The following is a 231029-nucleotide window of genomic DNA, read 5'->3' on the forward strand; positions in this document are numbered from 1 at the left end:
GCTTTTACTCGTTATGCTCTTGTACATATGTAAATACTGTATATACTGGCACAAAATAAACGTCTGTTAATAAAAAAAAAAAAAAAAAAACAGACGAAATGAGAGAGCGAAGACTGCTTTTTAATTAAAAGTACCTTTAAATAAAAATTTACTAAAATACAATTTTATTATTAATATAGATTGAATTATTGACTTTATTACCGCGAGCGAAACTTCGATAATCGTGGTCTATGGCAAGTTAGTGAGTTACATTCCATGAGTTGAATTAAAATTGATTCTTATTATGAAGTAATAGCACAACATTAGAGAAGAAATCAAAGAATAAGGTATCAGACTGACAAAAAAGGATAAATGTTGTTAGGACATAAATTTATGAGTAAATAATATTATTTATGAGTAAATAATAAATTTATGAGTAAAAAAAGGCGGAAGTTAGAGGGAAGACAAAGGAGAGGAAGGTTTAGAGTAGAGCGTATAGCATACAGAGAGGAAGTTGTGGCTACTTCGTGGCTTGAAATTGCAAGCCCTTCCTTGGACATGCGATGGAAACTCTACAGTGGCTTTGTGGAGGCACGTTAAATTCGCTGAACCTAATGGAGTCGAATAAAGGCGATGTTTGCGTATAGGACGCTACTAGTAACGAAACCTTTGACACGAAATGCTTCGTCGCGAAATAGCACGGCTGTATGCGAAGACATACAGGTATCTGCTAAATTGCTGAGATACAATTATGTCGATTGCGTGCGCAGCAAATCATGGCATTTCAGTACGAAGCTAAATAATATTCACCGTAAGGGAATCAACAGCGAAAACTGGAATCTGCCGATAAGATTAAATTAATTAAACAAACAATCGCGGAAAAAAAACTCTGTCCCGGATATTGAATTCAGACCTATGGAATCCCTCTGGTCCCGGGCGAAACGAGCCCAGCAGGTAGGTATTGATTTTTCTTAATTATACTACCGAATGTTAGTTTTAGACTTCGCGTTAACCTGATAAAGTCAGCTACCTTTTTATCGAAAATTACGCTCGATAACACTGTCGACGAATTAAAACAGAAATTTTATTAGTTATAATGCATTAACAGTGACATAACAATGTTCGTGACGTGTTCATGATACAGAACATAATTCCACAAAAGAGTGTGTGTGGCAGAAGGAAGGGGGGGGGGGGGGTAGTAAAAAATGTGAAAATTGCAAAGTGCATTCGTCAAAGAAGCTTAGTCGCCTAACAACGTTCAATAAGGAACTAATTTATAAGTAGAAACGGAGAGGATTTTCTCTTTGAAGCAAAGAGAGCGAGCTAGAGGAGGATAACAAATACACCGTGAACTTTTTATCTCCGCAGGCGATCTCGAAAGAAGGATCCAACAATCTTCCATCATCGTTCGGCTTTTACGTCAGCTCCCCGCGAGAAAACGCGAGAGTGAAACGCGAAGAAGCTCTTTCTAGCATGTTTAAGGCAAGATATAGAATTTGAGCAACGAGACGTACAAAGTCAAAGAGCAACATTATCTCCGGTTCATGCTCGTTCGCTTTAACTAGGAAGGAATTTTCAACTCGAATAACTAGTTTCAGCATCGTGTTATTGCCTCGAAAATAAAACGAAACGGTTCGTTGACCATTGACCTTTTCCTCAGCAAATTCATCTTTTCAATCCTACAGCGCGTATCATCGAAATGCAAACGATCACCGCGAAATGATTAAATGTATCTGCGCGCGTAGTCAATTAATTTCACGAGTTGCGAGTCGCAACGAACACAAAGACCATGGAGTAAATAACAATGAATCAATACAAAAATCAATATATCCAAGCGAAGCAAGCGTTGACCGTGCAAACGCGTACAGTCTGGCCGTGCTTTCCAGGAAATGCAACAAGTCGCAAGCTCCTAGTGATCCAGCCAGGAGAGAATACCGTGTCACTGCACTTTTCTCCACTCGATAGATTCCTATCGTCGTCTAATTGTGATTTCTTCTTCTTTATAGAATGAAGAAATTTCGAAACGTTATCAAACTTAACAAGCTAGACAGCGATATAAAGCTGTTCTTAACTATCTTGCATTGCAATTTTCAGCAGCAACTTTTGGTAAAACGATTCATATTGTGAACAAATCTATTCTCATCTAGCGATCAGAGGAATATCATATCGTTGATTTAACATACTTGGAGAAACAGCGTTGGAAAACTTGGATCTCCGGAGAGAAATAGGGAAAGAAAATAGTGTATTTGTTGGAAGAATTGAGCTTCTCAAGTGAATGGGAAAGGAAACGGAAGGAAACGAAACGCGTGTAAACGCGTGGCGGCTAGCGAAACTGAAAGGATGCATGGATCGCAAACTCGGTTTCGATGGCTGTACGAGCGAACAGTGTCGAATCTGGACTCCCAGGCTCCGTCGATCGATGCCCGGGGCGCGCTGCTATATATAATCATCCCTGCTCACTACCTCCCTCTCTTTCTCTCACCCTCCTAGCTGGTTCCTCCGTCTCTCTCCTTTACCTACGTTTTCAACCTATGCCACCTTTCGACGTAGGACCTATGTCGCTCTGCTACCTGGCTTCTCTCCAACCAGCCAGCTCTCTCTTTTCTCGAAATTTATCTCTTCGGTTCTGTTCTCCTTTTTTTCTTCTCGCTCGAAACACACTTTATCATTAAAAAATCAAATATCTTGTCCACGGGAAACATATAGGATTCACGTGTTATCTAGTGCCTATGATATCGATCTAAAGGATAGTATGGCAAATAAACGCAAATGGACCATACCAACGCCTCTGGTTACTATACAGACGCAAGATTAATTCTCGGTCGAATTGCGTAGAGATAAGCCCGAGTACTCCTAATTACCCATGCTGAGTGAAACGGTAGCAAACAATTCGCGCAACGTATCGGTCTTGTTGCACACGATTCGATTCGATTATCGAGACCGTGGGATTTATTCCGATACCCTTTTGAAAGTCTTTCGACGAATTCTGACTGGTACCCGAAATAAATTAATATGTGACTGCGATAAATTCGTCCCATAATGGAGGAAGTTTACACGCTTTAAGGTCTCCTTTTCAAGTATGCACGCATATTTATAAGTTATACTACATACGTGTTCCGTATTAAATTACGCTATTTCGGCATTATGCTTTTTTATGCTCGCTTCCTTGGAACGAGTAACGCGTATTTTAATTCTCTGAACTGGAAAATTGGAAATACGGTTTGACGATAAAGCGAGAAGCCAGAATTTGAAAAGAAAATTAGAATTTTGTAGCGACGATACCTAAAGTAACAGATGCCAAAGAATTGATTACAATATCTGGGAGCTGCAGCCTTACAATTACCAATGTGCTTGTATAGATTCTTGGTTCTTCAGGCAAGTATAATTTTTCATTTAACGGGTGCATGGTAACACGAGCAACCTTCCAACCTTAATTTGAGTAATATACCACGAATAAAAAAAAAGGGTATTTTCTTTACATTAAAATCTCTCTTTACATTAAAAAACTCTTTATCAGAGTTTCATTAAAAAATTCATAAAATACCAACGTCCTCTTTTCCTACCCGGCATTCTTTCTATTTGTGCTCGTTTTTACTAACGTGTCGTTTCTTATTTTATTAACTAAGTTCCTTTCAACCATTCTTCGTGAAAAAAGCAGATGCTTGAAAATACAATGGGAACGACGCGAACGTCCATTTACATTGAACAATTGATAGAAAGATATCTATTATTTAGATGTCTATTACGGATCAATTGAAATACGGAATGAATAAAGTTTAAAAAAATCGTGATTTACATCAATGTAGAGTTTTTTCTTTTTTTTGTTATTTTCAAAGCTCATAAAAAAAGGTATCTATTCTTTTCCGACACCCTGTTTACTTTACTATACTACAATGTTTGTGTTAAGCTGTCTCTTGATCCAATCAATTTCTATTACACAGTAGTATAACAGATGCAAGTATTTCGCTCGTATGCGACGAAAGGCCAACGAATCGTAACCGTTACAAAGAACCTTTCAACTGATCGATGTAATTGTCGTCAGTGTGTTTCATTTTTGACGTATTAGCGTCGACGACAAGAACAAATGGTATAAGAAAAACAAGGACAAAAGCAACAGTCGCACGGGTAACAGAACATTGAAACAGAAAGCGACATAATAGAAAAGTTGGTTGGATTATCTCCCATCGCAAGTGAAACTTTAATTTCAATCTCATTCAGGAAAATTTTTCAAGAGTGGAGCGCGTTCTTTCCCCGCTTATCCCTCGATCGTGTTCTATCGGTCATCTAAATGGGCTGAGAAATAAGAAAACCACGAGGTCAAAAATTAGGACGGAATTAGTTTAATAATCTTTATTTAGACTCAACTCGCATATTTCGTTCCGATTATCGGGTAGGATATTCGTGTTAACGGGCGAACAATACGTCGAATATTCAAAACAAATTACACGTGCATACTTTGGTGCTTTACCAAATGAAGAAGAAAAAGAAAAAGCTCTAAAATTTTTCCCTATACTTTTTCTAATTTGTCATCGATTAATTTCAAACGGTTACAAGTATATACTTGAAATTTTTTAACAATCAAATTCTGGAGATCCATGAAGTTCTTTATACTTGATGCGATAGAAGTATTGATTTTACAATTTCAATTTTCTATTGTTCATACTATAATATGATAAATCATAAATGAACGATAATTGAACGAATTTAAGATTAATAATTGCAATAAATTGCAATAAATTGTAATAAATTGTGAAATAAAAGATAGAGATGTTATAAAATATCCAACGAAACATACAACGTCTTTTTGAGTCATCGAAGCAATTCATCTCGCTCAAAAAGGAAGAAAAATAAATCGGTTTCTTCTATTAAGTTGCACGACTACGAAAAATAGTCCTTGTGATTTTGCTAAGAAGCTTATTCTTGAATTTCGAATCTTAGACACTAAATATTTACGAACATTGATGAATTTTCGAATGCCGAGAATCCAAAAGTATCTAAAAACAGTACAAATTTCGAGATATCAGAGAATGTTTGCAAGCTAGCATCATCCAACTAAGAATGTTATAATTAAACATAGTTACAGATAATCCTTTCAACACGTGATTATCGAAGGCATACGTAGGAGATCCCTATAAGCGTATTTGGTTTCACCTGTAACAACATTACGTTTTCATCACTGTATATTTTCAGCCGTATAAAACTTTTCATAAAGAAATTAATGACTCTGTTTCAACATCAACCGTCCCTTTCGTCCGTCTATGCACGCATGTATGGAATTTTATCGCACCTTCGTCGAGCGTTTGAAATATACAAAGAGTACGAAAACTCATTATGATTTTAATCAGAAATAGCGCGAAAAAAAAATGACTCAGTGCAGGATATTCGATTTCGGGACGATAATATTTAGCTCCAAATCTCGGTCGGAAACAATTAAATATATTTTCTACAACATGTTCCGTAATTCTAAATCGCCAAACGAATATTTTCAAGCATCGAACTTTACAAAGAGCTGCACATGTCGTGCCATGCCGCTAAGGCGTAGTTTGTATCTAATATACCCATCATTTAAATATCCCATCAAAGAAAGAAAAAAAGTATCGAGCCGAAGCATACAAAAGATGTAAAATCGATTGAAAAATTTCTGCTTCATTTAAGCGTAGGAATCGATCTTTCTTCGATAACCACGAAAGGGTGTAAATTCTGCAACAGATTCTGTGTAAATTCTGTAAAATCTCTAAAGACGTTTCGAACAAAATCACGAGCTGTGCAAGTTATCGATTGCTTAACATTAACATTAAATCCACGGTGACCTCGATAATTGAAAGTTAATAAGTGTAATTTTGTCAAACGATTTTGAGAAAATCTATCTTATCGAACTTTTCGCCAAGCAATCGTTTTCAAGTTTAATTTGGCAGGGTTTCCTTTTTTCTGCGACAGACAGTAATACAAACGTAAATCATTTCACTTTTATAGAGAAGGAATTAATCTTTTTAAGCTGGTAATTCCTCGAAGAGGAACATTTTCAATTAGATGCTAAGCTTCGAGAAGTTTCAATTAAGGTTGATAATCGATACTTTTTTTCGAACAATTTTATTATTATTTCATAGACGGAACAAAGTTCTATTAGCATGTAAAAAATTAATGTAGAACACGCAAACGTATAAAATTAAAATTACAATTAAAAATAGAAAAATAAAAAATCTAATATATCTTTAAATGTATTTGAAACATTATCCAAGTGATTAATTCATTTATAACTAATAAAATAAGCTCTATGAAACTTTGGAAATTTTTATTTTTGGAAAGTATGTGGATAATTTGGAAAGTACGTATCAATGGCACTGCATGCTTATTAAACTAGATATATAATTAATTTACCTAATATATAAATTATCAGTTTATGGAAGATCAGTCTAAGATCAGTCTATATCCATCTCTTGTATATAATTTCTAAACATCCCTGCCTACGTGATAAAAGAAAAGATTTGATCAATATCAAATTTTCTAACATTAATTTACAGTGACAAAACATTCAGTTGAAATATGAATAGAATAACAAAAATTTGTTGCTGTGTTTACAATTTGGACAAATCTCTAGTTTGTTTAACGCTTTCAGTGTGAAAATATTAAACAAGCTGGAAGCTCCTTTTTTTCCCCTTGTCTCTTTTATACAGCTTGAATGAGATATCTCTTCTTTACAACTTTTCAGACATTGAATGACACACGAAATGTTTGTCACACATTTACAACAGACAATAAAAGACATTGGGAAATATTGTCCGGCTGAAAATATTGCTTTCGACTAAATAATTTCGTGCGTAAGCGTATATCTGTAAATACAAATGAACAACTATATAGAGAAAACATGATATAACTGTGCAAAAAATTTTAAATCTATCAATGAATCAGAGGGAACGTAAAACAGATCACGATTGCATAAAAAATTTGCCATCCAAAAGATACAACGTGTCACAATATATATGTATAATATGATTAGTATGCTAATTAATACCTGCATAACTGAAAAATATCTTGAAACGTGAGAACATAAAATATTTTGCTTACTTTATGTCGCGTATAATTTTTTGCGTAACATATTAGATATTTTATTAAATATATACGTTAACGTATTTATTAAATAATAAAAATTGAAAAATAAAAATTTATTTCTATACTACTCTATTATACATTTTATTAGTTATATGTACTATATATTAAACAAATTAAACTTATATCAACAAGCACCGTCAAAATGTTCAATAATAAATTAACGATTTACTAAAAGAAACGAATGAAAATAACAGATGATAGATCACGTGAAAAATTTTTTGCATTATTCGAGAAAGTGATTGCGACAGCGATCAACTCTACTGTGACAGTACATGACGGATGTTATCAAACAGAATACGATGGAAAATCTATACTTGTTTAGTTTCTTTTAGATTTAGATTTTTGTACTGTCACGAAAACTATTAATATCTTTTAATATTACTTCATGCATTTTCCTTTCAAAATTCTAATTTCAATTCGATTTGTAAGGCACGTACGAATCGTATATTATATAAAACTTTTATGTCTGTGCTTAACCTCTTGCACTGGAACGACGTGTCACACACGTCGATAATATTTGGCCCAAAAATGCAATATTTTCTCAGTTTTAAGTATATTGAAATATAACCAAACGAATAATAAATTTATTACTTTGTAGTAATTTCTATCCAGTGATATACTGATAAATTTAAAAAGAAAATGAATCATTGTATACGGTTTGGTCACTCGTTATGGTCCGTGAACCAGTTACTAGTGCAAGAGGTTAATATTCGCGCCAATTCTTCTATATTTATACATTTTTTATACATTCTGTACATTTTATTGAATAAAACAAAAAAAACACTAACCTTCCAGTATCTTTGGCAACTCCGTTGACGCCGTAGGGACGTGGAAGAATAATCTATCCGTCAGCTGGTCATCATAGTAATCGATGATATTCACCACCACTAATTCACTGTCACAGAACGTGTCACGACGGCGCCGGAATACAACATTGTTAAAAAATATTTAAATCTCCAATTTCGTGTTTCCACAAAAAACGAGATATCACAAATCGTACCGGGGGAATTAAAACGGAAGACAAATGTGATGACAAACCGCCTCACAAAACGGAACACGATTGAAAACAAAAATTATACTATAATTCTACACAGCTACGTATAGCGCTTACAAGCGCTCGACGGTCGCTATACTAACTGCCGCTTCTTCGCTTGAATTTCGACTACCCCAACCGCCGCTGCCGTCACAACCAATCACCATCGACTTGCGCACCAAATACCTCTCCCTCCACCAATCAACGCGCGAACCTATCTCATTCAAACTTCAAACATTCTCGCATTCGATGTCATGCTTTTTCCTCGAGCTCGAAATTTTCGACATTATTAAAATGCGTAACATGATTGATCATTTGATCTTGTAAAATTTATATCGGGTTTGTATTCGGGTTTGAATATATATATAAATAGATTATTTGATAGATTTTCAGTTTCGAAAGAAGAGTTTTATAGTTTCTTGCAAACCATAGAAAACACATATGTTTATGCAATAATAAATAATCTAATAGAGTATAATGGAGTATGACCTTATTCATCAGAGATGTACTTCAAATATTTTCTTGGTACAATTTATTGAAATGTATTATTACAATAAGAATACTTTAGTCTTATTGATATGAATAATTTAATTTCGTTGAACACGAAAATTCTATATTGTTTTATTTATTTAAAGAAAGAAGATTCTTCTATTTTTAGTAAAATTTGAAATGTGCATAAATATTAAGTGATCGATTTCTTAATCGCGGTGCGAAATCGAATTCTTAATGTAGCGGTTCCGAATTTTCTTTGACTATTTGGTAGCCAATTACTTTAAATTGCTCCCTCTAAAATTACAAAAATAGTTGTAATTGTTGATAAGATAAGAATGTATAAAACCAAGTTAATAAGATAAAAATGTATAAAATCTATAAGTTTTAACTTACATCATCGATGTATATACAGATTTAATACTTAATATATTTTTGTGTCACTATTTTTAAACTTCAAAATTTTGGTACCATTTTAATAGCACTTTCATCTGTTATAATATAAAAAAAAGTTGTAATTATTCTTTTTATAGTGCTACGATTCCATGTGTAAATGTATGCATAATAAGACCACTTACGAAAATAAAATATACAACATAAACGTACATATCATAGCTCCAGTGTGCAAATATCTATTAATTCTTTTTTATCGCTATTATCATTGACGCTTCCAACTTTACCGATTCAGTAGAAAAATTCGGAATATCACAAACGAAGTGTATATACAGATTCATCTATGACGAGGTACATACATATATAAAATGATATATAATGCCATATACTTCGCACAAGTGAAATATAGAATAGACTTGATACCTTATGGGAATTCGTGTCATGTTCTGAAATACCGACATGGTAAAAAGTCATCAGCACAGACAAGGCACCAAACAAGGTATATGATCATATCGTCTGTGTCATCGGTTTTAGCGCACTCTACACTTGAGGAACGGTGAATTAGAAAACTACAGCAAGCAAAACAATTAATGAAAATCAAGTAAAGAATAGATATGTCTCAAATTCGTTACAGTGCTGTCAATTTCCGATACTAAAGCGTGAAATTAATAATTAAAATCATTCTATTAAATAAAGCCTGTTTTACGAATTCATGATGGATTTTGTACGTAGTATATTCAATTCTAAAGCTATTAATACAAGGTATTTAATATAAATGATCTGTTATCTAAACAAAACATTCCTAAAAACAACTAACAAAATTTCAACTATTTCTTACAATTATTTTGCATAGATTTAAATCAATTAGTCATAGTCGTTGCAAAATTTAATTTTCATATTTTCATTATACAAATAAATTTTTGTTAAATTTTTAATAGTTTTATTACAATCGTGCAGTACATTGAATACAACTATGTACAAGTGACAATTCTATTATTCATCAATTAAACATTACTACAACATAATGAAAATATCAATTTCTGAGATTCCTAAATAAAACTTTATTAAAGCTCTACTCCAATATTATAATAATAACAAAATTTCATTGTTTAGTAATAAGTTATAAATAAGTTATAAACATCAATTTCGAAATACATAAAAAGTACAAACATGTGGTATTTGTATGTACAAAAATACAACAAAAATACAACATATATATTGATTGTGAGTAAGATTTTGTACCAGTTCTAAATGTTGCTTATTCTTACTTTGCTTGCTTTTTCCCAAATAATAGAGATGCACAGTATTGAGTATTATTTAAATAAATTTTCATTTAATTATTATATATTTTTATTTAATTTAATTATATATTTTTATTTAATTAATTAAAATAAATTGTTATATATGTGCAAATATATTTAATTAAACAAACATAAAAGTATAAAGTCAATCGTTTCAATTGTTTCTCTTGCCTTTTTGACTGTATCGGTTATTTCCAAAATCATTCAATTTTTCAAAAGTAAAGACAAAGATTGATCAAATGTTAGATAATGTCATGTGTATGTACATATACATATATATGTGATGAAGCGTAGCTTTTAAACTGTAATATTAACGTATCGTCAGTTACTTCTATCGTAAAGGAAATTGTCATACAACGATACAGCATTAATATCTAATAAATTATATTTATATAAAGCGACGATATTATTTGTGTAACTTTTTACAAAATATAATATAACAAATAAGAAAAAATTAAAAGCTACTTATTATTTTTATTTTTTCTATATGTATCTAATACAAATAAAATATAAGATAAAAATAAAATATAATATTTATGATTTTCACATAAAATTTATCTTATAAAAAGCTTTTATTTTTTTAATAAAATATGATTTGAAATATTGAATAATCTGTTGTGTCAAATTGAATAAAAAATTTATTTATCATGCATAATAAAAATTATACTTTTTATTATTGTTATTTAAATAAAAATTTCCCTAAATTATCCGAATCCAGATACCCAACACTTCGGGTCGGGTAATTTGGTCAAGCTTGAGCATATATACGAATAATCATGTAATCCGTCTATTTACCATCTTCACTGTTTTAATCATTACATCGAATCTTATTTCAATCTTATTTCAATGAATAAAACAATAATAAAAATGAATCGTTCAATAACAGAACAATAATAACCACGTCAAACTTTTAGGATATTTTTCGGGAACTATATTTTCCTTAGGAGATTTTAAATCTGTGTCCCTCTAACTCACTTTTCATTTATGATGATAAAAAGACAAGCAGAAAAAAGCAGAAATAAACAATATTTTGTTTTTACATAAAATCTCAACAAAATGTACTACGATATCTAAATTTTCATGAAACGTTTCAATTTATGTATATTGTACTTCATATTTTATATTAATTTTTACACAACGAATGCTAAATTATTTTGATCAGATTTATTTTATCCTGTGATAATTCACTAATTCATAACATAATTTCTAAAAATTTACAACAATCATACGTTGAATTCATTACAACAAATATTATGAAAAATATACATACATATGGTTTAAAAAATTGAATTTGACTTCAAAATTTCTTCTACTAGTTAGTCTTGAAAAAAATAATCCTACGCCATATAATGTGTCCAAATAACATTTGAAAAACAATATTTTTTATAGGTCCAATCCTTTACAAAATATCTCGAATTCACAAAATAAAGAAAATACTTTGTATAGATATAAAATAATTCATCCAGACTGCGAATCCACACATTAAAATAAGTAAAATATGTTATATCTAATTCACATTTAATTGTGTTACTAATAAAAATATATTTCAATTAATCTTTTCTAATATTTTTAAATAAATATTTATGTAATATGTAGTTACATATTACATTACATGTTTATATAATATTATATGTATATACAAACAATTGCATTTTATATATATGTATATATACATATATATATAATGCAATTTTTTGTAATTTTTTCTAATAGTTCAAATAAATAATCAAATATGTATATAATTAATTTTTTGTCTTTTCCATAGTATTCCAAATGGTAATTATTTATTTATTATTATTGATACTGACTTTAAATCAGTTGGTTTGTTGAGTAATGAAAAAAAACTGTTTGCGAGGCTATTTTTTCGGAGACTGAAAATATAAATGATTTTTGATGGTTGTTTGGATTCACGATGGCTTGCAAAATACTGAGCACATCAGAGCACAGCACAAAGGATTTATCTGTATAGGTGGTATTTCCAAGGGTCTACTTGGTGGCAATGCTTTCAGCTGTGAAACTAAAGGCCTGATTAGTAATACTAATTACTTCTGCGTGTTAAGACTAGGGTGGAAGCATGCTGGTTTCACTCTTGGGTTGTTAGAAAATTTTGACCCATTTGTGAAAATAACTGTATATTTAAATGAGATATTTAGAAGAAGATTTTCAAAGCCTTGATTGATATTTCTGCTAACTTTTAGAATTTGATCTGTTTAAATATTTAAAGCGTATAAAGTGGAAGAATTAAGTAAAGGTGGTTGGAAGAAAGTGATCTAAATAGGTTGCAGATTAATATCGGTGTAAAGCGGTGTCTTCCAAGGAAAACTTGGATCTCAGGAGGTTTTTTAGAAAACTGGTACAAGTGCTTTTATAATTAACAAGAACTGATTGATGATAGTTGATGCGACTACGAAGTATTTAAGACTTATGCTATCTAACTTTTTGCTCAAATGGAGGAAGTTTGGCGTGCTAGAGTAATGTTTGCTGGTTTTCCTGAAATCAAGAGCAAGCTGCTGTTTGAATACTTTCTATTTTATTCTTGTAGGTTTTACTAGCTAGGTAATGATACTGCATTCTATTCTTGATCTTATGAGACAACATAAGTCCATCTTTGCACCATGTATTCGAGCGATTTTGATCACATTTTCTCACTTTTGTATACGCATCATTTATATGGATATCAAAGTTCAAAGCTTGATCTATATACATTGTTAGAAATTTTGTGATGGCTTCCTAGAAGATCGTGCGCTTCAGAATAAAATTTTGTCTACGATGTGGTCTATAGTGTAAATCTAAAGCCGGTATCAATATCATCTGTGTATTGAATGGTTCTGATTGAATTGAAGATGTTTACTGAGAACTATAGGTTGAGAACTTTATCTTTCCTTATTTTCTATTGGACCCTGGTGAGATGCTGTTGCAATCCATGTTCATATGTGAAAATTGATTGTGACTAGATTTTTGATCTAAAAAAGGAAGTTCTTTGTCACCTCCTATGGGTATTAGTACATTAATTAAAATACCTGGAAAGATGGATATATCCATGAATATGACCACTGAGATTTTTCAGTTCTGGTTGCTTCTTGCTTGAAGGATTAGACCAGCTATGTTGTTCAGTGTAAATCTATATTTCCGAAAACCAAATTGGGTGGTAGACTTGATTCTCCAGGCAACATCTTTAGTCTAGATGTGCCTTTTAATTAGTTAATGTCTGAGATGAATGTAATTGAATAAAGGGTTTGTTAATTTAGTTTGGACAATGGTAGGACATTATTTTCTGTCCAGTTGTATTAAAGCTTCTCCCAATTGTCTAGTGGATGAAAAATCATATTATTTCTGTCATTTGCATTTAAGACTAAGTTTATGTTTAAGAATACTAACTGCGGAGTATGTGATTTGGTTCTTCTATGATGAATGGAGAATTTATGTTTCAGATTTGGGAGCGATTCATAATAAATATAATTTCTGGATGACTTCCATGCAGATGTTGGGATTCAAAAGGAAGAATCTGGTCTATTTGAATTTTAAAATGTTGATTCTATGCCAAACAAGTCGAGTCTGTATTTCTATTGAGCTGGATGATTATTTATTTAAAGTTGAATCTTCTTTTTTTTCTGAGAATTACTTGCTTCTCATAGGCTAACCAATGATTTAAATATCCTGCGTGGTTTCATTTTTTCAGGAGTACTTTTCTATATTGCTGGGCTATGTCATACTCCTGGTCTCACTGTGGAACATAATTTCTGTGTTTAGATGTGAGAATTTTTTTCCTTTCTCTGGAAATGATCAGGGTCACCATTTATTTCATAGTGGCTATGATTATGGAATACTATTTTATTTTTATTGTATTAAGAATGAAAAGATAATTATGTAATTGAGGCAAATATTATAACAAAATAGCCTTTTTTTTTGAGAGTTTGAATGACGATTTCTTGTAACGTGCAGAAATTTACAGTGTAGTGAGTGGAGAAATAAACAGAACTCCAGATTGCTTGTAATAAAAATGACAAAGACACAAAGTGGCAGAGAGTTATGATGAAGTGTTTTGCTCTGTCGTGTGTTGGATGCCTGATCCAAACACTTGTCGAATTTAACTATATAGTACAGTCATTATTTTCTATTGTTTGAAGATTTTCTCCTAATACATATGGGAATCAATTCCAATAATTATGATAAATCCTCAAGTATATTTTGTTTTCTTGAAGTGAGATTTCACTTGTACTGATGTAATCATTTAGAAGGGCATTTGAATACCTGTAGTAGAGATGGTTATTTGGTAGTTTACCTCAGATTTGTGTATACTGGTCTTAAAGTCTACTCCAGCGTTAGGATTAGGTAGAATAGTCCAATTGTTTGCTTTTTGATTGTGATGAGGAGGCCTTCATCTTTTTGTTTAAGCGCTTTTTCCTCATGGTGTCAAAACCTGATAGGGAGAAATATGTCCTTGAATTTAATTAAATTAATAACGCAAGTTATGATGTTATATGAGAAAGCATATTTAACGAATTCCTCTTTTTTTAATCTGAATTTGTTTACTGTTGCATATTAGTACAGTATAACTTCATTATTTCAATTCTTATTATATGCACAAAAAATCACTAATAAAAGAATCAGTGGACCCCTATTATATGAACTCTAATTATATAAACTATTAGTCGACCCTCGACAAGTTCATACAAAAATTACAAGTTAAAATTTGTTGGTTGAAAACTATTCATTTTCGGTTTGTTTCGTGGAGTCTGAAGATTCTGTTAATTGAATCTTGAGCGAATTTAGTGATTAAACCGTTATACTTACAATTAGAGCTTTTGAGATATCTTCCGCTTAAATTGATTTTGTAGGTGTTGAGTTCAGCTTTCATTTGGGTTTCTAAGTAGATTTGGGAGATGTACTAATCGGGTTAGTATTGGTTATAGAATGTTCGAAGTGTTTTGCTAGAATCTGTTGAATTTTAAATCATGTTGAAGTTTGATAACTTAAGTGCGATTCCATTTATTTGTTTTATAATTAGATAAAGAGAGTTCGCTGCCAAGTGGAAAGGTAACTTTCTACTAGATATAATTTGATGTGAAAAATTAGGATAGAATTACTCGATTATTTAGAGATCTTTTTTTGCAAGAGAGAAGTTGTCACTGTATTCTAAAATGAAACTCATCTTTTTTTTCGGACATAGTAGCAACTGGGATGAAATGGTCACTCTTGCAATGGATATACTTCGGTTCGCTTCGATTCGCATTTATGAATGTATACTTTTTCATTTCTACAAAATTTAGTCTGATATTATCTCAAGCAAATCTTGTATATTTTAACCTGTTTTATATATAAGGTGTGATAGGTTTCTAAACTAGGCCATGAAACTGAATATATTGGGGCCAAGAAACCTTCAAACGTGATTAAAATGGTTTCACTAAGAAGACATTTAGTTTTGTTTGTAAAGGGAATTTATTGTTTTTCTCTTCAGTTTTTTGATAAAAATATTTTGTATGAAGAGATGTTTTGTTAAGTTTTAACGCCATTTTTACCAATTTAGTGGAATTTAACGTTTCATTAATTTCCATGTAACTATTAAATTGAATTTTAGCCTTACCAAACTCTTTTGATCTTAGACTGTGGGATCTAGCGATTAGGCTAACGTCTAGGAAGATAGATATAGACAAAGATTGTCTTTGACAATGTAAATTAGATGAAATTTTTCATTTGTCGGATGTCAGTCCTCTTCTATGAGTCTTAGGTAGAATCGTGAAAATTGCTGTGTTGTGTTCGATTCTATTGAAGTTTTTTTGAGTAAGCACTCTTAGTTTATTATGGAAAATAGTCTTTTTTTTTTCCTAAAATCTGAGTCATTATTACTTCCAGCTTCTTTTATAGCTATTCAGATGATCTTCCTTGGCTTAAGGATAGCTAAGAGAATGTCATAGAGACTCTAACTTTACTTTTCAATTAGGCTTTTTAGTATTGGTCCCAATATGAGTTATCTTTTTCTATTTATTGTTTTGATTGTTGAAAGAACTCTAAATCTTTTATTTAATGAAAATATTAATATAATAAACTAAAAAATATTTTGTTTTTCTCTTGCTTACTCATAGAAATTGATTCTTTATTTTTGCTGATTCGAACTCGGAACGTCTCTTACATTATCGATTAATCATTAGTTAATGCTTATATCTTCTGCCTGCTCAATCATTGAAATCGATAAAATTATCTATCGATTGTTAAAAAAAAAGCAGGATGAGAAAAGTACATAAACGCACATTACTTCTATAACTCAAAAATTTTCTTCATTTCCTACCGCTTCGCTACAAAAATCTCTAGAACTCAAAATATCTTTTCATATCAGTTAACTTGAGTTATTTGTTACCAATTAAAACAAAGCATCCATAAGATCATTCAGCAATCATCAATTAAAGCATTTTAAGAAATAAGAGCATTTCTGTGAGAATTGCATTTTGAGATATTCGATTTCAAAAAGTTTATTTTATTAATAAAATCATAACACTACTATCATTTTCGCAGCAATGTTAAATAAAATTTATTGTTAGTAAAATTATGTCATTAAATTTTTGGTACCAATATAAAATGGATAATATAATGGAAAATTTGAAGCACCTAAAACAGCTGTTATTGCAAAAAAATACATTGCTTGATATCAAAAGGCATATAGTCTAATGTCAATAATTATATTATCTTTTTCTTAAATGGAATCATATAATTTTTGCATTAAATCCATCTCAGCATTCTTAACGAAAACGTATTAATCTATTTATAGCGAAAAGCAAAACTGAACACACATATGCAATTTTAACATAAATAACAATATTTTATTAAATATTTGCATATAGAATACAAAAAAAAGCAAAATGTATAATGTTTTATAGGATACTTTAATTTTTCAAAAAAGATTTTATGATCATGTTCTGAAATGGTTTTTATGGAGTCAGTTTTATACTAATTTTAATGGAAAATTTGACGCTTCAAATTATTATAACTTCATTTTAGAAAATTTTCATTATAAATCTACTTGGTCTCATTTTAAAGCGTGAAGCTTCTACTTTGATTGCTCTGAATTCATTATTTTCAAAGATATTCTAATATCATCTAACAAATAGAAAAGTGTTTTCTTTTACAAAAATTCAAGTGACTGTAAAAATATTTTTTTGTAATTTTTCTAATCTACCATGGTCTTGAAAGTTTCCCTTTTCAACAATCTCTTAAAACTTGCCGTATAATTTTTTGAAACTTTTAACATTAGGATTAAATGACAGAATATTGGAATTTTTTGAATTTTTGTAAAATTCAAAATCGTTGTTTAATTCTAGTGGTCAAAATTCAATAAATTATATATACAGAGTGAGTCTCGTAACGTGACGACATCAAATAACTTATAAAATATTTGTTGTACAAAAAAATGTTCAGATAAAAGTTGCATAGCTTCCAGGAGGACATATAGTACTGTAATCAGTTTTATATTATTTTGCTTTTTTATCGAGATATGAAGATTACCTTCAATTTTTTAAATGGAATAGTTAATGTTTTTTCCGAATTCAGATAAAGCGTTGAATTCTACATAAAAAAGTACAAGTAACATCAAATAGCATCTAAAATACATAGTTATTGAGATTAAGGGTCTTTCCTAATACAATGTAAAAAAATATTTTTGCTAATTAAAATTACTAGAAATGTGTTTAAGCGTCTACGATTTGTAATTGAAGTTCAGGGCTACCCAACAAAATATTAATTATTGTTTATGTTAAAAATTTTCAGGTAATTATTGTTTATGTTAGTAATTTTCAAATATCATAGTTCTTCAAATATCCAAATATTATATTATTGCCACGCTACATTTCGACATAATTCAGTTTATTATTTGATATTAAGAAAAATATGTGCAATAAATAAATAAAATTTGTTACTATAAACTGTAATGAATGTTCTAATATATTATTAAAAAATTAATCCAAACTTACTATTATAAACAATTGAAATCCACAACAATATTTTGAATAGCATGATGTCCGAATATTAGTAAAAGTCACTGTATATAATATATATAACTATATATAATTATTTAATAATAATAATAATAATAATAATAATAATAATGATAATAATAATAATAATAATAATAATAATAATAATGATAATAATAATAATAATAATAATAATAAAATAATATAATAATAATAATAATAATATATAAATTGTTTTCTTCACTGTAACTATTAAAGTTAAAGAAAGATAGAGAAAATAATTTGTATTGCCTGCTGAGAAACAAAATAGGAATTAATTTTCATAGTGAAAAAACCGGCAGACTGTGAAAAACAACTGCCTCTGATTCGAATTAGGCCCGATACAGACGAACAATCTGAAGGCGGCGATGTTTTGGAAGAACAGACACAAAGTTCTTTTGTTTCATAAAAAGAAGTACAAAAAAATATCATTTCTCTGTTCTTTCAAAAGAAGGCAATGATTTGCAGCAAATCGCTCGTCTGCATCGGGTCTAACGTTAATTACTAATTGCTTGTCCTTTTATAATAAAATATAATAAATTTCATAAAATTGAAAGATCTATCTTTCAAAAAAATGAATTCTCGAAACCAAGATTTTATATCTTTGGAGTTTTACATCCCTCAACGTCCTTCAAATTTCATTTCGATCGGTGGCTATTCAAATTAAATAAATATATGATTGCCAATAGCCAATAGCCAATCAAAATAATTTTAAGAAATAATTTAGTTAGTTAAAAATTATTTTTAAAAACAATGAAGTATAAGTTATTATATGTTGAAAATATCTATTAATATCAAAAAACACAAATAGAGTTCTTTCTGATGTGTACATATATGTACATGGATACATAATATAAAATGGAGGCACAGACGAGATATACAGTGAGCAACGAAAGTATTCGAACGGCATAATAGAAAATTGATTATACAAAAATTGTATAATAAATTGCAATTTATTGAAACAAATTGTTTTCATACTATTGTATATACATTTGCTAAATGTATGCAAAGTGAGGGAAAAATTAAACAATAAGTAAACAAGTTACATAACATTTTTCACGGAGAAGTACATATAGGGCATAACAAAAGTATTCGAACGCTGAATTATAAACACTATACATTGTAAACACAAGACTGTCGCAAGGTCTAAATGTAAACAAAAGATCTTCAGTGTATTTCTAACAGTATTTGAGAGCAAACGAAACCGAAAGTTAAACGTTAACCTGTAATTCAAAAATAACGAGTGGTAAAACATCAGAGACAAGTAAACCCGAACGAGAAATTATTGTTAAATTGCACAAAGAAGGTAAATCACATAAAGAAATTGCTTTTCTTGTAAGCAGAAGCAAATCAACAATTCGTTATATAATAAAAAAGTATAATACGAACGGAAATATTGCAAATGAACAAAGATCTGGGCGTCCAAAAAAATTAGCACCACGAGGAGAAAAATTGCTTCTGCGTGAAATAAAGAAAGATCCGTTTATATCTGCTCCAAAATTAGCAACAATGGCTGTTACAAACTTTTATACACGCCCAATTATGTCGAAGAATGTTATGGAAAAACAATTTCCATGATAGAGTCCCACGAGAGAAACCGTACATTAGCAAAAAGAATAAATTACTTCGTTTAAAATTTGCCAAAGAGTATATAAATAAGGATATAAATTTTTGGAACACTGTTATTTTTTATGAAAGTAAATTCAATTTATTTGGGTCCGATGGTAAGAGAATAGTACGGAGAAAGCCAAATAAGGGGTTGGATTCAAAAAATTTGAAATCTACAGTGAACTGTCATGGTGGAGGCTCCGTAATGGTATGGGGCTGCATGTCCGCTAATGGGCCTGGAAATTTCGTATTCACCGATGGAATCATAGACAAAACTAAATATTTAAATATTCTAAAAGAAAATTTAATCAATGATGCCGAACAATTAAATGTGTCAAAAAATTTTTGCTTTCAGCAGGACTGAGACCCTAAACATACGGCCAAAATAATACAAGAATGGATCTTAGATAATGTATCCTATACATTACCCAGACCACCACAGAGCCCTGGCTTAAATCCCATCGAACATTTATGGGAAGAACTCGATAGGAGACTTAAAAGAAATAATAATAACGAGTAAAGATTCTTTAAAACAAAATATCCTAGCAGCGTGGCACTCTATGGATTCAAGTGTTACCAAAAAGTTAGTCAATAATATAGAAAATCGTCTTCGAGAGGTTATTAAAGCCAAGGGTGGCTCAATTAGATATTAAAATGCAATATAATCACATATATTGCATTCTATCAGGGCTATTAAAATTGCGTCCGAATACTTTTGTTATACTTATATGTACTTATCCGTGAAAAATGTTATGTAATTTGTTTACTTATGGTTTAATTTTTCTCTAACTTTGCATACATTTAGCAAATGTATGCAATAGTATAAAAACAATTTGTTTCAGTAAATTGCAATTTATTATACAATTTTTGTATAATAAATTATTTTCTATCATGCCATTCGAATACTTTCGTTGCTCACGGTATGTATTTATACTTCGTCTATGTTTGGAGATATACAATTGACTAACGGATATCATTTATCTTAACCAACCTGTGTTTTTGTTTGACGTAGTTCTCCAATTTACTGTTTAAGAGTAGAGTGCGCTAATAAATCAGTGATATTTTTCTTTGTCGTTATTTCAGACCCTGAAACACGAAATCCCATTTAATATCCGGTCACAGACACGGTTTATAATATATTTCGTCTGTGGTTCGGTCTATCCTATTCTTAGTCAATAGTATGAGACAAGAACAATAACAATGATCAGTTTCACCGCTATGTAGTGATAGTGATTCGGTACACATAAAACAGCCAAATTTTCATTCGTAGGAAAAAATTAATTAAAAGAATTAATTTGTAAAATGTTATAATTAACTTTAGTTTAATTTTCTTCTTATATTTGACTTATAAAATATATGTATAAAAATTTACAAATCGTACTAAATGGATCGAAGCACTTACTCACTCGAATGATTTTTAATTTTTCAGTTTGGATCGCGATTATTTACAACCATAGAAATACATAAAAAATGAGTTTTAAACACAGTTTTATTTAATCGATTAGTTACACATGCCATTATTGTACAGAACTGATTCGATAGACTCATGCTCGATCTACATTATACTAAATTAATCTGCATTTTTTTTTTTTGCATACAATATGAAGATTTTATTACATGAAATCTAATTTGAGCTTAAAATTTCCAATACTTAAAAACGGATATAATCAAACAAAAATATATCTAAAAAGGCGGGTATAATCAAACAAAAATATATCTAAAAAGAACTAAATTTCTTTTATTATACAAAAAATCAATAGTTTGTACAAAAAGGTGTACTTATGTTCTAAGCTGTTCGTAATTACACAAACATTTATTATACAATCATTCTCTAGAACTGAATAAGCAGATATCGAACTCGTAACTTTAATTAATTTCGAACATACAGCATTCATTATAACGTACACCAATCAGTAATTCATTTTTTCCTAACCACGCATATTGTTCGCAAAATTGTAACAATTATAAACAAACATTCCATTACAATTTCTACATTATGTAAATTACAAAACCTATTTAACAATATATATATATATATATATATTATGCATATTGTAATTTTATTAAAAAAGAACCGAAAAGTAGCACATCCCCCGAAATAGGAAAAAATAGTCAAGTTGTAAATTAATATGGACATGTTCGATTTCGACGAACTGGAATAAGAAAAACGTAGTTCCTTCTTAGTTCAAATAACAAGATCAGTTTCATCTTTTTAGTTATCCCGACAAATCCAGATCCCACCACCATTTGTACTTGTATTTTTTTCACAAATCATGAATACAAAAGTTAGAGATTCTCTATTAACAATCCGAGTAATAAGAAAAAATATTAAAACTAATAAAATAATTGCACAGATTTACTAAATTGTTTTAGGATTACGATGATTGAGCTGCCAGCATTTCTTCTTGCTGTATTTTTCTGCGGTAGTTGTCCAAGGTAACTTGTATAGTCTTCTCAGAATATCGGCAGTTTTCGGCTCCACAGGTACATGTGAATGACTTGCATTTTATTATCCAGAATTTCTCTCCATAATCAAAGCTGAAGGCAAACAATTCTGCATTGATCTTCAATATATTACATTAACTGTTTTTATAGTAGACTGATAATACTTTCTACTACTTACTATTTTTGAATACTACTACCAATTCCGAAACTTACCATCTTCAAAATTAGTGAGAGAAAAGGAAAATAAAATAATAAATATTATACTTAATATATCAGTTTATCTATTATAAGAAGTAGAAACAATATTAAGGTTCACATATTTCCAAAGAACGAAGCAAAATTTTAAGAAAGAATAAAGCGAAGAAATTAAAATTACCGCTGATAACGATTAGCCAAAATCAAAATCGGAAGTGGTTTATTAAACAAAAGAAATAGCTTGAAACATCATTTGCTAATATATACATGTATCGTAATTTCCACGTGCCAATCGTTATTTTTTAACATACCCGAGCTCTTCATCTGCCTCGATGTCGCGATTCGCAAAAAATGCTATTCTAGGAAAATGCAGATCTTGATGTTCAACAAACACTCGTACTGGCAAGAGATTGGGCGCGCAAGAATGATTTATAAAACGAGCAATGTTTCCATAGCGTCTCGCATCGATACAATATGTTTCTCCATCCTATATGCGTACAAAATTTAATCGTGAATTAAAGTATTCGATTTATATTGTACAAATACAAAATATTCGATATTTACTCTATTGTCCAAGTCAAATAAATAAGAATCATCTTCTCGATGATCTGCTTCAGAGTCTGAAATAATCTCACCAACATATTCACATACGTAGGAACCTTTCGGAATGTACCGTAACGTTTTAAGTCCCCATCCTTTACCGTCCGTTCGAAATAATTGAAATCTTTGTGTTAGACCATACTGAACAACGCGATTATTACACGTTATACGATTACAATCACACGCTGGATTGCATTCAAATAACATTGGGGGGTCTAGATAAAGAATAAAACATCTAAACATGTTACAAATATAAAAATTAAGAAGTGTAATTAACATACCTGCATAATTAAATTCAGGAATTAATTTTCCTTCTTCGTCATACCAACATCTTAAACTTATGTTTCCGCATAAACATTTCTCTGAACTACAATTATCTTCACATCGACAAGATTGTAAGGACGTTATCGTGCGATCAACGTTTATACTACTAGTAAAACAATTTTCAGTTACGTAGAGAAAATCTGTTGGTTTATCTTCTGAATCGTACCCATTCACACACTGTATTGGATTCGTCTCTTTACCACGTGAAATATCACTATAGAAAGAAATCATTAAAGACACGTCATTAATATTTTTCTATTGAAAATAAAAATATATTCATTCTAATAATTACTTGGTTAATATTTTGATTGTTTTTTCCCACATATGTTCAGAAAGTTCATTAACTTTGGCATTTAATCTTAAAGCAGACATAGTATCACCATCATTTGTACAGCAATTTACTGCTGTTTCTCCTGCAGCATTAAGTTCTCCTATTTTAGCACCGCGAGCTAATAAAAGAACGCTAACTGCGTACTGATCTTGTCTTGCAGCTATATGTCTGCAACATCATTAAATATTACACAAAAATTTAATTATTTTAATTACACAATTATTAAAAGACTTACAAAGGTGTATCCCCATGGACGTTGACAGCGTTCACGTCACATCCTTCATTAAGTAGCATTTCTGTGATTTCTGAACTTCCACTGAAAGCACTCCAATGTAACGCTATATTTTGTTCTGCATCTCGAATTAATGGATCACACTTTTTATCCAACAAAAATCGTGCAACATCGGTATGACAAAACTCACAAGCCCAAATTAAACTAGTCCATCCACCATCATCCACTGAATCTAATAGAACATAAGTAATTATTGTTATGTTAATATTAAATCAATTCAAACAATATAATATTACTTTAATAAAAATTTAATTACCTACTAATGTTCTTGGTGCTTTGCATTCTGTTAATATTATTTTACAGACTTCTAAATGACCAGATTTGGCAGCCATGTGCAAAGCAGTCATACCATCTTCTCCTTTCAATGTAACATCAGCACCTATCTTTATCAAATATTTTACCACATCAGCTTTACCCTTATTAGCAGCTAACATTAAAGGTGTTAATTGATTTCTGTCCATCACGTCTAATTGAGCGCCACCTTGTACCAGTACATGTACACAAGACAAATGACCTTTATCCGCGGCTATATGAAGGCCAGTCCGATGAGCATAATCTCGGAATGTATGATTTGCATTATATCCGCATGCTAACACAATAGAATAATATACATGTCATTTCTCATAATTTCAAAGCAAAAATGATATAGTAACGCACCTAAAACATTAACTAGCTTTTCCAAATCTCCATTCTTTACAGATGTGTAAAGACTCATGATAGTATAACGTTCTGGTCTCTCAGAATTAATAGATGGCTCAGGTATTTTAATGATATCTGGTTGAATCAGAGGACTTGGAGGACGTTCTGCTAACTTTGTGTTATCACCTTTACCTGGTAAACTCATCTTTGCAGAAGGCAGTTTTGAAAATTTCTTTCGAGTTGGAATGAATACAGGTTTTCTTAAACCACTCATAGTCACCATTACATCGTATGCTGTAGTTTCATTTCCACAATGTGGACATACACCCTTTTTATTTGGATAAATTTCACATTCACGATGATATTGATGACCATTAATACATTGTACAAATCTTCCATGTGAACAAAACAGCCCACAAGAAGGACAACAATTATGCCTTAAAAGCCTTTCTTTGTGTACTCGACATAAGATAATAAAAGGAACACGTGTACTCGGTCTCCTCATTGCTACATCATTACTATCAACTTCATTACAACATCCTATCAATCGATTATCGATAGAATCTATTGCAGTACAATATAATGGTGCTCCAGAGCCAGTTATTGTTACATATAGTTGAGACCTTACTTGACATAAACACAACATTGCTTGACCATATGTCTGAAAAATATAGCGAAAAATATTATGAAATGTCTTAAATAAAAAAATATTAATTATACTATATGATTATACCAACTTCGCTCATAACTGCTGTTGATTCTGGCTTTGAGGCCTGTCCTTCTGCAGGACTTGGACTTGGAGCCATACTTCTCCTTGTTCTTTTAACAGGTACTGTGCTTTCTGCAATTATACGTATACTTATGTATGAAATTAATACTATAAATATATATATACTTTTTGTAATAATATAACAAATATAATAATAATTTTGTAATAATATAATAACATAACTTATATTAATAAATTTTAAAATATTACCTTCAGGATAATCATTGTTTTTGCCTGTTTCTGCTACTGATACAGATCCATCTAAAATATAAAAATATTATACTATAAAAAATATAACAGAAATATACATCTTATATTTCTTTTTATACCTTCAAATGAATCTGCTTTAGCAATTTTTCTTGCAGCTTGACTTCCTCTAGGCCTTCCTCTTTCTCGTTTAGGTCTACCAGTAGCAGGTTTTAGAAATGGCTTTTCCATATCCATTAGAGATATGTCATCATTTGAGGAATTTCCAATTGAGTTTCCTAGTTTTGTCTGTGACTCTGAACTTTTTATCATAGGAGACAATTTTGGCATACCATCAAAATCAGATGAAAAATTTTGTGATTCATCCAGTATTGTTTCATTTGTATTGTTTTCTGATACGGTAGAATTTCTAGAGTATTCTAATGAATTTACCTCAGAAATAGTAATATTTCCATCTAAAATGGAGGATTCTAATTCCTGACGTATATCAGGAGGTTTAGTTTGCAACTGTTTATTTTGATCTTTTCCTTGTATCACTTTCTTAGGTCTTCCTGGTTTATTATATTTCCTTTGTTTCTTAAATTGCAAATTTTCTTCTGTATAATTAGATTTCTCTTTTCTTGCCATTGCATTTTCTAATACAGTACTCTTCCATGTTTCTTTACATAATCTTCTAGCCGAACGTTTAGGACCTGGAGGTTCTTCAGTGTGATCACTAAAAATTTTATGGAATGTTTACAAATATCATGCATAATATTTTACATTTAAAATGAAAGAAAATAAAAAACCTAAGTGCTCTTAATCTAGGTCGTCCTGTCCTTCTTTTCCTCGTAACTGGAACTATGCTATCTGCTTGATCCATTTGTTCTATAGATTCTGTTGAAGTATCTGGTTCATCAGTCTTTGTTTTTTCATTAGGAATAGTATTTTTGTTTTCTGTTATAACGTTGACATCTTCCTTTGGTGATTTTGACTCTTGTGTACTTTCTTCTGATTCCTTATTTTTAGATTCTTTAACTGGTTCTTCTATTCTACCTTCTTCTGAATCTGATTTCTCGATAGTGTCAGAGTTTTCATCTGAGTTCTCAATCTTGACAGAAACACCGCTAATTTGGTCACAATTTGCCAATTCATCAGGAACTAAAGTGAGGTTGGAAGAGCAACTCGATATTTTGGTTTTTTTTCCATGATCGGTATTTTCGTCGATTGTTCTGAATGTAAGAACAATACGCGGAATTCCACTATCTTTTTTCACAGTTTCCTGTTTTCCAATACTTTCATCTTCTTTATGATTTTCATCCGTAGATATTGATTCCGTAGTATTTTGTTTTGTTAGAATATCTTCTGCATCCTTATCACTTACATTTTCTTTCTCAACTGATGGCATTTCGTCAAGAGGCGGTACCGGTTTTTCAATTTCCTTGTATTCTGACTTTTCTGATCGATTAATTTCTGCATTTTTTACGGGACTCACACTTTTGTTAAATTCATTCGTCATACCCTCGAGGATCTGTTGGATACTGACCTTATCTCCGACCTTTTCGGTAGTCATATCATCCTCTTCGCCCCCTTCTTGACAACCCTCCATCGTAGCATCTTCCTTGCTCTTATTCTCCGACATAATAATAGATTTTAACTGGAAACTATGAATTCTTACACTTAAAACGCCACCTCATCATAAAATTCAATGGCCAATAAATTAATCGCTAAACGCCGAACGACTATCGAATTGTACTATAACGTCTTCTGCAAAGTACAAATAGCTATAACGGTAGAATGCCTTCTAAATTTCTTTCTGACTGAATACTATCACTGATATAACAGTAAACACCATGAAAATACTTCTCCATACACCTTTTAACAGCTTGACTAATTATATTATCACAGAAATTATTTGTTCTAAAGATTTTTTGAGAAATATCTACACTACGCTAGCGTGCCCCGCGTAGACCTGGAGGCCATATTGATTACTCAGGGACGGGCCGATTCTAGTGAAGAATTTATTTTTAAAATGATCTTCGACAAGCCCTTTTCGTACAAAATATACTCTCTCTTAGCTTTCAAAAATTATATAATATTTTCTATATATTATATTGCTTGCAAATAATATTAATGTATATAAATTACACGAAAAATTTATAATATGCATAACTATATAATATACGATCATAAGTTTATACACTTACACATTGAAAACAAAAAAGATAACGAATTCTTTACTAATTCATTACTTTATTAGTTCGAAAAAATATTTTGCAATAATTTTACTTTTTATTTTACTAATTTATTTTTCATATGATTAAAAATGGACTTAATTGTACTTCAAATCTGAAAATTAGTCCATTATTTTTGATTTTATATAACATTTCAGCTTAATAATTTTAAAAAATCTCATTGCTGCCGTTTCTACACGTTAATCTACATAGAAAAAATAAAACTAATGTAGTATCATTTTATTACTGACGAACTATAAATTAAGATTCCTGATAAAGAATTTTAATATAATTACTAATATTCACAATAAAATAAAAAGTGAAATTATTGTAACTAAATCAAATTATAATATAATAATGGCATCGCGCATGAGCGCATGACAAAAAGAAATTGCTTAACGTTACGTGGCAGTACACGATAAAAATACATTGTAACTAATAAATGGCAGCGTCAATGCGAGATAGTTTGTTAATGAATTAATCATAAGCTATGCTGATATTTAATGCAGGGTAAATGAAACAAATCAATAGTATCGTATAAATATAAGTTTATTTACATTGCAACAGATCCTTTTGTCAAATAAGCGACAAAGGTGATTACGAGTGAGACTGAACAAAATTAATGAATAAATGTTAATTAAAAATAATAATTACAACGTACTAGCCCAAACACGCCTCTTATTTTAAATAATATACATTTGTTGAATCTCGTAGAATTTAAGAGACGTGAATATTTTGCTTTCCTTACGGAATTTTCATTAATATTTTTTATAATTTGGTTTTCATTCAATCGATCCAGTGATTGCTGTACGCATTTAGTATTATTTTACAAACGATAACGAAATGAGAAAAATATCGCCATTACTAAGTCGAGTTGCAGAAATACTGCAAGGCCGTCCAAGGAAGAGAGAACTGCTCTACAAGTTTGGTTTCACATACTCTCGTTTGTCTCTCGATAAGAAAAGAAGCGTAAACGAAGAATGATAGGAACGGTTTACGCGTTCAGTACGATGCCGCATCTCCTAATAAAGATTTTCTTTTATCTTTTAGTTTTTTATTTTTTCTAATTTTTTTATTTTATTTTTGTCACTTTTTTTTAGAAAAACGTCGAACATACTACATTTATTTATATCTTTACAAGCAATATAAAAAGTTGAGCATCATATTGCATCAGTGATTGCATCCTATATAAATACACGTCGATAAGAGAGTTATTGACAAAGTAGTTCAACGCGATACGTTACAGCCACGAAAATCGTGCAAAAATGAATCCCAAAGACCATCCTCTCAAATTTAGAAGTCTAATTTTTCTTTTCGTGCTTCCGAACAATATTGTGTTCGATAATAACATCATACATAGTACGCATCCAAGTCTTTTTTTTAAAATACGTACATCAGAATTCACAATATCACTGAGTATTACAAACAATTATTTTTTGGTTTAGAAACTGTTTTAAAGTACAGTATGCACAAATCACTTATGTGCACAACCATCGTCGATTATAACACCATACATGTGATTAATTCAATTATTTTTATCGCATATGGCACCAACAAGAAATATGATTTAATCGTAACGGTGGGTTATGGAGGCGGAGGTCTCCTCTGAGGTTCGGGAGTGTAACGTAGTCGAGCTCGTACATGTTGAGGGCTACCAGGCACAGAATTGCTTTCCGACAATCTTCTTGGGGGAGGTTGAGGTGGAGAAGATGAAACATACCTTGAAGAGAATATATATTAGATTAAAAAATTGTAAAAAAAACTATATTTTATGTGTAATTAAAGCCAATAAAAGTAATACCTTCGTGCGAAAGAAGGAGAAGCTTGATCTATTAAATTTCTTCTAAGGGCAAGAGGAGATTCACCGCGACTTAATCTCGGCGGTGGTTCCGGTGAAGGAGCACGTTCGCTTCCAAGCCTAAGACGGACATAAGAAGCAAAACGCTTCTTAGCAGATTCTTTAGATCCACCCTGGACAGCTGGCATAACAGGTGAAGGATCTTGCTTCAATTGATGAGCAAAACGAGAAATTAACAATTCAGGGCTAGTTGAACCATGAGATCCTTGCGGAGGAGGTTCAGAAGGAAACCTGTAATAAGAAAAATGAACATAAATAATAATTACGTTATTAATCGTATCATAATAAATTAAAAAACTTGTCGTTACTTACCTTTTACGACTAATCATAGGACTACCATAAATATCTTGCGTTTGCGAATGAGTTTGAGGCACAGATGGAGTTTGTCCTAATCGTTGTTGAAGAAATGGAGAATAGCGCCCACTTTCGGTTGCTTGTATTACATTTGGAGGATCAACGTTTTCTCTTCTCCAAGGTGAATAATCACGAGCAAATGGACTTAAAGATCTAGAGACACCTTGCCATCTTTCTTTGCTGGTGTCTCGATCTTCCGTGAAGCGTCCATGATATGGCGAATAAAGCCTATTTCCTGAATCTATCGTGCTAGTATCCTGTCGGTAAGGAGAGAACGGTCTTCCTTCTTGCCTACCTTGTCCATTAAGAGAACAATGATTCGAAGAATAATCCCTATTTTGATCAACACGTTGTCTATATGGTGAATACGGTCGTTGAAAATTCGTTTCTGATGTATCCATATCATTGGACGAAGGAGGAGAAAACGGCCTAGAAATTTCCTTTCGTCTAAGTGCATATGGACTATAAGATACATAGTTCGCACCATTCTCACTATTTGATCGTTGATGAAATGGCAAAAAGCTGGAATTCTGCGAGTCTTTGGTAACATTGCTTCGTAGGAAAGCTGGTACTTCGGACTGAGCCCTCAGATGAGCTGTTTGTTTTAAAGATACATGACCCGTAACTCGTTGCTGCCACCCTGGCAATCTGAAACTGAATTTCATAATATTAAATTATAGTATTATATGATACAGAAAAAGAAATACTGATCCCCGAAAGTAGACTGAATCGTATAAATATGTCACTGGTATCCAAGATAATTGTATTGTTATGTTGATTCTGCAAAGAAATTGAGTTTATAGAGGGTTAATAGAAGTTAGAACGTTAATCATAGAATCATGCAACACAAATGAGGATAAAGGAATTTTTACCAAGGTAACAGGTCGTAAAGAATATCTGTGCTTAAAAACAGAAAATTCAAAATATTACATGCTAAAAACAAATAGAATGTTTAATTGATATTTTCTAATATTTAAAACAAAGATAAAAACACAAATATAACTATTTTATAATGACTGGAGTGTGCACAGGAAAAACTTATTTGTGCCACTGGCAAATCGCTACATAAACATAAAATAAATAAATGAATATTCAAATAAATAAAAACAATGCTTACCATGAGTAGGGGTTGAAGGGTGGGGTGTGTAACAGGCGCGTGCACAAACCAAACAACTCGAAATGAAAATCGGGCAGATTTTTGGATAATTGTGAGGTGTATTTTTTTTTAATTTTTTGGAGTTTATGGATAAATTTTTAAGGAAAATGGAAGAAAGGGCAGGGGCGAGGGAGAGGGGATGCTATGCTGCGCTGCCTCCCTCAAGCTCAACGCTGCAACACAATTTAACACGCACGCAAACTTTTAAAATGTATGGATAGGTTGTAAATATCGTTTGGCAATGAACAAAAGATAAATACATAAAAACTATTCAAAAATATTCAACAAAAATCCAACTTTAAAACAGCATAATTTTCGAGCCGTTTTAATACCTACCCATTAACCATGAATGCTGAAGTGTGTTAAAAATTTTTAAAATTAACATAAAAGAATAATACCCGGTTATTTTCAAACCAAACCAAATCATTATAATATTAGTTGGGAATTTCATGCCATGTTTAAAATTCTATTCATTTTCTATAGTATGATTTTTTCTAATAGCAGAGTCTACCATATTTCTTCAGTCACATGTTTTTTTTTAATCGAAAATTTCCTATTTAATAGCTGAAAACTATATTTTAATATTGACATATATTTATATATTAAGATTTTACCTTGGTTCTAATTGCTGCATAACTCTGCCAAACCATTGGCAATCAGAATTGAGAACTGAGGAGTTTGTTTCTTCATCTTGTGGTATATCATATTTTCGGATAAAAGGATGTTCCATGAGTTTATGATATTTCGGACGATGTTTATAATTTTTTGTAAGGCAACAACTCACAAAATTTCTAAATTCTTTCGAAAAAGGTGCATCTGATGGAAGGGAGGGAGGGTCATCTTGCACTACCCTGCTCAGTACCTACGAATTCATATAAATATAATAATCATTTTAAACAGTTTAAACACATTAAACAGTTGCTCAGTTTACTCAGTTTACCTCAAAATCAGTCTTACAGTCTCTGTAAGGAAATACTCCTGTAGCTAATTCAACTAAAGTGATACCCAAGCTCCAAACATCAGCTCTTATATCATAATCTGGCTTTGTTGGATCTGGAGGATCAATTCTTTCAGGCTATAAAAGTATAGTAACATGTTATAAAATAATTTCAAATTTTAGCATAACAAAAGATTAAATTAAATATACTCACAGCCATATAAGCAGCGCATCCTGCACTTCTAGTTTTTGCTTTACTATCAACTAATCTGCCAGATATACCAAAATCACATAATTTAACTCCTCCTCTTTCATCAAGAAGAATATTACTAGGTTTTACGTCTCTGTGAATTACACCATGTTTTTCTTTCAAATATGATAATGCTTTTACTGTCTGCAAAAATATAATTTTTTTAGTTAAATAATCTTGTGAATAGAATTAAATATAAGATTTATAATGTCACTTACTGCTACTGTAACTTTTCCTAAAAATTCTTCTGGCATTGCTTGCCTAGTTCTTTTTAGTAATTTATCTAAACAAGTTGCCATTAGTTCCATACAAATCCATACATCAGATTCAGTGATAAAACAACCCAAACATTGCACAATATATGGACAATCATGTGATTTCAATACCACATCAAGATCCATAATTATCCTTTTATTCTCCTCTGCATTACCAGAACGTCTCATTTGTTTAACAGCAATGAGTACTCCACTAGGTTTATGTCTCATTTTAACAACATGTCCACAGGTACCATTTCCCAATTCACCTAGATGTTCTAAGTCTTTCATTTCAGTTTGATACTTCTGACCATTAATATTTAAAATACCATTCATTTTCATAATTTCTTGTAGTTTTGATTCAAATTCACTATCTTGTTTCTTTGGAGGTATCTGTGAAACTTTCAGTGTTGGAATTGGAGCTGTATTCAAGATCAGAATTAAAAGTCATTTTTAAGCTTAACTAAATATATAAGGAGTGACATACATTCTTTAATAACAAAACAATCTTAAATATGTTTTATTAATGAAAATTAGTTCATTTAAAAACAAATAACAATTCAAAATTAAATTTAAAAAAAAAATCATTCTTATAATTATAAAGAGATTTTTCTTTAAAAGAGATGCATTGTTTTTTTTTAGACATATTGTTGTTTATCTCAAAAAAAATGTTGCGCATATAAATATTAGTTCATTAGTAGATTGAATGAAATAAACTACGCGTTAAATAGGGATACCAAAAAAGTATCGTATATAGATCAACAGAATAAATTGTGATGATCAACATAACCTGTACGGTAAGTAATGAAAGTAAAATTCAATTGTAAATTTTTAGAAAAGACGTCAAGAAAATATTTTATTATTTTCACAAATGTTATTCGAATTAAACTTACGACGTGAAGCAGAACTCGAGACAGATCCCGAAGATGATGATTGAAGGCTAGTTCCTGATCCAACCTCGCTGCTCTGTCTATCTCTGTCTCTTGATTCATTTTCTGCTCTAAGACGTTCTTGTAAATTCAGAATCTTATTCTCCAGAGTACTGGACATTGCGACGGTCTTTTGAAACACTATCAAATTCACCGCGGGACACCACCTCGCACAAAATATTTGACAATTTTCACATCACTCGTCTGCCCTTTTTGGCAGCGAACATTGCGCCGCCGGTTATACGCATTTCAGTAGAACCAACTTTCTTTACATTTCTTAGAAATCACTAGAGCAGTTCATGATAAGAAAATTTTTGCATCTTTTAAACAATATGATATTTGTGTGTATGTATCATATGTTTGTTTTATCATAAAACATATGATACATACATACATATATATAAATAAATAAATAAATAAATATATATATATATATATATATATATATATGTGCGTGTATGTATCAATGTTTTATGTGTATGTATGTATATATATGTATATATATATATTCTCATTTTTATATAAAATTTATATATGTTATACATATTATTTAAGTAGAGATCAATATGTGAATTATTTCTATTTTTTTTTTTTTTTTTTTTGTTCAAACATAAAGTAAATATTTATAAAATACAATTATATGGAACTTAATAATACGCATGTAAATAAATATTTCTCTGAAAACTTGATATCTAATCACCGAAACGAATTATTATAATTGACAAGCCTGTACTAAATTAAAAGAATTAGAATATTTCAATTCTATAGGTAAAACTCTCGCATTAAAAATTTCAATTTTTTATGTTCATGATAATTATCCATATTTTAACTATTAAAATATGACAATCAATGATCAAAGCAACCAATCAAAAACATCACGCGTTTAAAATACTAATCGTCATATTTTAAATATAATAGTAAAAACTCAAGTGACATTATAGAAAAGCTGATATTAAGAAAATAATGTATATATAAAATATTTATTTGAAGGAATCAATTTTATGGGCCACTGAAAAATATTACTATTTTACACAAAGGAGAGATATTCATTGTAGAACAGCTGCATTCGCGGCTATACTTGGATTGTTAATAACTTCTCCCAAACTTTCCAGTAATTCTTTCCTATAATCATCAAAATCTCCATCAATTTCATTTATCTGTTGATTTTCAATTACATATAAACAACATTCTGTATCTCTAATTAAACGTTCATCGTGAGAGACGATAATAACTCCTCCCTTGTAATCATTAATAGCTTCAGCTAACGCATCAATTGATTCTATGTCCAAATTATTTGTCGGTTCGTCTAAAATTACAACATCAGGTGCATTTAAACATAATTCAGCTAATGCGACTCGAGCTTTTTGACCTCCCGATAAATCTTTCATTTTAATTGTATGTGCATGAGAACTAAGTCCAAATGTTCCTAATTGTTTCCTAGCTTTCTCATATGGCAAATCGAATAAACGCATGAGATATTCCGACGGTGTTTCTTCAGCTGTTAGATGTTCACCAGAATGCTGGTCAAATTTTCCTATCCTCTAAAAGTAATAAAACAATTTAAATATACAAATTTGTCTTAAATAATAAAATTAATTTTTATTTCTACTTACTAATCTGTGATTTCTTATCAATTCCCCCTTTAAAGGTTGTAAATCACCTATTAATAATTTCAAAAATGTAGATTTACCGACACCATTAGGTCCAACTATGGCTATTCTAGAATTTAAATCAATACCAAAATCAACGTCTATAAATAACAGTTTTTGCCCTTCATAAGCAAAAGTTACATCTGGAATGAAATATGAATTTTCAAAATCATTCAAAGTCATTTTTTACAATATGAAGTTAATATATCAAATATCAATAACATACTATGAAGACCAAGAATTGGTGGTTGTAGTGGAGGTGGATCAGGAAAACTAAATTTCACTATATAATCTCGAGGTTTCTGCAATAATTCCGTAGGTGCATTGTCATCTTCTTGTTTTTGCATTTTTGTTCTATTTTTTTCCTGTTTTCTAGTTAAGACTTCTTTCTGTTTCTTTTCAGCTTGTTTTTTACTTTGCCCAGAAGCTTTCAAATCTTTAAGTCGTTTTTCTTGTTTCTCATATGCTTTAATCATTTCTTTTTTCTTTTGCTCATACATCTTCTTAAACATACTATAATTTCCCTTGTAATAAAATAACTTTTGTTGATCTAAATGAATTATATCTGTACATACATTATCTAAGAAACTCTGATCATGAGAAACGATAAGTAAAGTTTTTTTCCAAGCTTGAAGATAATTGTCTAACCAAATAACAGCATTTAAATCTAAATGATTTGTTGGTTCATCAAGTAACAATAATGTTGGTTCTAAGAAAAGAGCTCTAGCAAGAGAAACACGCATACGCCAACCACCAGAAAAATTTTTTGTTGCACGATCTTGCATGGCACGACTAAATCCTAGACCAGCAAGAATTCTTCTAGCACGTGGTTCTGCAGAATCTGCACCAATAATTTTTAACTCCTCATAAACCTATAAAAAAAATATATTATCATAACACAATGATGAAAATATGTTTATATTTAATAAATTACCTCTTGTAGTCTGTTTTGGACAGAAGTATCTCCTTGTTCTACTAATTCTTCTAATTTTTTGCACTCATCTATTAATTCTTTACATTTTACATCTGCATTAAGTACCACTTCTACAGCTGGTGTATCATCAGCAATAACTTCTTGTTCACAGTATAGAACATCAATATTAGGTGGAATAGCAAAAGCTCGCTTTGCTATATGGCGAAGTAAAGTAGTTTTCCCATGACTAAAATAAATAACAAAGAATTCGTAAGATGTCAAAATAATATTTCAAAAAAATAATATAATACATACCCATTTGGTCCTACCAATCCATAACGTCTGCCTTGTGCAATTAATAAGCTGGCATTGGTAAATAATTCTTTTCCTTTTGCAGCAATACTGAAATTTTCTACCTTAATGTCAACAGCATTTTCTAATTGTTGATTACCACGCTGTAGACTTTGAGTCTGAGAAACAGTGAAATTAGTTTCAAGTTCGCTATGACCCTGACCACCGGTTTTCGTTAACATTTCCATCGTTTTTTCATATTCTTGTTGTTTTTTTAATTTTTTCTTTTCTTTATGAGTCAACTTTTTTCCTACTTCTTCCACTTCCATATCAGATATTTTTTTCGTGACATTTAATATTTTTTTATCGGTTGACATACTGAAATGTGCACCTGGTTAACTAACCTCAATATTGCACACTATCCACACTTACTCGAGATCTAGTATAAGTAGCACAAAAAATACAAAAACACGTGGCGCCATCCAATTCCCCGCATATCTTATAATAGTGCAGTGATTTATAAATATAGATATAACAATAAGAATAATAAGAATAATAAAATTATTATTTTCCACCAAATTTTTTTTTCAATAAAATATTAGAAAGAAAAATTATATTAATTTAAAAAATATAAATGTTATATTCCTTTCTAAACATATGTAACATCATTGATGACACAGATAAAAAAAATACCATTGACTAATAGTCAATGATAATACATATATGACATATTTATAACAATTGAAATAAACGTATTAAATACCATTATAAATGTGTTGAATTTTCACGATATAATAAAACGAGATAATAGTATTATTTAATTTTTTGTGAATATTTTAGTATAAATCATGGCAGAATTACAGGAAATAGAGAAAAAAGGGCGTGCCATTAATGCAAAATTCGTAGCATATATGGAGAAACATCGCTTATATGAATTATTTTACGTAAATAACCTATGTACTATAAATATATCCAATAACATATATGTAAATTAATTTATCAAAGTCTTACTATATATATATAGGAAATAGCAATTCAATTAATGATTGAAAAACCCGAAGATCATGTTGTGTTTATAAAACAATACCTTCGATCTGCTGTTAAGAAGCTTAATATTTCTAACATTATCCTTATTGCACCTACAAGTTTTGGTAGATAAAATTAGATTTCTTGAAATCGCCTATTCTGAAGTTTAGTTGCTCAAATTCAGAAAAAATATTTTTTATAAACAGATAGAATCGCCTTAGCTAAAGTTCTTCAGAAAGAATTGGGGGTACATCCCTTAACCTTGAAAGATCTTCGTAACGTTTGCTCTCAACATGATGTAAGAAAAAGTATTTATACATTTGTTTCATCTTCTCAAAAAATAAATGTTTTTTATTAGGATGGTTGTCACTGCAAAGAATCGCAAGATCTTGCATATGCAATGAGAAAGATTTTAGAAAACGAAGCTACTATTCGTGAAAGTGGATGGATATTAGTTGGTAATATATTCTATACATTCTAACATAATTAAAAAGGATGGTATGCTTAATTATGCTGGTTTGTCACAAAGATTTACCAAGAACAAAAAGAGAAGCACAAATATTCCAACGCACTGGAATAATACCGACGCACGTGATACAACTTATAGTTTCAAATGACACTGGTAAAATTATAAGAAAGAATAGAATTAAAAATATTCTTAAATTCGATAAATTTATATAATTTTTGTTGTTTTAGAGAAGTCGAAAATTTGTACAGATATATTCGCTTATTGTAAAACATGTGAGCCTACAAATACTTCGAAAAATATGAAACATCGTCGTTACTTGAAAAATTTGCGAGACTTGCGGGAAGTATACGGACATTGTTTAATTGTTAGTTACACTTTTAACCTTTAGGAAATCGGCATTTTTTCACAAAAAAATGTGATAGTGATTTTCTTCTTCAAAAAATTCACGTACATATACAATCAACATGTGTATAGAATATGTAGGTTTGTATAAAGCCATTAAAATAATTTTGTTGGTCCAGAGCAATGTAAAATTTTTAATATTTTTAAATTTTACAAGTAAATTATTATAAGGATTTTCTATATCGCTGATTGCAAATGGGATTGTAAAAATGTTTGTTTTACAATAATTTTAGTAACTTAAATGAATAAATAGACAATGTGTCCAGTTTAATTGGAAATACTCACATGTCTCGAAAAATATGAATCATACAAAAAAGTAGTAGTAAGGGCAACTATGTTCTTATATATTTCTGACTTTATACTTTAAATGATTATTAAGTAGTATAACCTTTTCCTATCCTCTAAAAAAAAATTTTTATCTTTATATATTGATGAATAGCGAAAACAAAGTTTTTTTACTTTAAAAATTTTATTTCAAGGAGGTTGAAGTAGGTATTAGGACCATCAATGAACTTGGAAAAGATTGTGCAAAATTAGCAAAAATAAAAAAACATTGTGGAGCACCGTCGCTCTTCCGCATTGCGCTTGTTGGATCTAGAGGATCTGGTTGCACCACATTAGCAAAATACTTGGCCGAACGATTCAACCTCGTTCATAGTAACTTTTATTTACTTCAGTTTCTTTTCATTGTTTAATATGTAATTCTTTATGAATATAAATATTGCTATCTATTTTAGTTGATTACGATCAAATCATGGAACAAGCACGTTTACAACAAAATCCTTTAGGAAAAATGCTTCGGACATTTGAGGACAAATGGGGAGGAAGACCCAAACCTGAACTTAGAATACAAGTCGTTGAAGTATAAAAATACTAATAAAACCAACTAATTTTTGGCATCAATGATTTTGCGCTATAATGTTAATATTTCCAGAAATATATATCTGAATACGAGTGTTTAAAAAGGGGTTGGGTTTTAACTGGTTATCCAAAAACCGTAGAAGATTTTAAATTACTAGACTTAAATCCCACACCTCCAAATAGGTAAATAAGAAAGACAAATATTCAAAGCATTCGTAAAAGTGTTCACAGTATGTAACGTGATAAAAATTTTAGAGTAATATTTGTAGAAGTAAATGGTGACGTCTGTAGGGAAAGACTGCTTAATCGTAGATACAATTTTGTCACTGGAAGCAAGCATATTTTGTCAACAACAAATTATGCCGATAACGATGACTGTAAATTAACTGTACACCCGAGAGATCTCAGGTTAAATGTTGAACGAGATGTAATTATTATAATTAAATCTAATTTTTCTTGTTGTTTCCACAATTTTACAAAATTATAATAATTTCTACAAAATTACAGCTTCAAGAGTATGAAGAAAACGTGACTGATATGATGCGGTATGCAGGCGAATCTGCGATAAAAATCGATGGTAATGAAGAAGAAAGAATCGTTCGAGAACAAATAGAAGCAATTATAATGCGTCCAATTTCATCCTGGCAATCGAGAGTACCAAAACCTCCACCCCTGATTGACCCAATGAATATCGAATTTGATCCTTGTGACGAACCAGATTCTAGCGTGTTCGATAATATACGTGCACCTGAGACGACCTACACTTTTATCTAATTTATAACTCCTATTTTGGTCTTCTATAGGGATAGGAAACGGGATACTCCTAGTACATCCTGTTATCCTGATACACAGAGCATCTTATTTTCGCAACATCACACCATTTGCATGGTGTCATATATGAATTTTCTTAATACATACAATGTTTAGAACTATTTTTATAATTTTTATTATTTGAAGAAAAAATTACTGATATGAATAAATTTCGATACGAAATTTAAGAAATATGGTACTTGTATTTTCTTTCAATAATTTTCACGTTAATAAATTTTAGTGAAGATTTAGGAGTAGGATCGAGGATAACGTAGACTATACGTCAACCTGTTTGGGAATCGCACCACGGATAGTATATCGATATGGAAGTGAACAGAATCTTATCTTGTTAAGAAAATCGTACTGTTGAATATACAGTGTAGTTGAATTAAGGACATCACATGCCTACATTAATGAGAATAATTACCTCAAACGCGAAGCATATTTCCGGATTAAGAACGTATAGGATAGGATAGGTCGCACGCGATTGTAAAATGCAGAACTTGCTACGAACAGATGAAATCCTGCTTGCTTTACCCAGCAGTTAATAAAACCTTTACGTTTCTGAAGAGAAAGTCAAATTACTTGGTGTCTTGCATATTAGGAAAATGTAGTGGATGTGATATTATCGAGTCATTCGTGGATTAATTGCAAGAACAAGCATCACTTTATTGGACATATAATTCAACAAAACATTTTTAATTTATTGTTTATTTCTGCATAAAAAATGGAATTCATAAATAACATTGATCGAAACTTGTATAAATATAAAATTGCAGTTCATTCATCGATCGGAACTTATTTCTGTAAAATGTAGTAAAACTGTGTAGACCCCGGAAGAAAAGAGGAAACGTGGGTTAAGGAAAGTAGAATCAGATGGAGGTAGAATGTAAGGAAATACCGCACAAATGTCAAAAAAAATATTGTAGTATAAAATTATCATTGGAAGTATTGAGATAATTTAATTCTAAACTGAACAAGAATATATCTTCGGAATCTTTGGAATTCTGGAGAGTAACTAATTAATCTTTATTTTCTGTTTTATTGATAACATAAAAATGTCTGTAATGTTTTCTGCAGATTTAGTTGTATGCTGTTAAACAATCTGATTGAATTAACGTAAATATTATATTTTATTAAGTATTTACTACAAGGATGCTGGATAGGATATCCATATGCTTTACATCGTACGTGATATCTTTTATCTTATCATATCAGCAGAATGTAGCGATTGTGTTTACATATATATCTCCAGGAATTTTGCGTTACTCGTCACACTGATAAAAGAAAGCATCTAAAAGGACAAGGATGTATCTCGAGCTATTAGAAATACTTCAAAAGGCGAAATAAGCTCGAGTATCAGGATAGAAGGAAGCACGTGAAACACGGCAAGATGACCTCTGTTTTCGATATGCGTTATCCTACTGGAAAATCTGCAATCCTATACTCCATAGATATGCCGAGTATGCATTGAAAATGAAATGTGTATTACATAATCATCATACCACAGACAAGATCATACATATGCAGAAATATTTTTTTTTTTTGCTAGTATTGCAGATGCATTAGGCTGGCATAACATCGCAACAATCATCTTATTAGGATTATGTCAATTTCCAACTTTCAATAGCCTGAGACATTAGACATATTTTATAATGTATTTACAAAATATCGCTGGATTTTAGTTCCTTTTATTTTTTTCTCGAAATCCTTTCGATTATTATTGGTAGTCTCATTTTTAAAATTAAGATAATCCTTCATTTATTTTCATTCACCGAAAATAAGAAAACACACACACATACATATGTATGTACATATACACATATACATATATACATATAGATATGTACAATGCGTTCGTCAATGTGATGACACGTGTTTATATCTTACAAACATCCAATCGCATCAGGATATCATGCGAACAGGTATTTCGATGTCGAATCGATCCCTTTCAAGCTTCCTGAATTTCCGCAAGTTTCCAAGCATTAAGCACAAGCATTTCGTCGATTAAGAATCCATATAAGATGAAATTTTCTCTCGGCCGATCAAACGAAAGGTTTCTTTTCCGTTCGAGGAAACGTTCGAACAACCTCCGAGACTCATCAATGTCCTGTCACTCGTCAACTGCGTGGCGCCAGAAGCATTCGCACTATCAGGATTTCATAACTTCGAAAAGGGATTCGCACGAATCTCCAGGACCTCGAATCTAGCGATAGATACGTATTCCGCTCCAGTATTCTTACCAGGATGCTAGTAACGATTCACCACCGTGGATGTTGTTCTCGTGTTTACCACAGTTCCTTGGAAAATCAATTACGTTTGTAAGAAAGTATCAAAGAAGTCAGATTCGAAATAAGCAACGAAAAATTTGAATTTGAAAATGAACACCTGCTGTTTTGTACTTTTAAATACTGGAAACCATTAATTAAAAATTTCAGAAAATAACGGCGAAAATGAGACGCAAGATATTGCACTTCTTCTTCGTCTGAATTTATTATTTTTCATTGAACGTGTTTCGTCTTCTGTATATCTTAATTTTGCCTGTGTATCACAGGCAATCATAAAACGAGTCGCGCATGCCGCCGAAAAAAATTCCAGATATTCGGATGGATTTCCGATAACAGACAACACAGCTATATGTACACAGTGTATATAGTATGCTACTATGTGGCCGCTCTCAAATGAAACAAATATTGATTCGATTCAATCAGCGGCTTGCAAAATTGCTTATATCTTGTACCATTAATGCTTACAATATATTACCAATATATTATAAATACATTCTGCATTTTATTGATGAATCAATATAATTCGCATTTTATGCAGGATAGGTCGAGCAATTGGTTCGATATTTATTATATTAAACTGATAAATGCTAAGATGGTTTAAATAAGATTTCTTTCGATTTGACGTTTTCATCGAAGTTATAGACAGATGAATTAAGCATGCACCAAGTTTCACACCAAGATATCAGTTGCAAATTGAAAACACTCGTTTCTATTATTCATGCACTCGCAATTAATCAAACAAGATGATCGATCTTCGACTAAATAACATGTTCGAAACACATTTGCGTCCAGCGAGATACTGTTAGCAGCTCAAAACTATTTGAAACTCATTAGAAACTATTCCAAAAATGTAATCAAAATATTCAATTTTTGTAATATCAAATTCTTTTTTAAGATGCACGAATTTTTGAAATAATCTTTCCGTTTTGTTTCGTTTATTCATAATAATATTGGTAACGCTAGTTGGCTGTTGATCTAATTTTTAAAGAAAATTCGATACATTCAAATACATTTTTACCTTCGCTAAAAAAAAATTGGTAGACGACGTTTCACAAGCACCGATATAGCTAAAAGTATCACCGAGTTATCGTTCAAAAGAAACAATGTTCGCTGCCTCTTAAAACCCGGCAGCCTCTGGGCGTTTAAGTCCTCAAACCGTTCTAATTGAGGTTCCTCCTCGTTACCGCGAAAGAGTTACCGGAAACAATGGCTGGAACAAGTAGATGACAATTGCACGTAGCAAGCAAGCATACTCCCTAACAAAAGCGTGCCTACCAGTCCTCGTTTTGGCTATCTTTCATCGTCTCCTTCTTACTTCTCGTCTCCGCTATTGTTCCCTTGTGCAACGGCAACAAACGTCAGTGTCAGGTAACGAGTAACGAAGCGTCCTTCGTACCTCTCGAGATATCGAGACAGCTACCTCCGGAATACCGGACGAGAGTAAACTTCTAGAAAACAACCGCAACAAGACCACTGAAGATTAAGTTGTTGGAAAACTATAAACGCGAATGCTTTCCGACGTGAAACGATCATGTAACATGCTCATTGGCCATTTAATTCCTAGAATTTTCTCTATCGTTCCAGCTTTTACGAGAGTATACATGAAATAATAAATTTAAAAACGAGTATAGTTACGTAGGTACAGAAAGAAATGTCTGAAAAATATTCGTTTCACATGATTTATTTTAACGGCGATAATTTATCTTATAATCTCGGTTAGTGAAATTTTTATTAATACTTTGTTATTAATAATAATGGAATGTAAGTACTCAAACGGTTTTCAATTATTTCTATTCACCTCCTAAATTTCAAAGTTCGATAGCTACTTCCGACATTTATTGATAATATCGCGACAGTTTATAGACAGCGCTTGTAATGCGATTGCGACACAGTATCGGCGCAATTACCGGCGAACACCTGTAATTATTTTAATTATTGCCACGAATCGATCAAGCATCGAAAGTCTGGCCGACGAGTTTCGCTTTACGAAACTAATTTAATTAGTAACCTTAAGCACGATGCACACGATTGCGGATAATAGGACGGGGAGGGGAGGGACGTGGCAAGAAAGGATACGGAGGTCAGACGATAAGGCCATTAACAGTACAATTAGCCGTGCGCTGGAATTTTTAAAAGAGAAACGAGCCCCGTGCAAAGGTTTTTACCTAATTTCGCGAGAAAGGGTGAAAGAACGAAGAAAATGGGAAATCCTCGGGTCGAACGCGGCAGAGACAGAAGAGCTCCGCGGAGTTGTACGGAAGAAAAGAAAAAAAAAAAACGAGCCGAAGCTGACTACGCGGCGAGTTACTCGCCTCTCATTTTGCTCGAGTGCTCTCGCGAACAAGGAAACATTTCAATTAATTACTGCGTAATTAAAATATGAAAAAGTAGTCATTAGCCCGCGTTTCCACGTCGGTTACTTGGACAACTTTCCTGCTCGTCGTTCCCCCTTTCCCTGGCCCGATCTTTCCTTTCGTTCTCCGCGGCATCCATTCGGCAAGAATCGCTTCATCTTCCTTCCGACACGTTTATTTCTCTCGTCTTTCGTCACTCTCTTTCTTTTCCCACCCATTCCGCAACATTCCTGACTTTCAGATATTTCATTTCCCAGTTTTATTTTCCCGGCATAGATATGTAATTCGTGGACGCGTACGTGCGAGTGTCGCGCTCTCGTCCTCACGGGCATTAATTATGCACGTGTCAGGTAACCTCCGAGTGGTTAAGCCGGGTAAGCAGCTTGCTAGACATGTACCGTGTGTATCGTATACATGCAGAAATAAACACTTTTCCGGGACGTACTTACGCTTGACCCGTCACCGACGAACTCTCTTTGCCAACAATCCTGAGGCATTCTCATCGTGTCATGTTACCTTATCTATAAGATCTTCGTAGAAAAAGACTCTCCTCTTCAATAAAAAAAACTTTCTTCGAGAGAAATGTTTTCAATCCAAGTTTTCTTTAATTTAATCCATCGTTTGAAGACCAAAGTTAGTGGTCTGTTCAATAATGGTACAGTGGACTGAATAAACCACCAACCAAAAAAAATGAAAATGTCTGAATCTCGTTCGACCATCTCTATAATATACTTGGACATGTACACGTACATATACGATTTATATCTTGTGAAAAAAGAAAAGATTGTGAATGGTAAATTTTAAAAAATCAGCGGTCGCGTTGGGACATGGAAAATCGGTGTTTATTCGCGTATACGCGTACACGATCCGAGACACAAGAAGAGTATGTACATTTGCATGGCATTCTGTTGCAACATAATAGCATCAAGCAAAAGGGGTCGAGCTGTTGCGGACGTGAAAATAAGCCTTAATCCGTTGTGTTAGCCCTGCCGCGAGTAGATCGCTCGTTCTGGAGAAACAGGAGTGGCTCCGTCGACGAGCCCCCACCCGTTACACGGTGCTAACTTTTCAATCTCGGTCGAATAATCCGTCGGAAAGCCCCGCGGTTACCTCGGCAACGATCTGGCCTCTCATTGGCCCGACGGAGTTCTACCCGACTATATCTCCCCTCTTCTCTTCATCCTTCTCTCTATCTTCTTCCAGACCATCCTGTTGTTATCCATCTTTCGTTCCATCACCCTCTTCTAGCGATGGAACTAATCCCATTAACGCTTGAAACCATACTAATCACCACTAATAGAACCAGCACTCTCTGTCGCATAACCTCATCAAAAGAGAATTAGAAGAAAAAACTGCGTGCTTTGCACTATTCCGATTATCTAAATCGGCAAGAAGTGAGATCGCCAGTTAAGACATTAAAAATTACAAATGCCTTGGGCCCTAAAAATCGAATTGGTTTTACACCAAAATAATTTAAATATCACCATCATGCGAGTATTATTCGCGCATCGAAGTTACTCGCGAGAATATCATATCCATCGCTACTCTGGCTCTCTTAATCTGTTTCACTTCAACTTCTTTCAGCCATCTCTTTTCAGCTTCTTGCATCATGCCTATCTTTTCCTCGCTGGTCGCTTCGTCTCTGTTTCTTATTCGTCGTGTTAGCATCCATTCGTCTCCGTTGGAGCTTTCTCTCTCCAGCGTTTCACTGGTTCTCTCCGCAAACTGCAAAGCCAACCCCTCCGTTGATATATATAGTACCTAACCTTTAGTCACCAGTTCTCCTTGCTTCTACCGACCGGCACTCCCCGGCGCACTTAGCCCCGTGGTTAACTTCAATGAGCGGATAACAAGCCTCCCCTCGACTTTGCCCTGTAATATTCACTCGTATAAATGGACCCGCGGCTTTGTCAAATCAACTGTCGCTTGTAAACAAGCAACCCTCTCACGGCATCGATGCTTGCCGTGCGAATCTACACCATCGTGGTATCTTCGCGACACCCTCCCGAGGACTTTAGTGCCCACCCCCAACGACGGTTCCTGCTTGGAAACCATTTCTTAGAGATTCGAGACTCGATTTAGGAAAGTTAGATATCCGGCTTTTTTTAGTCATTCTCTTCGCCTTTCTTCCTTCGTTTCCTTTTTCTCCCCACCCCCCCCCCCATCCTTTTTATTTTAATTGTTTCAAGGTCAAATGCGAAAATAGATCATACGAATCGAACGAACAATAGAAATTATCAGACGACAAGAGTGTTCACTCTAATACGTTTGAATACGATTCAAGCACGAAGCAGATTACGATTATTGGACGATTCAAGCTATTTCCCTATCTTTTTTATATGAGAAATTAACGAACGATCTGGGGACTTTCGTGAGATTCACGGATTATTAATTTAAAGAGAAGACTTTTCTACGTTTAATACAGGATGATTGTCTCGTGTCGACGAATTATTCGTATTCGTTGCCAGGCTCGCGAGAACATTCTCGTTTAATTCCTTAACGAGAACACGGACGTTTCGGTGGAATCTCGTTACAACGAGAGAAACGGGGAACGTTCTCTCGTTATTGAGGGACGTTCCGCGTCATCTCGCTGAGTCCCGAGTATTACCGTAACGTAAACGAGCCAATCAGCCGTCTTTGTGCCGGCAATCATCCTTTGATTACACGGCACTTAACTCGAAAACAGAGCTGCGATTCTATCGGACGATCATTTTCGTCTTTGACAAAATATCAATGGGGTGGGATAAATCGCATAAAAGCAACTATCCTTAAAATAACTCGCGCACAAGCCTAACTTGGCAGCCAAAAGCGAAATAAGATTGTTGAAACGTGTTATAAAAGTAAGACTCGTCTCGTTTCTAACATATTTATGCGGTCAAACAACAAATAACAATGAAATAATATTACTGTCACACAGACTGGAAAAAGGAGAATTTTTGTGCTCAGTGGAATCACGGTATTCGCCATGGAAACACACGCGTCGAAACTCGAAAGTGGCCATGGGGTAAGAGTACCTTGCACGAGGCACTGAAGAGTTCGCAGTTATAGGAAGCGAACAAACAGGGCCGCCTTTCAATCATAATTGGAACCGCGGGAGCCTGACCAACGTCCGTGTTCAAGCACTCTTTTTCCCATAACCATCATTCTTCGAGAGTGTCTCCTACTCTGCGCGGAAGGAGAAATACAATAGGCTGTATGCCTAGCTATGGAATTCTGCCGAAATTTTCTCATATTCTTCAACAAACTTTCTGTTTGTTTCTGCCTGGCGAGTTTCTTAATCGCGATGTTTCTTAGTCAGTTTCTAAATTTACAGATCGTGAACGATTTTAGAAAAGATAAAATTTAGTTGAAGCAAATAGTAACAAATTGTATGTATGTATACATACACGCAACAGTCGTTCTTTACTGAGAAAACATTTCATATTCGTGTTCACGTTTAATGTAGAGAAACGTGGATAAATTATCGGAATTCTTATTATTCCTTTTATCTCTGAAATAACGCGTCTCGATGTCTTAAAAACGTTGTGAAGCGTTCTTAGTGAAAGAAGCGATAAGAAGCGGCTGAAAGGAGGGATATAAATAAATGCTGGTACATTCGAGGAGAAACGAGAACGTATACATCGAGCCCTTTTACTGTGTTTAACTCATGGTTTTGTAGAAATGGACTGAGCAAATACACCCCAGCGTCTTTCATGTTCTCTTTTATTCGCGTACATTTTTTTTCTCGAGGGGAAAACACCACGCGAGTCAGTCTTTATTCCATTGGTTGAACAATTTAAGAATCAGCCGTTCTTTCAGTTAAAAGAAAAAAAAGAAACTCGAGCGGAGAAAGAAAGGATTTCAGCGATAAAAACACGTCGGAGGACAAACAGATCCATTTGAAACGTCACGTCGAGTAGAATTGTTAGTCACTGTAAACAGAAACGTTCGTTTCGATCACACTTTTTTTTCTGAATGGAAAACGAGCTGGCTTCCCTCTAGTTTTTCGCGAATATGGCACTGGACGATGCTGCTCTGCGCGCAGAATATTCAGATCGACAGTTATATTCACACGCGTGGTCGCACCTCAATGGATTTTGCTTTTGCCGCGATTGTTAACGATTTCGAAGCCCTTGCGGCATCCGTGGTTTTGATCCGCCCATCCTCTTCTACCACTTCCACCCTGGGCCTACGACTCGCTCTTCGGCTCTGTCACTGTTCTAAATCGCTTTACCGTGAGCCTCTTCACTGTTTTCTTTTTTTTTCTTTTTTTTCCCTCGTATTTACCAATTCGTCTCGATTCGATCGACGACCGCGACTCTCCATTATTGATAATCATTCAGACTCGGTAATTTTCGTAGAAAATCAAACTTCGCTTCATCTCATTCTCGTGATTTACATTCACGCCTCTCCCATAGAAACAAAACCTTTACTGAAATAATGATCATGTTTTGTTCAACAAAATATAATGATTTTGTTTTGTCTCGATATATCTGAGATCGTGTGAGAAATAATCGACACTCGAGATACAAGAAAAAACTTTTAATTAAATATCAAATATTGAAAGATTACAAAAATATTAATTATATTTTATTAGGTTTTAAAAATGAAATTTTATTTTTGTAACAGATTCTAATATTGATGATCGAAGTAATATGTTAGTATCAAAAATCATTGAGTCATAAATATGCCACTAGATGGCGCAGAGCCTTACATCACATAAAAGGTTTCTCGCAAGTGATAAGTTTTCTAGTCTTTTCTATAAATATGAGTTAATTATAAGTAAAGTCGTACTTGCTTCGGCAGTACATATACTAAAATTGGAACGATACAGAGAAGATTAGCATGGCCCCTGCGCAAGGATGACACGCAAAATCGTGAAGCGTTCCACATTTTTTGCAATTTTTATTTTTATTTATCTTAAATATAGAGCTTTTCATGTAGAGCTTTTGTACAAGTAAACTATGACTTTTTGGTAAATTACAATAAATTTTTATTATTTTTGTATCACAGTGTATACTATATTATTGCGTTACACGAATCAAAGTATTATATTATATTATATTATATTATATTTGTATAGCAATTATATATATTCAGCTATCAGGCAATCTTGATGTATAATAAGCAATGTAATTGAACGTGTTTCTATGTCTAATCTGTGATCCCCCCCCGCAAGATCGGAAAGAGATATTCACTCAGAATCCTATTTATCCAACGTGGCCAGAGGTGGCTGTATCCAAATGGAATTTCGTATCCCATAGGGGAACAAATATTGCAAATTACCGACAAGGGGCGGTGATTTCATGGCAATTCGAAACCACCCTCCGTTCTAATTTCCATTGATTTCGTCGTCTAAATCGCGACAGATGCAATCAACCGTGTTGCACTGTGTTTCACAAAGAATTACTCAGTTAAAATTTATATCGAACATTCATTAACCACGTGTATATACTTACACTCTTGTATCTATTCCGATTCGATTCGGTAATTAACACCTTTGAAGTGAGAAATCGGAAACGGGGATAGTTATTATTTTAACCCCTTGCGCTGGCAACTGGTTCGCGGACCATAACGAGTGACCGAACCGTATACGATAATTCGTCTCTTTCTTTTTCTTTTGAACTCGTCGGTACGATATCGTCAGTGGATAGAAATTATTAAGAAGTAATAAACTTGTCATTTGTTTCGCCTGGGTTACATTTAAATATACTTGAAACTGAGAGAATGTTGCAATTTGGGGCAAAAAAATTCTCGACGTGCGTGGCACGTCTCGTTCATTCCAGCGCAAGAGGTTAATTCGATCGGAGGAATCGGAGGCGACGCGTTAAAAATTATCCTGCAAAGGACTGCCTTCTCAAATCATCAAAATTATTACGAGCATCTTTATTTTCACAACTCGATGCCACTCAATTTATTCAGTCTTTATGCATTTATTCCGGCATTTCTACGATTCCGTGGCCCTTTTCCAGCGAGCAACATGAAGAAGACGGCCAGCCGCTTTGCTGCCCCTTGAATTAATTCCCTGCATACGTTAATCTTAATGAATTCACAAACGCGCCCCATCGTGTCCAACTCCAGGAGTACATCGGCGAGGGTTCCGCTTACAGGTGCCAGCACGCAAACTCGAGGCTACGAGGCGACCCATTAAAATATCACCCTGTGTACTTACACACTACATGCTGACGTTCCTTCTTCTTTCTGCTCGTCGCGCCGCGTCGCATTTATGCGACGCCACGCGATGTCACGTTACCGAAAATTGCACGAGCACCCTATCGCCCGGGCCTTCTTCTTTCATTTCGTCGTATACATTTATATTTATTTATTTATTTGCTATAGAGCACGTTACATTCGAACGAAGAAAACGAGATTTTTGATGATCTTAAGCAAGATGTAATCGTAATAGCTGTTGCGATTCGAAAGGCCTGACAGTTATTTTAATTGATTTTTTACGAAATTATTTACGGTGACGTGAACGCGTATAAAAGAACAAAGATCGAAGAGCGGTTCAAAGAATCGTTAATTAAGCAGTGCAAAGGAAATAGAAGATTGATTATTTGCAAATCTAGAAAGACTGGGCTACATCGCGTATTTTTATTCTAGATTGGCAAGATTCGGTGTGATGATTTTGCAGGATATGAAATATTTAAGTGTAGAAAGCAGTGCATGTATGCCAGGGACCATAGAGTCGCATGAAGGAAGATAAGTAGCGACATGGTGAATAGACTAACGGGGTGCTGCAAAAGCCGGGAACGAAGGAAAAGAAGTGAAAGGGGATAGACGGTGTTGAGGATTGGTGGTTTTATGCATCATGCATATTTACGCTCACATACTAGCTGTAGAAGATGACGAAGCAGGCCGGCGAGGGTTCCACAAATTGCGAGAACCGTATTTATGCAAATGCTCGGGCATTCGCGTTACACCTTGTACCATTTTCCTTGCCGATCTTTCGTTCAACAAATTGACTTCGTTAGAGTTTGGCTCGGATCTTCCAATTCTATACGTTATCAGAAAAGCAAAAGGAGGAGAGAAGGAACGAGAACTGGAAGAAGAAACGAAGAAAATTAAAAGAGATAAGAGAAAACAGACAGCGTGAGCAGATAGAGAAAGTCGTGTCGAAAAATTAAAAAAAAAAAATCACGTTGCGAGATTTGTTTGCAACACTCGACGTTGACTCGCAAGCGCGGAAAAGCCAACGCCGGAAAAGGGAACGCAGAGAGAACGCGGGAAAACGCGACTGTTAAACCGCTGCCTGAGAGAACAATCTCGATATCGCGGCGAGCGACGTGTTCTCTATACTAGGAGAAACGTTTCACATCCAATTTATTCCTCTCGTTTCGAAGTAATCGCTCGCCAATGGCTTTCTACCCCTCTTTCCTCGTTCACGGAGTTTGATGCTCGTCAGGTCGTATGCTTTCCGCGAAGCATGCACCGAGACCCCGTCATCCACGGAGCCCTTCGCTTCTCGTTGCACCTCGCCCGTACGTTTCATAAGGGTTGTCGCTTGTGAGCCAACCCCCTTTTGCGCAAGCCGCTTTTCACCGACCAATCCGCGTTAAGCCGTCGCGACTTCCACCCCTCAAGGCCGAGTTAGCCCGACCAATCGGCAAGTCGCCGCGGTCACAGTACGGGGGTGGCATGGCGCTACCACCCCCAAAATGGCTGCGAAATCGCGCGAGCATTAGGCAGTCCGTTCAAAATAAACGGGCGGATTAATTGGAGCAGGGTGGCGCGGGGCTCCGTCCGACGCTACCCCAGGCCTAACTCGCGTGGTAACTTTTCTTCCACCCCCACCTCGGTATTCAGCAACGTGCGCTTGTCAAGGAGGATGACGACGATACCAGGTTCGGACAGGCACATCCGGTCATCTCTCGTGATCCTCGACAACGCACAACGACGCCGGGCGTCCGCACGTTAGCATGAAACTCGACTCGTCCGTGGCTAAGGTGTCCTCGTGCCGAAACAGATCACTCACAGCTCAGCTGGCACACGCGATCTTGTATCTCTAATCAAATCGTTATTTCCCTCGGCCGCTTAGTTCGTTTTCTTTAGTTTTTTTTTCTTTTTTTTTTTTTTTTTCTCGCCCGAGTGTAATGATGCAGGAGCACAAATCGTTTCTTATAAGGGATCTCCTGGGGGATGTTCTGTCCGAGCGGGTGCACGGTAAGTTCAGTCAACTAAAGTCCTTTCTCTTTGGTGTGCAATCTCTTACAAATTTTTACGTTTTTCGAGACAAGGATTTTTTTTTTTTCTTTGTATTTTTCGTACGTAGAAATAACTTTTGCCTTCTTTTCTTATTGGAAAGATTTCTTTATTCGGAAGAATATTATTTAATTAAATTTAGAATTACTTTAATATAGAAATCTGAAGCGTTTCGATTTCGATTTGATCCTGAATAATTAAAAAAATCAAGATTTTTATTGTGCTCGATCGGAGTCGCGTGGCTTGTCGCCGGGATCCTCGTTACACGGTATCCCGCAGTGCGGCTCTATTATTTTTACTCAAGATTCACAGCCCTAGGGGTGATCAGGGCCCCGGCAGGGTGGTGCCCCATTATCGACAAACGTACAGATGGCCCGAACTGCGGAAGGATTCGTTAGCTCTCGTTAGTCCGAATTTTCATCAACGATTATCGCGTCCTGCTGCGTTTTGACGCCTTTATTGGCCAATCAGGATCAGACACCAACTGTTTTCGTAATTGAAATCATTTACTGTTAACCAAAGGCGATCGTGATCGGCCAAGAACTTTATTTTTGGCATTGTTCGAACACGTAATCGACTTTCCGAACACGATACAAATCGAGCGAAATTAGATTGGGTTTCGTTAAATTTCATTTGCTTAACATCACCGTTGCGCGTGATTTTACTCGCATTGCGCTCGTACAATTAAAGATATGTCATTTCAGAAGATTCGGAGGATGATTCGGCCGTTCATTCCGATTCCGAAGACACGATCGATCCTGGAAGCAGTCCATGCACTCGATTAGAAAGTCCTCCTCCAGCTCTGTCGCCATCCCCGGCACCAACAACTTCCGGCAAGTCCTGCAGTACGACCAATGGTCCGCCAAGCGGTAGGAAGCCCAGAAGAAGACGAACGGCCTTCACCCACGCTCAACTTGCTTATCTGGAGCGAAAATTTCGTTGTCAGAAATATCTGAGCGTCGCGGATCGCAGCGACGTCGCCGACGCGCTGTCACTCTCCGAGACCCAAGTCAAAACTTGGTATCAGAACAGAAGGTCATTATTTCCTTCGACAACTCGTTAAACAACATTATCATTGTCAATGTTATTATAGCGATCCTGTAAAAGATGCAACTTTTTCGCCACAGGACGAAGTGGAAGCGACAGAACCAACTGCGACTGGAACAGCTACGACATCAAGCAACGGTGGAGAAAGAGTTGCTGGTGCGAGGAGTAGGACTCCATCATGGCAGCATAGACGCTTATTGTCCACCTTACAACGCTCAGACCCAAACGCAGAGTCATCCGCCTCCACCGCCACCACCGCCGGCACCGTCGACCGCCTCTACAGCAGCGTTCCTCTCGACCGCTGCAGCTCTCTTCCGAAACGTTACCTACGTTCACGGATGTCCCCTCTAACCCAGCCTAACGCCGCGGTTTCAGGACCGTTTCTGCCTTCCGGCCGCCCTCCTCTTTTCGAAACATCCGCCTCGAACGTTTCAAGATCGGCACCGTCGTTGGAAATGGCTTCAATTAGACCTCGATGCACTCGTATCTCTGATCTTAAATCATCACGGTTCGCGGGAGTCGCTGGTCTTTTGCATCGAATTCTCCGGCATGCGTTTCGCCACGTCGCTCGTGCGTGCGAGAGGAGTCTCAGATCGATTTGTTCGGCTATACTTTGGATACAGATCACACGTGTATCTCCGAGACAGTGAAGTGCACGAACTATGAAACGACGTAAACACGAACAAAGAGAGACTCGTTTGCAATAATCGGGATGTTTGGGAAGTTCTCCGTGACAATTAGGGTGAAATGTTTCGAGGATACCGTGTTCCATTTTGGAGTTGTTTCTCGTGTTTACTCCTGCATGCGAGACAGTGTACATATGTAATTACAAACTTGGTCGGTAGTCGTAGTCGGTTTATTTTCGTTCACAACGACAAAAGGGAAAAGAGTATACGAAATGAAATTGAGAATCACCATCGTGCGTGAACTTCCGCTTGTTTCCAGTTTAGCTAAGTGCAAACGCGTAATATCCACATTCGGAAAAATGTTCCTTTTCCTTCGGAACGAACGAAGTCTAGTTAAGTTGATAGCCAGTCGAATTCCGTAGATGTGTCATAGGCTCTTAGAAAACTATAATCGAGAAGGGGATAGAAACGACATTTACTATGACGCGTGCGACGCTCCGGACGTACATATGTAGGTACGATCGTTCTTCCCTGTTTTCTGCAATCACTGGCCAATTTTCATTTAGAGATCTAGTTCGCTGACGTTCACCGCTGATAAATAATCGATCACTTTCACCAGTTAACCGACAATTTTTCGTCAACCGATGAATTCTTGTAGATAAATAAATTATCATCGAACAAAAACGCTGTCTTGTAATTGTCCCTTTCACGCGCCACGCACTCACTTTTATCTTATTGCACTTGCAACCTCAAATTTCTTTTTTATTCTTGACCATTTTGTTTTTCTTTTTTTCTTTTCTTTTTTCAACGAGATAAATGTTGAGTTTAGTACAACGATCAAACGGATCAATGAAAAATAACAACTTCTTCGTCCATCACAGACGATGCCGCGAAAGAGCGTGCACACACGTGGAGACGGAAACCGGACTTTTTTATTTGGGCAAACGGTAACAGTAACGAGCCCGTGTCAGAAAGACCAATTCGCGCGTGACAATGGGCACGTGGCCAGAAATAGCGATTGGCAAGCCCCAGCAGAAAGTAATTGGCTGAAACCGATACAAGTCGAGTGGCATTGGCACTCGTGGCTGGAATTGGCTGGCGGATTTAATTGAACGGAATCGACGAGAAAGAGCGAGAAAGAATAATATACCTGTGCGAGAACGCGTGCAAGAAAAGGATGAAAGAAAAGAGATAGATCGCGGACGGAACGGTCGCGACTGTCAGAATGATTTTTTTCGCAAATCGGTTGCGGATTCCGCCGTTAATTGGAGAAAAAAGTGAGAAGAACGAGAGAAGGACCGAGAAGAGCAGAACGAAAAGTGTTACGGTCTCTTTACACGGATGATTAGACTGCATTAAGCGAATTTCGAATGATCTCGCGTAACGACGTTAATCACTTCCCTTTGATAACGCTAGCAAACGTTATCGAAAGACTCTCGACAGAAAATTGAGGATCTCTTCGGAATCGGGGAATTCTAAGAAATCGCGATGTATCGTAGAAAGATAAATGAAAGTATAATTGGGGGAAAAGGTGCATGGAAAGTTAAAAGGACTCGTGGACGTTCCATTTGATAAGAAGAAATTGTTACGCGACTCGCCGCAGTCATCAACTTTCTCTACGAGTTACGCCGCGAAAACGATGAAAAAAAAAGAGGGAAACCAGAATGGGAGACACTCTTTTCGGGTTCATTCAGGAGAATAAACCAGGAAATTCTCCGCGTCTGGCCCTCGAATAATAATAAAAAAAAAAAAAAAAGAAGGAAGGAAACAGAGATATATCTTGCAGAGCGTGAAATCACGCGAGTGAAGGAAGAATTCTTGCCACACTTGTCTCCCTTTTTATCTCTTTCTGCTTCTTTTCGTTCGTGGTAAGTTCATCGTGCCATGGATAAAACCGAGAATCTCTCACGCGTAATTACTTCGCTATAATGAATCGCATGTTATTCGTAATAATTTTCTGCCACGCGTATTATTCCCGACAACGTTTCGCGATTTCTTACGCGCTTCTAATTTCGTTTCTTAATGCGTTTTTAACTCGTATGTCGCAATCTCCACTGCAAATCTTTTTCAAAAGGAACGGGCATCTGCTCTTTCGAAAATATATACGTACATACGTAAAAACATTTTGCAACGAATCTAATGAGATTTGGAGTAAATTGAATGATCGGAAAAATTGTAAAACAATTGGTTCAACAAACCAAATCGATTGAATTACCGCTTTACATATGTATGTATATACACGCACATAGACAGAAAGATTCGAGTACGATCGAGTGCGTTTGAATCGTGTAAACGGCCGTAATTTACTCCTGGATGACTGGATCAATTCGAATCGTCCATTCTATATCGAAACAGCCGCTATCAACGATCCCCCGGTGAATCCCGAGTCGCACAGGCAGGAACTCGAATCAGATATCCTAGGATAAGAGAGAAGTGGCGTCGCGTGCACTCGGCCACGTGCATATTGTCGTTGAGCGAATAACCGTGGACGCGCGTGCATACGTGCGTAAGTCGTGTTGGCACTTGGACACGCGCTTCTTATCCCTCTTCACTTTACATCTCCCTCTTGCCCGACCGAGAACGTCGTCGTTAAATACTTCACAGGGGGGCCACCCCGTGTATCTTCGAAATCGTCCCTGCTATTACATACCTTTGAAATTTACGTCCCGGGATTCTCCTCGCAAATGGTTCGTATCTCCGCGTATGATTGCGTGATTTCCAACGTGATTCTCTCGATTGATAATTAACGATATTGCTGCTAATACGAGAAGATGAAACCTTGTTGAAGGAAAGAATAAACGATTCCAGAAGAACGGTGAAAATTGTCGAAATATGGTTGTTGAAAAATGTGGTTGAAAAAGTAGAGACTTTTGTTTCTTGCTCTTTAAAGAAAAGAAAGCGGATATCGATGCGGGACGAAGGGGCGAGACGAACGCCGAAAAAAGGAAGATAAGAAGAGAGAAAGCTGACGAGTTTGAATATTTCCAATTCTTTAGAAAAAGAAAAAAAGAAACGGCGGAGTAATTGCTGGAGAAACCGAAGAAGAGAGGGAGAGTGGAAGAAAGTGAGGGAAAGCAGAGGATAGATGGCTGCACGAGAATAGCAAAGAGGGATGGTGGCTCCGTTGGTGGAAGGCAAAAAGCAGAAGTAAAAGGAGTCGGTTGTGACGAGGTTGGCTGCGGGGGAGAATGGAGGTAAAGATGGAATCGCGAGAAGCAAGGATGAGCGGGAAAAGAGAGGAAGATAGAGAAAGAGAAAGGTGAGAGTGGCGGAGGGTGCAAGGTGCAGGGTGCAGGGTGCAGGGTGCAGGGTACAGGGTGTAGAGTGCACGCGGGCAGGGCCGAGTGTAACGAAGCTCCGACTTTTTAATTGGAATATATTCAGAAAGCGGAACGCCTTTTCATCGCGGGACTCGATGCACTGAATACGGCCTGAATCAACGCGGAATCAACCGCGCTTGCAACGAGCCTGCTGTGCACCTGCAAATCGGACCGCGTCTCTGCATTTATACGTAACGGATGCATAGCGGCTGCATAAAATAACCCGCGAAAACACGGATCCGCCTCTCTTCTCCCGACCAACCTTTTCTACCTTTTCTCTCGTTTTCTGCCACGGCTCGCCGATATCCACCAAGGTATAATCACCCTGAAAATACGATAAGTGCGACAAGATCGAAAAGTTGCCAAGGGATTCGCTCGCATCCTAGTCTATTCGTTCGCTCTGCATCGTCTTCAACATCAAAAATTGGTTTTTTTTTCCAATATCGTTCTTCGAGAAATGTGCATCCAAAGATATTACAAGCAAAAACATAGATGTTAAAAAGAGATGTTGAAAAGATCGAAATAATTTTTTTGAATCGTATTGTTTTCAAAACACTATTATCAATTTAATGGATCGATATTCGTTTTGTCGCACGCGGAAACAAACTAGTTGAATGTGATAGAAGCGTGGGTCGCTTTCGATAGATTTATTCCAGTAGAGGGGTCACAACACCTATTCGCTGTAAAGATAGAGGCTACGACAGCTTCAGCTAAATGGGCTGTTTGCTTGCAAATTGTGGTATAGCTAAAGGGCAACAAACAATTCACAACTCGTTTTAAGTACTACATTTCAATTCCAAGAAGCCTCAGGTCCCTCTGGCAAGTGTTACATTTACATAATTGTCTTTTGCTTTGTTTCTTGTTCGTAAAACCGTGCGTCCTTATTCTTCGCGATGCTTATTTCTTGAATCCACATTTTATAATTCTATCTATTTTTTATAGACATTATTATTTTTATAGATATTATGTATCTATTTTTTCAATAATTTGCTACGTATAGCAATTTTAATATTTCTAAAAATTCTATTTGTTAATATAATATTTAATTTCGGATATTTATTATTTAAAAATAGTATATTTCTCTTTATTGGTAATTTTAATTGTGTAGATATATCAATTGAAATAGAATGTTTGTTTTCTTCATACTTGAAAAAAATATTGCCCCGGGTGAGGATCGAACTCACGACCTTAAGATTATGAGACTTACGCGCTGCCTACTGCGCTACCGAGGCCATGAAGAGCAGGTTTTATTTCAGCTATTTATAGGAATATTTTTTTTATCATTCGAATTATATTAATTATGTTAATGTTGTAATTGTTATACAATTTTATTTATATGATTACGTGACTCTTTAGAATTATATGTAAAAGAAACGGTTCTAAATGTATAATGTGTGAGTATTTACACATGCATATATATGTACGTATTTCAAATACAATTCAATCAAGATGTCGCCACATAATGGGCATCGGCATTTAGGGTCTTTAAACTAGATCTTTTTAATATTGGTAGTGATATCCTACTACGATCGTTAAATTATAGAGTACGGAAAAGATCTGTATGTAAACTGTCAAAACTGTTTTTTTCAGATCCCTCGTTCAAGCATTTCTAAATCTACGCAGGGTAAGAGAATATAGAATAATATGACAGACACTGAAAGTTTACGAGAAGCAATTGCACAATACGAACAGCAGGTATGAAATACTATTTTATCAACATTTTACAAGGAAGTAGTATAACCTTTGGAATATCTCGTATACCTGTTTCGTTTTTCGCGTAATAAAATATAGTTTATTTTTGTGTTCTAAACATATTTTTGCCATATCAGCTAGCTCAAGTTCAAGCAACTTTGTCCGTAACTACGCAAGAAGCGGATAGAGAAAATTTATTAAGTTTACAGTCGGACATACAAGAACTTATTACTTTAACGAAAAAAAGCCTACAAGGTGTCGAAACCTCTAGTGAAGATTTAGACGACGATGATGACGATGTTGAAATGGATGATGATATGGAAGATCCATTGGAAAAAGAATATGCTTTATTCAAGGTAGTGTTTCCTTGATCAAACAAAGTGATAAAAAAACAAGAAATATAAGAGGCTCAAAAGAATAATATTTTATTTAATATTCATTAGGCAGAACTAGAGAAAACTTCTAATAATTCTGAGAGTAAAGAACCGGATAAACAAGATGATGGAGCTTCAAATAATATAGAAGTCAGTATGCAAGTATTCTATATGGCATAGAAATGATACAATTATACGGTGGAAGTTCATCTTGTAGGATGAGTTGAGGCAGCTTGAAGGCATGAAATGTCGAGCTCCCCATGGTAGCAGTTGGGGAGGCATTGGTTATCATAATGCTATGATATGCTCTGTTTATCAGAATGGCAGCATAGAAATAAAAAATATGCAAGATATAAAAGTAAGAAAAAAATGATTTATAAATAGATTTAAGATAATTGCTAATTTAAATATCCTTTTAACAAAATCAGCAGGAAACAGATCATTTTCTTTATCCGCATCCATTTTATCAATCATAAGGATTTAAATATACATTATTATTTAGGTCAGGGTATTTTTTCTAAATCCAACACACAAAGAAATGCTTCCATGTCCTTATTATTTGGATGGAAAGTGTAAATTTTCTGACGAAGATTGTAGATTTTCGCACGGAGAATTAGTACCATTATCCAGTATTAAAGAATATAGGTAAGTGAATCTATTAATATTTAATAATAATATATGAAAATCAAAAGTACAATATTTATTCTTATTAATAGAGAACCAGATTTTCAAAGTATAAAAATGGGTAGTAGAGTACTAGCAAAACAAAAGAACCAATTGTGGCACAGATGCATTGTATTAAAAATGCCAGAAAAGGAAGGAGATGTTTTCAGAATTAAGTTCGAAGCAAATGGTAATATTGCAGAAGTTTCCTTACAAGATCTTTTACCTCTTGGTATGTATTTTCTAAAATGATTGTACATTTCACATTATTACATTTGAATTTTGTCCTTTCAAACATTTATTTCAATTTACTGTCATAGATGATGCTGATTTGGAAATGTCAGATACATCTGAAGATAGTGAGGATGAAAGTGATTCAACAGAGTATTCTAAAGAAGAAATAGTTCATAAATCTCTTCTCACGGTAGAAAGTAACACACCATTAGGAAATTGGGAAAAACATACGCGTGGCATAGGTAGCAAATTAATGGCTCAAATGGGATATGTAGTAGGCACTGGTCTTGGAAAACATTCAGACGGCAGAATTGAACCAGTTGAAGCAACAGTGTTGCCAGCTGGTAAATCTTTAGGTATATATATTTTATACTATTGTTTCTACAATATACAAACACTTTGTATTAAAAATAATAAAATTGATTTTTAGATCATTGTATGGAATTACGAGAAAATGCTGGAGGAGATGAAAATTTATTTACTGTAGAACGTAGAATGCGAAAGCAGCAACAAAAATTGGAACAGCAAAGAGAAAAACAGTATCAAAGAGAAAAAGAACGAGAAGAAAACAACGTATTTAATTTTATAAATGCAACTTTAGGTGATAAATGTATGTCTCAAGAAATTTTTTTATAATTCGTATATATTAACACAGTCTGTATTTCACGATACTTCTAAATAATTCTTTGCAGCTAAAACAGAAACACGAAATATATCAAAAGGTAAAAATAATCTTAAAGCAGAATCAAATCGACAATTAAACGTAGCAAGTTTCCAAATTGGAGAAAATATTTTAAGACTAGAACGAGAATCGGCGAAGTTAAAAGAATCGTTGTCAAGACATGCAAAAGGAAGTGTTCATTATAATAACATTATAATGAAATATAATGAGAAACAAAAAGAACTAATTAGTTTAAGAGCATCTGAAAAAAGTATTGCTGCTGAACAAGATCAACGAAAGAGCAGAGCTAAATTATCTATATTTTGATGTACATTATTTACAATTTTAACTTTCTACAAGAAATTAGTTTATGTATTGTATCTATTAATATGTGTAAAAAAATATAAATAAATAAATCTTATAATGCAATCATAATTGTTGCATTAATAATCCTTGCACATTATATATAATTATTTTTAAATATGTTATACTTGTATGATTCATAGTTAATAGGGGTGTGTAGGTACCGGAATTTCGGGTACCCGACTATTCGGGTCGGGCGGGCTCGGGCAGGTAGCCCGATGATTTCGGGTAGTGCGTCTATTTCGGATCGAGTTGGAAAAAGTTCAAATGGGATATGATATGCATTATATTACGTTATCGAAATCAATTATTCATAATATTTAATATACATATATTTTTTTCTTCAAATGTAATAATATTTACTCTAAATGATAATGTAAAAAAGATAATTGCTCAACATTTTGTGATATTAATTTCGTTCGAGTTGATATTATTATATTTCCGGAAAATAATCTTTCACTCGTAGTATGAGTGGCAGGTAGAGCAAGAAATTTTTTTGCAGCTAAAGACAATAGTGGGAATCTGGCTGTATTGCATTTCCACCAACTAATGTTTATATTTCTAGCACTAAAACCATCGGCGAAATACATACAGTGACTCTTATTAATATCTGGACATCATGCTATTCAAAATATTGTTGTGGACTTCGATTGTTTATAATAGTAAGTTTGGATTAATTTTTTAATAATATATTATAGTTTAGTAACATAAAGTTTATTTATTTATTGCACGTCAAACAATAAACTGAATTATGTCAAAATATAGTGTGGCATAAATATTCAGACATTTAAAGAATTATAATATTTAAACCTGAAAATTGTTAACATAAACAATAATTAATATTTTGTTGGGTCTTAATTCCCTTAACTTCAATTACATATCGCAGACGTCTAGGCATATTTCCAGTAATTTTCTTTAAGTCATTGAGCGGGATATTTTTTCGTTCTTCGATTAATCGTTGTTTTAACTCGTCTTTCGATTTATTGACGATTTAAATGACAATTAGTTATTTTTCACCGAGAAAAAGGAAAAACGTATCGAGAAATCGGTCATCTTTTAAAATTAAGTAAAAGAGTACCGTGGCTGATATTGTACGGAGATACAATGATGAAGACCGAATTGAATCAAGAAAAATCAGAAAGGTCGGCCACGAAAACTTAACGACCGAGACAAACGCATTATTCTAAGAAAAATAAAAGTGAATCCTAATTTAAGTGCTCCTAAATTAATTTCAGAAGTACATTTATTAATGTGAAATACATTGGATAATATTGGGAGACAGTTGGATATGTTTCACCAATCATTTATTCTGTAACATTTACTGGTTTCTGCCTCTGTACATATTACTGAATTAATTACATCACTATGCTTATACTTTAAGGGAGTATTCCGGTTTTTCGGCTTCAAAAAATCGATTTTTTTTTTTTTTACATTTTCTCAAAGTGCATGTTTTCGAGAATATTTATGTAAAAGGATTTGTTTAAATTCGTAAAATTAGCGAAGTTAGATGTTTAAAGGAGACGGTATCTCCAACGTGTGGCGCACAGCCGTACCGCAGCCACATGTATATCGTTCCCTCAAATTCACTCGAAATTTGTTGTCGAGGGCCATGTGTTTTAAAGTGAAGTTCCTGCTGGTATTATCTGTTCCTTACGAATAACGATTTTATTCGAAGAAAAATTATTCGAACACACAGTTGGGCATTATTCGAATAAAATAATTATTCAAAATATTTACTGAAATAATATAAAGAAAAAGAGTCAGGAGTACATTTTTTTTTAAATTTTGGTTTATTTAATAAATTTGCTTTGCTTTTAATATTTAATAAAGCGGAATCTATTTGAACCGACCAACATTTATAAACAAATGATAACGTAGAAATTCTTATACTACAATTTTTTACAGATAATAGAAATGATTACATATCTCTGAATGCATATCCCATAATTAAAAATATATTTTTGAAATATAACATTCCTTCGCCATCTGCTGCTCCAGTTTGTTTTCGTTTGCAACGACAACAAACTCGCTTAAAGCAAACAGATTAACTAACAAAATGTTCGAACAAAAAATTGTACTAAAGGCAAATTTATTAAATAAACCAAAATATCCCCATTGAACTTTTTCCAACTGATTCGAAATCATCAGGTCACTTGAAATCTTCGGGCTACCCGCCCGAGCCTGCCCGACTGTGCGAGCCCGACCAGAACAAGAAAATTTGGGGAACCTGCACACCCCTAATAGTTATGCTTAGTCTTGATGTACATAAAGGAACATGGCTACGTCCAGTGACAAGTATGACATTTTAAATAATAAAAACAATTATCGCATTTGAACAATGTTCTAATTAAAATTTTTTAATTTTTATATATATGTATTAAAATTGATATTATTTGCAGAATCGAAGATTGTGAAGTATGTGGTAAAAACAAAGCAAAATACACATGTCCAAAATGTGAGGTTAGAACTTGTTGTCTTGAATGTGTAAATATTCACAAAAAAGAATTGGAATGTGACGGTATTCGAGATAAAACAAAATTTATACCATTAAAATCGTTTACAGATTTGGATATTTTAAGTGGTAAGTTATGTTAATTATATAAACTTGTGCTAAAATTAAAAAAAATTTTTTTTATCATTATTTTTAAACATTACATTTTTATTATTTTGTTAAAAAAATATGACAGATTATAGGTTTCTTGAAGAGACTGCTAGAACAGTTGATCAATTAAAAAGAAATCCGTTAAAGAAATATACATGTCAACTGAGTTTACCAATGGTTTGTGAAATTATTTAATTTATATCTTTCAAAACATGACATATACTTACATGCTTTTACTATAAGTATTGTTTTTATAGCATCTGAATAAACTTAAAATAGCTGCATGTAAGAGGAAAGTTATTTTACAATTTATGCCACAACATTTTAGTAGACATAAAAACAATACAACATATTTAAATTGGAAAACTAATGAATTATATTGGAGAATAGAATGGATTTTTCCTCAAGCAAACTACACAAAATGGGTCACAGAAAGGTAGAATCCTTTTTTATGTTGACATATATATACATTGCAATATATATATTAATTTGTTATTGTAATGTATATTGTAATTTTTTAATATATTATTAATTTTATTAAAAATTATGATATATATAGAGTTCTAGACCATACAAGATTATCATTGCTTATAGAAGAAATTTTATATCCTACTAAATCCATAATAAAGAAAAATGATATAGAGGAATTAAATCTAAAAATGTGTCTGAATGAGAAACTACAATTTTATCAGGCAGCAGGTTTATCTAGAATAAAAGTTCTTTTGAAAGCAGAGAAGGTTTTAAAATCAGATTTAAAGTAAGTATATTTAATCCTTTGTTTTGAAACTTAATACATTTAAGATCAATGACACAACCATTATATCGTTTAATATCTCTACTTAACAGCTAAAGATGTAATGCCTGTGTAATGATTGATATTTACTAAATTTTTAAATTATAAAAAAATCATTGTTAGTGAACTTAATAGTAGAATAAGATCCCTAAAGCATATTGTATGGCAATTGATTTTAATGTCACATAAAAATAAATATATAAATTATGTTGCACGTGTTAAAGTATAAAAATAGCGAAGTATATAATGTGTTAATTGAAAAAATGATTTCATAGTCAATGACACACAGATACATTATTAAATGTGGTTTATTTAAACATGAGTTTAATTGATATTAAATCTACCATTCAATCTACCAACTCTTGGGATCTTTATAAAATTCGTTTTTGTAAAACCCATCGGTTTCAAACATGTTAAATATAACTAATTAAATTGTATATTATAAATTATCTAGGTTTTATGAATTGGATATTACACTTTCATTAAAGGAGAATTTAGAAAATAAAACTATAATTGAATTTCCAACAATATATATAATATTAAGTGATCATACATGCATGTATGAAATTATAGATACTGGTATGTTTTTCTTACATATAATTTTTATTTTTAAGATCACATAATTAATCAGTGCCATAATATATTGTATAATATAATACTTTAGATGATGAAGATGTAATTGATTCAAAATATAACAATGCATCAGAAAGGAGAAAAAGAAAATACAAACAAACGAACATAAAGCAAAAAACAAATTCAACTGTGAATTATTTTTTTAATTCTGAATCCTCAGAATCTGATGAAGAAAAATCAAAATTGATGAAAAATCAATAAGAAGTCAAAAAGCGAATAGTTATCAAATTGTAATATACCAATTATAATGATTCATCAGTTTAAATGAATGTACAAATTCAATCTTTTTTATTTAATTTAAATACAATATTTCAATAGATTAATACAATTGAATCGCGTATAAATACAACAGTAATGAAATTACAACTATACCTTCATTGATTCCCCATCCGAAAAAGTAAATACGTAAACGTTTATGCTTCAGAGAATAATACAATCACAAGAATAAATATACATGTTTGCTTTAACTGTAAATTATTAAGAATTTTGTAAATTAATACATATTATGTAAAATAATACATACGTGATAAAATACGACTTTAAACATGAATATAATTTTAATTTTTAGATTATAAATAAAGATAATAAGATTCACATCATTTTTAATATAACAATAATCATAGCTGTACATATTGTCTTTTTAGAGAACTGCTTCACTAAGCTAAAGCAAAGATGGTCATACATTGTCTTAATTATGTAAAGAATTATTATATTTATTGCAATATGTGAAACAATATCTTTAATGGTATGAATATTATTATATTCTTGGCGACTAGTTTTTTCTCTGAGTGTAATATATACATTGTTCCAATTTCAAATAAATCTAAAATTTAAATACCTTATGTGAAAAACTAAATTCACAAAAAAAGATATTTGCCAATTTTAGAAAAATAATGTAATGAAAAACATTAATAGTCTTTACATAATCATAATCATTTTATCAATTATATCAAAAAACTAAAGAATAAAAAAATATACTAGGAAGACTAAAAATGCAACAAGTCCAGCCACAGCCTTTACATACATGGACTTGCTATTTAAATGAGTTGCATCTTTTTTATATTTTTGTGACAACATAGTCAAATTTTGTGTCTTAGTATCAAGTTCTGTAAAATAAATAATAATTAAATAAAAAATATCTAATAAATTTTATTTTTCTTAAAATATGTAATATTACCTGAAAGAACTGTACCCCTTTGCAGGACATCATCTATATTTTGAACCATGATTCTTTGCACATCCTGTAGTTGAGTGTTAAGTGCATTCATATTTCTTCTTGACCTGCCATCTAAAAAAACCTTTTTTGCTTTTTGAATGTATGTATCTGAAAGAATAATTTATATTTTATGGAAGTAGTATATAAACTAAATTATGTAAAAGAGAAGAAAAAGTACATACTGAATTCGATAAAACTATACGGCCTAGTAACAGTATTGACACGTTTACCATATAAAGAATGAAATTCTTGTGCTATATCTTCAAGATAACTATATGCAGCCCGTTTGCTATAGTTCCTTTCACATAGTACCAAATAACATACTTCATTTTCAATTAAATAACTGTAAATGGAAATAGCTAATAATTTATTATTATATAATATATTTATCAACTGAATGAAAATCTTGAGTAAGAGTTAGATTATATTACATTTATCGTATCTCTAGATAATATTGTAACGTAAAATATATGTCAATTTTTTCATAAATTTCAAAAATCTAAAGCTCTCCCTTTTATATTTTAGATCAACTAGTGGAATATTTTCAATCAGAGTAATTCTAATCAAAATAATTTACAGAGATTATAAAATCATACCATATTGTTAATTCAATTTTGACTTAACTCAAATGTAATATGGACTCTGATCCGAGTTTTTCATTCAATTATAACATAAAAAACTTACTGGAATAAATATGGACCTGTTTCTATAGTACATCTAGCTGGAGATTGGGGCCCCAATCTTCTAAATAACATTTTTGCTTGATTCTGATATTCTAAAATACTTCTTCCACTCTATAAATAATTAGTAAAACATTGTAATCAATGAACAAAAATCTTATACTCTGATAAGTAACATTAATACATTTCAACATATTATTGAAAATAATTATGTACAAGTTAATTATTAATTACATAGCTATACAATAAAACTTATATAAAAACACAAAAATTGTTTAAAAAAATCTTCAAACTCAATCATATATTGACGTTTCATCATAACAGATTTCTAACCTGTTCATCTTCCTGCATAGTAGCTGCCAGTGGTAAACCATCTGCTATCCTTGCAATCATTGTTAATAACACCATTTTGGTAAAAATTAATTAATCTTTTCACCGAAAATATAGAAAAAAAATATTAAAATGTTTGTAAAATAATCGTTTCTTCACCACCTGCGATCCATTTACGCACAACTGGCCACCGTATGACCGATTCGTCAAACGTCCACTGTTGGCATACCACGTCAGTCACTAGTCACTACATTCCAAAGCTTCCATTGAACACATCGCAATCAAGTCTCTCGTTATTTCCATATTTTACGATTAATATAATTACCAAACTTGAATATACAAAATCAATAGATTTGATATTTGTGTATCAAAAATAAAAAGTCGTAATAAAACAGATACAAATAAATATCTACTTATAAAATATACGTATATTTCTATTTTACATTAAATGTCTATTTTACATTAAATACCTAGAATATTTTTATATTCTAAGATTATGTACCAAATCCATAAAAATTATTATTTCAAAGCTTTATTAATTAGTTATTATATAAAAATCTATGGATTTTTGTATTTTCGTATTTTCTAAAAAAAAATTTTAAATCATACTGCAATGCCATCTAACGAGATTATATTGGAGATCTTTTTGACGTTTGAGATCAACGCGTCCGCGCTGTGCGCGTCTATGGTTCTGCTCGCGTGGAAAGTCAACGAGAAAAATTCGTGACGTGCTTAACCCACATCTTCCTCGTAGATTCGGAAAATGTCCGCGTTCTTGTGATTTCTCTTTTGCTTTTATCAAAATTTAATTTACTTCTGTAAACGATTGGACTTGCTGAAGTAACGATTCGAATGTTTTGCGAGAGAAAATAATGCTTATACTCGCGTACCGATACCAGTGCCAGATACGATAGCTAGGTGAGTGAACGTACGAAAGGTCCCTGAACGCTAATGTTGAATATCACAGCTGGTATCGCAATTTTCAAAACGACATTTTAAATTTCTCGTCTTTTGACTTTCTCTTATCCACCAATCATGTTATTTTTCTACAAAAAATGCTCTCTCACGATTTTTGTTATATAATTACAGCAATTTTGAGTTTTTGTAGTGAAAGGATTTTAAGAAATTTTTCTTCCTAGACAACAAATTGTTACCAGAAAGAATATCAATGGATTTTATATTTTCATATTAATTTTAATCAATGCCCTGAATTTATTGTCATTTTATGAAATATTACTTTATTAGCAGAGGAATTCAAAAAATAGATTTATACTGACTTATATATGTGTTTTCTATGATATGTGAAAGTATATCTTACTAGTATATCAATAATTCCAAAATAATTTTATAAGATAACATTAAATAATTATATAAGATAACAGTAAATTGATGAAATGATAATTTTTAATCTGCAACATAATATAATATGTAAATTATATTTTGTCTTATAGGTTTTATATAAATAAAAAGCAGGCATTACTGTCTTACAAACAGTATGAATGTAAGTAACATGTTTAAAAGTGTTGTAAAAAGTTAAACAAAGATTGACTTTTGTATTAATATATTTGTAGAATCCTTATAGAGCCAGACCTGCTAGGTCTAGGGTAGATCACAGTTTAGGTTATGGAGCTCATAATCAAAATGTATGGAATCCAATGTCTAAAGTATCATCAGAAGTATCATCAAATGATTCCACTCAACATCAATCTCCTTTATTAAATCAGCCAAAACAACCTAATGATCCTTGGAATAATTCATGGAATTGGGATTTTGACAAACAGACAGATAATCAACAACAGCAACCACCACAGCAAGAGCAACAACAACAACAGCATTATGTACCTTCATATACCAATCAGGGACAACTGATATCTAATTCTATTCAAGATCATTATTATCAAAATATTAATGGTAATAAAAATGATCTTCTCAATCAGAATTCAACATCAGACAGAAATACACCAGGAACAATTCCGAACAGACCATCAGTTCCTAATCATACAGAATCTTTTGCACCTTATTCAAATTATAACCAATATCAGCAATATCAGCAGTATCCACCTCGAACAAATTCTATTAAATCTGGATCTATGAATTTCGATCAATCTCAATGGACAGGTGATCAACAGTCTCAGAATGTTCCATATTTGCAAAAATCAGGTATACAAAATCAAAAAGAGCAAGCATCACATCCTACTCTAGTTGGTAGTAATTGTAATTGGATGAAATCTAATCAAACAAATATAATAACTTCACAAAATTGGCAAAATCCAGGCGTTGCACTGGGACATTGGCAAGATTTAAAACTAGATAAAGAAGCACAAAATTTTGATGACATAGGAAATCAATATACACCACCAATACAACAAACTAAATCTGATCAGCATCTTTTATCTTCTACCGAGAATAAAGAAGATTTTATAAATGATACAAATAATGCAAATAATTGGTCAAATCAAATTAATATGTCCTCCCAATGGAACACTCAAAATCGTGAATCCGAAGTATCAAATCAAAATCAACAAGTAACACGAACTTATAGCACCAATGATGAATTTAATTCTTGGTCTAAAACAAGTACTGAAATTTCACAGCCATGGAAAAAGATGAATGACAATAATGCTCAGTGGCTACAGAAACAAGATAATTTAATGGAAGAAAATATTAAACAAGAAGCAAGAATTGGTGCAGTTACTACAAATGATTGGCAACAAAATCGTACAATATCATCTCATCATATTCCTAATGTTCATCCTAATGTTATTCCAGCAGTAGAGTCTAATGTAGAACAAGAAGAAAGAAAACGGTCTATACCTTCATCAATTCCAAATTCTGTAAGTTCTAAAGATTCTAATATACATACAAAAACGAATATTGCTAAATCATATGTGTCTGATTCCCGACTTAATATGACTGCTACTCCTGAAACTATATCAACTGCTGCAAGTTCTGAAAATATTTCTATGCAAGAGAACAATGATTTCAATTTAGTAAATGATTCAATAGAATGGAGTAAAAGTAATTCAGTAGAAGAGTTGCCCACAAAATTAGAACAGTTAAATCTTGGCACTAAAGTAAGTAAACATGTAGAAAGTCAAAATGAGTCGAAAGAAGCACAGTCTGTTAATTCTGAAGATGGGTGGAATCAAAGTGCAATTTCTAATATTAGTGTTACACCTAATGATATATCTGGATTATCTTTAGATTGCACTGCATTTGGTGCAGAAAATATTCATTCTAATGATGATCTTATTAGTCAAGACCGTTCAGTGCTTAATGCATATCAAATGACAAATATTAAACCTACAGATAATATACCACAAAGTGGATACGATCAATGGTACAGTCAGGATACATTGTCACTCACTACAGAAAATACATTATATTCGAAAGATAATGTTCATCCACCTAAAGAATGGAATATAGAACAAAACGTAGAAAACTATGAAAATATTCAACAGCCTTCAGAATTTGTAAATTTAGAAGTAGTCGCGCCATCATTACAAAAACGTGATATATATGGCTCAAGAGATTCTATAAATAAAGAAACTTTAGATAATGATCCTAAACCAGTTTCAATTTCTACCAAGGAAATAACTGGTACTCGTGATTTTAGACAAGAAATAAATAATATTGAAGTACCTTCCACGCAGCAATCAACACGATCTCATTCGCATCTTCAAACAGAACAGGTAAGAGAAATGGATCAATTTTTTTTATGCAGTTAAGGTAAATAAAAATTATTTTATAGGTACCAGATAATTATGAATTCGCGTCAAATGATAGAAATACTTTTTTGGAAACCGGAGAGTTAACTGATTCTCATCAAGAACATGAACCCACTCCGTCAAGTCAGGATGATGAAAATGATGAAGTACCTAATGACATTCCTTTTTTACGTGAAATACCAGGACAATCAAGCTCCATAGATCCACGTAGGAATGATCCAACTGGGCAGGAACAATATGTTCAATCTGGTCAAAGATTATCTGACCCAAGAAGAAATGATCCCTCTGGTCAGGAACAAAGTCTTCAGCTAAGAAGTATACCAGAAAGATCAGAACGTCGCGATGTTCCACCTGGTCAAGAAAGAAATGTTTCTTTACTTTCCGACACGATAGAACGTCGGAATGATCCATCTGGTAGAGAACGATCTCTGCCTCCGCAACAATCACGAAATGATCCGTCTGGAGAAGAAAGGTATCAGTTACAATCTCAAATTATGTTAGAACCAAATGAGATACGGGAAATACCTGGAAGAGGTAACGAATCTGAAGATCTCGTTCAGCAAACGGATGAGAATCTTAGACAAATACCGGGCGGTTCGTCTCCAAATGAAGTTACTCAGTCTTCAGATGATAGATCTAATGGAAGAGTAGTTACAGGTTCTCAAGAAGTTTCTTCTATAGGCAGTGAGACGAAACTTTATATTTATATAAATTCAATATCTTTATACTTATTATTAAAACTTTATATTTCATTTCAGCTATTCAGGATCAAACCAGTGATTCAAGAAATAAACGCGAGGAAGCTGTGGGAGCATCAATACGCGAGACTCAAGGAATTTCTAGTGTATCGAATCGTAGAGATTCATATGAAGATGAAGATGATGAAGGCTCTGGAAATAGTAGGGACGATAGCAGAGAAAGACGACGTGACAGTAGTTCAGAACGCCGAAGATATGAATACGAACGAAAAAACGCATAGTGAGTAGATGTATAATAATTAAACTCTGATAAAATTTATAAGTCAAGAGTTTTGACTTAAGACTTTTATTTTAACTTATTTGCAGTTATGATCGTGAACGGGAATATGATGATGATTATTATTATGATCGTCGTCGTGGAGGTGAAAGTGATCGAACATACAATACTCGTGACGAATTCGATCGTCGAGAAATTCCTTACCGAGAAGATGATCGCAAACATCATAGTCGAGATGATCTAGATAGACATGCGAGAGAGGAGATCGATAGAAGAAATAGAACTAAAGAAGATTTAGATGATAGAGATATTAGAAGACGACCAGACGATCGTAGAAAAGATAGGGTTGATGATGGAATGCGACGTAGGGAAAGGGACATTAGAGATTATGATTTACGATATTCTAGAGATCGCGATTATCTTGATCGTGACAGAAGAAGAGATGACAGACGAACAAGACGATACGATGATTACGATATAAGAGATACATATAGGAGAGAATATTACGACGATCCTTATAGTAGAGGGTATATATTTTTTCAGCATATAATTGATATTTGAACATGATGTTTTGTATATATAAGATTTTTTTTTTTGGTTTTTAGATCTAGACCATCCAGTAGATCTTCTTACAATGACAGAGATCGAGAATACTATATGCGATCGAGAGATCCGTATTATCCTTATAATGGTACACATATTTCTTGTACCTAAATTTTTATTGTTTCAATAATGAAAATAATTTAAATTATTTTGTATTATAGGATATCCTGGATACGAGTATAGTGTTCATTATGCTAGTAACTATTATGCATATATTGAAAATTTGCGACGTACAAATCCTGCTGCTTATTCAGAATGGTATCATAAATATTATGCTAATCAACATCAGCAACAACATATTTCTCGTGGTGTTGTTAATTATCCCGAAGACAGAGCAAGTGTCCATTCTGGGCGTAGTTCTTGCGATGAAAGGTTAGAAAAGTTGAAATAGCGATTAGATGTGAATATTCTAGGTCTGTTCTCTTATAGTTTTTATAATATTTATTATGTATTAGATTTTTTACAAATTCAAGTGCATGCTTCTACTCGCCAAACAAAGCATTATATGTTCCGTATTTCGGGTATCCTGGATGGACCAGAAGTCCACGAAGACAGAATTCAAGTTATCAAAATTTAAATAGGTGAGACCGAGAGAATTCTCTCGGTTCAACATGCTCGAAATATTGAAAATATCAAACTTTTTATTGTTCAAAGTAATTTATTTAAAATATAATTAGTTAAAATATTTTCTAACTAGTAATTTAGTTAAATATTTTAACTAGTAATTTAGTTAAAATATTTTCATGATATTTAAAACATCTTTTTTAGGTAGATGTTGAAATTCCTCATTAGTATTCACCATAGTATTAAAAAGTCATCAGTAGTATCTATTAAAAATTAAGATATATTAAAATATTTACATACATCTGTAATATTTCCAATCATCTTATTAGAAACAATCTGTCTTCTTTTCTTGTAGTTATTTTGCTTTTCCTGTGACTTTACATTACAAGTTTTTTAATTTATACATAACAACAAAAATTATATTTTTCAGAACAACTGGTGACAAACGAACTTTGGCTGATATGTCTATGCTTGAAGATTCAATAGCTACTTCTGCACGAATGACACCGACTAAATTTTCTATTTCACATGTTTATGGTATAGTATCAAATTATGTAGTTTATCAGAATTTGCTATGGGAGATTTTATAAAAACATTTTACGTCTAGGATGTTTTTCTATTGGATCATTGATACATGTGCATCCAGCTTATCCGTCTGATGGTGAAAGAGCCAAAGTAGAAATTTTTAAATTGGACAATTTACTTTCACATGATCCTGTAGCACGTGATTTACGTGCCTATCCTGGTCCTCTAATTAAGCAAGTGTAATCAGTATATTTGCAATTTAAGCATGCGCGTTCTCGTTTGTGATGCGATACGTTTTATTTATTTTTATAAAAAATTAATTTTGCAACTATATTGCTTTTAATAATACTGTATAACATAATAATGCGTGCTTGGATATTAATTATTATGTCACTTAATTTTACACTTTCAATATTTTTTAAATCATTTTCTATATGAACTTTGTATTATTTTTAATACCATATCTCTTTTTTTTTTTAAATTCAGGGGTGTTACTCATAAAAAAACCATTATCGAATATTGTGAAAATAAAATTAAAAAGGCGGCATCAAATGAGGAAATGATCGATCGTGCTTCGTATATACTTTTATATGAATTAATGATTATGTTGATTCAACAAAATGGAGTAAGATATTTTTTATTAAATATGCATATAATTTCCTTCTTTTGCCTAATCATATGTATTTTTTTCAGAATGTTGTTGGCGTTGATATAGCAGCATTGCTACTTAGAAATAAAGACGCGTATCCTTATGAGAAACAAAAATTGCAGGATTCAGAAAGAAGGGAATCGATAATATCTCAAAGATCGGGTGCCTCAATTACAGATAGTATTCAAGGTAATCAAGATAGTATAGCAAAAACCGAAAAAGTCGAAAGTAATCCACAAAAAAGTGTGGAACAAATAACAGATGAGTTTAGGAAAACACTACTTTACGGATTAGTTCAAGAAGCATTAGGTAAATACGGTTTTGTATTTTTCACGTCATTAAACAACTATATGATGTTCAGATATTTTAAATTTTATCATTTTTAATATGCAGAATATGCAATGAATGAAGGTCTTTGGGGACATGCACTTTTCTTAGCTAGCAAATTGGATAAACGTACACATGCATCTGTAATGACGCGTTTTGCTAATAGTCTACCATATCACGATCCATTGCAAACTTTGTATCAACTTCATTCTGGCCGTATACCAGCTGTAGTTACTGGTATATCAGATCTTCGATGGGATGATTGGAGACCTCATTTAGCAATGATTATATCCAACACATCCGCTAATCCTGAAATTAATCGTCGCTCAATTACAACTCTCGGTGATACACTTTCTGCACGAGGAGATGTTTATGCAGCTCATTTTTGTTACATACTTGCACAAGTTGATTTTGGTATCTATGGCGCAAGTAACGTAAAGCTTGTATTAATCGGTGCAAATCATCATAAATCTTACAATGCATTTTTTACAACGGAAGCTGTTATGCTCACGGAAATATATGAATATGCTAGAAATCTTAGTGAACCAGGTTTTACATTAGTAGATCTACAAACCTTTAAATTTGATTTGGCAATAAAAATGGTAGATCATGGATTAATAGAGAAAGCCTTATTATACATAGAACAAATTGCAGTAAATATTTTTAACGAGCCATCGAAGTATAAGAAGTCGTTTATCAATGCAGTATACAATTTAGGAGACAGGATTCGATATCATGATCCTATCTATAAAGATTCAGTTGATGAAGCTACAACCTTAACTTGGTTCAATAATCTAACTGAAATTGTTGATAAATGCCACGTAAGTTTAAATAGAGGATAAATATTAAAAATATTATCTTATTTGAATATTATAGAAAAAGAAGATATTATTTACTATTTTATTATAGGAGGGAAAAATTATCGAAAATGAAGTTTATGCTCTTCAAGCAAAACAAGAATCATACAACAATATACAAAATCAAGAAGTGCACGAAATTAAGCAACAACAATGGAGTACGATTCAATCCGAATACAGAGAAGGTCCAACGTCGATGATGGAAGTAGCTACGGCTGATACACAATCAGAATGGCAACCGATATCTCTACCATCGAATGTACCAGATACATATGATCAAAATATGCAATATGCAGGAAATAATGAAGACTCTTGTCAATACCAGCAATCTCAACAGCAAGATTATTGGAATCAAGACTCGTATTATCAAAACAATTATGGGAGAAACGATAGTACCATTACAAATTGGCAACAACAATCAACATATCCTTCAGAACAAGGTGACATTGATGATTCTCAGCAGCAGGAAAAATGGAACTATAAGGTAAATCAATTGTTCCAATTTATGACATAATAATATATGATTTTTAATATTAGATTAATCTTTTTGTCTGTTATTTCACGCATATTTTCATTACATGTTTCAATAGCGCAACTATTATATATTTATTATCACAGTTTAACTAAATTTTTCGCTCTTTCATAGAATATGTTTCAATATAATAAATCACATAGAATACGTTTCATATGATAAATCGTATATTCAAGTAGAAATAACAATTTTTTTATTTGTTTTTTTTTTTTAATGCTTACATATGGACAGATGGAAAGGGAACAAAAAACACCAACCCTTGAAGTAAGTAATTACATGCTTACTGCGGATAGTAATCTCGATCCTGATTGGTCATTGGATGACACCAATGTTAGCTCATTACGACGACGCAAAGTATTAACAGATTCAAATCGATGCGTCACTCCTCATTCTTCCAATTCTAATATTAGTACTTATACAATCATATCATCAGTTTCTAATCACTTTAGATCAACTACTTCAGATGAAAAATCCATGAAATCGCGAAAAATGATAACATACCCTAAAATCACAACAGCTTATCCGAAAATCATATTAAATAATACAATTCATCAAAAAGACATAAATAAAATTAAAAAATTAGATGGTAGATACATGAAGCCGCCTTCTTCGCAGCCGCCCATATTCCTAAAGTGTAAAATTAAAAAAAAAATAGAAAATAATAAAGACAAAAATTCTGATGATATAGATGAAAATAGTTTATTGACAACTACTGATTTAGATATTCAATTTAGTAGAATAAATTTTGAGTCTCTTACTACGTTTGATTCCAGTTCAGAAAATAATACAACTGTAGCTTCTGAAAATAGAAATCAAACTTTAAAACAATATTGTAATTTTGAGGACAAAAAAGTCATGAGGATAGCTCCACATATTCGAAGAAAAGATGTTATTTGTGATACAGTAGATGCGTGGTCTTATTCGAATTCTTCACAGAATCCTTCCACAGAATTGTGTCAGTATAAACCACTTATTTTTGGTGGAACGTATCCAATAGATTTACCGATTAAACCAATAAGTGACCTTTGTGTAACGAAATTCGAAGATGTTCCTATAAAAAAATCCATCCCTAAAACTTATTATATCGATGTTCCCACAAATTGTGAGTAGATAGTATAATAGGTTTCTCGATGTTAAACTTTAATGTTATTGTATATTTGTAGTTATATTTGCAAGAAATGTTAACTTACTTTTGTAAGTCAGTTAATTCTTCCGCTTATAAAATAATGTTTTTAATGAATAATATTTTATGTTATTATAGGCATGAATAACACAAATATTTGATACAAAGTAATAGAACATGATTATAAAATATGTTCTTGTTTTAGATGTGATTTATGTATACAAATCTGTTGATATTAAATATGTAATAAAGTTTCTCATGTTACTGATTTTTCTGAATTTCTAAAAGTTGTGCCTCTAGATATAATTATTTTATAAAAAAATATTTTATTTTATATGAATTATAAATATGTAAGCAAAGTTCTTCGCTGTTTACTGTGATAGATATTTCCGTCAAAAGGAAATTATTTATATTCAAAGTAATAAATGCATAAGTAACATGTACTTATACTATGCAGTAAACAGTGATCAACTTTGCTAGAGCAACTTTGCGATGATGAATTGTATACTTTATTTCAGTCGTCACAACCGACGATTTCGATGACACCGTCAACGAGAAAACAGTACGATCCGTTGGAAGAATTGGATGCTCTTGAGACTCCGAAACCAGCTTCAAAACCTGTAGCTTCAACCAAACAAATTTCAGAAAAGCCAATCGAAAAAAAATCTTCTAACAGTGGTTCTTGGTTTGGCGGACTTTTTAGCAAACTTGCTCCAAAACCAAGAAACCAAATGATTTTACCAGATGACAGTAACCCAACGGTAATTTTCAAAATATTACATTTTTCATAGATTAATAAAAAATTACGATAGTTGGTTTTATATTTTTTTATCGCTTAAGGGCTCACGCGGGTACTTATGGTAATTATGACGTCTTTTATGATGGAAGAGAAAAAGGGCAGTATAATTCAATATTCGGTCATTTAATTAACAGCTAACGAATTATTGATATATTCTTGCTTAACATTCCAATTTTTGTGTCTAACACAAAATTATACAATGAAATTACTTGAGCCCTGTAGTTTTTTTCTTTTTATATAAACTGTGTTTGTGTTCTCTTTATTTAAATAAGAAGAATAATATTTATATCGCGCTTTATTTCTTAAACAGATCGTTTGGGACCCGGTAGCTAAAAAATGGATGAATAAAGACGAAGATGGAGATAGTAATTCGGCTACAATAGCTCCTCCTCCAAAAGCTTCTGATATGGGATTTAGACCACCTGTGCCTGAACAAATATCTCAACCTTCTCAATCATCTCAATCACCTTTACTAGCAGATGAATCCACTGTGAACAAATTTAAATTACCCAGAGGTAGAAGTATGCGTGCCAATTACATAGATGTAATGAATCCAGGTGGTGGTTTAAAAAATAACGTAACATCTTCAAATATAACAACATCTCCAATGGTACCCATGGCTAGTTCATCACCTCAGTTATTTATTCCTGCACCAGGTAAATTTTTTATAGCTTCTGTTGATTTTTTTCTGTTGATAAAATTTTCTTTGATTAATCATATTATATGTTTTTTTATAGTTAACGATCCTAGTGCTCCTATGGATTTCTTAACTTCAACGGCAACATCAACCATAAGTACGAATGTTTCGGAAAATACATCTCAAGGGGTAAGTTCGTTTTATTATACACAATAATCTCTCAAACTTTCATGTACATACAACCATCTTTTATCATTACAAACATATATACAACATTAACAATACAGTTTCATGTTAGTAAATCTACTATTTCAGATTCACTATACACAACCTTTTTATTATCTTTATGTTATGGTTGCAGTATTCTGGTATGCAGCTTTTTGATCTTTCTCTGGAACTGTAATGTTAAAATGTTATTTTCTTCCGAAATTCTTTTACAATTATATTTGTAATAACGTCTGTATATTTTTCTTAGTTTTGTGTATTGTCTGTTTACCTAAAAATACTCGTTTTTCTCTTCTAAAATAATTCTTACTTTTGTATGTACAGTATATTCATCCAAAAATTATATGTATTTATTTTTGTTTATTTAAATTATTTAATAGAAAATAATATTAATTACCAAATAGGTTTCTAAACATTGTCTTTCTCTATTATTTTATTTTTATCTAATTGGAAAATTTTATATTATATTTTAATTATATTATATTGTATTTTAATTATGCCAAGTAGATTTTCCAAGTAGAATAGATATTCTCTTTCTTGCAAACTTGTGTTTAATCCACCTTTCTTTTTTTGTTTCCTTTGCAAGCAGTCAGGGAGGCAGAATGATGTAGCCAAATAATAATTATTTCTGATAGTAAGAACTATTTTATTAATTTTATATATTTTTTTATTATTGTACATGCATGGTTTGTAATGTTTATTTAGTAATGTAATGTTTAGTAGCATGGGTGATAGTGTAAATATTATACGTATTGTCAATGCAACATACACTTAAACAAATTGAATTACAACAATAAAGAAAGATAGGGCAAATACAATAGATGAGATAAAGCACATGTTTGAAAAACTACTTTTTACCATTTGTTTGTCTATAATCTTTTTCCTGATATTTTTATTCTTTTTAATGTTGCATATTAGGCCTTTAGGTTTTTCTTTTGCATGTACACAATTTGTTGATATCAGATGCACAAGGAAGGGTGATTCATTCATAAGCTAACATATGGTGTAGGGCACTAAAATAATGCACTAGTATGTCTACATCATAATCTTCAGCATGGTTTATCTTTGCAATTAAGAGGTAAATCTATCGTAAACCTATCATAAAAAACATCGCACTTTTATACATGACAATGTTAGAGATTTGCAATACCGATTATGCAATATTTGTATATTGTCTAATTTTCTACGATCTTTTACGTCATTTTATTTTTATTAAATTTTATTAAAAAGAAACAATTTTTATCTTGTAAAATCGGTATTGCAAAATTTTTCATAAATTTTGAGGCCTAATCATAGCAATAGAGCAAATATTCGGTTAGTGAGACAAAATTGTGTTGCATATGGCACACAGTTCTCTCGATGGAGCTCAACCAGCTCGTTATCGCGAGAGGTGCAGAGCTACACTATGAGGGATCCGCGTTTTCTCCCACAAGACAAGGTAATCCAATGGTAGATATTTTTCTTATTTTAAAGGTGATATCATTTATAAATATTATTCAACGATACGTAATATATGTCTTAATTTATTTATTATAGTATCGTATTTTATAATAAGTTTGTGATTACAGAATATACTTTTTTAATGATATTGCCATTAGAAGTGAAATGATTCCTGAGTGTTTTTTTTTTTTCTTTATAAAAAAATTTTTAATAATAAAATTAATTTTAATTCAAGAATTATTTCACACATAGAAATATCTGAAATACATTTTACATATGTAATAGATTTAAGATAACATATATTTACTTCACAGTCATGTAGCTTTTGCCTCTAAATCAAGCTTAAATTCATTCAATAAATAATAGATGCATCAACATTTCATTCTTATAAGATTTTCCTGGTAAGGGAAAGCTTGGTGAAAGATATGTATATGGTTTTGGTCTCACAGTATATGTGCTATTTGTTAATTGCGAAGCTTATATTTTGTGCTTTATGCTACATTCAACTGTAAGTTCAAAATTACAAACTTAAAGAAATAATCATTTAATTAATATTTTTCAATCTTAATAATTTTATTTTGGACAAAATAACATAATAATAGTATGAAAAATTTAATAGTATAATAAAATATAATAGTATAATAAAATTGTAAAATTTTTGTATATAGCTTAATTTTGATGTCGTGCTTTATTTTTCAAGAAAATAATGATCTTTAGGGACCAATGATGTACAACCCGAATGACATGAAGAATCGTTCAGTGAAGAACGTACAGCAGAATCGATATCCTCCACGATAAAATTCACAAGATCACATTCGAAATTTTCACAAACCACACTGGCAAGCATACCTCAAATTACGTAAGCAAATAATAATAGATGCTTTATAAGTTTTAGTCATGTGAATTTTCAATTTCGACTTTACAAAGATCAATTTATTTTCTCTAGAAATACAATTTCTAGGGAATCATATATAATATGTATGTACATCAAGCAGATAATTTCTCTTAAATAGCACCGTGAGCAAAATCTGGAAAATATCACAATTCACGAGAAAACAATGTTTAACAAGCCGTTAATGTTAAGAATTTCACTTGTTTCTGTTTCTTATCTTGGAGAATTTCGACAAATTGTTTAATCGTATTTCGGTAGTATACAGGGTACTTGTTTTGTAAAATTAGTTTTTCTCATGGAATGTTTTTTAACTAGCTCGTTGATACATGATTGTGCGAATCGTAGATATTTTTATTTTATGAAATAGTTTTTACGATTCAACCCATTTATCATGCTTATCAACGATCATAATGTTTATCAGCGATATATATTTTTAGAATGAAGTCTGTATTATTGATGTTAAAGCGCAAATGGGTTGAACGTTTTTATCGTGAATCCGTTTTAATGAGTTACATATATCGAGTTGAGTTATATTGAAAATTCCAATGATAAAATAACTGCTGAGAAATGTATGTTATGTTGAGTGAAATCGCGAATGAAGAGAATGTTAAGTTTGCACTCGTAACAGAATTCACGCTTAAATTGTGAATAATCTTTCCTGAAACATATTTCGCGAGTATAATGTTAATTACAGCAAGAATAATATGTCGATCACATCGTTGACGTTCTGGAAGAATTTGTTACAGTCTAAAAGCATAGTGATGCTCTGTGGAGTTTGATTTTATATGCTGATGAAGAACAGTTATTGCATAGAAAATGAAGCAGATATCAGTAAGAAATGTTACAAATCTGAAAATTTTATAAATCCTATTGTTAGGCAATGTATCATGCAAGTATTTGTTATTAATCATCAAGCTAGTATATCATTATACCAACGTTATATCAGTAAGAAGTGTAACTGCCATCTATCTAAATTCAGAATAACGAAATATTTCATTTCGAATTTTTACTTTCGTAATTATTCGATATATTTTTTTCTAAAAATTATTTTCTCAACAGTGTTTGTATTAATTATTTCGATAGCTAGTTATTTTACTAATGCATACATATTTCCTTTATAAGCAATTTTTTCACATACATTTTAAAGTTTCGAATTTTACCTTTTTCTTATCATGTATTATAACGACATACTTAAAAAAATAACTGCAAATTGTATAACTATAATTCTTCACTTTGTTCATATTGATAGATATAGCGTTCTATGAACTATACATTTTTCTTCTTTAGGAAAAGTGCATTGTTTGTTTATTCTTGATATATAAAAACGTTGGTGCTATCAGAACATTTCATATGCCATAAAAAATTTAATCTGCTCAACTGAGAGAAAGAATATTTTACAAACAAAATACGCTTCTACATACAAGAATGTTATTTTGCGTTTCTTTTTTTTCTTTTTACAATCGTAATACTATTATTCTAAAAGTCTGTGTTTTTTTCAATAATCGCTTTTCGTGATACATGTTTCTTGAACATTATCAAGGGGCTTCGTTCCATATGAGCCAAGCGAATAATGGCAAATTTAGCAATTTGACGAACGAAGAATAACATTTACGCAATGTACAAATGTAGGGTAAGCCTTATAGATTGGTTTTTCATTTAACGTCCAGCATTTTGTGATAGTAATACAATCAAGAGCAAGAAAATATGTTGCAAATATGATTGATTGGGTATATTCAAAATATAGCAAAATGACCATAATTTCTATAAAGTGGTCAATCTTCGAAAGAAACAAAAAGATATAAGGAGAAAAATAACTCCATTTGGTTTGAGTGAAATAACATTCTTTACCGCCATTAATCACAATTGGAGTAAAGCTGGTTTTGTTGAGATATGTAAAATATATTAGATTATTCGATTTTATATTCGTGACACAGTAATGTGCTTTCAAAACATATATATATTACGCATAAATTACAGCATATTATTACGTGAAACGCGTCTTTATCTACGTTACATGTATATACATATATATATAGATATATAATAAAATTTATGATTTGTACATACATATAATAAATATAAGTCTATCTCTTCGGGAAATACAATAAATTCGCATGTTGGTAGGTTAAATAGAGCTATTCTTTTCACATAGGTGCCGAAGTAAATCCAAGAAATTTATTATTACATTTTAATTCTAAAGGTAAAACATCAAAATCAGAATAATTCTTTTTGTGAAAAATGGCATTAAGCTACAAAATATGCGTTTTGTTATAAAAAAATGATAACAAATAAAATGTATCTTCTATCTGAATTTAATCTCCAATCGTTTTCAATGAAATACCTTGGTTTTGTTGAGCAGGTTTATATATATCTCAAGTTTTCGTTACAATTGATACATTTACGAAATTAAGATTTTGAATAATATCTAAAATTCGATCAATCTATATTCCTTTATCAGTGTGCTCGAATGCTGCCGAGGTGATATACTTGCGGTAAATAATGAACATCAAAAGAGGGTTCTAACACAAAATGTTAAAGGTGAACAGAAGTATTAATTGAATTGTATGTAATGTATGTATAGAATGGTTTATGAATGATGCGATTCTACTTTAATGTAACATAATTATATTATATCTTTAATGCACTTTATAATTCATATGTCGATGTATGTTTATGGGAAATACGGATAATGAAAGATGTATACTGTATATTAATATTACTATCTATAATTGCTATTATAATAAAGAAAAATATGTGAAAGATAATTTATGAGTCTCAATATTTTGCAAATTTATTCCTCTTATTGTACATATTAGTGATTCAAGTCAGCAAAGATAAATAAAATATTCGTGTGCTAAACGTGCAGAGAAGAACCTCAGCTATTAACTAGTAAACGAAGATTCAAGAGTGAATTTACAGTAGTTTTCAATTTACATCGACAGTTTTCAGTTCACAAAAGTCTCCAATTTATTGCAAGAATAATTATTATTAAATAAAACTCGCGTGTTGCACTTATATTAATAAAACAATACTGCAATAAATGAAAAATAAATAAATAAAACTAAGAATGTGCAAGTAAAAAATCCAACAACAAAAACAGGATTACTGTTTACAATATGTTACAATGTATTTGTTTATAATTATATTTTATATAATTATATAAAACTCAAAAAATATACGAATTATTTCTATATTAATTTATGATAATAATTTGTCGAAAACAATATGCTCAAATATTTCCATTATTCTAGTTTCTAACATCTCTTTTAATATTATTTCTTAATTTTTATTACAATCTATTACAATCTAAAAGTGTTTTGACTCTAAAGGAATATTTAATAGCGGATTATGAAGCAATCATTCCTAAAGAATTCAAATGAAATGCTTTGGATTGTTATTCTGCTGAAAATAAAAGTTTTCTTAATCTGTTTGAACTTTTTTTTAAAACTGTTTAGATAATAAAGAATAAATGTTATTTCATTACTTTTATTTCAAATTCAATATTAACAAAGATAAAATTTCTAGTTTCATTCGCTGTTATATACTTTCATAATATAATAAAACAAATATATATATATATATAAAAGATCTATTTGAATTAAATTGATTAGATTAGGAATGATTATTCTGCATTGTGTCATATATTAAACATTCCTCTAGAGATTAAATATTAATCACATAAAACCATAAGAGACCTTCTGGAAAATAAGAAAAAAATTTTAAAATTAAGAAATGTCAAAGACTAAAATAATGAATATATGGAACAAAAAAAGAAATCAGAAACGTTTGTATACATATATGTAATGTAATATATCGACAAGTAATTAATGCCAGTTAGTGATCTAACTAACTGTTAACGTAAATTAATGTAAAAATAGTTCATATATACTATGACTTATAACTCCTGTAAGTAATACATATACATTTCTTGTTCCATTAGTCTTGTTTATGTTGGATGTTTTACAATTTTATTTACAAATTCTTTCTATTGCAGTATTGTTTTGTACGAATCCAATTTCATTTCTTAACAATTAGAGACGCAATAGTTCGAAGATTTTCGTGAAGAGCTGTATATGTATCGATTGTTAGAATCATTGTTAGAATTTATTTTTCGAATTTAAATATTACAAAATTTGAAAGTTATGTATCACTTCTATTCTAATTACGTATTATTTCCTTTACCATCTTGTCATCAGTTTTCAACTCATGGGAATTAAAACACCGTTCCCAGAAAATAAAATTCGGATAGTAGTGAGGGAAAGTAATGACTTGTAAATGTTTTTTTGTATTTGTAAATGTTTGATATACACTTATAAATAATATTTGATTGAAAAGATTTTATTAAGAGAAAAAATGTTAACAACGCGTGGTGCTTTAATAGTATTGGAAGGATGTGATAAAGCAGGAAAATCCACGCAAACAAAATTGTTAATGGATGCATTAAAACAATATAATATTCCTGCCAAACAACGAACTTTTCCTGGTAAACATATATTTTTCTAGTTATTTTTTTTATCCACTTTTCAAACTACAAACATCATTTATTTGGTTTTAATAATTTGGTATATTTCGACAAGCCAAAATAAAAAAAACTTTAAAATGGGGATTCACTGGTTCAAAAGTTATGCCTTATAAGTGTGTGCGATTTTAGTGTATTTCCTTGCATTTCCAACACTTCTTTATCGATGCAAAAATTACATATTATATTTTTATATTTTGAAGATGGTATTTAGGTTAGATATATGTAAACAGACCGCTTTACGAAAATCTTTGTGTTTCATATCCTTGAATAATTATATTGAAAACATTTTAGATTTTAACTTTTGAATTATCACAAATCCTTCTTATAAATATTATTTTCATTTAAAAGGACACCTACGACCAATAGTATGATGTCACAGCAATCTGAAAAGAAATGCTGAAAATGCTCACTTTAATATAACCTTCCTAGTTTTAAAACTTGCATTTTTAGTTTCAGTTTGTCAAAATTTCCCAGGTTAAAAAAAAGTTAATAATTTTTGATCCTCTAAAGTTTAATCATTTATTTTCTTTATCTACATAATCTTCTCAAATAATATCTAAAATAATCAATATTTGCTTGCAGATAGAACAACTCCCATTGGAACAATAATAAATGATTTTTTGAATAAAAAAATTAATTTTCCTCCTGAAACAGCACATTTATTATTTTCTGCAAATCGATGGGAATGTAAGGAAGAAATTCTGAAATCTTTGTATAGTGGTACTAGTGTTGTTATAGATAGGTAAGTATCAAACTTTGTTCTTTGAAAGAAAAATTTTAAGATATAACATAAATTATAAATATCATTGTAGATATGCTGCTTCAGGTGCTGCTTATACAGCAGCTACAACTGGTAAATGTTTAAGCTGGTGTAAAGAACCTGATAAAGGACTACCTTCTCCAGACATAGTTATTCTTCTTAATGTTTCCAATGAAGCTCAATCTTTACGTCATAACTGGGGTGATGAACGTTTTGAAAATACTGAACTTCAATTACGTGTTGCTTCCAATTATAAGAAATTAATAGACAAAACATGGTATGTAATTAATGCTGATGATGATAAATCAATGATACATTCTCAAATATTACATAAAGTATTAAATGTTATAAATCACATTAAAAATTTGCCTATTGAAAAATTATATGAATCTATAGAAACTGAAAATTAATATTAGTAACTTAAGCATAGTTGTAAAAAAATTTTTTCCAAACATAATAGATAGATGTAAAATATATTTTTAAAATATTTATTTGTAAGGATCAAAAATTATTAATTTTTTTTTTATAATAAATTTTGTTGAGGCCAAAAATGCAAGTATGGATTAACCACAGATTAGATGCGATATTCAATAAGACTTCTTATCTGAAATATCAACCTGGCAAAAGATCACTGATTTTTAACGCAATCTATGCTTAAAGTCTTAAATCTTAAGTGTATTCCATTTTATATGTATGTATTATCATTGATTAAAAATCAATGGTATTAAGTGCCTATGTATGTATAAAAAAAAATGTATCCACCTATTCTTATTTACGAATTTTTTAACAAATGTTTCTACATTCTGTATTAAAATTTCGTATTTTAAGTTATAAAATATACATTGATTAACTAAATTTTCTACTATTTTTTAAAATTATTTTGCGCTTTATGAATTCCCCGCCCACTCCTCTCACTTCGGCCAGTTGATGTATTTGAAAAATGTTACAAAGAGTATAACAAATTTTAAATATAAAATCTTTGGAAATTAATCTGAGGAATGAAAGATAAGAATGAATAACTATAGTTCATTCAACGAGTCAAGACATCAGTTCTAAACATATGCAAATGGTGATTTAAACGAAACAGAGGTGTAGTCATAGTTTTTAGATGTATGGATACTACATAATAACGGACTAACAAAGTTGTAATATAAACAAATGACTAATGTTTTAAAACATAGGAAAAGTAATTTTATCTTATGTACAAATGAAATAAATGATTTGCAAATTATTTTTTGAATTAATTCATCCAAATAAAATGACAAATGGTCATAGCACAATGTGTAGTTTACTCAACAGAATTAGAAACTATTTCAGAAATTATTTATAAAAATAAATTTAAAATTATTTGGTTATCGAAATGAAAAATTATTTTACTTGATAGTCAAATAACAATAATTTCGAGAAAAACCATCTTTTATTCAAGTAAAATTATTTCTAAATAACATCAAACCACTAGATATAAGATGTATTAAACTATTTAAATAATTTTTCAAATGTTTTATTTCAGTAATGCTCAAGTTTCAATTTAGTAATGCATCTGTTTTTATATGACGCTCTATATTTCCGCAATTTATTTGTTTTAACATCTCGTTATCGATATTGTAAAGTGTCGTCGTTGATCGAGGTCTTCAGAATATACGTTAATATCGTTATCTAATCGTACTAATTGTATACAAATGGCGTGAAAATCATTATATAAAAGGTTCTATAAGATTACATGTATTATCCAGCATATACATATCGCATACAAGTATCATCGTGTGAAAAGGTCTGTATTGTCGATTCTGAATCATCGTGTGAAAAGGTCTGTATTGTCGATTCTGAATCATCATATAAAAGGCTCTATTTTCTGTAAAAGACTGTGTTTTCGGTATCCAGTATATATCGCAATACAAGTATCCCTATGTAAGAGTTCTAAGCTAGAATTAAGATTATAATTCGAGCGTCTAGAATCTAGAATGTCTAAAACATATCGAACATATGCAATTCTTAATAAGAATATATATGTACATATATGTATATAAATATTATCTCCGGACAGTGGCGCCAGCGGTAGCTAGCCAAGTACACCATCATTGTCCTTATTTAATTTTTGTGTAGTTTCTGTCTTTCCTTGTCTTTCATACGCTAAGTTTTGAAAAATTATAGGATTCATATCTTTAATCTTTTATTTCTAAACAGATGAATTTCCGAAGTTAACATTTTATATTTTGTAACACTCTCTGAAAACACTCATAACACTTTCTAAATTTCATCTCAATCGGTGGGGAAGGAAGAAGGCATTCAATATTTTTACAGTACAATATTTTTATTTTATATGGAGGTTTAAATCAATTGGTCCTGATTTATCATTACAAAATTAAAATTTTTTATTTATTTATACTATATGAACAGATTTTTATCAAATTTTTAACAATTTTATTATAGTTGGGCAGTAGTTAGAATATGTTGAAATATCAACGGAGTTGTCAAAATCACGGTATAGTGGATTTATTAGTATAACTATTTATTATAATTCAAATGATAGTTACAAAAAATTGCAACGGAATTACATTTCAAAAGACCGAAAAATCAGAAATTTTATTTTTCGTGTTTTTTTAGCTTTATTTATTATGTATTGTGCAAGAGAGTAAAGAAGTGGGTGGCGTGAAAGGATTTAGAAAAAAAAAGGACAAAGGTTATGATTAATTCTAAAGGATAGAGAGCAAAGTGGGATAAACGTTCGGGTGGCTTTATATTTGTAGGAGATGGAGACAGGGACTTATATTAATGACGCTTTTAAGCTCTGAAACATTACGAGGCGCCTAAAAGTGTTTGTTAAAAAAATGATTAAACGATTGTTGAAATTAAATAAGATGTATTTATTAGTACCCTGGGATAAAAATTTTAATCTGACTAAAACGATGTTTATCGAATCAATACATTTTTTACAATCCATTATTATTTGTAAAACAAGAAAAATTTTCTCTGAGGTATTAATTACAAAAAATAAATATAAAAGAGATATACTTGAGAAAGGATTGAACTTTTTAATCATTCTGTCAACACAAAATGATATAATTAGATCGTGTGATAAAACAAAACAATTTACATATGTAGGTCAATACTTATTTACATTCTTACAATTAGTTATTACATTTGTTTCTCTCATATTCTTTATGACTATGTATATAAACTTTTGCGATGGGTTTCAATGACTACTAACTTCAGATTTTGTTAGGTTAGATCTACTGAATAAGGGCAAAATAAAAGAGTGTTTGAATAATATAATTGTATAATTCTGTTATTCAGTTCATTTAAACTAAACATATATATAAACTAAACATTACTTTTATATTTTTTCACTAGAGCATAATTAAAATATTATTTGAGATTTTTTTATAAGATTTTGTTTAAATAAAATTTCATTAAATGATATAAGATTATGTTTTAATAATAATAAAATTTCATTCTTTATTTAATCTAAATTATAAGCCTCAATTTCATGAAGATTTTATGAAAAGAAAAACATAGGTATACCATTAAGATTTTAGACACTAATTCATAGGCTAGTCGCTACTATATAAGGTTGTATGGATAGCATTCGATATCAATCAAATAAATTTTTACTTAATTATTATCTTTTATTTAGTTATTGATAAATTTTTATTTATTTAATTATATAAATATAAAGTTATTCATTATTTGAAATTTTAAATAAAATGCTGAAATAATTATTTGTTATTTAAACATATTTATGATGACTCATGGTTAAAATCATTATTTTCTAAATTTCCATTACATTGAAAAATTATCAATATTTAAACTATTATAATTTCATTAGTCTAAATTTATTTTAAATGGAGCTTCTATTTTAACAATTTTGAGTTCGTTTTTTTCACAAACATTTTTACATTATGTAATGAGCAGAAAATAACGTTCTTGAAAATTGTAAAAATTCAAACGTCTCAAAAAATATCGAAAGATTATTTTTTTTCATGACTAGATCTAGAATGTTTTTAAAGACTAAAATTTTCTCTTGACAATGGTCGCTTAAAACTTGCTGTATGATTGTTTTCCTCATTTTCGTCATCTCGTCTCAATTAGGATTAGACGACAAAAATTTAAGAAATCCTAACATTTCGAGATTAATTACCTAGCAAGTGACGATATAACAAAGACGCGACCATCTCACCGTGGATTTCCGGAGACAGTTTTTCAAAATCAAAATTTATTTTCTAACAACTCTAAAATTTAGTGTACGATTTTGATTGTGAATGTTTGAACAAATTAATTGAAGTAATTAATTATTTACAAGTATAATCTTAATCATTTCAATTATTTCTTTTTTTTTTTGCTCTATCAATTGAAAATCCCGGAATCACGAGATTTCGAAAAAACGATATAACATCGAATATTACGTTATGAATTGATGCTTTTAAGTTTACCTATTGTTATTTCATTTTTATAACTGTTTTTAGTTTCGATATGTATTGTTTCTTTCTTTTATCGCGAAGATTTGTTTATTGAAAAAGGAAATTAATATTGAAAAAATTATATTTACAACATATTTATAAAATGTAACAGATAAAAAAAAATTGAGGACTGTATCATATTCTGTTTTATCCCAAATAAAGATCAATTTTTTATTCGAAAACGTTGTGGCTAACATATAAAGAAATTATATTTTTACAGAACTTTGATTAATATAGTTTAAGAAAGTTATTTAAAAAGAAGGAAAATTATGTGTAGTAGAAGATGTAAATAAAATAAAATATTTAAATAAAATATTTTGTATTAATGTATCATTTAAATATATAAAGATATCTTTAAAAAATCTGATATGCTAATATTTTTTTGATTTACTGGGTGTCATTCATTATGATAACGAAAACAATCGGAAAGAGAAAAGTAGGAATGAGTAATATTTTAAATTCCTATAAAATTTCAATAAAGTATGCTGAAATATATCAAAATCTTTACAAAATTATTCGTATTTTATATTTTATATTAACTCTGGCATAACGCCAATTTATGTTGCTTGACTGTTATGTTCATCTAATTGCCATTTCTGTCATTTTAACATAAAATTTAATTACTTTAATATTGTCCGAAATTTAATATTATCCGAAATATTAATGAAAATTTCTCCAGATTAAATTTAGGAATTTAGAACAGAAGGATTATTAAGGTCACAGAATTTTAGTTTTTGTGCTTTGTAAAAATATTGAAAAAATATTTAGGATTAAATTTAAAAAATCATCAATGATCAAATGCTACAAAAATGATTTTGAGAAAATTTCTTTCTATCATTATCAAATATGTTCTTTGAAATAGTGCAACTTTGTTCTTGAACATTTTTTCCATAAAATCAAAACTAACGCAGATATTTAGATGTTCCCATTGAAATTCCGCACCCTGTATAAAATTTGAAATATTTCAAGCAATATTAATTTTTCTTTGATATTGTGCTCTAACACTTTTTCATTCAGAGTCAGAAGGAATCAAATTATGGAAGAAGAATCGTAGAGTTCCATTTAAAAAACAAGTTTAATTTTGAAAACATTTGCACTACACAATGATTAAACTTCTTAAACAATGCAAAATTTTTCTTTACAATCTTTTTTCATCTTTAATAAGAATTATAGTTTGGCCATACAATTGTGTATACAATATACAGGATATTCATAGATTTATTGGCCAATATTTTTTTTACAAACAGTAAATATAAAGAAAGATAAAAGAGAAAGTAATATTGATTTCTGTCAGCAAGATGATGATTATGAAATCGTTTTGTACCATTTTTTTTTAAAAGAAAGTGATTTTTAATTTTTTAAACGGAATACTACAAATTTTTTTTATATCATGTAAAAGCATACATCCAGACGATGTACTACATAAAGAAAATGAAAAAAAATTGTTAATATAAGAATTTTTCGTACCATTTTATTTATTAATTTTATTTACTGTATTCAAAAAATGTATTTATAAAATATTTGAACTTTTTCTCTTGATTTTGTGACTTTAAAGGTCATTTTATGACAGATGGTTGAATATGCATTAAAATTGAGAAGCGTTAAAAATATGGTAGATATTGCACGACATTATTATCATTATTGTAATTTAATTGTAATTAATAACATTATAATATGTATAAATAAAGAATTATTACAGTTAAAAATCCTATAGGTATTTGCTTTATAATAACATGCCTCTCTTATTTATAATTTCATAGGAAAATCATTATTACACTGAATCAATTATTATATTGAATAATTATTGCATATGATGCTAAAGTGACATCGCTTGAAACACGAAAAATCATTGTAATCTATTCTGTCTTTAATCAATAATAACATGTAGTTTTATAAGTGATATCTTTCTTAGTTTTCAATAAAAAAGATAAATTATTATTATTTTGATAAATTATATATAGATTTATGGATTTATGAATAAGATACTTTTTCTCTATCTTTTCACTATCTTTTTCATCCACACATTAATCGTTCTTATGCTCAACAACACTTACAAAGATTCCTAACGAGTATGTTACAAATTTCCATTTTGTATTGATAATTAAAACATACTGATTCGAATCGATTTAAGAAAATAGAATTATAATCATATTACATTGTATTATATTCTATTAGTATCCATTAGAGATGCGATTTGTATGTTACAGCGATGTATGTATTATATTTGTATGTATCATAAATCTTTAAACATATGTATGTAGATGCAATGGGACTTGGATTAACCGGTTTGCGATTATCTACGATCTTGATTAACGTGGTTTTAATCGATTGGTATATTAATTATCTAGAGTTTCGATTATCCGTTTCCTTTATTAATATCGTTCGATTCGAATGATTCATTTATATTTATATATCCAAATTTCTTTCTTCAATATTACGTTGTTTTCTGCCACTACATAGAAAAAACTCAACAAACAGATATACATATAAACAAATTTTGAAGAGAAAAAAAGTTATTTATTTCCGGTTATCTCTCTTCTCGATTTATTCGGGCTGTTTGTAACCCGAATATGTTGGTTAATCTGATTAAAACTGTATGTGAGGCTTTGTTATTAATTTGATATCAAGAATGTCATTGATAAGTTATAACAAAATATCATTATTGTGATTTTATCCTTTGAGATACATAAATTAATAGCAGTATTTAGAATGATTTAATGTAAATATTTATGTAACTATGTTTGTAGTTACAGTTCAATGTATGTAACTACTATTATTTAGAACAAAATGCCAATATATCAATATATCAAACAAATATTCTTAAAAAAGGGTTTTATTTATAATTGATTAAAATTTTTTAAAAAATCATCTTGATTTAGTACGCGGAGAAAAATTTACAACGAATTACAAAATTTATATTTCCTTAATCTCTTGAAGAAATAAACGGACTTATGTTAAAAATGCCCGAGTCAACAATATTTTCATCACTTTGAACCAAAGAAAAACTTCTATTCGGGGAACCAAAAACAAAAGTGGTTTCAAACTGTTTAAACCAATTATGATCTGTTTTCAATTTTTTCCCTCTCTGTTTGCTAATTTGAGAATCATCTTCGACATTGGTCGATTCCGGAGATTTTTGTCGTTTCTTTTTTGTAAAATGTAAGTTGGTTCGGTGAACGGAAGACAAGCTGCTCTCGTCATTTGTGATTGGATCTTTTACTTCTAGTTGAGATGTACCTTGATCGATTTTTTCAGAGAGAACATTCCAATTGTTCGTAGAGGTGGATGGTTGGTTAAATTTATTCAAAAAATCGAAGATGGATCGCCCTGTTTCTTGATTCATGCACTTGAATTTTGTGTCGTTATGTTTATTATTTAAATATTTAAACTGTGCCAAATTGTTAGGGTTCGTCATAATTTCATGATCAGTCATATTAATATCATCCGTTAACTTTTTGGTACAATTAGCTTCCGTGATCGAAATCGACGACAAAGTCAATGTTTTGTCCGTGATTGATTGGAAAGACTTTCTTTCCTTAGATATCCTATCCCTCAACGTCTTTCCTCTGGTCGATATCAAAGGATTAACGTTCAGATCTTTCGATACCACGATATTTCTCTGTCTGGACGTACATCGATTGTCGTTCCATCCATTCGTAGAAAATTGAGTATCACTGTAGGTTCTCTTTTGGGACTTTCCCTGTCCGCTATTTGCTTTGATTGCATTTCCCTTCAATCTGCTATGCTTTGCGTTATTGTTACAACTTTTCTCGTAACTCGTTACCGTGGCAGACGTATGTTTTTTTAAATCCGTAGGCATCGTTTCAAGATTTCGAACAGATTCATTCGATAGCTTTTGAATCATCGATTCTTTAATATTTTGATTTATATTCTCAAATTTACAATTGAAAGGGTCATCGTTAATCTCTATAACGTTCTTGCAGTTCGGGATTTTATAACGGTGACACCGACCGATATTTTTGTACGTTGTTGGTCTGTCTGAGAGATCGTCATCGAATGTCACGAATCTTTTGAACGAGATACCGAGTTTCAAACTGTTCCAGAAATCGCAGTTGATCTGGAGAAAACAGTCGTCGGTCCTAAAGCGCGTTCTTTGAAAGTTGAAAATTATCAGCTCCCGTGGTATCGACTCCCATGCTTCGATCAAAGATGTTAGAATGCTGCGAAGATCCCATTTTGCAGTGTACTGCTTCAATCGTTCTGCGTACCTTTAACAAACGTTTCGCGATTGTTTGACAGAGAAGAAATTCAATAAGAATGTTAAGGAACTTTTGCAAACTCTTTTCACAGATGTTCGAAGTTTTCAAGAAACTTTCCTCTCGAGACTCACCTTCGTCTGAAAACCATCTTGACATAATGAAAAATGTCTCTCCGCAACGGTCGTAAAGACGGCGGAAAATCCTCAGGAAAGTAAACGAGCTGTATGTTGCTCGCTATGAAATCCTTCAATGAACGAGCTCTGCTATGTCGTAGAAACAACAAGACTTTTTGATGACACTTTATCATACGATCGTTCACGGCTGACAGCCAATTTCTGAACAGCTCGTCCCCGATACGGTAATCCTCACTCTGACAATAAACGTGCTCCTTCACCGTTATCTTGGACGAATACGGTCCGCAGATCAAGAGCGGCAGTTTCGTCGTTCCTGAGGAATTACAGCACATTAAAATCGTTATCTGCTTCCTCGGCAACTCGGTTGAATCTTCGGCTCCGTTAGGCGAGATTTCCGAAGGGAAAATGTCCGAGTACATGGTCATCTCGTCCACATGAAACAGATCCTTGTGCCTGTACTTGTTTATCGTCGATCTCATCAGATCGATCCAGTCACGGTAATTGGCGAACATCGGGCCCGTCTGACTTATTAAATTGGTAGAGAAGCCGTACTCTTTCAGAAACATAGTCAACCATTTATCCGAGCATTTAAATCCTACATACAATATCGTAATTGAATCTTTGATATCGTAATATCAACAGAAGCAATATCAAGAACAAAAAAATTTAACTTTGCAATTACAATTATTGATATAGCCCATTAGTTTTCTATGCGTTAAAAAAAAAAAAAAAGAGATAACATATATTACCAGTGAGTAAATACCGTTAAAGCCACGCATGTTTGCCAGTTCGAGAGCCTTTTTTCGTAACAGATGCCTATCCATGAAACTATTCATTGCGTATTTTTTACAAACCCATGCGAACAATTCTTTCTTTATCGTTTTCATAATGATCTTTTGATTCAAAAATATCGGTGACAATTTACTATTTAATACGCGAAGGTTAAAGTTACATATTTCTTGAAAGGACATACACAGCTGTCAGGATCACTGATGATTTTCGATTGTCAATCGAACATTGTTTCTCGTTTCTCAACTACGCGACTGTTTGGCACCATTTTCAGAGAAGTGCTGTCGATTGAGAATACGACGCGCCAGAATATCGTTCTTAATTGTTATTTCTTATTTATTGTGCAAGTGTGCAATTTTCTAAAAGAATATTTGTAAAGCGAGCGACTGGTAAGCTCGGTGAAGGAATTTGGTGCTCGGTAGTGAGTACCAAAGCGTGAAAACACGTAGAGAACAGTATTTATGCAAAAAATCTAGCTCTTCTTCGAAAGCAATTTCTCAGAGAAGAGGGATAAAACAGCTTTTATTTCCATGGATATGCGTAGCGCGAGCCGTGCGTTGACCGCTCGATGAATATCATTCATCTTCCACGCCGAGTTAAATTGCATTTCTCTGGGGCGTCGTCCTGACGAGACACTTTCCATCGTAAATTTTCATCTAATACTCTACTTTATATTACCACCTATCCGTCCTTCTCTCTCTCTCTCTCTCTCTCTCTCTCTCTCTCTCTCTCTCTCTCTCTTCCCCTTTCCCTCTTATTTTTCGCGATCGATCGAAGTCAAACACGAAATTCTGATACAGAAACGAGACAATCTGTACTATAATTGATTGAAATAAATCAATCACGTTTAATTACTTAGTTTGTCATTTACTTTAATGACATTCAAATCGTTTAAAAAGAATAATTTATTTCATGAACAGGAAATAAGATTAACACTAGCATTACCGATTGAAGTATGATATTCGTAGCAAAGAAATTAAAATTAAAGTGCAAGATACAGGAAAAAGTTAATAGTACAGCAAAGAATAAAAAAAGCTTCTATTAATATATCTATTGATTAAAAATCACTCGAGTATCTAAAAACACACTGTCAGAAGTATATAAAATATTTTCATAGAAAATTATAAATTGATTATTCTGACCACTTTGGTTCTAGTGTTAAAGAAATAAATAGGCAAATTACAGTCGGAGGTCGAGTATCAGCCATGAGGAAATCTGGTTAATGGATGCTTTCGTACATCGCATTAGCAACACTCTGATGGGAACAGGTTCATCGGTTATTCAAATCAGTGAATTTTGGTGATTGAAGATACAACAGTATCAACGATAGTAAAAGAAAAGAGAGTAAAAAATAAATTTTATCGAGCGTTGTCGAACTGTAAAAAAATATCATTAACGAGTGGACAAATATATACACTCGTATTGAACGAGTCAGATTGACAGATAATGAGTGACATGAAATGGCTGTGAAATGAACAGCCAACTGTTTACAATTCTTGCATACAAGAGATAGACATGTGTCGTTTAGCTTGTAGCTTGGATTCGACGCGATTAGGGTGACACTAACGTGACATTATCGTTTCTCACAGTTTCTAACATTCGTTATCTACCGACGAAAGATCGATAAATCGCTCGTGATTTGTAGCACTTCGGCGAGAAAAGTGGGATAACCAATGCGACTGGATTGCTCGATAGGAAGATAGATTCCACTGTTATTCGAACTCGGCTATTAAATTATTCATAATTTAACAACGATTGGAAAAACGTTGCTCGTTCTAACAAGTCGGTCAGCTGCGAACGTATACAACCGCATACGTACTGTTTAGATTAACGATCTTAATCCTACTTTATCACAGCCGATGGAAAACTCTGTTTTCGATGTTATTTATGCGGTTGCTCGGAAACGTTCGACCGTTCATCGCGTCACCAAGTGATTGTGCCATACAATCTCTCTTTTAATTTAGTCGCATCATCCTCGTGGCCGAAAAGCCGCTCTCACGTCGACGCGACAGGTAACCTCGACTATTTTGCATCCTCCACTTTTCACCGTGCAATCCGTACCTTTTATTCGAGTTTCCAAATCATAAATTTCATTCATCACGTTCATTTTTCACTGAATATTGTTATTTTTGCGAATAAAAAATGAATAAGCTCGATTCGAATTTTAATTGAGAACTCGTTTGTTCTCAATGCCAGATCGAACCTCGCATTCGAAAATATTTCCCTAAGGAGTAACGAGCAAAGTGTTTTCTTCATTCGTTCTTTTTCTTTAAATTTAATTAGAGACATTATATTATTAATAAGTTTAATTTATTGATTTAAATATTTATTTATAATTTTAATAATTTATTGTTTATTATCTTTTATTTATTCGGTATATCTATTTAGATTTATTATACATGGAAAATATTTTATAAATTTTAAGATTTATAATTGTAAATTAATGAATTTTTTAAGTTTATTAATTCATTTGATTCCAGTAAATATATTTAAATTTAATAATTTATTTAAATAGTTTAGTTAAAATATTGAATTGTGATTTCAAAGATATATATTTATATATTTTAAATTATTATAAAAATATTAGTTTTTAGAATTTTATTATTATTAATTAGTTTAATTATATTATTTTTTAGTATATATTTTATATTATTTAATTATGAATTAATTTTAGAATGAAATATTGTAAGATTAAATTCAATAAAATAAATATATTTTTAATTATAAATTATAAAATTTTATTGTTTTATTATTTTTATTTATATTTATTTCTTCAATATAATTAGATATATAAATTTAAATAATTTTTTATTAAAACGATTTTATTATTTAATAATATTATTTTTATTATCAATAATTATATTAATTTTGAGCCCTAATATATTAACAATTATATTTTAAATTATTAACCCGTTGTTAAGCGATTGAATAATTGGGGATATAAATATTTGCATTGATTTTTAATTTAATAGCCAACGGGATTCTATTTCGTTTCTCATAACCAGTTCTTCTTAATATTAAATTGTTGTTGCAAACGATTGCGATACGGTGAGCAGAGAATAAATGGGAAAGCATTTCATGTATCGAATACGGTTAACAAACAAATGATCGGCGATGGAGCAATAAATCAAAGGGAAAAATGGTTTTACACGCATGATACGAGTTCACTTGAATTGGTTCAAAAACAAAACATTTTTTTCCTACAATTTTTTTACTTTTATTAATACTTCAAATCGATATACAGAGAAAACAGTAGCTGCCGGTTAGGCTACACGCAATTTGTCTCGAGTTTATTTTGATTGTAATTGATCAACCATTCGGGCATCTTCTCTCGCGAAATTTCGCAATACGAAAGTTGCAATTAGAAATCGACGCACGTACATGTGTGTATATTTACTGAATTTCCTTCCTTTGAACGCGCATACTTTTCTTGCAGTTGACAATTCCCGTGAAAAAACAGCAACATTTTATTGTCGAGAAAAATGAATTTTTTGAAGTTCATTCAAAAGGAATTGATGCATCATCAGAGGAAAGTTCCATCGTCAAAGACACAGGTGAAGCCATTCGACGTTGAAACTATGCTGGAAGAAGTGAAACGAGCTAAAAAAACTCGAGTGAAAAAGTTTCACGGCCCAGACTCGTTACTGTACTCGGCGATTTACCCGGTAGTTTTCACAATGAAAGTGTTTGGTTTAGCACCTTACGATTTCACGGCCGATCAGTTAACTCCTTCGAATTGCTGTCTCGTATTTACCTTCGCTTTTATGGCTATTTATTGTCACATTATATACATCGTTTACCTAAGATTCATTTCGTTGCACAGAGACAGAGCGATTCTTACCGTGGTCGAAACTACTAAGGTAATTCCAGTGCTTTTCTCAGTCGTATAAACGGTTTCTAGACGATATATTCTCGGAGAATATATGTTTATCGGATATTAATGGTAACACAGGTAACAGTCAACTATCTCGTCGCTATGTACGATCTCGTTTTGACGATATTCACGAGGAAAGCGTTCAGCCGAATTTGGAATGCCCAACAGGATTTCGACGAGAGACTCAGCCAACTAGGCTATCCGCGCGAAGAGGCGAAAACCAAGATAGCCACGTGGATTTTTCTCTTCAGTCAAATTATTGTCTGGACGGCCGTTAATCAAACTGGAATGTATGCCTTTGACGAAACTTGGTTGTTTAATACGAGCTATATGTGTCTTTACGTCGGCACCGCGGCATCCGCCTACAAGTTCTTCGGAATGGTGAGTTTCCTTGGTCAACGGTTTCACCAGTTGAACAAGATCGCCAAAGAGAATTTACCCCCAAGAGTCGGATACAAAAGTAGCAGAGTCAGCAGAAAGGTGCGTATCATACACTAATTCAACATCGTGCTGTATTTGTTCCCGCCGTAAAATTGCTTTCATGTTTGCTCGACGAAAAGACTATCCAGGAGTTGTACAACGACTTGATGCTATCGAGCGAGGCGCTAGGTTCCATTTACTCGTGGTCGCTATTCTTCTGGCTTGCAAATTTGAGTATACACACCATCAGCAATCTGTACTTCATCATTGATTGGGTCATCTTGAACTGGACCAGCATGAGTTGGCTTTTGATATCCAACATGTGGTGTTGGCTGGTCGGATTTATAATGCAGCTTTTGGCCCTTCACATTGCCTGTGACTATACGACAACCGAGGTAATGTCGATCACAATTTTCTCCATTGAATCATAACGTTTCCTAGAAACTTTAATTGGAAAATTGCAAATTTTTCAGGCTAATTTCATGCCTGTGATCCTTATTGATTGGGACGCAAGAATAGTCAGAAGATTTCCATATGATGCGAGTGTTTGAATATAAATCCGTATTGATTTACGATCAAGTATAATTATTCAATCGTTAACTATTGAATCTATTTACAGGATAGCTTTCGTACGCTGCACTTTCTGAATAGACGACTTCGTTTTTCCGCCGGTGGTTTCTTCGACATCAAATTGTCATTGCTCACTTCGGTAAATGTATTTTTTTTATTTTTTCCAGAGAAGAGGAAGCTTTAATCGCAGACGATGCAACCAGTCTCTCTCTTCCTTTCTATACATGAAACAACTTGAAGAAAATTGTTATCACACCGAAACGAAAGATTAATTGAATTTCGCTTAATAATCATGGTTCTCAAATGTTGCCGGTACTATCGTAAATTGCACTGCGGAAAAGCCTCCGAGAGGATATTGTAACTCACTTCTCGATTTTCCGGTTTCAACGCTGAAACGAGTTCGTAATGGCCCTGCGCGAAGTTCATCCAATTTCGAGTAGATACTTCATCGACAGTTTGAAACGCGACAATCTAGTCGTTTCGAGTGCAAAATGAAATCGTTCATTCCTCATTACGTTCCAACTTTTAATTGGCATTTTAATAGAAACGAGACGGTTAACGACTCGTTTAAATCTGTAATTCAAAAGAAAGATATTTCGCGATTGTTTGCAGATTCTTGGAATGATGTCGACATATCTAATAATCCTTTTGCAATTTTCCTCAACTTGAACTCGAGGAAAACACGGAACAACGTTTTAAAGGATACAATAAAATCTTTCTTTTCGTTACGGACCACTTTTCAACAAACAATTTTTTCATGTATTCATGCCTGTTGGACCATATCTACTCTAAACTACTTTCCCCTCGGTAAGTAGTACAGGCAGACTTTTCACGTAACACCGGATCTATATGCTTGTTCATTTGCATGGAAATTGTATTCGTATTGACGAAAAGGGAATCAATTTTAGAACTTTTTTTGGAATTTAAACTCGCACCCGATAGAAATTTTCTGGCTACAGTGACCAGGTGCAACGTTTCCCTCTTTGTTGCATTTTCACGGGATAGGTAAGTAAAAACTAATCAATAGCAATGCAGAGTAAATACATTTCAATAAGATACAACGATCTTCTTTTTCAGTTACAAGGGGCGCAAAAATATTTAATGCGTAATTTAATGGTATTAGATGATCAGTATACGTTGGCAAGCGTTGTCTTTTTCAAAATGTATTGTATTTTCTCGAAATTTTCGAGGTCATCGATGTTTTTTTTTCAAATAATTATATCTTTTTTCTGTTACATAGTTGGTGAAAAACTACATTCAGATGTATTATGATGTAATCTTTAATCCTGAAAATGGGGGTTATACTTCGTATTACGATAAGTGGTGATTCATTTTAAACAATATATTACCATAGAAAGATAACAGTTTGAACATTTAAAATGAAATATTAAAATAAAAGTAAGTGATAAGTGACCAATTGCAAATTTGTAAATTTCATGACCAAATCATCTTGGATATTCTTTCGTCTCTAGCAAAGTCTGCATTCTCTCCAGGTATGAATTTTACGATTCAACTTTCATTTTGGGGTTCACATTATAGTATACGTTTGAATTCTTTTGTGAAGTTTGAATTCTCTCTACGCAAGAGTGAGTGAGTGAGTGAGTGAGAGAGTGAGAGAGAGAGAGAGAGAGAGAAAGAGAGGCAACAGAAGAAACATGTAATTATTTAAAAAGAACATTGATGACTTTTGAAAATTTAAAAAAAGAACAACTTTTGAAAAAATTTCTGCACAACATTGGCCATTTAGTATCATTCAAATTATGATAAAATAAATATAAAAAATTAATATAAAATATTTTGTATCCTCTTACAATTAAGAAAGATATTTAAATGAGACATCCTGTACACGTATATAATCTATTAAATTCAAAAATTACTCGTAAACTATCTATTATACGAAAATGTAGTTTAGATATGAAATAAATGGTTTCGAGATGATCATAATCTGATGTAAATAATTTTTTTGTAAATAAACGCATAGAGATTATATGAAAGTCACCTCCACCTTTTTCAAATGGAACTACATATTTCTTTATGTAATTGATACAGTTATTCTCTATAAAAAAAATATTAATCCATGTATATCGAAAAATTATCTTTAATACATGTATAATAATAATCGATACAATGATGATGATGATGTGCGTTCATGTATATTAGAACGATTATATGATAGTTCGACGGAAATGGAATTTTAAAGGAGAACGATTGATTCAGTTGGATCTTTAAGCAGCAAGCAATTTTAACAATTTTATTCGAAGAAGAGAAATCAAAATGAAGAAAGACGAATGGTAACAAATGAATGTTATTTGTAGCGATTTTCATCAGTCCAGCGAAATCACTAGAAATGATATTATCGTACTCTGAACTTATCTTTAAGAGAGATCTGTCTTCGAGTGTGCAGTTAATTCAATCAAATCTTCCATCTTTCAATCAAAAGAAATTTTCGATAACAACTTAAAGATGTCTGTAGTATAAACCTGAAACGAGAAATCGTGTATTCTATAATGCTTTCTTTTTTTTTTTTTTGTTACTCTTAAATTTTCTAACGATAGAAAAATACAATATAATCGATTAATGATTTAAATAAACATAGAAATCATTATTAAAAAAATAATCAAAGATATGACATGAAATTGATACAAAAGTCACACGTGCAACTCGCATGCGGTGGAATTAGAATTGAGATTATGGACAAATTGATAAAAAGAATAAAAATCTTTATGTCGGTAAGTAAAGTTTAAGGGATGACCATCTTGGTGCAATCAGGAATAAAAAGGGAATAAAAAAAAAAATCATTGACACCGGACACTGAGACAATAGACACATTGTAGCAATTTTCTAGGCCATCAACCTGGAAAATTGCTTTTTCGTTCTATTGACTTTCTTTTCTTTCCTACTGTACGCAATCACAGATGTTGCATGCCAATTCTTTCTTCTACAGGTGTAACTCCATTAAAGTCTCCACGGAATTCGTGTTTCATTTTATTAAACATTTTATTCCTTCGGTAGCTATTATTATTAACATTAATTTCGGATTAAAGCTTCAATTGGCTTCTTCCTCGTTGAATTTAGCGTTGAAATACAAATTTAGCAAAACATATTTCCCAACCTCTTTCTATTTTAATCTACTCTACGGTAATTTTTTATTCATTTTGGCAACTTTTTAAATACCAAAAACAAAATACTAAATACATTATATTTCTGTTACAATGATTAATAAAAAATATTTCCATGTCATTGTATTTATTTACATGTTAATTAATTTAGATTCGAGTATATTTTATATCGCTGAATAATTCTGTGTCTTTAGATGACTAAAAAAATTGAATATTATGAAAATAAAATACGAAATTTGACACAAACAATTTTTCCTCATTGACAAGATAAGACTGTGCGATTAATGGGAAGATGAGTCGTTGGTGCATCCACAAGTTAAAAGAGGACAAGGGAAAAGCGAATTGTCTACTCGTATCATCTGGTTAATTGTAACATGAGAGTAACGCGTCAATATTTAGATACATTGTCATTATTGGTCCATAAAGTTCGTCACATAAAGAAACAAAATACAATAAAGAGATACAATGACATTAGCGTAAACGTTGACTCAAAATATTAACTAGGAATATAAGATAAGGGCCACTCGTGGAACTGTAGCACGATTTTTCTCGATTTATTAATTTATTTATATTTGCTCGTAATATTTATTTTTATAATTAACATTTCATATTAATATAATAATATAATAGTAATATATTAACATATTTATAATAATTTTATAATTATTATAAATATGTTAATATATTACTATTATATTATTTAATATTTCATCAATAATCCTATACAGTTCTCTTATCTTATATAAAAAATAATAAAAACCCATTTAGTATTTAGCGTGCATGTATATTTCGAAAGTTGCATCTCTGCGATTTTAAGCCACGAATCGCCACTGAATAGAACAATTTCTCTTTCTTCATTCCTGTGTTGTTTCAACTTCTGGATATAGTGTACCTTCAACTTTCGATACCTAGAAAATAATTTAATTTTGCTAGACAAAATTCACGTAAATAGTGCCTCTTGAAATTTTACAAATTAAGGTAAGAAACGTATTGTCATAGAACAAAGATGGCAAAGTAAATTTTAAAGGAGAGACCAATATAACACGAGTAACGAGGGACTTTAACCCTCGAGTTTTCCGAAAGCTGAAGAGCAGTTGTAATAAATTTAATCTGTTTAAGTTGTATACAGCTAGGACAGGTTTGCTTCTCCCTCGGCTGAAACAAATGATAATTTTCGAAGGAAGTCGGATAATTCTCTGCGTATTTCCCGGCAGCTTTCCATAAATTTTAATTTTCAAAAGATTTTGGCCTTGAGATTTTGGACTTTGTTCTTTTTTCTTTTCAACTTTTTCCTTCATTGTCAACCAGGTACGAAATGCTATTTAAGAAGCCAAGAAAATGAAATTGTTAGGTTCGATTCACATTCCACACCGATCGTAAATTAACGTGAATTAATATGATCAATCAGAGAAGCGATGGTAAACGATTCGATAAATTAGAAAGAGATAGCGAGATGACGTGAGCCTGCTTTAATTAACTTTCGTGGGTGGGTTAATCGATATAGGCGAACGCTCGTCAAATTATGCCAGCTTTTCGCCGATACAAACAAGAAATTCAATAAAAATAAATTGTCAATCAGCATCTGCTCGTGTATCTTCGTTTGCCTCGAAACAATCGACGTAAATGGCCTCTGAAACGTCGTTCCCTAATTAATTGGTATCAATTGCTGGCGAACCGATGCAACTCAAACAACCCGATTCGTCCAATTATTTTATTGACAACCAAAACCAAATGCAATTTATACCAATATCCAATGGTCTGTTTAAAACGGTTATAGATTCCCAGTTACAATCCGTTAATTAATGGTTGCTACGAATGACCAGCTTTAGGTATAACTTATAATATATTCAACATTTTTCTTTTCCAACTTTTTTCTTTTCCAAAAGCTAAATATTCCCTGAATAGTTCGCACAGATTAGTTAAAAATTTCGTTGGAAGAAACTGCAAAGAAGGAGACTGTTAACTATTTATTCATTTGAGATAATTAATTACATTTATTCGGTTGCGTTCACGGGAATTTCATTTCAATTTCGAAAGGAAAGAATGCTTGCTCGCAAACACACGTAACTTATAACTGAACTACAACATTGCTATTGAGACATCTAGACGTATGTATGTATGTACATGTAATTCGTAACGCAGGCTCGTAAATCTGTCTCCATGCATGTTCTCATCTATCGTTACCGGAAAGCCATGCAACTTGCACATTAATCGCGAGATAGTTCAACATCATCATTGATCGACGTTTATCTAACTCTTCATACCCTTTGATTTTATTCTCTTCTCTTAAAATTGATCTTATTCTCCTATTTCTTTCGAAAATATTAATCTTATATTATTTAAAGTTTGATATACTTTCGACGAAATATGAAGATATTTCGAGCACAATGGTATTCCTGTGACGGGAATCATAAAATATCGATGGCACCGAAAATTCACAGGCCTTGACACGTGTACCCACCACTAGCAACCTACGTGTATTTCGTTGCGTTCAAATGTACATAGTGGCAGTGATGCTGTAAAGGTTAGCTATCACGACCCACGCTTAGTATCCACGTCATACCATTGCGTTGTATTCACTGCATACGAGCTTCTACGTCATTTTGCCTTTCTACCTACCATGATTAAGATTTTATCGTTATGATCCTATCAGCTTTAAGACATTTACTTTCGTGGGATCAATTCCGGAATCTTTCTTCTCATCTTCACGAAATAACAAGGACAAGGACCAGTTTAATCTCTCCAGATAACCGATTTTGTCGATAAATTTTTCCACCCTGTATTGAACTGTGACCTGACTGAAAAATCTTGTAAACGATGTCGAGACTACTAACAAAAAAACGAATGCCGGAATTGCTAATCTGAGAATCAATACGCAAGTTAATTTTACTTTTTCCAAATCTCAATTATCTTACCAATGTATAGATATATAAATATGTATGAGATAATATCAATTTTTTTTTCTAATTTCAGAAATTTTATCGAATCGATGTTGAAGTAAATAAATAGTTGCATATAATGATTAGATTATTCAAAGATAGAATGTCATTTCCTATATGTAAAATAGTTACACGTATCTATGAATAACAGGTTGCACTAGGGAATATGTGTTTAATATACAGGATATCGCAAACTGAAATGTCAAAATTTCAGGAGCATGTACGAGACTGAAAAACTAAAAAAAAAGTCCTTTAGAGATTTGCTCGTTTTTGTTCCATTTTGGAGAAAAGAAAGACAAAAAAGTTTTGGTTTCTCATTTATTTATTTATTTACACTTATTCGTGTTATTGTCTATTATCATCTTGTAATATCATTTATTATCTTCTGTATAACCTGTTTAATAAATATATTGTTCAAAATGCTAATTTTTCGCAATAACGCGAAATATTTTAATATAAATATAATTTATAAATTAATATTTTATAAATATTTATAATATAAATATAATTTATAATGTAATATAAATATAATATAAATATAATTTATAATGTAATATAAATATTTATAAATATTAGATCGAACATTGACTATTCTGATTGTAGCTGATGTTTTGATATATCAAACTCTCTTATGTTAGTTGTTCTCTCTTGAGTTGATTGGTATCAAATAAACTCACTAAATGAGTGAGAAAATAAAAACATTTTTCTTTCTTTTTTCGTGATTTTCTCTAAAATAGAACAAAAACGAGCAATTTATAAAGAACTTTTCTCCTTAGTTCATCGATTTTTTACACGCTCCCGAAGTTTTGAAATTTAAATTCGGGATACTCTGAAATACCACGACATTAAAGAATCTTGACATTGCTATCTATTGGCAGTAAATACAATCTGTTATGTTTGTCATTTGTTTCAACTAGTAAGCATAGGCAGAAGCTATAAAGAAGTACTATTTACAATTAATTATTTACAAAATCACATAACAAGATAAGCGCATCAGCTTTATTTTTATTACGCGATTATTTATAAAAAACGCAAAATGATTTTCTTAATACACAATTCCTGGCAATTAGTTTCTGATGGGACACTAATACGGAAGTTATAAAAAACATTCATGTTTTAAAAAAGTATAAAATATATTATTGCATATAATTAAAACTGATGGGAAATTAAAGAGGACTTATTGTAGAGTAAAACACGACAAAATAATATAAACTTCCATTTATTATAAAAAAAAGCAGAAAAAGAAACAAAATATCACATTCACTTGCTTAAAATGTAGTTTTATCAATAATAATTTATTATTCTAAAACAAAATGCTGATGTTAGTTTAAAAATATTAATTAGTTTTTGTTGATAATTACTTTTTTGTCTAATTTTGTATGAAAAACGATAAATTTTGTTTTTCAATAATAAATTTATTTATTTATGTTCTACTTTTATTAAACTTATTCATATTCTTCTTCTCATCTTCAGAAGAAATTTGATATTATGTGATATTCTACATTAGGCGTGCAAGCATCTACTATAAGCCTAATATGAGAAATGAAAACCTCCAAATAATAAATATTATCTAAATCGTTATTATATTTTAATTTGACTGTTATCAAACAATCAAAAGAGCATAAAATTTCTTACAAAACTATACTTACCATTAGATCTATGTAAAACCATTGTAAATTGGTAAAATTAATTTAGGTTAGTTCCGAAAAGCACTAGTTATCCATATAAATTTTAAAATATAAAATTTTAGCTTCGGATATTCATTAGTTTTTAAAATATTAATGAAAAATTTTCAGTACGATGTTGAATTCTGCCTGTCGTTTTCGCTGTCGACTATTTGCTTCTATTTGCAATTAGTCTTCTTTTTAAACTATGTGCTATTTTTTTTCTCTTTTTAATTTTTGTGTTATTTGAAAAATAAGAGTTAAGGTTAAATTTGGTTTATTATGACTTTCCCGACAATCGAATCAGATTATTCGAAATCCAAAAGCATTATGGGGAAATTTTACGTCTCATTAAAGAAAGGATACTCTATACACTTGTTTATAACGTAGTAGATTTACAACGAGCATTTTTGTTGAAAATATACTACGTCATAAACAAGTGTATTTACAAGTAGTTTAAATTATACCATAAGGACATTAAAATAATTATGTTTACGTATTTGCTTTTACAATTCGATGTATGATACAAATACGTAATACGAATACATTTTAAAATCACAAGATACATTTAATACCGTATTCGAATTCTTTGTAAACATCTTTTTAACGCCAGATTACGTAAACTTTCATTTTTTTCTTTTTATCTTTTTAACGGACTATTTTTTTCCAGAGTTTCTTACACTCATGTTCATTTAACGTTTCCAGTCGAAAACGAAAGGGAGTGAGCTTTAACAAACAATTTCAAGATCTAAAGTATTTCGCAAGTAATAAAAATCTGGATAAGAACGCTTTTATTAAAAATGGTAAGACTTAATACTTTTTATAATTTCAACCAATTTAGAGTTTCTGTTTCTTTCATAATTAAAAATTCGCTTATGTTTCGAATGTCGCGAAAGATAGTTCTATGGTTGACGTGATTTACTTAAAATACAAAATTGAGTTAACCAAAGTACAAAATTTATTTAGAAGAAAAATGCATTTTCAAAAGATCTCATGAAATATTTCTTACGAAATATACGAGATTGTCACACGGCAAGAGAACACAGTTTACAAGTACAATTGTGAAATGTTTACGTAATACTAGAAGCATTTAAAAAGCTGTGCATTTGATAAACTTCATTCTACACATGTATCTGAAACATTCGACTTAACATACATATAAATCTAAAAAGTGATAAAATAATCGTCTTAATTATTTATATCTCAAATTCATAAAAATATTTCTACCGTCGAGTTCGTTACAAGTTATTTCCAGAGATACTGAACAGCATCATCAACATTAAAATCTATAAATAATTCGTGTCAAAAGTACTAGTATAACGCATTGTATATAGTATAATAATTACACTATATCTCAACAAGTGTCCAAGATCCAATTTCATCTTGAAATTAATGAATTTGTCACTTGAATGATCACTCGCGTGAGATTTAATTAACATTAAAAAGCGGTACTCTTCTCTCCGAGAGTCAAGTCATCCAACGATAGCGTCTTGTTGTTGAAGGAAACTTTACTATTACTGGGCTCGGAATAGTGACATTCGAAGCTGGGCTCGAAATAGTGACATTTGAAGTTGTCCTCGGCGTTCCATCGTTTCAAAGAAACGACATTCTCGTAAATGCTGGACTTGGGTCTCTCGATACCTTGCGGCATCGGAACATCGTAAATCGGCTCTTCCTCCCTCTTCAGAGTCGACTGGTATAGTTGGTTCTGGTAAATCGGCTCTTCCTCCCTCTTCAGAGTCGACTGGTATAGTTGGTTCTCGGAGAAGAATGTCCTAGGGACGTCGTAGTCGCTGACTGTAGACGAAAAGTTACTCGGCGAGGGTAGATCGTCGCAGTTTCTTCGAAGCTCTACCTCATACAGATCGTTTTTAATGATCATTGATGACGAATCATAACTATTGAAACAAAATTCTAACTCGTCCATCTTCGTCAGGGAAACGAATGGATGCTTTGGAATTTTCGAACTGCAAGGATGTTTTGGTAATTTTGATAAATTGGTCAAAGATTCATTAACTGGAGACGGGCTGGAATCTTTTTCTCGAGCCAACGACATCATGTTCGAAGAAGGATAACACGGACCAAGATCCTGTTTCAATTTTTCCCGAGAAATCTCACTTAAAACCAATTTTTTCTCCTGTGTCCTGTAATATGAATAGAAGCGTTAGTTTTAATTACTTTGAGATCAAATATAATGACAAAGGTTCATGAGTATTATATAGGAATATCAGCTTACCCTGAAGAATGATTCGTGTTACAGGAAACTTCGTTCTCTTTTTTAACCGATTTGTTCTTCGGTTTGAAGGTTTGCAAAGTGCTTCGTTTATTAGATTCGATGTGATTATTTTTTTGCCGAAGTAGAACCTCCGTGAAGGAAAGTAGGGAAGTTAAAGATGAATTTGCGCAAGACTTCTCGTCGTAACCGGAATCTTGAAACTCTCGCAGTTCCTCGCCCAGATTTATTTCCGAACAGAATAGTTTTTCTTTTTCATTGAATTTTCGCCTGGTCAATGAATAGAATAGCTTCTTTAGCGATCTCTTCCGTGGCAGTTTTTTTCCGACGATAGGTATCCAGTTGATGGAAGTGTCCTCGACTTCGATTGGTTTCTTTAGGAATGCCCCGACTATCTTGCATGAAATTTTTTGGATCATCGCATCGTCCTTGTCTTTCGAGAATTTATTGCTCATGGTACTTGTTTTTGGAAGCGCAATGTCAGTTACAAAAACAGTTTCCGGTGAAGTCACGTCAAGATCGATGCGATCAAAATCGATTGTCTTTGTTTCGTCGAGGGAGCTGAAATGAAAATTAGCTGCCCGATCGGACTCTTCTTTGTCGGACTTAAAGAGCATCGAACAATCGGAACTGGAATCCTTCGAACGTTCGCGTTGGAAATCCATGGTACTCGAATGGATTACCGATGAACTTGCGTTCTTAGAGTCGTTGCAATTAAATGATGGCGAGAATATTCCTGATTCCTTCGACGATTCCCCCTTTTCTTCTTTCGTTTCATCTTTCGAGATATCGGAAAGATCAGTCACTTTTTTGTCCTCACTTTTGTACGGGGAGTCAAATATTCCAGATCTTATTTTGAAAATCATTGAACTATTTCCACACTCGTCACTGTTCTTATTTTGTTTCAAAGGCGAGAGTTTTTCAAAGGATACCTCGAGCTTCCTCTTGCAGGGACTGCAGAATATTCCAGATTTTTTTTTCGACGGTTCCGCGATGGTGGCATGTGACTTATTTTCTTCGTGGCTTTCTCCAGTCGCCTGCACGGTCTTATATTTCACCTCGAATGCCGCGACGATCTTCTTGACGAAGTTCTTTTTCGTAGACGTTCCGTCAGTCGCTCCATCCTGTTTCGAAGGCGAGAGGAAACCCATCTCGAATTCGCGAATAATGCCCTCCAAATCCGGCTCCTCTAGAGGTGCCTGCGAGGATCCTGAAGTTGTCTGTTGAGTAATAGCCTCGTAGGTGTTGCAGAGCCCACTTCTATCTACGGCTTTCGTCGCATTTGTCCTTGTAGGACTGGTTGGAACTTGGCACTTGTGCGGTGAATAATTCCCAACCTTCTTAATCCAATTTTCCTTCGTAAGCCCTGACCTTTCTGTCTCGTTCTTTTGCTGCTCTTGCTCGCTTTTTTCCTCCATGTTCAGCTATAACAGAGTGAAAGAGATAAATTTGCAAATGCTTTAATACAATTTTTTGCTCCTTATCAAGCAGTCCAAGAACGGTGAAGTTTTTACAGACAATAGGAGAGAAATGTCAAAGAACCGACCTTGTTTTTAATTAGCACGTGTTGCAAGAAGCCTTTCATTTCGTGTTTTTGCAATGAAACGTTTGAAATTTGAAACACTACTCTCAAATTACTGCAATATTCTACACTTGAATTTATCGTCAAGAATTTAATTCATTTTCTCAAATTAGCAACACACAATTTACATACGATTAAAGCCTATTCTACGTCACGTAATTTAAATTTCACTTGTATCTATTGAAATGGAGTAAGAACTCGATGTCAAGGAGTTGAAATTTAAGTGTCAAATGATGGTTAAACGTCTAAGACAGTCTATTTGTACCTGCGTGGGGAACAGGTAATAAGTGCCTTATGGAGTAGGTAGTAGGAGGTACAAAGCATGGTAGTAGGAATAGTGTAAATCGTTGTTCGAAATTTAGCATAATTTCTAAATTTTATTAATAAATTGATAAAATTTTATTAATAAATTTTTATCTATTAATAAATTGATAATTATTTAATAATAAATTGATAATTATTAGATTTAATAAATATTTATTTATATTTAGTTTATTAATAAATTCATAATTTATAATTTAAGTTTTAGCTGTCATCGCTTAATTCATGTTTTAATCTTCAAACGATGACAGTTTAAAATCAATATTCAATAGTTATGCTTGTAATTACAATGAAGAGCACAACTTATATTAATAATGATGAAAAATTGTCGACCATTCTTCGTAAAAAAAATATTATGTAACAATCCACTTGAGACCTCTATTTTCAGCATCTTAAATTCGTTTCCTCCAAAGCATAATTTTACATTACGGTAAACAATTTAAAAGTAAAGATATTTTTTCCTCGAAAATTGTAACAATTCAGAAATGTCTTTAAAAATAATAAAACATTTTGTTCATGATTAGGTCCACTATGATCTGAAATTTTCTCTTTACAACGATCTCTTAAACTCTGCTGTATGATTTTTTTATTGAACATTAGGATAAAATGATAAAATGTTAGGATTTCTTGAATTTTTATCGTTTCATCCGAATATTCAAAGTTTAATAAAATGCTGAAAAAGATCGTATAGTAACTTCTAAGAGCTTGTTGTAAACAGGAGGAAATTATAATATACAGGGAATTATCAAAACGATGTATCGAAACAAATTTTCCAACATTTTTAGAAATGTTAGAATTTTTACAATTTTCGAAAGAAAAGTATCCTCACTTTCCCACTTGTTACATGATGTAACGTTATCTTTGCAAAAAAAAAAAAAACGAACTCAGCACTGTTAAAGTAGAAAGTTTATTCGTTAAAATGAGATCAAATAGATTGTTATATGATTTTCTTTCGCAAAGTTATAACAGTTTAAATTATTTTTGTTAAATAATTAATTATTATTGTAATTTGTTAATAAATAACTTATTATTTCAGTTATTTATTCTCTTAATGCTCTTTGCTGTATTTTCATTTTTTTCATTTTATTCATTATATTCATTAAATCATAAAACTTGTTTGAAAATTATATTAAAACACGTTGTATAAGAAAACACACATGAACGTAAAAGCAAAAATAATTTATTGTTTTCCATTCCCGAAAATTTATTTCGTACAGAGATTAAGAACAGAAAGGAACGTGAAAATAAATGAAAACGATAACAATGTGAATTACAGGTTTTCGTCGTAATACGAATAATTGGGTATAACAATTTCGCGAGAGAAAGGAAAAAGAAATACAAACATTGTGTACTTTTATTAAATTAATTACATATTTTACATACGCCAAATATCGAGTATATTGTTTATGTTGTTTCCCTGCGGTGTATGTAATTCTCATTATAATATAGATTTTCCGATTATTAAAACAGGATTACATTTACCGCGCGATTGGCGCGTGTCAATTTCGTTGGAATACGACACGGTCAATTTTCATTCTTGAAAACCAAGCTTGTTGCTCGATCTTTTTTTATGACCATATTTACCAGGAATAAAAACAAGAGAAAAATAAAGTAATATTTATTCGTATTCTGGGAATTTGCAACCGGAATTCTTCTCGCTAGAAAATATTGGCACAATTACTCACCACTGAAATCCATTGGCATCCAATAGAACGGTTCTACGAATCCCCTATACACGTATCGATACCGAATACTCATCAGGGAATAAAATGAACCGAACGAGAATTTTGTAGAAAAAAAATGGGCTTTTTTGTTTGTCTGTTATTGAAAATTACATTTAAAAATAAAGACGCACGTTGATATGCAGAAATCCGGGAAATTGTAAGGAAATATGACTGCAATTAGAACTAATTTCCCTCGCTAATTTATTTTGAACACTTGAAAACCACGGGTATGTTATCACATCGGGAAATTTTAAAGCGCAACCTTGGTAGATGTGTGATTACTATTCTAGCGTTTAATCGAATTCCAGGACACTGGTTACGTTTCAGACAACGATGCTCGTCCAGTAGCGTAAATAAATGTAAGGCGCGCCGTCACCCCAATCGTAAATAAGAAAAGCGTCCCAAAAGTACGAACGCGTTTAAACTAGATAAATGTTATATATACTATAATACATTATAATCTCTATGTAATTACATTTAATTACAGTAATGTTTGCAACTCATATTTAAATTAATTAAATTTAATATTAAATTTAATAAAATAAAATAACGATTAATTTAATTCGCGATTTAAAATGTTCCGAGCATCAACAAAATTGTTGGCACAATTTGTTTTACTACTTCGAAACTTATTTATTTCCTGTATCATCTCGTATTTGAAAAATCAATTTTAACAGTAGCAGCAGATATAGGGAAAACCAATAAACCGACGAATAACGTTTTTTCCAGTTTCCTTTGCATACAAGAAATTAAAATATTGGGAATTACATTGATTAAAAAAAAAATCTGGTATTGAATTGCGATATAAAAATTTGTTTTATGTAGAAAAATTGTTGCTTTGCAGGTAAGTCTGAATAAAGAAATAGAAATCGGATTAAACATCAAATAGAAGAACAAACGATTGCTGGTTGGATATTTTTGATGGATATTACACTATTTTATCGGTTCATTATAAACCAATCCCGCTTGTATCTATAATATAATTCGCGTAGAAAGTATTCGTATATTCTTGACGAAAAATTATTGATATATTAAACGTTTATAATATATTCGTAAAAGAATTATTATAAAGAAGAGAATTCAATATCCAAAACCATAGTGAATTCGGTTAAGAAAAAGATTTTTTTAGTACTCATGAAGATGTTTATTTGCAAAATTTTCGAAAGAAAGAGTACATTTTACTTACATCCTTTCAAAATGATAAAAATATCTTTGGAAGGAAAGAACTCGGAAGTATTGTGAAAGTAAGCTTTACACTTTAAAATGAACCCATGTTAATTGTTTTATGATGTTTCCGTTTGATAGAATATTTTCGATTAAAAATTGTTGATATTTTAAATTGTTACAACTGTAAAAAAAGAAAAGAAAAAAGAACAATCCACCTGGGTTCATTTTAAAGTGTAAACCCTCTATTGAGCCAATATTGAATTTTTGATAAAGATATTTTTACATCACTTTAAAAAGAGTACTAGTAAGACTACTTTTTCTCTAAAAAATTTTGAAAATTCAAATGACCGTATGGACGTCAAAAAATTTTATTTATAACGAAATTCATCGTTTATCTCTTGAGGATTGATATCTCTCTTTTGCTACTTTCTACGCTTATCTGTATCTACCTTTTCTGATGCTTCCGATTTTCCTGCCCTTTTGTGTAATTCGTATTGAATATCACGTGGAACTGATCGTCTCACGTAAATTAAATACGTGAGATAAACGGATGGGCGACCAGGTAAAGAAAGAAATTGGATTTCTCGTAAATCGTACCACGTTTGATATAAATTTTATATATCTTCTAGACAATTAACAATTTAAACAGATTATTGTAATTACAGCGTTGCAATTTTTCCGTAATCAATTTAATTCTCGCCGAGATAATTGCGATCCAATCCTCTTGATAAAATGAGAATTTATACGGCACAATTTCCATGGTTTTAAAGGAATGATTACAAAAATATATACAAATTAAAAAGTTATACGTTGCAAGATGTTCTTTTAAAAACAGATATCGATTTCATTATTTTTGAAAATTTTACATAATTTTTATAAATATTTCTTAATTTTTTTCTAATTTCAATTGAATTGGGAATCTCAATTTCTTTTTAATTTGAAAAGATATTCATTTTTGTTTAGAGTGTTTCTTTTATTTTGCCCAATATCTTCATTATATTTGCTGATATAAAAAAATGTGTCAGAATTTAGTTTCTTTAATTCACAAACTATAAACATCATGATTCATGATCTTTTCCAATAAAATTATTTTTGTTTCGACTTTCTAAGATCATTGTCGTTTTCCAATCTTTTGCTATTATAACTGTTGAAAAATGCTTTTAAATCATCTGGTATAAAAAGATCGTGGTGATTTGGAGAAAAGTTCAATTAAAGATTTCTTTGTTTCTTTTCTAAATGTTTATTTTACGAAAAATGTTTAATTTTCATTTGCTTCGAGATATTTTCGGATACGATACGTAAAAGATAGGGTTACATATTTCGTCATAGCTATGACAGTGAAATAACAGTGCATACATATATCAGTCTTTTTTTACATATTTTCTAATGTAGTGGGATCCTTGTTTTATCTATATTTCAGAAAAAGAGTCTGACAGATTTTTATACGACGATCTATCCAGCAGCACTTGAAGAAAATTTTATTAAATATATAATATGCAGGATGTCCGTTATTTCAACATTTATTTCTTACATAAATAAACGTTTTAAACAAAAATAAGAAAATCTTTGGTTGATCACGTAGGTTGATTTTTAGATAGATAGGTTAATCTAAAAGTGTACATATACAATAATATGAAAAGAAAAATGTAAAAAATACAACAATGATGGAAATTTCGAAAAAAATAATGATTTTGTTGAGAAAAATTACGAGCTACAAAATTTTTTACTCAAAATTAAATAAATAAAAATTCAATAATAAATAGAAATTAAATAAAAATTTTTCTTTATACGTTTTTTTTTGATATCGTTAAATATAATGAAAATATCGGAGTGAGATAAAAGAAACGCCCTGTATATATGACACGAACACGTAATTAAGCGATAGTACAAAGAAAGTAATTTTCACGGAGAAACTTTTACCTGAAATAACTGTTCTGCCCTGTCCTGTTAACCTACGTTTATTACTGGCAATTCTGATTTGGATGGCAAATGCTAAGCCTATTACCACATCACGGTATCTCTGTTAGAAACGCATATGTGACGCGACGTCCATTCATTTGTGTTAAGCCAATATGCAAAGAATTTCAATTTTCAAAGAAATTTCCATTTTTAATTTCTGAAATTTTTATTACAAAGTGATCAAAATTTAATATTGATGGGTGCGAAAATTATATTATTAAACATTGCTATCATTAACGAAGAAATTGATAGGAAAAGACATTTTTATAAAATGATTACCTCCACTTTATAGTGGAAATATAAATGCTAATCGCTAGCCGAGCTTGGTAATTTTTGAATGTAAAAAAGCATTTTCTTTCCAATCTCACTAATTCATCTGATCTGTTTGTAAATTTAGCAGTAAACAAATGCGACTGAAGTATACTGACGTAACTAGAACACGTCAAGCTCAGTTTGCGATTATTCGTATCAATCAAAGCCAGTTACACGACAATCAATATCAGAAACTATTACGAACTATCGCTTCCTTGTCCGTTTCTAAATTGGTCAAATTTTTTTGATTCATTTTACGCAACGCGTTGTTCATTACTTCGCTCGCACGGAATTGAATCACGCCATCGGCTAACATTTTCTGAGATCGTCGAGAACGACGAGCAACACAACGAATCTTGACAAGGATTAAACTTCTTTCGAAGGAAAGCTAACGAGACAATGTACAATTTTGATTTTGCTGCTTGTAATTGAAGCGTACAAGAAACGTATAGATTATTGTCCTTTGAACACGTGACGTAAATACCTTTAATCAAGGTATTGCAAACATTATTATTGATTGTAGAAGCGTAGCTCCTTTTGTTCAATTATATATTCTTATAAATGTTATTAGTTATTAACTATTATATATTTATTAAATGTTATTAATTATTAACTATTATATATTTATTAAATGTTATTAATTATTAACTATTATATATTTATTAAATGTCATTAATTATTAACTATTAATAATTATTTTTATAAATATTTCTATAAATGAAAAATGGAACAAAACATTTATTGAACGTACTGTTGGATAGAGGTTCATTAATAATTTTAACTGTAATATATCACTTTCTTGTGACTAATTTCTATGTCGGATTTTTATGTACCTTAATAGGTACATACAATTTACTACGGTCAATTGTATGTACCTATTAACAGGGATTTGGGACCAAAGGAATTTGGATACCGCTACCTGCGATTGACAGCCCCGCAGCCTTCGCAGTGTTAATTATGCTGTATCTGTAAATGCATAAATAAATAACAGTATTTTATCTTTCAGTCTTTTTTAAATATCAAAAATTAGTTTGAAAATGCATATATCGAAATATTTGCATTTTTTTTTTAGATTTTAATCTATATTAACATTAAATGCATCAGTCGTAGTCAACTAATATTTCTTAAAACAATTAAGCTGTGCAAGTGCTCGGATACTTAAATTGTCAGAAATACGGTAAAGAGGACCGTAATAGCTTTTAAGGTACATAGCTTCGAATATCCCTTGTAATTGCAATGCTAGGTACCGATGTCGCGACAGACCGGAATTCTCGTACTCTCAAAACATAATAGGACAATAAGAATTATTTGAACGGTTCGATTGGTCCCTCGACCAAATTGAACTCGGTCAGAAACACGAAATAGTGCATGCAACTGACCTGAAAACCAATCGAACATAAAATAAAAGCGTAGTCTTTACATTTATTACTATGCAGTTGTTCAAAGAGGGTAGCTTATTCACGCTTTTTGTCATCCTCGACCTATCAAGCTTTTGTACCGAACTTTCTTGATTGAATTCCTGGCAAAAATGTCCGTCTCCACTACTAGCGAACTTTTATCGTATTTAATTATATTGCGATTATTGAAAATTACTAACGTTAAGAGAAAATTCGAAATAAATCTGAGCAATGATTATCGTCGGGATATCTTGTTAACGCTGATCCATTGCTATGAAAACAAATCGGAATTTTGAAAATAGACAACACATTGGTAAAGTGATATGTTTAGAATTCGCCGTCACGATGACTGACCTACATTTATGCTCGATTTGAGAAAGCGCTTGCGTGGGCGGAACACGATGAAGATCAAATAGTCTCGCGTAGAGAAAGCTGGTTATCTCGATGACAAACGCATTGTTTTTCAGAAAATCCTTTTCGTGTGTCAAGCATAGAGTCATTGAAACTTTTATCATTTTAGCTTAATTTTTTAGCTCAAGAAAAAACTGATTAAAATTAGAAGTATATTTTTGCTTCGTGGCATTCTTTATTCTGTTGGACGACCAACCCGGCCCGACAATATTGGCTCAGTGCTAATACTGAGTTAGTAATAGTCCACTTAAAAGTAAATATTAGTCACAAGGGCAACATTCAGTAGCTGGTCATCTATGCTTCTTATCCTTCCACTTGGAGATGGTGATAACTGAAATTACATAAAGACATGCTGGGAAGAAGCATGGAGATAGATTCTTTCTTTCCATCAATACGACTAGAGATTTTGTACACGCCTTCAACTTGGAATAAACTTCTACAAAATTAAAAAGTTCCATTACGCGGAATCCAACAGTTCCATTTTAGAAAAGGATAGATAAAATAATTTACACGTCAATTGTGATTGATTCTTTCTGAATCTCATTTTCTTATGAATAATTTCAATAAAACAAGGAGAACTAACTATGAGCAATTATATGACTATGAGTAATTTCAATAATACAAAAGAAAATGAACTGAATTTGCTAAGGAAATGACGCAAATTTCATTCCACGCGCTTCGAAACTTTCTCATTAATTCATATTACATCAATCTGCAATTACGAAATTGTATGCAAGTATATGATATAAAGCTTTACTAAATATTACTGCTGGAGGACTAATAATTCTATTAATAATTCACGAAGCACAAAATTAAAATATCACCGGATTTACGTTATATTATTATTGTGCATAAATAATTTGACATTTAGTGTAATTGTATGCAAAGTTTTTGTCTTCGTTCCATAATTACGATTGACAAACTTTTCTTTTCTGTTAACTTCCTACATTTTATTATAATTGATATCAAATCATTTTATTTTATTTGACACAAAAAATATGTGTGTACCTCTATCATTTATATAAATTTTATTAATTTATTGTTAAATCTATAAAATTTATATAAATTTTTTGAATGTGACTAAAAAAACGTATATTTCAATTCTTTTAATGTCCTAATATTGGACAAACATAGTGCAAAAGAATTCCTCTCAATTAATTATTGAATATGTATAATAATTCTTGGGATAAAACATTATCAGATATTTATTGATATTATCAGACAAGAATATGTATTACAATAATTAAGAATTTGAACAATATAAATTTTATTAACAAAAAACAATTAAGTATAACGAGAATTTTAAAATTATGTAAATTCTTACAAATTCTTTAAAAATGACATCGCATACTTATTTTATTATAAAATATATTACAGTTACTTTGATATAATCTACTTTACACATATGTAGTTTAGTTTACAGTTTATATTATAATTTATTTAGTTTGACATGTCCAAAAGATCCAGGAAGAATATAACATATTCTGTGAGATCGAAGTAGTAGTGATGAACGATTGTTCAAACAGAAAAATCAAAGGGGAAAGAAAGCAAACAAAATATCACTGCGATATTTGATCAAATAAACAGACGATTATTTTCAAAAATATCACAAAATGCAAAATTATAAATCATAATATAATAAATAAAGAAACTTTTTGAAATATTACTAAATTGTTGTGTACAAAATTGTTATTTTTTTTTACATATAATATTATTTAATATCATTATAATAACATCTCTAAGCATTTCTTATTTTATCACTACACGTTGCCAAAATTGGACGCTCATGCATCAAATTGTCCTCAAAGAGTTAAAATTAATTAATAGTATGCCAAATAATTTAAAACATATTATAAAAGCCAAGGGTAGATCAAAAATATACATATATACATATATACAGAAATATACATATATATCTATATGTATATTTCTGTAAGAATTTACACATATTAGAATTTTTTATTGTTTTTCGTTAGCAAAATTTATATTGTTCAAATATTTAATTATCATAGCACATATTTTTGCCAATAAACATCTGATAATATTTTATTTCAAAAAGTATCATCCATATTTCGTCATTAATTGAAGGGGTGTAAATACTTTTGCGACTCACTGTGCTTAAAATCATTTAACTGACGTGTCTCTGCAAAATTAAGTTACTCTTCAATTGTTGTTTATTATTAATTGTTATTAGCCGGCCTACATGTTCCAATTATTAAAATGATTCGTTTGAACTGTATTCTATATATTTGTGAAAATTTAAAACTGTCCAAAAATTGTATGGATGGAAAGCCCTTCTGATTGGTTGTTTCTAATACATTCTCAAATATAAGAACACCTATTGGCCAAAAGAATCACATAAATAGATGGCACCAGGTAACGAAGCCTATCGAGTGAGAGAAGGTATTACCCCTCTGCCCCTCCATTTTTTTTATTTTTGCATTACTATTGCAATTTTCATTGTTTTTTTTTTTTTAATGAAATTATTATAAAATATGAAATAATTTAAATAATACGTGCAAGTAAGTTAATCTATTAAGCAAAAAAAAAGAAGAATATAGAAGAATAAAAGATCATAAACTATGGCAAATTGGCTCTCCCACTCCATCTCTTATCTACTCATTACATCGACCATTCCCTTCAGCAACCTAGTCAAAATTAAAGGCAAGCTCATTCGTGCATCATTTGTTGGCGTCTCATAGTCAGTTTTGCTTCGTACCAGTACTCTCTGATATTTTATTTCGTTCTGAACTACGAGTGTTTCTACAAGTCACGAGTGTTCATCATGTTCAGTTGTATAAAATCAACAATACCGTCGCAGAATTGCTTGGGTGAATTTAATTCTGAATTTCTGTTTAAACGAAAGGAAAGCTCGAATTCCTATCGGTCGATGAGTGATCCTGAGAATTCAATAAATTGGGAAGAAGACTCCGAAAGCTCTGCTTTCAAATTCAAGATTTTCAGCAAGAATAAGCAATATCCGAGGAGAATCATTCCTATATTTCAAAAGAAATTCAAGAAAATGAAGAAATGTCAATCGGCCACGGCCAATCTATCCAGCGAGATTGGGGATGAGAGTTTGGATATAGACAGAGAAGAAACGAAGAGACAGAAGTGTCATTGTCAAAAGAAACTGCTGAATGAATATGAAAAAAGAAAGCAACAAATGTCTCGAGAAGATGCACCTTCTACTTCTTATTATCCTTCGGATAATCCAAAGGTCGAGTTAAATAAGAAAGTATTGCGAAGTGCGTTAAAAGTAAAAAACAGTCCTGCTATTTCTAAAAAAAAAGTGACGTTTGATCTTTTGCCTTATGTGATACAGTCCTCTTCGGAAGAAGATTTGTACGAGTCGGCCAACGATGAATCATACACTGTGTTTGAAAACGAAGATAGTTCCAAATCGTCAATCAAGATGAATCGATATAGAAATGCCGCGAATATTCCGAGTACATTAACAAGTTTAAAGGTCGATGATTCTTTTGACTCTGTCACGCAACTCTCGGCGAATGTAAGGACCAACGAGAGGAATGCGTTAAGTTGCAATGCGTCGGAAGACCATGAAAAAACTTATTCCGAATTGTGGGAACGTTTCAAGAATAGCATTAACCTCAGGGAGAGACTAAAGTATAATTGCATGAGTTGCATTCCCAGCTGCATAAAATCTAGATTAAGTACAGAACTCCCGGCTACCGATTTCGTAACATCTAAGCAGAGAACATTTGATCAGACAAACCGCGTGAATGATGAATTCTTCAATTTGGAACATAATCAACCGATCGCGGAAATATCTGACAGAAGAATGAAATTAAGGATGTCAAGGTCGCACGACGAATTGGTATACGATGATTCTTCCTTGCATCCGAACGAGATACCCAAATCTAATAGTCGTAATGATTTGATTGCTGCTGAACTCGTAATACCTGAATTAAAACGATTGCAACTAGACGACACGACACCTGAGACAATTACCAAGAGCAAGAAAAATCAGTAACTTTCCGCTGATTTAGCGAAAATAATTGTAATAGTTCTTATGTTATCTAAATATATGTTTAATTATGATATAGTTTTTGTATTAAGTTAATTGAAGATCTTCTTTTTTTTTTTTTTTTTAATTTATGGTTAACGTCGCATCAAACTTCTGTTCATTAGCGACGGTTAGACACTGTTTTCTTCTTTTCTAGATGATTATATCTTATGGTAGATGTTAGTTTCCTTTAGATAATTCAGGACATTTTCTATACGTTTCTATGTGCTTCAGGACTGCCAATGAAGTTATTTTTGCCTTGCTGCATTCAAATAGCAGATGATCTTGGATGATACTTGCGTGATCTTCACAATCTCTGTTTTTGCTGAACATGGTGTATTTTTTAAGTCCCGGATGTTGGTGTTTCTTAAAGTTTGTTTCTTGCAGGTAAAGAATAATTGGGTCATATTGTTTTAGAAGGATCTGAAATTGTTCGTAGTGTGTGAAAAAGCCGTTTGTTCCACTGAATTGTATGTTTCATTTGTATTTAAGAGGCGTCACCAAGAATGTTCTTTTGATTTAGATTACGAACAGCAAAGTAACGAAAATAATTGTGTTATTTCAATGTATATTTAATTATGATTTTATTTTGATTAATTTAATTTTGTGTTTAATTATTATAAAGTTATAATTTTGTATTTAATTATTTAATTATTATAAGTACTTGTATTTAATTATTAAAGTATTTTGTATTTAATTATTAAAGTACTTGTATTATAAATATTTGTATTTAATTATTAAAGTTATACGTTCAATTTAGACGTGTAACATCTATATTAGGAAGTATTTAAATAATTTGTTTGAAATTAAATTTCTTCGATTATTTCTGACGAAAAAAGTACTAATAAAAGTACTAAAAAAAAGAGAGAAAGAAAACCCGGTGTTAGTGTTCTTTTCCTCGATAAATAGTAAAATTATGTAAATAGTAAAATAATCAAATCAAATTTATTTGTAGAATCTTAAAGTTTAACTAATCACGAAATCTTACATTTATGGCTATTGTTCTTAGAAAAATTTTAACAAGAGAGGGAATTTTCACATGAGTTTTTGTATGTATTCGTTCATGTCAATATGCGTGACAACTAAAATGTGTATTGTGTATGTGTGTTCGTGTATATATGTAAAATGTAAAAGTACATAGTGTAATAGAACATATGTAAAATACAAAAATATGTAAAATATTCTGAATAAGGTATTCACTTTAATATTTAGCAAGAAAAATAAATAATAATAATAAAAAATTCCCATTTTGATTCTATTAATTTCTTTAATTGTCTTTACGAAAATAAAAAAATTGTACAAATATCTAGTATTAATGAAAACAACTGTGAATAATATTTTATCTTTCAAGTGTATTTTAGCAGGATAAATTTGGTCACAGCAATTAATCAATCGCAGCATATGTACATACATACATATATATCCATTGAAATTTAATCGTATAATTATATTTTGAGCGCGAGTGTTTCAGGCGTTATTATTTCCAAGCGAAATCATTTTATCGGCTATTTAACGAAAGGAGGTTAATTGCGAAATTATGTGAGAATACCGAATCCTAGCCAGCATTTCCACAAGAATATCGAAGACCAGTCATTTGGTGGTGAAACGACGTCGTCTGATGCCGGAATATGGAGAACAAAGAGTTTGTGTTATAAATAAGCGTAAGCGTTCTCGATATAAAAAGAAATAACGATTGATTTAATAACTTGAATATTTCTCTTGCACTTTCAAGCTGAAAGTGCTGAAGCTGAATGAATAGCTAGTAAAGTTCTCGCAATTTTCCGATGTAACTAGTTAACGAGCTTCCCAACTGTAACATAACTTTATCTTCGTAGTAACATTTGACCTTTGTTCGCATTGCATTTAAAACAGAAGGCTGAAACGAAAATAAACATGCAAAAACTTGAAAATGTTGAAATGTCGAATTTATTCTCTTACTTTCCCTCTCTCTCTCTCTCTCTCTCTCTCTCTCTCTCTCTCTCTCTCTCTCTCTCTCTCCTACAATTACGATATAAAGTAACTGTCGCGAAAATTAAATTAGCGAACGTAACGAACGATAAATCGATACTCACCGACTTAATTTTAAATTAACTTCAACAATTTTCAAAACTTCAACTTGCACAGAATCCGCGACATTAGAACCACGTAAAAATAATTGAGATTTTATTACTCATTTCAGAGGAAAGAATTAAATGCATTGTGGTACATGTCTAGTAAAAAGAATTACTTTCTATCAGCATATTGTGGATGCGATGTGTCATCTTTCAGGCTTCCGATAGTTTAACAAAATCTTTCAAATAAAAGTCAATTAACTATTGATTATGTACAAAATTTTTTTCGTTCGAGGTTCCATTTTCGAGAAAATTAACGAGTATGTGTATTTCTTACATATATTTGAATTAAATTAATTTCTGGATTAATAATAATTGGCAGAAGATTATTTTATAATACATGAAAACTGTAGGGGTGTGCGACTGTTCGGGTCGGACTTACACGAAGTCGGGCGGGCTCGGGCGGGTAGCCCGATGATTTCGAGTAGTCCGATGATTTCAGGTAGCCCGAAGATTTTGGGTAGCCCAACTATTTCGGGTAGTCCGTCTATTTCAGATCGAGTTGGAAAAAGTTCAAATGGGATATGATAAGGATTATATTGCGTTATCGAAATCAATTATTCATAATATTTAATATACATATATTTTTTTTTTCTTCAAATGTAATAATGATGTTTACTTTAAATGATAAATGTAGAACAATTATCTTTTTTATATTATCATTTAGAATAAATATTATTACATTTGAAGAAAAAATATATATATATGTTTATTAAATATTATGAATTGACTTCGATAATGCAATATAATCCCTATTCTAGCCACAATTAGGCATATTTTATTCGAACGAATAACGAAGAAAATTTATTCGTAAATAACGAATAACAATTTTATTAGAGGAAAAATTATTCGTTCCTTACGAGTAACGATTTTATTACAGGAAAAATTATTCGTTGCTTACGAGTAACGATTTTATTCGGAGAAAAATTATTGGAACAAAGAGTTGGGTATTATTCGAATAAAATTTTATCAAAAATATTTACTGAAATAATGTAAAGAAAAAGAGTTAGGAGTACATTTTTTTCAATTTTGGTTTATTTAATAAGCGGAATCTACTTCAACCGATCAACATTTACAAACAAATGATAACGTAGAAATTCTTGTACTACAATTTTTTACAGATAATAGAAATGATTACATATCTCTGAACGCATATCCCATATTTAAAAATATACTTTTGAAATATAATACTCTTTCGCCATCTTCTGCTCCAGGAGAACGTTTATTTTCATTTGCAACGACAACAAACTCACCTAGAGCAAACAAACAACTAACAAAATGTTCGAACAAAAAATTGTACTAAAGGCAAATTTATTAAATAAACCAAAATTGTGAAGAAAGAACTCTTGATTCTTTTTCTTTGCATTATTTCAGTAAATATTTCGAATAAAATGTTATTCGAAGAATTCATTCGAAATTTTATACGAATAAAATTTTATTTGAAGAATTTATTCGAAATGTTATTCGAATAATGTCCAATTTTATGTTCGAATAAAATCGTTATTCTTAAGTATTAAATAATTTATTCGAAATTTTATTCGAAGAATTTATTCGAAATGTTATTCGAATAATGCCCACTTATCCTATCCTTACCCGAAATCGTCGGGCTACCCGAAATCATCGGGTCACCCGCCCGAGCCCGCCCGACTTTGTGCGAGCCCGACTCGAACCCGAAATTTCGGGTACCCGCACACCTCTAATGAAAAGATAAATGAAACATGTAGAATAGAAGATACTTTTTTCTTTTATAAGATGTTTCGAGAAAATTCATTTCAAAAATTTATCAAGTATATAATTTATCAAGGCAAATTTTAATGAAATACGTTTTGAAGTCTGTTTTTTTTTTCTTGAAAATGAAGCTTTAAACGAGAAAATTTTATTCCATGTTGTTTTCATTTATTTTTGTACGTATCGATTATTTGTTTTTATTATAAATCAGTCAAATTTAAATATACTTAATAAATTTTCAAACTCGATTTTCTCGAAAACAAAGAATTTTAATGAAAAAAATTTTTTTTTCAACTCATTTTACAAATAGAATTCCGGCCTATAGTCTTCGAGTCATGGGACATCTTGTATATTGCTATATTAAAAGTTTCTAAACAGCTGTTTTTCTTTTTAAATTTTACAAAAGCTGAGTATTTTTATTTTCCTACTCAATACTAAACTTATATCGAGAAAAGTTCAACGACCTACAATGTGTACTATGATCTCAGAATGTTTTACTTTACTACGTATCATATTAGCCAGCCATACTATACAATTTAGACAACGTTATCCTTTCATTTTTATATATTTTACTAATTTTGCAAGAATGATAATCATTTTGAAAAAATGATCTCATTTATAATCTTACAATTAGTAATAAAGAGAGTAATAATTAGCAATATTAGTAATAATTAGCAATAATTGTAATCCATTAGAATGAGTGGACAGTTAGAATGGAACAGGACGGTTGAAAATTTATGGACATGTGCGTTATATCGCGACACTACAGTTGATATCTTCTTCAACACTACTTTTTTTAAAATATTCTTCACTTTACTTACCTGATCTTACTTTGTCATTACAAAAGCATATATTCTAATAATGAAAGAATATGCTTATTATCAATGAATGCCAAACTAATGTACATAAAGTTGCAAACGTAACAAGATGCAAACGTAGAAAGACATCGCTCATGTTCAAAGATGTGACATTGAAAAGAATTTAAGAATTTATGGAGAAATTGAAAAACAGTTACAAATGAGGACAGTTTTTTTATGATCACTTCGAAAATCCGCATAATGAATTACTTATGTTCTATTAATAGAATTACAAAAGAGAATAGTTACCATTTTTATAAAATATGTTAAGTCCAATATTTATGGAGAACATCGTTTGAACTTTTTAATAATATTGATATTCTATACACAGATAAATGTAAAGTAAATAATAATGTAATTGATCATTATAATTATAATTTTTGATCCAAAGACAACTACAACTGCTTACAAGAGTATAATTTTCAATAAAAAAATTACAGCCATTATTTGTTGTAAATTAATGCATCGTTTTACAAATTTATGTATTTACATTCATATAGATTACTTCTTATTAATTCGTTATTTATTATGAATGTATCTTATTGTTAGTTTCTATCGCAGCTCCATTGTCGCTTTAATCTCCCGATTTGTTTCTATTAGATTTTTTTCGTAGGACACAGATGTCCTAATTGTATAGATGTACGCTATGTCAATTTATCATGTCAAGAATTTATTGTGGCAATAATGTATTAGTAATTATTAAAAATTTATTGTATCGTGTCGGTCAGAATTGTGCTGACAAAACTATAGATTACAATTCAAATACTTGTTTTAATTGAACACTTATAAAAAAAAATACAAATAAAATAGTTTTCTATGGTAATATTTCTCTTGATCAAGTCAAAACTTAAAAATTTTTGGTTATTTCAAGATCGTAGTAGTTACAGTAAGAAATTGTCTATTAATAATATAAAAACAAAAATACGTAATGTCATTTGAAAAAAATCAAAATAATGTCGCCATTTTATGAGAAAAATAATTTTTCGGAAATTTTTTATATTGTAATTAGCAGCAGATTATAAAAAAAAGTTGATTGATTTTTATTAGACATATTTTTTTTAACAAATTATCATCTAAAAGAGCAAGGCGATAATTTACGTATTTCTATGGTGGATCACCAAAAAAGATAAGATATACTTATGCAAAAGTGTACATAATCGAAAGGTGAGTAATCTCCAGGCACATATGTACTCCAGATGATACTTTCTTTAAATGAAAACACATTTTCCTCCAGGAAAAGGTGTAATCGTGCGTACAGTTGTATATTCTCATTCTCGAATCACGCATCAATTCCTTCGATAGATGGACAAGCATCCTCTCGATCGAATAGTTTCTCGCACATCGAGCGAATATCTCTTGGTCGTGCTATTTCTATAATAGCACGGCCGGTTGCACGTTCACATAGTTAGGCGTTCGAGAAATGAATTTCACTTCATCCCCTTGCTTATATAGATTGTATTTAGATCGCAGCTATAATAGTTTCGATTCATACATACGGAACTGCACAGTTATGTAGAAGTAAAATAGAAAGTGTATGTGTAAGATAGAAACTTTTTCTTATCAAAATAATTTATCTTAATATCATTGATTTTAGTATAACTACAGTTCGTATTATTCAGGCTTTAACATCTTAAAATTCAACTTTAAACTTTGCATAGAATAATAATATTTGTATACTACAAGATACTATTAGCTTGTAATATAAGAAAATATAATATATATATACATATATATAATACACTATATTACATACTACTTTACATCTAACAAAAGAATATATAAGAAATGAGAAGATAATTCAAATAATTATATGGTAAGATTATTATTATCTGGTAAGAGTCGGTTAAGTAATAATTACAAAAATTATAAATATACTTTACTGAATTATAATAATTAATAGCAAAAATTAATTGAACAAACTCAGTTTGAGTCAAATATTGTGTGTATATTATGTATATTATCAAATATTGTATGTATAGTATGTATCGATGAAAAAAAAGAAAAAAAAAAAAAAAATGCAAACATGGAAACAATTAGAATCAGGATTAACGAAAACAGCATCGACAGAGCATTTTTTCTTATGAAAATCGTCTTTGTGACACGCCCTTCATTAATTTTCTTGCTCCTGCTGTCATTGCAAGCTATTCTTTTCAGCAGACAATGTACCAAACATCTCCATTCCTTCCTTTTTCCACATGAAATGGTTCCAGTTCCTTCGGGGGTTCGTTAAAACGACCTGGATCTCAAGACGAAATAAATTCTCGTCGCTGAGTACAGGCAACGCATACAGACGAAGAATTTCCGAGACAGCTCAAGACTAACGTTCTTATATACATTTACGTGCTTTCGTTAAGGTGAGAACAACGCCCTGATAAGTAGAACATTCTTTAAGAAAGTAATATCTATCTCTAATATCTCATTATAATATTACCGAGCTATTAAATTCTTCGTGGTTTTGTGAAAAAATATTTTTTTTAATTTTCTGCGTGATCTCTTCATGATCCTTTGGGAAATCTAGCGTGACGAAAATTCGAGAGGCTGTCGTGAAAAAGATTGCACGATACTGGCAGCAAAGTGTTCTTCTTCCCAATGTGTTTCACGATGATCTTATTCTATTAATCCTTTATATTCTGACAGCACTTAAAAGTATCGCGATTTATAAATCGTTGGAAAATGGTAGGATTAAATATTTTTGTTTTGTATAATGCTACGTTTGATTAGTTTTAATGATTGATAGAACTATAAAATATTATTCAATTTTGTCGAACTTGATATCCAGTATAAAAAAGATAATGCAAATTTAACAACACGATTCAACAACAATTCTCCGCTCTTAAAATTAACTAATCCCTCCTTTTTCATAACTAACATAATTTCTCCTTAAGGATTAAAAACATATTCTTTATTAGTTAAAGAATAATTAAAGCAATGATGCCTGCATGCGATCTACATTATTTTTATAAAAAGATGATTATAATCGATCAGTTACAGATTTCAAATATATTTAAAATTCGAATCTCACCTCGATAATTGGTAAGTTTTAGCTATTTTTCATCATGTTTGAAATTACATTTATTTCCAAGTCTAATTTAAGTAATTTCGAGAAAACAAAATTTATAGTAATTGTACTGCTTCGTAACCGTAATTATACTGTTAATACTGTTGTAATGATGCATAAGATGAAGTAACGATAAACTTTCAAGGGATTGAAACACGTCATACGGTAGGTATACTAAGTAACAAGATAGTTACAAATTGGCGTAGATCTTACTATTCCAATAATTTCCAAAATTGTTGCGGTGCACGAGATATTACGTGATCGAGAATTGCTACCGTATTTAATACTCAACTTCTACCGACACACTTGAAATTCTACATTTTTTTTCAATAATTAAATATATATATTTATTTTGTAAATGAATTTTAAATCATGCAATTATGTATCACCATGTTATAACACTGTCGTCACTATGATTTACCGTGGATCATACATTTGTACTATTTAGAACTACGTAAATATTAAATATGCGTCCGAAAAAAATTTTTGTTCAAATGAAGTCATCGTCAAGCTTTTCAAAGTAGAATGTACAGTGTCAATATTTCTCTTCTTTTGGAATGTTGTAAGTGTGAGATTGAAAGTTTACTTATCGATAAGTCATACAAAACAGAATGCGTTGCCAAAGTATTACCCAACACACTTTGATTGTGAAGCGTGTACTCTCGAGTTCGATCGGGTTGTACTCAGGTGTCTAAGAGTGCTGTGATACATATCTGTTTGCAGTGACCAAGGATATTCACATACATATATTTCAGAATCATTGATTATCGCACGCATTCGCGTACTCGTATTTCATGCTCGTATGATGACTCGTGTATGCGCATGCTTTCTCGTAGTCGATATCCACTGTATATATGCACGTGCATACCATTCTTTGTATATTTTATGTTACTTTACTGTATTACACACACACACATATTTTGCAGCGTGTATTCTACAACAATCCAATTATAGTCCGACTATTTCTGAATTTGTCTTCTAGTTTTCATATGTAATTGCTTACGCGTTTGCATGTACGTTCATATGATATCGTGTACATAGTTTCTCATATTATGATTCTGATTAAATTTGCCGACTATGCATGCTCGAATTTTCGTATAATTGCTCGTACAGTTGCGCGTATAATTACATTTATGTTTGTGGATGTTTCCGCAAGAGGAGGTTGTTGAAAGAAGTTTCAAAACGGATTTAATTATTTGTTACACCGTTGTAAAATACCTGATATTGCAAGATGTATACCTAGGATAGGTCGTTGCTAACAAATTGGATAAGTAGATTATCAATATAATGGAGAGTTTGGATTAGGAGCAAACTAGCTGGGTCTTTCGCGTAGTTATCTCCACGTGGTGAAAACTTGTTTTCCAGAGAATATTCTTCAGAATATAATACCAAGCTATACAATATCTATCACTTTTTTGACACAAAATTTGTCATTGATACTCAATATTACGAAAATAATCTTTCACAATTTCTTTTGCATAATTAGCAAAACACTATGTATTTTCTCAGTTCTTACGCTAAGAAATAACATGTACAAACAACGCCGTACATGTTATTTCTTCCTCTCATGTACCTCCTTCCGATATTTTTTCCATGATAGCTCGAACATGTCGATGAATTTTTCAATTCGATAAATCGCGGAGCTCACATTTCTCATAAAACGTTTTATCCTCGATTCGATGGAATATACCCATTCCCGGTAGATCAATTTCTTTCTCTAACTTTGGATTCAACGTCGTAGATAGAACATTGTATCGTTCATCTTTACGAAGATAACAAACTCATTTCATTAAATATCACTGCTCGTTTCCGATTCTATTCTGTTCCTGTTCATTCGTGACTCAAAATACTCACTGAATAATTAAAATTAATAACTGTTTTTGTCACGTTCAATTCAACTTCAATCATTCGTTCCATTAAATCTTCCAATCTTCCACAATTACATAAACGTTAAGCCTGTAGATAATTTATCAGTCCATTAAACTTTCGATTTATTTAAAATCTAATTTGTAGTTTATACATCGATCTCTTGCGAATTACGTCTTATTCTTGTTCTCCTATCATTTAATCAGATTACTCTAAATTCTAATAATAACATTTCTGCAATGATAACGTTCAGAAATTTGACCTTTACAGAAATTGTATCGTTCGATTGAAAGTTAGCTAATTACCGTGCAATTTTCTATTTTTAGAAGCCAATATTGTTTGATTAAAATTAGGATGAGCAAATTAATTAACTTTCCTAAAACTGTCAAGAAGTCAAGCATAGTTCCTTCAACCCGTTGTTCTGCTTACAAACAAACACAAGCAGCCGCAGATAGGGATGAATTAGCGTGGGCGTAGCAGTACTGACGTCACGCTTCTGTAAATCGTTTACGCCTTATGCAATATGCATGAACCCTCGTTTAAATCTATGTACCGTGTGAGAAAATTTGAAAAATTACACAGATTAATGCATATATGTAGCTCGCCAAGGATTCGACTATCGTATCGCTTATATTCGATGTTTCACTTTTTTAATCGAAATTTATTTTTCCTACGACTGTTTCTGCAGTTTTTAAAAATATTCACAGGAGAAACTTTTAAATTCAAACTGCAGAAAAATGAAATATCTGTAATGCTTTTAAAGTAAACGTATGTTAATTCTAAGGTAAATCAACGAATGCAGCATCGATTCGCATCAACGAGAATAAAAATTTTCGTTTTCTCAACCTGTTCCCTTTATACTTGCCTACCCTTTTCCGAAGTTTATGGCCGCACGTGGCCGCAAAAGACAACTTTCCAGGCTATTCGTTTCGACTTACATTTGTCATCTGCTACACCCTTCCAATCTTCCGTTACTCGGTTGACCTGTTTTATATTCTAAGCGCGTCATCACAGGAAACACGATATTTAGTTTTCTGTCTCTGAAGGAAGTCCTCTATATTCTGTCCGTTCTATAATGACCAATGAATTTTGAATAGCATAACGAATATTCTAATATCTTTGGACGGAAAAATTGAAAAATCCATTACAACGATCTAATAGAAGAGGAGGGAAGAAGAAATACAAGAATTACTGTGATGAGTTATGAGACAGAATTTGCTATTAAGTCGATTTGTCGAGGGACAAGAGAAAAAAAAGTACTTTCCCTCATGAGAATGTAAAATTCTCGTAAATCAATTTCGTTCTAGTTGAAACGGTCATTATTTTCGATAAATCGTATTCTTTACTAAAAATTCGTTAATTATATTTACGTACGTAGCGTAGATGACCACCGTAGGGTAGTTTCGCGTAAGATACATACTTTTCAATTATTCGACGATGAAAATGAAAAAATTTTACATGACTATCATGCTTTTAACAAGATCTGTTATTTTTTGCTATATATTACAATTCTACATTCAACAAAAGAGATATATTTTTAAGAATTTTGGTGAATCATGCTGTCGATTAATCATCCCTTATCGCAACATATACCACTTTTTGAGAAGCAAAAGTAAATCTATCTCAGTTCTATTTGTTCGCGGAATCGTATAAAGCTGATCTCTCCGTGGATTTATCAATCATATCAAAATCGTAACTTCAAACTCCAAACCAATCATTTTTGTCTTTATTTACGAGCTTTCCTCTTATCGCTCGTTTTCTTCAACAAATAACAATAAGCTATTTCGTTGTATGTGACTTGAATTTCCTTTTATCCAAAAACATTTTTTTCGCTTTGAAATACTTGGTTAAGCACGTGATGATAAACATTGTGACAATTTTCTAAATACCAAGTACGGATTCTAAACAACGAGGATGTAGGATAATGTATAATGTATTGTAAAATTAACGATATAAATGAGAAAAAGGGAAGAAGACATGTTGTAAAATGAAATCTCGTTTAATGTACGAATCTGAGATAAGAGAAAAATTTAGAGACATATTGTAAAGTGAAATCTCATTTAATGTGCGAATCTGAGATAAGAGAGAAATTTCTCTCGGTGGTACAAAAATTTACGCGAAAATTGATGAATTGAGAGAAGAAGGAAAAAGTACGCTCTCTATTTTTGTAAACTATTTTCTCACAAAGTATTTTAGTTAACTGTACGCTTGCCAATCTTCTTTTATCATCATTCCAATAATACGACTTACTATTACCGCTTTTGTATGTACAGAGATTCTCTGATTTTCGTACAAAGAAGTGAATCGATTGTCGATATTCAATCGAATTGACTAAATGTTTCAATTGTTCACTGACCATCTGCTAATAAATTAATTACCTTCATCAAATCGAAGAAAAATAAATCCTCTGAAATTTAACTTCGAACGCGCATCAATTGTTTCCTTTCTATTTTCCGTTTGTATATGTATCTAACATCTATGTACATACACTCCTGTCCATAAGTTACCGGACACTTGCTCATTCTAAACAAAACGATCATCACGATTATTAACTTTTTTAAGAATAATATCGGTTATGCAATATCACTGACGAAATATCTCACGTTCCCGCCTCTTAAAGGAAGAGATATCTCGTAATACAAAAATGAAATGAAGGATTGTATTTAACAGACAAATAATCATTTAAATTTAGAGAAATATCATTTGCTTGGTCAAATTTTAATTGTTCAATCTTTTAATTTTTCTTTCGAGATGTTCTTGCTCGGACACGATTGAATTACTATTTAAAATTTTTAACTCTAATCGAAGAATGGAAGATTTGTAGCCGAATTAATTAACAGCTATTTACGTAAAACGTAGAATATTGATCCAAAATAGAATTCGAAAATCTGTAACAAATTGTTTGAAATTTGAAAGATTTAGAGAATAATAACAAAGTTAAGATTGTGATGTAGCCATCGCAGTCACGAATTGTCAGTTCATTCTCAAAGTAAATCGTAATCATACCTTGATTTTATCAAGTGTCCGGTTTATTTATGGACGAGAGTGTATTTGTTTTCTATTTGAAAGATACAATCGAGCTAGTATTATACCTTTACCTATATAAAATATTCAGAGACCCGGATACCCGTGAGATTTCGGGGTAGAGCAAAATTAGCCGGGTATCTCATAAGATATCCGAGTATTTTACTCAGATATCTAGGTATTTTACGATAATTAAGATTGAAGTTATTACCATTCGGCTCGTCGAATATCCTGGACTTTTACTTTTGATTAATTTATGTTTTTATGACAGATATAACAAATACAGAATAAAACAAATTGCAATTTTTAGCCACTAGAACGGTGGAGAATCGGAGAAAAAAGAATATACGAGATTGATAAAACTTGTTGGAAATATTTACCACTTCAAACATCTACCAGTTTCGAAAAAGTATTTTCCATCACTGAAAATATTGTCGGTTCAAGGCAGACGTTACTACTGGAAAATGCAGATTTATCAGTATTTTTATATAAAAACATCTAATTTAAAATGATTATTTCTCTGATTGTTTTATTATTTATCGCTAAAATAAAAATCACATCATGGACATTCGAATAATATGAGAAGAAATAATAGACATGTGGTTTCAATGGTTTCGTGCACTCGAGTTTCATAAATAACACGTCTCTAGAAATACACGTCTTTGTTTCAAATTCCGATCGCTTCAAAATGATGATTCTTCGTAATTTTCATTTCGTATAAACAGCCTTATCGATTTAATAGATTTTATACACAATTTTAAATGATTAAAGCTTCTGTATTTTGATATGCATATGTATGTATCGGTGTCTTATGACAAAACTGACACAAAAACGAGAAACATGATTATGAAATGAACGTTACTCTTTATAATTTCATAATAATATTGCTCTTCTTGTTTCATGCAACACTTCATGAATTTTATAAATATTTTTTATTACGAATTTTGTCTTAACTATCATTCTGAACAAATGCATATTGATAAACTAAGAAGCATATTATTTTGAATTACATTGTTTTTTTTAATTAACGAAAAAATATTTAATTTTATTCAAAACCAGATTTTCGCTTGTCCTGAAAAATATACATAACTCCTTTTCCGAGTCCGACAAATTCCTCCGATACTCGAAATATATAGGGTGTTCCAAATGTCAAAACTTTAGGAGCCAAAAAAAAGTCCTTTAGAGATTTATTTATTTTTGCTTCGTTTTGAAGAAAATCGTGAAGAAAGAAACAAAAATTTTTGCTAACGATTGTTTGGGACACGTTGAGCGATTCTTAAGCCAAAAAATTATTCGAAAGAGAAATCTGTTTATCATATTCTTGATCAAGAATCACACAAATCTTTAATCTTTTTTTCAATATGATACTACACATACACATATATAGTATTTTGTATTATATATTGTTTCATATATAAGAATCAGAGATCATAAATAAAAAAAAAATATTCCACTGCAGGAATTTCATTACTATGATTATAAATATTAATATTATACAAATATTATATTATTTAATGATTATATAAATATTATACATTACTATAATTATAAATATTATTATAGAAATCTACATTCATGTCGGTGATCATGTTTCTGTTTCGAAAGAATTCTCAATTCACGATCAATTCAATTTCCGAGCTCATGCCGAAATACTTGGAAAATTTATAATACGTAACGCTTGATTAACAAATTAAACAGTGTTTAATAAAAAATTAAAACAGAATATTTGCATGTGATAAAATTTAATAAAAATTGTGTTGTAACTCTAGCTATTTAATGTTTATTCTCATTTACAAGTATTAGAAATATATAGTAAAAACAGAGAATTTCTTCCCATGATACAAGAATTCTCAAGTATCGATTGAACATAGATTAAATTTTAATTAATCAAAAGACATCAAATTTATATAAGTTTGCGTGCTTGCATACAACAACAAACTTGCACGTCTTGATCGACATTCTTCTAATAACTAACCAACTTTCGTAATATAGAATCGTGCACTTTCAGGTAACTCACAAGATGATGAACGCCCGAAAGTTTCGGTGCTAATAATCTACGTGTGTATTTGAAGCATTTCTCCGCAAACAATCTCCACAAACGATCATAGTCTACAACAATACACGTCCAACGAAGATAATGAAATCTTTACGAATACATTCATCGTTTCAATTATACATCATTAATTACTAATTTCATAATCAGTAATTAATGAATACATTCATCATTTCAATTATACATCATTAATTACTAATTTCATAATCAGTAAAAATAATTCCTTCCACAGGTAATAATAAATAACTAATATGAATTATAAGTAATAAATAAATAATTAAGATAAAGTTCATAATTGCGATATTGAAATTATTATCGTTAGATGATATGTTGCAAAAATTTATGACCTGTCCGATATTCTCAATTTCACAAAAGATCTTGTGTTGATAGATGAAACTTATTATTATTGCTCAAGTGTTTTTCTTCCAATGATAGAAAGAATAATATTCTAGTCAAAGAAAAATATCTATCAATGTTTCATAAAGGATAGAACACAAGGAATATTAGGTTTTTGGGTCGACTTACGCATTACTCTTCAAAATTTTTCGTTCAATACTTTTAACATTAAGATATGCGAAACATAGAATAATAAATTTCTTCTGTTCATAGATCATTATTGTGATAAATTTCTTTCGATGAAGAAAATTTCTTAAGAAGGATATACTCGTGACAAGGAAAAAATTTATAATGTCGAAGAAGCTCTCGTATATTCTAAAATATTCAGTAGTGCACTATCTATTAATTTTAGAGAGATTGTCCAGTATAGGTTTCACATAGATCTTAAGAGGATTCATCCTCTTTTTTAAAAATAAACTTGTGTTTGTAGTAGAAGACTAACCTTAAGTTCAGTGAAGGAGAAAGCGTTTTTGTTTTTATTACAAGTCTGTTAAAAAGATAATGCTACTTTGGTGACTATTTCCAAGTTGCCAGAGAAAACAATTTTAGAATAATTTTAGAACGTAAGATGAAATAATTTTAAAAATTAACTAAACAAAAAATATTCGACAAGGTAAAAAAAGTTTCAAAATTCCCGAACACATTTTGTGTTCTGAAAATATTTTGAAGAAAATGATTAACGATCGTTAGGAAAATAATCGAGATTTTGTTCTTCTATTATTTTAAGTTTTAGAAGCATAACGACATTCACGTTCAGTTGTGAACAACATAATTCATTTGCAACAATCATAATGGTGTTGAAAATCTCAAACTAACGTCAAGTTCTTTCAATAATGAGAGATAAATGGTCGCTGAAATGCGAATAGATTCGATTTCTATTTATTGAAAAGGTTAATACGAAATTTAGAAGAATGCGATAAACGATTTTCCCTTTTTTCAAAAGATCAGACAAATGTTTGGAACCTAGCACGAAAGCGTCAGATCAACGTAACACTGACATATATGCATAGATAATTTAGTGTTTATTTAAATTACGTCACACGCTCGTGAGAGAAGTTCCCTCCTTTTACAATTTACGTGAATCTAACAACCAAGGTAAAAACCAAAAATTTGAAGTTTTGCTAGAAATGGTGTAAAATTTTTTAAAGGAAAGATACTTAATTTACCGTAGAATGAAATCAAATTAGTTTAATTTAAAAAAAATTTTCTATTTCTATTAAATTCATAATTTCTAGTGCGAGTGGAAATTATTGCAGATGGTAAATTTTCAATGAAACTGGTGGTAGTGTTTGCAACGAGAATGTGTCTGCGTCTATTCATACGAGCAAATTGACTGAATTTCCGCATCGTAAGGTTCGAATAATCCGATAATAGAGTACCGGTATAGATGCATTTCATTTGATTATTCCTGAATCCTTGTTATCTTTGCGATTAATCAATCCTATTCGAAATGTATGCATGAAACAATTGTATATTTAAATTTAAGAGATTCTTTCATATCGATGAATTGTTTAACGTAATATTTGGAAATGTAAAAAGACAAATCGTTTTTTATGTGGAAACAAATTTTTGCGACTTAAAACGACAAAATTTTTATTGTAGTGTAGTCTGTACATGTAAATGCCTGTACGTCCGTACGTATGTAAAAAGCGAGGAAAAATAATTTTCGAGAAATTGAAAAATATAAAATATACAGGTATTCGCCGAAATGGTGTACATGATTTTTCAAGCACTTACAATATGGTATTAAAATGATGTTCCAGAAAATGTTAATTAGTTTTGCATCAGTTGCAAACTGCAATAGTGAAAAATACCAAAAAATGTCGAAAAAAATCAAGATCACCTTAAATTTTCTATGTATTTTTGATTTCATATATTTTGCAATGTTATAACTTTCAAATGATCTTGGGACAGAAATTTGAGTCTGAATTCGAATCATAGAAAAAAATTGTAGAAAAAATATATACAACGGTGTTAAAAAGCTTAAGGTTACTTTTATCGAAAGAAGCATTTTCTGATAATTTTCGCTATTATAACTTCTAACTTCTAACTTCTATTTGAAATTTTCTTTTTAGTGTCTGAACCTCTATGCTTGGAAACTGTACACCCTATATAACATACTATGTAGATGCAAGTACGATAAATACGTTATCGAATATAATAAATACTACGTACACCACGAAATTAAATTACATCTAATGTGCTACAATAAAGTTCGATGTTACTGGAATGGCCATGCAAAATGCAATTTTATTAAATCTTAGCTCTGTTATCGACATTTTGCAATTTTTGATATTTCAAAAAGAATATCATCTACGAAACTACGTAAAAAATATATTCAAAGATAATTAACAAATATGTATATATATATATTATTTATTTTTTTGATTATAATCTTAACATTCTTTGTCACTATCTATCTTTTAATAAAAAAGAAACTTTAATCGACAGAAAAAATTCATTTTATCCTCCATCTTATCGAATCAACAAGAACCAAAAATTTGTAATACTTTTAGTATTCCATACAGGTGCCATACGAAACCAAGTGCAGTGGAATAGGTACAATTTCCTTCGGATTGTAAATTCGAGCTATGCGGTTTCGTGATAAAATTGAAAGAGAAATTGGAGAGAAGCACACAATGTTCATGTCTATGCTAATTTTGCGTTAATTTTGTATCCATTGTTTCCTCGAAGTATAGTCTTTGTGATCATTTCGCAGCATTTTCTCGAACATATTGCCTCCAACGTTCTCGTTTCTTACGATAAATACGAATTACAGTAGCGCGAGCGTGTAACAATTTTCATGAAATAAAGATGAGCTTACCAAAACGATTTAAAGGTGAATTAAAATACTGAAACAAATTCTCGATATTGCTCAACAACATTCATTACATTCCAGAGATATGTAATACACAAATTTCGACGCACAAATTTCGAAATAGTTTCATTAAAGTTTAAACGTATGTAAGTAAATTCGAAAATTCATCGCTATATGTGTCGCACAATAGAAACTTTCAGACACTCGGATATATGTAATATAAATATCTTGAACTATTTAAAACTCAATGTCGATGCGTAGAATGGTTTACATAGCATAATTTGCTTAATTACGATACACACGACTGAAAGAGAAACAAAACAATTACGTGCGATGTTCCGAATGAAATGAAACGTGGACGACAATAGAAATGAATTAGGAAACAGGACAACGACGGGAAATATTCTCCCTTTTTATCCTCTGCATGTCCCAGAATCTTGTTGTCCTGGTAACCTGAAATTCGCTCGACTTCGTACTTTTACAAGGACTCTTTATTCTTTATTTGTAGATATTCAATGGAATTTTTCATACTCGTGACAATCTAAGACGAAAGAATAATGATTCTGCGAATTTGTTTCTTTCTTAGCAGATGTAATATATTCGATTATAAATAAACGAATTATTTAAATTATTATTTATTTTCATTAACTTAATTTTTATTTTTATTGTAATTTTTGTGCAATTTAATTTTTTATTTACTTTGCTTTTATTTCGCAGGCCATGTTAATTACATCGATATTCACGATGTTGAATAAAAATATCATACATACATATATATAAAATTCAAGATATTGAAAATGTATAAAGGGTATACAAAGTTATTTGGCAATTAAATGAATGCCTCGTCATATTTAAAAGCGTGACAAATCGTTAGCAATACATTTCCGTTTTATCGACTTCCCCCACGTACATTCGCGAACAATAATGACTGAAAATGGCTAATTTATATTCACTAAAATGCTTTTGTTCGCAATGTGCATAACTCGAATAGAATATGAAAAGAATTTCAAAATGCATGTGATTTTATCGGAATATATGTACGTGACACTCGGCAAATAACGAGTTATTATGTTTTCAAACAGTGAAAAGGTTACTGAGAAAATGCTTTCGTTAAATGTAAACTAGATGCAGTAGAATTCTAATTACCATCTAACCAGCACATTTGCGTCAATTATTTTCAGTAACCATTGCGAGTCATATAAGAAAAAAGGAAGAAAATTAGATTAATATTAATTAGATACATATACGTATACTTTACGTGTTCTGTATCTATAATAAAATAGATAACTGAAACAAAGTATTTTGGCGATAATTTAAAGTTCAAATTGTTATAATTTCATAAAAAGGAGATTATAACAATTCACTTGGTCTCATTTTAAAACTCAAAACCTCTACTTCCACAGTTCGTTGTTCGAAAAAAATTTTGTTTGTCCAAAAATAATTTTACATCACGTAGTGGATGGAGAAACATTTTTCTTGAAAATTCAAATGAATTCAATAAAAAAATTAAAAAATTTTTTCGTGACTAAATTGACCGTGGTTTTAAAGAGTGAAATTTTCTCTTTACAATGATCTTTTGAAATCTGCTATTTATTGAACTTTGAACATTAGGCATAGGTAACGAAATGTTTTTTAAAATTTTTGTCATTTAATCCTAATATTTAATCCTAAAAATACGATAAAATGCTGAAAAAAATCGTATAGCAAGTTCGAAGAGTTTATGAATAAATACGAAAGTAATAATTAATGGATCTAATCACGAAAAATATATTTTCAATATTTTTAAAAATTCTTTGAATTTTTACAATTTTTGAGAAAAAAAATATCTTTACTTTTCTGCCCGCTACATAATGTAAAATCATCTTTGGAAAAGACAAATTCAGAATTGTCAAGAGATTTCATGCTTTAAAATGAAAGCAGTTTGACTGCTATATGATTTATTTCTATAAAGTTGCAACAGTTTATATTATCGATAATTTTTCATTGTTATTTGTTTATTTGTTTCATCGCTGTATATATTTTATTTTTATTAATAAATTGCATTTATATATTATCCATTATTTTTTAAATTATTTTCCTCGATTTTATCACTTCATATATGTAATCCAATTATCCGACATATTTGATCATCCAGTACTGCGAGAATGCCGGATAATCAGAATTTTTTAGTATGTTGAAGTTAGTATGATTTTTAAATATTTTATTTGAAAAATCGCAGAGAAATACTTACTTTGCCCGTCCAAGCAGATACGAATTCTTTTTGAAATCATCTCGAAACAGATGTTACATTATGTATAATACTGAATCGATATTTGAATTTCCAGAACGTAACACGCATTCCATAACACTTTTCTTCTCACACGGTGAAATGTTTAAAGGAATAAAACTACGTAGCGTAAAGATTAAAATTACATTGAAACTGACGTTGATATTTATTCAGAAAAAATAAGGTGGAAAAGCACAAAAGTACGTGGATATTATTTCTTAACCAAAAAATATGAAATTTCAAACCATATCTAAAAATTTTTCCTACTACTTACGAAAGAAAAGTAACAAGTAATTATGATTTTAATAGAAAACGACACATTATGAAATATAAAAAAAAAAAATGTATGAAAGATACAAAGTAAAATAAAAAAATAACTGAAATCAAGACCTTGTAAGTACAAACATAACAAACAAGCATTTACAATTTTAGTATGAAATAAATCTTTTACCGTAATATTTGGTTTCAGAAACAGTCTTTTAACTTTGCTACCGACTAATTTTTATATTTCAGTTTTGCACTCAGTTTAATAAAAAAAAAGGATTTATAAAATATATATATATATATATATAATTTTTTGATTAAAATATTATAAATATATTATATATATATATATATATATATATATATATATATGATTCTTTGATTAAAATATTATAAATATATATATATATATATATATAGATACTAATAAGAAGCTATATATATATATATACTAATAAGAAGTCTATGGTATTTTGGTTTAACTCAAAATATTTTTTAATTTTGAAGAAATATAAATAGAAAAATGCAAAAATGACTGAAAGAACGCAAGGTTAAGAAATAGAACAGTCGTTGAAATTTTGTTCCGCTCGTTACAGACGTCCGTCAAGACCGCAGTCGGGTCAAATATTCAGAATTCACCGAATTCTAGTCACACAACGAAGAATGAAATTTTTTTTTTTAAAATAAACAAAATTGTTACACGTAAAATCGGACGAAATAAAAGTTTTAGTGTCAAATTATCGTGAAAAAACCAATGGGGGAATCTGTGAAAAACTCTGCCAAAACCAGAATTGTTGTGACGATAGACAGACCGGAGCCAAAAATGCCGCAAGCTAGTTTCTCTTTTATCCGCGTTGGAAACGATTGAACAGATATCGCAGATTCAACGACGCATACGATGAAATTGTTGCGGATTATTTAAAACGAAGTGCATCGAGAAAAAAGTATCCAGTGCAATTTTTAAACTTTTAGAGAATGTTGACGAGAATGTTGAATAAAAAATTGTTATGTTCAATTTGTTTGGCGAATTTCTGGAACTTAAAATTCGATTAAAATATAATTTTCCGGGTGTGATTTATAATGCTGAGATCCTGCGGAAATCCTGATATTCATATTGGTATCTCTACACGCTTACGTAGGCACTTACTTACATTACACAGCAGATTGCACCCAACATTTTGCATTTTAAGCTTCCTCGACTTGGAACTTCCTTTGCCAGCAATCGGTATCTTTTTTCAGCAAAAAGAATTTATTTAATCAAATTTATATCCCGGTGCAAAAACGTTTTGGTCCCACGATTTAATTCAATTGTGTTCATTGTAAAAAATTAATTAATTTCGTCGCATTGCATTCCACGAGAAACATTCCATGCAACTTTTGCGCGATAATGTATTCACCACGTTTTCTGCTATTAGCGCGCAATCGCTTCATCACATCCTACGTGCGAAAATCTTGCCCTATAACATTTCAACCAAGATAAGCTTTCCTCGAGAAGGAAAGCTTATGCATTGATCTGCTTATTACGTTTTATTGCAAAATTGTTAAAACAACTGTATCTTTCAAGATCTATATTTTCTTTTATATGACTGGATTAAAAAAATATTTACACGTGCTTCATTATACATGGAATATTTGCATTTAATTATAATATAGAAATTATGCGAACATTTACGTTGCATGGTAAAAAAATTATATTTCCTCATAGTTAGAAGTACAAATGTTAAAATCTCGAAAACTAAGAAAATTTCAAATCTCGAGAATTCGAAATTTTATACTTTTTTTCGTGATTCTAAACTCTCGAAATTCAGTTAATAAAAGATATAAAATCAGTGAGAAAAGAATGCAGCGTGAACAAAAAATGTTTGATTCATATGTTTGTCAAATGTCTGATAATAGATGCTTTGCAAACGCTTGGTTTTTATTTTTAAACATATGTGTAATCAATCGTAATTCTGAAATGATAATGTAAAATATCCAAGGAAAAAAATAATCTAAAGAAATTATCAAAAAAATATCTTATTATGTCAACAGTATATTTTGAAAAATTTTTCATTCACACAAATGAAAAATAGATCCAGAAGGAGTGAAAAAATTAGATCCAGAAAGAGTTCAGATGTTAGTGTTTTTAAATAAGAATCTGGATTAAACATTTTTGTATGTTGTTATGTTTTTGCTTATATTTTAATTGTGTTTAACTGTGGTCCATAAAAATTTATATAAAACTGCAGTTCATAAAACAAGAAATTCCTCCTACAAAACAAAATCAACACTTCAAGCTTCGAAACTTTTGAGAGTCTCAGAATCTTAATCAGAACTTTACAAAGCAAAACTTTTGAATCCAAGCTTCGTGAATCTAAAGTAGTTTCTTAGTTTCGATCCCATCTTTAATTGGAAGTATATTTTAATACTTTTATATGCATTCTTCTTCCATACAAATGTAAATATATCGAATTTACTTTCATTGCTAATAATTATATTTTCTTAAAATTCTATTAATTTCTATCAATAAACTTTAGCAAAATTTGAAATTTGTTGTCTCTATTCTTAACATTAATGGTTTTCTTTAGAGCTGTTTTATCACATATGCAATGTACAGTCCGGAAAAAAACTATGAGAAATGTCATTTCTTTAGTAAAATACGACAAAACCGTTACTATTTGAATTATTTTTCTAACATCATAAGTATTTGCTGAGAAACAATATTTCTTATTGTATGTACAGTCTTACCTCCCGATCATTGATAGACTTTGAGCATTTACAAATAGGATTTTATTGTTTTTTTATGAATTACTGTTTTATAAATCATTTTTTTAATCGGTTAGATCATGACTTATTTTTTTCGTGTCTTATTATTAAATATCACAGCATAAAAATATTTAAAATTTCTACAAATATAATTACTTATAAATGAAAAAAATATTATAATTATTTTTACATGATTTTTCTTTTAATTCTTAACATTCAATAGCGAGTAGTGTAAATAATGCCTGTTCATACATTGTACATGTACATCATATAAAAACATAGAAATATCCGGTTACTAAACTGCTAAACGTAGGTTCATATATAAATACTTTTTGACTCAAAAATTTTAAACTAGAAATTCTGCAAAAAACTAATTATGCAAATGTTTTTTGTTTCATTGTAAACCATATTGCTATTTAAATAAACGCTTGATATAATCTAAATAAAGAATCTAAAATGTTAAAGTAGATGTTTTGCATGTTATAACTTAACGTAGTCAGTCAGCTGATTACTAACCACAAATACGAACGCACTGTATGGTTCGATTATTACTTTACATCTCTCACGAGTGTCTGAAATCAGAAAAACCAAGAAATGAAGAAAAAAGTAAATCGAGACGGGGAACGGAAAAAAACATCGAAAATCGACGAGCAAAAGAAATTAATTGCTGAAGCCCACTGGCGTAAAATTGTTGGAAAAATATCGTTTTCATATCTAGAACGATAAAAATGTGTGAGAGTGTATCGGTATTCGGTATTCGTGTATTCGGTATATATCAAAGAGCAGAGTTCGTAACATCTGTGTTATTCGCACTTTTTAAGCGATTAACTACTTTCTTTTTTATTACAGCAATATAAAACATTAAACTCGTATTTCATTTCGATTCGCTATCGATCGATGCAAGTTAATTCTATTAAGAATTTTCTTATCGCGCAATTGAATACAATTGAAAGGGGATTCTAGAGATAAAATTGTTCCTGGCTGGCGAGAGAATTCTCGAAGCTTCTTAAAGAAACCGCGATAACTAGATCGAAACGAAGAAGAAACTTTTTCAACTCCACTTTTAGAAATTCCGTTCGTTACGTGACTTTGATCAATCGTGAGATTTTTCATTCACGTAATTTCATTCGCGCAATGAAATTTACTTTGACAACTTCTACGTTACGTCCTTATTAATTTTGCAAAGACGATTAAATATTGAAAATAGAATTACACCGTACTGTAAGTGATTGCAATTTTGTACCCTCCTTTATAAGAGCCCACGTAATCAACGACACAATGACAGAAAGTTTCTCGAACTGTGCGGGCAGCATGCCAATGGGGTTAGAAGCTGTAAAGGGAATAACGTGCTTGTAGATACCATTACAGTCGACTTTATTTTTTCACCGAAGATGTCCTCCAGTGTAGTATTTCCAAATGTATTTCTGTCTCTACGTACTCTGAATGCGAAATGAAGATTTACAGAACGAATAATAATTTCTTCGACTCTGCAACAATTCTAGACACGCGGAACTTGTTCTCCTTACAACTATATTAATTACTCACAATTATAAGTAACTTTTTCAATTTTCCTCCGACCAAATTTTGAATCAACATTCAGCCTTTTTAGCTTTTTTGTTTCAAGAATATTTTCATTTCAAATCCACGGAAAGGAAATCTTCATGCAATTACACCAGAGTACAAACAATCGAATTATCAGCATTTAAATAACTTCAATGAATAAACGAACGAAACGAAAGATGATCGATAAAAGAGATTAATCTGCGAGCTTTGCGAGCTTTCATGTGAACTTAATGGATCTTGGAAATTCTCGAGAGTTCGCATCGGCATCATGATGCAAGGAGGACACTCATTCAACGATTTCCTATGTGAAAGTGCGCATATATCTATCAACTATTGTCCACGGCATATATATATATATATATATATATATCTTTACCTACATATCTACAGTAGATATCTTTTTCTATTACATTCTCGATTCTTGTTTTAAAAGATGATACAGCGAAAAAAACCTCTTTTCACGCACTATTATTAATTGTCGTTTCAATCATCGATTTATTAACAAATTGATTGATATTTTATATTTCTTAAGAATGGGGATGTCACGAATCTTTCAATGCGTAGAAAAACCCATTTCACTTTGTATGATATTACGTAATTTATTAACAAATTGATTGATATTTCATATTTCTTAAGAGTTGGGATGTCACGAATCTTTCAATGCGTGGAGAAACCCATTTCACTTTGTATGATATTATGTAATTAACGATTCACTTAGATGTAAACTGGAATGAACAAATTAAATCACGAGTTTCGTAGATAATGCACATCAAAGCATTTAATTCAATGAATCGGGCCAATGGTAAGAACTAATTTACTTTTGTAAATGTAGCTAATTTCACTGTAATTGTTCAGCTTGTTCTTGATCTATTTCATTGCAGTAGATTGAGGAAGTTCATCGATTATCAATGTTTGATATCGAGTGAACTACGGAAGTATGCGTTGTGATTATAAAATTTAAAGAGCATTCAACGATGTTAACAATATTTATAAAGTAATTCTCGTAAAGACTACAGAAGTATACAAACGATCATATATTTTATAACGGATATATTAAATTTTAATACTTTCTTGGTCCATTATTAACACATCTTGCAAATGTTGTTAGATACTATTTATTACATTTTTAGTTGTATTTTTTTCGACACTACTCCAAACTTTTGCGAATTTTTGCCCATAGATGTTCAATGGAACTTTAAAATATTTCCAAAATACATATTACATTATACATAATCCATTACATTATACATAAATCCATTACATTATACATTATACATAATATTACATTATACATTCTTTTACAATATAAGCGATATGTTTAAGATCACTGTCCTATTGAAAATTGTCTATTGTCTGCATGTTGTTTCAAATTCTTCCTTAATATGTAAATATTATATCTAAAATCTCATTAATATTAATTGGATGTTACTATAGAACCATCTCTGCTTTACTATCAGACGGAAATTTTTAAGTTACATTCTCTATATTTACTTCTCTTCAAATTCTGTAATAACCGTCAGTTTAAAATATATATTGAATTTGCTGTCACCTGAAAATATAATACGTTTCTCTTTTAGCAAACTTTAATCTCTTTTGCTCATTTACTTTATTTATGAATAATTTCTTTTGAAATATAGGACCATGTAACGTTAGGATAAATATTCTTTCCGAGCATATTCCAACCAGTTTTGGAGCAGAAACAATGGGATCTTTTTTTATTTTCAGGATGATTACATTTTCCTCCGTCTCCGTTAATTAGACCGTCCAAATGGATTATATTCGATGATTTTTGACTTTTTTACTGTTTTACAAATTTTAATTTATAAATAATAAAATTTACATTTTTCTAATAATTTTGCAATTATTTGCATGTATTTTCATTACGTTCATTATGCCACTTAATTATTGATTCCCTATCAGAGACTTACATTTCTGATTAATATGAGTTTTATACTTTTGCCAATATTTACAGTATTATCGATCACAGCAAGTTTGTCACATGTCAAATGATCATTTTATTTTACATTTTACATGTTGATGTAATGTTACATTTATTATACTGATGTAATGTTTATGTAGCACACCTTACATTGTTCGTATACTTTTGTGACTATCATTGATGTTTCCAAAACCTACTCTATGAATTATATGTATAATCACGACACTAGATACTAGAAGTATTATGGAATTCGTAATGTAAGCAGATTGTTTAAAACATTAAACATTTAATTTTAAAGCTTTCGCATACTTTTGTGGTTCACTGTAAGTGCATGTATAAAATATACTGTTTGAAATCGAAATGAAGCAACCATTTGTCATGTTGAAAACTTCGTTAAAATACAATCTGTAAATATATATTGTATCATTTTTTTAAATCACTACTAAAACCAATATTGACAAAGACATTTAGAAAAGTCTATGTATTGAGCATTTCCATTTTTCAAAATTGCAACTTTTATACAGATTTCAAGATCCAAATATATTCTTACTATTCTTATATAGTTCTCGTTACTTATTAAGAAGTCACAGGTACCATTTTACATTTCGTTACTTTAAATATCGGAAAATCGATTTCTAATAGGTATAAAAATATTTCCTCGAATCACTTTCGGATTCTGGGACACTGGTTCAACACATATAAAGCGTATTTCGTTATCGATAACCAATATTCGTACGAACAAAAAATTATTGTGTAATACGAAGCACTGCACGAGATATAACGCAAAAAATGGTCTAACGAGCATCGAATATCGTCTAAATGCATAGATTCGATAACAGTTGCTAATAGGAAAATTACAATAAAACTAGTAATATAACTAGATAGTAGTTAGTAAAATGGATTATGATTAACGTTAGTTAAATTAACAATAAATAAACAAAAGTAACCAAATTAATTACAAATAAATTTCTTCCGTTTATGTAAATGAAGCATTTAATTTTTAACATAAATGTGTGAAAAAACTCGTATTGTATCAACAAATGTTATTTAATGCCTGTAATTAATACAAGTTAATTAAATAGGATTCCTTGGGCTTTACTGTGTTACAGTTTAATTAAAGACTAATACAACTTCGTTAATTATTATCGAACTGGTACAACTGCTCTCGTAGTAAGAAATTGCTTATTCCGGTTTTCTCTTTGGATTTGTCTTCAATAAAACACCTTTCGCGAAATGTCTATGACAAATGTTACCATAGTTCGTTTTCTAATTTTATACTTTTACAAACATTAATGTATTCTTCTAAAATTCTTTATAATCTCGATTATTTTTACTTTGTAAAAATATTCGGATTTACGTTTCTAACATAAAAAATATTCTGTTAAAGTATGATGGCTCGTGCGTGTTAATTTACGAAGCAACAATTTCATATTAGCCGGATATATTTTAGTAAAATAATTTAATAGCTATCGTTTTATCAAAACTCATTGATGCTCGACGTCAACGCTCATTGAAATTTATTTGAACATGCACAAATAGAATGCTATTCTTTGTCCTAATAAAAGTTAAAATAAAATCACGCGAAATAAAATCTAAATCTCCATCGTACATTTTTTTTGATCAAGTAAAATTAGAGATGGCAGGAATAAAGTTCGATTTCGATGACTTTCAATTTATTGCACTTAAGCTTTCTCTTTAAGAGATAGTAAATGTCAGGTGGTTCAAACGTCCACAACATTTTCGGACATGGAGATGATAATTCTCCACAATTTACCTACAAACAGACAATTTTGAGTTAATGCTACCGTCTAATACAATTTTGCATATAAATTCTCATTTGAACAATGCAAGCGACATTAACGTAAGCTGCTCTTTGCATCTAGCCCCGAAAACAGAATTCAATATTCCCATTGCTTGACAAACAGAATTCAAGAAGTTGCAACTGTCTATCCTGAAAACTAACATTTCCACGGCTATTATGATATTAACACCAACGTAGTTATTTAAGAGTGAATGCAGTTTAAGAAAATAGAAATTTGACGAACGTTATTTTAGTTCAATGTTGAAAAATGCCTATTTACCCGTTTAAAAATTATCAATTGTCGAAGCCATATTATTAAGACTTAAGGTTAATTATTGGAGATCATGAAAAGAGTAATCAAAATCGCGTGGTCGACGTTTAATATTATTTGCCAGTTTCCGTGATTCCATGCATCAAATTTAAAATTTACGATCTACAATATAATATAACATAATATTAATGAGAAAAATTTATTATCAATTCTGCGGTCCAGATAAAGAAATCCAGGTGTAAATAAGTGTTACGTTGGACAAAATTTCGATGCAATAACTTCGCATAAGTTTCTATTACTCGAAATTCGATATATATTTTACATATATATTTTTATTGGCAATTTCAATATCCTGCGCGTTTTTACAATTTCTACGATTTCATGCCGTGGCACAGTAATATCAGAATATACTACTTACTATCGAGAGTCCTGTATTATTCTACTTTCACAGAACGAAAAAGGTCAGCAATTTGTGCCAAATTTTCAATCTGAAAGAGAAATCACTTTTATTTGACGCATCCGCTAAGAAAGTTTGACAACCGAAAAAAGGTTTGAAGCATAAAATCAATTACGATATCAAAGATTAATTGATACTCTGTTGAACACTGCTGTTAAATTAATATTCACGATATAACTGCTTCGATTTCATATAGAATTTCTATGTTTCGCTTCAATCTGCTATTTAAAGCTCCGGTATATTTAACATTGCATATTATTTGTCAATCGAGAACACTGAAACGCGAGTATATTTGTTTACGCGTATAATTTTATTCAATTTTTGAATTTTCGTGGTAATTAATAGTTAGAGGACAACAGAGTAAATACTTTCATTAATGGAAAACAAAAAGATAATATTGAAGTAGTAAAGACTTTACGAGTTAAAAGTGCGCAAAAAGTTGCGTGGGCGTTGAGAATCTTCACAGAAAGTATAAAAGAGAAAAGCCATTCCTTCCATTCGAGGTTAGCGAGAGCATTCAATATTTCGAAAGGATAGGATTAGGTTGAGAGAACGAGGAAAGGAAGTCTTTTACGACTTTCGATCGTTACGTGTTAGCACCGAACACGCTTCAATAACGATGAAGACGCGGCCGACTATTTCGTTTAACGAGACAGGAGAAGGAAAATGTTAAACTTCATAGTTAATATAATACTAGTCGAAAATACACTCATGTATAAAGAATCAACGATCAACTATTTGCCAAATATTTCAGAAGCGTTTCAAATTTTTAGCGAATACTAATTAATGCATATACACATAAGAGACATCTTGATTATTATTTAGGATTATTTCAAACATGAAATATTGTGGAAACCAGGGCTGAGCAAAATATTATTTCAAATAACAAATAGTAAACAGTCCATTTTATTTTGAATTATGTATGTACTTTAAAAAAAAATATTTTACTTTTGTTGGAAAAAATTTTTAAAATAATATTTAAATTTATATTTTACGTTTGAAGGATACTGAAAATTGTGAAACTTTTATCTAAAATATTTTATTTATTTTAATTTATTTTTCCTTTCATTTATTACGATCAAATGTTATTTCTGCAAATATCAGTATATGTTCAACATCCTTATAAAAATAATTTCTCAATTTTTTAGTACTTGTCTCTACGATCTACACTCTACAATTTAATGGGAGATAGATATAATTATGTTAAACAAACATAGTATTAAAAATTTTAAAAGAAATAACAACTCCACATATACAAATTCAATCATTTTTATTTCCGCAAAGCACAGTAAAAGATGTAACAGAAATAAATGACTTCTATTTATTCATCAAAAACACAATAACGATGTTGTACTGGCAATAATAGTAACATTGCAAAATTAAGATTATTGCAATATTTGCAGTAATAATAATTCTTAGAAAGAAATAATTCTTAAAAAGAAATATTTTTAAAATATAATATACTGATTCCGTCATCTGTCTTACATTGTAAGGTTATTTACTTTCGTTAGATTGTACTGTGCCTATAAAAGAACAACCTAAATAATGAAAATTTTGAACGACACATTTCGTTTAGAATAGTGTTACACGCAAAAAAGTAAATAGATTTATTTTGCCAATATTATTATTTTTTTGCACTTTATCTCTTTCCTTGCTCTATTTCTATCAATATATACTCCAAATACTATTTAATTTAAAGTTAAAATATTTTATTTCATGTTTTAAATTATCAAAATAAATGATATTTTATTTATAAAAATCTTACTTTTTACTTAAAAAATAGTATTTCATTTCAATTATGAGAACAACAATTATTTAAAATAGTATTTGAAAGAATCTTTTGACAAAAATTTTGCTCCGTAAAACAGAATTTTATTAGAATTTTTTATAACAGAAAGCAAAATTTGAACTTCGTTTTGAATCTTTTATCAATTCTGGTTTGTTTTCTAGCATTGTAGAAAGCATCTAAACTGTGAAAAATTAAACTCTGAATTTCTTCCGCAACTATGAGTTTCTTTAGAGATGCGTATTCACCAGGAAACGTGTTCGTGAACAATGTTTGTTAGGTATTTGAAATTCTACAATTTTTAACTTGTCATTCTACAATTTTTCTGGAACATTACTTGCTGAATAAATTCACAAATAGTTTTATTAAATGGTATTATAATTTACAAAGATGAAATTTTATACACCTTAGTAGGTATTTATACCTTATTACATATTTTTTAATTATCTTATTCGCAAAAATTTGGTTATTAACGCTTTCAAGAATTTGTAATAGCGAACTGTATGGCAGACAACGAACTAAGCACCAACGAGGAGACACTTTAGCAGTTACTGAACACCTGACTCTGGATTTAGACTTTAATCCAGCGAATGTAATTCACATACGGAAACCACGAAGAAACTCGAAAGCCGCAAGTGATTTACAGTATAACTATTTCTGGGTACATCCTACCACTTTATTTATCGCCCACATATCAACTTAAACTACCATAGTAATCCTTAAATATAATACCAAAGAATCTACTCTATTAATCTATTTGCCACTTGAGTGAATTCATTCATGAAATTACCGAAATAGCAGGCAAGTTCATGTCGCGCGAAGAGTATAAATCAGAAAAGCATCTTAAAATGATTCACATGCTTTGACGACAAAGCAGGGCAATCAACTCCTTTGTAAATATATACATTACACGCCAATACATAGGGAGTTTATGTCATAAACGATACATAACAGTTATACTCGAACGATAATGATATTACGATTAATGCAATTAGAGTGAGAAAGCTGTGAGCATCGACAGATGTTAAAAAACAGCTACAGGGCAGAGCGTGACTAAAGTGACGCGTTACAATCAATTAACTTTTGCTGTTTCAGTTTTGCTTCAATTCGTCTATTCGACTATTCGACTATTCGTCCAACGACTATCCGTCGTTGACAGAACAGAAATGTGGACTGAAGGTTGATTGCTTCCAGATTCGATGATCATTTATAAAAAATATAAATATAACTGATGATAAAGATGCAATTAAATAATATAAAATTCTAATTATTTTTGCTGAATTTTTATAATATAATAGAGTATACTATTTTATAGTATACTCTATTATATTACACTATTTTATATAACATTAATATTTAAATATTATAGTATACTATAGTATAATATTATAGTATACTCTAGTATAATATAGTATACTCTAATTTAAATATTATAGTATAATATTTAAATATTAGTATACTCTATTATATTATACTATTTTACAGTATAATATTTAAAAGTCTAATTAATAAAATTATTGAAAATTCATAAATAATTTATTTTATTATAAAATTAATTGTTATTAATATAATTAAACATAAATATGTTAAAAAATATATTAAATTTTATTATTTTATTTATTTAATAATAAACAATATATAATATATATATTTAATTTTCAAAATTAATATTAATTTAATTATTATATGGAACGTTTTAACCGCGCGTTGCTCGGAGTTTAATCGTATGAAAAATTTTCCCAAATATGTTGCGGGATTTTTTCAAACAAACGTAAATTAAAACAAGAGAAACTAAGAAAATATAAAGACACGTTGAGAATGAAGAACGTGCATCATTTGTTTTCTACTTTTCTGCTACATTTAATTACTCTCGCGGGAATGAACAACGCTTGACGTGAATTCAGACGGTGTTATTTACCCATGCGAACAATGAATCATTCATCAACATCAATGAATGTTGCAATGTCACGAGTGAAACGAATTACTTTCGATTTTCTGCTTTTATTAAATAAGTCGAATAATGCAAGCCGTCGCATGGATATACACAGATAGATCGATAATATACACTATACAATATAACGAGATTTTTTTGAAACTAAACTGTTTAACAGTATGTTTAATTATTTTATGGCCCCATCGAAAACGAAAATCAAATATCAAATCCTTGCTATGTATTTGTAACAAATTTTACAAATGAAACAATTTTTCTAATAATATGAAGATGTGAAAAAATACGTACACATAAAATTTCCAGTGAATTAATATTTTCTAATATTATTGCATCATCTCATCTTTGAGGCTGATAAAATAAAATGGCGTGAAAACGAAGCGTTTCAACAAATCATGATACATATTCTTTCGAACAAATGCTACGCAAGTACGAACTTTGAATATAAACAACAAACTCGTGCTTATTAGTACGAACTCAGAAACGACTAATTTTCAAAAGTGTTTAACAGTATTTGTCGTCAAGATTTGCGTGTTCCAAGAGAAAGTTGCGCATTGTTTACAAAATAACTATTAGACATCTCGAGTTGATCTAATGCAATTGAATTCCGAGTTTGTATCGTCTAGAGAGCCGTCTAAAAATACGTGACGCGTTTCATTCCGGTAATTGGATCGTATGATCCTCGGTCCGAGAAGATTTTACGTGCAACCCAAAGATGGTCGAACGACGACAACGGATGCGAAACATTATTTTAACAACACTTGACGATATGAACGCTGTCCTTTAAACGACTTAGATGGGGATGTAAATATAGCGGAGATGTAAGTTAGAAGTAAGCTGAAAGATCTTAAATCATGCGTTCCTTGTGACAGATATCCGACATCTACGGAAGACCATCTTGAATGATAATAATAGAGTACTATAGTCCAAAATTTAAAACGCCGTGAGAAATGAAAAACCGAAATGGACATCTTGAATAACGTACATGTTCAATTGTTCAATTGTTCAATTGTTCAATTAAATATAGGGCGTTACGTTATTAAAAATATATAAATATAAATAAACGTAAGTAAAAATATATAAATATAAATAAAAAAATATATGTAAGTAAAAATATATAAATATAAATAAAAAAATAAATGTAAGTAAAAATATATAATATAAAATATAAATGTAAATAAAAATATATAATATAAAATATATATAAATATAAATAAAAATAGTGGAATATGTTACAAAAATTTCATATCTGAAGTTCTTACAAAAGTTGTTTGATACAAAGGGGGATATTATTTGGCGTAGATATCTTTTGCGTTGCTAAAATAACAACAGAGATTTGAAAGTCAAATAAATTTTTTTAAAGGGAACCCTATGTTTTTTTTTTATTCATGACATGATGACATTTATTCAGACGATTACAATTAGACGAAATACAACGATTTCTTGTACAAATTTTAATAATTTTAATTATATTGTAATTTAACTTTCGCATCTTTTATTAATTTGACACATTTTTCTTATAAAATGTGTATAAAATATGTAAAATATAAAATTGAATTTATAAAATTTATAAAATTAAATATCTGTTTATACGCGATCTAATTTATTTACTGTTAATAAAAGAATTTAACTATTTATCTTTTCATTATTTACCAAGTTTTTTATCAATTTGATACGAAGGGACAAATTAAACTGAAAACATGAGACACGGAGGAGACAACATTTCGATACAAATCAAATTAAAAATAATTGATTTGGCATATGATTTGGTTATTCTACCAGTGAAATAACTTCAATTAAAACCGTACGTCGCATCCATCAGTATTTCATCAGTCTTTCTTATGTTACTTAGAATATAATTCTCTGACTATATTACGATTCTGTTTCTTAGAATGATACCATTCAATAGAGTCATTGAATGGTATCATTCATCTCAAACATCATCATATTTCGAATAAAAAAATATAAAAACTTCTTGACCTTAAAAATATAAACTAACCTTGAAACTTCTTGACCTTGAAATCTCTGCCTCTATTTTACTAACGCAAAAAATATCTATTTCAAATAATCCCCCTTCACTCCTTATCAATTTTTGTAAAAACATTTTTTTGATAATACGAACTCCATGATATTTCATCATTTTCACTTAAATGTAACACCTTGTTATATGTTATATTCTGTAATTGTACAACATGTCACATGCCTTCACTTTCGAAGATATTGTCATTTTTAATGAATTTTTTTTCTCATCAGCAGTAAGAATCTATAAAATTTGTTTTCATGCATTTTTTTCGTTGTAAGATACACTACAATTCAATTAATGCATAAACGTAAATTTTTTGATTATAATATACGATATTTTTCCTTACAATACATTCTTTCTCACTTTCTCTACTTCTCTGATTGAAATAAATTTTCTTCTTCAACTGAAGTTTCCAGGGAGAAATCAATTAATCCAGACTTTGATTCGGGTTGCGTGAATACGGCAACTCGTGCAGCAACAAACTCATCCTGATCTCTGCGTCCGTGTAATGCACGCGATAAACGCAAGGTACGAGTGCAGCGTAAATATCGAAGATAACATGGCTCCAATCGATGAACGATATTCCTCGTAGCGCTTGTTCTTATTCTCACCGTTGCTAGATAAAGCGAAATTCACTTATCCATTTTATTCTCGTCGCGATCTCCAAATCGTTCCTGTAGATCATTCGTTTTATCCGGAAAAATCTCCTCTTATCAACGTAAAAAGAACTTTCGTTTTCAAATATCTACCACTTAGAGAATTTTCAAGATTTTTTCACAAGATAATTTTTCTATGAAAGAATGGATTAAAGGACCATGGATTAAATTTTGTAGGAAAGGAAATTTTTCAAAGAGCGATTTCTGGCTATTCTTGTAGTTATTTGAGCATTAATATTAAGCAACAACAGTGGAGATCGACATCCAACTCTTCTCTTCTGTCATCGAAAATACAATTATTATCCATCGAACGAGATATAGTAGATTCTTTCCGAAACAAACGATCGTTGACCATCTCTCAAAAGACAAAAAAGTTATGAATCGTTTTGGAATATATTTGAGATCTCTGACAAATTCAAGAAAATTTGTCTGAAATGAAGTTTAGTCACACGTGATGCGCTGATTTATTACAACGATGTATGAAATTCGTGAATTTATAACAAAGATAGACTGAATAGTTTGTTGCGTGTTTATTATAAAGAGATAATCTCTTTTATTTAATGCTACAACTCTTTCCGATTATTAAGAGAACTCACAATCAGACGATTGTGAGTTCTATCGGAAAATGAACTATTGGTTAAAGAATTACATATCTTTGAATCGTTGTAATGTAAGAAAAATTAAAAAACTTTTTTGAAGAAAAAAATTATGTTTTATTGGAAAAATATGTATTTTATTGTATGTTATTTAATTAATGATTGCTAAATATTGAATTTGAATTAAATATACGATACCACGTACATATGTATATCTCCTCGTGGTTTTCATCTAAATCAAATTTTTTTAATTTTACATTAAATTGTACAAGAGCCGATTTATATCAATTTTTCAGAAAACGATAACTGTGAATTTTCAACTCTTTTGCTAATAAATTTCATTTTATTAAATACTAGATAACAAATTTTTATTCAAATTCAGTAGTCTTTCGGATATTTCTAATATCGATTTTGAAAATTTCATCCCGAGAAAAACGCTTTTTAAAGTTTGAGTCACGCATTACCATTAGATGTTAACAGAAGGATAAAAACGTCTATGTTAATTATTTTCTGATATGTTCTAGAAGAATCGTAATAACAGAATATACAATTTTTGAAAAATCGACTTTTCTGACTTTGCGAATGATATGTAATTCCTTGAGTCAGACAATTTCTCTTGAAAAATGAACTGTTTCTTCGAACGTCAGACGAGTTAGACGATTTCTGCTTGCTTTAAGCCAATGAAAAATTGGAAGAAAATTTCGTTTTCTTTTCCATCGGCTTGGAAGTTCTTCAATTCCAAAGTGACGGATAAATTGTTGACATCTCTTGTCAAATTCGCGCAAAGCGCGTTTTGTTTAAATATTTTCGGAAACTTTCTCTGAGATACCACATATCCCATATAATACGAATATAATTATATTTATATTTATATTTATATTTATATTATAATTATAATTATATTTATATTTATATTTATATTTATATTTATATTTATATTATAATTATATTTATATTTATATTTATATTTATATTTATATTTATATTTATATTTATATCTATATTTATATTATATTTATATTTATATTTATATTTATATTTATATTTATATCTATATTTATATTTATATCTATATTTATATTATAATTATATTTATATTTATATTTATATTTATATTATAATTTTATATATATATATATATATATATAATTTTTTTTTCAGAAATAATGTGAGTTCCTAGTCGTGTCATAAATCAGGACACTGCTCAAAGTTTCCGAATACAATTTCTAATTTCCGATTTCTTCGTTTGAGATCAACGCTCGACGTTAAGCTACGTTACATCATTCTGAAAAGATTGCTTACGTTGCCGGAACTGATGCCCAAATTCCAAGTACGAAACAAGTTGATCCAGTGATCGTGATTGCCCGTAATACTAATTAATCTGCTCGGTTACACGGTAGAATGCTGGTCGCTCCAGAAATCTCCGATTGTTGATCTTTGCTCGTATTTTCCAAGTGCAACACTGCCTAGATTAATATGCAAATTGCTTGATCAAAAATCAATGTTTGTGATGTAGAAAATGTTTACGCTTCTGAAGAAACAGGATATCAAATGATGAAAAATGTAAAGAGGGAATTATATCTGTCGTATCAATTATTAACCAGATTTTAAGCGACAAAGTGAAAAAATAATCCTGATATTCGAGATTTAAATTATCATATTTTTTCCATAGCTGCCAGACGAAACATGCAATAAAGAGAAGTAGAACGAATAATCGAAACATCAATGCTGGTCGGTTGGTCCAAGTACCAAGCGTACTTACATAAATCGATCTCTTGAATCGCTTTCGGCGCCGCGTTGCGCTATGAATGAAAGTGAAGATAAGGAAGGATAAGCATTGAACAAGAACGAGACGAATTGAAGTAAAGGGGAGGGGAGAGATGGAGAGAAATGCACGGCCGATTGAAGGGGTTGCAAGGAACTGAGAACTAAAAGCTGGGAGGTCTGAGAGAGCGAAAGGATCGAGATAAGGGGATTGTACGAAACTGATAGAAGAAAGAGGTAGCGAGATAGCGGGATCGTAAAAAGAGATAAAAGAAGAAAAACGGGGAAAATAAAGAATGGCAGAAGGGTGGAAACGACACGTAAAAATGAAGCAACGTAAGAAAGAAACGGCAAAAACAAGAGGAAGGGGCAAAAAATAAGAAAAGATGAAAATCTGCGATGAGAATGAGGGAGGAATAGAGACAGATTGATGTATAATTGGTAGGGATACAGAGGGAGGAGGGATAGAGATAGAGATAGAGATAGACAGATAGATAGAGAAAGAGAGAGAGAGAAGAGAAACCGCGCAGGCGGCATCCACTGCCAGGGTCACTCGTCGCTCCTTCGCGAATGCTCTTGTGCTCGCGCCATTCTCTTGGCGGAGCACTCAGTGCGCTGCAAGCGCTCCGAAACCGCGTGTTGACTTTACTACTTTCGATTGGAGAACCGAAAATGTTCGCGGAAGCATTGCAGATTATAAATTTAAAAATAACACGGCGGCGATTTTAAGGAAATTTTCATCGAGTTCGCGTGACCTGTCTGTTTAAAAGGAAGAAAACAAACGAAACCGCGACACTCGGGTGAAATTCTGAACGAGAATCCAGAGCCAAGTAACACCGAGGAACGTACAACGATAATTTTAAAACGAGACTTTTCGTCCGGTTCCAGGTGCCAATAGATTGACAGAAACGTCATGACGTTTGAACGAATGATTTAAACATAAAGTGTAAACGTGATCAAAAACTGCATCGCAGCGAAAAAGCGATAGTCGAATGCCAAGTGTCAGTCCTTCGATTTTCGACGAAAGTTTCAAAGTTTGTTTGAGGATCTCTTGAATCATCAGTGAAACAGCGCTTGAAAAATCTTGCAAAGTTTAAAAAGTGTAACCCTGTGTTTGAAAATATTGCTCCAAGTGGAACGACGAAGCAATGTATTACGGGACATCAAGAAAAATATTTTCTGGCGTAAAGGTGCGATAAAAATTCTTAAACAAAAGTATAATGTTAAATCGTCTCGATATTATGGCCGCTTTTCTTATTTTCAGAATTCCCTAATTCATCTTAAAGCATGACTGATATTATGTTCAACATTATTCGCTTTTTTATGCTCACATCATGTTTAATAATCTTCATTTATTCTCTTCGCTTCGGGATTACATATCAAATATCAAAGTGTCAAAGCTTGAACTTCTTAACAAGCTTTTGACACGGAAAAATGTTTTTCTTAGTTATGGATCCAGCCGAGTCTTTTTGTTCTCTCAATGGTATTTCTTCTCGTTATCAAGATCAGATCCCATCAGCATCAGATAATAGAAATCAATTATAAAGGTCGACATTTTTCGATACTATTCTGTACAATCATTCTTTCCTACAGTTATTCGCTGAAAATCGTTTCTCCATTCATTCGTTCGAATTTGGGAAAATTATGCCATCATAGCGAATGAAACCTCGGTTAATCCTACCGAAAGTGTCTATTTACCCACGAAGCGAAAATCTCATTAACTAAATTTCACGGCTCGTTGCTATAATTTTAAATGGGGAACTTATAAACACGATGCTTCGAGTGACATCGCTATTATTATCAGAAAATTTTTTACAGTCATGAAGAAGAAAGTAATCGAGCGTTGCCATCAGTTATGAAATTATTAAAAAAAACACGAACATCAATACTTTAATTACAGTTTTACAAATTTAATTGGATCAAAATAAAAAATCTGGATTTGTAATTAATGGAAAAAAAATTGAGCAACGGTGGAGCAAAATTAGTTTCAACGAAATGACGAGACAAATGTAAATTGACATCATGTGACACAGAGTTTTAGTTAGTTTGCAAAAAACGAAATTACATTTCAACACTTTCTCCTTGCTTTTGTTTCAACGACCAATACCGTAAAAGAGATACTTATGTCTGATTTTCTCACGTTTCATGGAATTTCAGTGAACCTGTGATTACCATATGGAATAGTTCGATAAACGAAAAACGAATTCGCCTAAAGTGAAATCACAGGATCCAAAGGGAAAATGGTGAAAGGAATTCGGTAGCATGATCTTTATAGCAAATAGTAGTCGCGGAGGGAGAAACTCGATTATCTCGACTTCGCGAACAGGAATCATTCTTCGATGATCTCGGACGAAAGTAATACGAGAAAAAGATCGCGCCCTCAAGAGCAATTCAATTGTGTAAACGCGAAACGATTGGAAGAGAACTGCCTCGGCACTATGATATTCCAGTAAGGGACAAGAGAACAAAAACGATCTACTAGGTTGGCCTTCCCAGTTTTTCTCAAGAGACAAAGAGAAGAACTCGACGATAGAATCGTAATCGACTTTTCGAGCAAACGATTTCAGATCCTTTATATGTCCGTCGATCGTCAGGGGAATCGTGCTACACGTCAAAAGAAATTAGAGCTACGAACTGAAGTTGTGATCATTTGCACGGATGAAGAACGTGGATTTAATTCTTTTCGAAGGATCAACGATGGATAATTCGTTTTGTAAGAAGACGTTATCCGTAATATGGATAAAGAATGAAACGTCTGAAGTATTCGCGATTTTGATTAACAAAGTTTATAGACGAGGCAGTTATCAAATATTTGATAAAGATATTACGACGTTTCAGCAGTTACAATAAAAACGGATGGATCTTCTTTAAGTGCTTATACGAAACAGTTTCCAAAAGCTTTCGCGTATAACAATATCCGTTTAATGTACGATCTTGTTCAAATGGACCAAAACGATCTAACTTATTCTATATTGTTTAAGATTAATAGCAAGAGTTTCCGTCTGACGAACTTTAATCGTCCCTTAAAGTGAATAGAATTCCGTGAATCTTGAAACACGGAGCGTCAGGGGAAAACGCTATTGTATGCATTCTAAAAATCGATGAAAGGGAGAGGGCGCTATAGCATCTAACAAAAATCTCCGACACGCGCGTGATCGTGGACAAGTGATGATTTACGACTCTAATTCCTTTTATGTATGATATATTCCTATGGTTCGTCCTCGCGCACGATAGTGACGATTGTTACTCACGATGAGGCTCAAGCAATTATGTTTCACGATATGCAGATACACTTCTAGACTAAATACAGGCTAATACGACACAATTCAGCCAGAATGTGCACGTCTATGCTATCATTTGCTTCTCCCGTTTGTGTCTTATTTTATTCATATTTTAAATAAGTTGAAAATAAAATATCTATTTTTAAACGTAACCAAGAAATTACACAATATACACAATACACAATCCTCTAGATATTGTTAAAATGTTCGTAGCCATCATAATATGCAAAGAAAAATTATTTATATTAATATATATATTTAATCAATTTATTTAGTAATTAATCGATTAAATGATTGATTTTACATCTTTACAAAAATTAAGTATTCTCACTTCAGCGATTTTGTGACAGTCTAATAGCGAATTTAATTGACGTGATTGCGCAATAATTAACGGGAATACTGTGACAATGACGCGTACGTAGCTTCGGTCGGCATGAATCAAAGTAACATTGGTATATTTCGGACTGGCCGTCAAATTCACTATATTACACTAAATTATCCAATCAGTGAAACACTAAAACAGCGAGGTATTCATTATATCAATATGCATAACGACGCATACGGACGTTCATTAGATGTTGATAGTACGACATTAGATAGTATGACTTTGAATGTGCCAGCGTTGGCCGCTGTCGTCCAGCAAACCCACAACTTACAATAGAAAATTATTCGATCTTTGATCCGACATTTCGCATTTGACCATTTTGTTAAAGTTTAGACCTCGATGAAATTTATGAAGATACAGGAGAGATATAGAGATTTAAGAAGTGACATGTAAAAAAATTTCGTATTTTGCAAAAAAGATGATGGTCGTATATGTCACCGTAACGCAAGATAAACGGGAGAATCAAAAAATTTTTACGAGATACATTTTGTAGTAGTTGTAATGCCGGCCAGACCGAAGGGAATCGTTTGGATAATGTACTGGCAGGGAGAATAAAACGCGACATAGGCGGCCTCACATCGAAACGTACATAACCGTAATGTTTCTAAATTTGCGATTTACGACTGAAATTCTAGCGTCAATCGATCTTATTCGGGGAATCTAATACCGCTGAAAAAAGGTTAACGTTGGCATGACGAGAATGAATGCAGGATTTATATTTTCTTTTAGCAGAATTTGTTTCTTTTCTTTTTTTGTGATAACAATCCATTTGCAAAAAATCTTTTCAGATAGTTTTAATATGCGTAATCTTGATAGAAAATAATCTTTATATTTATAATGAATGAACGATCGAAAGTTTGTCTTTGAGTTGGACAAATGCGCAAGATTGATATTCTTGTGTCGAGTAAGAAACTGATGATTCTTGTCAGAAGCAAAAGCTTTCACAAAGGAATACATTGCATCCATTTTTAGATAAAATAATATACGACGAAAACAGAAGGAAATGTGAAACAGAAAATGTCTTGAACAACTATATATTTAACGAACGAACGTAAAAGCCTACCACTGATTTGTTATGATTTCGACAAACCGTAACTCGTATCTTTGGATATAATTAAAGTTTGACGACAGTTAACAGCCTTTTATATTCAGCAAAGTAAAGTATCGCTCTGGTTCAAGTAGCACTTGTTTATATTTAACGATTAACAAATAAGATAATTTGTTCGAACAATCAAAGTCTGGCTATGTTTTGTCACTAGATTCGTCAGTACATACATAATTACAATTAGTATATCTTTAACCGATTTGTCAGTCCCTTATATTTGTAATCTGCTAGAATATCACTATGAATCCGAGTATCTTTGATTAAAGTGATAAGAGATACTATCTAAGTTTCAACAATCATTCCCAGAACATGTAAAAGAATTAATAGAACTTGAATCGATATAGTGAAATTTATATATAGAGATGGATTATTGAAAACGTCGAAATCTTAAAATTCCTCGAAACCTAAAAGTTTCGAGTTTTGAGAATTCGAAAATTCGTATTTTTTCATAACTTTTGAAATTCAGATTAGAAAAAGTGTGAATGAATAAAGAATCATTTTCAGCGTGAATGAAGAATGTCTGATTCGCATTTGTGAATGTGGGTTTTAATTCTGAGAATATAAGTAGATGTAATAATCGAGTGTAATTATGGAATGATAATGTAAGATATCTCAATATAAGATATTATCATTCCATATTTAAAAAAATTATAAAAAGAAAAAATATATATATATATCTTATTATATCACCATCAACTGTATCTTTTCAAAGGAAATTGTATATTAAAAATATATTATATATAATATATTTTTATATATTATATATAATAATTAAAGGAAGTAGATTAGGTCCAAAAAGAATTTGGTTGTTAGTGTTCATAAATAAGAATTTGGATTAAATATTTTTGTATGTTTTGATTTAAATTCTGTTTAACTGTGTTGAACAGAAAATAAAATAAAAGTGTTAACTCCAGTTCTTAAAGAAAAATTCCTCTTATGAAATAAAATTAGCACTTCAAGTTTCGAGAGTTTCGAGTCTCGAAAATTTTGAGTGTTCTGAAAGCTTACAAAGTTTCAGATTTGAGTTTCAAGAATATTAAAGAACATAAAGAGAATATAAAAGTTTCGGATCCATCCCTAACAAGATTTTTTAAAAAAGAGAAAAGTTTCGGTAACAAAGTTCGGATCCTCATAATGGAACAATAGAAAGATTTTCAAAAGCAATTCATGTCACTGCGGATATTATGCTTGCACTTAAAAATTATTCTCGTCACGTTTCATTATAACTAACAAAACCACACATTTCACGAAGAATTTCAATAAAATTCTTATCAAGTAAAATGTTAATCACATCTTGAGTTTCTCACTTTAGAAGGAACTGACGACCATCGTTCTTATTTTGTGTTCAAAACGTTTTGCTGTTTTATACACACACCGTGCTCAAAATATCGTCAAACTTCAGTTCATGTTATCATATACCATGAACTAGTGGCGTTTCTTCCGTTACAGAGACCAGAAAATTTAATAATAAACTTTCAACCTGAAATTTCATTGAAAACTTAAGAATATGTACTAAAAGACTTTATATGACGCTCCACACTACCAACCATTTGAGATCACGAACATTAAATGGAAGGAACTTTTTCTTTTCACTGATTATGAATGAAATGAGATAAATGTTCAGAAAGAGAGCGGAATTTTATCTGATGCGATTATTTATGTATTAGTTCCCATTTTAAAATAATTAACTGTCATGACGAAGGAAATTCAAAAAGGATAAAAGAAAATGGAATATTGAAAGATGATTACTAATGGAAATTAAATTACATCTCCAATATTTGCAGAGTGAAAATTATTAATTTGACAAGAAATTGATTACTCTTCTTAATTCATAAAACACTGTAAAACAAAAAGAAAAGAAAAGATTTACGGAAGTTTCATCGAGGCTCATTATGTCTGGTTCTTAAGAGATATTGATTTTTTATATTCTTCTCAATAACTACAGAGATCTTTTTAGTATCGCGAAATTCATAATTAAAAGTTGTTTATTGTATTTTATCACGTCTCATCATTTTCTCGTCTTTAAACATAATATAAGAAGTTAAATATAGGAGAATAAAATAAATAGAAAACAATAAAAAGGCGTTTTGTCTGACTAAATTTCTTTCGTATTTCTCCAGTCGTAAATAAGAAAAAAAGTCTAGAAAAGTTCAGACGATAAGGGTGAAGGTTAATCAAGTAAACAAATATTCGTGAATCTAACATTATCATTCTCTCGAGAATCTAACATTATCAGCCATGTCTTGAACGAACAGGATAACGAGATTTTTCTTAAATGCCGCTAAATCCATATCTTTATAGTCGTTCTCCTGTAATCGATCTCCTGTGTTGACTTTACTAAAAACAGATGGATAAAAAAGAAACGATTTAATCTGATGAGAAAAGTACTTGCAGAGCAGGGACAGAATTTTATGATAATTTTTTGCTTATATCAGAGATATAATCAAGGAGTATTTGAAGCAAAATTATCTACAATCTCCAGTCGCGCACTGAGAAATATTCTTGGAAAAAAAAAAATGAAATTTATCCGAGATGTATTTAGAAAGGAAAAACAAGAACAGAAGGAAAAATAAAAGATACAATCCGAAGAGAAAAAATATTCAAAAATAGCTTACTATTTTCGAATTCTGAGTTTTATGCGTAACGTATTTGTTATATAGGAACTCGCTTCAAATATAAATAACGTGGTAATTTCGAAAAAAATCACAACAAACGTACGCAATAGATTTATAGGGAAAACAAGAAAGAACGAGACAATACGATTAATATTCAAAAAGTCTATCGTCGATTCGATAAAATAAAATGGTCAGCTGTTGCTTCGTTATTGCTAACCCTCTAAAAATACATGTTGCTTTAGACTACTGGTTTATCTTCTCACTTCAACTTTCTGAATGAACTATAGGAACTTCTTATCTAATTTTAACGCGAAATACTGTCTACGCGGGCAGAATCTCACTAAGTATGAGAGGTCGCGTAGCCTTGACGATTGTGAAATTTGGATCGAATCTCGTGAAGTCGATCCCGACATGTTTATACGAAGAAATTCGCCGATTAGCCGATTGTATAGATCGTAAATAACTCTCCCTTTCACTTTCCATTAATCACATAGATTGAATTTTCTGTTGAATTTTTAAGCACCGATGTTTACAATCAACTAATTATTTGTACTCATAGTTCCTTCATATAATGAAACTTTGACGAAGCTTTTAGAAAAATACACAATCGATCTACACTCTTCGACACTTATCGTAGCCAATTTTTCATAATTCCCGAAATTTAATAAAGAACTATATTTACAGGAGATGTACGAAAGATTTCTCAAAACTCTACGACATTTATAAATGTGCGTAAGAATGACGAGGAGAGCTTTTCGTAGAACACGGTGACTACAGTGTACTGAAAATAATCCACATGTTATTATATTATACTGCTTTTGTGTGTGTGTTCGTCTGGAAAATGTGTTCTTTTGAAAAATAAAATCCCAAATCTTAAGAAAGGGTGATGCCAAGAATATTTTCATTAAAAATTCATCCTAGCTCTAGTTTTGCGAATGTTATCAAGAGAGTAACAATTAAACGTGGTGAATTTAGTTTCCTTAATGTGTATGAAAGAAAGACATAACGGAGACCGGAGACAGGACGTCTGATCTTAAACGGCTATTATCACTTATCGCATTCCCATCTTATGACACAGTTACTCCACTTTCCGTAAGCAATGAAATCGAATGGCAGCCTAGCAGCTGCGACTCTTTCGTGTTTCTCGTTACATGAATGTGTACTGTTATATTTTTGACAGTGACATGGCCGCAAAGTTTCGATTCGAGCCATCTGCTGCAAGTTGAACGACCAGCACTCATAAGAAAAAATGAAGACAGAAACGTGGCTACATCATACTACAGAAAGAACTACACGTTAATAATAAAAGAAAATCATGAATAATCAATGATATAAACGTGATATCTTCGTAATTGGAACTTTTTTCCCTGCAGTTATGGTTTGTTTTCTTAACAGAAAATCCATTTAAACGCAACAGCTAGTACAAAAGAAGACACGTTAGATGTTGTTCATACTTGGAAGTTATTACTTATAAGTGACAGTAATACCCCGTCTCATTTCCTGGTTGCTCCACTTCGCAAGAGTAACGAGATGAGTAGCCTCGACACAATGCGACCAATTTACAAAAGTCGATTCAATGAAACGTCACTTTTGTCTCGCAAAGATTTACGAAAACACAAACTTGGAAAATAGTATTTGTTGCAAATGCAAAACACTTGTCAAAGGTCAACGGTGAAAGAGAGAGAAAGTATGAGAATAGAGAGAAGGAGAGAGAGAGAGAGAGAGAGAGAGAGAGAGAGAGAAGGAGAGAGCGAAACGCCGGACCGCGCTGTCTCTTGTTTACAAACGTATAGTGACTATTTATTGGCCATTTCGCTCTGTTATATCGAGATCTCAACGTGTGGCTGACATGGCAATATAAATATCGGCTTCAACGATGAATTTTCTTAACAACTATGTACCATTATGTTTCACAGAATGTCAAGCGAGAAGAAATTAACATTTCAAAATGTCTCAACAAATAATACTTAACACTGGTAATTCATTAAATCTGTTAATAGCATTTCGCAGAATTAACCGTAAAAGTTCAAACAACATTCAGGATCAAAAGAAAAATCTTGGAGTCCTTTAATACTCTCACTTCATCGGTTGACGAAGCGTAACGAAGAATAATCTCGTAAATGATAATTTAAGGTCGACGATGTCTTAACGACTTTATTAGTTTTCTTCCCATAATTATAATTCATTCATTAATTATGATAGCGGCCTCGGTTTGCCATCCCGGTTGTTGGCAATATTGATCTTGTTGTTACATCGAGGTTATCTACGAACGATTTCACATGAGAATTATGTATCTTTCTCTATATTTATTTCCTGAATGATATTAATTCCTTCGCCATGGACTAGACCGAGATTTTTCGTCTATGAGTTTATAGTACTGGGGAGTCGAGAACCATGTTAGGGAGATATTCGTTCATGGTAATGAAAGGGTTGAAAAGGGTTGACCTATTCGAAAAACAAATTCAACTCATCTAATTTGCATTCTCATCGAAGATACCATATCCCCAGGGTCTATTGCACTTACTATTAATAAAATACTAATTTGAAGTCTGAAACATTCATGGAGCTTCCCTTATGCTAAATTCATTAGCCTCCCTTATGAATTTTATATTGCAATACAAAATAATACAAAGCATCTCGATAGTCCAATACAGAGAGAACGAACTCCTTTTTATGCAACGAGGCGTTTTCATTAAACTGTTAATATAAACAACAATGTATGCAATCGTTAACCTTAATCATAATTAAAACGACGTGGTTAATGTACCGTATACTCGGCCTCTGACAATGTACTGTGAGCATCTCATCTGCACGCTATTAGAATTTACTTGAAATATTTCTCGAAATATTAGCCCAAACCTGTAACCTCTGATAAGAGATGTAAATAACCCTCAAGATTGCCTCGAAGGCATAACGTCTAACGAACATTTATAAAAGACGATGATCATTTCTGCGAAAAATTGACAATGCAGCGATAGTTGCTTTTTCAAAATGCAATATATTTTGAAAACTAATTTACCAGCGAGTTTCAAGCAATTTTGTTACGGAGCATCGGCATGGTGAAAAATTCGCAGCGTAATTCAGTTTAAACTAGGCAGTAACAATTTCATATAAGTGAACGCGATTTACTGTAATATAGATAAAACGTAACTACTACAGACCGAATATATTCTCGTGTGAATTCACAACGAGTCGAAACAAAATTTAAGAATATTTCCTTATTTATGTATATCACAATATAGTCGTAATTCTTGTTACTTAACAAATTGTGCGTAACTTTTGCACAACAGCTATTCAAGTCAGCAGAGGCGATCAATTGTTTTAAGAATCTTTTAAAAAACAACTTGTAATAATTATAATGTAAAAAAATTTACATATTTACGTATAATTTTATACATTATAATGTGTAATAATAATATGTAAATTTTTTACATTATTAGCTATAAGTTATTTCTTAAAAGATTTTTATTATTATTATTATTATTATTATTATTATTATTATTATTATTTGAATTTCATAATATATAAAATTCAAATATTTATGTAAAAGTGATTCTCCAATTAGAACCACGAATATTAATCAAAATAAACGTGTCGACAAATTCATATTAACGAAAAATAGATTAATACGATTTATTACTGATGGCAATTTATCCAGAAGAGAGAAACTAAATAGCAGCATTTGGCTCCTCGAAAGTTTAATTAAGGGCATAAACGTTACCAATGAAACTTCCGTTCATGCAACGGAACACGTTCGTGAGAAAAATGCAATAAAGTTAAATTTCTTAGGAAGTACCTTCTCACTTTCAAAACTTTTCTCTCCTACTTTTTTTTTCTCCTTTTCTTGTTCAAAATCGATAAAACGTCTGTTTGCTTGTCGGTGACACAAATACTCAGTCATTCGTACTGCATATATTCAACCCGCTAAACTACCTGTGCAAAATGACGTGGAAGTTGTAAAACGAATTTAATTTGACGCTTTCGAATAAACGGCATTTGACAGTCGTTTATTGAAAATACCGATGCATTGACTCAGAAAGAGGAACTTTCATGTGTGTACAAAATCAACAACATGAAAATTAGAAAAGACCAAATTAACGATTGATTGAAACGTACCAATTGATGTATACAGATGGCACTGAACCGATCTTTTAATTGAATTAACCTTACTCTCTACATTATATTAAATTCACCAATAAATTTTATCGACGACTAATTCTTTTATTAAATTCATTATTTTTCTACAACGGATATTATCGCTGTTTTTATAAATTAATATAAAAAAAAACAATATTTGTACACAATATAAATATATTAATATATTTCTTTAAATATAATAGTTCACCAAAGTCGAGTTCGAAAGCTTACTATAGAGTGCGTTATATGAAACTTTTTTTTGAAATTTCATTAGTATTATAACGAAACACGATTATCGTAATTGTAATGATAAAATCAATCCAAAAGTGTATGTAAAAGTTCAAGAATTATTTATTAATAAAAAATTGGTATGCAGTAGAAATAATATTAATATAGTGCTAAAACTAGCTTAAATATGCTGAAGATGCTCTCATTAAATATTGCGATTTATTAATTGACTGTTCAAATACTTTGATAATTGATAATACTAATTAAACTTTTAAATATTTTGTATGACGTATTCATAAAAGGTACTTTCGTGAATCATTATATATTCATATCCATATAATTATATCCATATATTATTCATAAAAAATTTTAATATTTCTGACTTACAGACACTCTAGCAGTGTCGCAGTTTCTTAATCCGATCGGCCTTCTCATACAATGGTGGACAAGCGTTCAAACTCTCTCGGTACAAAACACGAATCCATTTTCTCTCTCATTACACTTTCATAGTTCGTTAACGCTCATTTTACTGCACCGTTGATATTTAAAAGTTTATTATTGGAGCATCGTTTGAAAGTCACGAAATCACTGGATCACAGGTAGCAGATATCACTAGTGTGTATATTTTCTCCCTTCTCTCCTCTCATGCTACTGTTTACCGAATAAGGTCGATATCATCGGCTTACGAATACAGTTAATGCTACGAATACGTGATCTAGATGTTTTCACATCAAAGGAGTCGACAAACTTAACAGGAAATTCGAGCAATATTTAATGCGTCGTATTTGAATGTTACGCGTTTAAGAATGCAGAATAAAAGTTGCAACACGCGTCACACTGTCTTTCGGAGAAAAATATGACTCCAGGTGGCGATATTTATTAGAATTTTATTTCTCTTCTACATATGGGCCGTTTGTTTTAAGAATGCTACAAATCACTTTGTTTTTAAATCAAGAGGTTTAAAAATTTACGTATTAACGTGCCTAAAAATTGACGCTAACTTTCAAGAATCGAAAAATTTTGTTATCTTGGGTACTTATATTTTTCTCAATATAAATAATTTGCACAGACGTCAACGAATCATAATTTTTCATTACTAGAAAGTGACTCATTTCAAAGTAACTTTCAAAACAAACGGTTCATATAGTATACAAGGTTTTTCTTTTTCTTTTATCTTGCTCATCTCAATATGTTCATTATTTTTGCCGATACAGAGAAATACCTCAAGACAAAGTTATTTAGTTTCAAATACCTAGTTTATAAACCATAAATATTATGGTTCATCATTTTTCCTTAAGTTTTCAGAATCATTGTCATTTTTTTTTATGACAACAATGATGACATTTTCCTTTTTATATTATTATAGCCGGAGAAAAATGTATTTCAGATAGTATTGACTTTAATCATCTGGTATGAAAAAATTATGGTAATTTAAAGGAAAATAATTGAAGATTTTCTTATTCTTTTTCTAAATGTTTATTTTACGAGAAATATTCAATGTGGTTTCCATTAGCTTCAAAACATTTTCAGATACGATACACAAAAAATATTACACGTTCAATTATAGCTGGAAAAATGATAGTGCGTGCATATACATAGAATTTATTTTTACACGTTTTCTGATGTTGTAGGATTCTCAATGCATCTATATTTCATTTTTCATAAAAAAAATCTGACCAATAGATTCTTGCACAATGATTTATCTAAAAGTATGAAAATTTTATTGAGTATGTTTCGTACGATATCCATCATTGCAATATCTCTTTTAAAATAAACATTTAGAATAGAAATAAAAAAATTTTTGGTTGATTTTTTCATATCAGGTTACTTAAAAATGGACATAATGCATTTTTTTTCAGCTACAATAATAAAAAAAAAAATGTATTATTATGATTAAAAATACGGCAATGATCTCTAAAATCAAAAACTCGAAAAAAAATTGATTTTGAAGCTTGACTTTTTTGTTTTGTCAAAAATAACAAAGATATCAGAGGTGAGCAAGATACTTACTGAATTGTATATCTACATCTTATTTAATAAATGCGAATGAGAAATTGCATTTCAAAATAAACATTATGCTCTTTAATTACAGATTCCTGGAAATTCAAACCAACAAGAAGATGAATTGTCGGCTATTGTAAAACTGTAATATATCACAAATGTGTATACGAGAGATTTACAAAATTTTCATCGAGCAGATCAAATTGAAATTGATAGTTTTTCAGAACATGCTAAATAGCAGTTTGGAACTTTGATAAAATCTTCGTTATGTTGCTAAAATTATTAGTTCTCGACTTTCACAAAGTCAAAAGGTAGTGAGAGTTGAATTAAAATGTAAGAAGAAAAATATTTTGCGCGTCATGTACAAAATTTGAATCGAACAAAAACAAATCCATTCCCGAGTGAATTTTTTTCTACAAAAAAAGCCTGTAGCAAAAGATCAATTGAAATCATACGTATTATTGATTATACACATGTACGTGATAAGAAAAAAAAATACTTTTGAAAAATCAGAAATGGTGACATGAAAGAAAAAAAGAAACATTGATGAAGAATCGGGCGAAAAAAAGAAACGAAGATAGCTGAAAACGATGGAAACAAGTTTTGAAGCTTTGAACAGTACCAGGTACTACGAAGCTGACCAATTATTGGAAAATTTATCGATTAAGGAAACTGCAGGAGAACCGCTCGAATGTAAACAAGAAATCAATTCGAGCGGTTTGTTTGATTTCATTATCTATGGTGTGCTAGTAAACCTAGTCAGTATTTTTGGAATATTCGGTAACGTCATCTCAATGATCATTCTGTCAAGACCACAAATGAAATCATCGATTAATTACTTGTTAATCGGCCTAGCCAGATGCGATACCATATTAATTGTCATTTCGGTAAGTAAATTATTATTAGTCGTGATATTTGTTAGTCACTTTTAGCTTGTCACTTTTAAATTGCTTATGTTGACAAAATATTCGACATGAAAACTGCTAAACGCTCAACTTGAAACTTTGCCAGCATTATCTTCCAGACATGAGAAAGTAGCTTAAAAGGACTAGCTAAAGTAGAATCTTAAATCGCGACCACTTACATATAAAGTAAATGGAAGATATAGAATTTCCTGCGCAATAGAATATTTTATACGAACATTCTATCATCCCTATATTATGAATTTTTATGTAAATATGTATTTTTATAAACCTAATTGATTTATAAATGAAATCTAAGTAGAAATTTATCTCATTCAACTAAAAAATATTCAATTTCATATAATAGATATAATAAATATTGTAGATACATATTTTTACAGATTATATGCTTTGTGCGTTTTTGTAGTTTTAAATTTCCTACAAATATATAAAAATCCGCAATCTAGTCATTATCAATTTATAATTGTTAATTGATCCTTCGAGAGCAAAGTTGTTGAGATATACAAATACGGTGACAAAGTCTTTTGTTAATTTATTATTCTTTGAGGACATAAAGAACAAAATAATAATCGCAAAACATATTACTGCAATGAAAATATCGTTAATTAAATGTTTAAATATCTCGATCTTCCGCATATTCAATTTAGGTTATTAAATTTCACATCTATAGATCATTGCGTTTCCTAAACTGTTGCAATTTCAAAATTAGTATTAAACAATATTTGAATAACGAAATATTTTTAATATAATTTGAGACTATTTGAGAATATTTTTAAAACAATACATGTAAGATTAAATTTAATATTAAAAACTCAATCCTGTTTCTTAATTACTCGAGAGAAAAATTTGTTTTAATTACTGAAAAAAAGAAAAGCGTTTATCTAAATTAGCTAAATTGCTTTCGTTATTCCACTTGAGCGAACAATACTAATGAAAAAAAAATTTGTGACATTTTCAGATATTAATTTATGGTTTACCTGCAATTTACGCGTATACTGGCCTACTATTCGACTATAAGTTCATTGTGTACCCGAAGACAGTTCGATTCTTGTATCCATTATCATGCATGGCGCAAATCGCAACAGTGTATTTGACTCTAACCGTGACACTAGAGAGATATATCGCAGTGTGCCATCCTTTAAGAGCTAGGTCCTTTTGTACGTATGGACGAGCTCGGCTTGCTGTATTGATTATCGTGATATTTTCCTTTGTTTACAATCTACCAAAGTGAGTATTCGTTTTATCATCCGTTGAACTTGAGATTGAATTATACCATTAATACTCTTGTTCTGCCTTTTTTTATAGATTTTGGGAAGTAGATTATTATACGGAAATTCATTGGAAATATAATGTTACTATATACTGCTTATATCCGGCGGATTTGAGAAGCAACGAGTTGTATGTCACCCTTTACGTCCACTGGATGTATTTTTTTATTTGCTATCTTTTTCCTTTCCTTGCTTTGGTGATATTCAATGCAGCCATCTACCAAAGGGTGAGTAAAATAAATCGTGTCATATTTACTTGATGTTATTATGTTAATTATGAAGTCGACATGTTTTTACATCAGTTCTTAATCGACATGAAATTTTGAGGAAATGGAGAGGAGAAAGAAAGAACTCCAAATATAAAATTTTAGTTTCGGATTTTTATTAATTTCTAGAATTAATAATGTGTTATATCGAAAACTTTCGGCACAATACATTAAATTCTGCTTACATAGACGTTATTAATACATCAATTTTTATTGTAGTAGTCTTCACCGATGACTGATAACGGATGACGTGATTGCGAGATCGGACTCAGTATCTATAGGGTGCCTCGCGTAAACTCGGTTATCTACAACATTGTGGACAAGGATTACCGGCCGCCTTCTGTAATACAAAAGAATTAAAAAGAAATAATATTCGCAAAATAAAGTTTAATTATAAGGGACAGATTACAGACTATAGACTTATAGACATTAATATCGCTATTACGTCATCGGTTATTTGACAGTCGACGATAACGACAAAAACGAGTAACGTCTGTACAGACAGAATTCAATATATTGCATGACACAATTTTGCAAATTTATTGCATGAAAAGGCAAGAAAAGACATTTTTTTATCTTTTTATAGGTTTTGTAAAATTAAAGTTGAAATATCTCTTAAATTAATAATTTTTCGATACTCATACGTTGATACTTCTTTATAGAAAATGTCGATCCGTATTAATATAGAAAATTAATATATAAAAATATATATAATTCCATCTAAAAAAAAATAATCTAAAAAAAACTAATCTAGAGATACCTCACCAGCTACAAAAAAATTGTAATTACCATATTATAGTCTTCTCTACACTAAACAACTTTTGTTAATAAAGTTTTTTCCCTTTTTGCAAAAACAACGGAAATATTTAAGTGTTATTTCTTATTAAACCACCCTATTACATAAACATTTTACTAGTGTGTAGTGCTTAATATTTAAATTGTAAAATATTTTTTTTAATATTCTTAATATTGCTAAAAGAATAAAACAACGCAAAAAACATGTTTTTAAAAAATACAAATTGTATCGAAGTTAATATTATTTTTATAACATATAATATTTCAATTTCGTTTATTATTTTTATACTGAAACATATAAAGGTAAAAATGTATGTATAATATTATTTAATTATTATTATAATTTCTAATATGATACCGTAACATGTAACTTAAAACCAAATTCAAAATGTAATTAATTACTAATACAAATTTCATCATTCGCCCTCTTTTCTTTCAAATATCTATATACATACATATATTCACAGTCTATTTACTAAACTTTACTTCTTTCTAATCTTCTATATCTATTCAACACCTTCCCAAATCATTACCGAATTATAATTGAATATAAAATTAATTATACCTTTTTCATAAATGTTTGTCTCATATAAAATTAATTTCATTTTGAATTAAATGAATATAAGACGTTCTAAAAAGTAACTAATTGAATATGATGTTTCAGGTAAGAAAAGCAAATAGAGATTTGCAACAACTCTCTCGACATCAAAGACGTGAAATCGGACTAGCAACGATGTTACTTTGTGTAGTTGTCGTTTTCCTAATCTGTAATATTCTACCATTGGCCTCGAACATTCACGAGACCTTCCTCAACGATCCACCACTTTGGTTGGTGCAGACAGGCAATCTTCTCGTAACGATTAATAGTAGCATAAATTTCATTATCTACGTGATCTTCGGTAGGAAATTCAAAAGGATATTTCTGAAATTATTTTGTAATTCGAGATTATTCGGACCTGGCAGAGATAGTCCAGAATTTCAAACGTATGACGAGTCGATCGTTACCAATATGACCAATATAGAATTAAGGAACTCTATCAGACATTATCACGTAAATAGGTCAAATACTATCAGCAGAAATAACAATGTCTCGAATGGTAGTATGCGACAAAGCGTGAAAATATCAGGAAGACCTGCTAGTCCAGGACCTTGTGTCTATTATCCTGCAAGGAGTCCTGTCAGAAGTCCTAGTCAAGTGTCTAGAACGTCCACCACACAAAATGGATGGAGTAAAAATGACATGAATTCTACACTATAATAAATTTTAAATATGTAATCTAATTTCAAAAACTCAATCAGTCATTCATGAATAAGAATTAATACTTTTTTTGTGAATTATTTAGAAGGAAATTTTTTTATATTAAAATCATCCAAATTCGATATACTCGAATAAGCTCGAAAATATCGGGCATCTTGATTTTCAGATAAAAAGACCATCGATATTTCAAATTTAATAGCAAATTTTCATATACTATTAAAAATATAATAATAATAATAATAATAATACAATCTCTTTTAAATTATTTTAATTTTTACTTGTGTATTATTAAAATAAGAATTTTATTTTAGTTTTATCAAGATCTTGATATTATATGATATTGTATTATCTGAAATTTCAAAAATGCGATGCATTTTGTCACATACAATTGCTTCGTAATGTACATATATTGCATTGTATACGAAACACATTTGTTCATCATAATAAATACTTTACTGTATAAATCATCATTATCATTCTTCAAAATCTAATGCACGAATTAAAAAGAAAATAATAAAGTTTGAAAAAATATATCTGTCAGCAATTAGGCAAATAAAAGATGTTCAAAAACAAAAATATTATAAATATCTCTGTTTGTACAAGGTGCCCCAAATTTAAATGTCAAAACTTCGAGAACTGATAAACTAAGAAAAAAAGTTCTTTAAAAATTTGCTCATTTTTGCTCTATTTTGGAGAAAAATGTGAAAAAACGAAAAAGTTTCTTCCATTTATTTATTTACACTTATTCATATTATTATCTCTTTTATCCATATTATCAACTTGTAATATTATTTATGTCATCTATTTAATAAAGACACGTTGTCTACTCTGATTGCAGGTAGATATTGTTCTAATAATGTTTGATATACTACGGTTTAATCTCTCAATTGCTCTCTTGAGTGGCATTGAATAAATTTATTCTTGTTAAACTTATTACTTATTAAATAAGTGAGAAAATGAAAATTTTTTCTTTTCGCGACTTTCTCCAAAATGGAATAAAAATGAGCAAATCTATAAAGGATTTTTTTTATTTATCGATTTTCTTATACATTCCCGAAGTTTTGACATTTAAACTTAGAACAGCCTATATACTCGTTATAAATAAAACGAATTGTTACCGTATACAAGTACAAAATTATTTAATATAAATAAATAATATAATCTTTCTATAAAAAAATATCTTTGTGTTATCGTAATACACAAAAATTTTAACAAATTGCAAATACATACATAAACCATTTTGATATGTTCAAACACAACCTAACTTTGGTGCATAAATTACGTTTATAACATTAGCTATCTTTTAAAAAAAAAACAATTGAAAGAGAAATGACCAAAACAACAACAAAACTCTCTGTTATTGTTATCCTGATAATATTTAAAATAATATTTATTTGTAAACAAAAATTAAATGTACGTAAATGCAGTGTTACCAACATTTCTCCAGCGCTTTTTTCAATATTTAAACAATTGTAAATAATATTCAGATTCAATTTAAATAAAATTTCTTTCGATTTTATATTTCAAAAAGTATAAAATAATATATACAATAGTAAATAAATATTTACATCATAAAATAAATCAGATATTTTGAAATATTTCTTGTAATAAAATATTTGCATATGCCTTATCAAAATATTGAAATACATGAAAATATTGTATTTATTATAATTCATTTATTATTCTAAGATAGTAAGGTGTATTATATTAAACAAAAAAATAAAAAATTCCATATATGTAACAATTAATATTAATATTTATCATATAACGATCTTTTTTCCGCATAGAATAAATAACAGTATATAGTTTGTTGATATTTATTTTATTCAAAAAATTATAAATTAAAAAAATATATCTTTTCATTTTTATTTTTCTAGATCTGCACCTTAGTACCTTAGAATGAAATGTAAATATGTACCTGAAGTCATTTACTGTAAGTAGATCTCATATTCTTTTATATTATATTATAATAATTCTTCTATTTTTGATATACTTTTATTAAGAATATTTTAGATAAAAAAAGGATATACTTATATATTTCGTTCCATTGTTTGTAATATATAAATAATAAATATATAAACTTTTATAATCGTCGCAAAATGTAAGAAATGACATACATATATAAGATATGATAAACTTGTAGATTAATCACTCCCTCGTCAATTTCAATGATTTTTAAATATATTATAGAAATTAATATTTTTAATACTTCTTTCTTTGATTAAAATGTTGAACTCTTAATTTTCGAGATATTTGTATTCGAGAAAAAACTTAGATAAAATTCAGTTCATTAAATTCTATCCATATGTATACATTTGTGACATACTTATAAGTACATCTGGTACATCAGTCCTCTTTATTTGTGTATCATATTTTACAAATCTAAACAAATGACTTTTATGAAAAGCTCGTTCATAATTATGTACGTTGTTCATTGCAACATTCGTACGTTATATGACAGACAATAACATCTTTGCCGAGTTTGTTCGAAAAATAACTACTCTACGCAAGCATCGCCGACCGCCTTATGGCGGTTGGATTGAACGAACTAACCCTAATCCAAATCTAATATATTGATGATGTTCATTATTTTGAGTTATAGTTGACAGACATAGCCGTAACGCGGTATGGTCCATTTAATAAAATGATTTTGGGAGGATCGAGAGGAGAAGAAGATTCTGAATATAAGATTTTAGCGGTAAGTTTTTATTAGTTTCTGAAATATTAATAAAAAATTGTAAGTATATATTGAATTGTATCTATACGGATGTTATTAATACAAATCGTCTTTGCTAGCTAGTATCGTCACTGTAGTAATCATCGCCGTCAATTGTCGAGTGACGATGACGTAATAACGATGTCGTTCTCAGTCTTTATAGGATGTACTTAAAATTCATCGACGGATTTTATCAACAAAATTTCATAGATAATTGATGGTTGGGCTTCTCATAGCAGCTGGATTAAAAAAGATAACCCATATACATAACTAATATAGGTCAACTGACACCTAATCTGATTAAAATTTATTGTTAGTAATATCTGTGTAGGCTTTCAATATATTGTATCGAAAGTTGATGTCGAATTTTAAATAGAACATTTTATAGATATTAAGGTCGACATCGCTATTACATAAATATTAACCCTGATGCTCACAGGCATGACTAATCATTGTTGATCATTATATTAGTCATGTTTGTATAGACAGAATTCAATGTATTCTATCCAAAGTTTTATATTAATGTCTCGGAAATTAATAAAGACCGGCCGCTAAAATTTTATATTCAAAATCCTTAACCTCTTCCTTCCAACTTTTCAAAATATTATTTCATTCTAATAAATGGGTCAAATAATAGTCTTCGCATATGCAGTTATGCACGCAACTTTAAGCTCGCTCAACTTTGGTTTATATATAGAATGTTTCTTTTATTTTGAAATTGAAATATCTCTGAATACTGAAAAGTATTAGACCTATTACAAAAATGCTTTTACTTGTTTGATATAAAGAAACAAAGCAAATTATTTTTTTCAAGATTAGGTTCATTTTTTTCAATAGAAACAAATAATCAGAGCAGAGTCAATTTTGAATAGATTAATCGATTTATCTGGGCATTCCCTACAAAGCATTGATTTAGAAGATATTTTAACTTTAATTTTATAAAGATTATCATATAAAAGACAAAGACAACATAGACACAAGAATATTCCTTGACATGCTAGATTTTATAAAATTAAAACTAAAATATTTCTTAAACCAATAGTTTCGACTGTAGTATGGTATGACATAACTATCAGAATAAAACGAAATTTTTAGAAATCAAAGAGAAGGGGGCAGGATTTTAAATATAAGATTTTAGCTGGTTATTGAATTGTACAAACGTTACTAATCAACTTTCTTCGCTTTGTTAGTCGTATTAATTATTGTCATTGGAATCGTCACATCACTGTCAAATACTATAAATATAACATAACAGCAATTTCATTGTTGATATTGATTTCTATAACATGTTTAAAAATCGTTCTTGACGTCCGCATTCTAAATAATTACCAAAATTTTTTATTAATATTTCATTAAAATTTTTTATTAATATTTAAAAACTAACAGAACTAAAATAAAATCATACACTTTTTTATACATTAATCGATGAAGTTCGATATTCTTTATAAAAAAGTATTAAAGTACCATTTAGGAGATATTTGAACTTTAATTTTGTAAAATCTATGCATAAAAAATAAGGACAGTATGAATACAAGAACACTGCTCTTGTCTTTCGTACGATGAATTTTACAAAAAGTGAAGTATCTTTTAAACTAATTTTTCGACATAAGTCAGTATTCTTTTATATAGAATGTCGAGTTTAATCGATTAATATATAAAAAAAAAAATGTATGATTCTATTATAAACAAAAAGTTGTATTTACATTTTTTTTAGTGCATCATTGCAATTAAGAGGATGATTGCAAAGAAGAATTTTTTTATACCAATAAATTTTCTCCTTTACAACTTTCTTGCATCTTCATCATTCTTGAAATACATGGTATACTATGTATACATATAAATTTTCTCCTTTACAAGTTTCTTGCATTTTCACAATTCTTAAGATATATGGTATACTATGTATATACATATATTGTATTATATCGATACTTTTGGTAAATTTCGAGTTTAACAGCTTTTTCTTAATTTCACATCGTTACTTTTCTCTTTCTTTTTATTTAAGATCTTATTAATATAAGATCTAACAATTCTTTTTATCTATGTTTATGTCTTTAGAGATACAGAACATTAAAAGACCAAAGCCAATTGAGAAGAGCCGCTAAATTTAGAAATTTATCATAGGAAATAACTACATATCTCGACGAATGCATTTAAAATTACATAGTTTCATTTAAAAAAATGAAGTTGACTTTAAAATGTCCTCCACGATCCCACTTATAAAAAGAGTAAATTTGTCCTTATATCTTTATACCGAATAATTTTGTTAAAACATTTTGTGATGGATCCAATACCTTATAACATATCTGAATTTTATAAGATAAAGAAAATATACCCTATATACTATAAAGAAAAAATAAGAATTAGGTTTAAATTAGCATATTATATTCGATCGCCGTAAGACAAAGAATTACAAAATTATAAAATTTACTATAACGGTAACTCGTGTTTCTTGCGAATATTTCGAAAATTAAGAGTCCGAGAAAATTTTTTTTATTGGAAAAAATTGCTCAAAATGTCAATCTCTATAACATTAAAAAATCATCAAAATCGGTGAGAGAGTGACTAATACAAATTCATCTAAAGTTCATCTAAAAAAGCACAACTCATTAGAATTTTGATTGATTTGAATTAAAAAAGGAAAAACGTTATGCAAATGTATAATGCAACAAAGTTATATTACTTTAAAAGTACTAATATTAAAATTTCAAATAGATGGAACAGAAATACTCTAACTATATAATAAAAAATAATATGAAACATACATGTATATTCTATCCTAATCATCAAATTTTAATTAATGGATAATTAAATACAAAATTCTTGTTATATACATACATATATATTTAGGCAATAAAAATATATTCTCACTAATTAATTATATACTTTCTTTTTGGAACCATGTTTTATCTTTGTATTTTGTTAAATGTTTTAATCTATAATTAACTTGGAATATTGTACATGTTTCTTGTACTAATATAATATTGTATATTGCATTAAAATTATATTTCAAACATAAAAGATTCATGTAAAAGTAACGAGTGCATATATAAATAAATTTATATTTACAACATATTTAATTTATAAATTATAATCAGTTATTCTACAAATTGAAATACTTATACAATATTTAATAAAAATAAACGTTAAGATATTGATAATTATTTATTTCTAATAAGAATAAAATAATGCACGAATAATTATTACATAACTATTGTATGCCTGTATCTATTGCATGTAATCTTGAATTCACTTTTCAGTTGTCTTATTACTTTTTGGTTTGAAATATAGATATAGACCTAGAGCAACTAATCCACCAATTGTTGACAAAGCAACCTGTAAAAAAAAAAGTTAATACAAGTTTTACAGTGTTATCTAGAAAAATCTATGTACGAAATGAAATGAAATGGAACGAATAGCAGATTTTGAGGTTACTTACATTTGCTCTACCACGGTCAGTAACACTATTAAAATGTTTTGATAATCCAGTAAATTTTGGTTCTGCATCGCTCGAACTTGCCATTATGTTTCGATTTAAAAAATTTATATATTTTATAATTTACAATTCAAAATCAAATGTCCACACAATTCGAAATACACTGTTACAAATTCTTTTTTATATATCCTTAGTTGAAATAAACGCCACTAGGGGGTACACGTAACATCCTAATGATATGTATAAAAAAATCACATATACACGATACGTCACGTATATATATTTATTTATTTCAAAAATTTTTCACACACGTTTCGTAACTAAGTTCTGAAATTACTTGATTCAATATTAAAATTGTAAAATAATAGCAAAATTCAAAATCTAATATTTATTAAATGCTTTATCAAATGCTTAAGATTTTTAGTCAAAAATATTTATTATAATTAGCCATAGGTATTTAAACAAAAAGAAAATATATAATAAATATTTAATATATATACTATAAATATATATTACGTGAAATATATTTTATTATTTAATTAAATTACCTATTAATTATTTATTTATTTCTTTACTTTATTATTCAAGTAATTATATATTTAATTACTTAATGATCAAAAATTAAAAATAAAATGTAACAAAATATTTATAATTATATCCAACTTAATCTCCACACATTATTAATAAAATAAAGTATATTAAAGAAAAATAATTGTCTTTCTTTCATTATATAATATTGTTCATATAGGACAAACAATATTGTAAAAATTAAATTTATATTGCTATAATTAATAAAATACATATTATATATTAATAAAATATATACACTTAGTTAATGTTACTTAACTATTGTCCATTTCCAATATAATATTTAAATTCTTTATAAGCATTGACAATTAACTAAAAAAAAAAAGTAAAGCTTAGTTTTATATATATTATGTATTACATCTCTTCATATAATGCGATTATAATATTTACCCAAATTTTATGTCTTATAATTGAACCATTTACAAATTGTTCACGTGTAAGTATATCATTGATATCTTTCTGTGAAATAATTTCCAATTTGCATAATACTTTTAAAACTGATTTCATTGATATTAAACATAATTTATCACTGCCATTTATTATATCATATGTTGTTTTTGATAATATACTAAAAAAAGAATTGTTTTTGCATTTAATAAATAAAAAATGCTACTTTCAAAATATTTATAACTATTACCTGTTAATTTTCATAAATTCTACTGAATTTTCAGTTCTGTCAATTTCTTGAACATTTATTCTGAATACATGTAATAACTTTGCCATATTTAAAGTAATTTCTGATTCTGTAAATACTTGAATGAATTCACTTATTAATAACCATCCTTCTTCTCGATAATGAAATATATGTATTATTTGTTTAGGTAGCTCTACAAAAATTATTAACAAATTATTTCCATCAATTATAAAAGGATAAAAAATGTTATTAATTAATTGAAAATGAAGCATACCAACTGCTTGAAAGAACACTCTGTAATTAAGAGATAAATATTTTGGGACCTGTGTGGCTTTTCCAACAGTAAATTCAGTTTTTTTCAAATATAAATCGTTTGCTCTTATGTTATTAACTTCAAAATCTGACCCATTTTCTGGATTTTGTATCTTATTTTTTTGCTGATCATTATTGCATATTGCTTTATCTTCATTTTTTTCAAAGATAGCGTGAATTTTATTATAATTGTTTAATTCAACAGTATTTTCATGTGTTTTGTTCCACGCTTCTACTGGATTTATTACTGATGTTTGATGATTCTGTACTTCATTAAGTTTCGTTGTTGGAGATGATCCGTACAATGTATGAGAAGCAGATGAACATGTTAAATATTCTCCATTAATACTTGTATTATTTGCTAATTTAGAATACTCTGAAACATTAGTAGATAATAAAGCAAATCTATTATTACTTAAATCATAATTTGGAGAAAATATAAAATTTTCATTAATACTTTTATGATCCAAAGTTTCTTCTGATAGAACAAGATCATTATTTTGTATACATAAAGATTGATTAGAATTAGAGATATCAATTGTATGTATTGATTCCTGTGTATATGCTTTTTCAATAAACTGAGAATCAACAATGGATTTTTTTGAAAAACACTGCTTCTCTATTTCTGTTTTGTGAACATTATATTCTGTAGTTTTATCGTTGATAATAATTCTAGATGTTGCATTGATAATATCATCTACATCATCACTAAAAGGATTAGCATTTGTTGCAAATGAATTATTTTTAATATTACTTGTGTCTTTTGAAAAATCAGAAACGCAATATTGATATTGATTAAATAATCTATTCTTAAGATCGTCCAAATTTCGATTTGTATTGGAATTATCATCTTGGAAGTTTATCAAATCGTATTCCACAACATTATTTTCATGTATGGTATGTAATGAATCATTAAAATCTAAACGTTTTTCTTCTTCTGGAAGTATTTTTAATTTATGGGCTAAACTAAGTCTAAACGGATTTGTTTCTTTGAAAGGCGTTTCATTATGTACAGAATTTTCTACATGCATTGGAAGATTAGTATTTATAAAACATCTGTTATTAAATTTTTCAGATTCTGAAAGACCATTTGGTTTTATTGATATCTGTTGATTTGATGCTAATTGATTTATTGTATTAATATCTTTACTTGTTGACATTAAAGTATTATAATTTATTGTATTCAGATTTCCATCTATATTTTGAAAATGAATATTTTGAGGAGAATCAATATAAGCATTTGGATTATGGTTTTCATTATGAACAGTGCTAGTTAATTGCTGCTTATTTATAGCATTATGTTTCACAGGATCTTTTACAGTAGTTTCTTCGTAATAAATATTTCCATTTGAAGAAATTACATTTCCATGTGCATTTTCAGTGTTTGTATATAAAGAATCTACAGATATTGGCATTTGTTTATTCGTATTTAAAAATGTACTTTTTATCATATTTAGAGTACTTTTATTGTTTGTTAAATCTTCATTTTTTACAGAATCTTCTATTACTTTATTAAGGAGAATATTAAGTGTCGTATTTATTTGCATTTGCAATTGCAAATTTTCATTCCATAATTGCATAAATTTTTTTGGACTTATGTCATCAATTTGATCATAAACAGGTTCAGTTTGTAAAAATGGATTATTTTTACTACAGGTAAGTACATTAGGTATTGAATTATTTTGAAAAATTTGATCTTGAATGTTTCCTTCCACTGGCAATATCTTTTGTTCATCAAATAGCATACATTGTGATGAGGATTTAAAGAGAATATCATTTAAAGTACTTTGCGGGGTTACCAAAGGTCCATTGGTAACACTTTTAGATAATTTTTTATTATTGCCATTAAATGTATTAGCTTCCTTCTCATAACACTTCTCTGGCATAAGTATCAAATTTTCCTCCACATAAAGCAATAGATTACTCATATCAACTTTATTTTCCTAATTAAAAAAACAGTAAAAGGACATATTAAATAGTATTATTATATTCCATATATTTATCTAGCAATATGTACATAAAACAATTAATTTGGGAAAAATTACTTCTTTATGAGACAGTTATGCATTGCATGAAAATACTATAGAGCTATTGGTATACAGTAAAATATAGACGGTTGATTTTTTATCTAAAAACTTTTATTATATAAGTAATAATACAAGATTTGTAATAACATAAAGGTTGTATTTTTCCCCAAAAAAAAGAAAAACAATTTGTTTTGTCATCAGAAAAAAAGTATACTGTAATCATAAAAAGCAATTACAGTGAATAAAAGCATAAGAATATAATAAAAACAATATTTGATTATATGTATTGTAAGAAAAAAAAAAATTAAATTAAAAACAAGCGGGAATTAAAAGAATTAGAAATTTTAGGTTTCTTTGAATTTCTTATATTAAAACCTAGCATATTAATTTAAACCTGTTAACATTTATCTCTTAACAATCTTTTTGCCATAATTTTGCTTTATTTAGCATTTTTATTAATGTTCTTGCTTTACCTTGCAATTTGTATTAAATATACATTTATTATTTATCTCTAAACGTTTTTCAGTATCTGTTATGGATATGTGATTATTAAATTGGGAACTTTTATTCACTAAGTTTTCTATTTCATCTTCCTGATTAGTAATTTTATCTGAGTATATAACTTCATAGGTATCATGTTTTGCATTTTTATACGTTTCTATACTATCTACATTTTCAATTGAATTTGAATTATCTATTTCTACTATATTTAAATTCGAATCATATTCATTCTGATTGAATTTATTTTTAATACTCTTATTAGAAATATAAATATTTTTAAAAAAATCACAAAGCTCAGATGTTATATGTACATCCCATTCTTCTTCATCAAATTCTTCTTCATCAATATCATTAAAAACTGGTATGTTGGACATTTCTGTATCATTTACTGTATTAATTTCAGATTGTATCTTTTCTGTTTGTGTAGTTTCTGTATTTAAAAATAATTCTTTCATTGATTCTACTGTTTCTTTTATTTCTACATTTTTTGATTCTATTGCTTCTTTAATTTCTACATTTTTTGGTTCTATTGCTTCTTTAATTTCTACATTTTTTGGTTCTATTGCTTCTTTAATTTCTACATTTTTTGGTTCTATTGCTTCTTTTATTTCTACATTTTTTGATTCCATTACTTCTTTAACTTCTACATTTTTTGGTTCTATTGCTTCTTTAACTTCTACATTTTTTGGTTCTATTGCTTCTTTAACTTTTATATTTTTTAGTTCTATTGCTTCTTTAATTTCTACATTTTTTGGTTCTATTGCTTCTTTAACTTCTACATTTTTTGGTTCTATTGCTTCTTTAACTTCTACATTTTTTGATTCTATTGCTTCTTTAACTTCTACATTTTTTGGTTCTATTGCTTCTTTAATTTCTACATTTTTTGGTTCTATTGTTTCTATTGTTTCTTTCATTTCTACATTCTTTGGTTCTATTGTTTCTTTTATTTCTATATTTAATGATAATTCTTGTGCACAATTAAGGTTTTTTATCAAATCTGATCTTTCTATTATTGTTGATTGCTGTGAACATGTTGCTAAATCTTCTGTTAATTGGTTAATTAGTTTGTTGGATGTTTCTCCTGTCTCATATATTTTCAAATTATTAATTACAGACTTAAATGATTCCTGTATATTTGAATCTATTACTTCTATTTTAACAAGACAATTGACGTCAATTTCTGACAAAGACTGATTTGATGCACTCTTATGAACATTTGTATTATGTTCATATTTTTTACATTTATCATTATTAATATTACAATGAAATGATATAGATTCTGCTGATGTGCTTAAATCGTCTGAGTCTAAACTTGAAATATCACTTGATATATCTTTTATTGATAATAATTTCTCCAATAATTTTTGCTTAGAAGCCATTATTTTCATGCAAATGTAATTATTATGTTTATAATTTTCTAAATTTTCAACATTTTTATTATCAAATATTTCATTGTTTGTATACTTTACACTGTGTTCAATACTAGTATCGTTAATTTTTTGTGATGAATTCACATAGATAGATTGCATTTCTTTTGCACTTTTAGATGCTTTAAGTAATTTTTCGTCTATCAAAGTCTCCAATATTTTTTGTGGTATAACAACTATCATATTATTTTTTATGCTCTTTTTATGCTTTTTAATATTTTTTAAAATTAATGGAGATACATTCGATATTTTAGTAATATTTCCACTTGGTGACCAATGTATATCTTTATCACATAAATTAAAATAAGAACTATTATATACTACTTTCAAAAAAACGTTTTCAGCTAAGGATATATTACTTTGTTTTCTAGGAATTATTTCATGAGATATTTCAAATTCATTTTTTTGTGATATATATTTCGTTTCTTGTATTGCATTTTTCCAAATAATAGACCAATCTATATTCTTCATTTCAGTAGAGTTGTTTACGTCATTATTATCTAATTCATCTTCTGATTCTTGTATATCAAAATGATTAGCATATTGTTTAGGAATATTATACTTTTTTAAAATATCGCATTTATTATCTAACATTTTATTATTTCTTCTGTTGTTAACAGACATATTAATAGACGAAGTACTGGTTGTAGTGTTATTACAGTTTATATTATCATGACATGTAACAAACTCTTCATACGATTTCTGTTCTACAGGTTTATTTAATCTAAAACCAGAATCTAAGTGTTCTTTATTTTCTATTGTTTCGCAAATTTGATTATTATTATTTTTATTATCATTACTAATTTTGGTAGAATTAATGGATTTCAATTTAAGATTTAATAATATTTCACACAAAGATCCCATTTTTCTTGGAGATTTTTTTTCAGAATTTGTAATAGAATTATATGGTTTTTCAATTGAAAAATCATTTTTAAGAGAATTAGTAGATTCAAAATATTCTGATGTTTTATTCTTTTCTGTATATGAAATCAATTCATTATATAAATTTTCCTTATTATTTATTTCACTAAAATTACTTCTATGAAATGAATCCATATCAAAATTTAAATTATGTGTTTTATTTAGAGAATTTATTCTTGTTTTGGAAATGTCGATAAATTTTTGTCGTTTAGAACGTTCTTGACATTCTAAATAATAACGAAATGGAAAATTCCGTTTTTTTATACAAACCATTTTTCCATGTTCTGCTAGCTTTTGTTCCACTAACCAGTCATTAATGTGCACATCTTCATCTTCTAATGTGTCAGTCAAAGTTACCATCATTGAATTATCCTATAATAAAAAAGAATTTCCAAGATATTACTAATTATTTTAAAAAGAACCTAATTAAATATATACAGTTAATCAAAAAAATTTTAATATTTTAAGTATTCTTACCTCTGTATTAATTGTTGCAATTGTTGCAACTAAAGGTATATCATTTGTTCTTAGTGCAAAATAATGAGTAGCACTACGGGACCATTTAGATGCTTTATAAGGTCTTGTATTAATTAAACCACATGGTATTGCCTGCGCTGGTAAGGTGGAAAACATTCTATGTAAGTAATATACTGCATCTGGAGAATATGTTTTCAATGTTCCATAGTCATAAAACATTATCTGTAATAAATTGGTATCAATAATGGTTATGACATTAGATATAATTAAAATATCTTTGGCCAGTAATGTAGTACATTTATACTTGCAGAAATAATAACATATAGGGGTATCCCGCATTTTTCCGTACATACTTCGGCAGTGTGTTCTACAAGTAAAAATAAGACTAAAATATTATATAACAAAAAGTCCATAAATACTTTGTTAAGAATTTATGACAAAAATACAAAATATGATTTAAACGCTGTTGAATATACCTATAAATCTCCATTTAAAAGTGATGCCTTTGTTGACACAAATTTGACATCGACGTTATTGAATTTATTGTTGATTTCAGCTGGTTACAATATTGTCTAATCTCTTCACAGACGATGTTGATTTTTGTAATTAATTCGTTTCTTGTACGTACTTCTGTACTGTAAACTTTTTCTTTTAGAGTGCCCCATAAGTAAAAATCTAAAGGTGTAAGGTCAGGTGACCCAGGAGGCCAGGAATTGGTCCCCCTCGATCAATCCTTTGGGAATATTGTCTATTAAGCCAATTTTTTACACAGCAGGCATAATGTACTGGACACCTATCTAATTGTATCCAGCCGTTTTTCACGTAATGATAAAGATACATCTTCTAACAGTAGTGGGAGATCATTTGTTAAAAATTAGAAAAGACTCTCTTGTCAACCACTCAGGAAGGAAATAAGGTCCGATTAAAAATTCGTCATACATGCACAACCAAACATTGCATTTGAATTGATGCTGAAATGATCTTTCTCTTACAGCATATGGATTCTCATTTGCCCACACAAAATTATAAAAACAGTAAACGTATTCCAATCTACTTGTTTACGTTACTTAACATAGACATTACGGATGTTGTCTTGCCCTGTATTGAACTGAGAGAAATAGAGATAAAATATCATATCTTTCACATTTCTTACTTTTGTCATAACTTCTCAACAAAGCATTTATGGATTTTTTGTTATATAACATTTTGATCTTATTTTTACTTGTAGAACACACTCCCGAAGTATGTACGAAAAAATGCGGAACATCCTGTATATCGTTCATTTATTAAATAATAATATAACTCAAATTTGCAGTTTTTGAATTATTACAGAAACTGACTTGTACTTTTTATCGGTAAAGTTCTGTAAATGTTCGAAATATTACTGTAACAACTTGGTGAAATTCTAAATATTGTTATAAGAGCTAACATTTTGATGTCATGGTATAATAAAATTATAAAAACATTCAAACTCTTTTTCTATAAAATCGTTATGTTATTATTATAGCAAATGAGCGATATATATTTAAACTGAATTGTATAGAGGATAAGTCATCTAAAACTAGAAGCTGAAATATTTTCGAAGCAATTAATTATATCAAAAAATGTTTTAGACAAAAGTGGATGCATAAAAAGTGTTTGAAGATCAAGTTTGTTTTTTTAAGTGAAATCATATATTTTTTAATCGATTCAGCTTGTCATCTATAAACAAGTATTAAACCATTATTTCAGAAGATATTTTAGTTCAACATCAAAAAATTATTAGTTCAGAAGATATTTTAATTCAAATAATTCTGAGTATCGAATTTATCTGTAAACAGCATTAGTAATAACAGGAGATCGTGTAATATTTATTAATTATTTATTGTGATTAGAATAAAATAAATATCTATTTCATTATTATATATTTATTATAAAATGTTCTAGTGATGTGCTCAAATGACATTTAAACATTTTTGTAATCATTTTTGTAATTCTTAAAGAATGTTTCACATTACTTAATGTTAGTACAATGATATTTCTACATTCTTGAATGATGCATATCGTTACTGGTTACAATGATATTTCTACATTCTTGAATGATGCATATCGTTACTGGTTACAATGATATTTCTACATTCTTGAATGATGCATATCGTTACTGGTTACAATGATATTTCTACATTCTTGAATGATGCATATCGTTACTGGTTACAATGATATTTCTACATTCTTGAATGATGCATATCGTTACTGGTTACAATGATATTTCTACATTCTTGAATGATGCATATCAATAGAAACAAAATATTATCTAAGGAGCATGAAGTTAAGCAAAGAAATTCGACTTTAAGCAAGTATCACACTACAATATTTTAAATAAAATATTTTCTGAATTAATAGCTATGGTTTAATACTTTTTTTTATAAAGAATAATAAGCTGAATTAAAAAATAATATATCAATTAATGTTCATCTCAAAACCATTCAACTTTTATCTAAAATATTTTTTAATATAATTAATAATTTCAAAAATATTTAAACTTCTAGATGACTTAACTGATATACTTACAGTGACTTGAAAATCTGGTTTTACAGTTTTAATTATTCCTCTATGCCATATTCCATTATATATACATACACAGTTTAAACCTTTTTCTAGTACAACTGGTGGGATTATATATTGTTCATATTGCACTGCATAAAAATTACTGTAAGAAACAATTATTATTATAAATTATAATTATTTAATTAGAATTATAAAATTCGTTTGGTTTTGTTACATACTTTAAATCATTCATAAACGTTTTAAATATATTTTGTTTTTTACGAAGTTGAATCCAAAAGAATGAAGGTGTGAAAACTTCTACAACAATAACTTCTACAAGAAGTTGCTCATTCTGTGCTAAATCAGTAACATTTATATGCTCTACATATTCTCCAATACTCATTACAGTATCTGGTATTAACAATTTACATGTATCAAGTGACTAAAAATTTAATTTTATTAAATTAATATTATTAAATTTTTGTAAATAAATATATCAACAAAGAATCTTTACCACTGATGCTGGAATTGCTTCATCAGTTGATTCATAGATATAATATTTTGCAATATTACTATCTTTAGGTTCCTTTATTATTTTGTTTGAAGGTATTTCGCTTTTTGCATAATAAAGCTTGAAATCTCCTGTATCATAAGGCTGAATACAGTGAAAGATTTCAGGTAACTGTGATGCAAATTCTCTAACACTATTAAAACCAAGTTCTATATAATTTAAAGGAACTTTATATTCTTCTAGATATTTTTCAGGTAAATCGGCACACCAAATTCCATCAACCTGGTTTTCAATAAGTTTTTCCAAACGTAATTTTATTTTTTCATTTATAAGTATTTCAACATTTTTCTTATGTAAAATGTTTTCTTTATCTTTTATTATATCAAGTTTTTTATTTTTAATAGGATCAATGTCATTATTATGATGTGTTTCTTCTATTGATATATGTTCTATTTCTTGATCTTGCCATTTAGATGTAGTTTCCTCTGTAAAAGTAGATGTAAATTTGATTTTTGACTTTGCTTGATCAAACTGATATATAGAATTAGGATGTATAAATTCAAAAATATCTTCTTCATCATGTAATATATCATCTGAATCTTCATTTCCAGCAACAGTCATAATTGATTTCGATTTAGAGTGAGATATATCATTGCAGTCTTTTGCATTATTAAAATTTTTAACTTTAGACTGAATTGGATAAATCTTATTATTCGTTTGAAAAATCATATGTGATAATTCTTGTAACTGTTCTTCCATGTCCTTCATAGTAATGTTTGCAAAAGGTATAGATAAATGAATTTCATTAAGCACATAATCCTTATTTATCCCATCTGGATGATCATTAATTATATTGATTATCTTACTTAATATTTCAGCTGGTATGCGAATTCTAGGAGGTGCAGTTGTAGGAAAATAGTGGTTTGGTCTATATACTTTTCGCTTAACTAATTGTTTTTGAACTTTTTGACCTGCTACTAATTCACTAACATGTTTGGATTTTTCAGAAGCAATACCTTGTATGATAATTGTATTATTTTGATGTTTTATTTGTACTGTTTTTGACATACTATATAAAAGACTTAATAAAGAGTTATATCCTAATTCTTTCCATGGTATATGTTCGCCTTCTAAGTCATAATATTCATTATTTAGCTGTCGTAAAGTATGTCCTCCTTTACGTGTAAGTAATAATGCTAATATTGTGGTTTGAGTATCTTCACGTTTTTGTAAATCCACTTGCATTTTTCTACCAAATTTCTAAATAATGTTATTTCTAATAATCTACAAATATTATTTTTTATAAATAAATTCAATAACTTATTATAATATCTAATAATATCAATCTTTAATACATACCTGTATGTTAGTATACTTTTAAAAATGAATTTCGATGCTTTTAATTATAATATCTATTGAGTATGATAATTTTAAATATTTATATCATATTAATTTGTTTTAATACGATTTTGAAATATAAATTTGAATTCTACTCTAAGTAATTTCAAATTTTTTACTTGATTAAATATACTCTTAACTGAAAAACTAACCTATTTGTAACACATGTACATAATAACTAGAAAAATTTAAAATTCTACCTTTCTCTTTATTTACCGCGCGAACTATCGAACTATTTGCTATACGATATCATAATCGAAATTTTAAACAATATGAAAATCTTTATATTATATTTCCTTATTCAAATCAGATGTACTATGATACATCTAACAAAAGTGTAATTTACATTTACAAATTTACAACATATATATATATATATATAAAACTACGATGTAATTAACATTATATATAATGTATATCATTTGGAAATGGATTGTGAAATTAAATCTGAATCACATTATTAAATATGATAAATATTGTATAAATAAGATAATAAAAATCAATTTTAATTTCTTATATTCTGTAAAGAAAAAAATTTATTTGTTATTGTCATAACAGGTATAAGAATAAAAGATTAAGAATATTTAACGTTTAAAATTAGTTTTTATGTACATATTGAAATCGAGATAGTTTAAATCATCAAAATAATATAATATGGCAAAATTATATTACAGGGTAGTGTCTCAGCATCGGTAGATCATGATCGGGGAAGAGTAATTCTAAGAAAATAAAAAATAATAGAAATAAGAGTCAAAAAGAAAATAAAAAATAATAAAACTTTTTCATACAATCTTGTATGAAAAAAATTCTGTTTTTTTAAAAATTAAGTTTGAAAATTTATTAAATATACTTGAGTTTAGCTAATTCTACCTGATAAAAAAAATAATAGATTATTCTATACATGAAAATAATTCGAAAATGTGGAATGAAATTTTTGCACAAGATGCTTCGTTTCTCGAAATCAAATTAAAAAATTTATCAAGTATGTAAGACAAAACATATTCAAAGTCTTCAAAATTTTCTTCAAAAAAGGAAGCTTTAAATAAAAAATTTTATTTTACATTTTTAACTTATTTTTGCACGTAAACTAATTTGCTGTTAATTATTCTTTCCTATTATTTCTAGTATTAATCAAATTCCAGTATGCTCGATAAATTTTCAAACTTAATTTTCTCGAAAATAAAGCATTTTACAAAAAAATTTTATTCTTTATTTTCGATTTATTTTTTTTATATAGAATCACCACTTCTTTGATTATATTACCGATGCTGGACATCCTGTATATTATAATTATTTTACATGAATTTATAACAAGCACAATTGTTTATTTGATGTTTAAAAATTATATATTTTTACATTTACGCATTTATGTCATGTTAAAAATGTTATCGTCAATAGGTCGTAGGTTAAATGATACACAATACAGAAAATAATTTCATTCAGAGGCTAATAATATTTGATAAGGCTTATAATCAAAAGCTGAAAATAGTAACTTTATAACTATATAACAATATAGTTATTAAAGTTATAACTAGTTATAAAGTTATAATAATACTTATTATATTGATTGTCAGCAAAGTCGACATTATTTTTTGAAAATAATTGAAAATAATCATTATGTGATTCATAAAATATTTTTATAAAAAATGTAAAGTAAAATTTTGGATCTAACATTTAATTAATAATATATATACACAATTAATAGAATAATACGTAAATTGATATTTAAAATTTAAATAAATCATTTGTAAATTATAAAAAAAAAAAAAAATAAAACGACTATATAAAAAATGAAAATAAAATTGACGATCCTAGAGCACAATAAATTTAATATTATAAATAAGAACGTAGAAAAAATATTTAACAATAAGTTACATTTTTCAGTATTGAACTCCAATATGACGATTGGTTATTATGTATCACGTATTACTAACAATGTTTTTTTATTTCATTTGTAGATAAGTATATCTTTTGTTAAATATATGTCTTTTATGTATGTTTAAGTATTTCAGATACATTAATTATTATAAAATTTCCACATGGTATCACAGTAAAGGAAAAAATAGATTTTCTTCTGGAATCATCACATATACACAAATTGCATTGAACATAACATAAATAATTATCGTTCATTTATACGTAATATTATCTTTAAAAAGTATATGTATATTTGGGAGATGGGAGAATTTCTTGAAGGAAATAAGTACTTAAGGCATGACAAATGGCTTTTGATATCAGTATAGAGAAGTACTGAGAACAAAGTCTATGTATATACATACATATATGTGTGATATAGCATTATTCAAATTACAAAATCATATAAAAACCGATGTTTGTGGTCTATAAAAGGAGAAAAATAATATTGTACAATAATTAAAATGTTTTAGAACATCGTAAGCTAGTGCAAAAAGTGCGATATTAATTCTAGTGCGTTATAACTAAAATATTAGGTATAGAGTTCGCCCTCCGTTGTCATAAAAGATGGCACCTTCATGTTTCGAGGTGATCCTCGTTGGTTTCTTCCTTATGATACCTGTGTTGTATGAAGTGAGCAGGACTTTTCGTTACTATCTCAAGTTTTTTATCTATTATGGAGTTGTAATGGTGAATTCATTGCTCGTCCTTCCAATTATGTGCTTTCGACCGAAGAACGTGAAAAATTATTTGTTAGTAATTACACCAATTTTGAAAATATAAGCGTTGTTTATTTTATTACATTTCTTTGTTTAGATTTTTTCTTTTTCTATTTTAATTATGTTTCATTTCCTAAGTTTGATAAATTTTTGATCATCTTTGATCAAATTGAAAATAATAGGACAAATTTATTGAACGATGGTGATATGATGTATATTTCCAATACAGCGGTAATATGTATTTAAATAATTCATGAAATTCATCCTAAAAATGTCATACAGATGCGGAAATATAAATTAAAAACTAACATAACATGTAAAAGTATACAATTAAAAATTAGTTTTCATTGTTAAATACACAAAATATAATAGTATAAAAATATATATATAAATTGTAAAATTATATATAAATGTTATCATGAAATAAAAATTCAAATAGCAGATTTTCATTTAGAAAATGTATTTACTGAAATATATTTTTTAATAAGATAACTTGTAAATATTTTAACTAATATTTAAGTTTTAATTTTATTATAATTTATAATATATAATTATAATTTACGCATAATTTTAATTATTTTTTGTAATTGATTATTTATATATATTTAATTATATAATATTATGTAACAATATTATGTAATATATCATATCTTTAACCAATTAAAAACTAATCCACCATTTGTCAATAATTTTGTTATTAATATAATAGAGATAATAATAATAATAATTATTATTAATATTTTATTAATTATAAAAAGTATATAAAATAATTTTAGATTAGCATCAGCTACATGTTCCTTTTGTACTCACCTTATGGGAGTACAATGGGAATTAAGGGGGAAAGAACATTTAGAAAAAGAAAGAGCATGTATAATAGTATCAAATCATCAAAGTTCTTTAGACATAATGGGAATGTACCAAATATGGCCAATAATGCAAAAGTGCACAGTTGTAGGAAAAAAACAGATTTTTTATGCATGGCCATTTGGTTTAGCTGCTTGGTTTTGTGGATTGATATTTATAGATAAAATGCAATCAGATAAAGCCCGTTCAATTTTAAATAGTGCCATAGTCTATCTTAAAAAAGATAAGGTAATTAGATTTATATAATATAGAAATATTTGTACAATATTGTATATAATATAGATAAGGTAATTTTCAATATTATATATAATATATATATATATATTTATTTATTTATTTTTACATGCTTTTTATGTAGATTAAATTGTGGATATTTCCTGAAGGCACTAGGCGCAATACTGGCAAAATTCATCCATTTAAAAAAGGTGCCTTTCATGTTGCAATTAATGCTCAGTTACCTATATTACCAGTTGTTTTTTCTTCTTATTACTTTTTGTCTTCTAAAGAAAAGAGATTTGATGCCGGTAAGTCTTATCCATAATAATTTATTGGAATGCAAAATATTATATGATAATCTAATTGATAATCTTAAGGTCGAGTTATTATAACAACTTTACCACCAATATCAACAGAAGGACTAACATCAGCTGATATTGAAAATTTAATAGAAAGGACAAAGAATACAATGACAGAAGTTTTTCATGCCACCAGTCATGAAGTACAACAATCAAATATTTCTTCCTAGAGTAAAATAATTTTTTCATGGTAAATTGATAGAATTTTTATTTATATTTTGATTAGAATTAAGTCTCAGCTTGTAAACCAAAGACATGTTTTCCTTATTTTTATCAAATAATTATATATGTGCTATAGTTAGATAGGGTAAGTAATATTTAATTACTATTAATTTCAATTTTTATTTTTCTTTTAATTTCATTTATAAATTCAAAATTTTAATTCTGATATATATATATCAGATATATATAATATATAATATCAGGTCAATATATTTGTATTTCTTTTATACATTTATATTTACAATAATTTTATATTAATAACTTTATTTTCAACAAATTTTTTAACTATTTATAAATGTAAATTATATTTAAACAAAATTTTATACATGTATGAAAATAAATATTAATTTTCTTTTACTTGGAAAAAATAACAAAATATAGAAATGAATATATGCTTTAATATAAAAATAATTTTAATTTCATAAGTAGTTTAATTAGATACAGTAATTATTTACAAAATAATATTAAATTCAAATTTTACATGTGTTTATGAAATTGCATACAACATTTTATCTATGAAATTTTATAAAAATATTCAAGTATCCTATATTTTTATCGATTCATATGCAATGACGCAAAAAATTTGTATGTGTGTGCGTGTGTGTTTGTGTGTATGAATAAGTACAATTATTTCTTTGTATTTCTATTTTATACTTTAAAAGTATAAAATTTTCATGAATTATTATTAACTGAAAGAATTTTATAAAATAATGTTTTCTTTACAAAAGTATGTAATAATTGAAGCGTATAAAACTACAAATATGACATGGAAAAGTGTTTTATTACTATTATAGAAATACTCAGATATTATATAATTTTTTTTATAATATTAAATATATTCATATTTAAATATATTAATATTAAATATATTCATATTTAAATATATTAATATTAAATATATTCATATTTAAATATATTAATATTAAATATATTCATATTTAAATATATTAATATTAAATATATTCATATTTAAATATATTAATATTAAATATATTCATATTTAAATATATTAATATTAAATATATTCATATTTACAAAAAATTAATATTAGTTTCAATTCAATATATTAATATTAGCTTTTTCTAAAAATTATGTATTTCTATGACTCAAAAATAAGTAAATAAAGATTTGTTAACAATGCCTATAATACTTCATAAAATGAATTATACTGAGTTTTTTAATTTTAAATTAAACATATTATATAATTATGTTGTCTATAAATTTAGTCTTTAACTTGAGAAATATAAATGTATAAAAGGTAACAAAAATATTTAGGATGTAAATAAATAAAACAGGCATGTATGTGTCTTATTTTTGACAGTACTACTATAATTTATATGTTAAAAAAGCATTAATGTTTATGAAATTGATTTTAAAAAGAAATTATATACATATGTATGTGCTATGTACAAATCAACATGTTAAATATAACTTACATATTGCAGAAAATGGTTTCTTCATTTCATCAATTTAATGTATATTAATGTACATTTTTACAAGTTGTACAATTTTTATGCATATATCACAAAATAATTTTTTCTTGTTCATTTCACATTCTTGCAATTCAATTTACTGTTAAATAAAAAGGTGAACCTTATAACCTTCTTTATAATTCAAGAATTATAACCTTAATTTATAATTACTTCTAAATCATTGTCTATATACTACTAATGAATGAATTACTAGGTCATAAACAGAAATTACTTATTACATATAAAATAAAACTTTAACAACAAAATAACAGTAAAACTAATTTTTCTACGAATTTCTGAATTTAACAACCTTTTTTAAACTCGGAAACATCGCTGTATATATTCCTTGTATATAATGTGCATTTTTGTAACGAGCAGCAAATTTTCACACGACAAAAATTATCTTCATAAAAAAACTATCGCTTCTCATTAATTATCGATACTTGATAGTAAACAAATCAATGTGTTTTTCTTAGTTTTTAATATTCGTCATCTTTATAAATTCTTATTTCTACAGTATTATTAAATTTGACTTGTGTAATATAGTAAAATTTCAAAATTTTTTTAAATTTATAAAATTATTGTATATGAAAAGCTTCAATTACAACAGTAATTTAAAAATATAGGAAACGGTAAATTATAGATGTATCATTTTATGCATTTGCCGTTTACATGAAAGTAATTGAGTAATTACAAGATATTTTTATAATTTTTCTTTATTGTAAGCAGCTATGATGATATAATAATAATTAATTGACTTATATTGTATAAATAAAGAATAAAAGTAATATAAAATTATAATTATTATTACAAAAAAGCAAAATATATTAATTTTTATAATTGAAATAATTAGACCTTTTATTTGATTTAAAAAACATTATTTTAAGAACACTTACATAATAGATTTGACAACATAATTTTTTTTATAAAATTAATGAGTGCTTAAACTTGTAATATATGTAAAACATACACTTAATACCTTTACATCTTAACATTTTATATTATTTACATTGTACGTTAATAATCCACGAAATAATAAACTTACATTGTAAAATTAATGTTTTACAATAATAACCTACAAAATAATAAACTTACATTTGTAAACATGTAATTAAGAATAATCTGTTATTCCTGCTGCTTTTTTTTCTTGAGTCTCTGTCCACGCTTTGGCTATTGTCTTTTTTATTTCATCATCTCCTTCTTGGTACATTTTTTTCATTAAATTCATCAAACTGGTACCAGGATCATTATCTTCACTCATATCTGGAACTGAAGATGTTTTTGATTCTTTGATTCTTTTTTCTACACTTGTTACATGCGACCAATATTTGGGAACTTTTTTGGCAAGAGATATTATCACCATATCAACTTTGATTTTGACATTGCTTTTATCTGAATCAATATCTTCACATAAATTATTAATTGTTAAGCTATAATTTTTATTATTTAATCCAAGAACATGTAGATCAAAAGATTTCTCAGTAAAGTTGCAAGTTACAGCTTCCTTAGGCAATTGATGTACATCTTTCAGTGTGACATATAATTTCATTGTTGTAGTTGTTTGATCCCAACCATAATTATTAAGTTTAACTTCATAATACTTTTGAGAAGAGTTAGACACTACGTTAGTTGGATTTATTTGAGGTATTTTATTTTCTTCAATCAATTTTGTTAATTCTGTTTGCAATTTCCTAATTTCAAGACTAAGAACATCTTTGCTTTTTTGGCGATTTGCTTGTCGAAGTAGATTATTAAATTCTTCAATATCTAATTTTAACTGTAAAACAAAATAGTTGTTTGTTAAATTTTAATAAAGTTTATTTGAGCAATTTTATTTATAACAATCATTGTTAATCACATAAAAAAATTTACAAAATTAATTACAATATATTTTTTACAGATAATTCTAATATTTTTTATTTTAATATAAAAAAAATAGATTAAAAATTGAACACTTTAAAGTATTAGAACTGAATATTAAAACTAACATTACAGATTAAATACATTAAAACAGTAGAATGTTAAATTCTAATTTTAACGTATTAATAGTTACATACATATATGATATTTTGTTAAATAAGTACACTATATTTTTTGTTATTAATAATATAAATGATAATTTAAAAAATTAAACATTTGTTTGCTTACCTCGTCAGCCTTTGTCGACATTGCTTTCTTCAAAATTAATATAAGTAAGATTTTTAAATATTAATCGTAAGAGAAAAGAAATTCAGCACTCACAATTTTCCTTTGAATGCTGATCATAAAATTCAAGATTTTTTGAATGTAAGCTTATTAAATGTATTTTACTCACGTTCAATTCGTCTCGACTGTTAAAAACCGACTGCACACTGCAAACATTATACAAACTCTGAGTTGACTGCACACTCTATAGAAATTTCTAGAGTATTCAAAATGTTTCCATAATGTTGTAGATAAATATTTACTATCTTGAATCACAGATATTATTTAAAGAAAAATAAAATTGTAAAATATTTTTGGAAGCTTTTATTAAAATTAAAAATTTTTCACGCACAAAGCATGAATTTAATGTTACATGGTATTTGTACTTAGTATTTTAAATTTTTGAAGAAAAAGTAAGATATTTGTGTCCATTTGTTTTTTAATATTAAAATATAAATTAAATTGATTTTCTGATAAATTGTAATAAATATTAATTGATTAATTTTTTTTCCAACTTATTCATAAAAATTATATTTAAAATAATACTGTTACATTATGAGAAGATATTGTTAAATATTGTAAAAAATTATATGAAAATATTTTTATAGAACATTACAATAATAAAATGACAAATTAGAACTTTGTTATCTTATCGCATTTACATATTAATGGTACAGTATGTCATATTCAATACTGCTTCGTGATTGGCTTATTTAAAATTGAACCGAATCTTTGTTGAAGTATAAACTATTTTTTTATGGGAATTATATGTAATAGATAGAATGGATAATTCTCATTTTATGGATGCATTGCATTTAGAAAATGATTTAAAATATACAAAATCTGTTCATAAACGGCGCTCTTCTGTTTTTCAAAGTCGTACAATTGCATTTGACGAACATGAAGGTTAGTTAATTTACGATTTTATTTTTCCATAATATCTAAATAATGTTTATGATATATCGTTTCAGTCAAATTTTGTATAATGTAAAATTATTAGAAAAATGAATTTTTATTTAATATTTATTAAATTATGTTTTATAATTAAAGATATACAGTGTGCAGAAGGTGCTAAAGATGCTGACGATAATGAAAGAATAAAATGTGTATCTGAAATATCGCAAGAAAAACCTTTTAATTTAGAAAAATATATAATTAATTTAAGAAATGAAAGAAAAGAATGGATAAATACATTAAAGCAGAGAAAGATACAACGAAAAAATCTTGCAAATCAAAAATTACATTTAGAGAATCAAGGAAAATCTTTAGATTTTAATATTTTAGCAGAATTTGAGAAAACTTTTGTTAGAGCTCAACCAAACTATCAACATATTTATAGAAATTATAAAGAATTATCAGATATGATTAAAAAGATATCGACGTTGCGTAATTTAACTTATAAGTTAAATCAAAGATTTATTTTGCAAATGGAAAAAAGACTAAATAAGGTTACAGACAAAATTATTGAGACATCAAGGTCATAACAAATATTGCACATATATTATAGATAAAACAATGTACAATTATTTTACTACAGTAGATATTAAAATAAATATAATTACATATGAAATGAACAAATATTTGGTTATATACAAAATAAATATATACATTACATGTACATATATTTACATTCTAAGGAAAAATAAATATCTAGTTAAGTAAAAATATTGTGTACTATTTAATGTTCAAAAGCTTTATCCTGATATGAGAAATTGATAGTGCAACTACTAAAATGATAGGATTATACTTGTATTGAAGTAAATATTTGTTTCAATTATTATCTCATTGGTACAATTAATGTTTTAAATAATTTAAAATAGAATATAGAAACCAATAGAGCTGTCATCTATGCAAATGAAAACTTTTTCGTCTTGCTGCTTTTCTTTCTTTCTGAGATAGATATTCCTTTCTTGATATACTATTATGTAGTTCCAATATATGGTTTATTTTTCTGACAATTTCTTCAGCTGTCATTGAATCAGCTTCAAATTCATGATTTTTAAATGATGCAGACTGATGTAAAGAATGCATTTGTCCAGATGGTACTGTATAAAAAAAATTTTTTAAAATTTTTGGATAACTTTTTTATGTTATATAAAATATCTGAATTAGACTAACCTAAAATATTTTCAGAAGTAGAAGAATGTGGTGTATAAACTAATGTAAAAATTGTTTTTGATCCCTTAGTTTCTGTTACTTCACACCAGGCAATATTGTCTATTTGATAACTAACAGCTCTTTGCCGATTCCAAAAACGACCTGCACCTTTTCCAGTTATTATTGGATTAATTTCAATTTTTTCACCAGATATTCCTAGATAGATTTCAGTCTTTGCTCTGACTTTACTAATTATGTATACCCTGTATAGAATGTTACATATTAATTATAAGTTTTCTTATGAATTTAATAAATAAAAAATACCTGTATGACTGATACAATGGAGCTTCCATAGCAGTCGTATGTCCTTCCATTTTTGCTAAATCTTCAGCAACTTCTTGTTCTTCGTTTTGACCTTCTAGAAAATCGTCTTCGTTCGTTAATTCTACCCAGCTAAACATGTTGTGTCGCGCTCTATCGCTGGGTTTCATTTCTGCAAGACCTAACGTTGTAAATTCAAATTTAGATATTATTTCCCTAGGATCTAAGCAAGGTAAATCCCAGTCAACTTCTCCATCATCTTCAGTAAAATATAAGCCATATCTTGTGATATCATCTCTGAAAATAATAAAGTATCAATGTATTTTTTATTAACAATAGATTAGTTAAATATAAATTAAAACTTGTAAGAAATTCTTTAGAATAATTACTTTAGAGGATGATCTGGATGTTCATTTGCATATTTGTAGCAAATTAATCCAATAAATTCTAAAACTTTTGCTGTAGCAAGTACAATTATATGAAGGGGATACATTCTTTGTTTTTTAGGTAACATACACATAAATATTCTATATTTTCTTATAGGAATATCTACTTGTGCCTGTAACAAAATTAATATAAATAGTATTATTATTATTAATTAATTACAAAATTTATAAAATTTATTGATACATACACTGCCATCATATTTAGCATATTCTATAAATGGATTTTGTGGAACATTTGGGCATTTTTCAAGTTGTTCAGACAGAAGAGAATATTTTTTAACTTGGCCAGTCTTTTTACGAAAATCCTTTCTTTGAAATAATTCTGATTGTTGAGTAACAGGTACAACAGAATCATTTTTCCACTTTACACTGACTTTAGCAGCCTTTTCTCTTTCAAGATCCATTTTCTCTAATCTTTGAGCAGTGTTAGTACGTTCCCTATGACTGTATTCCATATCTATATCAATATTAAAATCACAGATCTAAAGCATATATATTTATTCCAATTGATTTTTATATAATTCTTCTAGTCATAAATATTATTATTTATAGAAAAAACTTTTATATTATTTTGTTAAATTTACCCATTTGTATATCATAAGATTCTGCAAGAGCATCCAGATCTTCATCATCGCTTTCTTCCATGCCAGGATAACATTGTAACATACCATTAGATTTTAGTTGTTTAGGAATATCTTCCCCAAGCATTACCATTTCGCATTGACCTTTGGGAAATATTACAGAAATAAGTTTGATTTGTACATTCTTTGTACAATCTAAAATTTAACCTAAATAAAATTTGATTTGTACCTGTGTTGTCGGTTGATAAAAAACTATCCCTGATGTGTGATAAGAGCCAATGTTCATTATCGTAAAACGCCATTTGTTTATTTTAATTATTTTTAAATTACAAAAATTTATTTCAAAAATTTCGTTTCACCGTTCTCTAAATGATTTCTATTCGCTTTGTATGTGTAAACGGATTTTAAGGAAATGCCGATAGGTGACAGCACTTTTGTCTGTAAATACGGAAATAAGGACATCGATGAAATTATAAATCATTCATTCTTATATATTGTAAGATAGTTAATTAGAATAATGATTTTGAGCAATCTTTGTGATACAAAAATTTTTATCGAACGTAAAGAAGATTATTTTGAGAAATAAAATCATTTAGATATAAGAAAACGTTATTTTATTATATTACGTATACAAATTAAATATATTAAATTAATTAAATTTGTGAAATTTACTATTAAGATTTATTTTATTACAACATATTTATTTGATGTAGGTTTAAAAAATAAAAATACACTCTGTTAAATTAATTGTCTTATACATATATATATATATTAAATAGATGAAAATATTACCAAAAGGAGTTTTTTATTTTTTTATTTTGTTAGACCGTTAGACATATATATATTTCTGAAATACGTATGCAGTGATTGTAATTAGGTAAAGATTACAACATTAATAAAATGATGAAATATGTAATTTTATATTGTAATGTGTTTTTTTGTATTGTGTTGTACCAGAGTGATATAATAATAATCTTATTTTAACTGCAATTCCATATGAATGCATCAAATTTTCAAACTCAACTTTTTCGAAAATAAAGTCTCAAAATTTTATACTATATTTTTTTCTATGAGAAATTATCCTGTGCCTGCTTATACATATTATTTCAATATATCGTGTATAATTTTAAAACGTTTTGTTGATATATAGATGCTTATGCATTTTTTCGCGGTGACGGCCAATTTTAAGGTAATACAGTATGTAATATAGTACATTTCAGTTTATTTAGCACTTAAGTTTATAATTTCAATTTATTTAGTTAGGCTCGGTCATTTCCGAGTCATCCAAAAAATCTGATTATTCAGAATTAATTACTTTTATTTAATTATTTTTATTTGTATTTATTATAATTATTATTTTTTATTATATATAATATTATTATACCTATTATTTTTTATATTATTTATTATAATATTATAATAATAATTATTTTTTATTATATAATATTATTTAATGTAATGTTATATAAATAAGAAATAGTTTTTCTTCAGGAGAGCTGTAAAGTCTTATACTTGCATCTGTGCTAGTTATTGATGATTTTAGAATCATAAAAATTTTTGTTGAATGAAAAAAAAAAATTATATAAAATTCTAGCAGCGTTCTTGTAATGAGGAATGCGCTCAATACAATTTCTGTGTTTAGAAAGTAATTTTATAATTATAATAGTTACCAAGTTTAATTGTTTCTCGACCAAGTCAACAGCGACTTGATAGTATGTAACGAGTTTTAAAAGAATAGCCACAGTACGAAATTTCGCATTCTGACTGCTTTGAGCTTAACATACACATTATGAAATAGAAGAGTAAACAAAGAAAGGACTCTGTACTCTTCTTCCACTAAAATATTTAACGAGCCATGCGACGAGAATAGGTGCTAACGCTAACTTCCTTTTTCCCCTTTGGCTGATCTTTCTTCAAAACAAATGAGGATGTCGATGTCTTGCAGTATGTATAGATAGAAGAAATCATTATGCCAAATCGTCATAATTGTCTACCGTTATAAGGAAATATATATAGTCTTCAAAAATAGTATCCAAGTTCAATCATTTTCACTGTATACCGAATAATATCATCTGCGATTTTACATGGGTGTAAGCTGATTGTTGAACATTGCAGAACATTTAGTACCACAGTTCTATCCCGTACAGGGCAGTACAGACATGTGAGTGCGCTAGTTAAGCGAAGAAATCGTGCAACATCGCGTGCAGCTTTTTGAGCATGAAAATTTTGAACGTGAAGAAAAGCATTGATTGATCAATTTAAAAGGCCTATGCTAGTTGTTTTTGCGTATTTGCTCATCTCGTATTTGCGAGATGGCCGCATACAGCCAGACCAGAAATTTGGCAACTTTTGCTTTGCCAAGCTGGCCAAAATGCGTGCCTTGAAGCTTGATGTCCCAAACGAGTATTTTAAAAATGTTGTTATTGATGGAGGAATATTGTATCGGTGATAAAGTGATCGAAACGGACAATTTGTTTGAACTAATATGACGGTGTTAACGTACGCTGCACTAAGAGAGATGGGGTCAATGCCATCGATAATCTTGGCGGGAAGATCTGTGTCGGCGCATCTTATCATACGTCCATAGTTGCAATTCTGGGATTGTCGTGATCGGGCGTGAAAACTCGATTGAAGGAGAAGTTACTGTTCCAAGAGAAGAAGACGGTCTATTTCAACTGCAAATGGGACGATCGCATTGTTCACTAAGCCGCAAAACACTTGCCTTGTGCAAAGAGGAAGAACACATTCGAAGAAAAGAAAGGTTTGCAGGCGTCTAGAGGCGTCATGACGTAGGTGGTTCTGCATGCGACGCTTTTTCAGATTTGCAGATTGTGCCACGATGACGAAAAATACGTTCGTGAAGAAGTACGCGTACCTGAATTGCACGTATTACAAGTGCGTTAATGAGGAATTACCACATCGAGAAAATGCTGTCTTCCATATTGATCATATTGAATCATTTGAAAGAAGTAGAAAAGGAAACTCTTATCTAGTTGTCATCGTAGATGTCCTCGCGAAATTCACGGTAATCGAACCAATAAAAATCGCTTATAGATTTAATATACCTGCTTGGCGTATTACTACCGCATTATCAACAACAGGGAAACAGTCTTCGCAGTTTCAAGCATTTTACAGAATATGTATAAGGAATTCGCTATGTAATTAATGCCGTATCCATCTTTCGAGCTAATGGACAATACGAATGATACAATTGCACAATTGTCGCGTCCTGGGCGTCATAAATGAATAATGGAATGATGAGATGAAATGGGTGTAGAGCGTTTTTAATACAACGCGTAATAAGAATATCAGAACGACGTTGATTAACCTTGAATTAACGTTGAAAAACCTTGATTGGGCGCAAGACACGATGTTTAATAGAGAGGTGGATTTTGCAGGAGATGCAGAGCGAGATTGAGCACATGGATTTGTGTGAACTCTGCGAAAAGATTTTGAACCATGTCACAGAAGATCAAAGAAAGCAGAAGAAACGATGTGATCGATATAGATGAACGATGAAGAAATTCTAAGAAGGAGACGTTGCGTCATCATGATTGCAATCATCATTGATCAGCCAATGAATAGTAAGAAGCTTGACTTGCGATTTAAAAGACAGCTCCGAATTATTGCAATTTTGTGTAATGATTGATATAAAGTCGAAAGAGATCATCGAATGAAGACAATCATCATGATCGATAGCCTGAAGCTATGAATAGCAGTCTAGAGGAGACAGACAGACAGACACACTCTGACTAACACTGTAAAAATCGAATTCATTTTACAGGAATTTGGAATCTTACAGATGTAAAAGAGACGGCAGAATAGTTAGAGAATGGTTAGCACTATCGTTGACCACGCATCTGTGGCTGAATGGATATACGACACGCTTCACTTATTCTGGAGAATGACTTTGGACTACAACAACGATGAGAATAATCACGTTGTTGAGAAGTGGTAGCTATTGTGTCGACGACGGAGTTGCAGCATGATATAGACGCGAGATAGAGTTCTGGTAAGAATGATAGCAGAATGACTCGTCATTCTTGAAATAGGTTTTGACTTCAACGTGTGCAACGCGCGACGAGGGTTATGATGTTATTCAGCCGTTGTATTGATGATGGCAACAATTCGTCACAGCACAATGTAGGATGTAGATGTTGAAGTTATGAGCAGAAGCTAGTCTGACAGGACAGTGCTTGTGTCGTCGTGGAGGTGGCGAGAGAAGCTCGTCGGCACGACAACTAGTTGGTTATCACGGCAGAAGGAAGTTTGCATTTGAGTGGTTCTTGTCGAGGACAGAAGTGGCGTCGAACGCCAAGGAACGTCAGTAGCGTGTATCTGTAGCACTCGTGTTCGGCGAAGGAACGCAACAGCTTAGGAAGACCGGTATCTATACATATCGCGGAACTCTGACACCGGATACGGGCATAACCTCCTTTGAAATCGGGTGCAGACTTACCCGAGAGAATACTGACAATTCTATCGCCGAATTGGGCGAGTTGGCTATGCGTTCTGGGAGCGCATAAATTTGCTGTCACCTAGGGGAAGAAATTGCCAAGCACGCTGCTTATTTTTGAATTAATTAAGAATTGAATTTAAAGTAGTTAATGAGACTGATGTGCGCTTTTCCTTTTATTTTAGAGGTCATTATAAGGAATGCTCGAAGACGCGAAAAACTGCAGGAATACTTGGTATGAATACTTACATATTATAGACCAGTCACTGGCGATCAGAGTGAATGACCACTAGATTCAGGAGAATATACGGAATCTTACGCACTTAGCTGTGATCAGCAATTGTAATTAGCACTGAAATTATTATAATGTAAATGCTGATACATATATTTATAATTTGCACATAGAACTATTTTATCATTTCATTTTTATATTCAATGTAATTTCAACAGAATATAAGACATGAAATTAGAAATATGTTTAAATTCAAGTTTATCCTTAAGAAGACGCTTTATAGACATAGACAGATTTCAGAATCAAAGTAACAATTTTGAACTTTTATTACTTTTGTATTTTCAAAAATATGCCTTGATGAATGAATTGCCTAAGAATATTTCTATCAATATTTTATTTTAGTCTGTTATTATTCGTTGAGCTTTATATTTTTTAGTTTCTTTTCATATATATATTTATATTTATTTATTATTATTATTATTTTTAAATCAATTATTTTATGTCGCATCAACTTCATAGATTATTAGCGACAACAGAAGAAGGAATTTTTTATATGTTATAGATCTTGGTGTTTCAGATATTGTAGGAGGCTTGATGTTCCACTGTCCATTAGGTTGTCTTTTAGTTGTTTTCTTAGCAGTAGGTATACTTCCCATTGTAATATGAGGTGGTCTATTGTTAAGGTCGTCTTGCACCGTTCGCAGAGTGGTTGGTTTTCTTTGGTGAGTATGTATTTGTGTGTTATTTTCGTATGTCCGATTATTATTCTTGATATTACGACTTACTTGGTCATGTCTTTTTAGAGTAGGTGGTATTACGTTCTTGTAGAAGTCATTTTTGATGGTTAGCAGTCGTGGTTTCACTAAGGTTTTCCATTCGTTGTTCCAATGGTGTTTGATTTTTTGCTTTAGGTGGACAAGAGAATTGAGTGGTAGGTTTGGGTTGCGGTAGGAGATTGTCAAATTTGCTGCTTCCTTAGCAGCTTTGTCCTTTCTCTCGTTCATTTCAATTCCTGTATGGGATGAGACCACTGTAATTGAGTTTTATTGATTCGATGTAGGCGTTTTGGCATTTGTGGATGTTTGTATTGTTTGGCTATTGGAATTGAGGCGATAGCATTTGTGGAGTCACTGAAGATGGCGAATTTTCTATTGTGGTATTTAGATGTGGTTTCGAGAGCATGTTTTAGTGCGTTAAGTTTGGCGGTCAGGATGGACATGTCTTGGTGGAGCTTGAGTTTTGTGGTTGAATGTTCGAAGACAATCGAGTAATCAATACTGTTTTGGGTTTTTGAGCCATCTGTATAGATATGTATATGGTCTTGGTATCTCTGGGATAGCTCCCAGAACAGGGATTTAAGTGTGTTGGTTTGTTTTTTGTCATGTTTGCGTAAATTGGTGTTGGTTGTGATTATAGAGACAGTCCACGGCGGAAAACTGGGTATATTTCTTGGGGTTGCCAAGATGACCTTGGTGTTGAGATCGTGTTCATATTGAGAAATTCTATTATAGAATGGGAGTGCGGTTTTCTTCATCGAGTGTGTGGTGGTAGCTGCGTTCTATCGAAAGGTTGTTTAAGAATACAGGGTTCTGAAGGGTGCTAGAGATTTTAGCAGCGAACTTGATGCTTAGATGCATTCTTCTGATTTTTAGAGGAAAAAATCCTTCCGTTGCTTCGCTTAGGATGTCAATAATTGGGCTGGTTCGGAATGCTCCCACTGCTATCCTAATTGCATGGTGGTGTATAGGGTCGAATTTTTTGAGGGTTTGATGGCTTGCAGAGTTGTACACGATATATCCATAGTCTATCTTCTCTAGTTCTTATTATTGTTCTGTATGTTAGTAGCAGAGTGTTCATATTTACATCCCAGTTGTTTGCTGCAATTGTTTTTAGGATGTTGAGACGTTGGTAGCATTCTGATCTAAGTTTGTTTATGTGCGGTTTCCACGGGAATCGAAAGTTAGGCCTAGTAGCTTGATTGTAAATGTCTCTTTTAGTTCTTGTCCGTTGAGGCTTAGATGAATGTTGGTGTGGTCTACGTTTGCTGAACATTATCACTATCGATTTAGAGCTCGAGAACTTGAATCCAGTATTTAGTGACCACTTTTGGAGGTTGTTTAGACTATTCTGTAGTAAAGTTTGGGCGGTGAGTGGGTGTCTTTCTCTGCATATGATAGTGAGGTCATCAGCGAATAAGAATTCTTTGACTGGGTTAGATAGGTTTGTCATCACATCATTTATAACTATGAGAAATAGGATCCTTGTGGTACGCTGTTTTCTATGATTCTTGATGAAGAGAGATGATTTGCGATTCTAACTTGGATGGTCCTTGTATGGAGGAAGTTTTTTGATGAAGTTGAAGATGTTGTTTTTGATTCTGTGCATTTGTAGGATTTTTAGAATTCGGTATCTCCATACCATATCGTATGCCTTTTCTATATCAAGACATACAGCGGTTAGTTGTTGTTGGTTGACAAAGGCTTCCTGTATCTCGGTTTCTAGGTTGATTAAGTGATCGTAGGTGGAATGGAATTGCCGAAAGCCGTTTTGGAATTTGGTGATCAAGTGATGCTTTTCGAGGTACCACCATAGGCGATGGTTTACTATCTTTTTCATTAGCTTACACATTGTGTTCGTCAATGAAATTGGTCGGTTTCTATTGGGATCTATGGGATTTTTATCTGGTTTTAGGATAGGAATTATTATTGCTTTGTTCCATATTTCTGGAAAGACATTGTGATGCAATTGAATATTGAGAGTAGATAGTTTATAGCGTTTTGTCGCAATTTGATAAGGAGAAGTTTTAGAATGCCGTCGGATCTAGGGCTGGTATTACCATTATCTACTTAAGGCGTACATTAGTTCTTGGGCGAAGATAGGTTCGTAATGACTGTGAGTTATTATCAGTATTTGGCAATAATGGTGGTTTGGCCTCGGTTTCTAGTTTGTACTTCTGGAATTCTTTTGGATGGCTGTTGTTGCTAGAGATTTGCTGGAATGTGGATGCTAGTATTTCTGATATTTTCGCTGGATCTGTGGTAAGGGCACTGTCTTCTCCTTTTAGGGCAAGGATTGTGTGATATGTTTTGTTTCCTTTGATTGACCTGATCTTTTTCCATACTTCTGTGGGTGGATGAGTTAAGGGATGAAACATAGCTTAACCATGAATATTTCTTGCTGTCTTTAATGATTTTCCGAGATAATGCTCTGTACTTTTTGAAGTTAATGAGGTTTTCTTGAGAGTTATCATTTTTGTGTCGATTGTAGGCTTGCTTATAGTTTTTGACCACTTCAGAACACTGTTCATTCCACCATGGAATGAGTTTGGATTTTGAGTTGCTTGAGGTAGTTTTGGTTTTAGGAATGGCTAAGTCAGCGGCTTCTGTAATGATGCGTATGAAATTGACGAGTGCGGTATTTATTGAGGCCGGTTGGATCGGGTTCGGTTCAGTATAATGGGAGATGGAAAATGCTACAGACTCGCGGTAAGTTGTCGGCTTTTTCAAATTTCCACTTAGAGGGTTTGTAGGTGTTATGGTAGTAGCTAGTATGATATGTGATCTTGATCGGGAAGTAGTCACTATCGAATAGACTACTTTCCACATTCCAAGAAATGTTTTGAGCGATTCTCGGGTTGCAGAGAGTTAGGTCAATTGCACTAGGGCGGGCGGATGCGGGCGTGAAGTGGGTTGGTTTGTTGGTGTTTAGAAGGTTTAGGTTTGTTTCGTTTATTAGTTTCGCTATGGTAGCTCCTCTTGTGTCTGTGGGATCCCCATAAAATATTATGGCTATTAAAGTCTCCCGTGATGATTTAGTAATTGGCTAAAAATTCGGGTAAGTTCAACTTCATCAATTTGTTGGCTGTTAGGCAGGTAGATATTACATATATGTAGGTTTGTGGATAGCATAACTTGTAGTCACAATTTCAAGGTTGGATGTGATCGCAATCTCCTGACTGTGAATGGTGTCCTCGTTTATTTTTTCTTTTTCATCTTTTCTTCATTATTACTTTTATTCAAATATAACATTTCAACTATTTGTTCAATTATTAATTTTTTCATTATCACAAACAAGATATCGCCAATTATGTCGATTGTGCAATGAAATGTTTGATGAGATATTTCGCTTCATAACGTCGTTTTTGCCACGTCGCCACTAACGAAATATCTCGCTTTAATTTTGCTCTTTCGATGTCACCGACGAATTATCTCGCGTGTTTATTATTAGAATGTAAAATACATTGATAGGGAAAGGTCAAGAATTAAGATGAATTAAAGATATGTTATTCATTTCTAATCTAATTGATTTCATTTATTATTTTACTTTGTATGAAATAATTCAAAACATAATAATGCACATAATGCAACGTCACAGTATCATAATGTCGGTAAAAATATCGTATTTCTCTACGTCGATTCCCGTTTTTACAAACTTTGCACTAGTTTGTTGGATAATGGTTATTTTCTGTGGCTGGTATTTTGCATGAAAAGCAACGAAAACTAAATCCAAATGATATTGCTCCATGAGATTTTCTTCGACGTTTGTAAATTTTGTTCGGTAAAGAATACTCTTTTAATAAACCATAAATTATATTTCAAATTACGAGATAATTAAAAATAGATATATCGATTATATGTATGAAATATTTCTTTTGCCATTTGATTGTTTTACTAATAGATTAATGTGTATAATTTGATCTGTGTGATCTATACCTTTCATTTATTTATGTATTGAAATCTACTGGAAACTACGTATTTTGAAAATTGAGCTCTTTTTACTCGAGGATTTTCAGTGCTCCACGAGTGCGTATTATAACGGTTTGGTATTGTATTATTGTCAAAGTTTGACTCATCTGTTTACAGGATTTTCTTATAGAAATTGGAATCATTATTATTGTTTTTTAATTACAAAATTCCATACGTCTTTATAGATCATTTTCTCTTAATTTTTGTACAATATGAGATTTGTATTTATATTTAATTTTAGAATTCTGTGTGCTGAAGTAATTGAAATGCTACAGACTCTTCAAACAATGTTTTCTTTATTTCTATCTCTTTCATTTAATCCTATACGCGGTCGATGGCTTCATCTCAGCTGCTATATAATCGGCTATATATCGGCTGTTATAATCTGTAAAATGAAATATAGATACCAATTTTAAAAAAAGTCCAACATTTATATTTCTTGAACACCATTGTAAATTTAAAAAATTTATTTTCATCAATATGTTGCCCATAAAATATAGTGAAACTTTTTCCTTTTCCGCTTTTTTCTAAAGTTTACTGTTTGCGAGAAAAATGATGAGAAGTAATTACGGAAACACCCAGTTTCTGATTCGGCCAAAATGAAAGGTCAAGATCAATGACAAATTTTGCATATTTTTCAGAATTTTAAAAAGATAACTTTCTCTTCCATAATATTACATTTTCACCTATAACAATGTATCTTTTCTAAGCGATATACACTTTGAAATTGTCGCAATATATCGATAAGGGATTGTATTTTATAAATTTTATATTCCTTTAACTTTGTCTTAAATCTTATTTGAATTACTGAAGTACAGGAACTTTAATACTCAAAAAAATTTGTACTTTGACATTTTCCTTACAAATTTCATACAGTGGATCGATCTAATGCCGGTAATCGAACTATACTGATATACGTACATATACATATACATATACTGAAAAATCTTGTTTTCTCTTATATTTATCGCTTTCTATCACAATCAAATCAAGAAAATCTTTATTAAAGAATGAAAAATGGACATTTACTGATAAATTTGATTTTGCTTGAACTTCACTACGATTGTCTGTAAAATCTATAATATGAGAGTTTGAAATTATCAATAACTATTGATTTTCTCCATCGTTTATCTTGAAGAACTTTTTTCTTCGCAGATAACAGAACATCATTATCATTCACTGTCGCACAATCAGTATCGCTGCTATAAATTAAGATGTAACAGAATATCATGTCTAAGGTGACATTCGAATGAAAACATTAAAGAAAGACGCAAAATGTTGTTACTGCCACGTATATATAGTAATGGAACTATGAGATGTCCCTCGTTAGAGAGGCATAAATATTATCACAATATGAGATATACCTTGTCAGTGGCATCACAAGCGAAATTATGAAGCGAGATATTTCGTCAGTGACATGACGAGATATTTTGTCTATTGATGAATGAAGGAGTTAAAGGAGTTAAAATTATAAAATAATAGAATAATTGAAAATTGAAATAAAATAAGAAAATATATGAAGGAATATTAATAGATATAGAATGTAAAATGCAGAAATTCAAATATATGTAGAAGAAATAGGTATAAAATAGAAACATTAATTATCTTTCTAGTTTAGGATTTTCAAATTTAACTCTTTACATATCTTATTCATGTGCTTAGGTGATTCTTGAATAGAAAAAGACAATGAATATAATAATTATATATTAATTAAATTTAATCTACATGTTATTTTTGCTATTATTTCAAGCAATTTAATTTTGAAATATCAATTTTCATAAATAGCATTGATATTATCAGGATGTACACCGTTAAATGCAGCAAATTATGAATAATGAGCTTAATAAGTGGTATGATAATGAAAAGCATAGGAGTATATAATAATGGTATCGAATTTATCACCTATTTCAACAATATAACGTTTTCAGATAACATACATATAATTATGAATATTTATATAATATTATTATTATAATATTATTATAATATATATAATATTATTATTATTATTATTAATTAAAATTGAAATCAAAATATTCTTAATTAAGTTAGTGTTTATTAGTGAATTTCAGGAAAATGGCATGTAAATTAGAATGTAAAAGTTGTGTGCTATACTCAGATGTCGGGAGCATTTCAAAATATCCTTTTTAATGTACATATGTAGGCCTTTACTCTGTGGTCAATTGTATCTGTGAGAATAATGGAATAAATGTATTGGTATGCCCGTCTTTTTCCATTTTTGAAATACAGAAATAAATACCGTAAATAATAAATATCAGGAATCGAAAAAGTTAAAGAACTTTTAAACAGGTTCAAAAATTTCCTTTGCTAAGTTGTTTTTCTTAATTTCTAGTATATAGGGTAAGTTGGGAAGTAATGACCTATTTTTCTTTTTTAAATTATCACATCTTAAATATAATTGATATCTATTTAAAAAAATATATATTTCTGAAAGTAGATATATATAAATTTATAATATTACAAACAGAAAATTCAAAAATAATCATAGTTTTATTTATAAAATGGACGAAGGAATGTTTTCAATTGATAAAATAATTGTTTTTAATAAACATTTGATTATAGATAGTAAAAACAATTTGTAGAGAGTTTTTTAAAAGTATTAAAAATTTTCTACTTCAGGATTGATTTGATATTTCTTATATTAAATTCGTAAAAGTTGAAATAAAAATCAAGGAATTCATTTACTTTATAGTCAGAAATTTTACATTTGTCCTTGGCATAATTGGAGTCTGATTTTGCAAATTTTTTGCATTTTTTTTTTTTCTTTGAAAGTATTTGTAAAAAGCTTTTGCAAAGAAGGTTTTGTAACAAAATTCTTTTATCATTAATTAATCTGAATTTTTCGAGTGTAAGACGCAGTTTTTTAAGCTTATCACACTTAAATTAATCTCTTAAAAAACTGGAGTCTTTTTGTTAAAGTAAGATTAGAATACTATCTTCTCTTAAGTATGTCCTGTTATTGTTGAACGTTAGAAAATCCGGGAAGTCCGTTGAAAATCTTCAGAAAAAAGCTACAATTCAATGAAAATTATAATGTTAAAGTTTTTCAAGGTTGATTGGATTTCTTGTCAATTTTAAGTTCTAGAATAAAATGATGTTGTGTGTGTAAAATATGGATTAAAGTCATCCTGATCTTTAGAAAATGCTTGAATTCTCATTTATAATATCATTAATGTAAAAACTTTTTAGTCGTTTAATGATTCTTGTTATTCGGTTTTTTATTTGTATTTGTAAGATATTTTTTTACGAAGAGCACCTTTAACTTTTGCATAGTTGAAGATTGTATCTAATATTTTAGGATTATACACTCCAAAAAGATAGTATATCCTTTATTTTTTCATATTTCCATAAACTGATTATACACTCCAAAAAGATAGTACATCCTTTATTTTTTCATATTTCCATAAACTGATAGACTTATTATTAACTGATGGATATTATTAAATTAATATGTTTGGCTATATATAGGGTATCTCATCTTGTTTTATGTCATTGTTATTATTTACAACGAGAATGTTTGAATAGAAGTTAAATGATTTCATGCATATACTGATACCATTAATTTTCTTATGAGCGTCAAGGATTTATGAAGGCTAAATATTTTTTTTACACTAATCGATGCAGTTTTTTATTCTCTATAAAAAAAGTATTAATCTATGTATATCGCAAAGTGAATAGTTTTGGAAATATTTTAACTTTTTTATAATATTTATGCATGAAAGACAAGTACAGTATGAATACAACAATCCTTGTATTTCGTTGTTTTTCATAGATAAATTCTACAGAATTAAAGTCAAAATATCTCCTAAATTAATAATTTATATTTTTCTTATAGAGAATAAAACTTTTATAGGGAATAAAAAGTTACATCGATCAGTCACAGCAGCGGGTCTTCTTTCCTACCGTATCCACTATGTAAATTAGTTTCCACTACGTGCATTTTTTCTCGCTGCAGTGGGCCATATAAGCAGCTTTTTCGATCTTTTTTTAACTTAGCTAAGCTGAGAGATCAATGCAGTGGAGGGAATCGCCTTACCGATCAAAAAAATAGTCCTAAAAATAGAGCTTCACGCTATTTTGAAGAGATAAAGACTCAGCAAGAGGACTAAAGCCTTGTTGGCGCCTTAAAACTGCAGGATTTGTATGTATTAGATACAGTATACCATAGTCCAAATGGCATCCTCTTAGGCGAAGTTCTCGAAAATATTTAAATAAAACACGTTGCGCACATTGACATGAGATGTTAGCGATTTTCCTCTCATCACCTCTCAAAACCTTCGAAATCAATGGAAAAGGAAACGAGAAAATCTTCCCTAATTTTCTATTGGTTCAAGGTGAGAAATCGTCTGATTCCGGTGAGGTATACATTGTGTAGCAGAGAACTTGTCTAACGGGTATTCCAATAGAAATCGTTTTTGACCTCCGATCAATAATATTTGCCTCCTAAGCATTCTCTGATTGTGAGTAACATTATCTTCAAATAGAAGGAATAATCCCTTGATAGTCAGCGTGCAGTAAATAGTACAATCTGCTAATTATTGTATAAAATTATCTGTCTCTGTCCGGTTTTGCGTATCGTAACAATCAGCAAATCATACGTGAGCATCGATCCTTCGAGTCGGATCACTTGTGCCAAGACGACACGCAGTTCTGTAGGTGAACATTGCTCCTTCGCGTCGGATTCAGCATACTGCACGCAAATATTGACCTTCTTAATTTGATTTAATTGACACGTCCATTCACAAAGAAGTTAATGACATCGGTACATACATCCTTTGAAACCATTTAATTTTCATACAAATATTTCTTGCTATAAATAATAATCATCTAGTGACAGATCTTGTATATGATATACTAAATATCTTCCACGAAATTGATTTGGACAAAATTTAAACGTGAATGTGAACATAGATATTGTAATTCACAAGTGAAATAAAATGCGCAAACACCAAATCTATACTTTTCAGTTATACATATGTATATAAGCTAGCAAATGATAAGTATTGAATATGAAGTTTAATATAATAAAATACGTACGTAAAAACGCGTGCTTGTTATTTGATAATAAAAAATAGTAAAATATTAAAAATGGGTCGCAAAAAGAGAATCCATGTCAAATACATTATTGGATAATCAACCGAGTGACTTATTCATTAATAACTAAAGACGAGTCACTATGTTAAAAAACAAGATTTACATATCTTAGCTAATTGTAAGTTCAAAATTCTAATGGAAGATCTTTTGAGTCATCCAGATAAAGGTTACCCCTTTTCCACTTTACATTCAATATATCCATATATTCATTTCTAAGAATTTATAATTTGGAATCAGTCATTAATTACGGGAAATTTAACGCGTCTATGCGACATTAAGTTCGAGTGCATACAACTCGTTTGAGTCAGTTCTAACCGTAAGCGACTCAACATTATGAATTGTTTATTTTTATTATGGGTTGTGGTTTTGCGGTTAATCTTGCTTCGACGCTAATTGTTGTATCCCAAAATGTAATCCTAGAACGTCTTAAATAAATATATTTTAAATATATTGATAACTTCCTCACTCGGTCACATAACAATATATAATATTGAAATTTAGAGAAGACAACTATTGGCAAAAACAGCAAAAATTACAAATAAAAATAGGATTAATTATCAATTTGTTAAAAGATCCAAAAAATTATAAAAAAAAAGAGTTCTGGCTATCCGCGAAAATTGCTCATGATGAACGACCAATTTAAAGAACTGTGTCGAATTCTAAAATGACTGCGAGGCAAAGTGCTGCCAACACTTGATATAGATATTGATCTAAAAAATGTTTTTGAAAAAAGTGCAACATATAGTATGAAGAAAGTTTACAATCGAAAAAAAGATAATTTTGATGGATCTGACAGTTTTAAATACTATTATCATGATTTAAAAAAAGAACAACACTTTTCGAGTTATCGATGTAGATTTAAGGAAAAAGGAAAATAAAATTTATTAACAGAAAAATAAATAGCAAATGAATCTAGAATTAGCATATATGCGGTAATTTTTTGCAGTGTATTCAGCGAAAGTACTAAAACAATATTTTTCTCTAAAAAAAAAATTGGTATTTTAGTGTTCCGCAGTATAAAAATTGTTTGTCATTCGAAGTTAAGAAATTCTTACAGAGTAAACGTAGTATGGTCATCTAAGCTTACAATTAGTTTCAGTTTGTCATTACTGTAAGGATATTCTGCAGACGCCGTGTTATGAAGACAAGGTTCTGAAGGGCCTCACAAAGTCTGGGAATGGTCCTCTCATCATTGACAGATAGCTAAAGTTCAAATTTTGGAAAATCTCTTTTGTTCTCAAGCCGTCCTTCACTCACGGTCTTGTCACTCCTCTCCAGAGACATAGCGCATTTAAAATGCTAATCGAGCCCAAAATATGCATTAATCTTAGCTCAGTATTCATTCAATCAACATGATAATCATAATCAGTATCTTAGCCATTCAATCCAGATTAGATAATAATTAGTATGTTAATTAGTCAAGATTAATCACATAGGTCTTATCAAATCAATAAATCGGTATACAATCATCTTTCTTTAATCCCATAGTAGATGGTCCTTCGGTCCTCTAATCTCTTCTAATCTCAACTGCAATATTCAAGATACATGATCTAATAGGTTCATTGTTGCCTATGGTCGAAGACTGCAACATGTGGACTTATCACGTGAGCTATTATTCGGAGATACACTCAGTACTTGCAAGTGATTGTTAGCTTCGAGTTGTTTAATTTTTCTGTTTGTCAATCAAATAGTTTTGATCGTTATCCTGGCAAATTCTCAAAAATTGATGATAATCAATGCGCGTGCTTAAATTAAAAGATTCTTCTTCAAACCAGTCATTTGTTTCTCGTGTACTTGAGAAGCAAATTTATTCATACTCGTGCAGTCTTTTATAGATGTATCACAGGATTCATCACTATTCACCTAAATGTATATCTAAAAATAGTGTACCTAATTTTATACCAACCCAAATAGTGTACCTAAATTTGTAAAGACACTCATCATTTTGTTAAACTCATTTTCATCCTTGTTTCTTTTTGTTATTAAATTTGTTTTGATTTGAATCTTGTTTTAATTATTCAATTGATTGGGCTTCAATCAATCTTATTTCAATCATTCAATTGATTGACCTTTTTAATAGTTCGCAAAGAACTATTAAAGAAATATTATTGAAAACTGTTGGAAGAATCTTGCAAGAACTGTATATGCAAATGGTGAACAATTTGAAAACATTGGTGCTTTGAAACAATGTATTCAAGACAAATGAGAGAAATTGGAGTAATTAAAACGCACAAGAATGTAAAGAATTTCCAATTTTCTCCACAAAGAATGATTGCTGTTATTAAATGCAGAAAAGATTTTACAAACATTATTAAACATTATCGATCGACTTATTAATATTTTCAATATTCACTTAAATGTACTATCTTTTTTATCTAATGTACGTAATGTCTGCTGCAAGAACTGTGAACAACTATTAAAATTCAAATGATGGAAATTTCTTCTTCAAAACTCTTTTACATTTTTTAGTTTCTCTATTAGAATTTTTATGTTATTAGAAATCTTTTTTTTTCACTTAAGTCGAAATACAAGCTACTTGAAAAGCGAGAAGGGAGGTTAGAGCAGCATTTTATAGACTATGTCACGTCTAGCATGTCACGTTTTCTCTACTGAAGTAGGATCTTGACGAGCGTTTTACGGATATTTTATACGCTGCCTGTAAAATGCCGTATTCAATAAGAATGTGTTCAACTCACTGTCGTGTAGTCAAACCACTGACTAAAGATAGGATAGACTGGAAATTAAATAGGATTTTATGTCTTAGGATTTGAAATACCAATCAGGAAAAAAATCATTGGTTTTTTAAACGCACTTTATGCTTAAACGACGGTGAATTGAAGAACTGCATCAAGTAAAATGATACGTTGGTTAAGTAATTTGTTACAGTATTGTCAAATTGTATATCTCCAGATTTTGAAACACGAAATTAGTATCTAAAATCATTCCATTTTATGTATCTATGAAAGAACTCTATTTGTGTTTTACGAATTCATCGATTTTTGTTTTCCACAAAATTTATTAAAATCTTCAATTTTAAATTATAAAAAAATATGAATACGCATTTTGAATATAAATTTTCACCATTGAGTATAAATTTTAAATTATAAAAAGATATGAATACGCATTTTGAATATAAATTTTCACCATTGAGTATAAATTTTAAATTATAAAAAAATATGAATACGCATTTTGAATATATAATCATTTATACTGCTTTGTTTTTAAAAGTAATTTTAAACTAACTAAATTTTCAATTACTTCTTAAAATTATTTTGGGCTATAATTTTGAATGGCCGCCGATCGAGATAAAATCTGTAGAGTGTTGTGAGGGATGTGAAAGGATCTCAAAAATACAAAATCTTAGCTTCGAGAATTCATTTGCTTAGAAGATAGAGTCTTTAATTTTACAAAATCTATACTACATGTGACATAAGGACAAGCAACTAACAGTATTAGATCCGATGCAAATAAGCAGTTTGCGGTAAATGGTGACTTTTTTGAAAAAACAGAAACACAAAGCTCTATTTTTCTTTTTGTGGAAAAAAAATTTCATGTTTCTGTTCTTCCAAACATCACCACTGCGGCAATTTGCCACAGACTAGGCCTAATGCGTCTAGAGTAAATAAAATATGCAAATATATATATATATATATGTATTAATCGGTTTGGGCTAAATACAGATTTCCAGACAATAGTGACCGTCTGAAAATACTATCACTCACATTGTTCTCGTTTAATTCTTTATCGTATCTTTTTCTGTCTTCCTTTTATACGCTAGGTATTGTGAAATTATCTTCCGAAGGGTTAAGTTCCCGAAATTAAGATTTTATATTTGAGTTCTTTTCATAATATTTTTCATAATATTCCTGAAACATCTCGGCTATCTTCTAAATATTTTTATTGTGTACAGAAGCTTAACCAATTGGATTGTAATTCCAAAAGGCCCTGATAACCGATCGCATGAAATTTAGAGGGCTGATAGGCGAGGACTCTTTCTGGATGTCTGATCATATGTTGACTTACATTACTTGCGGATGCTTGACATTTGTTTTATTTGTATATGATTTTATTTAAGTCATTTTATTTTATTTTGTTTCATTTTATTCTATTTAATTTTATTTTACTTTATTTTATTTTATTTTACTTATTAGTTAATTTATATCTGCAATATGTATTACTGATTACGTCGTCATCTTCTTTGGCCGTCACTTTTGCTTAATTTTATTTAAGAATCACGAAGAAGCGAATCGATTGACTTGAACGCGCGGCTTACGCGTCTGTTTCATAGCTTGAAATATATGTCAAAAGTATTCATAAACAGTGATTTTACAACTCTAAGATCATTTTCGAGTCATATTAAGAAGTTCACTATTAAAATTTATTCGAAGGGAAATCTGACGCAATGTGCGTAAAACCAGCGTGGGTTGCACATCTCTGACCATAAACTTGTAACATTCTATTTATGAGCTCCTGATTCTAAACTTAGTAGTGAGTTTTATTTATAGACTCGTTTTATTTACGTTTATGACGGTACTTTCATATTTGTATAAAAATATATTTTTAGTAATTAAATACTGAAAAGACAAATATTTGTATTCATTAATTATCCAAGTAAAATACATTGCAATTCCTTTGATGGTCGCGAGTCACAGGTTGCAATTTTGAGATTACACATACGTAAATGGTTGCAGTAGCTCGATTTTGTAGCAATTTTCGATACATTAAAAGAAATTTGCAATTACTGTTATTAGTTATGCGCACATTGCAACTTGCCATTTCCAAGAAAAAAAGAAAAATAGAAATAGCTGCGGTAATAAAAGAAAGTATGAAAATTGTTAAAAAAATTGCTTATGCCAAAATCAACTTTAGCTGCATTGTGTAAAAAAATGCAATTTTAATTGTCTAAAAAAATGGAATTCGATTTAGATATATTATAGATGATATGGAACAGCTGGACGAATTAAAACAGTTTAACATACAAATATTATATATGATGGGAAATTAAAGTTGCCAAATGTAATGTGGAATAAAATTATTGAATTAATTAAAATTTTAATATCTGCTCGAGTTGCAATTAGGAAATTATAACGCGAGCAATTAATTTTTGGTGACCTTTATGAAATCTGGGGGAGATATATCAAATACGAAAATAAGTATAGTTTACATATAGTTAATAACATGCAACATAGAAAAAAAATTATGTGAAAATGATATAATTTTATCAGCTATATTATTGGATCCAAGATACAGTGTTATTTTGTCTGATGAAAACATAAGAAGACAAAAAGCAAAAAAATGTATATTACTTACATTTAAAACATTTTTAGTAATTCAGCACATGTATTAAATGATATTTCTAACTATAATTTGAATAAAACTATCGAAACGGGTAATTTTGGAATGGTAATTTTGGATGGTTTGAATTCTTATTACAAAATACGAAAGCGAGGAGAATGTCGAACAACACATTACAATATCCAATAATAAATTTAATGAATATTGAAGAGAAACTCGAATATAGAGTTCAATATTAAAATATTATTCAAAAAGAATAATATTATTAAAGGAAAAGAATAAACTACCTAAATATAAGTCGGCTTATGCAATTTTGGCTGTTCCGTCAACTAATTGTAATATTATTTTTCGCACTTAAAATTGAACTTATCTCCACATTAGTCAAGTATGTCATCAATATTATAAATGATGTATTATTAATCCATTATTAATCAAGTATGTCATCAATATTATAAATGATGTATTATTAATCCATTTAAACATGTCTAAGTTATATAAAAATAATAAGATAACATTAAAATTGTTAATTGTGAAAAAAATTTTGAGTGAAAAATTAACCCAAACCTTCTTAAAACTTAGAACCGATAAAATAATAATGCTGCGATCGATATATGGACCATTATCAAAACTGATATCAACAGAAATTTCGGTTCTCCATAAATTATTAAGAATATCGGTCATTTATAACTGTTTCAAAGATCGAAATCGATATCATAACTGTTTTCAAGCCCTGTTTAATCATATCATTAACCGAATCGAAGAGCAGAACAAAAACGAGGCAATCATGTTAGATTTTTACAATTGACAATTATGCTTCCGTCAGGAAATTCTGAATTCTCCTTTTAACTAGCTTTTCACTTGTTATTCTGCACGAGAACAATCATGATGAAGGTAATCGGAAAAAGAATAAGAACGAGCAATATGTACATATCATTTTGAATTGGTATAAAATTTCAGTAAAATATGCATTTATCATTAAATCTTGACAAAATTATTTATATTTTATTCTCGCGCAATGAATGTCAGATTATTTTGTCCCGATTATTTTGTTTGTCTAATTGTAAGATGTCCTTATTATATATTAAATTAAATTATTATATTATATATATATACAATTATTATATTATATATACATATACTTATTATATATTAAATATATTATATATATATACAATTATTATATTATATATACATATCCTTATTATATATTAAATATATTATATATATATATATACAATTATTATATTATATATACATATCCTTATTATATATTAAATATATTATATATATATATATATACAATTATTATATTATATATACATATCCTTATTATATATTAAATTAAATTATTATATTATATATATATACAATTATTATATTATATATACATATCCTTATTATATATTAAATTAAATTATTATAATATATATATATGTAATTATTA

At 30.1% G+C, this 231029-nt stretch overlaps 20 protein-coding genes, 1 long non-coding RNA gene and 2 other non-coding genes across 45 annotated transcripts; 11 read left to right on the forward strand and 12 right to left on the reverse strand.

The window, feature by feature from the left end:
* Window positions 1-21634: 21634 nt before the first annotated feature.
* Window positions 21635-27693, reverse strand: LOC122527463 (histone-lysine N-methyltransferase EHMT2). 3 transcript variants are annotated; one of them, XM_043651691.1, is made up of 12 exons: window positions 26507-27693; window positions 25841-26433; window positions 25722-25772; window positions 25480-25583; window positions 24761-25403; window positions 24360-24692; window positions 24047-24275; window positions 23773-23979; window positions 23438-23694; window positions 23121-23371; window positions 22868-23043; window positions 21635-22454 (listed from the first exon to the last, which is right to left on the reverse strand). In XM_043651691.1, exons 1-12 carry the CDS (start codon window positions 27337-27339, stop codon window positions 22292-22294), a joined length of 3840 nt encoding a protein of 1279 aa, XP_043507626.1. In that variant the 5' UTR covers window positions 27340-27693; the 3' UTR covers window positions 21635-22291. The 3 variants fall into 3 exon arrangements, 2 of the variants coding, with proteins under 2 accessions (XP_043507626.1, XP_043507616.1); XR_006306350.1 differs by having other exon boundaries at window positions 22324-22454; window positions 22540-23043; XM_043651681.1 differs by having other exon boundaries at window positions 25480-25772.
* A 769-nt stretch (window positions 27694-28462) lies between these two features.
* Window positions 28463-34004, reverse strand: LOC122527477 (dual specificity mitogen-activated protein kinase kinase hemipterous-like). Its single transcript, XM_043651705.1, has 8 exons — window positions 33634-34004; window positions 32705-33162; window positions 32451-32630; window positions 32240-32374; window positions 31914-32161; window positions 30102-30797; window positions 29733-30020; window positions 28463-29651 (listed from the first exon to the last, which is right to left on the reverse strand). The coding sequence occupies exons 1-8, from the start codon at window positions 33788-33790 to the stop codon at window positions 29516-29518; spliced, it is 2298 nt and encodes a 765-aa protein (XP_043507640.1). The 5' UTR covers window positions 33791-34004; the 3' UTR covers window positions 28463-29515.
* A 626-nt stretch (window positions 34005-34630) lies between these two features.
* Window positions 34631-36989, reverse strand: LOC122527530 (ATP-binding cassette sub-family F member 1). Its single transcript, XM_043651799.1, has 5 exons — window positions 36547-36989; window positions 36253-36478; window positions 35545-36190; window positions 35283-35461; window positions 34631-35210 (listed from the first exon to the last, which is right to left on the reverse strand). The coding sequence occupies exons 1-5, from the start codon at window positions 36897-36899 to the stop codon at window positions 34716-34718; spliced, it is 1899 nt and encodes a 632-aa protein (XP_043507734.1). The 5' UTR covers window positions 36900-36989; the 3' UTR covers window positions 34631-34715.
* Window positions 36990-37370: 381 nt separating this feature from the next.
* Window positions 37371-40126, forward strand: LOC122527523 (adenylate kinase 8). Its single transcript, XM_043651785.1, has 11 exons — window positions 37371-37466; window positions 37547-37673; window positions 37755-37846; window positions 37907-38006; window positions 38078-38170; window positions 38245-38381; window positions 38899-39076; window positions 39157-39281; window positions 39354-39463; window positions 39536-39707; window positions 39788-40126. Exons 1-11 carry the CDS (start codon window positions 37371-37373, stop codon window positions 40052-40054), a joined length of 1497 nt encoding a protein of 498 aa, XP_043507720.1. The 3' UTR covers window positions 40055-40126.
* Window positions 40127-49501: 9375 nt separating this feature from the next.
* On the forward strand, window positions 49502-49608 carry LOC122527657. Its single transcript, XR_006306386.1, has one exon. It is a non-coding gene; the product is annotated as a U6 spliceosomal RNA (small nuclear RNA).
* Window positions 49609-52498: 2890 nt separating this feature from the next.
* On the forward strand, window positions 52499-55264 carry LOC122527543 (homeobox protein MSX-2). 2 transcript variants are annotated; one of them, XM_043651830.1, is made up of 3 exons: window positions 52499-52874; window positions 53621-53948; window positions 54041-55264. In XM_043651830.1, the coding sequence occupies exons 1-3, from the start codon at window positions 52805-52807 to the stop codon at window positions 54309-54311; spliced, it is 669 nt and encodes a 222-aa protein (XP_043507765.1). In that variant the 5' UTR covers window positions 52499-52804; the 3' UTR covers window positions 54312-55264. The 2 variants fall into 2 exon arrangements, with proteins under 2 accessions (XP_043507765.1, XP_043507757.1); XM_043651822.1 differs by having other exon boundaries at window positions 52505-52874; window positions 53618-53948.
* Window positions 55265-59065: 3801 nt separating this feature from the next.
* Window positions 59066-59138, reverse strand: Trnam-cau. Its single transcript has one exon. It is a non-coding gene; the product is annotated as a tRNA-Met (tRNA).
* A 273-nt stretch (window positions 59139-59411) lies between these two features.
* Window positions 59412-61955, forward strand: LOC122527535 (zinc finger CCCH-type with G patch domain-containing protein). The gene is made up of 9 exons (XM_043651808.1): window positions 59412-59601; window positions 59736-59954; window positions 60042-60122; window positions 60190-60330; window positions 60475-60617; window positions 60689-60867; window positions 60956-61225; window positions 61300-61479; window positions 61562-61955. Exons 1-9 carry the CDS (start codon window positions 59551-59553, stop codon window positions 61855-61857), a joined length of 1560 nt encoding a protein of 519 aa, XP_043507743.1. The 5' UTR covers window positions 59412-59550; the 3' UTR covers window positions 61858-61955.
* A 2137-nt stretch (window positions 61956-64092) lies between these two features.
* LOC122527621 (box C/D snoRNA protein 1) lies at window positions 64093-66284 on the forward strand. The gene is made up of 7 exons (XM_043651968.1): window positions 64093-64188; window positions 64293-64474; window positions 64581-64672; window positions 64753-64931; window positions 65055-65252; window positions 65743-65867; window positions 65953-66284. Exons 1-7 carry the CDS (start codon window positions 64169-64171, stop codon window positions 66120-66122), a joined length of 966 nt encoding a protein of 321 aa, XP_043507903.1. The 5' UTR covers window positions 64093-64168; the 3' UTR covers window positions 66123-66284.
* Window positions 66285-66472: 188 nt separating this feature from the next.
* On the reverse strand, window positions 66473-68494 carry LOC122527647 (vesicle-trafficking protein SEC22b-B). Its single transcript, XM_043652019.1, has 5 exons — window positions 68151-68494; window positions 67822-67931; window positions 67320-67480; window positions 67099-67245; window positions 66473-67027 (listed from the first exon to the last, which is right to left on the reverse strand). The coding sequence occupies exons 1-5, from the start codon at window positions 68223-68225 to the stop codon at window positions 66879-66881; spliced, it is 642 nt and encodes a 213-aa protein (XP_043507954.1). The 5' UTR covers window positions 68226-68494; the 3' UTR covers window positions 66473-66878.
* A 285-nt stretch (window positions 68495-68779) lies between these two features.
* Window positions 68780-84788, forward strand: LOC122527568. 13 transcript variants are annotated; one of them, XR_006306374.1, is made up of 21 exons: window positions 68783-69065; window positions 69599-69648; window positions 69719-71839; window positions 71899-72559; window positions 72634-72853; window positions 72940-73377; window positions 73456-73541; window positions 73615-73825; window positions 74448-74554; window positions 74625-74781; window positions 75029-75167; window positions 75236-75500; window positions 75585-76339; window positions 76428-76859; window positions 77139-77171; window positions 78549-78791; window positions 79140-79485; window positions 79567-79655; window positions 80281-80325; window positions 81043-81129; window positions 81832-81902. XR_006306374.1 is itself a non-coding variant. In XM_043651894.1 (20 exons), exons 2-20 carry the CDS (start codon window positions 69643-69645, stop codon window positions 81856-81858), a joined length of 6423 nt encoding a protein of 2140 aa, XP_043507829.1. In that variant the 5' UTR covers window positions 68782-69065; window positions 69599-69642; the 3' UTR covers window positions 81859-81902. The 13 variants fall into 13 exon arrangements, 11 of the variants coding, with proteins under 11 accessions (XP_043507891.1, XP_043507883.1, XP_043507829.1 ...); XR_006306373.1 differs by having other exon boundaries at window positions 81849-81902; XM_043651894.1 differs by lacking the exon at window positions 80281-80325 and having other exon boundaries at window positions 68782-69065.
* Window positions 84789-85871: 1083 nt separating this feature from the next.
* Window positions 85872-87733, forward strand: LOC122527626 (thymidylate kinase). Of its 4 annotated transcripts, XM_043651989.1 has the most exons (4): window positions 86633-86658; window positions 86996-87030; window positions 87128-87287; window positions 87358-87733. In XM_043651989.1, the coding sequence occupies exons 1-4, from the start codon at window positions 86648-86650 to the stop codon at window positions 87713-87715; spliced, it is 564 nt and encodes a 187-aa protein (XP_043507924.1). In that variant the 5' UTR covers window positions 86633-86647; the 3' UTR covers window positions 87716-87733. The 4 variants fall into 4 exon arrangements, with proteins under 4 accessions (XP_043507932.1, XP_043507916.1, XP_043507942.1 ...); XM_043651997.1 differs by lacking the exons at window positions 86633-86658; window positions 86996-87030 and adding an exon at window positions 85872-85929 and having other exon boundaries at window positions 87358-87732; XM_043651981.1 differs by lacking the exons at window positions 86633-86658; window positions 86996-87030 and adding an exon at window positions 86040-86506 and having other exon boundaries at window positions 87358-87731.
* Window positions 87734-94656: 6923 nt separating this feature from the next.
* On the reverse strand, window positions 94657-97173 carry LOC122527552. Its single transcript, XM_043651841.1, has 4 exons — window positions 97133-97173; window positions 96880-97040; window positions 96114-96711; window positions 94657-95991 (listed from the first exon to the last, which is right to left on the reverse strand). The coding sequence occupies exons 1-4, from the start codon at window positions 97171-97173 to the stop codon at window positions 94686-94688; spliced, it is 2106 nt and encodes a 701-aa protein (XP_043507776.1). The 3' UTR covers window positions 94657-94685.
* Window positions 97174-98742: 1569 nt separating this feature from the next.
* Window positions 98743-102446, forward strand: LOC122527515. Its single transcript, XM_043651777.1, has 7 exons — window positions 98743-98917; window positions 100342-100765; window positions 100858-101259; window positions 101340-101594; window positions 101673-101738; window positions 101819-101908; window positions 102382-102446. The coding sequence occupies exons 2-7, from the start codon at window positions 100388-100390 to the stop codon at window positions 102436-102438; spliced, it is 1248 nt and encodes a 415-aa protein (XP_043507712.1). The 5' UTR covers window positions 98743-98917; window positions 100342-100387; the 3' UTR covers window positions 102439-102446.
* An 8483-nt stretch (window positions 102447-110929) lies between these two features.
* On the reverse strand, window positions 110930-174783 carry LOC122527561. The gene is made up of 3 exons (XM_043651855.1): window positions 174753-174783; window positions 111728-113148; window positions 110930-111635 (listed from the first exon to the last, which is right to left on the reverse strand). Exons 2-3 carry the CDS (start codon window positions 113140-113142, stop codon window positions 110930-110932), a joined length of 2121 nt encoding a protein of 706 aa, XP_043507790.1. The 5' UTR covers window positions 113143-113148; window positions 174753-174783.
* Window positions 163184-180895, forward strand: LOC122527442 (FMRFamide receptor-like). Of its 2 annotated transcripts, XM_043651657.1 has the most exons (6): window positions 163184-163804; window positions 164772-165063; window positions 176458-177253; window positions 178248-178516; window positions 178595-178784; window positions 180283-180895. In XM_043651657.1, the coding sequence occupies exons 3-6, from the start codon at window positions 176957-176959 to the stop codon at window positions 180874-180876; spliced, it is 1350 nt and encodes a 449-aa protein (XP_043507592.1). In that variant the 5' UTR covers window positions 163184-163804; window positions 164772-165063; window positions 176458-176956; the 3' UTR covers window positions 180877-180895. The 2 variants fall into 2 exon arrangements, with proteins under 2 accessions (XP_043507592.1, XP_043507586.1); XM_043651651.1 differs by lacking the exon at window positions 164772-165063.
* A 5840-nt stretch (window positions 180896-186735) lies between these two features.
* LOC122527454 lies at window positions 186736-187254 on the reverse strand. Its single transcript, XM_043651669.1, has 2 exons — window positions 187029-187254; window positions 186736-186925 (listed from the first exon to the last, which is right to left on the reverse strand). Exons 1-2 carry the CDS (start codon window positions 187110-187112, stop codon window positions 186839-186841), a joined length of 171 nt encoding a protein of 56 aa, XP_043507604.1. The 5' UTR covers window positions 187113-187254; the 3' UTR covers window positions 186736-186838.
* On the reverse strand, window positions 187178-198355 carry LOC122527423 (tudor domain-containing protein 5-like). Of its 4 annotated transcripts, XM_043651639.1 has the most exons (12): window positions 198309-198332; window positions 196953-198225; window positions 196678-196880; window positions 196463-196601; window positions 193913-194134; window positions 193706-193807; window positions 189017-190502; window positions 188522-188935; window positions 188251-188440; window positions 188004-188181; window positions 187873-187925; window positions 187178-187255 (listed from the first exon to the last, which is right to left on the reverse strand). In XM_043651639.1, coding segments are annotated over exons 2-12 (4230 nt in total). In that variant the 5' UTR covers window positions 198195-198225; window positions 198309-198332; the 3' UTR covers window positions 187178-187254. The 4 variants fall into 4 exon arrangements, with proteins under 4 accessions (XP_043507574.1, XP_043507566.1, XP_043507556.1 ...); XM_043651631.1 differs by lacking the exons at window positions 187178-187255; window positions 187873-187925; window positions 188004-188181; ... (1 more) ...; window positions 188522-188935; window positions 189017-190502 and having other exon boundaries at window positions 190567-193807; window positions 196953-198209; window positions 198309-198355; XM_043651621.1 differs by lacking the exons at window positions 187178-187255; window positions 187873-187925; window positions 188004-188181; ... (1 more) ...; window positions 188522-188935; window positions 189017-190502 and having other exon boundaries at window positions 190567-193807; window positions 196953-198233; window positions 198309-198354.
* Window positions 198356-200548: 2193 nt separating this feature from the next.
* On the forward strand, window positions 200549-202638 carry LOC122527488 (1-acyl-sn-glycerol-3-phosphate acyltransferase alpha). Its single transcript, XM_043651732.1, has 4 exons — window positions 200549-201013; window positions 201757-202072; window positions 202203-202368; window positions 202438-202638. Exons 1-4 carry the CDS (start codon window positions 200829-200831, stop codon window positions 202587-202589), a joined length of 819 nt encoding a protein of 272 aa, XP_043507667.1. The 5' UTR covers window positions 200549-200828; the 3' UTR covers window positions 202590-202638.
* On the reverse strand, window positions 202255-204630 carry LOC122527512. The gene is made up of 3 exons (XR_006306355.1): window positions 204424-204630; window positions 204078-204213; window positions 202255-202344 (listed from the first exon to the last, which is right to left on the reverse strand). It is a non-coding gene; the product is annotated as an uncharacterized LOC122527512 (long non-coding RNA).
* Window positions 204631-205131: 501 nt separating this feature from the next.
* Window positions 205132-206538, reverse strand: LOC122527496 (calcyclin-binding protein). Its single transcript, XM_043651745.1, has 3 exons — window positions 206428-206538; window positions 206262-206288; window positions 205132-205890 (listed from the first exon to the last, which is right to left on the reverse strand). The coding sequence occupies exons 2-3, from the start codon at window positions 206280-206282 to the stop codon at window positions 205225-205227; spliced, it is 687 nt and encodes a 228-aa protein (XP_043507680.1). The 5' UTR covers window positions 206283-206288; window positions 206428-206538; the 3' UTR covers window positions 205132-205224.
* Window positions 206539-206984: 446 nt separating this feature from the next.
* On the forward strand, window positions 206985-207955 carry LOC122527503. The gene is made up of 2 exons (XM_043651757.1): window positions 206985-207203; window positions 207348-207955. The coding sequence occupies exons 1-2, from the start codon at window positions 207080-207082 to the stop codon at window positions 207779-207781; spliced, it is 558 nt and encodes a 185-aa protein (XP_043507692.1). The 5' UTR covers window positions 206985-207079; the 3' UTR covers window positions 207782-207955.
* LOC122527482 (stress-activated map kinase-interacting protein 1) lies at window positions 207934-210169 on the reverse strand. Its single transcript, XM_043651720.1, has 7 exons — window positions 209972-210169; window positions 209746-209886; window positions 209350-209618; window positions 209105-209274; window positions 208719-209012; window positions 208416-208657; window positions 207934-208342 (listed from the first exon to the last, which is right to left on the reverse strand). Exons 1-7 carry the CDS (start codon window positions 210042-210044, stop codon window positions 208140-208142), a joined length of 1392 nt encoding a protein of 463 aa, XP_043507655.1. The 5' UTR covers window positions 210045-210169; the 3' UTR covers window positions 207934-208139.
* Between the last annotated feature and the right edge of the window lie 20860 nt (window positions 210170-231029).

This window comes from Frieseomelitta varia, unplaced genomic scaffold (genome assembly GCF_011392965.1).
Source record: "Frieseomelitta varia isolate USP_RPSP 00005682 unplaced genomic scaffold, Fvar_1.2 scaffold_1026, whole genome shotgun sequence".
Classification (NCBI taxonomy): domain Eukaryota; kingdom Metazoa; phylum Arthropoda; class Insecta; order Hymenoptera; family Apidae; genus Frieseomelitta; species Frieseomelitta varia.

What these genes read in the sequence shown, in the direction of transcription:
- LOC122527568 (XM_043651867.1), top strand. An exon ending in GGTCCTCTAATTAAGCAAGT is followed by an intron (nt 74,782 to 75,028) that starts GTAATCAGTATA and finishes TTTTAAATTCAG; the next exon opens with GGGTGTTACTCATAAAAAAA. An exon ending in CGGAAAATACATCTCAAGGG is followed by an intron (nt 79,656 to 81,042) that starts GTAAGTTCGTTT and finishes TATGGCACACAG; the next exon opens with TTCTCTCGATGGAGCTCAAC.
- LOC122527552 (XM_043651841.1), bottom strand. Translation starts at nt 97,173, where the DNA reads ATGGTGCCAAACAGTCGCGTAGTTGAGAAACGAGAAACAAT. An exon ending in GTTGAGAAACGAGAAACAAT is followed by an intron (nt 97,041 to 97,132) that starts GTTCGATTGACA and finishes CGTATTAAATAG; the next exon opens with TAAATTGTCACCGATATTTT. An exon ending in AAGATGGTTTTCAGACGAAG is followed by an intron (nt 95,992 to 96,113) that starts GTGAGTCTCGAG and finishes CGTTTGTTAAAG; the next exon opens with GTACGCAGAACGATTGAAGC.
- LOC122527488 (XM_043651732.1), top strand. Translation starts at nt 200,829, where the DNA reads ATGGCACCTTCATGTTTCGAGGTGATCCTCGTTGGTTTCTTCCTTATG. An exon ending in AAGAACGTGAAAAATTATTT is followed by an intron (nt 201,014 to 201,756) that starts GTTAGTAATTAC and finishes AAATAATTTTAG; the next exon opens with ATTAGCATCAGCTACATGTT. An exon ending in TCTATCTTAAAAAAGATAAG is followed by an intron (nt 202,073 to 202,202) that starts GTAATTAGATTT and finishes CTTTTTATGTAG; the next exon opens with ATTAAATTGTGGATATTTCC.
- LOC122527530 (XM_043651799.1), bottom strand. Translation starts at nt 36,899, where the DNA reads ATGTCAACCGATAAAAAAATATTAAATGTCACGAAAAAAATATCTGAT. An exon ending in GGATTGGTAGGACCAAATGG is followed by an intron (nt 36,479 to 36,546) that starts GTATGTATTATA and finishes TATTTATTTTAG; the next exon opens with TCATGGGAAAACTACTTTAC. An exon ending in TCCAAAACAGACTACAAGAG is followed by an intron (nt 36,191 to 36,252) that starts GTAATTTATTAA and finishes TTTTTTTTATAG; the next exon opens with GTTTATGAGGAGTTAAAAAT.
- LOC122527626 (XM_043651981.1), top strand. Translation starts at nt 86,377, where the DNA reads ATGTTAACAACGCGTGGTGCTTTAATAGTATTGGAAGGATGTGATAAA. An exon ending in CAAACAACGAACTTTTCCTG is followed by an intron (nt 86,507 to 87,127) that starts GTAAACATATAT and finishes ATTTGCTTGCAG; the next exon opens with ATAGAACAACTCCCATTGGA. An exon ending in ACTAGTGTTGTTATAGATAG is followed by an intron (nt 87,288 to 87,357) that starts GTAAGTATCAAA and finishes ATATCATTGTAG; the next exon opens with ATATGCTGCTTCAGGTGCTG.
- LOC122527463 (XM_043651681.1), bottom strand. Translation starts at nt 27,339, where the DNA reads ATGTCGGAGAATAAGAGCAAGGAAGATGCTACGATGGAGGGTTGTCAA. An exon ending in AAAGCTAGTTAATGTTTTAG is followed by an intron (nt 24,693 to 24,760) that starts GTGCGTTACTAT and finishes CTATTGTGTTAG; the next exon opens with CATGCGGATATAATGCAAAT. An exon ending in ACAATCAAAATATTAACCAA is followed by an intron (nt 23,695 to 23,772) that starts GTAATTATTAGA and finishes TTCTTTCTATAG; the next exon opens with TGATATTTCACGTGGTAAAG.
- LOC122527477 (XM_043651705.1), bottom strand. Translation starts at nt 33,790, where the DNA reads ATGTCCAGTACTCTGGAGAATAAGATTCTGAATTTACAAGAACGTCTT. An exon ending in ACTGTAAGACTGATTTTGAG is followed by an intron (nt 32,162 to 32,239) that starts GTAAACTGAGTA and finishes ATGAATTCGTAG; the next exon opens with GTACTGAGCAGGGTAGTGCA. An exon ending in ATGCAGCAATTAGAACCAAG is followed by an intron (nt 30,798 to 31,913) that starts GTAAAATCTTAA and finishes TATGAAATTCAG; the next exon opens with TTTCAGATTGCCAGGGTGGC.
- LOC122527523 (XM_043651785.1), top strand. Translation starts at nt 37,371, where the DNA reads ATGGCAGAATTACAGGAAATAGAGAAAAAAGGGCGTGCCATTAATGCA. An exon ending in GCTTATATGAATTATTTTAC is followed by an intron (nt 37,467 to 37,546) that starts GTAAATAACCTA and finishes ATATATATATAG; the next exon opens with GAAATAGCAATTCAATTAAT. An exon ending in AAGTGGATGGATATTAGTTG is followed by an intron (nt 38,007 to 38,077) that starts GTAATATATTCT and finishes TTTGTCACAAAG; the next exon opens with ATTTACCAAGAACAAAAAGA.
- LOC122527561 (XM_043651855.1), bottom strand. Translation starts at nt 113,142, where the DNA reads ATGGAGGAAAAAAGCGAGCAAGAGCAGCAAAAGAACGAGACAGAAAGG. An exon ending in AACACGAATCATTCTTCAGG is followed by an intron (nt 111,636 to 111,727) that starts GTAAGCTGATAT and finishes TTCATATTACAG; the next exon opens with GACACAGGAGAAAAAATTGG.
- LOC122527503 (XM_043651757.1), top strand. Translation starts at nt 207,080, where the DNA reads ATGGATAATTCTCATTTTATGGATGCATTGCATTTAGAAAATGATTTA. An exon ending in TGCATTTGACGAACATGAAG is followed by an intron (nt 207,204 to 207,347) that starts GTTAGTTAATTT and finishes TTATAATTAAAG; the next exon opens with ATATACAGTGTGCAGAAGGT.
- LOC122527543 (XM_043651822.1), top strand. Translation starts at nt 52,805, where the DNA reads ATGATGCAGGAGCACAAATCGTTTCTTATAAGGGATCTCCTGGGGGAT. An exon ending in TCTGTCCGAGCGGGTGCACG is followed by an intron (nt 52,875 to 53,617) that starts GTAAGTTCAGTC and finishes ATGTCATTTCAG; the next exon opens with AAGATTCGGAGGATGATTCG. An exon ending in ACTTGGTATCAGAACAGAAG is followed by an intron (nt 53,949 to 54,040) that starts GTCATTATTTCC and finishes TTTTCGCCACAG; the next exon opens with GACGAAGTGGAAGCGACAGA.
- LOC122527423 (XM_043651631.1), bottom strand. Translation starts at nt 198,194, where the DNA reads ATGCAAGTGGATTTACAAAAACGTGAAGATACTCAAACCACAATATTA. An exon ending in AAGCAATTCCAGCATCAGTG is followed by an intron (nt 196,881 to 196,952) that starts GTAAAGATTCTT and finishes TTAAATTTTTAG; the next exon opens with TCACTTGATACATGTAAATT. An exon ending in ACGTTTATGAATGATTTAAA is followed by an intron (nt 196,602 to 196,677) that starts GTATGTAACAAA and finishes TGTTTCTTACAG; the next exon opens with TAATTTTTATGCAGTGCAAT.
- LOC122527621 (XM_043651968.1), top strand. Translation starts at nt 64,169, where the DNA reads ATGGCTACGTCCAGTGACAA. An exon ending in ACAAAATGGGTCACAGAAAG is followed by an intron (nt 64,932 to 65,054) that starts GTAGAATCCTTT and finishes TGATATATATAG; the next exon opens with AGTTCTAGACCATACAAGAT. An exon ending in GTATGAAATTATAGATACTG is followed by an intron (nt 65,868 to 65,952) that starts GTATGTTTTTCT and finishes ATAATACTTTAG; the next exon opens with ATGATGAAGATGTAATTGAT.
- LOC122527496 (XM_043651745.1), bottom strand. Translation starts at nt 206,282, where the DNA reads ATGTCGACAAAGGCTGACGAG. An exon ending in TGTCGACAAAGGCTGACGAG is followed by an intron (nt 205,891 to 206,261) that starts GTAAGCAAACAA and finishes TTTGTTTTACAG; the next exon opens with TTAAAATTAGATATTGAAGA.
- LOC122527535 (XM_043651808.1), top strand. Translation starts at nt 59,551, where the DNA reads ATGACAGACACTGAAAGTTTACGAGAAGCAATTGCACAATACGAACAG. An exon ending in TCCAGTATTAAAGAATATAG is followed by an intron (nt 60,618 to 60,688) that starts GTAAGTGAATCT and finishes TCTTATTAATAG; the next exon opens with AGAACCAGATTTTCAAAGTA. An exon ending in ACAAGATCTTTTACCTCTTG is followed by an intron (nt 60,868 to 60,955) that starts GTATGTATTTTC and finishes TTACTGTCATAG; the next exon opens with ATGATGCTGATTTGGAAATG.
- LOC122527454 (XM_043651669.1), bottom strand. Translation starts at nt 187,112, where the DNA reads ATGGCAAGTTCGAGCGATGCAGAACCAAAATTTACTGGATTATCAAAA. An exon ending in CTGACCGTGGTAGAGCAAAT is followed by an intron (nt 186,926 to 187,028) that starts GTAAGTAACCTC and finishes TTTTTTTTACAG; the next exon opens with GTTGCTTTGTCAACAATTGG.
- LOC122527442 (XM_043651657.1), top strand. Translation starts at nt 176,957, where the DNA reads ATGGAAACAAGTTTTGAAGCTTTGAACAGTACCAGGTACTACGAAGCT. An exon ending in CCATATTAATTGTCATTTCG is followed by an intron (nt 177,254 to 178,247) that starts GTAAGTAAATTA and finishes TGACATTTTCAG; the next exon opens with ATATTAATTTATGGTTTACC. An exon ending in ATGCAGCCATCTACCAAAGG is followed by an intron (nt 178,785 to 180,282) that starts GTGAGTAAAATA and finishes ATGATGTTTCAG; the next exon opens with GTAAGAAAAGCAAATAGAGA.
- LOC122527482 (XM_043651720.1), bottom strand. Translation starts at nt 210,044, where the DNA reads ATGGCGTTTTACGATAATGAACATTGGCTCTTATCACACATCAGGGAT. An exon ending in CATCCAGATCATCCTCTAAA is followed by an intron (nt 209,013 to 209,104) that starts GTAATTATTCTA and finishes TATTATTTTCAG; the next exon opens with AGATGATATCACAAGATATG. An exon ending in TACTTCTGAAAATATTTTAG is followed by an intron (nt 208,343 to 208,415) that starts GTTAGTCTAATT and finishes TTTTTTATACAG; the next exon opens with TACCATCTGGACAAATGCAT.
- LOC122527647 (XM_043652019.1), bottom strand. Translation starts at nt 68,225, where the DNA reads ATGGTGTTATTAACAATGATTGCAAGGATAGCAGATGGTTTACCACTG. An exon ending in CTATGCAGGAAGATGAACAG is followed by an intron (nt 67,932 to 68,150) that starts GTTAGAAATCTG and finishes AATTATTTATAG; the next exon opens with AGTGGAAGAAGTATTTTAGA. An exon ending in GTATAGTTTTATCGAATTCA is followed by an intron (nt 67,246 to 67,319) that starts GTATGTACTTTT and finishes TTATTCTTTCAG; the next exon opens with ATACATACATTCAAAAAGCA.
- LOC122527515 (XM_043651777.1), top strand. Translation starts at nt 100,388, where the DNA reads ATGAATTTTTTGAAGTTCATTCAAAAGGAATTGATGCATCATCAGAGG. An exon ending in GTAGCAGAGTCAGCAGAAAG is followed by an intron (nt 101,260 to 101,339) that starts GTGCGTATCATA and finishes CTCGACGAAAAG; the next exon opens with ACTATCCAGGAGTTGTACAA. An exon ending in GTGACTATACGACAACCGAG is followed by an intron (nt 101,595 to 101,672) that starts GTAATGTCGATC and finishes CAAATTTTTCAG; the next exon opens with GCTAATTTCATGCCTGTGAT.